The following is a 288,358-nucleotide window of genomic DNA, read 5'->3' on the forward strand; positions in this document are numbered from 1 at the left end:
GACAGGAAGATAATTCCATCAGAGTGAGTAGCAAGTAACAGGTGCTGGAGGTGACACTGCACAGTTTAAATGTCAAAATTAACAAAGATGGTATTTTCAGTCTTATTTGGCAGACAAATCACTACCAGTTTTCTGGCTGTACATGCTAGGCCCATAAAACATCGCAAAATCAGAGGAAATCTTAACCAGCTAAAAATGGGCATGGGCATAGGAGAATCGAGTAAATACCCCCAAGAGTTAAGCAAACTTGATAAATCGACAACTATGATTTAGAAAGACAACTATCCCAATTAGTTCAAGCAGCTACTTAGTCTCTTACTTGGGTTAAAGTCTAATAGAAAATTTACATCAGGTTCTTTTCCCACTTCCCCCATATAAGCTTCATAGAATATTAGGATTGGAAGGAACCTCAGAAGGTCATCTAGTCCAACCCCCTGCTCAAAGCAGGACCAATCCCCAGATTTTTTTACCCCAGTTCCCCAAATGGCTCCCTCAAGGATTGAACTCACAACCCTAGGTTTAGCAGGCCAATGCTCAAACCACTGAGCTATCCCTCCCCCCCAAAAGAACTGAGCATGTTCCCGCCCGGGATCAAACCGGGGATCTTTCACGTGTGAGGCGAACGTGATAACCGCTACACTAAGGAAACTCTAGATATAAAGTGGAGTGAAGTTCTGGAACAGCCTTCCAAGGGGAGTAGTGGGAGCAAAAAACCTAACTGGCTTCAAGACCGAGTTTGATAAGTATATGGAGGGGATGGTCTGAGGGGGACTGTCTACAATGGCATGCAGCCGATCTGTGATCGCTAGCAGCAAATATCTCCAATGGCTGGTGATGGGACACTACACGGGGAGGGCTCTGAGTTACTACAGAGAATTCTTTTCCAGGTGTCTGGCAGCTGGGTCTTGCCCACATGTTCAAGGTCTAACTGATTCTGACCTAAAATATGGCAAAGGAATTCAAATTGGAAGAGACCCTGGTTTTTTTTAGACTTCCTCTGCAGCATGGGGCATGGGTCACTTGCAAGTTTAAACTACTGTAAATGATGGATTCTCTAACTTGAAGTCTTTAAAATCAGTGGTCCCCACACTGTTTCTATAATGCCCCCCTAAACCTAACAGAATCTGTCCACATCTCCTAGGAGCTGCAGTTGTGAGCCAGGGGCTGAGGCTGTGGCCAAGACCCAAGCTGCAGTGAGGGCCAGGAGCTGAGGCCACGGGTGGAGCTTCAGCCAGAGCAGAGCTGCATCTGGCACCAGGGGCTGAGGCTGGTACTGCAGTGGGTCTGTGGCTGGGAGTGGGGCTAGGGCCAGTAGTGGGGTTGCGGCTGGGGCTGGGAGAAGACTGTCTCAGAGTCCATCATACTGCATTCTCAGACAAATTGTCTTTGTGTCTATCAAGTACAAACTATTGTTCTAAAAAAACTCTGCAAAAGGCAAATTCCTGCACTACTGGCAGGGTTCACTATTACGGGATGCAAGAATACCCTGCTAAGATGAGAGCTAGGTGGCAATATGAGGTGGGGAGTGTTGGGGTAGGACTTGCCATGTTAGTGCCTGCTGTTGGTCATCTTGCAGATCAGCGCAACAAGTCGGTACTCTGACTCAATAGTGTCTGGGCCACCATCACTTCTGCTCCTGGACCTGTGTTGCTCCAAGGACCACAGTGTCCTCTTCAGGACACAACCCTTCTGGCTGTGCCTCACTCTGTGCTCCTCGCTTCTGGGAGACAGTACCACAGCCCAACGGTCCAGCCCCTTCCTCAGTGGCTAGTAGTGGGGGAGACTCGGACCCATCCACTACTCCGGGTCCTGGCCCAGTGACCCTGCAGATGGCAGCCACTTGCTACATCCCCTCTAACCTCTCAGTCTATTTCTATAAGCCATGTCCCCACAGCCCCAGTACCTTCTTTGCCCTTGCCTCAGGACCTCAGTCTGAAACTCCCGGCCACCATCCAGGAGCTCTTCCCTAGCCCTCCTGGTCCCTGCTAGCAGCACTGCTCTGTCCAGGGTCCTGGCTTTCTTCAACGTGCAAGGCAGCCAGTGCTCCCACCTTGAGCTCCAAGGAGCAACTGAACTTTCTCTGCCCTGCAGCTCTTCTTTCAGCCCCTCTCCTACTGTCTGATTTCTGCACAGCCTCCCTAGGGCTCCATTGACCCCTTACAGGCCAGTGTGAGGCAGATGTCCCACCACAAGTGGCTAAAGCAAAGAAAGAGGAGTGAGGATTTCTCTGTTCTAATCATGGGTTAGTCACGGACTTGGAGAAATCACAGTCTTTGTGCCTATATTTACCTTGTCTGTATAATGTAATTTGCAAAAACACATCTACTTTCCAAGGTGTTGTACTGCTCCTTGATCTCTTATGCAGTTCACTGTGATCTGAGAACAAAAAAGTTTAAAAAAATAAAAAGGATGTTGTCTTAACAGTTTGACACAGTGAAAACTAATTTCTTATTGCTTATATTAGCTCCAGAAACCTCCATAGTACAAGGCTGCACATACACATAGCATAGTGACAGCAAAGAGAGGTGCAGGTTTTTTCAGTCTTGTGCACAGTTTCTAAAGAATTTCAAAGCTGCTCTGTATTGTACTGCAGCTGAAATATAACTTGAAATATTGAAATAATGCTGAAATGGCTGCATCTGGAGACCTTGCTGTGTGTCTGCAATGGACAAGCGGTTGCCTTTTGGGCCAAATTTCTACAAATTTACAGATTACTGTTTAAAGAGTGGCGGGTTCTAGATTACAATGCACCAAGTTCCTTTCTTCTGCCTTCTAATGCTAGCTAGAAGGCTACATTAAAAAAGAGAAACATCTCATTTTTTGTTTTGCAGTAACATCAATTACACTAGAAGCACTAATAAGTTATTGGTGGTAGGGAGAGAAAACACTGACACCTAAATTCTTTCATTCAGATGTAGTTTAAACAGTTTAGCACCATAGGCTTAGTTCATTAAGGTCAGTAACAGATGTGGCTGGAAAGGATTCAGATAATTCATGGATCTGCAGATCCAGGTTCTGCATTAGGATTGACGCAATGGACCCAGAAAATTTGGATTCGAGGATTTACGGGAGGTGGGGCCATGGCTAGACAATGCTGGTGCCTTCCATGGGGTCTGGGCACAGGCATGCTTTGAGGACTCCAATAACACAGGCGGAGGCTATGGATCTATTACAGGAGTGGGTGGGCAAGGTTCAGTGGCCTGTGATGTGCAAGAGGACAGACTAGATGATCATGGTGGTCCCTTCTAGCTGTATAGTCTATGAATCAGTCTACATGACAGCATAGGCAGGGCAGAGAGCTAAAAGGCTATGAGCACTTTTATGGGTGGCTCTTTGGCTTGCTGGGGCATGCGGCTGTGATTTATTGGTGCTTGTAGGGTAAATTTAGTCCTCACCTACCTGTCAAAATAGCAGTCATGGTAAACTCACCGAGCAACACAGGCTTTCTACCATTTCACATCAGCAATGCTCTCTTGCAAGCTGTGATAAGTAAATTAGCTTGTAAACTCATGAGGATGAAACCATTCCACTCTCACTGCCTCAGTCAGATTACAACACAAAGTTCTTTGACACAATATTTACAGTAGGGAAGAGTTCTCTATTTAACACTTTGCACTTCATTTAATTTGCACTTGTTCTTAAATGCTGTCTCTGAGCGATATCTCATCCCACCATGTCAGATCTGTTAGCTAGATGAGAACTCTCTCGCCAGCAATGCAACAGGAAAGTTCGGCTGGTCTACGGGGGGACAGTTAAGCTTTTCAAAGCTTTTCTTCATTTAAAACTCCCTTGAAGCTCTGATCTAAATTATGTAAATATTCTTTGAGCAAGTTCAGGTGCAACAAAAGAAAGATGCCTTTGACTCCCTATAAAATAGAGGTCATAAGCAGATTCTGCTTAGGGATGAGACAGTTACACCCCAATTTGGTAAAGTACAGAAGTCACATTTCAGGCTCTTGATCTCTCTACCTCATTTTCCTCATGGGTGTAATGTGTACCTTCACAATAAGAGGTTATATTAATGTTTGCAAAAAAGAATTTAGGTCTTTGAATGGAAGGTGCTAAGTGCTGTTAATCAAACAGTCTAATGGTTTCCGGTTGATTTTGACATTTGAGATCTCATGCTTGCCAATGGTGTAAGCTTAAAGCAACAGTTACAACATGGGCAGCCTCTCCAAATCTCCCTGCAAATGGGATTCAGGATTGACCTGGAGAAAGCAAATGAGTATGATCTTGAGAAGTGCTGAGGACCTATAATCCCCAATGAAGTCAATGTAAACTGTGGATAGTTGAGGCCCTCTCAGCATCAGGTCTTTAATCCTGCTCCCCTTTTCCTCCCTCCACCCCCTTCCTGGCCACTTAAGATCCAAGCTGGATTCCAAGTGTGTGTGGGGGCGGAATCCAGTCATGCAGCCAGTGATTTACTGTGGCACGCAGTGCTGTGTGCATGCAAAGCAGGGATGATTAGTACAAGCTGACCAATGCCTGCAAATGCAGTGACACTGGCAGCATCAACGTATTTATGCTGTTTTCTTTCACTGACTCTAGCACTGAATCATTTTCAGAGGCAGCCTAGGTATTAAGTCTCATTGCATGAGATGTGCTGGTATTAAAACAAGAGCACTGCAAAGACTTTCAGTACTGCAGGTCTGGTGTCTGGCTGCCCCAGGTAGAAGTGGGGGAGGTTGCAAAGGCACATCTGTGGTGGTTCTGTGCTACTCTATCCTACTTCAGCATCCCATTAGTACTGCCTGAATTTTAGTCCCCTTTGTGTAATGATGCAGAAGAACTTATCATACAACAGAAACTCCAGATTGTCTGTCTGGTTTCTAGGAAGAGCCAACTTTCCACGCTTGCCCTTGTAGCTCATTAGTCCCCTCCAGACATTCATCTGCCTATAAGTCACCTGGTGACAAAAAGCTCCATGGCATAGATGGATGGCTTTCTACCAGAGGCCTGAAACACCTCTTCCACTAAGGGATTTCCAGCAAGCTGACATTTTCCAATGCCCCTACAGCCTGTGATAATCTGAACTCCTTACCAGTAAAAAAAGAAGAAGATCTGGTCAGTCCCTGTCCACAAAAGCCAATATTTATTTTTTAAATAAAAATTAATTACTTGCCATTCTTGAGGGTGGGAGATAGGGGGATGAGAGGGGAGGAAACCTAGGACACAGCAGCATCAGAGCTGAGAAATGGAGGAAACTAAACCCCAAAATTGAATTTTTTCCCTTGCTGTGATGCAGAAGGTTTCCCCCCACCTGAATGGAAAAGAACTGAGCTGTTTCATTCAGTGAAGGTGCGGTACCCAAGTGGCACTGATTGTCAGAGAAAGGGTCCAGACCCTCCAGAGGAAAAGAACAGAGGCCAGGAATGACCTGCTGCAGGAAAGATACAGAAAGACTTTGCCAACAGGACAGAGCAGCTCCTGGAAATGCAGAAGGAGATGCTGAAGCAGGACCGGCAGAACCAGGCTGCAGCACTGGCCATGCTGGAGAGAGAGAAAAATATGGCAGCTTACTACGTCAAGCACAACTGGGCAATGAGGGAACAGGACTACCAACAGCAGAGGGAACTGTCTGAGTGGCTGCTTGACACGATGGCCAGCAGGCAGTAGAATGTGCTAGCCCAGACTGCACATCTTGCTCCAGCCTGAGTCCAGCTTGCTCTAATCTCATTCTCTCCATGCTGCCACGTGCTGCAGCCACTGGACAAATCTGGGCGCGAAATGAACCAGTGAATGCAGTCCATGAATGGACGTGCACATGGACAGATGTACCCAAGGCTTCCCACTCTTTGCATCCATGGGGAAAGGAGAACAGGTGCACTGATGACGTGAAATTCTATTCCATGGGCATTGCACTCCTGGGTTTTATGTTTTGTTTTCTTTGCACTCCATTTTGTTTGCCCTTTCTTTAGTTAGTGGCAGCTGATCTACTTGTGTTGACTTAATATGTTATTTTGCTGTTCAATCTCTCAACACGTGAGTGCTTAGAGAAAGACAGGAAATTCAAAGCAAAGCTTTTCTTGAAATCTCAGATTAACTATATGTATATTGATAAGGATAATACAGGTAGATTGACACAGTGCCCTAGTGTTGTGCTTACATTATCCCTTCCTTCATTTCCTCCTCCAAACCAAGCAGGTGGATACACAAGGTATCCAATACTTCCCTGGCTCTCCTAGAGCCAGCCCCAAAGGTCAGAGGCACATTTACTGGCTGCTTGTACCAGCACAGGCATCAACCCACTCCTGGTCAAAGCACTCTGCCTTCTCCTGTTGTGTGGGGCTCAGAGGCTGTAACAACACGAATGGCCCCTGTACACACAGGGTCTTCTCTACTGTTTTTGCCGCCCCAAGCAGCGTGCCGAATTGCTGCCGTGGATGGCAGGGGCAGTCCGTGTACCGTTAGGGCGGCACGTGCATTTCCGCGGCAGCGGCAATTCGGTGGCAGCTTCTGTCTTCAGCCGGAAGACAGAAGCTGTGATGTGATGTTCCTAAACCTCCTTCTGTAGTCAAGGCAGGCCTGGGCAATGAGGAGGTAGTATCCTTTCTGATTTATGTATTTGAGTGCATCTTGTGCGGGTGGGAAGGCAGACAATGGGCACCTGTGTGCTATCAGGGGTCCCCAAACAGTTTGGGAAGCTCATTCCCCCAGAGTCTGCTATTATTTTGCGATATTAGCAATCTTCACTATCCCTGGATAATCTACAGCAAGAATAGCCTCACAAACCTCCATCACCACAGCACTGACAGTTAACTCATTAACACCAAACTGATTAGCCACAGACCAGTATCTGTCTGTGGTAGCCAACTTCCAGATTGCTACTGCCATCTACTTGTGGACTTGTCTGATGTCTTATGTGTGTGTCCTGGTGCTGAAGGGCCAGAGCAAGATCCCACACAGTTCCATATAGGTGATCCTCCTCAAGCAGAACTTTTGGACCCACTACTGGACATCCCAGGCCTGTATGATAATGTACTCCCACCACTATGCTGGTCCTGCTCCAGAACTGCTGCCAGCGTAGGGGGAATCCACACCTATTCAAACCTGCTTCAGCAGTCTCCAACCTGCTGCGTCTGCATGCAGTCTGCGTTATCTTCTTAGCAATGCATGCCATCACCTTCGCAGGATAAGACGACACTGTCAAAATGCCTTCTACCACATCTCATCATCTGTATATCTGCTTCCTGTTGCCAAAATCAGAGTTGCATTAATGGCAACAGCTGAAAGAGTCATTGTCCTGTACTGGATCTATGCTTTGGCCCCTGGTGGGAACAGAAGCCACAGACTGAAGTCTAGAGTATGACAAAGGGGAAGTCTAGAGCAGGAGTGGCCAACCTGAGCCTGAGAAGGAACCAGAATTTACCAACGAGTCACAGTAATACGTTGGCAGCCCCCCCATCAGCTCTCCTCCATTCCAAGCGCCTCCCACCTACCAGCAGCCCTGCCAATCAGCGCCTCCTTCAGGGTCGGATTAACCTTTTGTGAGCCTGGCACCAAACATACTTGTGGGCCCCCATGGAGGCAACAGAGCATGGCACAGGAGGTCAGTTCCCAGAATGAGGGGTCAGCCAGAAGCAATGGGGCATGGCATGGCTTGGCAGGGGCGGCCCTGCTCTGCCCAATGCAAGGGCACTTTTTACAAACTGGCAGTTGCCAGATGCACAGTGGCCTGCCCAGCCCTGTGCTGCCAGCATGCCCCTTCCCCTTGGGGGTGGGCCCATGCCATACCAGACAGCCCCCCCACCCAACACCCCCCTGACTCCCTATGGCCAGAGCCACCCACAAATGCACAGCACCCTGCACACCACCATCCCTGCACACAGCCCCACTAAAACTGCCCATCACTCCCCACAGAACCCCCCTCCCTACCACCCCAACACACACACCTTCCCCACCCTCTCACAGCCCAGCACGCCCCCACCCCCAGTTGCCCAAGAGACCCATTCCCACACACCCCGCCTCCCGGCTGCACTCATTGGCCTGCTGGGAGGCAACTGTCTGCCAGGCTGAACCACCAGCACAGCCAAGGCTGGTCCCAGCCCCGGGAATGGCTCCGGCCCCTCGGGAATGGTGCGATCAGCCAGGCCAGGGCCTGGCCCAGCAGGGCTCCCTCAAGATGCACTTGCCTGAGTGGGCCCAGTCAAGCCCCCAACATTGTTTTCCTGCACCCTAGAAACAGGCTAGGGAGTGGAAAGGAGCCCTCAGCCAACCGGCAGGCCGGCCGAGAGGAGCAAGTGGTGGGCGGTGGGGAGCCAGCAAGATCTCAGGGCACAGTGCAAACAGAGAAGGGTGGGACTCCTTCTGACCATGAGTCCGGCTCCATGGAGCCATTGTAAACTCGACACTGCTCCCCCTCCCTCTGGCATATCTGGATCAGCTGTTTTGTGGCATGCAGGAGGCTCTGGGGTGATGCTGGGAGGAGCGAGGGCACAACAGGCTCAGGAGAGGGAGTGGGAAGGGCCTGTGGCATAGCAGTGAGCACCCCCTGGCACATTGGAAAGTTGGTGCCTGTAGTACCATCCCCGGAATCTGTGCCTACACAAGGAGCAGCATATTAATGTGTGGCTCTGGAGCCACAGGCTGGCCACCCCTGGTCTAGAGCATGCCTGAGCTAGTGGGCTAAGAACTCTTCCACAAGGGGGCCCAGGAGAAAAGTCAAATTCTCACAGAAAACACTGTGAAACAACTCAGAGTAGCACAGTTCAGTGCAGCACTAAGAACCATGGGATATGCCCTGGGAAGTAACTTGAGCATAGCTTTGCAGTGTGGCCACTTGCACCTGAGCTAGGCTAATCCAGGTGCACTCTGCAGTGAAGATGTACCCCAGTCACTGCTGACTTGAGATGGACTTGAATGGATAACCAGTTCCAGTATTCTATTACTCATCCCCTGATTCATCCAGTCCCCTACAGCATATCAGATGCCCCTCAGCCCAATTTACAGTGAGTCAGATGTTTCAGAGGCAGCACAGTGGATCAGATGTTCTTAGTGATGACAAGCAAACTTGGAGAAAGAGGCAGTGAAGAACTGACCCCCGGCCCAGTAAAAGCCTCTCGGCATGAGACGGCATTGGTTCTTTTAGGGTGGTGCATCTTTTGGGATATGGAATGAGTAAGACCTTTTCATTTTATCATTCTGATATCATGAACTACCCACTCTTCATTCTAAATAGCTTATTGCATTAAACTGAGTGAGAAGGGGAACAGATAAAAGATCATCATCTCTCTCTTTATTATGCTGTTTATTGGTATGAAGTCAGTGCTGTAGTGTTCATTACTGGGGCTGGTTTTAAAGTGCTCAAGGATACAAGTTGCGTGAGTACATGTTTTTGAAGAATGGCATGATCTGACCTACCACTCACTCAGTCACAATCTTGGAATTAGCTTAGTTTCACATCTGGGTCCAGGTCAAATCCTGCTGCCACATTTCTATAGTCCTTTCTTCTGAACCCCAGCTAATAAAACCTAGGCTATGGCCTCAGTCATTGTACATCATGTTGCCTTTCAGTGTCATTGCTGCTTGCCAAACAGGCCAAAATCAATCACCATCTTCGACTCCTGATCACTATCACTTCCCTTTTCAAAGGCCTTCACTGACATCTCCCTCACCTGAATGGAGCAACACTGAATCTTCTCTAGCCTGCCCATAAACAGTCCCCATTGCCATAGTATGAGGGCCTCATAATTAACATAACTCCCATTACCTCCATTTTGCTGATTGAGAATTGAGGCACAGACAAAATAAAATGGGAGAGGGAGAGATTAAAATCAGGTCTCCAGAGTCCCAGTTCGCAACCTTAACCACAAGACCATACTTCTCTTCCTGTTATTCTCAAAGTCAAGGCTACAGAACTGCTCTTACCAATATCATCATCATCATTTACTCCTAGTCCCTTCTCATCTCAATTCCCCCTTGCTTTGTCGAGCATTCATGCCTTCCTCCATACATCTCCTTACCAGAGTTTATTTCCCATGCTGTTGCGCACAACCACCACCACCGTCTTCATCCAAACTGCTCTTCTGGCATCTTTCTACTCAGCTACTTCACCAGTTGTGTGGTCTGCTGATCAAGTTGGGGCAGGGAATGTTTCATCAAATATTGGTAGATTTAAAGCCAGAAGGGACCACTGATCACCTGGTTGGCCCTCCTGCATAATAAAAGGCCATAGAATTTCATGCAGCGATTTCTGCATCAAGCCCTTCTCTCATTGCATGACCCTTCAACAAAGCAGCTCCAACCGTCTTGCTTTTTATTCTGCATTGTGTTAATGTAGATATATTTTCATGCTGTATTAATATTTTAACTCTAAGGCAGGAGAGTTGAAGGTTGTGAACTTTAATTACAAACAAACAAGGAAAGAGTTCGCTCACCATGCAAGGGTCTAGCTCATGGGTCACCAGGGGAGCAGATGAGGCATAATAGGTTTATATTGAAAGTGAACATTCATGAGAGCCTGTGTGCACACAACACATACTTTCCTCCTCCAACTGATATGGGAATAGTTTCAGAGTGGTAGCCGTGTTGGTCTGTATCAGCAAAAAGAACGAGGAGTACTTGTCACACTTCAGAGACTAACATTTATTTGGGCATAAACTTTCATGGGCTAAAAGCCACTTCATTGGATGCATGCAGTGGAAAATACAGTAGGAAGATATAGACACAGAATATGAAAAATAGGTGTTGCCATTACTAGCTATAACGAGACTAATCAATGAAGGTGGGCTATTATCAGTAGGAGAAAAAAACCTTTGTAGTGATAATCAGGATGGCCCATTTCCAACAGTTGACAAGAAGGTGTGAGTAACAGTAGGGGAAAAATTAGCATGGGGAAATAGTTTTACTTTGTGTAATGAGTCTGTATCTGTACGAGTTTTTTCACAAAGTTAATGGATTTCCACTTCATACGAATTTTAAATTCCACATGGAAGGGTTCTCCTCTTATTTCTATGTCTGAAGCATCATGCACCCTACATAAGTACTTTAAAACCTAGTAGTGTAGAGATAATGCCTAGGGATCACGGATCAAGACTCCCATTGTGCTTGGCACCGTACGTACATAAGGTGACAGTCTCTGCCCATAAAAGGATTATAATCTAAGTGTAAGACGACAAGTGGATACAAGAAGATTGAGGAGCACAAGGCAACACTGGAACACTACTAATCAGTAGAATATGGAAGAGTCACAACTCACCATCTAGCTAACCATTGTTATGTGTCTTGATACACTCATGATATTTTCAGCCTTTGGACAGATGATCTAAACTCTCTCAGATTTGCACAACTTCAAGAACCACCACCCACCCATCCACACTCTCTAGAAGACTTCCACACCAGCATCAACTTGCTGGACACTACGATCAGTGACAGCAATGGAGCCCTACAAATCTATAGACAAGAAACCCTTGGGTAACACTTATCTTCACAGATCCAGCAATCGCCACAGACACCAAGCCATCTATTATCTACAACAGCATTTCTCAAACTGGGATCCATGGACCCTTGGGGGTTCGCATGCCCTGCTGATCAACTCCTCCCCCTCCAGAAGCATAGTGGGGCTAAGGCAGGCTCCCTACCTGCCCTGGCTCCATGCAACCCCCGGAAGCGACAGGCATGTACCTGCAGCCCTTGGGGCAGGCAGAGGATCTCTGTGCGCTGCCCCCAACCCGAGCACAGACTCCGTAGCTCTCATTGGCTGGGAACTGTGGGTGGGGCAGTGTACAGAGACACCCCATCCCACCTAGGAACCACTGCCAGAGAGATGTGCCGATTGCTTTTGGAAGCTTCCCAAGCTAATTCTGTCTTTATCAGCAGCACAAAGACAGCTCTGGGCTTCTGATATTATAGATGTTAGTCTCTAAGGTGCCACAAGTACTCTTGTTCTTTTTGCTGATATTATAGAGTCCATCAACTGCAGTTTTGCCCAAGAATTGCCAGTTTCTAAGCTGGCTCACAGGAATCTGATGTAATTAGCAGTTTTCTGCAGTACTTCAGTGCAGCACCTCATGCAGGAAAAAGGTACTTAAAGGGCTGATTTTCAGCACACAAAAAGCAGCATCTCTGAGGAGTTCAGCTTGAAACAACCCTGTACTGAGGGGGGATTTGACTGTTTGGTTTACGCAGCAGTTATTCAGCTCCTAAATTCCACCTAGTAACTAGAGCAGCCAAACCAGGTCAGCCTCCCTTCCAGACAGCAGTTAGGCCAGGTCACTGCCAACTGGGAAGATCAAATTTGACTCCACCTCCCTCACACTCACGAGGAAGTCAACAGGCCCCACTAAGTGCTAAAGGCAGCAGTTAAATTACTTGAAATAAAAGCTTCAAGTAATCAGCCATTCCAGATTGCTGTTGCCATCTGAACTGCCTGGGGAAATTCACAATATTGAGGTAAAAATCTACAACAGGCTATACACTGTGTCAATGTATGGTCCCTGCTCTGAAGAGATTACAAGCTAAAGACAAGAGGAAGGACGGAGACAGCTAAAAAGATAAATAAAAGCAAACCAGTGCACATCTTGTCGGCTCCCTTGGTTATATTTCAGTTTAGCTCCATTTTTCCTCAGCCAGGGATGTCACAACTCTCTTCAGGCTCCACAATTCCATCACAGCGTTAAGCTGGCTGGTACTTATCGTGAGAACACAGGTGGCATTTGTACCCTGGTGAGAACCTGTGTTCCACTTCTTAAATCTTTAGCTGTCACAAAAAAGCAGGTCACGAATGCCTTTCTGGGTGTCACCCTTAAGGAAGGAATCTATTTGAATTGAGCTCCCTAAAAAGATAGAAGGCCACTGTGCATCGCCATCCAAATCTCCAATCCCTGTAAATTTATAACCTCAAAAAATGATTGTTCCTCAGCACTTAGGAAGAGCAATTTATAGCCCATGCCAGAAGTCTTTTCACTGAGTCAGCCCATCCCCTTAATTAGAGATTTAAGTAAAGAGATGCTAGCAATCTGAGGGGCACAACTGATACCCTTCATCCTCCATTTAGTTTCTTTACTTCACTAGAGTAAGAGCAGTAATGTGGTCCAGTAATCAGGGTACTACCCAGAAGAGCCAGGTTCAATTCCCTGCTCCACAATATTCTTCCAGTGTGAGGCTTAATCTCTCTGCGCCTCCATTCCCTACCTGTAAAATCAGGCTACTAGTACCTCTCTCCCTTACATGGGGGTTGAGAGTATAAATACCAGGAAGACTATGAAGCATTCAAATATTATGGTAATGGAGTCCACACAAGCTCCTAAAAAGTAGACATATAGCTCTACCACACCAGATGGAGAAAAATCAGTTTTTCATTATTTCAATTGTAATGTTTCTTTTTAAATCGCTCAAAATAATTCTGAATTTAATACAAAATGTTTTAAATCCTAAACTATTTATAATCCCTAAATATATTAAAACAACAAATATGATGAATCCATGAGCCTCTATCAAAAACTGAGTCCAGGACTGCTTTTCTATATAAAGAAAGAATCGGGGGAATATCTAGCTTTTGAAGTCAAGCTTTACAAATATTGCACAGTAGGTTATACTAAGGCTTGTTTTGTTTCATAAATGTTATATGCTGTTGTGTGTGCTTAAATTCCAGTTACCATCCTAATACAGCTTGACACAAATCCTGAGCAAAAAATTAATTCTCTCCTAAATAAGCAATATATCATTCACCATTTTTTAACATACTAAAATATGCAATTAGTCAATAATAATTGGAAAATATTAAGCTATATAATTGCTTAAATAAATGCATTTTGTTATAGGGTACTCTCCTAGGCAGCAAGGCTGTACCACAGCTACTGTGAAGGTTCTCTAGTTGTAAATCAACATATTTTAATGGCTATACCAACTAATGAAAATGTAGCTCTCTTTAGAAAACCATTAAAAATGGAAACGTTGATTAAAATCAATGATTGGTGAAAGTTTTCCACGTGGCGATTTAAATCACCTTGATTTAAAAAATCAATCCATCCTGTCACCAAATCCCTATAAAAAGAAAGACAATACTAGGACTAGTGGGGAAAGGATTATTCTCCCAGAAAATTGAGCTTTGGGGTGAAAACTGAAATATTTTGACTCCGAAATGCTGCTGTGATTCACCATGGAAGACTAGTGAACCTGTCCTAGAGGTGAGAACGGGAGCATAAGGCACTGCAGCTGAAACATTTTGGTTTTCTGATGTTTCTCTAAAAACAGTTTTCTGCAGGAGCCAGACATTTTTGGCAAACAAATTTCATTTAGTCAAACATAATTTCCTATTGAAAAACCAGTTTTAATAGAAAATTTTAAACCAGACCTGGCTCTTCCGGTACTCAGGGAAATTGAAGAATCTCTAAAAATTCAAAGCAACAGAGCACAATGCTTTCTTCTCCAATAACAAACACTTCACCTTGCAAGGCCAATTCCTGATTCCAGGCCTAAAAAGTTCAGCAAACAATACACATGGCAGATTGTTTTCCCTTAAATATTTTAGCATCACATACAAGAGTTCAGCCTGCTAGATATTTAGTCTCAGAAAGACACTAGGAAACCCAAGATACCAGAGTAAAAACTGAAAACTTTTGCAGAGAAAGATGCAACAGATCTAGTTAAGAAAAGATAGAACAATGAGAAGTACTTGCGGCACCTTATAGACTAACGAATTTATTTGGGTATAAGATGAAATGGACGAGTCACTACAAGAACTAAAAAACCTGATTTCCCCATGCTAATATCCCCCTACTGTTACTCACACCTTGTTAACTGTTCGAAATGAACCACACCCTGATTACCACCACTAAAGTGATTGTTCATCCTGTTGATAATAGCCCACTTTAATTGGATTTGTCTCGACCCCTGCACTGGGTAAGGCAACTCCCATCTTTTCATGTACTGTGCTATATAATATATATAATCTTCCTACTATATTTTCCACTCCATGCATCTGATGAAGTGGGTTTTAGCCCACGAAAGCTAATGCCCAAATAAATGTGTTAGTCTACCAGGTGCCACAAGTACTCCTCGTGGTTTTTGCTGATTACAGACTAACATGGCTACCACTCTGAAACCTGTTCAGAAAAGATAGCTCTACCGAATGAGCTCCTCAATCCAACTCTAGGCACAAGGTGCCAGAGGTGTCCGAGGAGAGCAGGTTCACAGACAGTAGGACAACCTTGAACAGATAAGGCAAAGTTTCTTTCACAGATTTACCTTTAGTAAATTCTCTGTAGACCATTAAGAGGTCATTTTAAAAAACAGAAGTTTAACACTCTTTCACAGAGACACCAGACCTACAGGGAATAATTTTGCTTCCCTTAATTTTATTGGTCAGGCAAAAGATGTATGACTAATAAATTGAACTTGATTACTCGTAGCTGGAGGTTCTTCAAAATGGATGGCCCCACCTGTATTCCACACATGCATACCAGGTATCTGAGATCAGAGATTACTAACAATATCTTTTGGTCTGTGCCTGCACAGTTGCTCTCCTGATGGACGCCTCTCCAATTCCGCTGTTACCATAAATCATAAGGATTCAAATCAGAAGAAAAGGATGGTGGATAGTGATTTGCAAATATGGACCTCACATCTGGAAGACCTTCCAGTTGCAGGTAAGTAATCTCCATTTCTTTGAATGCTGCTCCCTGATTATTCCCCACAGGCAATTGGTAAGCAATACTTAAATAGGAGGAGAGTGCAAAAATGCAGTTGGTATGACTCTTGTAATACTGCTGGCCCAACAGCTGCATCTCCAGAATAGGCTTTAACTAATGTGTAATGTTTCATGAACATATGGATGGAGCTCCAGGTAGCTGCCCTACAGATGTGCAGTATAGGTACCTCTCAAAAGGGACAATGTTAAGGTTGCTTATACTGTAGTGGAATGGATTCTCACCTCATCCAGGGGAGAAATACATGGATAAAGAATGACACAGGATAAGATGAATTATGGGAGTCTCTAAACAGCTAATGCAAAAAAATAACCCTTATGATTTTCTAATGGATTCAGTTCTTTGCAGGCAGAGTGCCAAAACTTGTCTGACATCCAGTGAGTGAAGTCTCCTCCTCTCACTGGAAGCATGAGGTTTTGGAAAGAATACTGGTAAGTCAGATTGATTTGTGAAGTTACCTTAGTTACAAATTTTGAACAGTCTCCTTATGTGTATGGCAGGTCAGCCATGAGTCCTTCCTGTTCACTTACTCTTCTGGCCAATGTGATGGGAACTAAAACAAGTGGCCTGCATGTAAAGGTGGGACACAGAACATGTGACCAGTGATTCACAGGGTGGTCTGGTAAGTACTGACCATATGAGGTTGAGGTTCCATTGTGATGCAGATTTCATCATGGGTGGAAAGGTCCTAGCCAGACTTTCCACAAATCTAATTATTGTTGGGCGAATAAAAATGGAGTGTCCTTCTAACAGAGGATAGAAGGCACTGATTGCTGCTGGACAGACCCACAGGGAACTAAAAGAAAGCCCTGAAGTCTTCAGGGACAGGAAAGTCTCAAATAGAGATATCTGCAGGTTCTGGAGAGGACTGATTTCTCTACCTGGAAACAAGGGAATGTCTCCATTTAGACAAGTAACATTTTCTGGTGGAGTCTTTTCTACTTTTCATTGAGAATAGACTTAACAGCTTGCATGCATGGACATCTTAAATCTAATGCCCATCCAAATACTAGGCTGTGAGGTGAAGGGGGACTGGATTGGGATAACTGGTCTTGCTGTTCTTGTGATTTAAAAGATTTGGGAAGGGTCAGATGCTGAGGAGAGAATGGGATGACATTCGCAGAAGGTCCAGAAATCAGAATTATCTGGGCCAGTAGAGTGCTAGGAGAACGACCTGAATTTTGTCACAGCAGATCTTTAGCAGAACTTGTGGTTGTCAGGAAGGGATGGCAAATATGAGGCTATTGCCTCACCTGGTGAGGATGATGAAACACCTGCTACCACCATCGCCTATGGATCTGGCTCAGTTTCCTGTCCCTCATACTCAGAGCCAGTTGGTGTTGTGTAGGAGATGGTCAATGAGACTCATGGACAGATCCGGCATGTCTAACGCAGGGATTCCATGGATCTCAATAGGGTCAATATGAAGGTCTGACAGGTCAGGGGGATCCCAGGGCATCAGATACCATCGTTCCCTCGGACAGTCATATCAGAGCGGAAGATAGACTCCAGATCAAGTCCTTGTCTGAACTCACCTCCCTAGGTGGGGGGTGGGAGAGATGGTCCATCTAGAGCATCTGATTCATCCAGAGACAAGGCTGGTTCCTGTTGGACTGGTGGAGCTGTCAATACTGGTGGGTGAAAGCTCCTGCCTATGGGTGGGAGAGGGAAGCATCCTCATCTCATCTTTTCCTTTTCTGGTGTTAAAGTGTCTCTCAGGAGGATTGGTCCTGAAAGAAGAAGAGATTGAGGATAGAGAAGGGTGAAGATATCCTTCAGGAAACTGTAGGTTTCAGTTAGTCCCAGAGCATAGGGTGTTCAAGTAATTAGAACTGACAGATACAGTACAACCATGGTCACACTGGATGGCTGGTCCTTCGAGGTATGGGTGAGTACTGCCAAAAAGTGTCGAACTGAGAACTCTTAGATGGTGGTTGTGGTGCCCATTCTTAGACTTGAGTCAGAGCTGTCACTGGTACTGGTGGATCCTTTCTGCTTCATGACTTATCCTCATGCTCAGGGTGTTTAAACAGGCTGAAATCCTTAGGACCCACATGCAAGGACTCACCTGACTGACAGTCGGAGAAGGATCCCTTCTTTTGGAAGCAGACCTGGAAAAAGATCTCACTTTGTGTTTACAAGAGTGGCTCTTACTCTCATGAGAAGCCCCAGTTGATGATTCCTTGCTTAGCTCTGGCTTTCACTTCTGAACTTGTGTGCCGAGGGGTGCTGCTCATTGAGGCCTCCCTGGACCGGATCTGACTGAAGGCTCCTGGCCATCTCCACAAAATGTTTCCTTAGCTAGAGCTTTCACCCTTCATGGGTTAGTGGAGGCAAGGCGTGGCAAATGCTGCACGTAGCTGAGATATGAAACCTCTCCCAGGCTTTAGAGGCAGTGCCTGTATTAGGTGGTCATAGAGGAGCAGGGGCAGGAGAGAGTCAGCTCTTAAGCCTGAAACTCTGGGCCTTGTCTTTGTTCACAGGGAGAGACTCCGCAAGGAGGGGAAAAGCTAAGCTATACTAATTAGTGTTTTAGTCTTACAATATAAAGACTAAAAATACTAAACTATGTACAATATATTTACAGTTTCTGAAGAGGAAACATGGAGGTATCTATGGACACAGAGGATTCTGACTCAGGCCATTTGGTGGTAACAGGGAACTAGAGGGGCATCTGTCCATACTGACCTTGGTTTGAAACATGAGGGCAACTGCACAGACAATAGACACTACTTGCTAGAAATCTCTGATCTCAGGCATATAGGGACCAGCTCTTGAACATTAGCATGCTCCATGTGGTTTTACTAGTCACTCATCTTTTCCACCGGTGGTAAGATGGCAACAAAACCCACTTCTCCCACATGACAATCGAGCAAACTGCAAATGCTGAAATATGAAAAAAAAATTGCAATAGAGAAAGTGATGTTATGCTCAACTTTCCAGTTATGTCAGAAAGCAATGAAATAATGGTATGCACAGTTGTGTAGTCAAACTAGGTAATATGCTGGGTGAGCACACTGCTAAATTCAAGTTGTGTATCTTCCACGTCCCACTGTTGATAGACAAATTAGCCCCTCCCCCAATGCCAGAATTTTAACAGGAAAGGAATTGCTATTTCCAAGTTCACTTAAGCAAGCCTCGACTGTTCCCTTTTGGCTTGGCTTCCAGTCTCAAATACTCACATAAAAGATGTCACCATGCTGTCATGTAATGAATGATCCTTCAAAGGTTTCAATACCTTCCCTCACTAAATTTTAGCAGTCAGAAGAAGGGACATGTCCACTATTATGCAGAATACTGACCAGGATCTCCAGAATATCAATCTCTGTGAGAGCTGCCTAACACAGCTAGAGAAAGCCTTTGCATTTTCTCACGATTCACTACTAGGGAAGCAGCCAGTTCCGTGAAGAACACAGGCTTCACAGCAAGAAAATGGAGTCAATATGGTGCCTATCACTTGGAGCAGCACCTCTAACCAGCACTTTCCACTTGCCATAGTGTTCATAAAGGAAGTTTCCTTCAGCGCAGCTAGGACTTGTTCCACACAACATGGAATGTAGGAAGCACGCTTAGATTTTAGCATGATAGAACTGAACAACTATACATCACACACTCACTGGAAAGTCAGCAATAACTATAAATATTCAGAGGTAGCCCACACACTTGTTTAATTTGCACTAAAAACTAGTCTGGGATCCCAAAATCTAAAAAACCAAATCTGACACATTTAATCTAAAACTGATTTTATTCCAGGGACTTTTAAACATACCACATCAACAATGTGAGTGAGTGTGTGTAGGGGGCAAAGGAAAAATTAAGTTCAACATACATTGAAAGTGTTACAATGCACAGAATACATTGATCTATGAAAACACCTTGCTATTGACGTGTGAGGATCAGCCAACATCATATTAGGTCATGGGTGACTTTATAGCAAAGGATTACAAGATTAAACTGCCAGAGCAGTGGGGAAAGTGGTGGAACTTGAAGGAAGGATATTTGTAGTAGGGGAGAAGGGCAGAGGCTTCTACAAGTAGCGGTAAGCTTTTAAGAGCTGTTAGAGTGGAGAGGCAGATGGGTGTAGGTAGGGCAGAAATCCTCCTGGGATCTGAAGAGCAGGTCACAAGAGGACCCCTTCCTTTGCAGGAAGGAGTGGGAGTTTGTGCATGGCACATATCTAGAACTGGAGCCATAACGGCATAACATTTAAGAGGCATTTTTATTAGGCACCTGTAATTCCATCTGTTTTGATCATTATGTATATCTACTGATCCTCGCTATCAGTTTTATGACTCCAAGTTTATCCATCTATCCTTTCTTCCCTCAGAGTGCTTTTCACCATAATAGATTTACTGCTCTTCAGACAACCGGCAACCTACAGTAAATATGAACATAAAGCTACTGAAATGGTGGAAAGTGTTAGTATTCAAATGAACCTAATGGGGCACACAAGTCTCCTCAAATTGAAGTTTTTCCATAAACGGTCTTACAACATTTTGGGGGGAGGAGTAAAGAAAGTTAAAAAAATTCTCCCAACACAGTAGTGATAAAATTACCACCCAAACTAAGTAATTTGGAGCCCAATTGGTGTATCAAAAATATTTTCAAAATGTGGCACTGCAGGGAGTGTCTGAAAGTTGTGCTGCTTCAAACTATGCTAGTGTAGCGGTACACTCCCTCCAGTGCAGGAGTTCTGAAACTTTTGTACTGCTGACCCCTTTCACATAGCAAGCCTCCTTGGGGGTCCCAATCCCCAGTCTGAGAACCCCTGCTCTAACGTGGATGCAGCTATATTGGTACAGCATATTCACATACAGGAAGGAAAACAAGTATCCATACTAGGGCTTGTAACAATATAGCTATTTTAGTAAAAAGAAATAAAAATAAAAGTCTCACCCCTCACTGAACTGGTAAAGCTTTTCCTGTAGACCAAACCTTATGCTAGTCAATAGAGTAATAAGTTTAAAATTAAAGATTCTACAGCTATTATATATTAAGAAAAAGACTAAACCTAGACAGGATATGCCGTAAACTAAGACCTTTAGGGTATGTTTACATTGCAAATAAAGATCTACAGCTGACAGGCTCCTGGGGCTTGGGCTATGGGGCTGTTTCACTGCAGTGTAGACTTGCAGGTTTGGGCTGCAGCCCAAGTTCTGGGACCCTCCCACCTTGCAGGATCTTGGAGCCCAGACTCCAGTCCATGCCTGGAATTCTACACTGTAATGAGACAGCCTCACAGCCCAGGCCCCATGAGCCTGTCAGCTGGCATAGGCCAGCCGCAGGTTTTTATTTGCAGTGTAGACGTACCCTGAAATGGAATCCAGGATTAGAGTCTGAGAACGAGTCAGCTAGCATATTTTGTGCCAAAAACTTTCAGAATACTCACTTGATGATGATCCTTCCCATCATTGCTTTTTCCTCTATTTCTAGTGACATAAAACTGAATAGTTTGTGCTTGTTCAATACCAATGTCAGTGCACCACTGGCAGAAATATTTTTCAAACTACTGCTACCTCTGTGGAGGAGGCATTTACTCATTTTGGCTATACTCATGCTAGTTAAGCCTTGGTCACTTTAGAATCCAAATCCCACCCCCAGTGCTACTTCACCGATTGTAGCTCTAGTGTAAGCCGCCTTCCGATGTTTCAGGGTACATCTACCCAGAAAAAATAAATTCTCTGTAGCAGGAAGTCTCTCAGTTTGGGGCAATCATTTTAGGCATATGCTATGGAGCTTAAAACTTAGTAGATATGATGCTTGGCCCAAGGTAGGAGCCCAGGCTCTGGGACCTTTCCCCCGGCCGGGTTTCGGAGGCTAGTCTCCTGCCAGAGCCAGAATGTCTTTGTTAATTTTAGCTCTGTTGGACAAGCCTGAGTCATTTAAGCCAGGATCAGACTAGCTGCTGTAGGGGTACATGTACTCTTGGTCACCATGTTTTCTAAATGTGCTCTCAGCAGGTTAGATCTGCGTTTCTCAAACTGGGGCTCCTGACCCAAAGGGGGTCATACGGCCATTGTAGGGGGGCTCACGAGTTGGTATGGTATTGCCACACCCTTACTTCTGCACTGCTGCTTGCAGCAGCACTGCCTTCTGAACTGGGTAGCCAGACAGCGGTGGCTACAGGCTGACCACCCAGCTCCAAAAGCAGTGCTGCCACCAGCAGCAGCAGCGCAGAAGTAAGGGTGGCATAGTATGATATTGCTGTATCCCCCTTCCCCTGGACAATGTCCTCTATTTGAGAACTTGAAATATGGTAAGTCTACTTCAAACTTTTTGAAAGGTTTCAGCATCTTTGGCTGCAGGGATAATGATTACATGCTTAATTTAATGCTCCTATGAGTATGTACAGTAATTTGCTATTACTTTATTTATTCATTCATTCATTCAGGGGGAGGTTGTCAGTCTGAAATTTTTCAAGGGGGGGGGGCCAGCAAAAACAAGTCTGAGAACCCCTAGGTTAGATGAAGGTTTTGTTTGCACTGCAAAGTTACATTGTGTTTGAATACATTAACTAAGGACTTGTCTACATGAGACATTAGTGAACAGCAAGCCATGGTGTGAATCTATAGCACACTAGCTTGCTGTGCAATACCATCCCATGTGAACACTAGCACTGCACACTAAAAGGACCAGAGTGCACTCTGGCTCTCACGACTTGTAAAGTACAGTAAGTCAAAGTGCACACTGGTACTTTTAGAGCACTGTAGGAGTGGGCACATGGGATGTGACTAGGCAGAAAGCTAACTCATTGCAGATGCATACCCTGCTTGCTGTTCAGTAACGTGCAGATAATCCTTCTAACAGGATACTAAGCACACAAACCTAGAAACAAGGATGTGCCACGTTTAACACTGTCAGCCAGTCAGTTAACCATAACAGTCCTTGTCAGCACAGAGTGTAAATTCATAGATACCAACACCAGAACGGACCACCGATCATCTTACTCTGACCTGCTGCACAGCATAGGCTATAGAACTTTCCCCAAAATAATATCTAGACCAGATCTTGTAGGAAAAAAATATTGGATGTTTAGAAATTATTATGGCTGTTGGCAAACTGTTCCAAAGGTTAATTACTCTCACTGTTCAAATGTGTGCCTTATTTCCACTCTGAATTTGTCTAGCTTCAACTTCCTGACATGGGATCATGTTACACCTTTTTCTGCTAGATTGCAGAGCCCATTATTAAATAGTTGTTCCCTCTATAAGTACTATTAATCAGGTCACTCCATAATCTTCTCTTTGTTAAACTAAATACATTGAGCTCCTGGAGCTTATCACTAGAAGGCATTTTCTTAACCTTTAATCATTCTTGTGGCTTTTCTCTGAACCCTCTTAATTTATCAACAGCCTTCCTGAATTGTGGGCACCAGAACTAGACACTGTATTCCAGCAGTGGTCAGACCAGTGCCAATCCAGAGGTAAAATAACCTACTACTCAAGATTCCCATGTATGCATCCCTCGCTTTTTGGCCACGTCACACTGGGAGTTCATGTTTAGTGGATTATCTACCATGGCCTCCAAAACTTTTTCTGAATCACTAGTTCCAAGGTAGAGTCCCCCACTGTGTAAGTATGGCCTTCATTCTTCAATCCCAGTTCCATTTAGCTATATTAAAATACACCTCTACCTTGATACAACGCTGTCCTCGGGAGCCAAAAAAAGCTTACTGTGTTATAGGTGAAACTGCGTTATATCGAACTTGCTTTGATCCACTGGAGTACACAGTCCTGCCCTCCCGGAGCACTGCTTTCCCGTGTTATATCTGAATTAATGTTATATCGCGCCGTGTTACATCGGGATAGAGGTGTACATAGTTTGCTTGTGCCTAGTTTACCAAGAGCTCTAGATTGCTCTGAAGCAGTGACCTGTCCTCTTCAGTATTTACTGCTCCAATAATTATTTAGCTAACACAATCAACTTTCCTAGTATAAAGAAGCCTATGGTGTTTAAAATACAAGAAACTGGTCTACAATGGCATCTCAAATGTTTCTCCCTCTGTGAGAGCTGCCATTAGTGGTGGCAATAGGGGAAACGGAAAGAACACACAGACATTCAGGTGTCCGCCTAGCAAACAGCATCCAATGACAGTGCTATTCTACCACACACACATCTCATTAGGAGTTCAGTGCTCTAAAGGCTCTTTAATACACAACACATGCTAAAACATTAAGACTTGCTGGGTAACCCAGCATCTATTTTTCTAACATTAAACTTGGTCCTTGCAACTGGTAAATACTAAATGCAGCCAATTCATATGCTGTATTAAAAGAAAGAAAAAGGACTTCAATTATTTAATTTTATGTGGTTTTTTTTTTTTTTTAAAACCTGGAGGGCAGAGTATCCAAAACACTTTTTTCCATTTAATAAAATAGCCAAACAATGTAACTGAGGTAGTGCCTTATGGTTCTCTAGACTGAAAGAGTCATGCACCAGGACACTAAGTTTCAATCCAAAATTGAAGCCCAAAATATTGAGACAATCATAAATCCCCAAAAGGGGTTGCACTGGAAGCATTCATAAAAAGATCAATGTCCATTGGGACAACCATCACTTCTACATTAACTGTTCCCTAACGAAGGCGTGCAATTGTTTGTTCGTCTTTTTAAATTGTGAAGATGTTTTTACGAGGCTTAATCTTTACACCATGGTTTATAAACTCTCATTTCAAATCTATTCACAGCAGAGAAACATCCATAATATACAGCAATGTTGACACAACACTCTCCACAAATGTGAGCAAAAAAGGTAGTGACTGATACCGTTGAACTGTTTAAATTAAAAAAAATCAAGACTTCAACAGTGCCTAAATCTTTATTTTTCATAACCTACATATTTTTCAAATTAGACAGTTTTACATTTTCTGACACAAAAGGAAACTTAAATTACCAAGAGAGTTTACATGTAAGCTTGATTCCAGTCTTAATGGAAGAAGTAGAACAAAAACAAAAACCCTCAAAAAAGCTTCCATATTACACTTCTATGTCATGAATTGGCAGCTGTTAGCTCTCCTTGAAAGTCTTCGATTGTCTGCTGCTATTAGTGTAATAGGTTACAAAGCACATAAAAATCCCTAACCGTCGCTAGCTGAAGGAGATATAGAGATAGGTATGCACCATTACAGTCAGCTGTTGCTTGTGATACACTGCATCGCACCCCCGAACAAGGGCCTTTCCATATTAACTGCTGAATCTTCAGAAGATAATGCAGCAACATAGAAGTTTGCCGCTTTCCACTGATTTCTAAGTGGCAAATTATGTCATCATGGTGGGGACTGATCTGAAATGAAATTCACATTATGTCTCAAAAGCAACCTTTGTTTCAAATACAGATCCTGTGTTAACCTGTTTTATACTTCCAAATGAAAAGCATCACCACACAATCCTACAAGTTAAAATGCCAATTTTAATTACTTTATCTCTGAACTTGTAACTCAGATACTGCTTTCTGGGAGGATTTTTTCCTTTTCACTTTTTAAAAGCCACCTGTTAATAGCTATAGGAACCATAGCAACAGTCTGCATGCAACATCACAGCTTTCTACTCTGAAAGTTCATTTTGCCACTGAGTGGAAAAATCTCAAAGTAAATGCAGCAAAGATAAGTTTTTGTATATTATATACAGCTACTTGGCAGGTCACTTTTGCTTATTTTTAAAAAGCTATAAAACCACATCAGAGCAAGATTTAAACTCCTGTTGCAACAGACTGTTGCTGGGTAAGCAGTAATTACAGTGTATTGACCTAGTACAAATGGCAGCAGAATACATTTGAACAGCACAACACAATCCGCTGGTCTCAATATATTACCTTATGTCCCAGTTGGCTATTATGATTAGCTGTACACTGTTGCTGTAAGTGACTGTTTTGTATTGTTTGCAGCTGTTGAGGTTCATACTTTCAGCAGGCAACCAACAAATCACACAGCTGGCCTAAACCATATACAAGTCTAGCTGCCATTTTCACTGCCCACTGGGGAAAGGATAAGAATATTAAAATCCAATGACAGAACTAGTTTCTAAATTTTGGTGACGTTCACTGTTGTCAGAGTCTTAGCTCCTCCAACAGAATTCAAAAAGTGTGCTTTTTAACCAAGGAACAAGCATCCCATCTTGTCCATTTTAACCAACTCTGCAGTACAAGGCAGGCTGGATTTAAAAAGGTCAATTCATTGTCATCAGATATCTGCAGTATAAAAACTGCTAGGAAATTAACGTTTTTTTTTTTTTAAACTACACACAGCCATATTCAAGCTTATTATCCATCTAGGTAAGCAAGGATACTCTCGCTGGAAGAGGCGATCAAATAAGCTTCTTCCTGGCGATTTGAACTATTATCCCAATGAATTTGATTTTATTACTGGGATTTTTAAAATTTCAGTTCAACTGCTAGACTGCCAGAGTTTACTATTTACAGGATGTTACGGAACACCTGTTGGTTGAAATGCACACTTTGAGAGAGACTATTATGAAAACATTTGAGGGCTTTGAAATAAGACCATCTTTCCATTTCCCTTTTGCAGTGAAGAGGCAGAGTCAGTTCAGCACACCAGAATAAAATAAAAGAAACAAAAAACAACAAATTAAAGTAATATTCAAACCACAACATTTAGTTTATCTACATCCAGCTCAACAGCAACATTTATAATATATCAATAATTTTTATCAGTTTTTTTTCTTTAGGGTACCTTTTTATATGTTCTGATTATTTACAACTGTACAAGCAAAGCACACACTTCCAAGTGCACATATTTAATACAGTATTGACTATTTGCATTTACAGATTTTTCAACAATCTGAAAAAGATCAACTGTTTAAGATCTTTAAGGTATATTACAAAAACTGCTGCTAGTTCCTGTACTACAGTATGTTTACCCAGTAAGACCAGTGACAATTGATACATACTGTAACTGAGTAATTCTGTAATTAACTCATGCTAACCCTTAAGGGGGTCAGACTTCATTAACTCTAAGCTGTCTTATACAAAAGTTAAGGCAAAGTCATTTTCAAGTTTAAATAAAATTCAAGTCTTTAAATATTGGATGGAAATAATTCTTTAAAAAAATCAGTTGTTTAAACAAACATTTTTGTGGAATAAACTGTACTGTTATATTCAGCAGGAAAGAAGTTTATCTGACCTGCCTGCTATTTAAACACTTAAAGAAAATTTTTAGGCATTTTAAAACAAAAATAATTTATATTCAACTTTATCAGAAGCTTGCTAATTTAGTGCATCCTTGTCCTTCAGAAAGCGCATCACTTCTAAAGTAAATATAAGTGTGAGAAACCTCATCCCAGAGGTAAATAGCAGGGATCTCTTCCTCCACCACAAAAACCAAATACCATTATCTCAAGGTTTGAAAAAATTAAATCCACATGCCAATGCTTGTAGTTTCAGGAAGACGTCAACACTAGGCTGACTAAGATATGAACTCTTTCAAAGAGCACTTGGGGCCAAGTTAAAAAAAAAAGTCTACACTGAGCTCAGGGATGAACTAGAAAGTACAGTAATGACTAGTTAACTCCACCCTGGTGAGGGGGAAGTTTAGATCATCACAAGAACACTCCTGTGCTTTCTTGTGATAACAGCCATTAGCAGGCTTCCCCACTATATAAGCTCACAACCTCAATTTTTTTCTATTCACAATGTGCTTTGTATTTGGAAATTATAGTATTCATTTTATTCTGGAGTGAGAAGCTGGTTACTTGCTTGCAATACATCCAAACACAAATATTTTAGAAAAATCTCTACTGGTGCTCTCTGGAGGACTTACTTTTTTTGCAGAAGACATCAAAAAAGATTAGTTTTTAAAAAATGCTATAATTAACTATTAGTTTAACCTAAAAGTGCAAGTTTATTAACTGATACTTGGAACAGCAGCCCAATAAAAAAATCCTTAAGGTCATATTCATACTATTTTGTACGATACACTTTTTTTCATGCTGTACGCTAGCTGCCATTATCAGTCTTTTGGACATTTTAGAGATATAGTTACTTGCAGACCAGTTTATTAAAAAATTGCAGCAGCACAGTTCTGCTTAATAGTTCAGGAATACTCATTATATTGAGCTTGTATTCACATTGCCACAAGGAGGCTTGATAAAAAAATTGATTTTTTTAAGATAACACATTTTCTATCTTGAAAATAATCAGACTTAGCATCACCTCCAGTTAAGCACCAACCTAAACATAAGGTTTAGATCAATTAAATCCTGGAAAAATAGAATGTTTGCTCAAGAGGGTAAAAAAATTATTTCATAGAAGAAAAAGCTTGCAGGCATTCTATATGCCTAGCAGCACTGCAAGCTCCCTAACCAGCAACTCATTCTCTGTACTCCGAGTGGGAACATGGGTTTTAATTTGTGGGAAGTAGAACTCTTTTCAACCCCCTCCCAAGCATTAGTTTCACTGAGGAGACTTTGGGGGGGTGTTCTGTTCTTTATTTAAACGTTTCCCAATGGCTGGAGGGGGCGATCTGCGCCCTGACTGTCTCCTCTGGTCTTTGGGCTGTCCTGGATTTGACTTTGTGGGAGGAGGTTCTCTGTTTTTCTCTATTGTTTCTGTGGGTTTTCTTTCATCTTTCCCACAAGCTACAGTGTTTGGCTTCTGTTCTTTCTGGGGCTGCAACGTAGGTGGATCCTTAGTTCTCTGGCAAATCTCTGCATAACTAGGTTTTCGTAGTTCCTGTGAAATGGAAGGTAAATACAGACACTGAAGTTAAAACAGTATTAGTCTTCATTGTGACTATGTAATATATGCAACTACAGGGAAGATTTGGCACAATCTAGCATGTGAAGTTCATGCAAGTAGCATTACAGCCAAGGCTGGCTGTAAGCAAGAGAAATCTCTGAGTAACAGGTTTCATCTCTGAATAGCAGAGTATGACCTCCCATCTGAACCTGAACAAGACGGTGGGAACAAGGGTAAAGAATTATCTCCTTTTAAAGTTTAAAAGATCTTATTTGCTACTACTAAGACTGCCTACTCTGGAAAAAGGGTTACCTACCTTTCATAACTGTTATTCTTTGAGATGTGTTGCTCATGTCCACTCTATGTTAGGTGTGTGCGCACCCACATGCGCAGTCAGAAATTTCCCCCTTAGTAGTATCCACAGGGCGGCTCTGGCGCCCCCTCTAGTCCCATGCTCACGTGCCAGTATAATGGGTGCCACCAGCCCTGCACCCTCTCAGTTCCTTCTTGCTGTCAACTCAGACAACGGGGAAGGAGGACAGATCATGGAATGGACATGAACGACATCTCAAAGAACAGTTACAAAAGGAAGATAATCGTTTTTTCTTCAAGTGCTTGCTCACGTCGATTCCATGTTAGATGACTCACAAGCAGTAGCCACGGAAGTGGGCTCGAAGTTTATGGTTGTGCAGTTTGCAACACTGTTTTGCCAAAGCTGGTGTCATTCCAGGCCTGCTGGGTGATGGTGTAGTTGGACATGAAGGTATGGACCTAAGACCAGGTAGCGGATCTACAGATATCTTGAATTGGTACCTGCATGAAGAAAGCTGCTGAAGAAACTTGTGCTCTAATGGAATGGGCAGTCACGACAGCCAGTGGTGACACCCCGGCTTGTTCATAGCAGAACCTGATGCAGGCGATTACCCACAAGGAGATCCTCTGACAGGAAACAGGCAGGCCCTTCATTCTGTCCACCTCTGATGAAAAGCTGTGTCAACTTATGGAAGGGTTTAGTTCTCTTGACGTAGAAGGCTAAAGCCCAACCAACATCCAAAGAGTGTAACTGTTAGACTGGTGAGGCTTCAGGAGGATGACTAGTAGGTAGATGTCCTGATTATAGGACACTGAACGCTGGATAGGGGTGTAGCTGGACTTCATCCTCATAAAAAAACATGAAGGGGTGTTCTGACATGAAAGCTCTGATCTTGGAGAACTGTTGGTCCAAAGCGATTGCTACCAGGAAGGCCACCTTCCACAAGAGAAGCAGCAGAGAGCAGGATGCCAATGGCTGAAAAGGAGGACCTGTGAGCCGAGAGAGAACCAGATTCAAGTCCCACAGAAGGATTGGATCACAGATCTGAGGGCAGAGCCTCTCCAAGTCTTTCAAGAACTTGAGCATAATTTTGTGAGAGAAGACTGATCTGCCCTGGATCAGAGGATGAAAAGCTGAGATAGCTGCCAAATGCACCCTGACTGATGAAAGGGCCAGGCCTTGGAGTTTGAGGTGATGCAGGTAGTCCAGGATGGACTGAAGTGTGGACTGGGAGGGGGAAGACCCAACTGGTAAAGCGTTTCCACTTGGCCAGGTAGATCGCCCTGCTGGAGGGCTTCCTGCTATCCAGCAGGATGTGCTGCATATGAGTCGAGCAGGCCCATTCCTCAGCATACAGCCACGCAGAAGTCACACTGTCAGACAAAGGGACACTGGGTTTGGGTGGAGCAGATGGCTCTGGTTCCATGAAAGTAGGTCCGTTCAGGAGTTCAAGCAGGGTTCAAGCTATGGCAAGATCCACACGCGTGCCGAACCAATGCTGTCAAGGCCATGCTGGAGCCATCATGATTTTTGCCTTGCCTCTCGATCTTCAAGAGGATCTCGTGCAGCACGGGTATTGGTGGGAAAGTGTACAGAAATGCCTGTCCACAGGAACAGAAAAGGTGTCTGACAGGGAACCTCTGCTGAGCCTGTCAATTTAACAAAACTCCTGATATTTCCTGTTCAGTCTGGACGCAAACAGATCCACCTGGGGAGTCCCCTGTGGATGGAATGACCACTGGAGGCAAGACCAGAAGGACCTGCTGAGGAGATCTGCCACTGAATTCCTGGCCCCCGGGAGGTGCAAAACCACAAGATGAATGGTGTGCTGCACAAAGAAGTCTCCTAACTGGAGAGCATCTTGGCACAGGGCTGATAAGCAAGCTCCACCTTGTTTGTTGATGTACAACATCGTGGCAGTATTGTCAGGATTTGAAAAATTCTGCCCATCAGGTAGAGAAGAAATGCCTGGCAGGCCAGGCATATCACCCTGAGTTCCCTGACATTTATATGGAGGAAAATCTGTGGAAGTAGAGAAAGAACTGACAGGGATTTGTAGGAGATCTTAATGCAAGACCATCTCTGTTAGCAAGAGTTAGGCTAGCTGTAACCCTAACATCGCGAGATTTGTAGAAGCGAGGATTGTGTGAAGTGAGTGGGAAAGAAGTGTGGGAGAAGTTGTTGCAACCTTGTGTCAATAATGAGGAATGTAAATTGGCATCTAAATAGAAGTGAGAAAAATAAGATAACAGGATGACCTATGTATAAACAAAATGCAGCTGTTGCTTATTGTTGTATGTAACAAAAGGTGTAAATGCTTGCTGTAATTGTTTATCTTTTGAGAGACCTGCCTGTGTCCTAGCACACTCTCTTCCTCTTTGCAATTGCTTGAGAATAAAGTATCTGACTATGCTGCACCCAACCAAAAAGTGACAACTGAGTTTTTCCTCCGACAAATCCTATTACCAGAGACCTTGTGTGCGGAGGACATCGAAGTGGGCTCCCCACTCCAGATTCGACTCAGAAACCAACATCACTGATAGAGATGGGGCTGTGAAGGGAATCTCTTCCAACATCAATCAAGGGTCTGTCCATCAAGCCAGGGATGACAGGATGTGTGACAGGACTGTGACCAGTAGGTCCAAATCATGTCTGCTGGGAGCGTACACTGATGCCAGTCATATCTGCAGGGGTCTAAGGCATAGACGTGCATGTTGGATCAAGTACATGCTACCATGGGGCCCAGCAGCTTGAGGCATACCCAGGCACTTGGGAGTGGGTGTGGCTCTTAAAAGCATGATGAGGTCTGACATGGCTCGAAATTGGGACTCCAGCAGAAAGGCCCTGGCCTGAATCAAGTACTGCTCCTATAAACTATTTGCTGAACTGGGGCCAGAGTTGATTTCTGCTCGTTCATAAGCAGACCTAGTTCCTGACAGGTGGCCCACAACAGATCAAGGCTGTGCTGAACCTGGGCTCATGACCTGCCTCTGACAAGCCAGTTGTCTAGGTTTTGGTAGATCTGCACCCCTCAATGCCCCAGGTAAGCAGCCACTACTGCCATACACTTTGTGAAGACCCTCAGAGCAGACGAAAGGCCGAAGGGCAGTGCCTTGAATTGGCCCACTACGAAATGGAGGAATCTTGTGCGACCATGGAAAATAAAAATATGGAAATAGGTGTCCTTTAAATCTAGAGATACCAGTCTCCTGGATCCAGAGAGGAGATGATGAAGGCCAGGGAGACCATGTGGAACTTCAACTTCTTGAGGTGACGCAGGTCTAGGATGGGTCTGAGGCCCCCCTTGGCCTTTGGGATTAGAAACTAGCAGGAATAAAATCCCTTTACCCTCAAATCTTGAGGAATTTCCTCTACAGCCCCTACCCACCTCCTGGATGAAAAGTTTTTTGTGAGAAGGGTCCCTGAAGAAGGATGGGAGGGGAGGGAGAGGTGGAGGAGAACTTCAGGGTGTAGCCAGATGTTATGGTGTTGAGCACCCAAAGGTCTGAGATAATTCAGGCTCATGCAGAAAGGAATGGGGACAATCACTGCAAAAAAAAAAAAAAAAAAGGGGGGGGGTCTGGATCCTGGAGTTAGTCTGGTGTGTTGCCCCTGGGCACACCCTCAAAATGTTTGCCATGGGCCACCCAAGCAGTGAGTGGCGCCTGACTGTGGGGTCAAGAAGAATGGGGAAGATTGGTGGCATTAAAAAAGTCTTTCATTATATAGGAGCTTTGTTGAGGTGGACCCGAGTATCTGGGCAGCGGCAGCCAGAAGTGCCTCCTTGAGGTCGGAGATGCTTAGAGCACAAAGGAGCACAGGGTGGCCCTTGAGTCCTTCAGCCTATGCACCCTGGTGTCCATCTGCTGCAAAAACAGGGCCTTACTCTCGAATGGCAGGTCCTGGATGACAGTTGGATGTTGCTCAAGAGCTCTGAGGACTGCAGCCATGAACTGCGTCACATGGACACAGCAGATGCAATCAATAGCATTGCCGAATCGGCTGCATCTAAAGCTGCTTAAAGAGAGACTGTGGCCACTGCTTTGCCCTCTTCAAAAAGGCCAAGAACTCTTGTCTTGACTCCTGGGCAAAGTCCCTGACCTTGGCCATTGAATGCCAAGTGTTGTAATCATACCGCTCCAGCAATGCTTGCTGATTGCTGATACGTAGTTGCAGACTGGCAGTAGAATACCAAAAATGTCAAGTTTCTTAGGGTCTTTATTTTTAGGGGTTGCGCAAGATTGCCCATCTGTCCTGTTCGTTGGCAGGTGAGACCACCAGTGACCATGGGGGTGTATGGGTGGGAGTACATGTATTCAAAGCCTTGGGCAGGGACATACTTTCTTCTCTGCCCTTTTAGATGTTGGGGGCAAAGAGGATGGCATTTGCCATAGTACTTTGAGTTTTAAACTATATAGAAGGAAAAAACTTGACAATCTAAGAACAAACAACACTAGGGAACTTGTGAAAGCTAGGAGCATTCCAATTGTCACAAGCGGTAAATAGAAACTGAGAGTGTGTGGGGCTGGCGGCATCCAATATACTGGTGCATGAGCAGGACACTCCAGGAAGTTCCAAAACCGTTCCTTTGCATACTGCTAAGGGAAAAATTTCCAAGCATCATGCACTTAACATGGAATGGACACGGGCAAGCACTTTAAGAAAAATTTTCCATTTAACCAGTTCTCTTCCCTCTTCTCAGATGACAGAAAAGGGCAGCAGTACCAAGAAAGAAGGGAGTTCGAAAAAAAATGTTATTCATTAAAAAAAAAAAAGGGGGGGAAATTTTTTTTGTCAAATCAAATATCTAAATATGGAGGAGGTGGTCATCACACCAGGGAGGTCAAATTAGCATATTGCCCAAAGCAGAAAGGACAAATTGATGAATCAAAAGAAAACATGGATACTTGCATACAGCACCAGAGACAGGCAAAAAAAGCAGTGAAATATTTGAAGCTAACCCTACTGTCTGAGTCATTGACATGCCATCCAATTGTTGACAAGGCTCAAAAGTCATCAGATGATATTTGGAGTTCTGGATAAAATAAGTGCCTCAAGCAATGTTGCTTTTAAGGGTATGTCCACATGGCAATGCAAGTCCAGGGTTTAAACTCAGGCTCAAATCTAACCCCTTCACACATAAATCCTGTTGATCCAGCGCTTGGACCCCAGTTTCCAGGACCCCTGGGGACAGAGGGTTCCAACCTGAGTCAAGCCAGCACCCAGCGTTCAAGCACTACTGTTTTGCAATGTAGATGCAGCCCCACCAGATTTATGCTCTGGGAGACTACCAAAAGTATCCCACAATCCCACAGACTAACTTTTTGTCCTCTGGACTGTCAAGTTTGGTGGACAGTCAAGTTTACACACACACTGCACCATGAACAAAGGACCAGAGTGGCCACATTTTGGGAAGGTGCTAGGAAGTCTGAGATATGGGTTGTTGGACTCAGGTCCACATAATGCAATATAGATGGCAGAGCCCCAGATTGGGATCCGGTTTCAATTAGTAACCCAAGGTTACAAATGAGTGGAGATGCTCTAGCTCTAGGTTAACAAACCCAGGGTCTGCTAACTTCAGTTCTAACCCAACCCTGGGCTTTCATTGCAATGAAGACATTATTTACACATGTGCTTAAGGGTTTTAGTACACAGGCTCTACCAACACCTACAAACATCCCCTTTTGGGATCAGTCAAGTTCACCATTACACACCTTGCTGTACCTGGTGTACACAGGCAGTGCAGGTTTCAGTCTTCCTGATAAACATGTTAGGTTTGAGTGACCTCCAAAAACTCCACAAAGGTTTGGTGGGATAATGGATAGAGGTAGTGTTGGGAGATCTGGGGAAGTAACAGAGGAAGGAGAGGCAGCAGGGAGGGGATGGAGTGAAACCAAACTAGGGGGAAGTGGGTTAGCAAATCATGAGAAGAGGAAATGTGTTAGTTAAATGGTGCTCCTATATCAAAACACTCTACTATCAACATAAAAAGATGACAATTGCCTAAATCGATGTTTTCTCTCCTTCCCAACTCCAAAATTGCACTTATTGGGGCTCAGGAAATAAAAAAAGCCACTCCACCTATGACTAACTGTTCCTTCTAATTCTTCAGTGAGCTGAATTTTAATCATGGAAATGCAAAAATACTCTTGCCATTTTCCTGCAAGATGTTATACAGCTCTATTATTGCAAGTCATCAGAAGAGACCTGAGGCAAGGGTAAAGATGCTGTAGGTACCAATAGACAAAATGGAAATGCTGTACTGTTAATATAATACATCAAGCGATAACACTTACAAAAGACAGCTAGTAATATCACTTACTATGGCAGCCCCATTGACTTGTACTGATTTACATGCAGTACTGAGCGTGGAAGAAAGTCTTTCCATACTTTGTGTCTCTCTCTGCTGCTTATCGACAACCTTGGAGTCACTGCAAGCACATATCAGAAAGTGAATCTCATGAAAAGCTATCTTCATGTTTGGAGCTTGAAAAGTCAACATGTGCGCAGATTACGCATCTAAGAGTACTTTTAAATCAGACTGATTTGGACTGCAAGAAAGTTATAGCTATCTGTGAACTGACAACTATAACAGCCTTTTAAAAGTTAATTCGCTATACATTTAAAAAAGCATATTACAGTTTAATACACAACTTAAAATAAGGAACATGCTACAAATTCTAATTAAGTTTGTATTTGTTTGAAAATGGAGATAGACCAGGACATCAAAGCTCACATTTTATCTTGCTATAATCCTAACGTCTGATTCTGAAGTCTCCAGTAAAACAGGTTGTGACACACAGTACTTGGAAACAATTCTTTCATTGTATGCACAAAGTGATATTTAATATTGCTTTGGGAGTTAGTCTATGCACTCCTTGTTCTATAAGTGTGTGTATGTCTACAATGTTATGTACACCCAGGGTTAGAACTCAGACTCAATCTTACTCCCTTTCTGTCTACACACATATTGCACTAACGTAGGCTCAGACCCAGGGTCCGAGAACCCCATGGGAGTGGAAGTTCAAGTCTGAGTCAAACCAGGACACATGGTTCAAACCCTATTGCTTTGCAGGGTAGGCCCCACTAGACTCCTGCTCTGGGAGTCTGGCAAAAGCAACCCACAATCGCATGGGCCGACTTTCTTTGTCCTCTGGACAGTCAATCTTGATGAAAAATGGTTACCTACCTTCTGTAACTTGTTCTTCGAGATATGTTGCTCATGTCCATTCCATTTTAGGTGTGCATGTGCCCATGTGCACAGTTGGAGATTTCTTCCTTAGTGGTATCAGTAGGGCCAGCTGTGGCGCTCCCTGGAGTGGTGCTCCCATGCAGAGGTATATCAGGTGCCAACAGCCCTGCACCCTCTCAGTTCCTTCGTGCTGGCAACTCTGACAGAAGGGTAGGAGAGCAAGTAATGGAATGGACATGAGCAACATCTTGAAGAACAGTTACTAAAAAGGTAGGTAACCATTTTTTCTTCGAGAGAGCTTACTCATGGCGATTCCATGTTAGATGACTCACAAGCAGTATCCACGGAGATGGGCTTGGAGTTCACATTTTAACGGCTTGCAGTACTGCCCTACCGAAGCCAGCATCGTCCCAGGCCTGCTGGGTAAGAGCATAGTGGGATGTAAGTGTGGATAGACGACCAGGTGGCTGCCCTACAGATGTCCTGGATAGGCACACAGGCCAGAAATGCCGCCCAAGAGGCTTGCACCCTGGTAGAGTCGGTGGTGACGATCACCAGGTGCGGCACCTTTGCTTGGCTGTAGCGGAAGCAAATGCAGGCAGTGATCCAAAAAGAAATTATTTGAGTGGATACTGGGTGACCTTTCATCCTGTTGGCCACAGCGATGAACAATTGCATCGACTTATGGAATGACTTGGTCCTATCCACACAGAAGGCCAGAGCTTTCCTGATGTCCAGGGTGGGTAGCCTGCACTCCTCTTCTGACTTACGCGGCTTTGGAAAGAAGACCGGTAAGTAAATGTCCTGGCTCAAATGAAACTGAGCAACTATTTTAGGAAGAAAAGCCATGTGTGGCCTTAGCTTGACCTTGTCCTTGTAGAAGATGTGTACGGCAGCTTCGAGGTGAGCACCTGAATCTTGGATACCGGGTGGACACTGCAACCAGGAACATGACCTTCCAAGAGAGGAAGAGACCCCAGGAAGCCAGGGGCTCAAAGGGAGGACCCGTGAGCTGACACAGCACCAGATTCAAGTACCATGGAGGGACAGGGTCTCTGACTTGCAGGCAGAGGCCACTCCAGGCCCTTAAGGAATTTGGCTGTGGTATCCTGAGCAAAAAAAACAGACCTACCCTAAAATGGCAGGTGAAAGGCTGAGATGGCCGCTAGATCAGTGGCTCATTTTTTTTCCCACTGGCAACCCCTTTCACACAAGTCTCTGAGTGAGACCCCCCTCCCTTATAAATTAAAAACACTTTTTTATATATTTAACACTATTATAAATGCTGGAGGCAAAGCAGAGTTTGGGGTGGAAGCTGACAGCTCGCAACCCCCCATATAAAAACCTCGTGACCTCCTGAGGGGTCCCAACCCCCAGTTCGAGAACCTCTGCACTAGACAGACCTTGATCAATGAGAGGGACAAACACTGGAGCCTGAGATGCAGGAGGTAGTCCAGAATAAACTGCAGCAAAGCCCACTTGGGACAAATATCTTTGTCCACAATCTGACCGGTGAACAGTCTCTACTTGGCCAGGTAGGTTGCTCTGGTGGAGGGCTTCTTGCTTCCCAACAGAACGCGCTGATCCTCTGCCGAGCACTGCTGTTCCTGTGTATTTAACAATGCAGCTGCCAAGCCATCAGTTATATTGCTGTCAGGTTGGGGTGCAGAAGACTGCCATGGTTCTGGGACAACAGGTCCGATCTGAGCAGTAGCTGGAATGGGGTTACCACCAAGAGGTCCAGCAAGAAGCTGAATTAGTGTTGGCGTGGCCACGCTGACGCTATGAGGATGATCCTTGCCCTGTCCTGTTTGATCTTCATGGAGGACCCTAGGCAGCAATGGTACCGGAGGGAAGGCGTACATCAGATCCTCCGACCATGGGAGCAGAAAGGCAGCAGACAGGGCTCCTCCTCCAATCGAGCAGAAGACTTGGCACTTCCTGTTCACATCCAAGCAGAATAAGTCCACCCGGGGAGTTCCCCACCAGCGGGAGATGGAGCTGGCCATCTCCAGATGAAGGGACACTAGTGGCAAGATGAGAATATCCTGCTGAGATGATCTGCCAACATGTTCTTGGACCCTGGAAAATGAGTGGCTACAAGATGGACATGGTACTGTAGACAGATGGCTTCCTGGCAAAGGGTCGATGACCTGGTTCTGCCCATCCTGTTGATTGATATGAAGGAAACAATTGCGACCAATGACTTTGGAGGTTGAGATGGCCGAAGCGGATTCCCCAACCCAGGTCTGAGGCATCCAAGACAAGGGTCACCAATGAAGACGGGGCTGTGAAGGAAACACCTTCCAACAGTGACAATGGATCCTGCTACCAGATGAAGGATGCCAATACGCTGTCCAGAATCCTGATCACCTGGTCCCTGCTGTGTTGGTTAGGGACATAGACCGATGCCAGCCACGCCTGTAGAGATCTGAGGTGGAGTCATGCATGCTAGACCATACAAGTACATGCTGCCATGTGGGCGGTAGTGAGTAGGTGGGCTCACAGGCCCGCAATGAGGTCCACTATGGCCTGGAATTAAGACCTGGGGAGGAAGGCCATGGCCTGAGTGGAGTCGAAGACCACTCCGATGAACTCTACGCATTGTACCAGGGTTAAGATTGATTTTTTTCTCGTTTATCATCAACCCCAGGTGTCGACACGTGGAACAGACCAGGCTAAAATGCCTCTGCACCTGATCCACATACTGACCCTTTATCAACCAGTCATCGAGTTACATGTATATTTGGACTCCCCAACATCACAGGTAAGCAGCCACTGGCACTACACATTTTGTGAATGCCCTCAGGGCCGACGAAAGACTAAAGGGCATCGCTGTAAACTGAAATGGTGCCATCCCAACATGAAGTGGAGGAAGCGCCATTGCCCTGGGAAGATTGAAATATGGAAGTATGAGTCCTTTAAATCGAGGGTGGCAAACCAGGGACAGGATTATGGAGGCCAGGGAGACCATGCAAAACTTCAACTTCTGGAGTAACTTGTTGAGGTGATGCAGGTCTAAGGAAGGGTCTGAGGCCCCCCTTTGCCTTTGGAATTAGGAAGCAGCGGGAGTAGAATCTTCTGCCTTTATGTTTTGAAGAACCTTTTCCACTGCCCCCAGGTGCAGTAGGTTTTTGACCTCCTGAATGAGGAGTTGCTCATGAGAAGGGTCCCTAAAGAGGGATGAAGAAGGGGGTAGGAGGGGTGGTCGGCTGTCAACTGCGAGGTGTAGCCCGAAGAAACCGTTTCTAGCACCCAGCAGCCCAAGGTGACATGGGATCTGGCCGACCAGAAAGGGCAAAGGCGGTTGAGGAAAGGGAGGGTTGGATCCAGTACATTGGCTGGGGCACTGTCCTCGAGCACACCCTCAAAATGACTGCTTCTGGCCCTCCTGACTTCTGGGAGAGTCAGGCTGGGCAGGAAGAAGATGGCTAGCATCTCTTAAGCCCTGTGTCCTTGTCCTTTCTTCTGTAGGAGCCAGACCTGGGAGCCCTCCAGGACCTAGACTGTGGTGGAGGAGGCAGTGGCGGGTGGAACAGCTTTGTGGACTGCTGAGGGGTGTGCAAACCCAGGGATTGGAGGGTGACTCAGGAGTCCTTGAGACCATGGAGCCTAGAGTCAGCTAAGAAAAGTGCCCTGAATCCCCATGTATTGTGGTCTGCATCTCCTGGAATAGCCCAGAAGCCTGCAACCAGGAGCTATGTTGTATGGCCACCGCCGCCACCATGGCAGCCGAGTCCATCACGTTCCAGGCTATCTGGAGGACTCCATGGGCCACCATCGTGCCTTCGCTCACCAGTGCGGCAAACTCTTGGGCACCATCCTGTGGGAGGGCGTCCGTGAACTTACTGAGGATTCCACAGGTTAAAATTATAAAGTCCCAGCAGAGCCTGGAGGTCAGAGACCCTAAACCAGTGGCCTCTGTACTCTGGTGCCAAGGGAGCCCTCTCTGGCAAAGAAGGGGGTGACACCAACCCTCAGGCCACTCAACTGTCAGTTGTCCGTGGACCCTTCCACAGCAGCAGTCCCCTAGTCAACTTTAAGGAGCACCAGGCCTTTCTTAAACAGGCTGCAGAGAATCTGGGCTTGCAAATTGAAGAGGTCGCTGAAGAGGCAGACCACCTCTTCAATGTCATCTCAGCCACTATACTGTCAAAAATTGTATTGCCCATCCACCCAGGGGTGATCAAAATAGCCACACTTGTGTGGCAAAACATCCTCATCTATTCTGCCAACATCCAACACAGTGGAAAGGAAATATGTCCCTGCAAAGGGCTTAGAGTATCTGTATACTTATCCCCCCTCCACAGCAAATGAAAGCGACAGACAAGGGCCACCCCAGCGGAACGGCCAAAACTAAGGAGGCCAAGAGATTCAACTTATTCGAGAGAAAAGTTTTTTCGACGTCCAGCTTACAGTTTAGGGCAGCGGTGGGCAACCTGCGGCCCATGAGACAGTTTGTTTACATTGACCATCTGCAGGCAGGGCTGCCTGCAGCTCCCAGTGGCCCATGCTCCGATTGTGGAACCAGCGGCACTTTGGCTGGCTTGTGTGATGCAATCAGGGACGGTTGGGAGTACTGGACCAGCATCACTGGCACCTCTCATGGATTCCAGTACTGCCATGCGGGGGGAGGATGGGGGGGATGGACCACGGCCCCTTCTGCGTCAGCACTGCAGCTGGTGCCCCCTCAGTCTCCCATGTGGGAGAGGAATTGCCCCATCTTGGGGCTAAAGTCGCAGTCCGATCCTGACCACTGCCCCTCCAGAGACCATGATGGGGCCGTCGAGGCCAGAGTCTGCTTACTGACCCCGGTAGGTTAATGATGGGGAGTAATGCCACCTGCTGGAGGAGCAGTACTGGGGCAAGTGAAGTTACAAATAATTTTGATGCTGAAGTCCTAGGTTAACAAAGCCAGGGTGTGCTAACTCAAGTTCTACTAAAATAGGGCATACATTTCAGGGTAAACATTCCCTGCAAGATAGTTTAAAGTAGGGGTGGGGCTGAAATAAAATAATCAGTTGTGGGCCACACAGCCATGCAGAGGGATGCGTGCGCAGGCTCACGGCTTCCCCTAGGCCAGGGATGAGCAAACTTTTTGGCCTGAGGGCCACATCTGGGTGGGGAAATTGCATGCAGGGCCATGAATGTAGGGCTGGGGCAGGAGGTTGGGGTGTGGGAGGGGGCTTAGGGCAAGGGGTTGGGGTGCAGGAGGGATGCAGCAGGGATTCAGGGTGCCACAGGGGATTCGGGGGGGTTCGAGGTGCAGGAGGGGTTCAGGGTGCGGGTTCTGGCCAGGCATTGCTTTCCTTGAGCAGCTCTGGGGTGGCAGTGGCATGCAGCGGGGCTTAAGACAGGCTCCCTGCCTGCCCTGGCCCCACGCCACTCCTGGAAGTGGCTGACACCAAGTCCCTGTGGCCCCTGGGGGTGGGGGCAGAGGGCTAAGTGCATCGCCTTTGCCTGTGGGTACCTCCCCCTGAAGCTCCCATTGGCTGCAGTTCCCTGCTCCCGGTCAATGGGAGCTGCAGAGGGTGGTGCCTGCAGGCGAGGGCAGCATGCAGAACCCTTTGCCTCCCCCCTTACCCCCCCCCCCAGGAGGCACTTCCCTGATTGCCCCTGCACCAAGGGGCCGCTGGGACATGCTGGTCACTTCTGGGAACTGCATGGAGTCAATTGGACTTCTAACAGCCTGGTGCAACCCTAGTGTCCCACACTGTGGGGCGACCCAACATTTGCGGCTTCCAGCCCTGCAGGTCGGGGCCGGAGGGGGGTGGGGAGGAAAGAGGGGAGAAAGAGGGCCCCTGAGGCTTAGGGCTTCTGGCCCACGGTGTGGAAAACTTGCCGCAGGTCGGACAAAATGAAGCAGCAGGCAGGATTCGGCCCACAGCCAGTAGGTTCCTCATCCCTGGCTTAAAGTATTCTTTATGCCATTTTATTAAACATTTACAGATATTAAGAATCAAGACTAAGCAATTCGTTAGCACCTATAAAGTTTGCACGTTTATTACATGATAAACAACAAGCTAATGCCTTCTGCTTTACGTATAGTTCACATGAGATATTGTTACTCCATTCTTTGATTAAGGATTCAATAGCCAGTTACACAGTGTACCTAACCTTTTGAAAATGCAAACTCTCGATTCAGAAAAGAATAATTATAGGCATGTAATTAAATCCTTACTCAGGAGACTGGGATGGGGAAGAAGACCTTTCAAACGTCCCAGACAGAGCAGGAGATGCTGGCAACAATGGCTCTCGAGGAATTCCTGATGGAATAGTGTTTGTGCTTGCATCCACATTTAGGTTCTAAAAAACAAACCAAAATAGCATGTTTAAGCAGAGAAGTGTTAGGACTGCCCTTGTTCTTGTAGGTTATTTACTTGCAAAGGAACAAGAAAACTACATGATTTACATATTAATTTATAGTGAACAGCCACAGATCAACAGGCTAATGCTGAAAATAAAGGAAGCTAAGTCAACTCTCTATTGCAGGGGGAGGAGCAGCAGCCACGGTTTGACCACGAAGATGGTTCAGAGAGTCTCCCAACATCCTTTTCACCTTCAAAAAAGTGTTTACTCCTGGGCTTTGGTCAGACAGATCCAATGGGCACAGCAATACTTGGGATCCAACAGTAGAATCCTTACCTGAAGTACCTTCTTGTGTAGCCATTTGGAACCAATGACACCATGAAAAGGTGCTGTTCTTGGGCTCTGTCCTAAAAGCCTGATTTTTAGCTGGCAAAGCTTGTTTCAATGCTTCTTAATGTGGCACCTTGACAACAGAATCACTTCTTTCAACTTGGTATCTTGCAAAGGCAAGTTCTTGGTAAGTGTCTTATGGGCTTTGGTACCTTTTTGAGAAGAGCAGGTAGGCCTAACAGCCTTTAGAGAAGTGCTCTTACCCAAGGCCTAAAGGGCCCTTTTAATGCCCATCTGAAGTCAGACAGACCACTGAATATGAAAAACACCTTAATTTTCCACTGCTCAAAAGGCTGATCCTTCCACCTGGGCAAGGCCAAGAGAATCTACACACACTAAAATCCGAATAGTTGCAAAAGTAAAGAGAAATTTTACCCATCCTAAAACCAGCTCTAACATAATAACCAATTACAAATATTAGATTTGTCCATCGAGACAAAAGGGAGAAGTTGGCTCTATGACCACCTTGGCAAGCAGAGAAGGGAAGTAAGGGGAGCAGAGTGTGTGTATACAGGGGATTTTTTTTGTCCTCCAACCACCACTCAGAATTGGTTCCATGCTCATGTGGCTAGGCATGAGATTCCTACAGTGGGGTCGGTAGATAGGCAATTCCATGAAGGTGAACAGTAATCCATGAGGTGGTTATGATTCAGATCACATACTGACTATGCAGTTTCTCTGAACAAAATCAGACTTGCACTTTAGTGAAAACAAAATCACGAGCAGCTGCATGGAGCACATACATAGTCTGTGTTTAGGAATTAACTAGAGAAGAGTACCACTCTACACCCACAATTACGTGGGTAATGGCTTGATCCTGCAAAGTACTGAACATCCTGGCCCAAATCCAGCACAGCACTTATGCACATACTTAACTATAATTATACGAGTAGTCTCAATAGAAGCATATGATGGATTTGGGTCTGAGTGCTCAACTCCTTACATGATTGAGCCCTAAAATTTCATGGTTAGAGGACAGACACACAATGTGGGTGATTTAATACCTTTTATTGGCCCAACTTCTCGTGGTGCGAGACACAAGCTTTCAGGCTTATGCAGAGCTCTTCTGAAATAGTTTCCCAAGCTATACTTAGAGGGGGAGTACGGCGCATGATGAAAGGACTGGATATCTAGGTTCTGTTCCTGTCTTTTACATAAGAACAGATAAACTGGGTCAGACCAAAGGTCCATCTAGCCCAGTATCCTATCTTCCAATAGTGGCCAATGACAGGTGCCCCAAAGGGAATGAACAGAACAGGCAATCACCAAGTGATCCATCCCCTCTCGCCCATTCCCAGCTTCTGGCAAACAGAGGCTAGGGACACGATCCCTGTCCACTCTGGTAAAATTTTCAAGAGAGACTGAGGGCTGATCTTAAATATCCTTATATACGGCCAAAACGCACAGACAAGTTGGTGGAAAAGTGTGTGTGGGGTGGTGGGGAGGAGAAGGATGAGGAAAATGGGTGAAGGTGGTATAGAAGCCACTTTTGCACTGTTCTGTAAACGGCTATACCCCTCGTTAGAACAACCTTAGAGCTTCTTTAACTGACATCATTAGCAGCATCAGTGGGCAGAAAACGTAACCAAGGATTGCTACGACATAGGGCACTTCCCCAACCACATACCCTTTCCCACCCACCCTAATACGGTGGTAGTAAGGAGGATACAGTGGAAGAGAGGGAATATTGTGTAAGCCCCTTTATGATGCTCTTTACCACTAGTGGGTCACCCTTACACCAAGGAAGGTGATCACCCCTGAGCCAGTTAAACCAGTTTTGTAAATAGTCCACAGCAACCCTCCTGCACCGGAGGATCTGGTTACATTATAACTGGGAATCAACATTGTCGATAAAGTTGCAATAAAAATAAAGCAACCAAATTTAAACTGAAAGATTGATGGAACAGACTTCCACAACCCAGACTCTGATAGTCACTGTGGAATTAAATCTCTCTTGGAGAGCACCCTGGGCCCACAGACTGCATTCTTTAGGACCCTGTCCTCTGCAGTATCTATGAGCAGCTAGAGAACATCAACTCTGAATTACATCTCTAGCTGCATCCTGAAAGCACAGTCTGCCAGGTCATTTTGGTGTATTTTTACATTCTCCAACTGATCTCACACATCAGCTCTTGGATTCAATTGGTTGAGCAATACTTCTTATTTCAATTAACAAGACCAGTGTTTAGAGAGAGTTTCCAGGCTCTCTCCTTGTATTTCAGAGATTGAAAATATGTTTTCCCCATCTGCAGCTGTTTTCTAGGTGTTTAAGGGGAGAAAAAAAACTGACAAAGCAAATTATGAGCAAATTGTGGTGTAAGATTATTTTTCACTTAATGCTATCAAAAAAGTAACAAGTAGTAACCTGATGCAGCTGGGAACACTGAAAAAAGTGGTATCTGTTTTCATCACTAGCAACTAATTAAAAATAGTTACTCTGGGGCACTAATACTCCACACCACCTCATTTATCCTTCAACAAGGAAGGTGTATCCTTCCAACCAACCAATAGGATGAGACTGGAGATGACAGCAAAGGAGTTATACACAAAACAACTATAGTTTTCCATGACCTACATAAAAGCATGGTTAAGTTCTACCTGAATTATGTTTTTACTGCATAAACCACAGAATTTGAAACAAGGAGGTATGTAAAGCAGTAAACTCCAACTACTCACTCTTTCCTTTGACGTTCCCATTATGACACTGGACAGTCTGTTCTCAAACAAGTCTTCAGTCTTCAAATTGCCTGCAGCCCCAGGTAATGGAGGGAAGCTGGATAATCCCAATTCAAAACTAGGAGATGGAGGCTTTGGAGGTGGCGGAGACTGCGTTTGACCTCTCTGTAACAACAGAAGCGTGGCATATTATGAAATCAGACTACAGTTAAGGAAGATTATGGGATTCTGATACAAAACTATTAAGCACCAAAAATAGGAAAGACCAAGGCCTTAATGTTACTCACCACTGGATCCCTAACAAGATTTAAATCTGACTAAAAGGTACAATGGGAAGTGAGGACTATAAGCCCTATTTATACACACAAGCTGTACTCCTTTAACTATACTTGAATAGTTACTGAGTTATAAGTGTGGATGCAGTTATTCCAGTATAACTTATGCCTGCAGAGGAAGGGGGATAAGCTGTATCACTGTAGAGGACCTTTATACTGAGAACTGTCTCTACACTAGCAGCTATACTGGTGCAACTATTTTGATAAATAAAAATCGCCATCCCGATCCAAAATAGTTATACAGGTACAAAGTCTACTGGAAGACCAGGCCATTTGCTGAACAGTGTTTAGTAGCTTACTTATGCATTGTCTGTCACACTACAGTGTAGAAATAGAAGCTTATTTCTCCCCATCAAGTCACTATTTTAGAAATTATAGGACTTAATACAAAAAAGGAAAAAAGTTACACAGCAAAACTTTATTTGTCCAGGTAGTTTCAGTAAAAACAAAAACAAAAAAACCACACACACACACCCCCCCCACAGGAGTAACTGAATTTTGGATTAGACTCATGCAGAGTACAATTTCAGAGATAGAAAAAGTAACAAAAGAAATCTCCTTCACATTTTTGTGGGGGGTGATTTTTTATGCGTTTATAAATTACATCTAGATTGAGGAGTAACAACTGTTTTACACTATATTGTACTTTTCCTCCTTGAATTCTGGTATATACCTTGTAAACAAGGAAATAATTGTTGTGACTGCTCAGGCCTGTTTCAGGACAGGAACTGAGACATGCCCATAATGGTTACCTACTCTGACAGGAGAGTTGCTTAAGCAGTGACAATTTAAGAGTCACCTCTGCACAGTCAGGAGGATTCCAGGTGTATAAAAGAGGAAATGGCCCCATCCACCCTGTATTTCCTTCCATTATCAGCAGCCTAACTTCTGGACTCAAGTGAATATTCTTACTCCCAACCTAAACAAACAGCTTTTAACTCCAGAATGCCAGTGTGGAACTTTCATCTTCTACAAAGTTCACAAACCTTGAAGAGGCTGGATAAAAAGGTGAACCACCAAGTTGACCATTTGGAAATATTATTGTAGATCAGGGAGATTGAAACATTTTCCTGACGAGCATGTTACCTTGACTTTATACATCTGGAATGACCTGAGTGACTCTGGAATAAGTATCAAGAAGGGGTAGCCTCTTTATAATCAGGGAGCATCCTGGCCCTGATGCAGGTCCCAGATGTAGTCTGGATAAAGTTAGCAAGTACCTAGCTAAGGAACCAGTCTGTGGACCAGTCTAAGTACAGACATTGAATGATTGATGTCTGAGACTGATAGGGTCAGGACAGCACAGTACTCTTCCTTGATTTAAAAAGAAATATCCCATGGATGCTTGTGGTTAATTGGGTGAAAACAGCAGGGCTGAAGTCTATCCTGTGAAAATATGTCAAATATATGCCAACATTGCCTTACAGGTGGCCATGTCCATGTATTGAATGGCTGAGGTAAACCACTACACACCAGTAACTCCACGGAACTGTTGTTAATCTCAACTGGGAATCCCAGATTTACACATTAAGTATTTTCCCACTGGACACTCACTACCTGAGCACTCAGGTTCTGGTAAATTTAACACAATGATATTGCCACTGTGCTCTATCATACAAAGATCTCATTAATGTCTGAAATTAGGTTTGTTTTTTGGTGTGGTGTTCCCTCTGAAATCCATCTCATTTCACCCCAGGCCAACTTCAGACGTACCTTAGAGGCTTTTTCTCTTCAAAGATGTTTTTAAGAGCGGAAACAAATTACAATCAGAGTTCTGACTCATTTTAATAGGTGTTCCAGTTATACCATTGATACTGCATCTGTACTTGAAATAGACTGCCTGCTATACTTAGCAGATGAAGGCAGCCCAAGGTCTTCCTGGACCTGCAGCAACAGAGATTCCAGGACTAAAGCACTGGCAGTGCAGCACTCAACAGTCCAATCCAGTCAGAATCAAGATTTTTGATGCCAAAGCAGTGGGGTCTGAAGAGCAGCTGTCAACTTTTTTTTTTTTTAAAGTATATTTAAATTGCTTTCTTCTAGAAGCCTGCAGGATTGTAGGTGTGCAGCTGACAGCATATAAGCAGGACAAACATACAGCTACAGTGATCCAACAATGGCTGATGATAGCAAAGACTACTTCAGAAAAGGTCTGAAGTGTTGCTTTGTTTCTGAGACAGGCCACAGTGTTTGTAAACTAGATGTCTCCAAGCAATAATGGTCCTGGACAGTTTTAAAGTCACAGCACCAGCACATGATTAGAAAAATCAGACATTTTCAGAGCCATTAAGTGGTGCAGGACTGAATGAGACTTACCAGGTACAAGAGCCACCTCAAATCTGGGCCCAAACACAGCTTACAAGGTTTCAGTGATGTCATCCAGACATGTTGGTTAGGGAACTGAGCTGAACAGTTTTAGAGCAGAAAAAGGCCAAGGTCCTACTGGGGAGTTGGTGTCAGAAATGCCACGTTAGCTAGTAAAGTTGATGCTGGACATCTGATGCCAGAATTGGTCAACTGGGCCTGAAGAGCCACTGCCATGAGCAGGAGTGAAGGAGCAGGAGAGCCATCTCATGACGTTGTCCAGACAGTACCTGTGCCTAATGGCAGGGCTGGCTCCAGGCACCAGCATTCCAAGCAGGTGCTTGGGGCGGCAATCTGAAAGGGGCAGCAGTCCGTGTGTTTTTGCCCCCAAGCAGCAAGTCGAATTGCTGCTGCGGAGGGTGGGGGCAGTCTGTGTGCCGTTAGGGCGGCACGCGTGTTCCCGCGGCAGCAGCAATTCGGCAGCAGCTTCTATGTTCAGCTGTCCGTGGTGGCACAGCTTCTGGCTGAAGACAGAAGCTGCCACCGAATTGCTGCTGCTGCGGAAACTCGCGTACTGCCCTAACTGCACATGGACTGCCCCCACTGTCAGCGGCGGCAATTCGGTGCACTGCTTGGGGTAGCGAAAACAATAAAGCCAGCCCTGCCTAATGGGTACCATTTCTTCTTTATTCTTCTAACTGAACAAACCTGTACCAACCTTTCAATCTAAAATGTAAGAAAAAGAAAGGGAAGCAACAAGGACACCATGTGTAATCCAAGACTGTCGTACATTTGGCTGCTAAAAAAAAAAACTGAAGGGCAGCTGGGCCCATTCTTCCTTTTATACCATGTGAATTTCTGGAAGGTGCTTTAACAGAAACAGACCCTGCTGTCTAGAAGATTGCACAGCTCAATGCCACAAGGCACCAATCCCACAGATGGGACTATGCAGAGGCCACCTCCTTTAGTGAAGATCTGCAGTAATAATGTCAGGATGTTGCAATAGTAGTCAAATGGGGTATGGCAATGAAGTTTTAAATAAGTGAATTGAGGGAAAGGCTGTGGGTATAAAGTTAAATCAAATCGCGGGTCCCACAGAGTTACACCAAAAAATAACTTTACAATCAGCATCTGTAAGCCCAAGCTTTTCACACTTCAAGTCTGACATTTTATTTATGCCTAAAATTAGTTGTATTAAGTTACAAATTAACAGCATTTTTTGGTAACTTGCAATGCTGTTAGTGCAGGCCACATTCAAGTCCTATTCCTTGAGTTTTATGTAAATGGCAACTATGCTCATAAACCACACATCGTAAAAGGAGCTCACTAGTGTCTGAAATCAGGTGTTTTGTGTGGTGTCCCCTCTGAAATCCATCTCATTTAACCCGTTGCCAACTTCAGAAACACTTTAGCGGCCTCTTCTCTATAAAGATGTTTTTAGAGCTGAAACATCATACAACAATCAGAGTTCTGCCTCCTTTTAATAGGTGTTCTAGTTATACCATTGATTCTGCATATAAATTAATCACTGTAAGATATCTAATTCTTTAACTCTTAATTCTACTATGGTGCACTAGTGATTTTCAAGTTCCAAATGAGGTATATCTGAATCTCAAGGAATCCTTGTACTTACCTTGTCAACTTTTCCTGGAAGTTTAAATATACAAGCATTCAGCCAAAGTAGTAAGAATGGGGGTAACGTATTTAAAAAACCTGGCATTTCAAATTCTCTCAAACCTTCTGCATTAATCATCATATCTGGGGGGTGGGGGAGAGGCATATTTGGTGTTCATTACGTGGTGTATTCTAATGTGGATTTAGATGTATTTTCCTTCACAAAGAACAGGCAGTTATCTTTAGTTTATTATTAGAATGCATGTTTTCTTGTATAACATCTTATTTAAGCCTGGTCAGTTATTCTTCACGGTAATCTTGATATTAAGTTTTTTTTGTTATCCATATTTTACTTATAGATTAATTATCATCCAACACTCACTGTAAACTTGTCCTCCCTTTTCTTTCGATAGCCATATGAATTTTTCCTAGAAGGGAGAACATACAATTAACATCAGAACTTTGCCTATATGGGATACAAAAATAAATTTATTCTTGAATTACATTATTACAGTAACCCTCATCCTAGAGGCTTATTATACAAGCCATTATTTTAGAGACAGTGACTAGTAAGGATTAAAGAGGAAACATGATTGAAGAAAAGCTCATGCTAGAAGAAAGGCACGAAGTTTACACAAGGCAAAACTATCTCCCCCGTCCCAGCCCCCCGCTTCTTTTTTTTAAGCGAAAGAGTTCCCCTGTTCAAAGTACAACTCTATCTAAAACGATGAGGAAGTCTCAGGGACACCCAAAACCATCCAATAAAAAAGGGCTGAATACTTTTTAGGAAAAATATATATATATTTAGGAAATTATTTAGTACTGCTGAAACTTTAAAACATAGCTTATTTGCAGGAAAAAAATCTAGTTACCTAGCTTTTGTAACTGTTGTAATTCAAGATGTATTGCTCATGTCCATTCCAAGACCCACCAGCCTACTCCATTGTTGGTGCAAAGCCGGGAACATGGAACTGAAAGGGCAGCGCGTCGGCAGGGCCCTATATACGGTGCCATGGAGATGTCTGAGCCGACCCAACGGGTACTCCTAGGGGAAAGAGCTTCCGGCTACTGTGCACGAGGCGCGCACACGCTTATTTGGAACTGACATGAGCAAGCACTTGAAGAACATGCATTTTATCTTTAGCTTTTCATTATATCTTTCCAAAAAGACTAAGGTAACAGCAATTATGATGCTTTATTAATATGTCTATGTATTAAGAAAAAAATTAGAAACTCACTAGGAAATATCCTAGAGTTTTATCCCATGCCAAAAGCATCAGAATGTAAATTCTAATACACACCTGTTAATTCTTTCATCTACATTATAGATGTTAACATTGTTCACAACTTAAGTCTCTTTTAGAAAAAGAAAAACAAATCCAGATATAGTTCTTTTGCATACAACACTAAATGATTTAATACAGAAGTTCTTTTACATTTAAAATACTCATTTTTATTTAGTGAAAAAGCAAGGTCAATTTGACTTGACTTCAGCTTTCCAAAAAAACTTAACATTCCATAATTAAAGCTATGATTTAGTCATGAGTATTTTTAGTAAAAGCCATGGACAGGTTATGGGTAATAAACAAAAATTCACAGCTTGTGACCTGGCGGGGGGAGGGAGGGTATCAGGGGATTACTGATGGGGGAGCAGCCTGGGGTCCGCTGCTGGAGCAGCAGCTGGTGTGGTTGTCCCCCGAGCCAACTGCTTGGGTGGCCCTGCAGTCAGCCACACTGGCCGCTGCACAAGTCATGGAAGTCACAGAGTGTCAGAACCCACTTCCACAACCTCTGTGCGGGACACGGAGGCCTATTCACAATTCAACTGGTTATTGATAAGGAAGAGTGATAGCTTCCTTTTGCCCTCAAATTACTTGAAAATACAATATTAAAAGCACGATTAAACAAATAAAATCATACTGCCATTTTTATCTCAACGGCTTCCATATCAAATCTGCTAAATCTGTACATTAAAAATTGCTTCTCTAACTCCCAGCCCTGCCAACTTCACCTGGGAACTAAAATGTAAACGGGATTTTTGCCTTACAGCACAATCGATCCCAGAGTCCAAAATGTGCCCTCAGTTACTCTTATGCAACATTATGTTCTTTGCATGACACAGGCATAAATGAAACCATGATTTGGTTCTGCCACTGAAAGTTAGTTAACTACATTATGCGTTAGCTGGGATACAATCCTGCTCACATACTCCTAGGTGAATTATCTACAGTATTAGACTGAGTGCAAAGTGTTAACTATTTCAGTCAATCTAGCAGTTATGACTGAACACACAGTAAGCAGGACCAGCTGAAAGTGCCATTTTAAAATAGTCACTTAAGAAAACCAATGCACTTAAACTGGGCCCCCCATTTAAATATTTCCTGGAGATTCTATAAGCCATAACACTTTATATAGTTTCAGAAAACGGATGATTTTAGCACGTCAAAAAACAAACATGAAAGAAGGAAGAACTTCAACATTTTACAGCCACAACAGGTTACTGCTGTTATTTAACATTAATGTATTGTTTAATCAACTGAACATGTTCAGAGAAAAAATTCTCAGAGCCTTAATTATATTGCAAAGACACAGCTATAGTTAAATATTCATCTTTTAATTTTACTCCTGTGCATACAAATAAATTCTCAGAAGCAGATCACACCATAAGGTATTTATACAAACCACTGTTAAAAACACTCACCTTCCTCTTCCTAAGCCAGGGGAAGAGTCAATATTAGTCTGTTCCATTCGTCCAGTTCCTATATCCCTCTTGGTATAATTTGTAGTAGTATTTTGCATTCGTGTCCTGTTTTGCCCTGGCTGCCTTGTCTGTGGACTCCTGACACCATTAATTAAACGATCAGCAGAAAAGTTGAATATTGTAGGACTGTCTAGAAGCCCAGGTCCCCTTTCTGCACTGGGTATGGTGTGCCGTAGATGTGATTTGCTAGGATTCCTACAAATCGGGAATACACTGTATTAAAAAATGGTTATGTGAACTGCTTAGCACTTTGTTGTATATTTATATAATCCCTATAAATTGATCATCCTGTTAAAGAGAGATGGATTTTCATTTGGATACATGTGAAGTATTTTTAGCAAAATTAAACCTTCGAACTTCTATTTTAACTTAGTGCTTGACCAACTTAAATATATAACAAACAAATCTGCTGATAACTATATTTCAAATAGTGTAATTGCAGCCAAGGACTTCATGAAAGGCATTCCAAATAGAGTATTCTCAGAGCTGAAGTGGCAAACCAGTCCAGAAAAACAAGTTTAGTAATCTGCATTACAGAAAGATCCAAGTTCCCACTGAAAATGTTAAGAAGCCAAACTCTGATCATGCACCTAGCAGACCAGTTCAGAGCTATGAGGCAGCAGTGCAATCAATCACTTTTAATATTGCTGAGTCTTTATGCTGATATCAGTAAGTATCATCTGGCCATATTTAATCTTAAAGTAAGTTTAATTTACTATGCACTTTGCAAGCTAAAGCTTTTTTTTAAGCTATGAAGAATAAAGTAACTTGCACAACACCTGGAATATAGATATTTTAAAAAATTATATATATTTTTATTTGGTTCAACTTGCCTGCTTCTGGGAGGATACTGTCTGAGTGAAGTCAATGGAGAAGCAGGGGGCTTGAAGGTTGGTGATGTAAACCCATTGATAAATCCAGCACTATGAAATGGTGTTACCTGGAGAATAAAAACATTGTGTGGACATACATTTATAGATTACATACTATATAACCAAATGGAATGTTTATCTTCAGAGAGTGGAAAAATACTTGTTTATACGAAAGGTCTTGAATCTTGACAGGTTTGTCAAGATGGCAACTATGTTATTCCTTAAAGAAAGATAAATTTGGAGGTTAATTCTCCTTATTTCCAAGATCTAGTCCTCTTTGCTTGCTCTGAATGCCTAAAGTTATTTTTAAACCTATATCCCATGTCATTCTACGCAGGACAGTATTCCAAAAAGGATTTTTTCATTTTTAGTTTAAGATTATGTGAAAATTTAAGGTTACTTCTTACAACGGCACAAGCACCAAGAAAATTGTCTTTTCTGCCTAATTAGTTCAAAGTAAAGTTTGCTGCTCCAAGAAAAAAGAAAAAAAAAACCACCACCACTGAATGTGGTAACAGTAAGACCAGTCTCAATTAATACTTGCATCAGCAAGATGAGCTGAGAATTAACTTTCAAACAGTTATGAAAAGAGGACTACACAAATGCTTAACAGTTCCAAGTCCTTCTCAAAGAACTAGAGGCTACATTATGTCAACCAAACCATCCCGCCCACACCCACAAAAAGCATTGTCTGGAAATGCAAAGAGCATCACAAAACATTGACAATTGAAATTTAACAGTGGAGTTTTCACATCACAGCTTACTGTTACCATAAAATAATATGCCAGCAAACAGGCCATCATCATCAAGGGATTAAAAGTGACACTGTTCAATACTTTAGGCTTCAAATTTAGGTAATAAAATTTTTTTTACAAAAAGTCTATTTATTAACAGAAGTGAAGATTCAGTGAAAAAGGCTTACGCTAAAGTTACAGCATTTGTAATCCAAACGCTGCAACATGGCACTAGTTGTGAAGAACCAGAAAGTCAAGTATTTTTTATTGTCCAAACTGAGTGAAATGCAGGAGGTAAATTAACGTAATCCAGATTATTCAAATCAATCTTTAAGAGACGGTACTGATCATTTAAAAGACTTTCCTCAGAAGAGCCCTTAGTTTGAAAACATTTCATATGATTGTCATTTTCTATTCAGGGAATGTCTTTTCCTTCTAGTTCTAAAGGAACCGTCAACATGTTTTTATTGACTTTGACATAACCAGTGATACTGTTGGACAACAAGAATGTGACCATGTTTGAAAGTGATACAACTACTGCTGTTACTGAGTCTTCATTTGTCCACATCTCAAAAAACAAACAAGTTTCTAGGTGTTACTTAATCAGGACATGGGTGTCCAGAGATGAACATGCGCTCCAAGTCTCCTCCCCATTCTATAGCTCCCTTTAAACACTAACTGCAAAGGATTCTGGCTGCTTTCCCTATGTGTCAAATGTGCTCACCATAACTTTTAATTATCTTGCCTTTCAATACGCAAGTTCTTTCACTGAGACTTTAATCATTTGCCAAGATTTCTAAATAGTCTCTTTTTAATTTTGAGCACTACTAACCTAGTTTATTTTACCCTAAATTAAAGATAGATGTGGTGGTGGGAGGATGGTTCCACTTGTGACAACCCTTGCCCCCACCAATCAATGACACTCCATAGCCAGTGAGTGCACAAAAAGCTGCATGCATGAATACAACTGGCCAAACAAGCAGCACAAGTGGAGAGCGGAACTGGCTGAAGTAATTCTGACATGGCACTAAGTCGCACATTGGGTTTCTTCGCGTATATACAACATGCCTCAGGTGGCCCATGACCAGGATTCATCACCGAACTTCGTCTGCTGGTTGGATCATTAGCTTCCCTGACTGGGCTGGGTACTGACAGGAAGTGTGACATGAACACTCATGCAAGAGTAAGTGGGGAAGAGGAAAGGCTGTAGAATACAGAGAATGTGGGGTCTGTCAAGTAGTTAATGTGACTGCACTAGCAACGCAGACCTAAGGCTGCTGCTAGCTTTGAATATAGAAAATGTAAGATTTCTTTAAATCCAGTACTTCCTTAGAGATTATCAACAATTCTTAAACCTAATAATAAAGATGTTAGTTTTGCAACTGTCAGAATGTGTCGAATAGGGCAATCCTGCAAATTAACCTTGCAAGAGAAAAATCTTAAATTTTAAACTAATGTGTGCTAGATTATCCCCTCTCAACTAGCCCTGTTAGGTGCTTTCCACACATAATATTGAAGTGGATTTATAAATATACTCATACACATATGCTATGAAGATTACCTTTCAAAAAGTATTTAATACTATTACTCGGAGGAGGATTCTTAAGTGTCTAACCTCTAGAACAAAAACTCTATTTGAATTTGAAGCATGTGGAAAGTAACTTCTGAATCTTCCCTTTCTAAAAATAGGAAACCAGATGCCTCTTTCAAAGAGAGGCTCTCATACTCCAAAATATGGACTGCCAATGTCCATTTTCAAGAAAAACCCACACGACATACATTCAGAAGAGTGGAACTTAGATTGTGACCTCTCACATGCAGTCCTTCAAACTGAATGCTAAACACACTTCCTGAAACAATTAAACATGCAGCAGCTGTAGACAAATCCTTCTCATACTCCTAAACACTTACCAATGTTGGATCAAGATAGCTGTGTGTAGTAGACCAGGTCTGTGGGGCAATTAAGCTGTACAGAGGAAACTGTTGTTGGGGACTGTATACTGGAGGTAAATAAAAGGATGCTGTATAACGCTGTTGTGTGTAGAGGTTCATGTCCAGAGGTCTATATCCATTCTTTGGCAAAAATGTATTTATAGCTATTGCCTTTGCTTTTATCCTTGCCTGCAAGACAGATTTAAATTACTTAATTACACCTACCTATTACCTTAATAGTAAATAAAATAGTACAAACAGCTTTATTTACCTTAATTGGTTTTCCTTGGAAAGTTTTCACTTCTTCTCTAAGGTATCTGTAAGCCTTATAAAATTGACATTTGTAAAAAAAAGCTGTCAAATATCCATTATGAATATTAATTCAACACAACTAGTGTTAAAGAGAGTTTTGGTAGACCAAGAACTATTGCTATATTTGAAATATCACCAGTACTAGAAGGAGGTCAGTAATTGTATAAAACAGTCAACGCAAGTTAGAACACTTGAGTCATTGAAGTAAATTTGATATAGAATTACACAACTTTTTTAGAAGGCATTTAGAAAGTCTAAATCAATATTTTATTTCTTCAGATAGGGTGATGCTTCATGATGTGCTACAGAATATCACCATTTGTAGTGTAAATAAAGTTAAAATATTTCACAGAAACAAGAACACATGCACACGGCATGAAGTTCTTACTGGTTACGTTTACTTAACATCAGACTTCTGATATTACTAACTGGAGGTTTAGCAGTATTTCTTTGACTAGAAATGTTCACAAAAAAATTATATATGTATGGATTTTTGCCCACCCTGATCTGCTATTGCCCTGAAGCATTCTAAAGACTAATATTTTACTTCTGAGAAAAAAAAAAAGTTGTTACCTGCTGTGCATCAGCTTCTGACTCAAATGTAATGAACCAATTGTCATTATAGGCAAACTCACAGTTGATAAATTTAGGCAAATTATCTCCCCTGAAGAGTGCTTCAACCTCCTAAGAAAAGGTTGGGGGGCAGGAAGGAGGATGGATTTGAAAAAAAGAAAGGTTATTGTGAAGTGCAGGACTTTGAATGTGAACTACTGGTAAGAGACAAGAATAAAAATGCTTTTCACTAAGAACAGAGAGATTAAAATACCCGCAGTAATGCTTAATCTTAAAGTTTATTTTTAATATAAAGGAATACGAAATGTTGCATTACGAAGGTCATACTGGAATTTTTCTTCTCAGTACTGTTTAAAAACAGGAGCAAAAAATTTATTTAGAGGGCTTTCATTTGAGAATAAATGCAGGATTTCTATTGTCTCAAAATAGTGGATTTAGGCAACACAGAAGCGAAAATACTTTTCAATGTCAATTTACATTGCCTAAATACAGAATATTCCACTATGCTTTATTCATAGAATCAAAAGCCAAGTAATATCCAGAACCATGATGCGACTCTAAAGACCTGACAGCGGCTTTGAACATTCTGGTCAGACTTTGTACAATTTTCCATTATGCTAGAAGATGTATGCAATTAACATCTGCTGTAGTTTCTACAGTGTTTAGCTACACTATGCACTTGGCTTCTGACAGGTCTTGGCCATTTTTAAAGCCAGTGGTTCATACAGCTATTTTGCAAATGTTCAAGGCAGATCAGCTACATAGTTCCAGCATCGATACATCTTATGATAATCAGCAAACGGGTGACAGGGGGAAAACATCCATGCAAGAACTTTGTACGCACATGAAATGTCTCTTCGCCAACTACTTTGAAAGTTAAAATAGCTGGATTATTGAAAGGAAGACCTGCCATATCTTTTGTTTACTTTAAAGTCCATTGTTATTTCCTATTATTTTTTCCTTCAGTAATATAATACATTTCATTGCTTTCAACATTAAATTGTTCTTGTACATTTTCAATTCTACGCTTTCCCATCCTGTGTCAAGTCTCTGCCTCCTTCTTGTTCCCCAAAATGGGGTAGTTAAGGATCCCTCTGCTGCTCCATCTTCTTTCTACTATCTCAAGTCCAATCTGCTTCAAAGATATCCACTGAATGTCTTCATTATTCAGGAATTGGGAAACACTTCCCCCTCCTTGTCCTCCCCTTCCCCCAATGTTTTTCTTCACATTCCACAATTAGTGATCCACTGGACCACTAACACTCCTTCCAACAAACTAGTGTATATTAAGCTGATGGCCTCGGTGCTACAGGAAAGCTTTTGATGCCTGAACTCACACTCAAGGACAGGCTTCCGGCTTCACCAGTGACTTTTTCTGTTAAAAGTTTTTCCTTTACATAATTTTATCCATTTACTAGGTTATGCCCCAGAGCAAAGAGGCTGGAACATATTGTAAAGAAGGCAAGCAGAAAATATTTTAAGGGAGGGAGATTCTAAGATGAGGAAGGCCATAGAGAAGTACTCTGCTGATCTATTGTGGAGGCATGGTCACCTGCCTAAATCCCTGAATAGGTCCCTAGTGTAGGGGACCTACAGCTATGGTTCTATAAAGGGAGACCAGCATTTAAACCTATTTATAAGAATTTCTGTATAGTCTCAACAGCAGTTTTGAGTGCTTTAGCCCTTTACAAAAGTTCACGCGAAACACGTCTTACTGTAATGTTCTTGAAACCACGCATTTCTACAGAGAAACACCACAGATCATTCTAATGGACTTTGGTTTATAAAGTCTAGCAATCTCATTAGAAATGTTAAAAAGTAGGTTAAATCTCCTCGGTATATTCTTATGAACTGGAGAATATGAATTCCTGAGTCAAGAGGGTGCAGCATTTTTTGTTTTATGGAACTACAATATCCTTACTTCAATGGGTGTAGATTCAGGTACTTCACGTAAAATCACAATGCAACGATTCTGATTTGGCCTGACTTTCTCTCCCTTCTCATCCACTTGGACTAAAGGCAATGCTAAGAGGAAAGGGGAAAAAAAAATCTGGTTTTAGAAAACAGTAAGTGAAGCAGTTTTACACCCTGAAAGAGCTAGTCATTTAAGGTCTGCCTGCACTGTTTACATAAACCTGTTTTTAAACATAATTTTGTTCCTGTTTGTGTAAAGCGTCATTGTGTAAAACGTGGTTTCTTTCCAAACATCTTAAACACGCTCATTGTCACAGTATAGACAGACCCTTAATCTAATTAAAACTACACTAGCAACCATGAAATTCTGTCTAATGCACTGAAATATGAATGTGCTAGCATTATATGAAAGGCTGAATATTTGTTCATGTTCAATAGTTTTAAGTGGCCTTATTTAAGTTGCAAATATTTAGTAGGTCCTAAAGCATTCAGTATGAACTATAAAATGCTGTCAAAATACACCATTTACTTACATCTCAGCACTTCCACAATCAAATCCATATCAGTACTGAGTTTCTTGACATGATCAAGGTTTGCTACTGTTATTATTGGCACATACTGATCACTGTCCATCTGTGATATAAGGTACATGTCACTGGCAAGATTCTCTCTGTTGGAAAGAAAAATAAGTAGTTAATCCTGGTTTCCCACTAAATTCATCATGTGCAAAAAGGATTATTTGCAAAGACAAACTCCCACAGTAGAATGTTATAGTCATCTCCACAAAGTAGGAAGTACCAGATTCTTACAGCATCCTTTATCTTGAGAATATATTTTCACTCATTTTCCCATCAGAACCACTCAGCATCATTATTTTGCTGTTCTACTTCAAACCAATTGTTAGAATTACCACCGGCCATTAGCCATTTCACTGCCACAGATTGTGCTGGCATACTTGGAAGAGGCAAGTGATCCATCTTCCTGAATATGGAAGTCCTGAAAATTCCACTATTTCAATGGACTATTTCAATTGGAAGTGGATGTTAACTAAGTGGTAACACAGGAGTTCAACAGTTAACATCTTGTATTAGTTTTGTAACCATGTAGGATGAAAGGAATTATTTACTTCATCTCAAATACAGATGCATAGGCAGAATGCACAAGCATATCAAAGCCCTCTGGTACAGAAACAAAAACAACCTTATGAATTGTATTTGATTTATTTCATAGTAGTTTCACTATCCTCTTAATCTAAATTCATAAAAAAGGTAGTGGAGTAGTACAGAGTTATGATGAATAAAACTGGGTTATGAATTTCAGAACAGTAGATTCATGAATGTTAAGGCCAGAAGCAACTACTGTTGACCTCCTGCATAAAACACAGGCCACAGGACCTGATGCAGGAATTTCTGCACTGAATTCATGGTTTCTGTTTGAGCTACAGAATATATCAGTAACATTACATGCTGGACTTCTTCCATGGATCATTTCCTCTAATATTGCTATTCCTTTCCACTAAGTTTTTACTTTTGGAAGATAGAGATCCCATCACATCTTAGGGATAGAAAGTAATATAACAGGATCCTAACTATCCTACGACGTCCCATATTTACATATTATACATACCTAGATAAGCAGAATTCCAGTGTTTTTTTAAGCACTTCTCGTAGGTCTTCCTGACCTTCTGGCTGCAATTGGTCATTTCCTCCTAAGTATGGAAGATGTACGGTTGTAAGATTAAATCGAATAGAAACAGTGAAATCTAAAAGTGAATTCTGCCAGAAAGTACTAAAAGTAACTTCAAAATGTCACACACAGGGTCAGCTGTAGCCTACACTTTGAACATTAATAAGCCTCTAATGCTAGATACTTAAAAAAAATGACTAACAATTAGAAAAGTAAGGAATTAATAATCCCTACATCAGCAATATAAAAGATTAATAAAGCAGTATGTCTGCATGTCATCTAAGTCTCTCATTGTGCCCACAAGCAGTTGGAAGAGCTTTAGAGAAGAGCTGGAAGTATACAGTAAGGTATCAGGTTTCAGAGTGGTAGCCGTGTTAGTCTGTATCAGAAGAACAACAAGAAGTCCTTGCAGCACCTTAGAGAGACTAAAATTTATTTAGGCATGAGTTCTCGTGGCCTAGATTAAGTGGGTTCTAGCTCACAAAAGCTAATGCCCAAATAAATTTGTTAGTCTCTAAGCTGCCACAAGGACTCCTCGGTTTTTTTGATGGTAAGGTACGTAAATACTTGAGTTGGACTTGGTTTTAATCACATTTACACAACTGAAAAGAAAGTTAAGTAAATTTAAGGCAGAGTAACCCCTTGCAAATAGGAAGAAAGCAGTGCAGTCAAGTACCAGCAATTCTCAAACTACGGGTTGGGACCCCAAAGTGGTCACGACACTGTTTCAATGGGATTGCCAGGGAGGACGTTAGACTTGCTGGGGCCTGGGCCCAAAGCCCGAGCCCCACCACCCTCGAGACTTCAGCCCTGGGCAGGGGGCCTGTAACCTGAACCCAACCGCCCAGAGCTGAAGCCCAAGCCCCACAGTGAAGCCAAAGCTGAGGGCTTCAGTCCTGGGTGGCAGGGCTCAAGTTATAGGCCCCCTGCCCAGGGGTGAAGCTCTTGGGCTTTGGCTTTGCTCCTCCCTCCCCCATGGGGGTGGCAGGGCTCGGGCCGGCTCAGGCTTCAGTGCCCTCTCCTGAGATTGTGTAGTATTTTTTGTTGTCAGAAGGGGGCCAAGGTCCAATGAAGTTTGGTGAAAATGGATCAGTTCTCAATGCCCTCACCACCATGTTCCAAATTCACAAACACTACAACTCTGAAGTAAAGACGTAGTTGCTGTAACTCAAACCACAGTTTTACAGTACCATTTTCGTAAACGCAATTGATGTACAAATGGTTACAGCCTCATCTGATCAGCCAATATATTTTCCCCCTTGTTGCAAAATGTTATGTTTGTCTCCTAGACCAGGGATGTCAAACTCTGTGTCAAGGTCAAATTCCATTTCTAATTATTGCCCTTGGACTAGTGTACAAGTTTAGGACTACATACTACAATCACTCTAGAGTGAAGACTCCCAATGAGGTCAATAGCAGGTATGTACAAAGACCAAACATACTATAAACTAAATGTTCAGTGACTATTTACTGCCTGTTTAGTAATCTCTTCCATTCAGCGGAAAAATATGCTCATCTCTAGAACCCACCACCACTACAGCCTTTTGTTTTTCTTCTTTCTTAATTCAACTTCACCTATTTCTCTTCACTTTCCTTCTCCCCCCATCCCTGAAGCTGTTAGTTGTTATGCCACTAAAGAATCAGAACTGGACTCTATTCCTAACACTATGCTACATAATCATTATAATATATACTACATAATCATTATAATATATACTTAAAAAAAGAGCTAGTTAACAGAAAGTATAGCAAGACCCTGCTGCAGTAATCTGAAAACTTTACTAGAATAGACCACTACAAAGTTTGGTCATTTAGAGCTTCATTAAGAAGCTTGTAACAAGGGGGACTCAGAAGAATGTGTGAAACAGTTTCATAAGACAAACAAAAGAGAGGATAAGCAAAAATTCATATTTGTAAAAAGTCTTTATACCAATTAATAGTCTTTTGTTTCACACAAGTATTAGACACTTATTAGCTGATCTACCTACACTTATTGTATATTTAACGCCCACAAAATGCAATATTGTGTAAGACCCATGTTTACATTAGCATGTTAATTTTTAAGGGAAAACTACTGTACTTTGACAGAATTTAGATTTTGAACACATTCTGTAAGATGTTCAGTTTGATGAGCAAGAGTGATTATTTTCAGTGATGTTTGTATATAGTACAGTAGAATCTCAGATTTATGAACACCAGAGTTATGAACTGACCACACACCAGAAGTATGCAATCAGGCAGCAGCGGAGACAAAAAAGAAACTACAGTACAGTACCGTGTTAAATGTGAACTACTAAACAAATAAAGGGAAAGTTTAAAAAAAAAGGATGACAAGGCAGTTGTTTCTGTGCTTGTTTCATTTAAATTAAGATGGTTAGAAGCAGCGTTCTTCAGTACAGTGAAGTTTCAAAGCTGTATTAAGTCAATGTTCAGATGTAAACTTTTTAAAGAACCACCATAACATTTTGTTCAGAGTTACAAACATTTCAGAGTTGTGAACAACCTCCATTCCCAAAGTGTTTAACTCTGAGGTTCTACTGTATAAGTATTTTCATTATTCAGTTACAAGGCAAAGAGTTTACAATTAATTTCTATCCAAGCATAAAGAAAGTTGCTTTTCTTGCCTGTCTGGGTGGTTTCATGTATCGATTCATACTCTGAATTATCTAGAGCCAAAGGGTTCATATCTCTTTGGTCCGACCCTGGAACTGTTAGCGTTGGCTCTTGCAGTTCTGTTAACACTGCATTTTGCTGCTTTTTGTCACCATCACCATTGGCATCCAGTCCTGTAGCAAGGATTACAAGAAAATGTCTGAAGTGGATTTTTCATTAAGGAGGTCTAAACTTTCGTTTGCAATAACTGATTTATATAAATAAACCTCAGTAAAGAACTGTAATCTGGAAGAAATCTGAGAATACCTTTGTTTTCTTAATAATTTTCATGTTTGTGTCTTACATTAGAATATTTGTGACATTACTCGGAAGTTCTGGACTGGGTTTACTGCAGCCAGAACAGAAGCTTTAAAAACTATTATTCATACCTTCTTTGCAGGAATCTGGAGGATGGTCAGGTATTTCTTCCCAGGTTTTGTTCACGCTACCATCAGTGGCACCACTAGCTTCCAAATGTAACATATGATTCCCCCATACTTTTGCATTAGGATTTAACTCAGAAACCTTGGTTGACTCCTACAAAAGAAATTTTGGATTATGTACTTTGTAGATGACTCCCATTTACATATGTGACATAAAAGAAACCTGACATATAATGCTAGAGAGCATCCCAAGTTTCTTCACCACATGATCGTATTGAGGAAAAAAAGAGAAACAGTAATATAACTACTGGTGCAAGGAAAATACCATTGTGCAGAAATTAACATTTCTGCAGGCTAAAAAGACTAATGTTTTTCCTAATATCCAACCTAAACCTTCCCCACTGCAACTTGAGACCATTACTCCTTGTTCTGTCATCGGGTACCACTGAGAACAGTCTAGATCCATCCTCTTTGGAACCCCCTTTCAGGTAGTTGAAAGCAGCTATCAAATCCCCCCTCATTCTTCTCTTCTGCAGATTAAACAACCCCAGTTCCTTCAGCCTCTCGTCATAAGTCATGTGCCCCAGCCCCCTAATAGAGATTCAATAGATTTGTTCCGTGTCTGTTCCTGTGAAAGAACAGAGGAGAAAAATAGCACCATCTGAAGTATGTATGACAAAACTTGGGTAATGCCATTTGGCAAGAAGGCGGCCAAAAAGCTGGTAGTAAAACATGATAATCTGGTATGTTCATTTAGCACCACCTATACAAGCAAACTGAATTGATGCTGCTGACACTGTATGCCCCCACCCTTAACCAGCACTGGAAACAATTAGTATCAATAGGATAGGTCAACACTGTTTCCAGCATCATTATAAAAATCACTACAATGGAAATGGTGCTGAAAACAATTCTGTTCCACTTACACTAACAATTCATACATTTTTACAACCAGGTCAATACTAGTTTTAAAAGGGTAATGAGTGTGTGGCAGGTAATACACTTTTAAATGCTGCTGAATTCAGGCATGCGTTATTTATTGCCCAGCTTTTCCAAAATACAAATATTATGGCACTATACTGCTGAATGATCACAAAGCCAGCACACTGCACTTCAATGTAGCCAGTGCATTTCAAGCATTTTCCAGCACAATAGGTTATGTCATGTTTTATTTTATCTTTCAAGCACAAAAAAGTTATGAATTTTCAATTTTCTGAAGACTACTCACATTTTTCCAACTGATTTACTTCCTATTTGACACCAACTACTAGACTTGAGTTCACAAAATTCAGTTCAAAAGTTTCAAATATTAGTTCGTTAAAAAGTATTACAGATGGTACAGGCAAGTCTCATCTTACGTGGGGGTTCTGTTCCGTGGTTAGCGCGTAAAGCGAAAACTGTGTATAGTCAAAATTACATTGAGTTGAATGGCAGGTGGAATTGCCCGCACTACAGGTACAGTATTAAAATTGTTGTTTTGTTTTTGCTGACTGCGTAAAGCTGAAATCGCGCATGTTAAATGCGCGTAAGATGCGACAGACCTGTATTCAGTGAACAGTTTATATTATGAACTGCTTGCAACCCAAGCATTGCAGCATTGTGCTAGTACACACACACACATACACACAGTAAGCAGATGTGAAGAAATTAGACCACTGTTTTCCTCTGGCTTGCAACATTTAAAAAGACAAAGAAAGCGGTAGAGTGTAAGTATTTTTAATTAACCTAAAACAGATTTGCAAAATCCCACTTGCCTGCTTGCACAGGAAGCTTACCCAAATGATTATGACCAATGCCATCAGCTTCCATTTTAAAACAAAGTATTCCCAGCCCTAATGATTGCAAAGGACCTTAAAAATGTGAATCAGGTGCAGGTGCTGAAATTGCTGTGCAAGGTAAGAGCAGCTGCTACTGATCCACCTACAGGTCCAGTGTAACTCCACTTGCTTTGCAAGTGAACCAAGGCAGGGTTGGAGAAGGAGCTGCAAGTCAAGTTTGTTCTTTTCTCTCCCCCAGTTGACCAAGACTTAACGCTGAGCATTCTTATTTAGCTCCGCTGGAGCCTCTTCCTCCCCCCTCACTTCCATGATGCCCTCCTCAAAAGGTGAGCAGAAGATACAAGTTCCTAATCCCTTTCCAGGAAGGAACTAAAGATTTCAGGAGCTCCACATGCCTCCTCCCTAAATAAAGGAGGGGGCAAAGCAGAAGCCCCATGGCCCAAGAACAGCAGAAATGGAGCAAGAAGGAAAGGGAGAGGCATTTGCCATCAGGGAGGACTTGTGGCCTATCCAGTTTGGGTGTGTTGTTGCTGCCATTGCCACCAAGGAACTCATTATAATGTAACAGATTTGGTAGAAGAGGAAAGTTATGAATTTTAGGGGGGGGGGGAGGGGAAGAGAAAAGTGATTAAATTAGGGGTGTGGAGAACTGATGAGCTGAAGTGAGTGATGGAATGTGGGAATAATTCATGCTACAAGAGACTGAGGTGGGGAGGATGGGGTAAATTAGCAAGATCGATGTATAGCACATGTATCTATCCCCATCACTATTGTACCTCAGTGTCAATTTCTCCATGTATTTATTCTCAACACCTCTGGAAGGGAAGTGCTACTATCACATTTTGCAGATGGGAAACAGAGACTAAGGCGCAGAGTTTTTAAACATGTATTTAGGTGTTGCTCCACTCAGGACCGCAATGCCTAAACTACCTTTTCAAGTATGGGTCGAAGAGATCTCCCCAAGTTCATATAGCAGAGCAGGAAACTGGCAGAGCAGGAAACTGAACTCTAATTTCCCATGTCTGAGCCAAGTGCCCTACCCCACTGTACCATCCTTCCTCATGAGGAGTACTTGGTGTGAAGTGTGCAGGCACAAGGTTTACTTGGTTCTAAAAATCTAATTAATCCTGACATAACATGAGGCATTCCCACTGAAATAAATGAACGCCTTGCAGGGCTGATCTGAACTACTCTGAAAAAAAAGTTTGATTTAAGATTTAAAACTCCCTGTAAGTGATGCAGGCTCTCAGCAGTTTTTAATATACTTGATGTAGAATACATTAGAATACAACATTTCATTTTGTGTTTATAAATATAGCTCTTAGATACCACAATGAAAGGGACTACTGACAATCTTCAGATGGCTTCCTTACTTGTGATGAACAGCTGTAGCAAGATGTCATTTATACAGCAATTCTCAATTCTGGAAATGCACATACTTTGGTAAGGATTGAACTTCTAAACAGCAAAAATACAGCATTGATCTAGATTTAACAACGGTCAGTAACATTTCTGGACTATAACAGCATGACAAAAAGTAATTTTATCTAGCCAAAACCGATCAATATGCTTTTTGAAAGAGTATATGAAACTAGCACTGTTTAGTCGAATCAGAAATTGAACTTAGATTTACTCCAGCTCCCAATTTCAGCCATATTTTAAAGTCTAATATACTGTAAATGATAAATCGTGCTTATAAAAATACTTACAAATTCTTCATCTTGCCATCCCCAAATACCATCATCTTTTGCTACTAGTAACTGATAAGGATCTCTTTCTATAGCAAATGAAGAAACTGTCAAATCTTGAGGCTGGTTCTGGACATTCTCATTAGGTATGTTTTGTCTGTTCTCCATAACTGTGTTAGAAGTAGCAGTATTCCATAAATAGCCCATCAGATATTCACTATTATCACTAAAAATGGTGTCAGAAAATATCTGACTTGTTAAATCAGCATCATCGGTCTGCAGAGTTAAGAACTGTGAACTCATTTCATCATGGGAATTTGGTGTACCTACTTTACAGGCATTTTCTGATTCATTCAAAATATCTTCCATCAGATGTAGAACACACCTCCCGTTGCCTTGTTGCAGTTCTCTGGCACCAACTTGGACATTAGGTAATTCATATGAAGGAGTAGCAGCATATCTATCTACCTGCTCTGGGTCAGTATAAACCCCACAAAAATGTGCATCAGATGTGTTCAGATCACAAGTTTCAGTCTGTTTGTGATTGGCGGTGGAAAGAGTTTTCAAACTTTTCATCTCAGCATTTAGAGTGTAACTGCTGTTTTCAGATTCAGTGTTCTTTGTTCCCAACCACTTTTTATTCTCACTGGTTTGTGCTTCTGTGTAGCCAGTTGATGTATCAGAAACATTTTCTTCCTTTGATTGATTGTGACACAGGTTTTCTTCATCCCTTTGAAATTCTAGTTCCTGTAGATCTGAAACACATTTTTCATAAGTTTCTGAAAGTTCTTCAGCTGAAGGTTCAGTAGACCTTTTAATGTAAACGGATTCTAGTTCTCTATCGTCACATCTATCTATCACATCACACTTTCCCACTTTTTTCTGAAGAACATTTGAACAGGATCTTTGGCTTGATGGATTACTCACCATTTCATGATTTCTGAAACTGTTTCTCATTTTTAATCTATCTGTACAGTCTTCCAAAGTTACAGGTCTATCATGCGTAACTGAGAAAACATTCTGATTGTGCATTAAGTCCCTATTGAGACTTACTGTATTACCGTCATGATCAAAAATGGTAACTTCAGAATCTGGCTCACTATTTTCAGTTTCATTATTTACGGTCTCCCATTGATGCATTTCTAGTTTTTGCTGTTTTACCATTTCTACACCACCACCTGTTAATCTGGCAGGGTCAGTCCCAGCACTCAATTCATTTTCCACTGCATGGAATGAACATCTATCCCATAGTTCATCTTGTTTATAATTCAAGTCCATTTTATTCACATTTGAATATGCCAGCAAAGATACAGAGGAAATACTGTTTTTGTTAAATGAACTGGAATAGTCATATAATTTACTTTTCTTTTCTGGCAGTGCTGGTGAAAGCTGACATACTAGACAGTTTTCCTTTTCGATTATTTCATGTGTACTTACGTTATGTGGTTCGCAAGATGCTAGTGTATGATTTCTTTCCCTTAATGAAGTCCTCCTCAGACAACCAGTTTCCACAGGAATGTTATCTGCTTGATACGAGGGAGTTTGCCCAATGATGCTCACATGATTGTCATCTTCCATAGTATTAGGACTTAAAATATTTGGCACTCTCTTTGTTTCAGCGCTGCCTTTCATATCAGTTTGAAAATCTGAAACACTCTTCAATTTTGAGGGCATGTTAATCATGTTTGCAACCAAAGCATTTTCCAAGCTACACAAATTTTCATCTGTGTATTTCTCTTCATCTTCCAGGAGCTGTTCCAATTTACTGTCACATTCACAAGTAGTAAAAGGGGCCTCTTCTCTAAATTCACTGCACGTTGTCTGAAATTTGTCTGTTGTCTCATTAGAATTTAGTTTACTTTCTGGCTTTAGTAGGGAATCCTCCTGGCTAAGGTTTTCCAGATCTTGCTTCACTGAGAAGGAATCACTGTCTAAATGAAAACATGAGTTATCTGTAGTATCATCTAACTTTTGTTTAGTATTTGCTTCCTTTTCAGTTTTCAGTAAATGTTCACTTAAATGAAATGGTGTGGTCTCAATGTTACAATTTCTCTTTCCTGAATTATGTTCTTTAGCATTTAAACCCAATAAGATGTCAGAAGTAAAACTGTCAACATGTTTCACACCTTTTGAATAAGAACAATATCGTTCTCCTCTGAGAGCATGCACAAATTTTACAGACTCATCATTTCTATTAATTGATTCATTCAAACTGACACTACTATCTAGTGTATCCAATCCCTGAATTCTATTTTCAGGAAACTCATCATATACTAGTGCTCTTAAACCATCTGTTGCTATAGTCTCCATATTTAGCTTACATGTTTGACAGTTGCTATCCAGTAAGTTGTTATAAGACGATTGGATGTCCATATGACAATACTCCTTTGTTTCATTTTTTTGCAGGTTTGAACTATGTTTCTCTTCACCTACAGAGGGTTCTTTCTGTGTATTAAACTCTGCTTCTACTTGTGCTGACTGCAGGATTGGAAATTCTTTCCTAGTGTCTAGAGGGCATACCACATTGCACATTCCTTCAACTGTAACAGCTGAATTATCTATGTCTGCTGCAATCACTCCACGCTCAGTAGCTGGCATCTCTTCATCCATTCTCAGATCTTCAGCATCTACAATACAAATACTATAAAACTCCTCTCTTCCATGTTGTCTGTGGTCTATATCAATATAGGTAAAAGCTGGAATTGCTGTTTGTCTGCGTGATGCATCCGAAATCTTTCTATGGCTGTCACGACTGTTGTCTTGAACATTCTCCACTGTTTCTTCTTTCTGTGTTTGTGAATGTTCACTTTTAACTGGGTAATATTCCAGATAACTCATATTTAACAAAGTTTCTTCTTGTGAGCTTTGGTCTACAGACAGCGGTTCCCATGAAGGAGAAACACAGTCCAATGAACAACATGGCTCTCTGGCTAGAATATATTTGTTTCCATTATGACTACTACATTGAGAGATTTCTGTATTATTCACACACTGAGTATTCCTACTGGTATTTTCAATTATTCTTTCACTGCCATCCCAGTCTTCCTTTTCTTTACTCTTTTCCAAATTTTCATATCTATTAAAGACCTTTAGGATATGACTAAATGAAAGAAAAAAGTTAAAAGGTCTGTTGTACTTTGTTTTAGTGACTGGCCCAGGGTCAGCGTTCTCCACGCTTTTGTATGACGGATACTTTGTTTTTCTACCCCAGAACCCACGTTTAGGATTTGACTCCATGCAATTATCGGTATGAAGGCACTCAATGCTGACTAAAGCAGCTGTCTCATTAGCTGTCTTTTTTGCTGCATGCAGCTCCTTACATTCCACAGTTTCTAAAATTGAAGGTAAAGTTTTACTTATCCTGTTTTCTGGTGCCTCCTCTTCCCCAGATTTTTGTAACAGGCCAGTTTTTTCATTATTTTTGCTGGTAGTTAGTTCTTTACTGAAGCAGCAACCCATGTTTAAAGAAGTTGTACTACAGGAAAGCTCACATTGCAAATCGCCTTCTTGCACATCTAAACTAACTTTCTACTGCTTCTGAAAAGACAAGCCAACACCCAGATGCCAAAAATAGTAGATGTAAAACAGTGCAGGGAGCTCATATGCCATTGCCACTCAAAGGCCAAATCCCAGTTATAGAGCAATGTTTTCATGTGTCATATGTACTGTAATATCTAGTCAAAGAGTTTTCCTAACCAAAACATACCAGACTTAGCTAATATTTTAAGACCTGTGAGCATTTAATTGTTACATTTCCTCAGGTTTCCTTAAACTAGGGTGACCAGATAACAAGGGTGAAAAAATCGAGACAGGGGGTGGGAGCCCATATTTAAAAACAAAACAAAACAAAAAACCTCCAAATATCAGGACTGTCCCTATAAAATTGGGACATCTGGTCACCCTACCTTAAACAAAACTACTTTAACTATGTCTTTACCAAAGTGCAAGCATGCCCTAAACCTGTTTTTCTTGAAGTTGCAGATGATGACCATCAATATTTGTACAAGAGTAACTAAAGCAGAGCTACATGTAAGTTTGATTCAAATTTAAAAAAGAGAAAAAAGTATTACTATATTCCAAAAATGTTTCTATAAAAGTCAATATATACTAAGATACTACTTTTCAGAAAAGCAAATTAAAAAGGTCACAACTCTTGAAATCAAGAGCCATAAGCTATGCAAATTCCTCTCCTCCAATCAATTTGTTTTCAAGTTAACATATCAATACAAAACAATCGCTTATCCAAAAGTAGATGTAAATATAGTAGTTACTTGTACAAGAGGGAACAAGTAGTTGTCTAACTCCAATATATCTGACGCGCTTGCAGGTTTAAAGGGAAACAGCTTTAATGAACCAATACCACAGCATGCTTACGTACTTCATTGTTATTTTAGTTCACTCTAAGTACCCTACTAAATGCATTAACTTTCTAAAACAGAAAGCCCTGCAACATATCTAGATATCTGTTCTAATCTTCTCTACATAATTTTTACTTCCATTATTCAGGGCTTTCAAATTCTGACCAAGCGTAGTTGTCCTCATTATAAAGCATCTGTCACCACATCACTGTAATTTAAAAGGAGTAGGTTTGTTTAAATAGTCTCTTGCTTTCCCTTCTTGGACTTCACTTTACTCTTCTTTCCTCCAAGAGAATCTTTCCTGCATTGTTCATTTCCTGTTCTTTCCCCCCCACCCCCCTCTTTACCTATATGGTAATTCTACCTCCTCCTCCATTTGTCTATACCATTTTTGCCAAAAATTTTGCTTGCTCACTCATTCTACTTATCTTATCTTTTTTACCCTAACAATAATTCCCTTACTTCCCATCCACAACTAGGCGTTCTTCCATCTACCCACTCTCCCATTCATCCTTTCCATAAGGCGTGACACATTTACCAGGACTAAGTGTTCCAGGTCCCATTATCCAGGAATAATGAACAGAACCAACCTCCCATCATCTGGGCTTGGCTTACAACCAAAATACTCTTGGCACAGCATAGGGAACTCCTATATTTTATAGCCCGTGGCTAGTATGTGAGACTAATGTGAAATGTGCCTCCCCTGTTACCACAAAAATTCCTCTGGATACTGGAAGGAACAGTGTCTATTCCTCTCATCCACTTCATAAATTCCAAGGTTCTCCATAAGTGGTAGTGAGAGTCTAACCAAGATACCCATCTCCCAGCATCTCTTCGGTTTTACTTGGAAAACACAGTATCTTATTCTGCTGTTGCTCAGACCTTTCGCAAGAAGCATCAGCATGAAACTGACCTATTCAGAAGTTTCACTGCCACCTAGGAGATAGTAAGTCAAGTCTTGTCAATTAAATTCCTGCAATTAACATGTATTCTGCTGCTGCCTAACGAGTTCTGAACAGCAGGACAGCTGATGGTCCCATGCCTGCAGACTCAGGAAGATAACCCTACATTATTTCACACTTAGTTCAGGTTTAGAAGATTCTCTGTGCAACCATAGAGATGACAAAGAAAGAGAGAAAACATGCTGCTTAAGTTGACAACACTTGTATAGGAAAGATTTAACTAAAGAGTTAAGTTGGCCAATTTTCAGAAGAAACTCTACTCAACCCTAAGCCTCTCACCACCGCTGAATTGGCAGAAGGCGGCATAAATCTCCAAAAAATTTGCCTTGAGACCCACAGCAACAGATAAGATGGAGACTATCTTGGCCCAACTTACCAAATCTGTGAACAATGTCTCAAGTCCTTACAGCTGAACTGTTCTTAAGCATACGAAGTCTGATGCATCATTGGAACCATCTGCTGCCCACCCACCCCCCTCCTCCCTTGTAAATTTTCTCCTGGGATGGGATTTCTCAACATGCTTGTGTCTGTCGACTTGACCAGATTTAATTATGAGTCGTTTTTCCGCTACATTTCCTGGAAAGGAGAACTGGTGGTCTCTCCTCCTCATTTAGAATACATTTCATTGAATATGACGTGTGAATGATTCAAAAATGTGTAAGGCCAAATAGTATTTCTCACTCTAGATATTGTGGCAGGCAGTTTGCAAAGTTTCTGTGGTTCAGAGTTCCAGTTATATTCCTTTCAGACTAGAGTCCTCCCTTGCCTTCCCTTTTGCAGTCTTTCCTCTTGGGCAGACAGGCCATGGAGACGAGTCGTCCTGTTTGCCTTTCTCCCCACTCTTAAATAGTATTTACATAAGGCAGGAATCCTTCGTTTCCCATACTTGACCCCCCCCTTTCTTTACAGTGGAAAGTTACAAGTAGTCCCAGGTAATGTTTAATATCAGGTGACAAGACCAACTGACTCTGTAGCATCACAGTGTCCATGAGTCAGTGGCAGTATAGAGTGTCACAGGATGGGCCACCCCCCCGCCTGGCTTTTCCACTGTTGTACCTGAAGTGTTAGCCCTGGGCATCACCCAAAGCAGCATAGTTGAAGTACAGACGCACAGCCAATATTCCTAACTTCAGATACAGAAATGATAGAGGCGTACAAACTGGATAATTGCATTCAGTAAGTCGTAACCTTTCCAAGTATACTTCACGAGCCATCTCGCATAAAGTATATCTCAGTTACATCACTCATATCATAAGCATATTTTCATAAAGAATATGGAATGATGTCACAGACATGTTAACCAAACATGAAGAGAAAGCTTGCTACAATAGAGCAACAAAGTGACATTAAAACTAGAGCTTGCCTACTGATCTGAAAGTTTTCATTTAGTGCTCTCACAGGCAAGCAATTCTACTATTTACATTAACACGAAAACAAAATGGGAAATTCTGTGGCCAAGAAGTAACTTACTGTGGCTTTACCATACCATTTTCTTTATGTATGTTCTGGTGATTCAAAGGAAGGATGGAGAAAATATGAAAACAATTTTATTGACAAGGTGCTAGTTTAGTTCTCGCTCATGTTTAGTCTTAAGTTGCTAAACAGAACGTTTTGTACTTTGTTTCTTTAATTTCCTACTTAATAAAATTCAGAGTTAACATATATTTTTTCCTGTTAAGAAATCTCACTCAAAACACTCATCTACACTGGAAGGAAATAAAGACATCTCAGACCTCATTGAGATGCTTACTGGGAGAACCAAGGTGGACAAAAATCCATCTTTTTTTTTTTTAAATAAAACAACCTGATTTTTAATTTAAAAATGATTTTTTGATTTCTGATTTTTTCCTCAAAAAGCATTTTATCTAAAGAAAGATATATTATAGCTCAAAGATATCTCACCACGGAATAGGGATTATAAATTATAATTCTATAGTATGAGACAATATATTCGTGTAATGTTTAAGGGAAGTTTTGTAAATGAGTTCCAATAGTTCATGGATTAGGGACCCAATCTTATGGCATTCCATAGGCTTCTGTATAGATTATTTAGGTTCATCTTTCTATCTAAAGGAACTCAGTGCTCAGTCTAGAAGATACCATCAGAGACGCTTAGTTCTGCAGTTCTCAAACTGTGGATTTGTGTCTCCAGAGGTAACATGTTGGTTAACAGCAAAAATATTTTTAAATAAATTATATATAGAGGTGACAAATACAATAGAGTTGAGGTCTGCTGTCTCTGCAAATTTGTGTATACAGAGTTAATTCCTTAACTCTCCCTAAAAGTGCAAAGTTTCAAAAAGTCATATGAATAGAAGATGGTTGGGGGCAGAACAGATCTGGACAAGGAGAAGAAGTCTGGAGATAAATGTGAGAAGGGAGGGACATATGCTTGTTTTGTCAAGACCTTGTGTTTGCTGTTAAAGAAAAAAATCCAGAATACATAACGTTGTTGTAGTTAAACAACATATATCTATCTATCAGAGGATGTTCTCCTCTTAACAGAGCATGGCAAGAAAATCCTCCAAATATTAATAATTAACCTGTTGAATTGGAGATAGTTCACCTCCCAATGACTTCATAACTATCTGCTTCAATTACCTTTAGTAAATGAAATAACCAAACAATCATTTTCTGATATTTCTGCAAAACTAAATTGGAAAAGTTTTCAAAATAAATCAGTGTTTAAGAACGTATAATGTGTACCTTCTAAAAATGAAACCTACATCTATCTCTAAGTTGTGAAGAATATGTATTAAGGTTATAGCAACCAACAAGAATGCACTTTTATATAGAAAACTATGATTAAATCAAGTCTCCCTGACTAGTATTTAAATCAAATCCACCCTGTGGACAACACTAATAAGCAAATAACGCATGCTATATTTGCAACCAACACCACCTTCTGATACACTGAATTTTCAAAAACCAATAAAGTGACATACTTTGGACCAGGTTATACCCTTCCATCATGGCTTGCACTTTGATATCAATAGGATTTGTGCTCTTAAGTCACTCAGGTGCTTTTATTAAAGCCTGAGGAGCCTAAATTTAGCCTCCTATTTTTAAAAGTTTTGGTCTGTGTATACAAGAGAGTTCACAATATCTGTGCTATGGTTTTGAAAAATCTAAGTACATCTGCATTGCCAGTGAAGTAATTTTGTTTCAAAGTGATAAAGTTTTTAATACCATTAAGAAAAATGTAATAAATTCAGCTTTAGTTCTTGCAAACACTTAAGCATGGGCATTCCCACTGAAGTGAATGGGATTAACAATGTGAGAAGACTCAAATATCTATTTATGTGTTTGCAGGAAAAGAGAGTTTATTTTCTGCCTACACCACACAAATAAGATCATGTCACTACTTGAAGGATAACAAAAACAAAACAGAAACAGCATTTACAAATTTAGTGCATTATAAATTTAAAGTTGCATTAGCACAAGAATATTAGGTTTACAAAGCCTCAACCTGATTTAAGTAATTGATATTTTTAAAGAGTGATTTAAACCATGATTTTAAAAAAACTGTAGTCTTTAAAATGACTTCACTATTTCAAGGGCAATAGTTTGCTAGTGACCTCAACCATGCAGGTGGTGGGGGAAGAAAAGATGGGCACCATCATGCTGCCTGGAGTGACTATAGCATGTTTGTCCCTACCATAAGTTCCAAAGAAGTGAACGGAGACAATGTTGTTTACATTCTTCCTCAGGCCTAACATGTGGAGTTAACTGGACTGTGTAATGTGTAAAATCATTCTTAAAGATTAAACTGAAAAAGCTACATTAACAGTCAGTCACTTTGAACTGCAAATTTCATCAACATTGTTTCCTTAGCTACAAAGTTGTTAAGGAAACATGCAGTGGTACCAGAGTTGTTCGATTTCCCAGTCTAATCCATTTACTCATTTTTCTCTTGTACAAACCTCACTCCTGGGTACTAGAAGAGAGAGATGTGGTTACTGAATACTGTTTTCAAGTTATGCAATTAATTACTGAGGATCACTGGAAAAACAAACAAAACTCTTGTATCATCATGGCCAAGGTTGAAACCTCAGTTGGTAAATGTAGAATGGCTCTTATACCATGGTATTGTCTAAATAACTTAAGCATGACTGGAGCCCCAGTGTGTACAAATACAATAGACCCCAAGCTTTCCTAGTGTTCTTTAGATTTTTATTATAGTTAAACAATTTTCATTCAGGACTACTCTTGGATTTTACAATTCTTTTGCAAGTTAGTCTAACAAAGGTTAGAGAAACCAGTCAAAAACATCCTCCCATATTAACTCCCATAGCTTCTTTTCCCCAAAAGCTTTTCAAGTTCCCACTGTAAATGCTCTGGAAGTCACATGGAGGTTCTTGATTGCTTTATTTTCAAGGTTGTCTGCTACAGGCACATGAAAAGCTAAAAGTTTAAAACTGACCACTATACAGAGTACAAATATTATCCTGTAATAAACTAGCAAAAGCAAAAATTTCTTCACCCAAGACATGTTACACTACACACTCTGAACATTAAAATCTGACTAGCCACCATAGTTTAGACTTCTGCTAACCTTGAGGACTTATAAAGAGGAGTTACGTTTTTATGGGCAGGAAGCATGCATCTTTCAATCGTCTTAGCTCAAACCAAGTTGGCATGATTGAAGAGCTCCTTGATGTCTAGGTTAAAGTGTAGATAGCTATGTCAGGTGTACAGGCAAAACTGTGCCCAAGAGCTCTGTAGAGACTGTCCACAAAAGTGCTCAGCTAACTCACTGGTGAGTAGCAAGTATTTCACTGCTGATTTTCCTAATCTACTGAGAGCATTCTGTGCCCAAAAGTTAAAAGTTCTGCACACCATATTTTACAATTCTGCAAATTTTGTTAAATAAATATGGAGGCTCCAGCATGACATTGGGGAGCACAGGCCACTGGCTGCACAGAGGTGGGAGATCACTGCATAGCTCCCCCTGTGACAGACTCAGCGGTGAGGCTGCACCCAACCCTAACAAAGCACGAGGACCGGACCTGCCCCAGAAACATCCCAGGGCCTTGACCCTCCATACCAGGTGTACCTGGTGTGGGCAGGCAGGTTCAGCAAAGCAGGATCCAACTGTGGATGCGCTTAGTTTGGGGATTGAGGTATGGATGGAGAGGGTTTTATGTGGGGGCAACCTGGGTGCAGGCAGCTCAGAGGGGGATCCTGGTGCTAGGGGGAATCTGGATGCACACGGGCTTGTTGAATGATTCCCGGTGTAACGGTTATGAGACTCTGAAGGGTGGTCCAGGTGAAGGTGGCTGGGGCTCAGCAGAGGTGGAACTGAGTTCAGCGGGGGGGGGGGTTGGGGGGTTGGGTCTAGGGGGCCTCAGTGGATGGTCCAGATGCTAGGGGAGTGGGGCTCAGTGGGGTGGAGATCCAAGTGCAGCTGGCTGGGGCTTGGTAGGGTGGGGATCCAGATGGCTTATTGGGGTGGTCCAGGTGCACAGGGCTCAGGGGGGGTGAGGCTTGCTAGGAGGGTCTGGGTATGAGGGGTCTGAATACATGCAGGTTGGGAGGATGGGGGAGCAGCTCCCTGTACAGGGATCCCTCCCCCTGCAGCTGAGCAGCAATGGGTGCAGGAAGAAGTTTGCAGAGCTTCCTGCAGCTGCAGGAGAAATCTGGGGGTGGGTCTGACTCAGCCCTGAATGCTGTGCAGGGGAAGAGGAAGTCCCATCCTCCCCAGCCCAGACAGTACTAGCAGCTGAGCCCGACGCAGGGCATAAGACACCAGCCCCGTCTTCCCCAGTCCAGGCCCCTGCCCCACAATGATTTGCCTCTTTGCTGGTTGCCCTCGGCAGCCAAAACATACTGCTGGGGAGGGTACCAAGTCATTTTTCTGCAGGGAAGCAAAGAAATCTGCAAAAAAGGAAGATTCAGGACAAAATGTTTGGTGAACTCATGGCAGAGTCCCAAACGAAGAGGTGGAGGCTGTACATGAGGACTCAGAGGAAGAAAGAATCCAGTTCTTCCAGGAGACTGTGGCAAGGAAAGCATCACAGTGGCTAAGGACAGCACTGAAAAAGATAGAAATAAACAGAGGCAAAGAACGAACACAATCCCAAGACAGAATGCTCTCCTACAAAACATGCTCCTGCTAGGCTGCAATACTGGCTACTGGCACCAGCAGCAATTCCTCCATGCCATATCCATGCAGTACTTGCAGACGCCACTCCCCTCCCAGGCCCAACATCCGCCTGCCAAGAACACCAGCTCCAGAAGTCCAGAACTATGGAGCCATGGCACCAGAACAACTGAGTACAAGAGGCAAGACCTATACACACTAACTTTAAGCTCCTTCCCCCTGCAAACTTGTTATTTTTGCTCTGTTTACACTGCTGCGCTTTTAGTTTGTTTCACAATGACCAACAAAAAGCAAACCTTTAATTAGAACAGTGTTTTGGAAAATGTATTTTCAAATAAAAAGGTATTTATTATTTATGTATTTATTATTAAAGTTTTTGGCTTCGTTACTCTTTCATAATAATTGTTTAAGATCCATTTTGGTCCGTTCTCATTCATCACTAATGCAACAAAAAATTCTTTAAAATAAAGCTAAAATAATTCAAAGTTGTACAGATGTATATAGGCAATATCCCACCTCCACCAGCCTTAAATGTACTGCAGTGCTCAAAATCTATCCCAGTTTGCCCCCCATGGATTAGCAGCAGGATACACAAACACATATTCAACCAGGAGATTCAACAGGGATGAGCAACAGGCATCCCTAAAAGTATTCTCCTCTGCGTTAGTATTCTCTACAGGATGCCTTGCTGGCTGCTCGAACTGCCAAGCAAGGCTCTGCACCTCGGTTCTACCCATTGATAAGGCTTTCCCCTCTTGTGTTCTGCACAATATTTGTGAGAGCAACTATAATAGTTAGACTCTTTCAGCTGCATCCAAATGATTCCATAAGCAGCACGATCTCCTTTCACAACAGCCAAATGCACTCAATCACTCTCCTGCAACTACTCAGTTAACATGTTCTTTCCTTCTGCTTGGTGGTAAGGTGGGTGAAGTCTAGGGTGACCAGACATCCCGACTTTATTGGGACTGTCTCGATATTTGCTTGTTTGTCCCACGTCCTGACTCTGCTCCCTCCTTCCCCCATTGGCTCCCTCCCCAAATCCCTGCCTCTTGCCTAGCACGCCATGCCCAGGAGACGCAGGGGAGAGTGGGGCCGCGGTGAGAGAGAGTCTGGCCTGGCCCCGAGCAGGCAGGACTCAGGCGAGGTACCTGGAGGGAGAGTAGGGGGGCGGCCCGCAGGGTCAGGCAGCAGCTGTTCTCCCCACCTGGGCAGCGGGACTCGGGAGCAGCCGCTGCTGCAGCTCCCACTGCCGCGGGGGGAGGAAGTGTCCAAGCATGTGGCGCTCAGCAGCTGAGGCTTTGGCGCCCAGACCCAAACACCCCGAACCCAGGCCTGCTGCGGGGACCCAGCAGCGTGCACGCTGCGCCCAGCCCCTGGCCAGTCATGTCTGGGCTGGCTGCGCAGCTGGTGCAATCCCATGGCGGAGGCATTGGCAGCCCAGCCCCATTCGTTCCCCTGCAGGACCCGAGCGGCATGGGGGGGGGGGGGGGCTGGGGCCTGCTGCCCCCACTCCAGGGCTGCCTGTGGGATTGCACCAGCTGGGCAGCCAGCCCAGACGCGACTGGCCAGGGGCTGGGTGCACGCAGCATGCGCACTGGGTCCCTGCAGCAGGCCCAGGCTCGGGCGGTTCGTGGGCGCCAGAGCCGCAGCTGCCGAGCTTGGCCAGTGGCCACTTCTTCCCTCCGCAGCAGTGGGAGCTGCAGCAGCGGCTGCTCCCCAGTCCCACTGCCCAGGTGGGGAGAACAGCCGCCGCCTGGCCCTGCAGCCCACCCCCTAGTCTCCCTCCAGGTACCGCTCCCTAGTCCTGCCTGCTCGGGGCCAGGTCAGACTCACACTCACCCGGCCCCACGCTCCCCTGAGTCTCCCGGGCCTCCCTTCAGCGCTTGCAGAGGGAGGAGGAATCGGGGTGGAGGATTTTTTTTTTTTGGCTCTGCCGCCATTTTTTCCTCCTCTGCCCCCGCCCCTCCCTCCCCCGTGTCCCGATATTTGACCTGGGTGATCTGGTCACCCTAGTGAAGTCCAAAGCCGAATATGTGGCTCTGTGCACTGTAATACAGCCCAGTCAGCCTCTGCATACTCTCACCTCCTACCATAGTGCATTTCTGGGTCCATGCTGGCAGAAAGCAGAAACGCTCATCCAAAAGGAAGCATAACATGAAACACTCAGAACATGGGGTTTTAAAATCTGAATCCTCCAACTTCCACTTTACATCCCACAATTTATAGTGAAAACTATCCCATAATATACACTGCTCAGCCACACAGCAAAGGATCATGGGATATTCCACCCCCACCTTCCCGCAAGAACAATACTCCATCAGTTTGCAGCAAACTACCGCTCTGTGTTCACCTCATGTTGAAATTGAACACGGAACAAGCATATCGGGTGTATGCTACTGGTGGCACTTGCATACTATGAGTTACCAAATGGGCACCTAAGAAGTTGCATTAAACCCCTCTTGTAGACATACCCTTAGCCATTGTCTACACAGCCAGATTTCTAGGTAGGGACACGGGGGCAGTAGGGGCAAAGGAGTCCTAACAAAAACATTTAGTCTTAATATGCTTACTACTAGGCCAACCACTAGCTGCTCAAACTATGGAATGTTAAATGTGTGTTGTAAGTTTTGATCTTACTATGTTTGCACAGGAAGACTGACACTACATTTTATTGAGAAAAAGATTAATCCTTTACCCAAAGGAAAAAAAAAAAAACAACACACCCACTACACAACTTCTGTGGGCTCATTGGTTCATTCAAGGCTCCAGATCAGTACTCAAGCAGTTAGGTTTGCCAATGTCTGTTTCTATTCCAGAAGTCTCCTAACAGACATTCTGTGAAGGGGAGGCTGAACTGGCAGAAAGAAGACAGCCTAACCTTCATTTGAGAGACAAAGCCAGGATGGCTTGGGAATACGATTCAGTGCATTCCAATAAGCTCCTGGGAGAAGATCTCTTGTGCTCTGAGGGTTTCTGGTAGGGCCTTCACAAGCAGCAACACATTGCGTTGAATACCCCCAGTGCACATAGGTCCAGAGAAGTAAACTGGTGCAGAAATGTGCAGATTACAGAAATGGAGCCTTCTAACCTTTAAAAAGTAATTCAAATAAATTGGAATGCTTTAGCCAGGACCTCAGCTGGAATTATTCTTTGAAGCGTCTACATAAAAAAAGATTTAAAAAATTAGATGACCTACTTCTTTGTATGTTTCTTGATCTGTACTAAAGTGACAAGTTTTGCTCATGAATCTACAGCCACATTCAGATTTTGTACAGGACCACCAAATAATTACTAATAAAATATTCAGACATTTTGTAGGAGAGGGAACATATGGCTTTTAAAGAGACCCCTTTGGAAGCATAGTTCAATATACTAAGTCACTGACAGGTGCTCTACACGAGCAGTATCCTAAGAACCACGATACTGGTGTAGTTCATGAAAAGCTTGAAAAATGATGACACTTTATAGGGAGAAAAGCTTGCCATTCCTGAAAACAAGAGAGACTATGCTTTATCCTTCTTGAAATGCTATTCATAGCATTGGACCTATCTTCCAAACTCCTGTTAACTGTCTGCCTTCAGAGGTTCCTTTACCAGAGTTCAGATATTAGATGAAATCTGTTTTCTCTAAAGTTACCGAAGATAGTTAATCCCATTTCTAATCAGATACGGAATAGCAGACATTTGAGATTCGGCTCTAAATTTGCATCTAGCATTGTGTGTTTTAATTAAGGACATTTTACTTATTTTAGAAGAACTAGCGTTAGACAAAAAGCATAGTGAGTGGCTTCTCTGTGAGAGTGGGAGGCTAATGCAAATAAGCTGACATCCTTTTCTACAGAAAAACTGATATACCTGTTAGGTCCAGATACAGCACTGAAAGTTATTGGTATGTTGACTGTTCCCTAGAGTCAGATATTCTGAAGGGAGGCAACTTTACCATGGAACAAAAAAAACTCTGCACATCTGAAATAATGCCACTCAATCTGGCTCAACATATTCCTGTCTGCAATTTTAAAGAGAAGAGAAACATCCACGTTTGAGACAGAATAGAACTGAGGCAGGGAAGTGACTCAACTAAAAAAACCAAGGTCCTTAACCTCCACTTATGCCCATGTTTAGGGCAAGCTGGAGAATACATATGTTTAATTAGTGAAGTGAAAAAAGCAGAGTGCACTAGTTTAAAGTGGGCTAGTGATCCATTTGTTATACAGAAGGGGAGGGGGAAGAGCAGCTGCTGCTGGAGCCTGGAGGAGCACTCTGGGGTAGCTCAGTCAAGAGAGGTATTGACGGCTCCCTTCTCCTGCCCCAAGTGCAGTTCCCCCTCCCCCGCCTTCCCCACTCACCCCACACCCAGTCCCAAAGGCAATATTTTCCTTAAAGCATTATTATGTTTTAGTCTCTCAAATCATTTAAATACTATATATGCAAGAAGTCAAAATTTTCCATTTGGTTAATAAAAAATTTCAAACCCAAATGTTTTAAGTTACTTGGAACATTTGGTACTATCACTGTAAATCTGCACACAAGTTGCATTTACCATGCATTTTGCCAAAAGCCACAAGAACCCCATGATGCAATTTATTAGATCCTGCACAGCAACATGTATTTTGCCCGAGTGTTTTGACTATGCAAAATTCATTACATGGGATGCACATTCCCATTTCACACAAGTTATCAACATTTTTAATCTAAAGATATCCATGCCAAGGTTTATTCCTGTAAAGTTTCTCCTCACGTGTAGGTTCTAGCACTCTCTATTGACTAAGCTGAGGGTTAATAACTTCATTTTGTTTTTTCAAAAAAAAACTTCTCCAATTGGCCTTAGCATATTAGTAAGCGCATAACATATTAACTAAAGGTGCATACCACTTCAAGACTGAGAAACAACTTTGTAGTATGAAGGTAAATTTCCACGAGTTGTGGAAATGTAGCCACCTAGACAGCTATTTCTCAGGACTTTTGGTGATGGTGCCACGTACTGTCCACATCCTGTATTAGAATATTTTGGGATACAATTTGTATTAGACTGCCAAACAAAAGTGTGTATTTGTTTAATATACAAAACAAAGACTACATCAGATAGTTAACTCAAACTAAGTGAAATGTTTGATTTTTTTAAACTATAATACTTACTAGATGAGAACTGTCTTTAACTTCTTGTACTTGCTGCACCTGCGGTTCAGCCACAACTTTAGTGTCCTGATCAGAAGTCATGAGCTGTCTGCTTTTTGGCTCCTCAGAGAGAACTTTACTGGCCACCTTGGTAAGCTGTAGAGAAAACAAAAAAGATATAGATGTTATAAAAGTGACTGTTAAAATAGTTCAAGAATTCATAAGCAACTTTGTTTTGTAGAACAATGACAAAAGGAACAGCTACAACTGTTTATACTGTAGGTTTTCCAGTGGAAAACAGCTATAAGCACAGTATACATTGGTCCACCTTGAGACGCGTTCAGGTTGATTTCCAACCATGCAGCACCTGTTTTTGCTGCTGCAGCTACTTATTTTTTCATTTGATTAAAAAGATTTCAAGTTTCAGTACAAATGGATTTTCAGGTTCCCAACTGGTGTAACATTTCATCTTAATTTTTAAAAGATGTTACATCACAATTGCTTTTCTACGTTAGCAGGGTTTAATAAATCACTCTATTCCATCATGCTTGAAAGTTACTTTATCTAACCAGATGGGTAGAAAGCGGGTGAGGGGTGAAAATCTGCAAGACACTGAGGGTTTCACATTTTACAGCTATTATTAAAATACCTCTGTCTTAGGAAACGGTCTGGTGTTTCATAAAAAAAAGAGAGTAATTGTATACATCAAACATCCTTCATTTTTTAAAAAGGATTGGAATGCAGGTGAGAATTTTTTGGGGGGAGGGGTAGAATCTCATTTGGAATATGGTGTACAATTTTGGTCTCCCATGTGTAAGAAAGATGAATTGAAACTAGAAGAAGTACAGAGAAGGGCTACTTAGGATGGTCACAGAAATGGAAAAATCTATCTTCTGGAGAGGAGGCTCAAAGACCTTGACTAGTTTAGCCTAACGAAGAAGGCTGAGGGGAGATATGATTGCTCTCTATAAATACACCAAAGAGATACCAGGGAGGGAGAGGAGTTATTTAAGTGATGCACCAATGTTGGCACAAGAACAAATGGCCATAAAATGGCCATCAACAAGTTTAGGTTTGAAATTAGATAAAGGTTCCTAACCATTAGAGGTGTGAAGCTCTGGATCAGCCTTCCAAGGAGAGCAGTGGGGGCAAAAAATCTGATCAGCTTCAAGACAGAGCTTGGTAAATTTACGGATGGAATGGGATGATGAAACTGCCTACAATGGCATGTAGCCAGTCTGCGACTGCTAGTAGCAAATATTCTCAATGGCCAGAGATAGAACACTATATGGGGAGGGCTCCCAGATACTACAGAGAATTCTTTCCATGGGTCCTAGCTGGTGGGTCTTGTGCACACGTCCAGGGTCTAAATGACTGCTGTATTTGGAGTTGGGAAGGAATTTTCCCCCAGTCCAGGGCTGCCCAGAGGATTCAGGGGGCCTGGAGCAAAGCAATTTCAGGGCCTCTTGCATAAAAAAAAAAGTTGCAATACTATAGAATACTTGTCATAAACAGATAGTTAAGGGTTAATGTCTCTTACCTGTAAAGGGTTAAGAAACTCAGTAAACATGGCTGACACCTGACCAGAGGACCAACAGGGGGACAAGATACTTTCAAATCTTGGTGGAGGGAAGTCTTTGTTTGTGCTGTTCGTTTTGTTCATTGTTCGCGCTCGGGACTAAGAGGGACCAGAAGTACATCCAGGCTTTCCAAATCTTTCTGAATCAGTCTCTCATCTTTCAAAATTGTAAGTAATAGCCAGGCAAGGCAGATTAGTCTTATGTTTGTTTTCTCAACTTGTGCATGTTTCTTTTTGCTGGAAGGATTTTTACCTCCGTTTGCTGTAACTTTGAATCTAAGGCTGGGGGGTCTCTCTGGTCTATATGAATCTGAGTACCCTGTAAAGCATTTTCCATCCTGATTTTACAGAGATAAATTTTTACTTTTTTCTTTCTTTAATTAAAAGCTTTCTTTTTAAGAATCTGATTGATTTTCCTTGTTTTAAGATCCAAGGGGATTGGGTCTGAACTTACCAGGGATTGGTGGGGGGAAAGGAGAGGGGATGGTTAATTCCTCCTTGTTTTAAGATCCAAAGAGTTTAAATCTGTGCTCACCAGGAAATTGGTGAAGCCTCTCAAAGCAACCAAGGGAGGGGAAAGTCGTGGGGGGTGGGGAACAGGGTGTGTGCCAGACACTGAATTTCTGGCTGGTGGCAGCGTACCAGATCTAAGCTAGTAATTAAGCTTAGCAGTGTACATGCAGATCCCCACATTTGCACTCTAAAGTTCAAAGTGGGGAAAGAAACCTTGACAATACTATATCATCATGGGGGCCCCAGCGAGGCCTGGGACAAATTGCCCCACTTCCCCCGCCTCCCCCGGGCAGCCCTGGGTCAGACTGGAGTTTTTCGCCTTTTTTTCCACAGCATTGGGTACAGGTCACCTGAAGGTTTAAAGTAGTGTAAATGTTGGATTTTCTCTAACTTGGAGTATTTAAATCATGATTTGAGGACTTCAGAAACTCAGACAGAGGTTATGGGTCTACTACAGGAGTGGGTGGGTAAGGTTCTGTGGCCTGCAATGTGCAAGAGGTCAGACTAGATCAGGGGTCAGGCAACCTATGGTATGCGTGCCAAAGATGGCACATGAGCCGATTTTTAATGGCATACGGCTGCCTGCTGGGGCTCCGCATGCCATCAAAAATCCTGCTGAGGCGGCAAGCCACAGGGTCCGCGCTCCCAGGCTGGAGCATCTGGCCGAGCACAGCAAGCTGCCGGCCCCTCTCCCACCTTCCCCTCTTCCCTTGAAGCCCTGCCTCCGCGCACGCAGCGCTCTGGGGGCCAAGGCTGCACGCTCCCACGGGGCAGCGTTTGGCTCCGTGGGAAGGGAAAGACGCTCCCTGCTCATCTGGAGCCCTGCTGCTGCACGCGCAGCACTCTCAGGGGCAGGGCGGGGCTGTGCGCGTGGCGGCAGGGCTGCGGATGAGCGGGGAGCCTCATGGTAAGGGGTCCGGGGGGGGGGACAATCAGGGGACAGGGAGCAGGGGGGGTTGGATACTGGGGTGGTGGTTGGTGCAGGGGGTCTCTGGCAGGGGCAGTCAGGGAGCGGGGGGGTGGACGGGGCATGGGAGTCTCAGGGTCTGTTAGGGGCTGGGGGGTGGACAAGGGTCAGGGCAGTCAGGGGACAAGGACCAAGGAGGGTTCTGGGGAGGCAGTTAGGGTGGTGTGGTCTCTGAAGGGGGTGGTCAAGGGACAAGGAGCTGGGGGGGTTGGATGAGTCGGGAGTTCTGGGGGGGGAGGGGCTGTCAGGAGGTAGGGGTATGGAGAGAGTTGGGGCAGGCAGGGAGCAGGGGGAGGTTGTATTGGTCCAGAGTTCTGGAGGTCCTGTCGGGGCAGGGAGCAGTTACATAGCCATGGGAGTCCCGGGGGTTCTGTCTGGGGGCTGGGCAGTCAGAGGACAGGTAGGGTGTAAGGTCCTAGGGGGGCAGTCAGGGGACAAGGAAGCTTAGATAGGGGGTGGGGTCCCGGGAAGGGGTAGTCAGGACAAGGAGTGGGCGTGGGAGAGGGAGAAGAGCAGGGGCAGCAGTCACCCAGCCCTTTGCCCTGACCCCCCTCCCCACACACACACACCCAGCCCTCTGCCCTGAGCCCTGCACCCCCACACGCACCCCAGGCCCCTTCCCTGAGCCCTGTACCACTGTTGACTCCTTCACTGCCCCCCCATGACCCCAGCCCTGACTCTGGCACCCCCCCATATACCCAGCCCCCCAGCACATCTCCACCCCCACCCTGAACACCAAACAGGAGCTCCTGCACCCTCATTCATTCCCACCTGCACCCCTCACACAAATGGGAGCTGCCCAGGTAAGTGCCCCCACACTCAAAGGTCCTGCCCCACGCCTGAGCCCCCTCCCTCATTCTAGCTCCTGGTCAGAACCTTCACTCCAGCCCTGTGCTCAGTCCCTTCCCACCCTCAGCTCAGTGCAGAGAGAGGAAGAGAATGGGCCAGAACCAGGGAGAAGGTAGGTACTCACTGTATGTGGGCAGGGCCGGGACCCCAGACTGGCAGCATGCTGAGCGGGTCCAGCAGCCGGGATCCCGATTGGCAGGAGCCAGCGGATGGAACCCCTGAGCGGCAGTGGGCTGAGCCACTCAGCCCACTACTGGTCTGGGGTCCCGGCTGCTGGCCCCACACAGCCTGCTGCCCGTCTGGGGTTCTGGCTGCCAGACCCTTCCCAGCCAAGGTCCCGGTCGCAGGCCCCACTCAGCCCACTGCCGGCCTAGGTGAAGAGAACCCCAGACCAGCAGTGGGCTGAGTGGGCCGGCGGCATAAAATCAACATTTTAATTTCATTTTAAATGAAGCTTCTTAAACATTTTTAAACCTTGTTTATTTTACAATACAACACTAGTTTAGTTATAGAGACCTTCTAAAAAACATTAAAATGTATTACCAGCACGGGAAACCTTAAATCAGAGTGAATAGTAAATGAAGACTCGGCACACCACTTCTGAAAGGTTGCCAACCCCTGGACTAGATGATCATGATGGTGCCTTCTGGCCTTAAAGTCCCTGAGCACAAATGGAGTTCTTTTTCATTATTAGGTTTTTTTAATCCCATTGTTAGCCTTAGAGTACTACACACAAAAGAAATTGGGCAATGTCAGATTTAGTCCTAAAGCCAAGGGGTGAGATGTAGTGTTGTGCCTGCAAGAGGAAGCACAGACACACACCCCAGGGAAATGAAGCTACTGTAGCACAGACTGCAATCTCTTCAAGTCATCTTTGCACTCTCCAAACCCTGGGTTGCTCTGGCAGATGGAGCAGTCGCCAGCCTAACTCAGAGCCCCTGTGGTCTTTGTATGTTACAGCCATGTCCCAAGACTGCCAGAAATCCCCACAGCACTGCAGACCTGTTCAGCCATGTACACCACTGAACTAGGGCTTGGCAAAGGGGTCCAATGAGGCACCCTTACTGCCATTACCTCAGTACCTGCTGTGGGGAAGATTTTCCCCAGGTGGGACTGGGGTTTTTAGGACACATTTATGCCACTTCAGCCCTTTTATTCAGTATAAAGGGACCACACAAGTATTCAAGAAATCACTCAAGAGGTTTTGCAGGTAGCTAGAAAAACTACAGTTAGAACTGAAAGTGAAACTTTAAAACATTACTAGAGTAATGTATGGCAAATACAGAAAGTAAATTTTGGAGCCCACAATGTGAGGTGTTCTATATATGGAATGACGCTGTATATCCCAGATATTAATATATTGCTATGACAAATCCAAGTAAATCGGCTAGGGAGAATAATTTTAAAATAATTTCGATGAATATCAATGTTTATTTTTAAAGTTTTTCTCTAATTTATCATCTGTTTACAATCATAATTTTGCAAATGTATGGGAATCAGACAACAAATACTGAGATTCATAAAATTAAAGCATTGTAAACCATTAACACAAGTTGTCAACACCACATGTCAAAATATACAACGTAAATATCCTTAAGTTCTCAAGTAGCATTTCTTACTTTATCTACATGTAAATTTCTATCAATGGAAATTTTTCGTCATCAGTTTGTGTACATATGGTGAAATTGATGTTTACCAACAAAAAAAGACTAATCCTTGTAATTTTAAGGTTTTTTTAGTTACTTGTAGATTTGAAAGATCTAGGATCAATTATCTGACTCATTAGCTCATTCAACAGATCTGTCATTTTACTGGCATTGTTTAAGGAAACAGAATTTAAGTCCCCATCAAGACTAAGCATTTCGTTTAGAAGAACCCTTGTTTATCATATTGTACTAAGTATGCAAAAGTGGTGGTTTGACCAGCCAGCCTGAAAAATATTTTGGGCACATTCTTTTGTAAAACCAGCGTACTGTTTTTACCCATCCAGTTCTTGACAAGTAGGCCCCTTTTAAAAAAATATACACGAGGAAGCAGAAGGGTAGAGAAAATAAATTTCTTTGTGATCAAGGACTAAGGAACCATAAGAGCCAAATAAAGCGTTGGCACATGAGGTGTCAGAGAACATTGTTATTCGTATTTTAGTATTTCATGAACTCTAATTAAACAGTTTCACCACCAGTAACTTCAAGATGAAACTATGTTTGAGAATATTAGGTATTTCTAACTACTCCATCTCTACATTTCTCTCCCAGAATTCAAGGGTAGGACGAATTTGTCAAAACACTAAGAGCAAAAGGTAGTTAGGTACCTGGGAAATACTCCTGAAAGTCTTATTTAAAAACTCACACCCACACTAATTAAGTGATTTTTTTTTTTTTTTGGTAAGTAAACAGGTAGCATGTAGGCTACTAAAGTACATTCAGATAATATATATTTTGATATCTCACAGAACATGACAGGAAATTTATGCTATAGTTAATGGGGTTCTTTGAGATGCTGTAGTCAGGGTAGATCCCACTAAATGTGGATATGCCTCAGGCACAGTGCTTTTTGTTTGTTTGTTTTATTAGAGTCCACTGGGACCACACATGTATCCTGTGGTTCCTTGTAATCCTGTACGAGGGCAGTAAGAACTGGAAGGCTACAACCATCCCTCAGTTCCTTTGCAATTCAAAGCCCAGTCAGACGAGGACTTTGAAAAGCAGGCATGTAGGGCAGGTCATAAGATCCACACTGCCTAACTGAGAGTCCTCAAGATGATGTAATGTAGATCAGTAACTCTTCTCTCCAATTATTTGTCCGTGTGGATCCCACTCTAGGTGACTGCAAAGCAGAATCTGCCTTGGACTGTGTGCGTGAGGAGTCTTGGCTATATCAACCAGTGGAGTACCATTCTTCTGAACTTGGCATCTGCCCAGGCATAACCAAGTGAATAATTAAGGTTATGTTTTAGTCACAGGTATTTTTAGAAAAAGTCATGGACAGGTCACGGGAAGTAAACAAAAATGCATGGCCTGATCTGTCCATGACATACTATATTCCCCGACTAAATCTCGGGGCAGGAAGGCATGGCCCAGGGGTTCTGCAGGTGCTCAGGGAAGAGGCAGTGGCAGGGGTGCATGGGTATTGGAGGTGGGTGGGGTGGCAGGGCTGGAAAGCTGGGACAGTCTTTGGTGATGGCACCCCCTCCCAGCAGCAACACAAGTTTGGGTGTGGGAGGGGGTTCAGGGCTGTGGGTTGGGCTGCTAGAGAGGGTGAGGGCTCTGGCTGGCACTTACTTCAGTGGGCTGCCCGCAAGCAATGACACCCCCCTCACCCCCTAGATCCTAGACAGATGCATGGCCAGGCAGTTCTGCTGCCTCCGCCATGAGTGTGGCCAACAAGACCTGAGGGGGTAGGGCCTGTAGGTGGAGACAGCGCACAGAGCCCCATGGCCATGCCCCTGCCTAAGAGCCAAGGGCTGTACGGGCCGCCCCCAGGCCAGATGCACCGACCATTGCAGAAGTCAGGGAGTGAATTCCGTGACAAACTCGCAGCCTTATGAATAATCCTTAACAAAAAGGTCAGTGGGTTGCTCCCCATAGCCGCCATACAGATCAGCACATTTCTGAAGCAGGCCAAAGAGGTTGCCTCCACCCTGGTGGAGTGTCCCTTGACCTTTGAAGGTAAAAATATGCCAGCCAACTATTTCCAACAGTCATCACTCTGGGGCTTGCCCCGTTTCCATGCTCCAGCATCAAGGGCTGCTCCGCGTGCTGCAGCTACCAGAAGCAGCAGCATGACCCCAGCCCAGCTCCTACGCAGGGGCAGCTAGGGGGATCTGTGCTCTGCCCCGCCCCAAGCACCACCCTCGCAGCTCCTATTGGCCAGGAACTGTGGCCAATGGCAGCTTCAGGGCAGCACCTGTGGACAGGGCAGAGTGCAGAACCGCCTGGGCACACTTCCACATAGGAGCTGGAGAGGGGATATGCTGCTGCTTCCAGGAGCTTCCCCTTCTGCACCCCAACCCCCTGCCCCAGCCCAGAGCCTCCCTCCCACATTCTGAACCCCTCAGTCCCAGCCTAGAGTATCCTCCTATACCCCAAACCCCTCATCTCCAGACCCACCCTAGAGCCCTCACCTCCATCCGGATCCCTCACCTATCCCGCACCCCAACCTCTTGCCCCAGCCTGGAGCCCCCTCCCTGCATCCTGAACTCATTTCTGGCCCCACCGCAGAGCTCGCATCCCCAGCCAGAGCCCTCATCCCATCCTGCACCCCAATCCCAAGTTCGTGGGCATTCATGGCCCTGCCACATAATTTCTATATCTAGATGTAGCCCACAGACCAAAAAGTTTGCCCACCCCTGCTCTGGTGCCAGTCCATCAGTTCTACTTATCTAGCTGACATCCATGCTATCAGGTGCAACCATTGTGGGTCTACAGGCAATATCTGATGCTAGTTTTGCAGCATCATTTTCAGACAGACAGAAAGTTGTACAGAAGGGCTGGCTAGACATCTGGAGAGATCTGACAGCACACCACACTGGCGGAGACAGTTTTGATCTTGGATATTATCCTGGGGAAGGCATGTAGCAGTCCTTGAAAATCACCAAACAAAAGGCATCTGAACTGAAGTCAGTGCTCACACATTCACTGAAGCAGAAGTCTTTGCACTTGACATTGTCATGGCAAACAGAACTATGGTGGGAGTCCCCCACTGGTAGAATATCAGGTCTAGCATAGACTTCTGTAGTGAATACTCACAGCTGTTCCAGGACCAAATCTGTCAGGCCACTGCCGATTCGTGGAAGGTGCAGAGCTAGCACCGTGTCACTCCATGATGATGGCACCATTCTGAAAACTCAACTGCTTCCAGACAAAGAAAAGATGATCAAGCGCCTCACTGTTTCTTTTTTAACTTGTGCATTGCTAATGTATTGTCCGTCAGAATCTGCACCGCAGGGTTTCAGAGGACAGGTAGTGGCTCTCGATTTCAAGATTACAGGTAGAGCGTGAGATCATCTTGAGACCATGAGTCCACCATCTGAAAGTGATTAAGGTGAGTGCAACAGACTATCCTTGACATCATCTGTGACCTGTGTCCTTGTCAGGGAGAGACCAAAAACAATACCTCTTTTCTCACATCCAGTGGGTGTGGCCACCAGTCAGGTTCCTGCAGGATTCTGGTCAGGACCATGACCTGTTTATTAATATGATGTTTGGATGAGGAGAGGTCATTAGACACGCCACAGGTGACACCTGGCAAGCAGCAGCAGCATGTATATGCATGAAGACGTGGCTGAAGAGCCCAAGTGCACATATTGTTGCCAGTCTTGTCAACAGGTAGTGCACTACAGACTGAAGGGACCTGAACCTGTCCTCTGGCAAGAAAACTTTTGCTGAACTAGAGTCAAGTAGAGCTCAACATCTGTGATAGTGTGAAAGAGGACTTCTTGTAGTTCACCAGGAGTCTTCAGTGAAAGACAAAGAAAGGATGTCATCTAAGGCACTACGTCTTCCCCCAGTACCTGCCTCTGATTTGCCAGTCATCTAGATACAGGTATAAGTGGATTCCTTCTTAGATGTGTCACTGCTATAGCCAGGCACTTCCCCTACTCCCCGAGATTCCAAAGCCAGATTCATGAAGAGACTGTGCCACAGAGACTACAAAGGGCAGAACCTGGCGTTGACAGTGGTTGGGTCCTACTGTGAACCTGAGATACTTCTTGTGGGCCAGGCAGCTGGTGACATGGAAGTACTGCAAGTTGAGAGCCATGAACCAGTCATGAGCTTGAAGCAATGGAGGCAAGCATTGCCATCCTAAAACTGAGACACCATATATGTGTTAAGTCTCCTGTGGTCTAGGATAGGACAAAGGGGTCTGGATCAGCAGCTTTCAATCTGACAAGCACTAGTACAGACTAAGGTGCCAAAATAAAATTAACTTTGTTCTGAAGATTCTGAGAAGAATTTGGAGAAGTTTGGCTTGAGGTAAAATCTAGTAGGGTGGACCAGCTAGCTTCCAGCTAGAAGGAACTTGGGGACAGTTGCAGATGCCCTACCCTTTAAGTACTCAAATGGGAGCACAAGGAGGCAGAGGGCACATGATCATTCACAGATAGTTTTTTTTTTTTTTTTTAAAAGTATTGCACACGAGGTATGCAATACCTCCCCATTCTGCCTATGCATCTTCTTGTCTATTTTCCTTCTACCTTGGCGATTTTTCACCCTTCCCTCTAATCTCTCTATTATTCCCCTTCCCCTACCTTGCTCTTTCTAGAACATGAAGGGTTAGCACTAGTACTTCATACATGTAAAGCCTGTGGAGGAAAAACCAAGTAGGATTACATGATTTTAATCACCACGAGTAAAGCTCCATTGCACTGAGGTCCCCTTTTGGCACTTCCTGACTACCGGCTATCAATCACACAGCAGTTAGCTAATTGATTATTCTAGGATGTCATTAGACAAGTTAGTAGTAAACTTCTTAGATGGCTAACAACGTCATGAACAATATAATAAAATGTGATGGCCATACAAGCAATTAAAAATAGCATAACTAATAGCGTTCAACCTCTAACACTAAGGCTTGGTCTACATGTAGATGTTAGCATGACCTAGCTATGTCATTCAGGGCTGTAAAATATTTTGTGTGCTGAGTACTATAGTTAGCTGGACCTCACCCCTAGGGAAAACACGACTAGGTTTCCAGAATAATTGTTGACCTTGCTACTGCCTCTCAAAAAGATGAATTAAATACACCAGAGGAAAAACATCTTCTGTCAAAGCAGGAAGCGTCTACACTACGATGCTACAGCAGCACCACAGCTGTGCCACTGTAGTGGCTGTAGTTTAAATATGCCCTTAGTTGATGTGTCATGTTGGATCTCATGTAAAACTTTTGTCAAGAACTAACCTGTGACAGTTTCATTTGGAATACAGACACTCCCCGGGTTATGTAAACCCGACTTACGGAAATCCAGACTTATGGAAAAAGTTCCATAAGCTTTTTTTTTTTTTGGTGTGTGTAATTGTCGGAGAGACATTCCTGACTTTCGCAAAATTCTACTTACATAAGGCATTCCACAATGGAATGCTTGCGCAAGTCAGGGAGCTTCCTTACTCAGCCATATAAATATTCTTGACATTTGCATTATTTGTTGCATGAATCCATACTACGAGTAACTCATACTGGCCACCCATTTGGGTAAATATTTTACAATTAAGTAAACCATGTGCTGAATGCCACAGCCACTTGACATGATTTAAAATTAGAAGGCCATTTCATGTCTCCTGAGAGCTCTGCTGCAACATCCCAAATGGTGTTATGACATCACAGATAGTACTGAACTTGACTACAGAGCTAACTTACAGGGTCAATGGCTTTATTATTATAAAGCACCGTTTTGGAAAGTTAATTACTTTATAATCAACTTTTCAAAACCACACCATTACCAATACCTTGTAGTCCAACTCCATATTCTGGTAGGATTCCATTTAGCCATGTCACAGAATCATGCATTTAGATACACCTTAGTGGAACACAGGTACTTCAGGACAAGCTAAATGAAAATTATAAGTGAGTTAAGTATCAAATGCTCCCTTTGTACTTTTGTGGAAGACAAAGTGAAATTTGCTATGTTTGCAGATTTAAAGATTTCTTATTAATTATGCTGTGTCCTGGTATCAACAACTTTGCTAAGAATGACAATACTATAGATAGACAAGGTGGGTGAGATCTCTTTATTGGACCAACTTCTGTTGGTGATAGAGACAAGGTTTTGACCTTACAAAAGAGCTTTCTTCAGGTCTGTGTAAACTTGAAAGCTTGTCTATCACCAACAGAAGTTGTTCCAACAAGAGAGATTACTTCACCCATGCTGACTCTCTAATATCCTGGGACCAACACAGCAGCAACCCCACTGCATACAATGCTCTAGATGACAATTTGACTACTCAATGTTAATCACCTTATAGTATCAATTTAACAGGCAAAATAGTTAATGCTCAATATAGTAAATGTACAAATTTCTATGTTCATGTAGCGTTAACAAAAATTAAATAAAATATTTAAGATTTTCATAGTAATGTTGGAATATCCATGGTTAATTGTGCATCTTAAAAACTAACTGACTAGTGATCATAACAATGGCATAAATACACAGTGTGGCCAAGTTGTTGCTACATACAAGTGTCCCTATGGGCTCTACTCAAGTCAACAGAAGCCCTGAAGGCACATCAGCATTTGGACCTTTACTCTTTAAATGTACAGGTTAATATTGTAATGTCATTTTTTTGCATTTAAAACAGAGGATAGCCTAGCCATAGCACAAGGATGTCACAAAATTCAATTCCATAGACTGCAGGAATAAGATATACAAAAACCATGCCCTCCCACAAACTATAAAGCTGAATGATTTTTCCACAACTCCACAGACATCCTACTCAGAAGCACACACTTAGCTAATGCACCATGCAGTTTTTCACTCTTGTACTACTAGACAATAGAATCACAGAACTGTAGTCCTGTAATGGACCTTGATAGATCATCTAGTCCAATTCTCTGCATTCAGGCAGGACTAAGAATTATCTAGATCATCCCTGACCAGGGCTTGTCTACACTTACAATGCTGTAACAGCACAGCTGCACTGGGGGTGATGTCCCTCTGTAGTGATTAGCAGGAAAGCTTCTCCCATTGGCATAGGCACTTCATCTCCTGAGGCTACGTCTAGACTACTCGCCGTATCAGCAGGTTAGAATCGATTGCTCGGGGAGCGATATATCGCGTCTCATCTAGACACGATATATCGATCCCCAAGTGCGCTTATATCGATTCCAGAACTCCACCAACCCCAACGGAGTTGCGGAATCGACAGGGGGAGCCGCGGACATCGATCCCGCGCGGTGAGGACGGGTGAGTAATCCGATCTTAGATATTCGACTTCAGCTACGTTATTCACGTAGCTGAAGTTGCGTATCTAAGATCTATTTCCCCCCATAGTGTAGACCAGCCCTGAGGCCTGGTCTACACTGGGCAGGGTGGGGGAGGAAGGGGTGTGTCGATGTAAGATATGCAACTTCAGCTATGCTATTCCCGTAGCTGAAGTCAATGCATCTTATTTAGACTTACCTCCTGTCCTCATGGCGCGGGATCAATGGCCGCGGCTCCCCCGTCGACTCTGCTTCCGCCGCTCGCCCTGGTGGAGTTCCGGAGTCGACAGGAGAGCGTTCGGGGATCAATATATTGCATCTCATCTAGAAGCGATATAATTGATCCCCGATAGATCGATTGCTACCCGCTGATGCGGCTGACAGTCTGAACGTACCCTGAGAAGCAGTAGCTATGTTGAGAGGGCAGCCCTTCTGTCAAAATAGCGCTGTTTACAACAGGGGGTTAGGTCAGTATACCTGTGTCACTTCGTGGTGTAGATTTTACACACCCCTGAACAACGTAGTTATACCGAGTGCATAACTACCCTTAGTTAGGAAGTTCTTCCTCATGTCAAACCTAAATCTCCCTTGCTGCAATTTAAGCCCATTACTCAGTGGTTAGGGAGAAGAATTTATCACCTACTTCTTCTTAACCACCATTTACATACTAGAAGGGTTACAACCCCCCCTCAGTGTTCCCTCTTCTAGACTAAACAAACCCAGTTTTTTTCCCCAATCTTCCTTCATAATTCATGTTTTCTAGATCTTTAAATCACTTTTGTTGCTCTCCTTTGGACTTTCTGCAATTTGTCTACATCTTTCCTGAAGTGTGTTGCCTAGAACTGGACACAGCACTGTACTTCAGGTGAGGCCTTATCAATATTGAGTAGAGTGGAAGAATTACTTCTCATGTCTTACTTACAGCACTCCTGCTAATGCATCCCAAAGTGACGTTCACCTTTTTTGCAATAGTATTAAGTTCCTGACTCTTATTGAGTTTGTGGTCCACTATAAAGCCCAGATCCTTTTCTGCAGTACTCCCTAGGTAGTAATTTCTCATTTTGTGTTTGTGAAATTGATTATTCCTTCTTAAGTGCAGTACTTTCCATTTGTCCTTACTGAAATTCATTCCATTTATTTCAGGCCATTTCAAATTCTAATCCTGTCCTCCAAAGCACTTGCACCACCTTCCAGCTTGGTGTTGTTCACAAACTTTCTAAGTGTATTATCTATGTTATTATCCAAATCACTTAGGATGATATTGAACAGAAATGGACGCAGGACGAATACCTGTGGGACCCAACTTGATATGCCCTTTCACTTTGACTGTGAACCACTGATAAGATGTGTACCCATCTTACAGTGGGTACATCTAAGCTTTATTTCCCTAGTTTGTTTGAGAAGGCCATAGGAGACAGTGCTAAAAGCTTTACTGAAGTCAAAGATATATCATATCTACTGCTTCCCCTTATCCACAAGGCTTGTTACCCTATCAAAGTATGATTTTAGGTTGGTTTGATATGATTTGTTCTTCATAAATCCATGTTGATGGTCCCATATCACATCATCTTCTAGATGGTTACAAACTGATTGCTTGATTTGCTCCATTATCTTTCCAGGTACTCAAGTTAAGTTGATTTGTCTGTAAGTCCCTAGGTTGAGCTTATTCCTCTTTTAGTAGATGACTATTGTATTTGCCCTTTGCAAGTCCTCTGGAATCTCTCCCATCCTCAAATTCTCAAAGATAATGGCTCAGTTCTTCTCAGCCAGCTCCTTAAGTATTCTAGGATATATGTAGTCAAGCCCTGCTGACTGGAAGGAGTCTACTAAGGGCTGGTCTACTATAGAAAGTGACAACTCAGCTACTGTCTCTAGTGTGAAAAAGCCACACCTCTTGAGTGATATAGATAAGCTGCCCTAAGTCTCCATGTAGACAGTGCTAGGTCAATGGAAAAATTCTATTGACATAGCTTCCACCTCTCTGAGAGGTGGAATACCTACACCAATGAGAAAGCCTCTCTCGTTGGTGTAGTTAGTGTCTACACTGTGGCGCAACAGCAGCACTGTTGCAGCATTTCAAATGTAGACAAGCCCTACGTAATTCTTAGCTTGTTGCTTCACTATTTCAGTCTCCGAGCCTACCCTATTTATGCTGATGTTTTTCACGGTTTTCAATGAAAACCAGAACACCCCCAACCATTTCACACTTTGGCCATTGCTGTATCTTCCGATATTGGCTATCGCTCCTCATTTGATTAACGGGTCTACCTTGTCCTCAGTCTTCCTCCTGCTTCTAATGTATGTGTAAAACGTTTTTTGTTATTCTTGATGTCCCTAACTAGTTTAATGCCTTAATTTTAATAATTGAAGGTCGAATTAGAAAAATGTTAGACAGTTACATAAGTACTTACAAGATTGATAACTTTTTCTTCAGATTTATCAAGGGCCTATTTTAGCAGAAACTACAATTAAATGCTAAAATTAAATTGAGACATTATTACATAAAGAGTGAGCTTATTTTAAAATACAAAATTAATCTCCACTATCCTAACCCAAGAACAGCTAAATGGATTTTGCTTAAGTTTAACAACAATTCACCTTTGGGATGAACCCAAGCAGGGCATTTCAGCTGAAAACATGGGTTATAATAAAACTTGAGTTACAACCATCTATAGGTTTTACTACCCAAGAATGGCGAGTCAGTATAACACATGCAAAAAGTCAGCTACATTAGCAGCAGTCTTTGCAGGAAGGAAAGGACTGAATAATACTGAAAATAATACTGAAAAAGGAACGAACTACTTACAGATTTCAGAATATGACCCTTGACATTGAACTACCATTAACTTGAACACTTGAACCTACTTTTTTCTCTAATCTTTGTTGTAAAGTTTACTTGTATGCAGTCAGTTTTACTATCTGGAGTCAACATGAGCATGGATGTGCAAGTGTTTAACATAAGCACAATCAGTTCAGTCAGATGTGTTATTTAAAAACATACAAACCAGAAAACAATGCTCCTGGGCTGAAATCTTGCAGTTTTCAGACCAGAGTAATCAGCACTTAAAGAATTTATAATGCAAATGCTGACAACTAACTTTAGCATCGCAAACTGCAACAAAAAAGCTCATTAGAATAAAAGATCTTTACATTTGCTGGAAGAGCAATGAAAAATATATATTTGAATTTAGCTCTTTGCATAAATCCCTTTCTTCACAAACTAGTCTGAAATAAGGTTAAAGGAAGTTTTTAAAAAGAAGCCTTCAGCATAGAAGCACACTTCCATTAGTTACGTTAACATAAGAATGCTCTAGTCAGACTTTCAAGAGGTGCATGTGTTAATTTTTAACACCAGAAAACTCTGTCCCCAGATTTCCACCTATCTTCCCACCCGCAAGTGAGAAAGCCCTTACTACATTTCCACTACAGTATATATCACAGACACTATGTTCACTCTCACATGCCTTTGCATCTGCACTAGACCATTGTATTAGCAGCTAGGTCAGTGGTCCTCAAACTGTGGGGTGTACAACCCAAGTGGTTACAGAACATCATTCAGGGGGGTGAGGCAGGGCCCAGGCCAGCCCCCACAGCAGGCAGGGAGTGCCACTCTGCCTCCAGCTGCAGCTCTGCTCCTGGGTCAGCCCCCCAAATTGGGGAGGGAGTGCCACCCAACCCTGGCTACAGATGTGCTCACAGCCCCAAATCCACTTGTCATCCCAGACCTACTCCTAGCTGTGGCTCCATCCCCAACCTCAGCTCCCGTACCCAGTAGCTGCAGGCCAACTCCTGGCCCAGCTCCCAAGGCGGAGCAAGAAGCACAGCATGAAAAGTTTGGGGACCACGGCTGCAGGAGCTTCTCCATCTCCCGTGAGAGCACACTCTACTGCACTCTAGGAAGTCAGTCATAGTGCAGTGTCTATAGCAGTGTTTCCCAACCGGTGTGCTGTGGCACACTGATGTGCTGTCAGAACCAAACAGGTGTGCCATGGAATTTTCTGAAAAAGCTACATGCGAGAACCAAAAAGCCTTCCCTTGTATTTTAATTAGTGTCGGAGCTGGATCACATTCTGTGCTTTTGCTCTCTGGGACAACACCCCTTTCATTATTATGCATGAGGCAACCTCCCTTTGGGGAACAGAGAGCAAGATAGCAAATTTGAGTCCTGTGGAGTGGAGGCAGGAGAGGGAGAAGCTGCCTTCTGATTGGTTATTTACCTCACTGCCCTGCCTCCTCCAGGGGAAGAGCAACCTATCAGAGCTCAATCTCTTTCTCCCCTCCCCTTCTGTGATGAACAGGTCCTGTCCTCCACCCCTCCCCTCTCCTTCCTGTAGTCACCAGCAGTGGGGAAGAGGCCCTAGACCCCAGCCTGCAAGGGGAGCAGAGATCCTGCTGTAGCCCCCCCAGGGCTGCGGGGGGGGGAGGGGGGCAGGGGAAGAATTCAAGGAGGAGCAGAGGCGAGGTGGAGGGGCTGAACTGGGTGCTGGGTGTGAGATGGAGGAATTAGGGAGGCATAACCCGTCTGGGTGGGGATAGAACTGATGCGGGGGCCAGACAGCAGAACTGACTTGGAGATTGTGGGGCAGAATTCACTGTTAGGCTGGAGGGGCGGGGCGCAGATGTAGTGGTGAGAACTCCTGCAGCAGGGGCTAAAATCCTCATACCCATACATTTGATAGCATAGGCAGCACTAACATACCAAGGATAGGCTGGGGCAGTTAACCAAATTGTCAGAATGAAAAAAAAAAAAAAAAAAGGAAATAACCATGTTTTGGGGGTCAATCTACTGATTTGTTGGGGTCTGGTTCACAATACTCTGCGTGGGACTTAAGTATCTTGCATTTAAAAACAGCAGAAAGTTATACATGCTTGGGAAAACTATTTTGGGAATAAGAAGAAATGATTATGCATCATCTCAAAATATTATTTTCAAATGCGTGTCATTCTCTCCACTAAGAAAGCTTTTGTCCAGAATTCTTATATCTAGCTTTAATGTTAGTTTCCACTGCTAACGACTGGCGGTAGCTATGTCAGCAGGATAGCATCTCCTGTCCACTCTGGTGCTTTTGTTGGTCAGGGTTCCCCCCCCCCACACACACACACACAATTGACTGACAAAAGTGCTAGTGTAGACATAGCCTTAATTATTCCACCTCCACAAGAGTCTTAGAACTTAATTTGATGTTGTTAAGTCAATAGAGGCAGTGTAGACATAGCATTGCTTATGTTGACCTAATTGGCCTCCAGAAGGTGTCCCACAATGCACCACGGACTGCTCTGGTAAACATGTTTAACTCTGCTGCACAGTAGCCAGGTACACAGGAAAAAGCCCCTCCTGGTTAAAGGACCAGGACCTTTTGAATTTCCACTTCCTGTGTTTTGGGTGTGGAGCGCTCACCTGCACAGCTAATCACTGGAGCTCCAATCTCCAAAACTGGGTACATAGGAGGTGATGGATCTTATTGGTCTAGGAGAAGAGGCTGTTCAGTCACAGCTGATTCAGCCACAGAAACAGACATCCAAGACCAGATTGTGCAGGGCATGGGGGCAAAGGGCTACACTAGGGACACATAGCAATGCCGGGTGAAGGAAGGGGGTGAAAAATAAATAAAGGAACTGTGGCAGGCGTACCAGAAGGCAAAGGAGGTCAACAGTTGCTTTGGTGCAGCACCGCAGACATGCCACTTCTACAAGTGGCTGCATACGATTCTCAGCAGCAACCCCACCATGACGCCCAAGCGCAGCTTGGATACCTCAGAGTCAGAGTCCCAGACCAACATGGCAACACGGAATCTTGGAAAGGAAAGAGGAGAAAGAGAATGGGAGACAGGTTAGCAGAGGATCCATTCTTTCCAAGAGCCAGGTGCTGTTCGTAACCACAGAGCTGTCCAGCCAGTCGCAGAACAGCATTGTGGCTAAGTGTGATGCCGGGGAAAGAACACCTGGTGAGTATGCAATTTCAAGTTATTTTCTGGGGTGACATGTTCTTACATTTTATTTTTGATTAAATTTAACAAGATGAGGTACAGTGCGTATCCTCCCAGTGGCCACATCAGCTAGGCAGACAGTGCCCAATGAAAAAGACTTTATATACACAGAGATGGCCCAGGAATCCACTATAGAAATCTCCAGGAAACTTTTGTGGAGGTACTCTGAAATCTGTTGCAGGTTTCTGAGGAGGGCTGCCTTATTTCTTCTCCCACAGGAGGACACCAATGAGCGACTAAAGATTTGCCAATGTAAGTGCTAGTGCAGACAGTGTTAGGCTGAAGAATTTTAGAAAATCTGAGCCAAAGCTGTTCAACCACTTCCAAGAACAAAGTTAAGCAAAACAATGCATTTTTTCTCCTATGCTAGTGATTGAGATCTTTACCTTGAAAGCATCTAGAGTCACCATGCTTTGGAGCAGGCGACAATCTTGCAAAGGCCCTATCAGGGATGTGTTTCTTGCCATTGTCATAAACAGATAGCTAAGGGTTAATGTCTCTTTCACCTGAAGCACCTGACCAGAGGACCAATCAGGAAACCGGATTTTTTCAACTCTGGGTGGAGGGAAGTTTGTGTCTGAGTCTTTGTTTTCTGTCTGCCTGCTTTCTCTGAGCTTTGGAGAAGCAGTTTCTACTTTCTAGTCTTCTGTTTCTAAGTGTAAGGACAAAGAGATCAGATAGTAAGTTATATGGTTTCTTTTCTTTGGTATTTGCATGAATATAAGTGCTGGAGTGCTTTGATTTGTATTCTTTTTGAATAAGGCTGTTTATTCAATATTCTTTTAAGCAACTGACCCTGTATTTCGTCACCTAAATACAGAGAGACCATTTGTATGTATTTTTCCTTTCTTTTAAGACCTGTTGAAGTTTTCTTTACTGGGAAATTTCAGGGAAATTGAGTCTGTACTCACCAGGGAATTGGTGGGAGGAAGAAATCAGGGGGGAGATCTGTGTGTGTTGAATTTGCTAGCCTGATTTTGCATTCCCTCTGGGTGAAGAGGAAAGTACTTTTTGTTTCCAGGACTGGGAACAGAGAGGGGGAGTCACTCTGTGTAGTTTCACAGAGCTTGTGTCTGTGTATCTCTCCAGGAGCACCTGGAGAGGGGAAGGGAAAAAGGATTATTTCCCTTTGTTGTGAGACTCAAGGGATTTGGGTCTTGGGGTCCCCAGGGAAGGTTTTTCAGGGGGACCAGAGTGCCCCAAAACACTCTAATTTTTTGGGTGGTGGCAGCAAGTACCAGGTCCAAGCTGGTAACTAAGCTTGGAGGTTTTCATGCTAACCCCCATATTTTGGACGCTAAGGTCCAAATCTGGGACTAAGGTTATGATAGCCATCCCTGTGAAAAATCTGCCAAAATACAAAAAGTTTTTTTTTTTTTCGGGGGTGGGGGGAGAAATAGTTTGCATGTGCTGAGTCGAGACAAGTTTCGGCAGCTAAATTTCTCCCAAACATTCTGTGCACACTGGGCATGATTTAGGCTGGGGTTAAACACAACTTTCCTCTTTAGAGCTAGTTCACACACTTTAATGAATAGTTGTCTTCCTCTGAAGTAGGTAGATGCTATAATGATAAGCACTATAGAAGAGCCCATGAGAAAAAATAATTCTACCTTAAGAGCAGAGTCTGAAGAGCACGCAATAGATAAGGTACGAGGACGCATCCTGCATAAGGAGAGAAAAAAATATTGAACAGCTACTTAATAAGTAAGCAGCGGCCGTCCTGTGCATTGATGAAGACAGGGCTCATGGAAAAAAATAGTCTGATCATGTAATTCAAGAATACATCATAATGCACATACACAAAGGGGACAAATGAAGTTTGCAAAGGTAGCCTCAATTCTAACTTTGGAGCAACCTTAATTTTTTTTTTTTAAATAGATACAGTGAAGTTTTTAGTACAGTGTTGTGGTTTTTTCAAAATAAATGAATGAATTCAGGTTAAAGTTTCTGGTTTCAGGTTAAACTGACTTGCACACTTCACCTAATATACGAAAGCTTAGTTACTGAAGGAATCAATAGTAGTGACTTGTGCATCTACCATATTAGCCAGAAATGAATCTGAAGGGGTGCCATCAGCTCAAGTGTACTCGTTTCTTTTTTTTGTTTTTAAGTGGTTCAGGTACTATACCACCTCCTGAGCTGTAAAAAAGATCCACACAAAGGAAAACCAAACTATATAGGGAAAGACAGGAATGCTATATGCAAGTCTTAAATGCACAAAATAAAGGGAAGATACATACTTCCCTTTTTCATTGATAATAGTCTTTGCATGTTACTTGCTGATAAAGTTGAGTAGGATTTAAACTACTCAAGTTAAACATTTTAAAATCAGCAGGTCCAGATAATATGCATCCAAGAGTTTCAAAAGAATTGCCTGAAGAGCTTGTTGGATCATTAATATTGGTTTTCACTAAGTCTTGGAACAGTGAGGCAATTCCAGAAGATTAGGAGAAAGTTAATGGTGTGTCAATATTTAAAAAGGGTAAAGTGGATGACCTTAGTAATCATATGCCCGTCAGCCTGACATTGATCCTGGAGCAGCTGACAGGACTCTGTTAATAAAGAATTAAAGGAGGGAATGTTTAACTTGGTACTTCACAATTTTTATTTTAAAAAATTGAATATAAAATTAACATGGCATGCTTAACAGACAGGTCTCAAAATGTAATTGTGACCAGGGAATCAATGAGCAGCAGTGTTTCTAGTGAGGACCCCGAGGCAACCGTTGGTAGTCCTTTTGCTATTTAACATTTTTACCAGCAATCTGGAAGAAAAGATAAGATCATCACTGATCAAGTTTGCAGATGACACACAAATTGGAGGAGTGGTCAATAATGAGAACAGGTCACTGATACAGAGTAAACTGATTTGCTTGGTAAAGCTGGGTGCAAATAAACAATACGGTTTTAATGTAAATATATACATCTAGGAAGAAAGAATGTCAGCCATACTTACAAGATTGGGGACTTTACTCTAGGAAGCACTGACTTGTAGAAAGATCTGTGGGTTCTGGTAGATAACCAACTGAACATGAGCTCCCAAATCAACACTGTACTCAAAAGAGCTAATGCAATCCTTGGATGCCAATACAGGGGAATCTCAAGTAGGAGTAGAGAGGTTATTTTACCCGTTTTTGGCACTGATGTGGCCACTGCTAGAATACTGTGTCCAGTTCTGGTGTGTACAATTCAAGAAGGATGTTGATAAACTGGAGAGAGTTCAGAGAAGAACTACGAGAAAGATTAAGCAATTAGGAAACATGCTTTATTGTGACTGAGCTCCTTGAGTATTTAGCTGAACAAAGAGAACGTTAAGGGAGATGAGCTGATTACAGTCAAACATCTACATGAGGAACAAATATTTAATATAGGGCTCTTCAATCTAGCAGAGAAAGGTATAACATGATCCAATGTCTGGAAGTTGAAGCAAGACAAATTCAGACTGGAAGGTGTTCATTACCCTCGCTGTTAAATTTTTTTTAACCATTGGAACAACTTACCAAGGGTTATGGTGGATTCACCATCACTGGCAATTTTTAAATCAAGATTGGATGTTTTTCTAAGGAATTATTTTGAGGAATTATTCTATGGCCTGTGTTATACAGGAGGTCAGACTAGATGATCACTGGCCTTGGAATCTACGACTTCAGTTGACAGTGTGCCTTTAACGTTCTTTTTAAAACAGGTTCTGCATTTAGGTTGATTTACACCCTGGAACTAACCAGACTCAGGATTCAGCACACAAATAATTCTAGACTGATTTTCTTTAGTTTTAGATCTTTCAGAACTGCTGGCCAGTTCCAGAATCACTGTGGACTGCATCATTTCCAGGAAGAACAAAAAAACATTAATACATTAAGATGCCCAGCCCATGGACCAGATTTTGCATATGGAAGTTTTAGTTTTTATAACAAATTAGACACCAGAGGGCACTATGACCAAAATGGATACAGGTTGCTTGAATTCTGAAGCAGTCCACAGAAAATCCTCGAACACTGTCTCCCTCATCATCCAACTACTGAAACCCCCAAAATGTCCTTTAGTTCAGCATTTTCCTCTCCAAAATCTGAAAGCACACCACCCCTTTACCGTGCTTCAACCCTCTTCCATTCCCCAAGGAGTGCAGCCTTCTCATCTTCTACAAACTGTTGCCTGAGCCTGATGGAATTTAAGTGGATGGCGATCCTGCAAGCAGTAGCCGCAGATACTGTTGTAATTGCATCTACCCTACAGAACACAATGACTGAGATTCATAGTGCACTACAAGCTCTATTCAGATGGATGAGTGAAGCAGAAAAATTTCTGAAGTGGATGATGTTTTCAAACTAACCCACTACAGACTATGAAGAACTGGAATGATATCAAGATTATTAAGACCAAGCAAGTCATTCATGGCAATATAACATCAGGATTGTGGGAATACAGAAAGGTAAACCTTCTGAATCTGTTCCTAAACTGCTAACATGCCCTAAGATTTTTTGTTTTGATATAGCTCAGGCACACCAGTTCCTTGCCCCCAAACAAGTTCCAGAAGGTCAGCCTAGAGCACTGACTTAAGTTCCTGAAATTTATCACTAAAGAGCTTATATTGCAGAAATCCAGAAGGGGAAAAAAGGGAGCTGTTAGGAACGTAACAGTCATATCGAGTTAGATCAATGCTCCATCTAGCCCAGGATCTCATCTTCTGACAACGGTCAGAAGGGAGGGAATGAACAGAACAGGCCAATTTCAAGTGTTCCATCCCTCATCATGCAGGCCCAGCTTCAGACAGTCAGACATTTAGGGACAGCATCCCTGACCATCTTGGCTAATAGCCATTGATGGACCCATCCCTCATGAACTTATCTAGTTTTTGGAATTCAGTTATGCTTTTGGCCCTCACAATATCCCTCAAGTTCCACAGGTTGACTGCGCATTGTGTAAAGTAGTCCATAAGGAAGCACCATCTAATAAAGCAAATCTCATTGCTTTATTAGATGGTGCTTCTTTTTAGATTAATATATCAGGGCTCTGTTGGTAAAAGATGATTACTATAGTTGTAATGTTTCGGCCCAAGGGGCTCTGAGGGTCTCCAAATTTCACCTCATGTAGCCATCCTCCTCACCCCACAGGTGTCAAGTCTGTATTTTGGATGTTTAAACAGATTTTTTTTTGATTGTATGGTACTAATGTCTATTTCTCTATCCACTACCTTTTCCATTTTGTTTTTTCAAACTTATGTAATTCTTCTTTCTCCCCCCTTCCCTTTATCCTCCCATGCTAGGAATTTCCTTCCCACTCCTGCTGAATATATACCAGAAAGCAACACCCTATTCCTGGATTATATAACTTTTGCTGTTTAGCTGTGCAAGAACCATACACTGCTCAAGAAAATTTGCAATTTCTCATTTATTCACAAACTGATTTTATACTGTATCTGGTACATTTTAACAGTGAAGGCACCCATAATTAAATGTATCTCCTGGAATATAAAGGGTTTTAATAACCCTATCACAAAATGCATTCATTGTCAATGCTGACATCGCTATGCTTCAGGAGACAACTGACAGAACTTGAAGACTGTAAACTGAACAGAGATTGGGTAGGCCTAATTTTTTAGTTGCTTTCATTCTAAAATTGCTGCATTAATACATAAAAAGTTCAATGAGCACAAGGTCTGACAATGAGGGCAGACGCACTGTCCTCAAGACTAAAATTGGGAATTCTGTAATCATCTTTGCCAATCTATGGGTCAAACAGAGAGAACCCAAAATTTGATACTTTATGAATATAAATGACATGAGTCAGATCCAATTATTATAGCTAGAGACTCCAATGAAACTAGATCCAGTCTGATAAATTTCTCCATCTCTATATAACACCACTAATACCTGTCAAGTCCTTCATATATAACATGGCTGATTCAGGCTTACAAGATATATGATAATTATAGTTTTTGTCCTTAGGATTGCCCAGTTTTGTTTTGGTTGGGTTTTTTCGTTGTTTGTTTTTTCCACAGCAGCTCATTCAACACATGCAAGATTGGACTATTTCTTACTATTATGACTTGATAAATTCCATCACTTATTGTGGTGGACTGTTATGTTGTTATAGTTGACCACGCTTCTATGCATGTCTTTTAGGCCTACAGGGTATGTACCCTCCAACTAAGATGTGGAGGTTGAATACCTCTGAAATTTGATATATCATTTGGTAACTCCAGTGAGTAAAAATTTTTCTTCTTCCTTTAAACAAATGTTGCCATTACTTCACCACTGCCACATTTTGGGAAACCATTAAAGCCTTCATCAGAGATCCTATCAACTATTATGTGACATTTATAAAAAAAGAATGGAGAGAACACACAATTGATACCCTTAGAAAAGGGAATTAAGATCTTGGATGAAAACTATGCTTCTGCCCTCTCCCTAAAGAAACTCAGAACCCTCATTAAAAAGGTATGAAATCAACAAACTTCTGCCCCAAAAGGCTGAGTTTACATTATTTTGTTTGAAGCAAGTTTACTGGGAATCTGGTGAGAGAGCTGGCAAGCTATTGGCACATAAACGTGAACAAAAGGCTAACAAATTATATACAACAGTCAGGTATTAACAAACAATTAAACAGTTTTAAATACAACTATGTTTAGCTGAAGAGGGTATTGGTAAAGATGACTTAGTAACTATTTTAGTGGATTGTCTATGCTACTCATCTCTAACTCTCAGAATGGACTTCTAGACACCCCACTAGAAATCACAGAACTGGCCAAGGCTAAAAAGAAATAAAGGGTTGGAAAGACTACTGGCACACACTGGTTCCCTACTGAATTTTACCAAAAGTTCTCTGAAACTTCGACTCCTAGATTAATGAATATGGTCAAGGAGGCCAGGAATGAGCAAAACTTTCCCACCACTCTAGGGGCTTGGCTACACTTGAGAGTTACAGCGCTGGTGGCGGCTTTACAGCGCTGCAACTTACTCCCCGTCCACACTGGCAAGGCTAATACAGCAGTGTATCTCCCTGGCTACAGCGCTGCATGTACTCCACCTCGACGAGAGGAATAAAGAGAACAGTGCTGCTGTTGCAGTGCTGGGGAGCCAGTGTAAACCGTGATTAATTTTACTACGCTGTAACTGACCTCCGGAACCTTCCCATAATGCTTTTAAGTAAAGATAACACTCTTTGTTTTGTTGTGAACCCCAGGCTCCCAGAGCTGCTTATCTGAAAACCACAGCTACTGTTTGCTCGAGCAGAAGCAGGCAGGGGGATCCCTTTGGAATGTCCACAGCTAGTGTTTGCTTGAGAAGAGAAGCAGCACGGCGGGTGGCGGGGGAGGAGGTCCCTTTCAGAGCAGCTGCTTATCTGGGCTGTGAGGAAAAAAACAAAGGCGGCTATTTGCATTTAGTGAATGAGAGAGGGGTGGGGGAAGAGGTCAGAACTTGCAAGGCAGGGAGCTGACAGTGTCAGGTCCAAAAATCCACAATCTCTTCCCCCCACCCCCCTCTTTTGAAAAGCACGTTGCAGCCACTTGAATGCTGGGATAGCGCCCATAATGCACCACTCCAAACACTGCTGCAAATGGGGCCACACTGCAGCACTGGTAGCTGTCAGTGTGGCCACACTGCAGAGCTTTCCCTACATAGCTGTACGAAGACAGCTTTAACTTCCAGTGCCGTACAGCTGCAAGTGTAGCCAAACCCTAGAGAAGCTGTAATTTCAATTATTTCTAGACCTGGAAAAGACCCTGGACTATACAGTAATTATGGGTCAATTTCTTTAATCAACTGTGATACTAAGATTTTAAGCAAAAGCTTGTTACGCAGTTGGACAAAGTTCTCATGTTATACACAAATCAGGTAGGCCTCCTTTGTAATAGACATGGCTCAGATAATGTGTGTCAACTGATATTATTGCCGCTTTGAGAGATTCTAAAGAATCCTTATCTGTCATTTCTTTAGTTGATTATAAGGCCTTTCACTGCATAACCTGGGACTATTTTATTCATGTAATATCAAAATTTTGATTTGATAACCAATTTATTGCTTGGATGGAGCTTCTCTGCTCTAGCCTAACTTACAGGTAATACCGATGGTATTATTTCTGCCTTATTCCCATTCAAGAGAGGTCTAAGGCATAGCTGCCCCCTTTCTCCTCTTCTGTTTGTTTAGCTTTACAATGTTTAGCCATTTCCATCCAGGCAAATCAACCTGCCCATCCCAATACAATGGGTCAAAGAGAGACCACGTTCATGCTCTATGTGGGTGATGCTGCTGTATTTGTCTAAGTCTGATACTGCTATTCCTAATCTATCCACTATTAATATGTTTGGACATCAATCAGGACACACAATTAATTGGGGGTAAATGAGAAATCTTAGGCATTAACATATATGCTCAAAGGGTTTTCATCAAATTTGGACTTTCAATGGTAATCCTCTTGCATTAAATATTTAGGAATATTGATTCCCAGTAATATTCAAGAAATCTCTAAGTTAAATATAGAACCCCAAGTGTTGCCCACTTTAGGGAGACTGGTTTCCAGTATATTAATTTTGCCCTACAAACTGAGGGTTTGTCATAGAATCATAGATTATTAGGGTTGGAAGGGACCTCAGGAGATCTAGTCCAACCCCCTCCTCAAAGCAAGAACAATTCACAAATCCTTAAATGGCCCCCTCAAGGATTGAACTCATAACTCTGGGTTTAGCAGGCCAGTGCTCAAACCACTGAGCTATCCCTTCCCCCATAAGTACTGTGTGCTAACCGATTGCGCCGCTGGAGCCCCCTTTTTTTTTTTTTTGGTGCCCCGGCCGTGTATCCGCTGAACTCAATGTCCTTCACAGATTCTGAATGTCCTGAGCAGTCTCCCTATTTCTATTCCTCAAATTTATTTTAAGGAAGTTCCTTTGGGGTGCAGAGAAGAAATCTAGAACGAATAAATTATAGCTCCCCCATATCAAAGGATTTTGTTTTCCAACCTGGCAAATTCTCTCCTTTTTTTAAGCCAGGCATCTTTATGGCCATTAGATAGCACCTCACAGACCCTATCTTGGGTTTAGATAGTATACCAATAATTTATTCAATCTCCCCTGCCTCAGGCATTGTAGGATCGAATTATTATTGATTTGCCAGCTCCGGAGCTCACACAATAATAGCTGCAAGGCAAGATTGGTCAAATTTGGAGACAAAGTTCTGTTTCCATCCATTCTTCTTTGTAGAGGCAGTCTTATGGAGCAATCCTAGCCTTAAAGTCAACTGCAAAACCTTGATACAGAGGGATTGGAGAGAGGGGAATGATGACTGTGTCATAGATAACTGACAACGATTAAGACTGCATGTCTGTCACAGAGGTCACAGACTCCTTGACTTTGTGACTTTTGCAGCAGCTGGTGCAGCTGGCTCCATGGCTGCCTGATCAGCTCAGTCAGCCCCTGTGCCAGCAGCAGTTTGGTGTGGGAGAAGGGTTCATGGCTGGGGTGTGGGGGGCACTTACCTCAGGGGGCCTCCCGGGAAGCAGCTGGATGTCCCTGCAGCTCCTAGGCAGAGGGGCCAAGGGGCTCTGCGAGCTGCCCCTGCCTACAGGCACCATTCCTGCAGTTCCTGGCCAATGGGAGCTGTGGAGCCAGTACTAATGGTGGGGGCAGCGTGCAGAGCCCCCCAACCTACCCCTCCCAGGAGTTGCAGGAACATGCCAGCTGCTACACGCAGCCAGATAGTGGGACTGGCAGCCCCACTACACACACTCCTGCACCAGTGGCACCCCCAAGACCACTTCCCCCCTGCCCCCCGAGACTGCCCAGCCCAAGTTTTAGGTAGGGGATATATAGTACAAGTCATGGACAGGTCACAGGCCATGAATTTTTGTTTACTGTCCCTGAGCTGTCCTGGATGAGCTGTGCTGGACTTTTACTAACAGTACCTGTGACTAAAATGTAGCCTTAACAATGATCAATTTAAGCCACTTGTAGATCTTCAGCAACAATTAGGCTTGCCATGCCCTGGAGCATGGAAATCTCTCCAGCTAAAGCATTTAATGACAGATGTGTTTGGCCTGTATGCACCAGGAGTTCCAGAACCTTATTATTTTGGAGGAAACTTCTTGGATTTATTCAGCCAGCTGTATCCTTTTATCATTTTCTGGCCTGAAAAACTCCGCTAAAGATTGACATTTAGAGATTTGATTGGAATAGATATTTGGATACAGAACTATCTCCAACTCAATGGAATACAATTGCATCTAATGTTGAAATACTATAGACCTGAGAGGAGATCTTATTCAGCATAAATGGCTTTTTTGAACATACTGGTCCCCACCCATGTAGGCTAATGGTAATGGGCCTCATAAATGAGGACTGCTGTTAGAAATGTAACTCTCTTAGCCCACGTCCAGACTAACCCGCGGCATCGTCGGGTTAAAATCGATTGCTCGGGGATCGATATATCGCGTCTAGTCTGGACGTGATGTATCGATCCCCGAGCGTGCTTACATCGATTCTGGAACTCCATCAACCCGAACGGAGTTCCGGAATCGACACGGAGAGCCGCGGACATCAATGCCGCGCCGTCTGGACAGGTGAGTACCTCGATTTTAGAAATTCGACTTCAGCTACGTTATTCACGTAGCTGAAGTTGCGTATCTAAAATCCATTTTAATACCCTAGTCTGGACGTGGCCTTAGTGTTACATTGTCACATGTTTTGTGAGTGCCCCTGTATCAAGAATGTCTGTCCTTTGACTTACCTCATACCAAATTTTATATTAGATGCTAAATTTCATTCTTGGATACATTCCTGATACCTGGAGGCTACCCAGTAACAAGACATCTTGGTTTCAATTGCACAGCTTTGGTCACTAAAAAGATTAATCCTGCAAAAAATGGAGAAGTCTGTCCCCAAACACTGATGCCTGGCTCAGCGACATGGCTGACCGCACAGCTAATGAACTGGCATTCCACAGAAAGGAAATGCCAGAAAAATTCAGAGCAATTCAGGCTGACTCTTCAGATGTTTATGATCAAAGCAGACGCTCAAGATAGATATGTTGCTTCCTCTCTTCTCCCTTTATCCCAGCTTCCTTTATTTATTATGTGTATTATGAAGAATCTGGTATTTTGGTAGATTTGTAGTACTTGGAAAAATGAGTAAAAAAAAAATGCACCTTGTCCTGCTCCTTTAAGCTCAGAGATGCAGCAAGTTGTGTGCCTGACTTCTCAAATGGATACATTCTAAAGTACTAACAGCAAACATAGGCGGAGCTGGAGTCTTTACAAGACCAAGAAGTATAAAATACACTAGTAAGTTAATTATGTTTGGAAACCCATCCTCACCTGCAGCCGTATTCAGCATGTCTGTAGTTACCTCAATTTTAGGTTCTCTGTTGCAGGCCACATTTAAAAAAATAAAAAGAAGCAGGAGAAAGGTGTTTGATTGAAATTAACATATAATTCAATGCACTATCATATTGCAAGGCTGTGCAACTCATCCTTCTCTGGAGGCAATGCACTCAAAATTTCCAAGTCTATGATCCAAGAAACACTGCCACACTTAGGTCCTTTGGGTGCAGAGACCCAGAAGATTATGCCAAAGAAAGAACTGCCTGGATGAGACTATACACATAGTTGTGTAAGGTGTCTGAGAAGAACACTCTGTGCCTGGAAGTCCATAAGGAAAACATACAAGTGCAATAAGCAGTTTTAGCTTTGCTTCCAATGCTATTTCAGCTAAGTCTGTTTTCAAGCCTGACAAAACACAAAAGATCATGTACATAATGATTCACAAAAAGTTGCTAAACAATTAAGTTTACTATACATAATATACTTGACATAAAACCGCAAGGCAATGTAAGTTTAAGCCAATTTAACACACGCACTGTAACTCTTGCCAGCCGTGGGTACACACCTTACTACTACCAGACATTACATTGGCAGAGTGAATTGTGGTCTGTATGAACTGGTCCCTTTCTTGCCTTTTTGCTTGAGAGAACAGATTTAAAATTTTTATTAGAGTGAACGTTAAAATTAAATAGTACACAAGTTGAGAAAAAAGTGTCTGTACATCTCGGTATAGCACCTAGATTATCTACAAATACCAAGTTTGTTTTTAAAAAAAAGTCATATGACAGCGTACGTAATCAGCAATAACGTAAATTTAGGTGAATAAATTTAAGAATATGGTTTCGATATTAGAATCTGAAATACTACATTAAGGGAGTGTCTGTCAGCGTCCCCTATACAACCCTCACACCCAGAGTCCCTCCATAAAGAAGGAATATCCTTTCACCTGAAGACTAACTTTTTTATTCTTATTAAATAGTCCTCTAATTGAGGACAGAGGGTTGCTCAAGTTTCACGTCTAGACTTCTCAAACCCTAGGCAAGTGTCTTCATTTTAGGTCAACAATTAGCAAAAGCTAGGCCAAGAATTCCCTCTCTCTGAAAAAGAGTTCACAGCCTCTGCTACCTCAGACAAAAGGGCAGAGCATCCCAAATAGAGTAGTCACAACACCACTACGTTGTCGCTTTCCTCTGAACACAGTTTGTGACAATATATCCTCCCATACTGTCTACTTCCCTAATTTTACTGCTGCCCCTGCCAATAGTAGTTCACCAATGAGAACAGCAGTGAGTTAATTGACGCAATTCCTGTCAGCTGGGCAACTGTGCAGGCGTTACAAGCACAAATGTTTTCTTCTGTTATTAGGTGCACAATGAAGAAATCAAACAAAATTAACATCATTTGTGAGGGTGGAGAAAAAAGATGGGAGGAAAATATGTGGGTTTGTTTCATCCTTCCTCCTCTCCAAAAGGAGCATCCTCAGCAGCAGCAGAGCACTGTACACATTGCTTTGGGTGCTAGAACTTCTAGAGTGAAACTGACACAAGTGAAGTCCATTTCACTCTGCTACTGCTCTGCTGTTTTCTGAAGGGCTATGTGCAGCAGGGCAGATGCCGAGCCTCCCTGTCAGACAACATCAAAGTCATCTCAGGGGGGTGCAGAATTCCCACAATGGTTTCAATGCAGGAGTTCACTTGAGATTAAGGAAGTGACCTAGTTGGTCAGTGATCACTTACATTTTGAATCAGAAACAGAACAGTTGTCTGAATAAAAGGCACTATAGTCTAGGAACAACCGTAAGGTTGGAGCAGGGGTCAACAACATATCCGTACATGGACACAAGTGTCTGTGGTAAAAATTTTGAGATCTGTGGTAATTTTTCAAGAAACACTGAATGACATAACCCTTGCCCTCTCCCCCAATGTCCATCATTAAGTACGGTAATTTTGTCAAGTGTCTTTCATGCAACATGGTGGTGCCAATCTCTGGTTGGGAGTTATGTGTTTTAGAGTTCTAACCCCAGGTCTGCTTAAGTAATCAGTTAATCTCTGCCTTAGTTTTCATTCTGTACAACAGAGATACTACTTGTCATTCCTACCTCGCAGGCTAAGGGGGGTAGTTACTGTTTGTATAGCATCCTGAAGTAGAGCTCTACATAACTGCCTGTTGACAACAAGTTTGGAGATGGGTGGAAAATAGGTGTCTCCTGCTGAAGATGAAGCCATAGTTTATTAATGCCTACACATTCAGTGATCAAGGGCTACAAAGCCAGAATCAGGTGAGAGGAATCAATTGATTTTTCTGCATTTATTAAAATTCTCTAGATAAGTATTAACCTTTTTTTTTAATTGTTTCACCTACTCCAAAGAAGAAAACTATAAACACTTTGATAAGAGCCCTGAAAGACTGTCTAGTTTCACTGTAATGTCTATACATTTCAATATCCTTTGCCAAAGTGCCATTTTGTAAATTTCAAATCTAAAACAAAGCTCCTCAACAAGTTTTAGCCAGCCATATGCCTAGAAAGAACAGGCAGAGAGATGATAGTCTCCAGCACTCGAAGCCTACAACTGTCACAAATGGCTATGCTAGCTCTTCCTACACCAATGAACAAGTCCTGCTTTTAAAGCAGAGCTAAGGAAAGCACATTTATACAGGAGGAAAGAAAATGGTTTTACAGCTCTACTAAAAGTTCAAGACCACATTAAAGAGAATCAATTAATTCCCCAACACCTAATTGCTACAACATTGTGGCCTTCGTAGTCTCCATGAAGGCCATTTGGATTACAAACTGCATAACATTTCCATCCCTGCCCCTTTAAGTATGCACACAGAACAGCATTACAAGTGATCAATGCACACTGACTAGAAGAAATAAATGTGTTCTAGGAACAGAAAAAATGAAGCTTGTCTTGGACTTGATGGAGGGCTATGGTTGCGTTACATCCATGTAAACGCTGTCTATACTGGCTCCTCAGCTGGCAAATCACAAGATTTAAATTCCTAGGCAGAAGTGGTTCAGAAAACAGCTAACAAGAGCCTCCTAGTCACATCAAAAGTTTTTACAGGTTTACTAATGATTTAAGTGAAATATGAACTGATTTATTTATACACACATGCACATGGTGCTCCAAACAATACAGTTTAAGGAGACAGCAGTTAAGTAATCTCACAGCTTTGCAGTATTGCCCTCCAAGCTAGTCAGCTGTTTTAAGTAACAGTCATGTTCACACATGATCCTGTGACCTAACAAAAGGTTCAATAAGAGGATTAACAAAACTCACCACTTAAGGCCAAAAACTCCACCACACACAGAAACCTACACTTGGGCACTTCAAAGATTCTACACTTGCAGCAGGATTGGTAGTTTTGTTCTTCTATTTCTCAGTCACTGTATATGCAAAACTATAAAACCATAGCATGAAATATCAAATAGTATTTTAAAAATTCCAGGTGCTAAGAGTGAACTGGGGGGGGGGGGGTGGAGGGAGGAATAGACAAGTTTCTCTACATTTATTTCACATGGCTATTATTCCTAGTGGTTAGGTGAAGGTGATGAGAGATTCACATGACTAAGAAAAGCCTCATGAAAGGGAAATTCATCTAAGTGCATACAGGACAAAGATTTTTATACGGTATGATAAGAGTTGTAGTTTCTAGAAAGCTACTGAATCTTAAGACTGAAATTTGCCTTCAGCAGTAAGTGTCCACAGTCTGAAAATTTGCGCATTAGAGCTGAGTAACTTTTTCTACCTGTAGTGGAAAACTTAACTATAATTGACAACTGAAGGTGTTTACTGATGACCCAGATACAAAAAAAAAAAAAAAAAGGAGGGAGGGGGCTGCTTTTTTCATTGGCCTGTCTGACTACACAGAGTTTGTCTTCCACCTCACCTCTGCAACTGTTTGCATACTTCTCTCTTTCAAGGATGCAGATGAAGTCCAGAAAATTAATGCTATTCTATATTTCTACTGTCACAAGAAGCAATTATCTATGACCCCATCTAGAACCCAACTATTTCTTAAAGTAGCTCATCTAGACTGCTGCTGCATCAATAAGACTACAAGAAAACCTCTCCACTTCACAGTAGTAAAGATAGCCAACGCAAGCAGCTTATGTTTTTTATCAACTTAGTCATGGGAGTCAGCTTTCATGTTAATACTGAAACTTTTGTTGACTTGTAACACAAGGCTTTGTTCCTATTTCTGAGTAACAAAGTTTTTTGAAACTGAAAAAAACATGAAATGTGAATGTTTTTGTGGGCTAAGCAACACAACACATCTTAATTTACTAAAATCATTGCAAACAGGGTTTTGACATAGGGTCACTTTAGAAATTACACTGCAGTCCTCAAAATAAATGGCAGAGCTGCAATGTTTACAGACAGTGCCAATATCACCCAATATTTAATTTGCACTTCTAGAGCTCCTTGGAAGGGACTCAAAGCCTTTAACAGATGCAGTGATTCACTACAACACCCTTGAAGGAGGACCCTTGAAGGAGGCAAGAAGGTTTATCCATTTTATATAGAATAGAGTGACTTCCCCAGAGCCACAGCCAATTTAGCAGAGCTGGGACTAGAACAGTGAACTCAATGATTCCCTGTTCTGTAACTACTATATCTGACTTCCTTTTCCTTATTTACAAAGATGACATTAAAGTTTTCCTCACCATTCGTTTCCTGCCACCAAGATGACAGGTAATGTACTCACTGCAATACTGAGAACTCTACTAGAAACTCTAGGAAAAGAATAGTTTTCAACTTGAAGTTTAAGGTACACATTGCCCCATAGAATTAAAACATGCCAGTTTGATGCAAGACGACCCTCTGGTGCTCTCTCCACCCAGACATGGGCCCAGGGACAAGAACGCCAGCACTACCTCTGAGAGTGACCCAAAGCTTCCAGGGAACATCAGAGACTGCAGCAGAATCACAAGTATCCACAAGAACCCAACAGATCCAAATTAACCACAGAATACACCATTAACTTTCTAAAGCTCCAGAGCTTAGAAATACTGTGAAGGAGACATATACAGGAATTAATGTTACTTTTTACAATCTTAGTTTTTTAGAAGGTAAATCCACTTGAGAACTGTGATTAGCACAAAAACCCTAACTTGCTTTAAGTTTAAACGGAAATGAGAGTACACTGGAAGTATATTTTGGCTCAGGGGTCGGCAACCTTTCAGAAGTAGTGTGCCGAGTCTTCATTTATTCACTTTAAATTAAGGTTTCGCGTGCCAGTAATACATTTTAACCTTCTTAGAAGGTCTCTTTCTCTAAGTCTATAATATTAACTAAACTATTGTATGTAAAGTAAATAACGTTTCAGAATGTTTAAGCAGCTTCATTTAAAATTAAATAAAAATGCAGAGCCCCCCTGGACCAGTGGCCAGGACCCAGGCAGTATGAATGCCACTGAAAATCAATTTGCATGCTGCCTTCGGTGCCCGTGCCACAGGTTGCCTACCCCTGCTTTAGCCTCTCAGAATGCAAGTCTTCTAGTTGGGTCTATGACAGTGATTCTCAAAACTTATATGAGCATGCCCCCATCTTCATGTCTGTAGTAGTTTACAGTAACCTACCACCCCCTAGCAACACAAATACATATACCAATGGCTGTGGCAGTGCTTCTCTCAAATCAGTTTCAGTTTCTGATTTTCACTTGTCTCCTCCCCACCCCCACACTATTGCACAAATGAGCCAACAATCCATTGTAATAAGAGCAAAAGCAAAACTCTGATTGTGGTCCATGCTTACAATTAAATGGGCACACTGCCTTGTAGCAAATGGATTAACTACAGATAGCAATGACTTTGTACAATGCTATGCAAGCTTAACAGAGAGCTGTCAAAATGCACAGTGCCATCTAAAGTCAAACTCACAGCACTATCTGAGGACCTGAGAGGTCCTGAGGAATCAGCTTATTCATTGCTATGGGTAAAATGTGCGCAGTAAGTTCCCTCCATGCCCCAAAGCTTCTCATGCCCTCCCCCTCCCAAGTATATTCCATACCCCCCACAGGGGTCTGCCCCTCCAGTTTGAAAACCTCTGGTTTATGATACTGTAGTTTCATATTGCAGTACAGCTATAAACCACTAAAACAAAGGCATGACTTAACCCAACAACAAAAGAGAAAGAAGTCTAAGTCTGGGCTGACATTTTGCCTATAGTATCTTCCCTTGATGAACCAGATACTACCAAGGTATTGATTGGAACACTGCCTCTTGATTTAGCAACCAGAGACAAGACAGAAAGTTTAATCTTGAAACTATAAAGTTAATTTAATGGGCAGTATCAAGGCTTAGGTTAAAAGTCTGGTCTAATTCAACAGATCCTAATGGGTTTATATTCTAAAAAAACAAATATATATCCTAAAGCTGCATGTTTTGAGCCCACAACAAGCAGTTTCCTTATCTAAATAAAAACATTTTACTGAAGTTTGAGACATTAGCTCATTTGACTTTTAGTGCTTTGAGAAATAGTTTCTAACCTTCACATGTAGTTTGCAATTTTCATCATGTTTTCTAAAAAAGTGACGTTAGCCATCCAATTTGAAGGCCTGCTTCATTTAATATCCAAAATATATTTAATGTTTTTAAAACAGGCAATCAAAAAAGATATAGTGTCACTGGGATATTTGCTAGACTTAGGACTGACCAGAGCGTATAGCAGGGCAACTATGGCACTGGCACAATATGTTTTCCTCAACCAGAGCAGATCTTTGGAGCATGACAGCAAAATGGAAGCGCTGACACAATCAAAACCCAAGTGGGAGTTATACTATGAGACATATCAAATATAATTGATAGTGAAGGTAATGAAAGGCAAAGCTCTTAAGAACCAGTTTTCTTTCAATGAAAATGTGGCTCAAGAGTGTTTTAATTAAAAAAGGTTACATTTCTTTTACAGGACAATCTGAAGTTAGTTTCCTTCTCAGTTTCCCTGGAGGTTGCTTTAAAAACTTTTCCAATGCAACTTAAGAATCTTTTAGCTTATGCTTGTCATTGTCCTAAAGGCAAGATCGAAGTCTTCATAAACCATACTAATTTAAAGTGGTCACAAATGTCCGTTCATTAAACTTGCCATTTTCCTCACTTTTAGGACATTCTACCTTGAATTATTGAGCATGATTAGGTAAGATTTTATATTTGACAAAAAATAAATTAAATAGCTCAGAGGTCGATCACGTCAACATTATTTTTTGGTAACTAACCCATGCTCCAGCCCAAAACATAACAATAATGCACCACCTTTTAAAAATAAGTCAACTGGTACATGAAACACACCTACTGTAGTGCACTTTTATTTATAGTTAGTCTTACAGTCATACTTCTGATGCATTGTTGGAATCAGTGCTACTGATAATTCAGTTTTTTTGGCTCATTGTTAAAGGATGGACTCGTTCCAAAATTTCAGCCTGGATTCAAATCTAAAACCCCCTTAACGTTCCCCACAAGTCAAAATACTTCGGCACAACACACACTACCATTCTGCTCTGAAACTTTGTCAATATCTTGATACTATGGAGCAAGATAAAATGAGCATGAGAACTCAAATTTTTGGTCAAATAGTTTTCATCCACAAATGTGGTTCTGGGGCAACTAAGTGAACCACTTCAATGTTTTCAATTTCCTACCACTCCCCACCCCCCCAATTCCTCACTGCATTTTTGATTTGGCCAAAACTATTTGTCAAATTCACAAACAGTTTTCAACCCAACAAACAAATGAAAAAAGAAATTGAAAAAGTGTTCAGCTGTTCATTACAATTTAACGAAACTTTGTTTCAAAATGTTTTGAAATTTAGATGGATTTGTTTAAAAATGTACAGTCCACAACACTAACAAAATTAAAACAAATGAAAAAACCTAATTTAAATTTGTTTCTTGTTCCAGTGAGGGGAAAAAAACCCCCAAAATATCAGTTTTGCCTGACCAAAACGAACCTTTTCAGGGATTTTTCAGTTCAGCCACCGAAGAAAAAAATCAATCAATCATTTACCCAGCTCTAACCATAACACTTTGGATAATCTTGTTAAATGTCACAAGCCAAAGTGTATCAGGTGAATACTTAGATGAGACAGAAAAATATGAAGTGCTATTCTCTGCTACCTAGAATAAGAGTAGGAAGAACAGTACACTTCACTGTGCCATCCTTCAGGCATAACATGACTAATTATCAGAAACTGGATGGCAATGTAAGCAGGATTAAGGACACCAACCCCAGAGTCCTGGTCAAATTCTATTGTGGGGAATTATGTTCTGCCCACCTTTATTGCTGTGTTAATTGGAAAAGTTACCGTTCACTTCCTGTCTATGAACTGGTGTGTAGGACTACCAATTAATGACTGAGTTTTGTTGGTGATGGAGAAAATACTGCCACTGTGTAGGTACAGTGCTTGTAATTCTCAAAAAGCACCTGAGGACGGCAAAACACAATATACCTCTACTCTGATATAACGCTGTTCTCAGGAGCCAAAATAAAAAATCTTACCGTGTTATAGGTGAAACCGCATTATATCAAACTTACTTTGATCCGTCGGGGTTGCCTTATATTGGGGTAGAGGTGTATCTCTCATAACTCAGTTTAACAGCCATAATTAATTTGTTTCAGGAAGTTCGATACATTCATTTTAACTGTGTTTAACTTTACTCTGTTCTTTTGATTTCTTGAGTGAGACATTTTGAAATAAGAAGGCGGTATTGACTCATTTAAGCATAAAACCCTCCAGCCACTGGGTATGAGTAAGCAAACTGCTTTTGGACATTGGTCTGTTGATTCATCCGTTCCTTGTTTGAACAATGGTCAGCACTAGCAAAGCTCCGTTGTGGGGCAACCTGAGACAGCACCTAACCTGTAAAAGTATCATTATGAGTACCAACACGAAACAAAGATTTTAGTTTTACTGTGACTTCAGTATAAGGTTCCCTGAGACAATTTTTAGAATAAGCTTTGCAGCAGGAGTGTCTGATGAAGCAATTAGTTAAAAAAGGTCACTCACCACAAATAACTAATTAATATCTTGTTTCTCAAGACTTATTGCTAGACTAGCAACATCCTAAGCTTACAGAGTGCTTGGAAATATCTTACATCACTAGAACCGCCAGTGAAACACCACTGTTGCATAAAAGTCTTATATCTATCTCTAGCTCTCTCTCTCTCTCTTTCCTAGAACGATAAAATCCACGAGTAATTTTTTTTCCAGCAGCAGGAGTTCACACCCACCACAGCTGGATAGATTATGTGCTGACTCGGTAAAATATTTACTTTTCATCACTGTTTCCTTATGGCAGCACTTCACCTTGAGAAGGCATAGAAAATGGATTGATAAAGATGTATTAGTAGCAGCTAGGGGGAACACCATGACGAATTATTGAGAGAGAGAGAGAAAGAAAAAGAAAAGCAGTAAGGAACAAATTCCACCCTGTGATACGTGTGCAGATCTTCCACTGCCATGAAAGTTATGAGTGAGTGTCTGAGGGCAGAATTTGACTCTAGAGAAAGGGGAAAAATTGGTTTAAAATGTTAGTTATGGATTGGGCACGGAGAGAATTAATGGCTTTTAAAGACCTATAACATTCATGATAAAACAAATTACAATTATAAATAATTACATTTTGAATCCTACTTTAAAAATGAGTTAGTAGCTTTGTCCGTGTTTGGTCAGGGATACAGTTTCAGCCAGTTTGTTCCACTAACACTTTTAATGGCTGATATTCTTAAAAGCAATACCTTGTCATTTCTTCGACAACAGTTTTGAACATATCCAAGTATAGTGTCATTCACTGAACAAACAAAGCACAACACAGCCAACAACTAAATATACTAGACAAAACCCTGAGAAGCCTAGCACCTACTAAGCATTTGACAAGGGGAAAATCCCCAAAGCAAACAAACAAACATGCTCTGGACACAATTTGGTTATGAGACCTACAACTACTATCAAAGTTAGTCAGTTCTCGAACAAGCTGTATATGAAACAGCTTAAGCCCTCAGCACTCAAGCACCTCCATTAACCCCTTCCCCCAGACAGAATGCCTATATTTACCAACATTTTTATATGTACTATTTTCCTCTGAGAAAAATCAACAGAGGAAGCACTCCTTAACACAGCTCAAAATGGATAAGCAACTCTGAGCATAAAAGTTATCTGCAGCAGGCTAGAACCCAAAAGTGACATTTAGAACAGTAATAGTTACAGATATGAACGTACCTGACTTCTGGCTTCCAGGTCTTCAGAACCCTGTATTGCCATGAGAGCAATCCGGGCTGAAATCTAGAAAAAATGTATTTCCACAGACTAGAGGTCCTTGCGCACCAACAGAGTCTGGAAATGCTGAGATGGCAATCCCTTCATCTTATGAACATATGGTTCCTTATATTAAAATCAGTCAACTATTCATTAAGGAGTTGTATTGACAGGCTCCAGAACATTAACAATCCAGCCCTCCACAATCAGATGAATAGTGGAAAAGACAGGCTCAAAGATAAGGGAGAAACTGATGAATCAGAGTGCCAAAACACTGCCTCGTCAATGCACTGCAAGTACACTTAAATAGTGTAAGGCCAAGAAGCTTACCATACAATAACTGTTCTGTCTGGCATCCAAATTAGTAGTAAATTGCCATCCTGAACACACACAGATCAACATGGAAGAACATGCAGCAGCACACATCACAAAGTAACTGTAATCATGAGCACTTTAACTTCAGAATTAAACTGTTTTAGGATCACACAGTTTCGTTAGTCAGAGCACTTCTACACCAAGTATGAGACCCCCTAAAAATGAAAAATCAAACAAGAAAGAAGACAGCATTGACAAGTGTAGAGGAGATGAGGGGAAGAAAAACAGTGATAGAGGAAGTAGGGATACAAAAGAGGTGAAGATAATAGCACTGCCCTGAAGTATTCTACAGCTTTCCACTAAGAACTGTACAAGTCAAAGTTTAAGGTAAATTATCAGTGTATTAGTATCCTCTCATTGGAAGTGATGGTTTACTGGGGAAGCAGAAAATTTAGAAACTTACAGTAAAAGAAGAAATAAGACCCTCCCAGCAATTCCTATTAACTGTTGGGGCTCAGATAAAATTTTAATCACGAATCATATAAAGATTCTTCTTTTCATTGCAAGACTTGCCAAGTACTGAATTACTTGGGTTTCCATCAACTATCCAACAACTAATTTATCACCCAGCCAGTTGAAATGCCATCCAATTTTATATTTGGGGTCAATTACTTTTTCCAATGGTAAGTATGTTAAAATCCTTCAATTTTTCTTCCTGCTTGAAAGTTATGGGACTTCATCTTGTTTGGAACTTAGCTGAGAGAGTTCTGACATAAAAACTATCTTTTAGGGAGATATGGAGTGGGAGAGAGGAAAAGGGAGCATTTCCAACAGGACCTCAGTGTTTCAACTGAAAAGGAACAGGTATCTTCATGAACTTTGTAACTGCTAAATCTGACAAAGTGAAATTACTAATACACCAGCTAATTTATTTTCAACAGCTAATTAATTTTGTGTTACTTGGGAGCTTAAGTTTTTAAGTCAGTTTCCTCCATTTATTCTACCACCTTTGTTGACTTTGCCTGTTTTGTGAAATGTGATGCCTTGTTTAGTTCATATTAACTAAAAAAACAATGACATTAATGTGAGCATGAGCATGGCCTGCATTGGGAAACTCTTCTGCTTAGATGTCCTCTTAGGCTTTCACTTCAAGTGTTTCTTTTATTGCTGTTCTACACAATTCTCCCAGCCAACCCATTTTATCCTCACCTCTTACAAAACTGTAGGGGAGGACAGAGAATTTTCTTCCTTAGAATTCTAGCCATTTTGTAATATCCTTAGTTTCCAAGCTGTGCCTATGTTCTGACTCTGTACAGGGAGTAAGACAGCTACAAGACTTGTTAGTTTAATATTACTGCCTGCATATATAGGAATTAAAAAAAACCAAAAAACAACAACAACAAAAAACAAGGACCATTTGTATCTGTTCATGTTTGACTAGTACCGAACACCTAAAAATATATTTTAAAAAACCAAAATGCTGTAACATCCCCTTTAGAGTATCATTTTTGACAGCACTTCTCCCCTAATGATGCATCACGCCTGAAAAGTATGGTTTTATATTTCCCAAGCTTGAATATGTTTCCTTTGCTTATTCAACTTTGTCTCTTATACCATCTTCTTTCTGCCAGCAATGCCAAGCATTGATACTTCATTTGTTAGCTTTTCTTACAACCGTCTTGCTGCTTTGATTTGTGAGTCCTCTCCCACAGCATAGAATATCCTACCTGAGCTGGTCAGCAAGGCCACTACCCTCTCCATTTAAATCCTTCCTCAAGACCTGTTTCTTCCAGGACAAATACAAGAAACAAGTTGATCATGTGACTGACTTCTTTCTTGTAAGCTATCTGCTAATTTATGAAAAGTGGAAGGGTCTAAGGTAGGGAAAGTGGTACAAGGACACTGGAATCAAATTGGGGAGATAAAGATGATGAATGGTGGAGGGATAACAGGAGAGAAATCTATTCAGTTTAAAGGCCCCTTGGTTATTTTTAACTGGATAAGACATGTATCATCAAAATCTGATCACCTTACTTGTACTTTATACCCCTTTCCCTGCCACCTTTCATTGTCATTGGCTTGGATTATATATACTTTATGTGGATTATGTGAATATGCCTTCCCTCCATGTTTTCAGCATATCACATTTTCAGAGTTACTACCAGCTAAATATTCAATATCTAATATAACAGTTATAAAGTTTATCATTAAATTATCATGTCCATTAAGCTCATAACTGATTTAAAACCAAACCCTATCCCCAGTTATGAGATTTAAAATGATGACAAAGAACTGCAGTTCACAAAACATTTAGTTTAGGCAAAATTATTTACTTTTCATTTCTGTAAAATAAGGCAAGCAGTTAATATTTAACTCTATTCTCATAAGTTTAAAGACACCTTCTGAGAATAACCTCAATAGTTAGCGTCTCAAAGGAAGATAGGGGTCCTGCTCTAACACACCTCCACGTTAGAAATAATTTCTCAATTGTGAAACCATGGAAGCAAATTTATTTCAACAGATGCATGACCCTGATATTTAGATCCAACCATACCTTTTTACATGTATTCTTGTATAAAGGCATGCAATATGAAGTATCGCTTGCTTTTAACGAGTTATAGAACATTCTTATGCAAGCCTTCTTTTTCAAAATATAAGTGTGGGAATTTGAAGACAAGAATAACCAAGGGAAAGATACTAGAAGTTTTAAGGTAGTAATGCACTTATGATATACCTTGAAAATATATCACTACTAGTTAAGAAAACACAAACTTTAGCACAAGTGGGAACACAAACATTTTCTTGTTCGAATATGGATTTAAAAAGACACTAACCTAGCTTTTTTACTTGAGTTTCCATATGGGTAATCATTTATTCCAGATATATTAAACCAATTAAAATGTTCAAAATTTTACTGTATTATTGAAATCGAGACCACAATACAAGTTGCAGCATTTCCGGGGGAGAAAAATATCCACTTCTATATACACTATACAGAAAAATAAAGCACCTTTTACATTGTACACCTCTCAGGTTCTTTCAACATTTAGAAAGCTAAAGTCTTATTCTAATAGCGAAGATGTGAAACTGCGGATGAATGTAAGTTGATTAACTTTACATTTCAGAACACATTTTCTTAGAAAGTTGATCTGATAAGGTGTACAGTAGCTGATGTGTCAGATTTACAGCCTTGAGATAGAACTCCACAGGTAAGTTTGGAAAAAAAATTATTATTTGGGAAATAACAGTAGTTCTAAAAAGCCCAATCAGATTCACAGCACAAAGTGAAGTTTGGAAAAAGTTGCATGAAGGGCTCTAATGTGGAACCTCCTTCTCTTAAGTTAGATTCTCAGCCAAATGTTGCGGAGCTTTCAGATGAAGGCCAGCAAAACTAGACCATAGACATGATCTAGAAGAGCAAGTAAGGAACTGGAAGTCAGAATTCCTGATTTTTAACCCCACCTGTCACTCAGACTGGCTCTGAAACCATCTCTCCCTGTGACCACAGGCAAATCTCAACTTCACTTTGCCTCAATTTCCACATCCGTAAAGTAGAAATAATGATACTCTTCTGCCTCATAGGACTTATGTGCAACACGATGATCGAAAGCACTGAACACTTAATGTGCATTGTAACACTGAATAGTAATTTTGAGTATCTGTACAAATTAAAATTAAGAAGGAAAGACTTTGCTGGAGCAGCAAATGGAGGAACAAACAGCAACCACACTTGATGGAAAGCAATACTTTTTGCTGGTCCTTCTTTTGACCTGTTCATATACATGTCTTTGAAGCTCCTAGGCATGTTAACTCCTTGTGTCCAGGGGGAGATATGCCTACAGGAATCCAGGTAGCAGAGCCTAGCTGAGTAGGGGAGTGCTGTTTCTGTACCTGGTCCCACTCAGGCTGCCGGCTAAGCGGGGCAAGGACCGCACCTCTCCGCCCGCCCGCCAAGGGCAGTGCAAGGCTGTGACGCTTTGCAAAAGCTCTATGGAGCTATTCGTGTCTTTACACAACACCCCCAACCCCATCCCGGCCTCGAAGGGAGCGACTCTGCCGCGGGTCCAGATCTCCGCTGAGACTCCCGGTCAGGGAGGCCAAACTACGGCGGGGAGGCAGAGCCGCTTTAGGCAGTGACTGGCTGCTGCTCCAGGCCGGGAGATCCAGCCCGCGGGTAGGGGAGTGCGCAGCGTGCTCCTCTGCGAGGCCGGGCAGCTGCAGTGCGGGGGTCTGAGCAGCCAACACAGCTCGGGGCTCCGGCCCGGCCCCACACCGAGGAGCTCGTACTCGCCGCAACCAGCCGTGCCCGGTGCTGGGATCCAACTCCCCCAGGAGCGGGATCTCCGGGTAGGAAGATGGCGGCCCTGGCCGCCTCCCCGGTGAGAGGAGGTGGCGGGTCGCATCCCGGGGAGGAGCGGGAGCGAGGCCGGCCAAGAGGAGGGAGGGGGCCCGGGGAGGCCACTTGAACTCACCTGTCACCAACAGCCACTGCCGCCCGGGCCTCTCGCCGCTCGCGTCTCCGCTGAGGTCGGGGCCGCTGTTGGGGTCTGCGGGGCCTCTCACTCCTGCCGGGGTCTCCGCGGGGCCGGGGCCTGTCTCCGCCGCCGCCACCACCAGGGCCTCGCTGCTGCCGGATCCCAGGAGGAGGAGAATGGAGAGTGGGGCCCGGGGGAGGAGGCGGCGGCAGCGGCGGGGAAGGGGGGGCGTGGAGAAGGAGGCGGCGGCGGGACGTGGGGCCCAAAACGTCTCTGATTCCAGAAGCAGCAACACCCCGCTCGCATGAGAGACCCGCTTCCGGCTCCCGGCGGAAGTCCCGCCTTCGCCAGCGGAAGATATTGGCCGTCGCTAAAGGTTCCCCAGCCCGCAGCAGCCGCCTATGATTGGCGGAACGGACCCCGCGCGCGGGATGACGCATTTCTGCACGTGACGAGGTGCCGTCATCGGCCGTAAATGAGCACGCGGAGGGGGGAGGCCGCTTCTCATTCTTGCCTCTCCCCCTCCCCCCGAGCACACCCACCGGAGGAATGTGAGCGCTCCCTCGCCCTCATTCGCTGCTGGTGCAGCCCGAAAAATTAAAGGGACCGGGCTGGACAGAGAACTAGTCATAGTGTTCCCCACTGGGGAGCGCTACCTCCCTTTAATTGGGGAGAGCGTCCATGGGAGGTAACGGCTGCCAGCCCCATCTCCTTTCCAGAGCGCGGCACGCGTAACCTCTCCTTCACTGGCATGGCCAGCCGTGGGAGAGAGGAGCTCTAAACCACGCCTCCACGTTCCCTTAATGGGGAGCCACCCCCCCCTTAACTAAACCTAGAGCCCGCTCCCCTTTAACGGGGGGGCACCCCCACTCAACCCAGAGCCCCACTACCACCTCCCCTTTAACCAGGGGGGCATCCCCCACTCAACCTAGAACCCACCACCACCTCCCCTTTAATGGGGGGCACCCCCACTCAACCTAGAGCCCCCCACCACCTCCCCTTTAATGGGGGGCACCCCCTCAACCTAAAGCTCCCCCACCACCTTCCCTTTAATGGGGGGGCACCCCCACTCAACCTAGAGCCCCACAACCATCTCCCCTTTAACTAGGGGGGCACCCCCCACTCAACCTAGAGCCCCACCACCACCTCCCCTTTAACCAGGGGGGGCACCCTCCACTCAGCCTAGAGCCCCCCACCACCTCCCCTTTAACAGGGGGCACCCCCTCAACCTAAAGCTCCTCCAGCACCTCCCCTTTAATGGGGGGACACCCCCACTCAACCTAAAGCCCCACCACCACCTCCCCTTTAATGGGGGGACACCCCCACTCAACCTAAAGCCCCACCACCTCTTCACATTACTTGTGTTTAGACCTAGTGTGGAAAGCAGGAAACTCATCGCTTCTTGATAAGATTCCTTTTGCGGAAGAAGACCCTTGCTTCTGGACTTAAATTTACTGATTAAGGAAATAGAATTTCTCTTCTGTTATCCATAACTTAGTTAAGTTGCACATGATGGAAGTAACCTCCAATACAGTGGTTCTCGACCTATTTACCACTGTAAGCCACATATATGGCCCACATTGTGTTATGTGAGCCACGTCAAATACTACCTGTGTAGCCTTGAGGACGTCACATGGGCTGCAGTGGTGTGCTGATTGGGCCACAGATTAAAAACCACTGTTCTAATATGAATATGAATTACACTTAACTCTTAAGCTTGCAAAAACAACAAACAATTTGGGCCAAATACCAATAAAGAAAAACAAGTTGTCTAACACCTTTCTTTACTTTGACTGATTTAGTATAGATTCATGTACATTTCTTGTTAGCTATTATTAATTCTGTAGATAGCTAACATGCAACTTTTCCCACTAAGTCATGAAAAACTGCTAGACAAACCTTTCAACAACAACTTTCCGTGCTTGTACTCTTTCTTACTCCCATTCCTGAGTTTGTGATCTGCCTTCAAAGTGAGACAGGCCAAACCCTCCTCAAAGCCAGCTGGAAGCAATTGTCTGTATTTTACATTGCCACCTATCTTTTTACCTGACTTTTATATCTAGGACCAGATTCTCTAAGGGCGCGGCAGGGGGTTGAGGTGCAGGCAGGGGGCTCAGGGCAGGGAGTTGGGGGGCTGGGTGCAGCATGGGGCTAGGGCAGGGAGTTGGGGCATGGGATGTGGAAGGGGGTTGGGGTGCAGCAAGGGGCTCAGGACAGGAGGTTGGACGGGGCACAGGGTTGGGGTGTGGGCTGCAGCAGGGGGCTCAGGGGGTTGAGGTGCAGGCAGGGGGCTTGGGGCACAGGGTTGGGGTGCGGGGTGTGGCAGGGGGTTGAGGTGCAGGGAGGGCAGGGAGTTGGGGGCAGGGTGCAACTGTGGGCTCGGGGCTGGGAGTAGGGGTGTGGGATGCGGCAGGGGGTTGGGGTGCGGAAGGGGCATGGGGTGCAGCAGGGGGCTCAGGGCAGGGAGTTGGGGTGTGGAAGGGGCATGGGGTGCAGCAGGGGGCTCAGGGCAGGGAGTTGGGGGGCGGGGTGCAGGAGGGCTTTGGGTTCCTGGGTGGCAGCGGCGCACACCAAGGCCGGGGCCAGGGCAGGCTGCTGGCTCCGGCCCCGCTCCTCGAAGTAGCTGGAACCATGTCCCTGCGTCCCCCCTTCTCCAGGGGCTGCAGGACTCCGCGCGCTGCTTGCCATGCCTCCAGGTACCTCCTCCGAAGCTCCCATTGGCCGCAGTTCCCCAATCCCGGCCAATGGGAGCTTCGGAGGAGGTACCTGGAGGCATGGCAAGCAGCGCGCGGAGTCCTGCAGCCCCTGGAGAAGGGGGGACGCAGGGACATGGTTCCAGCTACTTCGAGGAGCGGGGCCGGAGCCAGCAGCCTGCCCTGGCCCCGGCCTTGGTGTGCGCCGCTGCCACCCAGGAACCCAAAGCCCTCCTGCACCCCGCCCCCCAACTCCCTGCCCTGAGCCCCCTGCTGCACCCCATGCCCCTTCCGCACCCCAACCCCCTGCCGCATCCCACACCCCTACTCCCAGCCCCGAGCCCACAGTTGCACCGGGCTGCAGGAACGTGATGCCAGCCGCTTAAGGGAGCGGCGCTCGAGGGGGGCAATCCCATGGGTGTAGTTTGCCCACCCCTAGCCTGGAGGTAGGCCAGGGGGGTGAGTGTGGGCTGCTTGGCAGGCCCCAGGAAATAGGGCCGCATGTTTGAGACCCCTGGACTAGATGATCTCCTGAGGTCCCATCCAATGCTGATATTCTATTGCAGCACTCTTGGCATGGAGGGGCAGGGCTCTGGGGTATTTCTGAGGAGGTAGGGCAGGCTCTGTTCCCTCTGGCAGAGGAGAATATAGCAGCCTGCCTGCTTAGTGAATTGTTTCCATTGTTCTTAGTGAATTCTCCCAGGAGTATAAAACAGGTGTAAAAATGTTAAGGTTCCTTTACATTGCCAGAGTGGTGTAAAGGAGCCTTATTACAAAGGACGCTATGGCCTTATAAATGCTTATGATTAGTGATTAGAACTGGTCTAGATTTTTGGACTGAAAAAACTTCCTATCAAAATGTGCTCCATGAACTCTTTGCTACTGACCTTTTTGGAGATGGTCTGTAGCCAGTATAAATTGTGAGTTTGAGTCCCCAGCCCTCACTTGCTCTTCAGTTGTCTATGATGTAACACTGAGCACATGCCTGTATATATTTGCTGACTAATAATTAGGGCTGTCAATCACAGTTAACTCACACGATTAACACAAAAACATTAATCACGATTAAAACAATTATTTGTGATTAATTGCACTTACAACAATAGAATACCAATTGAAATGTATTAAATATTTTTGGATGTTTTTCTACATTTTCAATATTGATTTCAATTACAACACAGAATACAAAGTGCACAGTGCTCACTTTATATTATTATTTTTTATTACAAATATATGCTCTGTAAAAATGATAAACAAAAGAAATAGTATTTTTCAGTTCACCTCATACAAGTACTGAAGTGCAATCTCTTTATCGTGAAAGTGTAACTTACAAATGCAGATTTTTTTTGGTTACATAACTGCACTCAAAAACAAAAGGGTGTAAAACTTCAAAGCCTACAAGTCCACTCAGTCCTACTTCTTATTCTGCCAATCACTAAGACAAACAAGTTTGTTTACATTGACGGGAATAAATGGTATTCTGTTGTTTAACAGCACGATTAATCATGATTAATTTTTTAATTGCTTGACAGCCCTACTAATAATTAGAAGTAAAGGGTCAGTACTAGCTACATTACTATTAGACAGAGGGGGTTTGATGATTTCCTTCAATGCTCCCCACTCCCATTCTCCATCCATTGTATTGTAGTTTAAATAAATTACCAGAATAATTGAAACTAGCTGGATTATATTGCGTTATTTTGACAAAGAATATGAAGAATTTTGTAGAATTTTAAAATATTGTGCACAGAATTTTTAATGTTTTGGTGCAGAATTTCCCCAGGAGTAATACATACAATACTTCACATTATACCCACAGATCATTTTTGCAGATTGCAGATCGGATGCAGATGTAAATTTTGTATCCATGCAGGGCTCTACTAATGATTAACAGGTACCCATAGAAATTCTGTTCAGATTGCTGCACTTGACTATTCCAGCTTGTAAAGGCAACAAAGAATATCATGGTGCCAGTAATGGGTTCAGGCCTTATCAGATATGGGGGACTTTATTCTTCCCCTTAGAAAAAGTGGTTCAGTATTCATTCTTGGGGAAATGAGTATTTAAGTTAGACCAGAGACCTTTTGTTTTTAAAGAATAAGGAAATATATATGTGTGTAGAAACAGGAACGGTTCCTTCTTGCTTTTGACAATAGAGTTTTGAGAAGAAGAAGAAGAAAGGAAATCTCCCTTAAAAGTACAGGGAATGGGATTATGGTCAAGGGATTGTGTGTCTGCAATAAGACTCCCAACTAAAGTGACAGCTAATTAGATCATACAGGAATGAGGAACACCTGACTTTCCTAGTGTCTCTTTAAGCCTACCCGTATCTGCTTATCTTTATATTTATTACCAGATTGTTCTCTCAACTAAACTTTAGTTCTTCTTAAGACTAGGAGGAGGAAGCAAGTTTCTAAGCCTTTCAGTCTGAGCAATGGGATAAACACAGTGAGGTAAAGACTCTATATACTAATTTTAAAAATGTTAAAAAAAAAACACCTAGATACTTACTGGTTCATTTCTGTCCCACACGCTACTGCAATAGAGTGCTTGTGCACAAGAAAAGACAAGCTACAGCTGGATGTGTCTGATTTATAACAAGGGCTCTGCAAAACAACCATCACCTCTACTGCCTCAGGTTTAATTAATGTATGTATGGTTTTTTCCTCTCTGTAACTGAAACAATGGTTGGTATTGGGAGAAAAAGGGAGAGGTCAATCCCTATAAAAGTCTGACACATGGCAAATGGAAGCAAATTTGATAAATGAAGCCTTGTTGTATTATGTTTTTCTTTCTTCTCTTTTTCAATAGCCTGACCATGTTATCTATCAAGGAAAAAAAAATCTTATGTGAGTTTCTCTAAAAGGTCAATGTAATAAAAAAAAATTGGTACTCCAGCCCCCCCAGCAACCATAAAGTCAACACCTATGCCTTCCATAGTATCATGGCTGAAGTATTAACCAGGTTTCCATGCCTATATATAGAATACATCCACTTTTACACAGTATACTACAATTTCAGTAGGTAATGTGTAGTTCATTTGACATTTTTCTTTATCTAGTGTGCCGACAGCTGTGGAGTGTACATAAAGGTATGGATAAATTAGCAATGGGTGATGTTGACTAACACAAACTAATCCCACCTTCCACACAGATTTAGAACTAGGAAAGGGCTGCATACCAAAGGAAACAGTGTGTGTGCAAGCAATGTGATAATCAGTCCATAAAAATTAAGCAAGCTTAATTTATGTGCAGCTAGGCAGATCTGGAATAGTATAAGTTACCCAGAGTTATCACTAGTACATTACATTAATAATGGGCTGTTAAAATGACATTTCCTAAGAATTTTTAAAGACAAACTTTCTTGTTCAACAAGGAAGAATGAGATGTTACTTATATATGGAGATTATAGCTCCTTGTGAAGAAGAGATGTACAAGATTTTTAAATGATAGCACAGCACCCCTTGAAAATCACACCCAGAGTATCTCCAGTTGAGCACCCAAAAACTGAGGTGCTTAAAATCAATGATCATTTTTGAAAACTTGGGTCTTAACCTCTATATGATTCTGTTTTCCTATCTGTATAATGCAGATGATAATAATTCCCTACCTCACATGGGTGTTGTGAGGCTTAATTCATCAATGTTTGTGAGGCTCTTAGATAGCATGGTAATGAGCTCCACAGAAATAACAATAAATTAAATTAACATAATTTATCATAACATGACCATGTTAGATGCAGAGGCTTTCCAGCATTTTCATTCTGCTGCTCACTTCACAAGAGAGATCACTTCTCTTGCACCGTGCCAATTTCCTATTGCTGTATTCTCAAAGTATTTCACTCCACAGCTCACTGCGACCGGGCTCCATGGACCACGATGGTTCAAGAACCATTGTGTTGATGCACCCACATCAATATCCCCAGATCCACTCAGGATCTTGCAGTCTGTGGAATTCCTTCTCCCCTTGGGGTAGTGGAGGGGCAGGACTTGAATTGGGGGTATGTTCACATTCTAGGTGAGTACCCTACTCACAAAGTTATTAAGTACCAGAGGGGTAGCCGTGTTAATCTGGATCTGTAAAAGCAGCAGAGTCCTGTGGCACCTTATAGACTAACAGATGTATTGGAGCATGAGCTTTCATGGGTGAATACTCACTTTGTTGGATGCATGTAGTAGAAATTTCCAGGGGCAGGTATACATATGCAAGCAAGAAACAGGCTAGAGATAACGAGGTCAGTTCAATCAGGGAGGATGAGGCCCTGTTCTAGCAGTTGAGGTGTGAAAACCAAGAGAGGAGAAACTGCTTTTGTAGTTGGCAAGCCATTCACAGTCTTTGTTTAATCCTGAGCTGATAGTGTCAAATTTGCAGATGAACTGAAGCTCATCAGTTTCTCTTTGGAGTCTGGTCCTGAAGTTTTTTTGGTGCAGGATGGCTACCTTTAAATCTGCTATTGTGTGTCCAGGGAGACTGAAGTGTTCTCCTACAGGTTTTTGTATATTGCCATTCCTAATATCTGATTTGTGTCCATTCATCCTTTTCCGTAGAGACTGTCCAGTTTGGCCGACGTACATAGCAGAGGAGCATTGCTGGCATATAATGGCGTATATTACATTGGTGGACTGGTGATGGTGTGGCTGATATGTATTCCCCTGCTTGTTTTATTTCAGGCCCCTGAAACTTAGACAGCCAAATGCCTATCTTCTGATTTCTGGATAGCTAGCAGAGATAGACACCTCCCTGCAGCCAGGACATAGACACTGATCTCTGAGAGAGGGGTGGGGCTTAGGATACTGCCTGTCTCCTGCATCTCCCATTGGCTGGTTTAGGCAGGGAGCCGCCCAGTGCACTGGCTTTGTGGATCATAGTCAGACTCTAAGGTTTCTATGCCTCTCCCCATTCATTCTATTGGACCCTAGGCACCTAACTTAGGTTTTGAGCATCACTGTTGTCCATATGATTTTTGTAGGCACCTAAAAGGGGCTGCAGCACTCAGCACTGCAGAACTTAAATCCTTTTGTGGGTCCTGCCTTGAGAGATTAAATGATTTACCCAAGGTCACAGAGAAATTTTGTGGCAGAGTCAGGAATAGACCCAAAGCTCCTGAGTTCCAGCCCTAAACACCAGACCATCCTTACTCTTAGATGTCCATACTCTCCTATATTGGAATGATGAGGCATTAACTTCAAAAAGGCTGATATACATGTATTATTGCTCGTACGACTATATGTGCACACTTACATTTGACAGGATTCTCCACATTCAGTTCAGATAACAAAAGCCACAAAGCATTATCCTCCATTCTGACATGGAGCAGCTTTTTAAACATTGAGTTGTCTTTCATTCTTTCAAATAAATGCAGATGCATAAATCTGGAATATCCATAGCTGGATACAAGCAAGGATGTTAATCTGAATGTGTGATCACACCAACATCTGTCCTGGTTTGGAAGTAACCATTCTGCTGCAGACCAATTGTTAGGTTATCATTAGGGCCCTACCAAATTCACGGCTGTGAAAAACGTGTCACGGACTGTGAAATCTGATCTCATCCGTGAAATGTGGTCTTTTGTGTGCTTTTACCCTGTACAATACATATTTCACAGGGTCAGTGTTTCTCAAACTGGGGGTCCTGACCCAAAAGGGAGTTGTGGGGGGGAGGCTCAGAATGTTATTGTTGGGGGGGTCACAGTATTGCCACCTTTACTTCTGCGGTGTTAGTCAGGTGCCCAGAGAATGGCGGCTGTTAGTCAGAAGGCAGAGCCACACCAGCAGCAGCACAGAAGTAAGGGTGGCAATACCGTGGTCCCCTCACAATAACATTGTGACCACCCCCCCACAATCCCCTTTTGGGTCAGGACACCTGCAGTTACAACACTGTGAAATTTCAGATTTAAATATCTGAAATCATGGGACTGATTTTGCTCCCAATGGCAAAATTCAGTTGGACTCTAGAGGAGCATGTTCAAACCCCATATACACACTGTAGCTCTAAGAACCCAGAAAAGTAACTGATAACATGTTGTGTAGTGTGGGATTTTTCTGGCAGGATTAACTAACACGATTTGGTAGCAAAACACTGCTTAAGAGGATGGCTGCCCTGTAAGGGCCTGGAAGCCCTAGTTCATTATCAGACCCTGGTGGAACTGGATCAGGTGTTTTTTATAATAGGGTCAGAGAGCTCAACTGGAGTGCTGCTTTCAGGGGAGTTTGGTTCCTGTGAGTGGTCGGGGAGTAGTGAAAGGTTTCTGGGCCCAAGTAGGTCAGGGAATAGCTTTATTTTGTGTTTCTTTGCTAGATTTTTGTTTGATTGTTTGAATGAATAAACCGTATCCTGAAGAAAGGGCTTGAAAGAGACATGGAGTGTAATGTTAGTCTTCTGTAGGCTCAGGGGAGACAAGCCAGAAGCTCTATGCATTTTGTTGAACTAGATTAAATAAAACTATTTTAAACAGACCCTACCCTCTTACATCATCCCAATGTGGTTCAGTCACATTACTATTAACCCCTCTCATGTAAGTTTGTAATTACTGTTTAAATATATCTCACATAAACACAGGTCTGAAAATTATCATCCTGGCAGCTCATCAGATCAACTAGCTTCCAGGTCTTATGTATGTCTGTTGTAATACAGTCAAATTCCTCAATGCAATAATCATCTGTTTCTGACAGCTTTTTTTAATTATTATTTTAGCCACTGAATTAGTCTCTGAAAATGTTAATGAAACTTTAATAAGGACTCATAATTTTTCATATTTTGTAAGTGACTCAGAATTTTCCTAAACGATCTGAAACTTTTTCTAATTCTTCTCAGAGCTGGGCTTGCATTTTAACACCTCCTTAACTTTGTACTTGCCTTCATGGTTCCCATTTTTGTGGTAGCTGAGCTTTTCACAAAATTCATGAATTTATCATCCGTTGAGTACTATTATCCCCATGTTACAGATGGAGAACTGAAACTCAGAGACATTAAGGCTCAATCTTGCAACGACTCTATGCCAGAAAGCTCCTGCACCAAATGGAGCCCAGTTTAAATCAATTGTGGTGTCCTGAACAGGGATGTTTTCCTGAAACGTGATTATAATTTTGTACTTCCATTTCCTCATACCAAGACATAGACACTAGTGCTCAGTGAGGACTGTATCCATGACAAGTTTCTAGTATTGGCTATTTTGACCTACTTGCTCATAACTAAAAAACAGCTGGAAGCATTTTGCATTTAAAAAATAAAAAAAAAACAGAAAAAAAATTCACTTTTGGGGCAGGCAGTGAGTTCAATTCTCCTTTCACACCTCACAATGAAGTTACACTGTTATAAAACAGGGTATAGAGTAAAATGGTTTTAGCCATAACAGAAATCTACTCTAATGCCTTTAAGCTTAGCACCAATGTGGACACAAGAACAAATGGATATAAAGTGGGAACTAGGAAGTTTAGACTTGAAATTAGATGAAGGTTTCTAACCATTAGAGGAGTGAAGTTCTGGAACAGCCTTCCAAGGGGAGTAGCAGGGGCAAAAGACATATCTGGCTTCAAGACTAAGCTTGATAAGTTTATGGAGGGGATATATGATGGGATAGCCTAAGTTTGGCAATTAATTGATCTTTGATTATTAGCACGTAAATATGCTCAATGGTCTTTGATGGGATGGGATCTGAGTTACTACAGAGAATTCTTTCCTGGGTGCTGGCTGGTGAGTCTTGCCCACATGCTCAGGGTTTAGCTGATCACCATATCTGGGGTTGGGAAGGAATTTTCTTCCAGGGCAGATAGGCAGAGGCCCTGGAGGTTTTTTGCCTTTCTCTGCAGCGTGGGACATAGGTCACTTGCTGGAGGATTCTCTGCACCTTGAGGTCTTTAAACCATGATTTGAGGACTTCAGTAACTCAAGACATAGGTTAGGGGTTTGTTCCAGGAGTGGGTGGGTGAGATTCTGTGGCCTGCATTGTGCAGGAAGTCAGACTAGATGATCATAATGGTCCCTTCTGACCTTAAAGTCTATGAGTCTACGAACAAAAAAGCCTGGCTAAATCAAATGTAGAGAACTTAAGAAAATCACTTTTTAAAAAGAGAGAGATCATTTGTAATAGGTTTATTGACAATTATGCAGCAAAAATGTGACCATAAACCTAAAAGAACAGTTTGCTTTTTTCACTGCTCTTTGCTCATCTTCAGTTAATAGCAGATATAATTTTAATGTGCCTAGCCTAGTATGACAGAGTGCAAGAACAATATTGTCCATATGAGAAGTAAACCCAAAACATGTTTCTCTCTCAAAGTTCAGTGGGACTGAGTAACGAATTTGAAATCAGAGAAATATGGTTCTAACATGTCAGAAAGACACCAACACTTTTATCTGCCTCCAGTGCTAATTACATAATCCCTGTATATCATGGCCTACATGTTATTCATATAGAAATTGCAGAACCATTTTTACCTTTGCAAACTAATCATAGAAATGTATGCTTCATTGTTCTAACCTTCTATTGAATGCCCTTCTGTGACAGAAAAGCTGAAGAATTTTTAGACATCAACCAATGCATAAAAAGAGTATCCATTCAATGATAGAGATAATGAATTGTCTTTATTTTTTCTTATTCATCTACACGTGCTCTTCACCACCAAAACAGCACATCTGAAGAATGAAGAATTAGCACATTTTCAACTGCCTTGCACCTTGTGTGGTCATTTACACCTTGCACGGGAAATGCAAGTTGCATGGAAAATGCTACCATTCATATTGCCTAGGTATAAATGTCTACACCAAGTGTTAGGTAGTGGAGAATTGGGTCCTTTCTGGATTTTTTTTCTTATAGGAATAGGAGATTTGCAAATCCAGGATTTTGGCTGGTGAATAGTTATGCCCTGTCCATATAGGTAGCAGAATCATTGTAGATACAAACAGCTGTATTTGAACATAGGCTGTTGCTATCAGGTTTCTGTTCTAGCACAGCAGGGAAAAAGAGATTTTTCCAAGAGTCATGCTAGAGATTATCTCCCCTAGAAGGCCTTTAGTGTGGTTTTATAACGCAGTCCTAAGGGTACAAATTGGTTATATTGGGAAGATCAAGTCTGTAACATGATAATGCTCTATCTGTGTTATAACATGGTCTGGTCCCATCTACACAGGCAAGACCTAACCATGATTGGATTAGTATCATTTCAATACACAGTCACCTGACTAGGAAAATGCAGCTGTGTAGATGCTCCCTAACACTGCTCAGGAGAGTACTAGAACTCTACTAGCAAAGTAACTATTTTTCACATTATTCTGCATAGGTGCTGGAACTGGGGCTGCAGCAGCACCCGCTGGTTTAAAGTGATTTCCATCATATACAGGATTTGCAGTTTAGTTCAATGGCATCTCAGCACCCTCCCTATAAAAATAGTTCCAGCACCCCTATGGTTCTGGCCTCCATCTGTTCAGGGACCAAAGCCGATCACACTGTATTGGGATCACAAAAAAAATCATATTTATACATATTATAAAAAAAACTTGATGTAACATAATAAATATATTATGTATATTAGGGCTGTTGATTAATTGCCATTAACTCATGTGATTAACTTAAAAAATTAATCCCAGTTTTAATCGCGCTGTTAAACAATAGAATACCAATTGAAATTTATTAAATATTTTGGGTATTTTTCTACATCTCCGAATATATTGTTTTCAACTACAACACAGAATATAAAGTGTACAATTGTCACTTTATATTATTTTTATTACAAATATTTGCAGTATAAAAATGATAAAAGAAAAAGTATTTTTCAGTTCACCTCACACAAGTACCATAGTGCAATCTCTTCATCATGAAAGCACAACTTACAAATGTAGGGTTTTTTTTGTTACATAACCACACTCAAAAACAAAACAATGTAAAACTTTAGAGCCTAAAAATCCTCTAAGTCCTATTTCTTGTTCAGCCAATCACTAAGAGAAACAAGTTTGTTTACATTTATGGGAGATAATGCTGTCCGCTTCTTATTTACAATGTCACCTGAAAGTGAGAACAGACGTTTGCATAGCACTTCTGTAGCCAGCATTGCAAGGTACTTACATGCCAGATATGCTAAACATTCGTATGGCCCTTCATGCTTTGGTCACCATTCCAGAGGACATGCTTCCATGCTAATGATGCTCATTAAAAAAATAATTTGTTAATTAAATTTGTGACTGAAGTCCTGGGGGAGAATTGTATGTCTTCTATGCTATGTTTTACCCGCATTCTGCCATATATTTCATGTTATAGCAGTCTCCAATGATGACCCATGTTGTTCGTTTTAAGAACACTGTGATGGGTTGGATCACAGAAACCCCCTTGGGGTTGCCAACTGATGTGCCAAGACAACTTCTGCCTCTGCTTTCCCTGACAGCTTGGGACTCCAGAGCCCTGCCTGGTTGTGTCAGACACACTTGCCAGCCACAAACACAGACTCAGGTCTGGACCACATCCCACAAACTGCAAGCTTAACTGAAAGCATCTTAAGAAGTGTTCCTGTCTTTAACACTCAGATGCTCAGCTCCCAATGAGATCCAATGAAATCACAAATAAATCCATTTTATTTATCCATATAAAGCTTATGCAGCGTAAACTCATATTTTTTTTGTCCTCTATAACACTGATCAAGAGATATGCACAGCTGCCCCGCCCCAGTAGTAATACATACTCTGGGTTAATAATAAGTAAACAGTGATTTTATTAAATACAGAAAATAGGATTTAAGTGGTTCCAAGTAGTAACAGACAGAACAAAGTGAATTACCAAGCAAAATAAAATAAAACATGCAAGTCTATGCCTAATACAGTAAGAAAACAATACAGATAAAAACCTCACCCTCAGAGGTGTTCCAGTAAGCTTCCTTTCACAGAGGAGTCTCCTTCTAGTCTGGGTCCAGAAATCGCTCACACCCCCTGTAGTTAGTCTTTTGTTCCAGTTTCTTTCAGGTATCCTCGGGGTTGGAGAGGCTCTTTCTTCAGCCCAGCTGAAGACAAAATGAAGGGGTCTCCCAGGGGCTTAAATAGACTTCCTCTTGTGGGTGGAGACCCCCTCCTCTCTTCTATGCAAAGTCCAGCTCCAAGATGGAGTTTTGGAGTCACATGGGCAAGTCACATGTCCATGCATGACAGGCAGCAGCCATTGTTCACATGTTACCTTGAACATCCTCAGGTAGACTTCTTATATGGCTTGGAGCCTTCCAAGATCCATTGTCCGTTAAGTGTTTCTTGACTGGGCATTTAACTTGCACATTCCTCTCTAAAGAAGCTGACCAAATGCCTCACTAAAACCTACTTAAAATCAAACAAGTATACAACCAATATTCATAACTTCATTTACAAAAATGATACATGCATACAAATAGGAGGAATATATTCAGTAGATCTTAATCTTTACAGAGATATTTTACACATCGTGTAGTATAAAAAATATTCCGGTTATGTCATATATACATTCATAAGCATATTCCCATAAAGCATTATGGGGTGCAACATCACACATGCTTTCACTGCAGATTTGACAAAACGCAAAAGGGATACCAATGTGAGATTTCTAAAGATAGCTACAGCACTCGACCCAAGATTTAAGAATTTGAAGTGCCTTTCAAAATCTGAGAGGGATGAGGTGTGAAGCATGCTTTCAGAAGTCTTAGTGCAATACTTTGATGTGGAAACTACAGAATCCAAACCACCAAAAAAGAAAGTCAACCTTTTGCTGGACATCTGACTCAGATGATGAAAATGACCATGCTTCGGTCCGCACTGCTTTGGATTGTTGTCGAGGAGAACCCATCAGCATTTCCTCTGGAATGGTGGTTGAAGCATGAAGAGACACATGAATCTTTAGCACATCTGACACATAAATATCTTGCATTGCCAGCTACAACAGTGCCCATGTGAACATCTGTTCTCACTTTCAGGTGACATTGTAAACAAGAAACGGGCAGCATTATCTCCTGCAAGCAAATGTAAACAAACTTGTTTGTCTGAACAATTGGCTGAACAAGAAGTGGGACTGGGCTCTAAAGTTTTACATTTTTTTATTTTGAATGCAGTTATTTTTTGTACGTAATTCTACATTTGTAAGTTCAACTTTCATGATAAAGAGATTGCGCTACAGTACTTGTATTAAGTGAATTGAAAAATACTATTTCTTTTATTTTTATAGTGCAAATATTTATAATAAAAATAAATATAAAGTGAGCACTGTACACTTTGTATTCTGTGTTGTCATTGAAATCAATATATTTGAAAAGGTGGAAAACATCCAAAAATATTTATATAAATAGTATTCTATTATTGTTTAACAGTGTGATTAATTGCATGATTTATTGCTATTAATTTCTGTAATTGTGTGATTAATCACAATTCATTTCTTTAATCGCTTGACAGCCCTAATTTATTCATTTGGTGAAGATTTAGTTCTCCAAATGCCATAAAATATTGGGCATTAATTAGTGAGAATGGAAGTGCCCTGAAGTATTATGGGTCAGTTCTGTAAGCTCAAAACTGCCCCGATGCCAGCATCATGTGCAGCTACTGGAGAATTCCCTTTGTGTAGTGGAATCCTCAGGTAACATAAAATCACTGTAATGGCTCCTACACACCATCCTCCCTGTGGTCACTGCAGGGAATGTGATTTGGGGGAGAAACAGTGATATGGCTCTATGGTACTGGTGATCTCCAGTTGCAGCAGTGGTCCCTTGACAGTCTGTGGAAGTGGGACCAGACTGGCACAAAGCGGCCCCAGGATAGGGGAATCACAAAGTTGGTTCAAAGCAACCATAGTACCACCTTCTCCAGCAGCACCGAACACTTGTCAGTCTTAGGATCTGGCCACATATCTGTTTTCAAAACACTGGAATTACATACAGTGCCTGGTCCTTCATATAAATCTCCCAGGTTAACAACATCTGGTCTGGGCAGTTTTCAGAGCTTCAGTAAGTGGTTCCCCTGTACAAATGACACAAAGGGGATGATTGCAGAGAGTTTTACACCTTGGGGCCTTATTAAAAGGTTACAATTTTCCTAGTGATAAGAAAGGTATATTTGCTAAAGGAGGTGATTAGGGAGCTGAGCAGCAAGTGTGCCAGAAAAAAACTTAGTGATATAGCATCCATCAATCATGGTGGGATTTATTTGTTTTCATATATATTAATGAATTCTAGATTAAATACTCCTGTAGCTGCTCAAGGTGATTATTACATAAGTTTAAAAGGGGCATCATTCTCTTGCAGAAATAACATATAAAAGCTAATCTTACAATAGAGCACCCACTCTGCTATACAAATATAAATGCCTTAGAGTGTGCTAGCTTCTGAATCACAAGTGAAAAACTTGGATGGGGCTTGATCCAAGTCAGTGGAGACACTACAGCATAAAGAATAGATCAGATCCTCCCATAGAAAAATCTGTAGGTTCTTCTTTCAGTGATTGTCCAGATGAATTCCACTCTTGGTGCACATGTACCTCATGCACTTGTGAGTAGAATCCTTTGGTCAGCAGTGCCTGCTGGCCATACCTGCACCCTGAGAGCCTTTGCATCACCCCCACCTGAGGACATAAAGGGCAGTGATGGCCCATGACTGCCAGAAAAAACGGCAGATGGTGTCCTTATCTCTTGCACTTGGTTAGCTTTGTTTGTAAACAGTTTTATCATAGGGTACATAATAGTTGTTTAGTGTTAGTTAGTTGATAGGCTTCTTTTGGTAATGGGGCTTCAGCCATAATGTCTGAAACAAATCTCCTAGTTCTAAATATTGCCCCTCCTGTGAGGTGGCCATGGCCCTCAATGATGGGCATACCACAGGTTTATTCTGTGTAGGAGATGGGCGTACCATCGAGAAGTGTTTGATCTTCTGATCATTTTCAAAACAAATTCAGAAGGCAAGGGAAACTCACCTGAAGTTTTTCTTGTTAGACAGATTGATGAAACCTGCTTTGGTTCCAGCAGACAAGTCCCTCTTGCTACAGAGCAGTCTTCTTCTAAAGTGCTCCAGTGAGCTCTGAGTCTGATGTTAGTTGTCAAACACATTCTTTGAAAAAGGCCTCTTCTATTCCTGCCCTCAAGTCTGCACCATTGGCTACTGCGAGGGGTAGGACAGAGTATTGCATTGCTCAACAGTACAGGCATTGATCACTTTCTGAGGGACTGGGTAAAAAGTGGGGTTAAAAATCCCCTCGCTCAACATCCTGAAAGGATAGCAAATGGTCTGAGATGGGGCTCTTTGGCACCTTGACAGACTTTAGTCACCAAGCTCCGGTAATGGCTAAGGAGCAGCTTCAATCTGTATCCATTTCAGGAGCTGTGGTGGCCATCAACAATGCTCTTTGCTTTGACACTGACTCTGAGGTTCCCAGTACTAGCACCAATCCTTTAGGTACCAACATCTTTGACACCATCAACTCCAGTACTGGGTCAGGATCCTGGGTGAAGGTGGGCAGGACTTGTGGCAGAAGGTTGGGTTTCCACAACAGAAGCCAGAGTTGGAGCCAGTATCAGTCAATGAGATATCAGCGGGAGCCATGTTTCATTTTTTAATCCAATATTTTGTGGACCTCATATCTGTCATGACCCTGGACCGGCACTGCAGGAGGAGGCAGTTGTGTTCGATGCACAAAAAAGTTGTTGACTTATGGCTTTAATAGAGACACTGGGTATAGGCAGAAGGATCTGGATATTTGGAGCCAAATGGTCACAGGTTTGATCATTGAAGAACAACAACAAAAAGTCTTCACTAATGCCATCCGAGAGGATAGAATTTATAGGATCAATCTTAGACTGAGCAACAGCAAGAGTTTACCTCCCTCAAAGCAGATTTGAAATTGTGATGGACCTCAAATTATCTACAGAACTATCTGCAAATGTCAGCAACAACATATCTCAGATCACTCAGACACATGGCCTCTTGCACAAATGTAATTCAGCAGGCCAGACTTAGTTTTCATGGCATGCAAGGATGGCTGAACTCTGTCTACCTCCCAGGCAGACATATGACAATTCAAATTTTCCAAGAAAACCTTCCAGCATTAAATTGATGGAAGGACCCTCCTTGGTATGCAAGGGAGTACTATGCCTCCTCTGCCCACAGAAACACTTGTTACAGATGTTTCCATCCCCTTGACTGGGGAGCACACTTGGATCACCATCAAACCCAAGGATTTTGGTCTCAAGAAAACAAGCACCTACCCATAAGTGTCTTGAAGCTAAAAGCAACCCAATTAGCATTTCTACCTATGATCCAAGGAATGCCTAGTCAGGTTATGACAGACAACATCATGGTGTGAACAGACAAGAAGCCTGATCTTTCACCCTGGGCAAAGGAGCAATTTGCCCGTGGAATTGGTACATCAGTCATCAGATTACTCTAGTAGCTCTATATCTTCCAGAGTTACTGTGGTAGGGTGCGTGGTCTGCTCTTGCCTCTTTCCAAACAAACAAACAAACAAACAAACAAACAAACAAACAAACTATTCAGCGACTTTCTTTAGGTAAAACACACAATGATTTATTTACAGAGTTCATTCCCAGCACCTTCAACAGTATGCTGGGGCTCTAAGGTTCCTGAGCCCAGCAAAGGAAAGACCTCCTATGGCCTTGGCTTCTGCCAGCCTACCGCTCTTTCACTTTCTCTCTCACCTCTCACATTTCCTTCCTGTGCCTTTATACCTTTAGGAGGGAACTAGCTGTTAACTCTCTCCAGCCTATCCTCAATCTATTAGTTTGACACTGTTCCCATATTCAAGTGCACATGGGGCAACCAACAGAGGTTGCGGTGATGCTGGATTAGCTGTTGTAGTCCAGCACTCTGTCACAGTTACAAAACACACCAGCAGACAAATTGAGCAGGCAGTTTCTTTGCAGTCACAAATGGTCCATCAAAGATTCTGTCATCAAAAATATTTGTTACAAATGGGGTCAACTAGTCAAGGACTTGTTTGCCACTGAAATTAACACAAAGTGTCAGAATTTTGGCTCCAGGGGGCCTGCAAGCCCTCGCTTCCAGTCAGATGCTTTCCTTATATATAACTCAGGGGATAATGTATGTGTACCTCTAATACTGAAGCCTGGTCTACACTGGAGGGGTGGGGGAATCAATCTAAGTTACGCAACTTCATTTACATGAATAACATGACTGAAGTCGACTTAGATCTACTTACTGTGGTGTCTTCACTGCGGTAAGTAGATGGCTGACGCTCTCCCATTGACTCCACCTGTGCCTCTCGCCCTTGTGGGGTACCAGAGTCAGGGGCGGCTCCAGGCACCAGTACGCCAAGCGCGTGCCTGGGGTGGCAAGCCATGGGGGGCACTCTGCCTTCAGCGGCATGCTTGTGGAGGGTCCGCTGGTCCCACGGCTTCAGTGGACCTCCCGCAGGCGTGCCGCCGAATCCCCGGGACCGGACTAGACGCGATAAATCGACCCCTGCTGGATCAATCACCGCCTGTCAATCCAGCAGGTAATATAGACAAGCCCTGAGGGTCTTGAGAATACTCAGTGTAGGGCATGGAGGTAATGACCCTGGTAGCATCTGCCTGGTCTAGATGGTTTTGGTATCCAAATCTAAAGAAATTATCCATCCACCTGCCTAAAATATAATTTTCCCAAAACAATGGACAGATTCTTCTTCTGGAACCAACCGCACTGTGTCTCACAGTATGGATTCTGGCTGGCTAACTGAGGTGCGGAGAGACTATTCCTCTGATATTCTCCACATTCTAACTTGGAACAGAAAAGACTCCATATGCAGCTCAGTATAAAAGATTCACAATTTGGGCAGAACAGCATCATCTTTCTTTCTTGGAGACACTAATTCCCTTTATTTTGGATTGTTTATCTCTCAAGAACTATGGACTATCTATTAGTTCTATTAGAGTGCACCTGGCAGGAATATCAACCCATCATCCTCTGATTTAGAGTTACATGTTATTCTTACACCTCCTTAAAGGCATAGTTCACGTTTCTTTCTGTCTGGGAGCCCCCACCCCTCCTTCCTGGGATCTTAATGTGGTTTTAACTAGATTGATGGATCTCCCCTTTGAGCCCTTGATATCATGCTCTCTACACTAACTTTCAGTGAAAAATGCCTTTTTAGTGGCAATTATATTAGTTCAAAGGGCCAGGGAGTTGCAGGCATTCATGGCAGTCCATTGCACATTGTCTTCAGCAAAGAAAAAGGTTTTTCTGGGGCCTGGACAAATTTTTTATCTGAAGTGATCTGTGACTTGCATCTGAACCAGATGATCTACCTACCTGGTTTCTTGCCCTAGTCTGATGACAACCTAGGGGAAGCTAATCACCATACTTTAGTGACACTTAGGGCTCTCTCCTTTTACCCTGATAAACCCAAAACGTTTAGGGTCTCACCTAGACTATTCATTGCTTTTGTGGAGAGTGCTGAAAGCCAAGCTCATAGACTCATAGACTCATAGACTCCAGGACTGGAAGGGACCTCGAGAGGTCATCGAGTCCAGTCCCCTGCCCTCATGGCAGGACCAAATATTGTCTAGACCATCCCTAATAGACATTTATCTAACCTACTCTTAAATATCTCCAGAGATGGAGATTCCACAACTTCCCTAGGCAATCTATTCCAGTGTTTAACTACCCTGACAGTTAGGAACTTTTTCCTAATGTCCAACCTAAATCTCCCTTGCTGCAGTTTAAGCCCACTGCTTCTTGTTCTATCATTGGAGGCTAAGGTGAACAAGTTTTCTCCCTCCTCCTGATGACACCCTTTTAGATACCTGAAAACTGCTATCATGTCCCCTCTCAGTCTTCTCTTTTCCAAACTAAACAAACCCAATTCCTTCAGCCTTCCTTCATAGGTCATGTTCTCAAGACCTTTAATCATTCTCGTTGCTCTTCTCTGGACTCTCTCCAATTTCTCCATATCTTTCTTGAAATGCGGTGCCCAGAACTGGGCACAATACTCCAGCTGAGGCCTGACCAGCGCAGAGTAAAGCGGAAGAATGACTTCTCGTGTCTTGTTTACAACACACCTGTTAATGCATCCCAGAATCACATTTGCTTTTTTTGCAACAGTATCACACTGTTGACTCATATTTAGCTTGTGGTCTACTATGACCCCTAGATCTCTTTCTGCCATACTCCTTCCTAGACAGTCTCTTCCCATTCTGTATGTGTGAAACTGATTGTTCCTTCCTAAGTGGAGCACTTTGCATTTATCTTTATTGAACTTCATCCTGTTTACCTCAGACCATTTCTCCAATTTGTCCAGATCATTTTGAATTTTGACCTTGTCCTCCAAAGCAGTTGCAATCCCTCCCAGTTTAGTATCATCCGCAAACTTAATAAGCGTACTTTCTATGCCAACATCTAAATCGTTGATGAAGATATTGAACAGAACCGGTCCCAAAACAGACCCCTGCGGAACCCCACTTGTTATACCTTTCCAGCAGGATTGGGAGCCATTAACAACTACTCTCTGAGTACGGTTATCCAGCCAGTTATGCACCCACCTTATAGTAGCCCCATCTAAATTGTACTTTCCTAGTTTATCTATAAGAATATCATGCGAGACCGTATCAAATGCCTTACTAAAGTCTAGGTATCCCCAAGATTCATTATCCTATCAAAGAAAGCTATCAGATTGGTTTGACATGTTTTGTTCTTTACAAATCCATGCTGGCTATTCCCTATCACCTTACCACCTTCCAAGTGTTTGCAGATGATTTCTTTAATTACCTGCTCCATTATCTTCCCTGGCACAGAAGTTAAACTAACTGGTCTGTAGTTTCCTGGGTTGTTTTTATTTCCCTTTTTATAGATGGGCACTATATTTGCCCCCTTCCAGTCTTCTGGAATCTCCCCCATCTCCCATGATTTCCCAAAGATAATAGCTAGAGGTTCAGATACCTCTTCTATTAACTCCTTGAGTATTCTAGGATGCATTTCATCAGGCCCTGGTGACTTGCAGGCATCTAAGTTTTCTAAGTGATTTTTTACTTGCTCTTTTCTTATTTTATCTTCTAAACCTACCCTCTTCCCGTAAGCATTCACTGTATTAGACATTCCTTCAGACTTCTCAGTGAAGACCGAAACAAAGAAGTCATTAAGCATCTCTGCCATTTCCAAGTCTCCCATTACTGTTTCCCCCTCCTTACTGAGCAGTGGGCCTACCCTGTCCTTGGTCTTCCTCTTGCTTCTAATGTATTGATAAAAAGTCTTCTTGTTTCCCTTTATTCCCATAGCTAGTTTGAGTTCATTTTGTGCCTTTGCTTTTCTAATCTTGCCTCTGCATTCCTGTGTTATTTGCCTATATTCATCCTTTGTGATCTGACCTAGTTTCCATTTTTTATATGACGCCTTTTTATTTTGTAGGTCACGCAAGATCTCAAGGTTAAGCCAAGGTGGTCTTTTGCCACATTTTCTATCTTTCCTAACCATCGGAATAGCTTGCTTTTGGGCCCTTAATAGCGTCCCTTTGAAAAACTGCCAACTCTCCTCAGTTGTTTTTCCCCTCAGTCTTGATTCCCATAGGACCTTACCTATCAGCTCTCTGAGCTTACCAAAATCTGCCTTCCTGAAATCCATTGTCTCTATTTTGCTGTACTCCCTTCTACCCTTCCTTAGAATTGCAAACTCTATGATTTCATGATCACTTTCACCCAAGCTTCCTTCTGCTTTCAAATTCTTAACAAGTTCCTCCCTATTTGTTAAAATCAAGTCTAGAACAGCTTCCCCCCAGTAGCTTTTTCAACTTTCTGAAATAAAAAGTTGTCTGCAATGCAGTCCAGGACTCTCTCCAATTTCATCCCAAAGAATTTTGAAATGGGTCTCTGATTCCATTAAGCTGAGTTACTAGTTAGCTAATTTAGAGCCCCACCCCCACCTCAGTCAAGCAAAAATAAGAGCTCATTCAATCAGAGCAAATTCAGCATCTGTGGCTTCTTTGAGATGAATTCCCATCACTGAAATGTATGAGGCAGGTAACTGAGATCAATACATATATGTACAAGACACTGGTTCCTCACAGAGGCAGTTAAATCAGATCTCTCTTGGCAGAGCAGTCTTACAATCATTATTTAAGTAGACTCTGGGCACCCGCTGCTTGTACATCACATTATTGTTTGTCCATATGTGTTCAACTCTTGGTGATTCACAATCACTTGAAGAAGAAAGAATGACTACTTACCTTACATCTCAAGGAACCACAGTTATTGTGTTCCCCATGTGTATTTCGTGCCCTGTCCTCCTTCCCCACAAGTGTGGAGTCTTGTAGATTCTCTGTTGGTGAAAAAACCAATGGACGGTTGGCAGCACTTTGCCCTTTATGCCCTTTGTAGGGCACAGGTACAGCCCCAACAAGCACGACTGGTCAAATTATTTTGATCTCCGGAGCATGCACATCAAGAGTGGACTATATCCGGACAACAGTGCAGGGTAAGTAACCGTTGTGTCTGTGGTGTTGATTCTCAGCGTTTCCTATAAATCATCCACAGGTTGGGCAGGGGTATGACCTTCTAACTTGCATTTGTCCTAAGATCTGGAGGTAAATCCTGTGACTCTCAAGACATGCTCATAAGGCTGGTACTTCTATGCAGAGGTTCAGTGCCTGCTTCCCGTTTAGAGTAACAGAAGTAGAAAAGTGTTGCAATCTTATAAACACCAGTTCCATGTCTCACTAGAGTAAGTATAGGCAACATAGATATCAAACCCCAATGCATTTGTATTGCCCCATTCCCTAAACAAAGATGACCATTAACTAAGAGCAAACATGGAAACTTTAATGTGTCAGTGAAAAAGGACAGCTCTTCATCCCGGAGAACAAAACAAATGAGTGACTGACAATGGGGGTTATGCCTGTAGGCAGAGATCTTGCTGGGCATGAGTAAGCTTGCATATAGTTTGATTTGAGTACTAGGTTAAACTGTAACTCGGGGTACGTCTACTCTACAGGATTATTCTGATTTTACATAAACCGGTTTTGTAAAACAGATTGTATAAAGTCGAGTGCACGCGACCACACTAAGCACATTAATTCGATGGTGTGCGTCCATGGTCTGAGGCTAGCGTCGATTTCTGGAGCGTTGCACTGTGGGTAGCTATCCCGTAGCTATCCCATAGTTCCCGCAGTCTCCTCCGCCCCTTGGAATTCTGGGTTTAGAGCCCAGTTCCTGATGGGGCAAAAATCATTGTCGCGGGTGGTTCTGGGTACAGCCTCACCCCTCCCTCCATGAAAGCAGCAGACAACCGTTTTGCACCTTTTTTCCTGGGTGAACTGTGCAAACGCCATATCACAGCAAGCATGGACCCTGCCCGGATTAATACCGCAATAGTGGAAGTTGTAAACACCTCGTGCATTCTCGTGCCATCTATGCTGAACCGGGACCTGCAAAGCCAGGCAAGGAGGAGGCGGCAGCTACGGCAGCGCGGCGACGAGAGTGATGAGGACACGGACACAGAATTATCTCAAACTGCGGGCCCCTGCGCTTTGGAGAGCCTGCTGGTAATGGGGCAGGTTCTAGCCATTGAACGCTGATTTTGGGCCCAGGAAACAAGCACGGACTGGTGGGACCGCATAGTTTTGCAGGTGTGGGATGATTTGCAGTGGCTGCGAAACTTTCGCATGCGTAAGGGCACTTTCATGGAACTTTGTGACTTGCTTTCCCCTGCCCTGAAACGCCATAATACCAAAATGAGAGCAGCCCTCACAGTGGAGAAGCGAGTGGCAATAGCCCTTTGGAAGCTTGCAACGCCAGACAGCTACTGGTCAGTCGGGAATCAATTTGGAGTGGGAAAATCTACTGTGGGGGCTGCTGTGATGCAAGTAGCCAAAGCAATCATTAAGCTGTTGCTACGAAAGGTTGTGACGCTGGGAAACGTGCAGGTCATAGTGGATGGCTTTGCTGCAATGGGATTCCCTAACTGTGTGGGGCGATAGATGGAACCCATATCCCTATCTTGGCACCGGAGCACCAGGGCACCCAGTACATAAACCGCAAGGGGTACTTTTCAATGGTGCTGCAAGCACTGGTGGATCACAAGGGACGTTTCACCAACATCAATGTGGGATGGCGAGGAAGGGTTCATGACGCTTGCGTCTTCAGAAGCACTGCTCTGTTTAAACTGCTGCAGCAAGGGAATTACTTCCCAGACCAGAAAATAACAGTTGGGGATGTTGAAATGCCTGTTGTTATCCTGGGGGACCCAGCCTACTCCTTGATGCCATGGCTCATGAAGCCATACACAGGCAGCCTGGACAGTGGTCAGGAGCTGTTCAACTACAGGCTGAGCAAGTGCAGGATGGTGGTAGAATGTGCATTTGGCCGTTTAAAGGCGCGCTGGGGCACATTACTCACTCGCTCAGACCTCAGCCAAACCAATGTCCCCTTTGTTATTGCTGCTTGCTGTGTGCTCCACAATCTCTGTAAGAGTAAGGCGGAGACCTTTATGGCGCGGTGGGAGGCTGAGGCAAATCACCTGGCCACTGATTATGTGCAGCCAGACACCAGGGCGATTAGAAGAGCTCACCAGGAAGCAGTGCGCATCAGAGAAGCTTTGAAAACGAGTTTCATCACGGGCCAGGGTATGGTGTGACTGCTGTGTTTGTTTCCTCTTCATGAACCCACTCCCTTTATTGACTCCTTCCCTGTAAGCAACCCACCCTCCCCCTTCGATTAGAGCTTGCTTAAGGAAATAAAGTCACTATCGTTTAAAAATCATGTATTCATTATTAAAAGTCATTCCCTGCAAGCAACCCACCCTCCCCCTTCGATTACAGCTTGCTTAAGGAAATAAAGTCACTATCGTTTAAAAATCATGTATTCATTATTAAAAAGTAATTATAAAAAGAGGCAGAGAACTGACAAGGTATCCCGGGTGTGGTTTGATAGGAGGATAGGAGGGAAGGAAAAGGCCATTAAACACATTTCAATGTAATGACAGCCTTTTGGTTGGACAGTCCATGGGGGTGGAGTGGGTGGGTGCACAAAGCCTTCCCTCACACGTTCTTACACATCTGGGTGAGGAAGATATGGAACATGGTGAGTGGTGAGGGTGGTTACAGAGGGGCTGCAGCGGCACTCTGTGACCCCGCTGCTCTTCCTGAAGATCCACCAGACATCGGAGGATACCAGTTTGATCACGCAGCAGCTCCAGCGTTGCATCCCGCCACCGCTGATCTTCCTGCCTACACCTCTGATCTTCCTGCCGCCACCTCTCATCTCGAGCGTCTCTCCTATCCTCACGTTCGTCCCTCCTATCCTCACGTTGGTACCTCCTATCCTCACGTTCACTGGCATCTTTCCTGTACTTTGCTACCACGTCCTTCCACTCATTCAGATGAGCTCTTTCATTGCGGGTTACTTCCATGATTTCTGAGAACATTTTGTCTCATGTCTTCTTTTTCCTCCGCCTTATCTGAGATAGCCTTCGGGATGGAGTAGGGGAGGCTTGAAAAATGTGCAGCTGCATGAGGGAGGGAAAAAAGGGAGAGAAGTATTTAAAAAGATACATTTTACAGAACAATGGTTATACTCTTTCACAGTGAACAACACTATTCACCTTACATAGCACATGTGATTTCACTACAAGGTCGCATTTTTGCATCTTAATATTGAGTGCCTGCGGCTCTGGTGTTATAGATCTCACAGACACAGGTCCGGGTATCAGAATTCAGCTTGCATGCGTCCGTTGTCTTTCAGCTTCTCCAGCCTTCATATACACAGTGCCCTGTGATGCTTCTTTCCTGTTAACATGCAGCAGCAGAAGCCAACCCCCCACCATCCAATTCTCTAGGATGATTGCTTTACCCCTCCCCCCACTGCATGCCTGGTATCATGGAAGATCACTGCCAATCACCCCCCTTTCCCTCCCCACCGCGTGGCTGGTAGCTGGGAAGATTCCTGCTAGCCAAACGCAAAAAAGCTCAGTGCTATTGTTCCTCCCCTCCCCTCGCTTGGCTACGTGCAAGGAAGGATTTCTTTTAAGCAACAGCCTAGTAGGAAAATGTCCATCTCTGTCCCCTTAATTAAATTCCTGAATTTCAACCAGGTTACCATGAATGATATCACTCTGCTGAGGATAACAGAGCAAGATAAAGAACGGATGTTTCTTGAATGCCAGCAATCACTGGGACCATACGCAGCTATGCTTTGTCATGCAATGATACCCGATTACTTGCTACATGCATGGCGTGGTAAAGTGTCCTACCATGGTGGACGGAACAAGGCTGCCTTGCCCAGAAACCTTCTGCAAAGGCTTTTGGAGTACCTCCAGGAGAGCTTCATGGAGATGTCCCTGGAGGATTTCCGCTCCATCCCCAGACATGTTAACAAACTTTTCCAGTAACTTTACTGGCCGCGAATGCATCCCAAACCCTCATGGCAAATCAATCATTAAAAAACACTTGCTATTAAACCATGTTTTATATTTACAAAGGTACACTCAGCAGAGGTCGCTTCCATGGCTTCATTGTCTGGGCTAGTGGCTTGGGAGGGCTGGGAGGGTAATTCCATCTGGATCACAAAAAGCTCCTGGCTGTTGGGGAGAATGGAGTGCTGTGTGCTCGCTGCAAGGTCGTCCTCCTCTTCCTCCTCCTCCTCCTCATCTTCCCCCTCCGCAGAATCCTCAGCCATGGTTGAGATTACAACCCCCACCTCGGAATCCACGGACGGGGTGGGGTAGTGGTGGCGCAGCCCCCTAAAATTGCATGCAGCTCAGCGTAGAAGAGGCATGTTTTCGGTCCTGACCCGGACCTTCCGTTTGCTGCTTTGGTTTTCTGCTAGGCTTGTCTGAGCTCCTTAACTTTCACTCTGCACCGCACTGAGTCCCTGGTGTTGCCTTTTTCCATCATAGCCTTGGAAATTTTTTCAAATATTTTTTCATTTCATCTTTTGGAACAGAGTTCTGTTAGCATGGAATCCTCTCCCCATATAGCGATCAGATCCAGTACCTTCCGTGCGGTCCATGCTGGAGCTCTTTTTTGATTCTCAGGAGACTGCATTGTTACCTGTGTTGATGAGCTCTGCGTGGTCACCCGTGCTGATCAGAGCTCCACGCTGGCCAAACAGGAAATGAAATTCAAAAGTTCGCGGGGCTTTTCCTGTATACCTGGCCAGTGCATCCGAGTTCAGATTGCTGTCCAGAGCAGTCACAGTGGTGCACTGTGGGATACCGCCCGGAGGCCAATAACGTCAATTTGCGGCCGCACTAACCCTAATCCGATATGATACTCGTTGGGGAGGAGTACAGAGACCGATGTAAAGAGCCCTTTATATCGATATAAAGGGCCTCGTAGTGTGGACGGGTGCGGCGTTAAATCGGTTTAACGCTGCTAAAATCGGTTTAAACGTGTATTGTAGACCAGGCCTAAGGGTGTAACAGGCCGTGTGCTACAGATGGTGTGTTCAGGCTAGTTGATACAGTGGGAACACTCTGACTTGATAAACTTGAAACGTAGATGAGGTAAGGATATAAGTGATTGGTCCTTCCAGGATCTACAAAGTGATTGATCCTTACATGATCTGTATGATGTCCAAACCAATTAAATTCAAGATTTAACTAGGAAAAATGTACTGTGTGACATGGTTTGCAATGAAGGTATCACCCTGTATCTAAACTCCCTGTGTCTGGGACTGGCCAGCATGGTCATAGAGCTGCCTAATAAAGTAATACGAGAGACAAGCTGGAGTTGAACTGAGTTTTTGAATCCCAGAGAACTAGAGGAAGTGTTGTCCCAGAACTGGACAAGTTGTTCTGGATAAGCTGGAAAAGGGAGGGAATCCCAACAATGCCATGATCAGGGATCAAGATCACTATCTTTAGATGTAGGCATATGTAACCCTTCTGCCAGGTGGAGTCGGCAGAAACAACCACCACTTCTGGGCCCCTCTAAGAGGCAATACTTCCTCACTCACAAGCACTGAGTCTGTGTATAGCAAAAGAAAACTTTTAATAAAAGGGAATCCAGGAATGATTTGGAAAAACACCACAATCACATTCAAAAGCATGTGACTATGAACAAACACCCACCCACAGTACATTGGGCAGCATCCTTAGCTATGTTGAGAGCTTCTCCCATTGACATAGCTACCGCCTCTCATGGAGATGAATTAACTACGCTAACAAGAGGAGCACTCACATCGGCGGTGCAGCTGTGCTGCTGTAGCATTTGTATATGAAGAAAAGCCCTAGGTGTGTCTATGCAAATACTCTCTGCTCCTGAAGTCTTTTCCCCCCAGTTCATCACTAGTTGCCAAGGTAGGGCTCGTTCAGATGCTGCTTAAACATAGTATTACAGTAGAACCTCCGAGCTACAAAAACCCTGGGAATGGAGGTTGTTTGTAACTCTGAAAAGTTTGTAACTCTGAACAAAACATTGTGGTTGTTTTAAAAGTTTACAACTGAACATTGACTTAATACAGCTCTGAAATGTTACTATGCAGAAGAAAAATTGGATGTGAGATAATGAGATTGCTTCAGTGGGCAATTTATTCCAGTGCTTAACCAACCTAACTTTTAAAATAGGGAAAGAATAAGTTAAAAGTTACTTAGACAAGTTAGATGTCTTCAAGTCACCAGGGCCTGATGAAATATATTCTAGAATACTCAAGAAGCTGATAGAGTCATTAGCGATTACCTTTGAGAAGTCATGGAAGACAGGAGAGATTCCAGCGGGCTGGAAAAGGACAAATATAGTGCCCATCTATAAATAGGGCAATAAGGACAACCAGGGGAATTAGAGACCAATCAGCTTAACTTCAGTATATGGAAAGATAATGGAGCACATAATTAAGCAATCAATTTGCAAACACTTAGAAGATAATAAGGTGATAAGTAACAGTCAGTGTGGATTTGTCAAGAACAAATTATGTCAAATCACCTAATAGCTTCCTTTGACAGGATAACAAGTCTTATGTATGGGGGGAAGTGGCAGATGTGGTATACCTTGACTTTAGTAAGGCTTTTGATACTGTCTTGCATGACTTCCTCATAAACAAACTAGGGAAATACACCCTAGATGGAACTACTATAAGGTGGGTGCATAACTGGTTGGAAAACCATTCCCAGAGAGTAGTTATCAATGGTTCACAGTCAAGCTGGAAGGACATATCAAGTGGGGTCCCACAGGGATCAGTTTTGAGTCTGGTTCTGTTCAAAATCTTCACCAACGATTTAGATAACGGGGTAGAGAGTACACTTATAAAGTTTGCGGATGATACCAAGCTGGGAGGGTTGCAAGTGCTTTGGAGGATTGGATTAAAATTCAAAATGATCTAGACAAACTGGATAAATGGTCTGAAATAGGATGAAATTCAATAAGGACAAATCCAAAGGACTTAGACAAGGAACAGTCAGTTGCACACATACAAAATGGGAGATGACTGCTTAGGAAGGAATATTTCAGAAAGGGATCTGAGGTTCTTAGTGGATCACAAGCTAAGTATGAGTCAACAGTATAACATCAGAGGGGTAGCCGTGTTAGTCTGGATCTGTAAAAGCAGCAAAGAATCCTGTGGCACCTTATAGACTAACAGACGTTTTGGAGCATGAGCTTTCGTGGGTGAATTCCCACTTCCTCAGATGCATCCCACGAAAGCTCATGCTCCAAAACATCTGTTAGTCTATAAAGTGCCACAGGATTCTTTGCTGCTTTAACAGTATAACACTGTCGTAAAAAAGCAAACATCATTCTGCGATGTTTTAGCAGGAGTGTTGTAAGCCAGACATGAAAAATAATTCTTCCGCTCTACCTCATGCTGGTGTAAGCAGAGTCAGGATGCGCTCTACCCTGACATCTGGTGGTGAATTATGGGAAGTGTGGAAAGAATTTCAGGAAGTGTGAAATCTCAGATATTTGCATGGGCACGCCCAGCATAGCCCAAGGCAGCCTGGGATGGTTATTTTGACAGCTCTGGGATCCCCAATTTCTTTGTTATTGGGGCAGGATAAATAAAGTGTTGGCACTTGATTGTGTGAATGAGGAACTATGAGACTGCTTTATGACAGAGATGTCTCAATATAAATTAAGTGACACTTGCTAGACGAGGGACATGGGTTCCAAAACCCAGTGAATTGAGAGAGGTTGGGGACTGGTGTGTGTACCTGATGGTATGGGCCCCTTTTGAGGGCCTGCAACACCAACTGCATATCCTCCTCTCTCCACTGTAAAAGAGTAAAGCTAATTTTGATTCTATTAGGAGTCCATCTAGAGACTGCTGAGCTGAATTCATGTTGGGCTAATGGTGCACCAACACCAGGGCTCCCCTGCTAAGAGCTGAAATTACTGAGTGCTGTGTTAACTAGTGGGGGAGCCTGAAGACCTATCGTTAAGTGGCTGGCAGAGTGGAGCAGTTTGCAGCATGTTGGAGCAGTCCATGGAACAGTGAGTGGAGTGAAGCTGTTTGCAGGGACAGCTGGAGGAGCAGCACGGCTGGTGTAGTGGAGCTGGTAGTGGAGCAGTTGGCCTTGGCCCACGTAAGGTGCCCCTTAACACCTTGTGTGGACTCCCCCCCCCCATTTCCACCCAGGCTGGGGGGGTAAAACTCTGCAGATAAACTTTTGAGTTCTGGGGTGGCACTGATCAGAGACTTTCGGGTTGTTGGACTTTGGGGTGATTGGTCTTAAGACTCTAAGGGGGAAAGGACATTGCCAAAAGTACTTGGAGGTGGGTTTTTGCTTATGGTTTGTGTTATAATCCTGTTTGTGGTGTTTCTCCAATGGGATGCTGCATTGTTTCCTTCCTTTATTAAAAGGAGTTTGCTACACTCAGACTCCGTGCTTGCGAGAGGGGAAGTATTGGTTCCTAGAGGCGCCCAGGGGTGTGTGGTATATAAGTGTCCCAGGTCACTGGGTGGGGGCTCGAGCTGGTTATGCATTGTGTTACTGAAATGGAACCCCTGGATATTGAACCCGCCCTTGTTGCTGCCAACTCAGAGGGGCAGAAGGGTTACACTGGAAAGGCCTCAACTGGAGTATTGTGTCCAGTTCTGAGTACCACATTTCAGGAAAGATGTGGGCAAATTGGAGAAAGTCCAGAGAAGAGCAACAACAATGATCATTAGTTTTCAAGTACATAAAAAGGTTTTTACAAGGAGGAGGGAGAAATATTGTTCTCGTTAACCTATGAGCATAGGACAAGAAGCCAAGGGCTTAAATTGCAGCAAGGGCAGTTTAGGTTGTACATTACAAGGAGTAATGGTCTCAAGTTGCAGTGGGGGAAGTTTAGGTTGGATATTAGGAAAAACTTTTTCACTGGAATGGGTTACCTAGCGGGGGATGGAATCTCCTTCCTTAGAGGTTTTTAAGGCCTGGCTTGACAAAGCCCTGGCTGGTTTGATTTAGTTGGGGATTGGTCCCCCTTTGAGCAGGGGCTTGGACTAGATGACCTCCTGAGGTCCCTTCCAAACCTGATATTCTATGATTAGAAAAAACTTACTGTCAGGGTGCTTAAGCGCTGGATTAAATTCCCTAGGGAAGTTATGGACTCTCCATCACTGGAAATTTTTAAGAGCAGGTTAGACAAACACCTGTCAGTTCTGCCATGAGTGCAAGGGACTGGACTAGAATCGTAGAATCATAGGACTGGGAGGTCATCTAGTCATCCTGCACTCATAGTAGGACTAAGTATTATCTAGACTACAAGACACTTTGAGGTCCCTTCCAGTCCTATGATTCTATCATCAGGGCTAATACTCTGAGACCGTATAGGAACAGTAAAAATTCACTTATCAGATAAAATGCACTGTGCATGTTTACATTGATTTTCAATACAGAACAATTATTAAAATAAATCTCAACTGTTGCTTTAAACCCTGACATTATTTTTGTATTTCCAACACTATTTTTTTATACAGTGCCTAGAACCTTTTGGGCTCTACCGTAATATAAATAATATTTACAGAAGAAGAACAAGTTCTGATAAAAAATCAGAGGGATATTTGAGAAGTGTCTTGCATAAATACATTAAATTTTCTTTCCAAGTGTCATAAATTAATCAGGAAGGTAATTATAGTGTTGACTAATCTAGTAAATGGATTAATAGATTCCAAGACCAGAAGGGACCATTGTAATCATGTATTCTGACCTCCTGTATAACACAGGCCCTAGAACTTCCCCAAAATGATTCCTAGAGCATTGTGCAAATGTGGCACTAGAGATGCAAAACTGGTGTTTGTAAGTGACACAACATGTGAGTTAGACATTTTCAGGGTTATAATCCAAGATGGGATTCGGTGGTGGGGGTGTGGGTGGAACATGAAAAATAAGAGCGGTTTCATTCCAAGTACATTGGTGGGGTGGAACAATGGGACTGAAAGTTGTGTAACCACCTTGGCTTAACCACGAGATCTTGCATGATCTAAAAAATAAAAAGGAGTCATATAAAAAATGGAAACTAGGACAAATTACAGAGGATGAATATAGGCAAACAACACAGGAATGCAGGGACAAGATTAGAAAGGCAAAGGCACAAAATGAGGTCAAAGTAGCTACAGGAATAAAGGGCAACAAGAAGACTTTTTATCAATACATTAGAAGCAAGAGGAAGACCAAGGACAGGGTAGGCCCACTGCTCAGTGAGGAGGGAGAAACAGTAACAGGAAACTTGGAAATTTCAGAGATGCCTAATGACTTCTTTGTTTCAGTCTTCACTGAGAAGTCTGAAGGAATGCCTAACTTAGTGAATGCTAATGGGAAGAGGGTAGGTTTAGAAGATAAAATTAAAAGAGAACAAGTTTAAAATCACTTAGGAAAGTTAGATGCCTGCAAGTCACCAGGGCCTGATGAAATGCATCCTAGAATACTCAAGAAGCTAATAGAAGAGGTATCTGAGCCTCTAGCTATTATCTTTGGAAAATTATGGGAGACAGGAAAGATTCCAGAAGACGGGAAAAGGGCAAATATAGTGATAATCTATAAAAAGGGAATCTGGGTCTTGGGGGTCCCCAGGGAAGGGTTTGGGGAGACCAGAGTCGCTCTACCTAAGTCCTGATTGGTGGCAGCCTATCAGATCTAAGCTGGTAATTAAGCTTAGAGGGATTCATGCTAGTACCCATATTTTGGACTAAGGTTCAGATTTGGGAATTATACTATGACAGAAATGCATCCTAGAATACTCAAGAAGCTAATAGAAGAGGTATCTGAGCCTCTAGTTATTATCTTTGGAAAATTATGGGAGACAGGAAAGATTCCAGAAGACTGGAAAAGGGCTAATATAGTGCTAATCTATAAAAAGGGAAATAAAAACAACCCAGGAAACTACAGACCAGTTAGTTTAACTTCCGTGCCAAGGAAGATAATGGAAAAAGTAATTAAGGAAATCATCTGCAAACACTTGGAAGGTGGTAAGGTGATAGGGAATAGCTAGCATGGATTTGTAAAGAACAAAACATGTCAAACCAATCTGATAGCTTTCTTTGATAGGATAATGAATCTTGGGGATACCTAGACTTTAGTAAGGCATTTGATACGGTCTCGCATGATATTCTTATCAATAAACTAGGCAAATACAACTTAGATGGGGCTACTATAAGGCGGGTGCATAACTGGCTGGATAACCATACTCAGAGAGTAGTTATTAATGATTCCCAAGCCTGCTGGAAAGGTATAACAAGTGGGGTTCCGCAGGGGCCTGTTTTGGGACCAGCTCTGTTCGATATCTTCATTAATGACATAGATATTGGCATAGAAAGTACACTTATTAAGTTTGCAGATGATACCAAATTGGGAGGGATTGCAACTGCTTTGGAGGATAGGGTCAAAATTCAAAATGATCTGGACAAATTGGAGAAATGGTCTGAGATAAACAGGATGAAGTTTAATAAAGACAAATGCAAAGTGCTCCACTTAGGAAGGAACAGTCAGTTTCATACATACAGAATGGGAAGAGACTCTCTAGGAAGGAGTACGGCAGAAAGGGATCCAGGGGTTATAGTGGACCACAAGCTAAATATGAGTCAACAGTGTGATGCTGTTGCAAAAAAAGCAAACATGATTCTGGGATGTATTAACAGGTGTGTTGTGAGCAAGACACGAGAAGTCATTCTTCCGCTCTACTCTGCGCTGGTTAGGCCTCAACTGGAGTATTATGTCCAGTTCTGGGCACTGCATTTCAAGAAAGATGTGGAAAAATTGGAGAGGGTCCAGAGAAGAGCAACAAGAGTGATTAAATGTCTAGAGAACATGACCTATGAAGGAAGGCTGAAAGAATTGGGTTTGTTTAGTTTGGAAAAGAGAAGACTAAGAGGGGACATGTCATAACCTAGTCCCAGATTTGGATCTTAGTGTCCAAAATATGGGGGTTAGCATGAAAACCTCCAAGCTTAGTTACCAGCTTGGACCTGGTAAAGCTGCCACCACCCAAAAAATTAGAGTGTTTTGGGGCACTCTGGTCCCCCCAAAAACCTTCCCTGGGGACCCCAAGACCCAAATCCCTTGAGTCTCACAACAAAGGGAAATAAACCATTTCCCTTCCCCGCTCCAGGTGTTTCCTCCCTGGGTTCCTGGAGAGATACACAGAAGCAAGCTCCGTGAATTTAAACAGAGGGATTCCACCCTCTCTATTTCCAGTCCTGGAAACAGAAGTACTTCCCTCTTCACCCAGAGGGTATGCAAAGTCAGGCTAGTAAATCTAACACACACAGATTTGCCCCTGACTTCTTCCTCCCACCAATTCCCTGGTGAGCACAGACTCAATTCCCTGGAGTTCACCACTAAAGAAAAACTCCAACAGGTCCTAAAAAGAAAGCTTTATGTAAAAAGAAAGAAAAATACATAAAAATGATCTCTCTGTATTAAGGTGACAAATACAGGGTCAATTGCTTAAAAGAAATATTGAATAAACAGCCTTATTCAAAAAGAATACAATTCAAAACACTCCAGCAACTATACCATGTAAATACAAAAGAAAAAAACAATAACCCCTATTGTTTTATGATCTCTGTACTCACAACTTGGAAACAGAAGATTAGAAAGCAGGAAACAGAAATCCTCTCATAGCCGAGAGAGAGACAGGAAGAAGACAAGAACAAAGGACTCCCACACAAAGTTCCCTCCACCCAGATTTGAAAAAGTCTTGTTTCCTGATTGGTCCTCTGGTCAGGTGTTTCAGGTTACTTCTTTCCAGGTGAAAGAGACATTAACCCTTAGCTATCTATTTAAGACAGGACATGATAGCAGTTTTCAGGTATCTAAAAGGGTGTCATAAGGAAGAGGGAGCAAACTTGTTCATCTTAGCCTGTAAGGATAGAACAAGAAGCAATGGGCTTAAACTGCAGCAAGGGAGGTTTAGGTTGGACATTAGGAAAAACTTCCTAACTGTCAGGGTGGTTAAACACTGGAATAAACTGCCTAGGGAGGTTGTGGAATCTCCATCTCTGGAGATATTTCAGAGTAGATTAGATAAATGTCTATCAGGGATGGTCTAGACAGTATTTGGTCCTGCCATGAGGGCAGGGGACTAGACTCAATGACATTTTAAGGTCCCTTCCAGTCTTAGACTCTGTGAATCTATGAACCTTCCTTGGCTGAGCTTGCAGAGATAACTACTGGCACTGAACATGGTACTTATGACAGCAGGCAGCCAAACCAAGAGGAACCAAGGAAGAAAGAGAAAATGTGAAACTCCCATCTGCTCAGAATACCATGTAAAGAAATCCTCTATATGGCCACAGAGATAGCCCACGACCACACATGGTAGACTTGACCCACAAACAGAAAGCTACCTCTCTCATTTATTTCCAGTAATATGTAAGATTATGTTATAAACATTTATTTTTTTTTTTACATATGATAAAACTGGAACTTTTTAATAAGAATAAAAATATCCACATATTTAGTACGAGAATATAAAAAATCCTATTGATAGCCAGAAATCTGGAGAGGGGGAGGAGAAGAAAATGGGAAGACATTAAATTTTTAAAACATTGAAAAAGCCAGAGGTTAATAAATGGAAATAGAAGTTTGAAAAATAAGCAAAAGGCAGAGGATGGAAAAAACCTTGTTCTGTCAGAGTCAGCAACTTGTGCCCTAGCTAGTATATGTGTCCTTACCCAACCCTGCCTCCCTGCTGTTTCTTGTGTAAGCTTGTAGCTTCTTGGTTTATAGTCAGAGTTTAGTACAGTGGAGGCCTGAACTGGGCTAGGTCCTCTGGACAATACAGATGCAATGCAAATAATAGACAATAATAATAAATCTTGAGAGGTTCTGAGCCCCTACTGAACACTATTAACCCCCGTGAGTTTACAATACTATCAACTATATCAGAGTCAGAGTATAAAGCCCAGGCAGCCCAGACAACACCTTGGAGCAGCTCAGAAAATATTGAGCAAGATACAAGTAAGAGCAAGGGTGAGGGAACCCCATAGGAGAGCTGGGACTATTCAGGATCATGTAGGAAGTGGGTTTAATTCCCGCCCTTAAGAGCAATCCAGAAGGCTAACACACAAACCAGCTTTTATGGCATGTGACGTTCAGCATTCTGCTAAGTACAGTAATCTTCTAAAATATAATTTGTTGTGAATAAAATTTTCAGAAACACTTAAGCTCCATTTTCAAAAGTGATCCAGGCTCTTAGGACTCTAAGCCTCATGAAGAGGACTTAGGTTTATAAGAGCTTAAATCAAATCTGAAAATGAGATCAAGACTTGTAAATCATGTAGGTGGCTCTTGAAAATTTTACCCCATGTCTCCCTTGTTCTCTCTTTTCCCTATCCTAAAAGCCATGTCTACACTACAAAATTATGTCAATCTAACTTACAATGGCATACAGCCACTGCAGTTATAAAATTGCTTGTATGTGTGCACACTTGGCTCCTTGTGTCAGTGGTACGTGACCTCACCAGGAGCGCTTGTATAGATTGTATTGTCAGTGTGGGGCATTGTAGGACAGCTCCTGAAAGCCAGTAACAGTAGACGTAAGCAATGTGACACTGACATTGCGTCAACCTAATTACATCAACTATGACTCTATGCCACTCCGGGAGATGGTCATAGGTGCTGACTACATGGGTGCTCACCCACAGAAAAAAAAGGCAGGTGCTGAGCACCCACAGGCAGCCCCCCAATCAGCTGTTCCACAGCGTGCAGGAGACACTGCGGGGGAGGTGCGAGGGTGGGGTGCACTTGGGGGAAGGGACAGAATGGGGTGGGAAGAGGCGGAGTAGGAGTGGGAAGAGGCAGGGCAGAGGTGGGGCATTGGCAGGGGTGGAGTGGGGGTGGGGCCTGGGGCAGAGCTGGGCAGAGCTAGCGGGAGCACCCCCTGGCACATTAAAAAGTCATCACCTCTGGAGGTGGTGGTACTAAATGGGCATAGAGAGGCATTTAAGTCGGTGGGAGCCAAATTTAAGTGAAAACACTTCCACAGCTAGGTCGACACGAGGCCGTAGTCAACCTTTTTCTCTTTTGTTTCTCTTGGGTATATTTACCTTTTTCCTTCCTTCGCACTCCCCCCTTCTTCATTCCCCTGTGTTGTGTTCTCTCTCTCCTCCCTCATTTTCAATTGCTCCTTCCAGTCCCGCATTCTCTCCCTCGTGCAGTCTCTCCCTCCTTCCAAAAACTCATTAAACTGTCACTCCACCCAATAGCTCTTTTCTAAAACATCCACCCAGTCTTTTCCTCCTACTTCCTCACTAATCTAGTCACCCTTCACTTGGTTCTATCCCACCAAGTCACTCTCTGTCTCTGTGCATTTACAAGGTGTCAATCACTAGTCTAGGCAACAAAGCCCACATCCTCAAAAGGTATTTAGGTAGGTGAAATCAATAGAAGTTAAGTACCTAAATACCTTTTGAGGATATGGGCCCAACTCCTCACTGCTTTCTCTCTCCCTCTAACATAGAACTAGCGAGACCTGAAATAGATTTGAAAAGCAGTCTGCATTGACTTCATCTCCATCCCTTTCCTCACAAAGTCTGCTTCTTTCTTTCTCTCCTGTGCACAGAGCCTCTGAAAGCAGAGTGTGTGGTGAAGATAAGGTGATGTGGCTGGCGTGCAGCAGTTTTCCAGCTATTTCCAATCACCAGCACAACCCTTAGAACCACAGACAACCGTCTGTAAGTTAGGGCAGCAGCTCTGAGGCTGTTTTAATTTACACTGGAGCCAGACTGGTTCTTGGACAGCCCCAGAAGCCGGCATTAAAACACCTTTGCCCCAGACTTCACTCCGGTCCTGTGTTGATTGTAGCTTGGCCAGACATAAAAATGAGTGCCTAGAAAACCAACTGTGCCTGGCTCATCTCATTAAAAATAGCATTTTTATACTTTAAAATCTCATAACATTCAAGTATGTTATTTGGGACATATCTGCTAGTGAGTGCTGGACCCCATTGGAAAGTGGAGAATCTCCCAATCTCAGTAAGATAAAGCTGCCATTTCTAGTCCTGTGGTGTCCTGAGAGATCAGGTTTTGAAACTGAGGTTTTTATGTACAGAGAACCTGTTACTGGCCCAGGAGTGAATCTTGCACCATCCCAGCCTTCAGTTAAGGACAGTTTTGTGAGAGAAATTCTATATTTGAGGGAGGAGTAGGCATTTCTCTGGCAGGTAGACTTTAAAAATATGGTGATTATTTGAAGCTCCTTAGGGGATTTAAAATGTTAAAATGAGGCCTGGGGGTGATAGATTAGTGGACAGGTGACACGAACATATGTTTTGGTAGCATCTAAATGCCTCAACTCAGATCCATTGTCTTAGGCAGTATAAAAGCACATAGAATGGTTCCTGCACCAAAGAGCTTAAAACTAAATAGACAAGACAGTAGTATCATCCTCATTTTACAGACAGGGAACTGAAGTATAGGGAGATTAACTGACTTGCCAAAAGTCACATGAGAATTCTGTAGTGAAGCCAGGAATTGAAGCCAGATCGTCCAGTCTAATACCTTCACCACAAGACCATCCTTACTCTCCTAGTATGTGATAATATATATTATTTATTTTACATTTATATTATGGTAATGCCCAAAGGTCCCAATTAGGAGGGTGCTGTGCAAACAAAGAAAAGAGACAGTCTCTGTTCTGAAGAGCAGCCAGTCTAAAGATGGGGGTGGAAAGGGAATACCACATATAAGCAAAATATAGCCTGTGCTGGTATATTGCCCATACAACATACAAGCAAAAATATAAACAGCATAGATGTGTTGCCAATTTGTAGGAGAAGGGCAGGATGACTTTTTCTCTATCTACTCCCATCTGTGCTCAAAGTGAGCAGAAACTGAATACCAACATGTGTTTTTATCTGAAACTTGGTACCAGTATGTTTTTTCACCTCATATAAACAAAGAAAAAGAAGGGTTTGTTCTGCTTCACTGGAGCAAAATAATAATACAATAGAGTACCATTCAGCAACACAAACAGCAACTGTCCTGTGACCTCTCTGTTTAAACGGGTATCCATGGTGAGATCCACATCGTTTTTGTTAGATGGCTTCAGCACTGCGTGGCAGTTTGTATTGTAGATATAGCAGGGAAGAAAGGCTGAAAATGCCATTTACAATTAAATAATGAAGTAAGACATAGAAATTTCATTACATCGTACTGCAGAAGGCTATGCCCCTGGCTCTGTTAGTGTATTTCTATTCATCCTGCTTGTCCAAAACCATTCAAATTAAGAGCTAGATTGTGGCTTTAGGCACAGCCCTGAGCAAGGGGTGGCACATAAATTGCACCACTCCTGGCACAGTGCCTTGCTTCCTTTCCCCTTGCTTTGGTGGGGCAGAGAATAGCAATTTGCTGCTGGCTTCTAGTCTGCACTGCTCCAGGGCTCTGCACTGCTCAGAGGGCAAAGAGGCATCTCAGGACTATAGGCAGTAGCTATGGATACCCGCAGCACAAGTGGCCCCTAATGCCTGAAGGAGGAAACTGCAGGCAGCTCAGGCAAACCTCCTCAAGTGTCTGTTTTCTTGTGAGAACACATGAGCTCCACACAATTGACCTGAAATCCCAGCACTCACAATAATACTGTGGGTGTTGGCTGCACTGGATACATGGCATACCAGGAGGTAGGGAAATAAAGACAAGAACCAGATGCGGGAGACTGACAGAATTAGTAATGAAATGGTGTGTATCATGGGGCCTTTAAGTTTTCATGCCAAAGGATATCTATCGGCAGTACTGCCAACTTCAGATTTCAAAAATCACTAGTCAGGCCCCCAAATGTCATGAAATTAACTTAAAAAGCATGAGATTTGAAAAATAACATCTGAGGTTCTTTTTATTTATCTTCTACTGTTGGGGCAAATAGAGTTCCTGTTTTCAAGCTTTCCTCTAACAAACACGAGGGCTAGAAACTTATTTTTTAAATGAAAGCTGAGTTCTCATGTAATAACCTGAATCCAGAAGCTGGGGCTTTAAGAAACCCCCTAAATATCATGAAACTCATGATAAAGTCATGAGATTTGGCAAAACCTGATACACTCTGCAGTCTGCCTGACATTTGAGTGCTGTCTTATTTGCCAAACTTGGATCATATATTTCCCGACAAAATCCTAGAAGAGAAATCCAGCCATAACATCAACAAAGGAATGCAATCAAGTTAACAATTCTGAGCCAAACTCTAGTCTTAGGCCTGGTTGGGGTGACCAGATAGCAAGTGTGAAAAATTGAGGCAGGGGGTAGGAGGTAATAGGGGCCCATATAAAAAAAAGCCCCAAATATCAGGAATGTCCCAATAAAATCGGGACATCTGGTCACCCTAGGCCTGGTCTGCACTAGTCTGTTATTTCGGAATTAGCCAAGTTAATTCAAAAAAAAAAATAAAATGATTCTGTGCACATGACCAAACCGGCTTTTTCGATTTAAAGGGCTCTTTAAATCAATTTCTGTACTCCACTTCGCAAGTGGAGTAGCACTTAAATCGAGATCGCAATCCCAGGTTAAAGGTATTGTGGATGCAATTCAACATTATTGGCCTCCGGGAGCTATCGCAGAATGCTCCCTTGTGACCGCTCTGGACAACACTTTCAACTCTGATGCACTAGCCAGGTGTGCAAGAAAAGCCCCGGGAACTTTTGAATTTCATTTCCTGTTTGGTCACCATCAGCACAGGTGACTGTCAGCACAGTCCACCATTACAGGTGACCACGCAGAGTCCACCATCACAAGAGATCACACAGTCCCGGATTTGCGGACGAGCTCCAGCATGGTCCAAACAGGAGGTATTGGATCTCATTGCATGTTGGGGAGATGAGTCTGTTATGGCAGAACTACGTTCCAAAAAAAGGAACGCAAATACATACACTAAAGTCTTCAGGGCCATGACGGAAAGAGGCTACTCCAGGGACACAGAGCAGTGTCATACAAAAATCAAGGAGCTCAGGCAAGCGTACCAAAAAGCCAGGGAGGCAAACAGGTGCTCTGGGTCCCAGCCCCATACATTCCACTTCTACCGTGAGCTCCATGCAATTATGGGGGGTGACGCCACCACTACCCCACCACGGTCCGTGGACACTTGCAAGGGGGGAGTTGCACGGAGTGAGGAGGAAGAGTCATTGGAGGATGAAGAGGAGGAGGAGGAGGACAGTGCACAGGCGGCAAGTGGGGAATCTGTTTTCCCCCCTAACCAGAAACTATGCTTAACATTGGAGCCAATAGCCTCTCCTCACTCCCAGTGCAGGCTCCTGGATGATGAACCTGGAGAAGGTACTTCTGGTGAGTGAGAAACTGATCTGAGCCACGCGGTGAGGGGCAGGGGGAAACCCAGATATGCTGGGCTGTTTGCATATAGTTTAAAGGGCTTATCCCTGCTCAGAGCCTCATCGGGGCCAAGCAGTGGGGGCAGGGTGCAGGGGTGCGGGAGGGGGTTGTGTGTTGTGTGAAGTGATCATCCCAGAGATCCCGCAGGCCCTCCTTTATGGAAAACCCACCAGGCATTGCTTGCTATGGGAAAGGGGTCCCAACAGTTTGAAAACAGTGAAATGAATGTAGAAGAAGCAGAACCCCGCGTGCTCCTAGGCTGCCTGCAAGCTGAATTCTGTTGCCCGGCTGTGTGTGTGATGACTTACACATACTGAAGTGTCCCCTTTGTTCTCTGCAATGTATATTTTAAAATACTAACCTCCCTTTTTCTCCTTCCGCAGGTGCAAATATTTCAACGTAGCCCCATCTATTCCGTCCCAGAAGCTGGTCCAGATTAGAAGGTGGAAAAAATAAACTCGGGAACACATGTTCACCGAGCTCATGCAGTCCTCCTGCACTGATAGGGCCCAGCTGAATGCATGGAGGCAAACAATTGCGGAGTCCTGTAAAGCATTACAGGAACACGAAGAGAGGAGGGACGCGCGCGATGAGAGCAGGCAGGACGCTATGGTTAAGCTCATGGGGGAGCAAACTGACATAGTGGATCTAATGCAGGAAAGGCAGCAAGACCACAGAATGCACTGCAGCCACTGTATAAACGCCCTCCTTCCTCCTCAAGTTCCACAGCCTCCTCACCCAGATGCCCAAGAACATGATGGGGGAGGCTATGGGGACCCACACACTCAACTCCAGAGGCTCGCCCAAGCAGCAGAAAGCTGGCATATGCGAACTTTTGATTTGGTTTCTCAACTTGTCTTTCCCTCCTCCTCCACCCGCCTAACCCAACCTCCCTCCTCCCCCAGTCTGCCTTCTGATTTTTCTCAATGTGTTGTGCAACAAATAATAAAGAACAGTTTTTAAACAATTTAGACTTTATTTCCTTTCATATATATAGGAGGTGGATAACTTCCAGAGAAACAAACACAACTGTCACACCGTACCCTGACCAGTCATGAAACTGGCTTTCAAAGCTTCTCTGATGTGCAGCATGCCCTGCTGCACTCTTCTAATTGCCTTGTTGTCTGGCTGTGCGAAATTGGCTGCCAGACGAGTTGCCTCAACCTCCCACCTCGCCATAAAGGTCTCCCCCTTACTCTCACAGAAATTGTAGAGCACACAACAAGCAGCAATTACAATTGGAATATTGGTTGTGCTGAAATCTAACCAAGTCAGTAAACTGCGCCAGCGCGCTTTCAAACATCCAAAAGCACATTCTACCACCATTCTGCACTTGCTCAGCCTATAGTTGAACCGCTCCTTACTACTGTCCAGGGTTCCTGTGTACAGTTTCATAAGCCATGGCATTAAAAGATAGGCTGGGTCCCCAAGGATAACTATAGGCATTTCAGCATCCCCAAAAGGAATTTTCTGGTCTGGTAAGTAAGTCCCTTCCTGCAGCTATTCAAACAGACCAGAGTTCCTGAAGATGCGAGCGTCATGCACCTTTCCTGGCCATCCCACGCTGATGTTGGTGAAACGTCCCTTGTGATCCGCCAGTGCTTGCAGCACCATGGAAAAGTACCCCTTGCAGTTTATGTACTGGCCGCCCCGGTGTGCCAGGGCCAAGATAGGGATAGGCATTCTGTCTATCACCCCGCTGCAGTTAGGGAACCCCAGCACATTAAAGCCATCCACAATGGTCTGCACATTTCCCAGAGTCACTGCCCTTGATAGCAGCTGGTCAATGATTGCATTGGCTACTTGCAGCACTGCAGTCCCCACAATAGATTTGCCCACTCTAAACTGATTCCTGACTGACTGGTAGCTGTCGGGCATTGCAAGCTTCCACAGTGCTATGACCACTCGCTTCTCAACTGTGAGGGCTGCTTTCATTTTGAAGCCTTTGCACTTCAGGGCAGGGGACAGCAAGTCACAAAGTTCCATGAAAGTGGCCCTAAGCAATTGAAAGTTTTGCAGCCACTGGGAATCATCCCAGACCTGCAACATTATGCGGTCCCACCAGTCTGTGCTTGTTTCCCAGGCCCATGATCTTCCAGTCGCCACATGCTGAGCTTCTAGGAATATCTGTGTCCATGTGCTCATCAGTATAGTAATTGTGTTGTTGCCGCTTCCTCGTCCGGTTTTGCAGGTACTGCACATACTGCTGGATAACGCATGAGGTATTTACAATGGTCAAAACTGCAGCAGAGATCTGAGCGGGCTCCATGCTTGCCACACTATGGCACCTGCATGGGTAATCCTGGAAAAAGTGCATGAAACGAGCTGTTTGGTTCAAGATGGCCGATAAAAGTGGTAAATGGTTGTCTTCTGTAGCTTTCACAGAGTCGGGAAGCTCATTAGAGCTGCAAGAGCGGGAGAGCAGAGTTTGTAGTGGAAACATGAGCAGAGTTTGCAGAGGAAGCTGCGCGGCTCTGTTCACGATGTCCGAAAAACAGCAGGGAATTGTTGCCTTCTGTAGCTTCCACGGGAGCCCAGGACAGACAACATGGAAAAAGAAGCAGAAGCTGTGCAGCTCTGTTCACGATGGCAGAAAAAAGGCGGGAAACGGTTAGATGAAAGAGTAGATAGAAAGACAAGAGGACATGTGAGGTGGATTCATAGTACCAGGAGACAGGCGATGCACCGTGCTGCACCGTCTGCTAGTAGTATGGCATCTGCCGTAGCTTTCACAGAGGGAGGAGCGAGTGACGACACACACCCAGAAACACTCGCGAGAATGTTTTTGCCCCATCATGTACTAGGAGCTTAACCCACAATTCCAGTGGGCAGCAGAGACTGCAGGATAGCTACTACAGTGCACCGCTCAGACAATGCTAGCCTTGGTACTGTGGACGCACTCCGCTGAATTCACATGCTTTAGCGGGGACACACGACACCGAATGTGTACAATCACTTCCAAAAATTTGAATAAAATAAGTTTGAATTAATTTCATACTGTAGACGTACCCTTAGTGAAGTCAATAGCAAAACTCTTGTTGAATACAGTGGGACTAAGATCTGCCCCATATACCTTTTTTTTTTTTTAAATTTCATATATAGGTTTCTAGAAACCAAGGCTGGCACTACTGAGTGGGCCAGGGATGGGCAAAGAGGAAATGTGCCTTTCCCTCCCCAAGATCTTTAAGGGCCCTCAAATTATAAGCAGATTTGTTCTTTTTTGTTTTCTCCAACCAGGTGTTTCGCCCCCTAAATCGTGAGTTGAAGGTTTTGGGGCTTCTTTTCAAAATGGCCACTTGTTTGGGGGCTTCTTACAGCACCCATTTGGAACAGAAGCCCAAACAAAGTTAGTTCTCCCTGGTGCTGGTGCATCATTTTCAAATTCCTGACATACATGTATGCATTTTGCATGGGGGAATGAGTCACAGCAATGTGACCAGGTGCATATGCGCAGGCGGGCAGGGGCAGGGTGATGGGGATGGACTCACAGCAGCAATGGCAGGTGGCGTCACATGGTAGCATTGCCCAGTCCAGGGTGCACACACACAAATGTACATTGCAGCCTGGCTTTAATGCCGCAAGTGTAACTCCATCTACGTGTGCACTGCAGTCTGCAAGTTGCTGTGATGTGCAATGAGTTGGCTGACGACATTGTGTGTGCCGGGCCTGCCGGCTGACCACATGTTTGGCCAGCAGAGTTTGCTCCAACTGGAGACAGGGTTGAAAAGAGAGGAGGACAGATCTACCCTGAAGGCTCCTGATAAGGGTGTTGGAAAAGCCTCCCTGGAGGAACTAACTCTGTAAGTGGAGTCCAATTGGGGCTGATGGTCTGATTGTTTTTTCTTTTGCTTTTCACCTGATTTAGACTGGAAGCTGGGGGAGAATAGCAGATGGCAGGCAGTGACCTAGGGAGGTACCTTGGAAGACATCTTTGGGGGCCAGACACTGTTGACCCTCCTAAGGCCCTGGGCTGGAACCCTGGTGGAGTGGGTGGGCCCAACCTCCCCTACCACTGCCCACCTCACCGCACCTCTGATTAAAAGAGGGCCTGGAATGCAAGACCTACTCACTGGGAGGTGGGACAAGGTGTTATAACCACTAGGCCACCTACCCATATAAGACTCTATTACAAGAAGGCTTAAATAAAAACAACTATCCCCTGCTGAAAACAACTTTCCTGGATTCCTTAAGAAAGCCCAGACAGAACTGATCCCAGGGAGTGAGCTGACCCAGCAAAAACAAAGCTTGGTCTGCTAGGAGGAGGATGCTATAAGATAGGCGTAATCCTTTTACACCTCACTATGTAGTACAAGGTGCTAAAATAAATCAGCACACTCAGTCTCAGGGAAATGATATGGGTTTTAGTATGGCATGCCGATTAATAGAAACAGCAGCAGCAACCTTCCAGGATTATTGTGAGGCAGGTTTTGATATAGCTCTTGAGAAAGCCAAAGAAATGGCTCATGAGTTGGATGTAGAACCAATATTTCCAGTTAGTCACTGGAGAAGATGACAGAAAAGGTTATTTGAGGATGGAGCAGCTGAAAGTGAAATGGATATAAAAGACAAGTTCAGGATTGATTTCTGATATTCCTGAACACTGTTATTGCAGAAACTTACAGCATGTTTAAAGGAATTTTTAGCTATGTATGGCTTCTTACATGTTTTCCCCAAACTAAATGGTGACTCTGTGGAAAAGGCATGTAAAGAATTGGCTGCATCTAAAGTGGACTTATCAGCTGACCTATTGGATGAATTTGTGACATTAAATTGTATTCTGAACATAGACAAAATAAAAACTCAGCATGAGATTCTGAACTTTTCATTAAGAACACATTTCCCGGTGTTTACATAGCATAGCACTTGCATTTAACCATTCCTATTATTGTGGCTTCAGCTGAATGCTCTTTCTCCAAATTAAAGATTATAAAGACATATTTATGTTCTCAAATATCACAGGAAAGTGTGAGTGTTTTAGCCCTATTGTTTATTGGAAGTCAAGTTGGAAATAATCAATACTTTTGCATCCACAAAGGCAAGAAAGATTGTGTTGTAATGATTTTACCTCAACACAGGATGAACTTTTTTTCATATGATTTTATTAATTTAAGATGAAGTGATTACTTTGCCTATTTCAGGCAAGGGATTGTCTAGTGTGACATTGCATTCCATATTCCTTATGAAACATGTTTATGATATGAATATGACATAACTGATATATACTGTATGCCAGATGACTCAAGTGAGATATCATTGGAAAGGTTATGATTTACTGAATGCAATTATCCAATTTGTATGCCTGTATCATTTCTGCATCCAAAGTTAGAAATGTTGACTATACATCTGTATTTCAACTATGCTACTTTGGGTGACGCCCGCTGCTAACACTTCAGGTACAACAATTGAAAAGAGGAGGGGATGGCCCATCAGCGAGGACAATGGACAGTGAAAAGCTTGGCCTTCCTGTAGACACTCCATACTGCCACTGACTTATGGACCCTGTGATCCTACAGAGAGAGGTGGTTTTGTCAGCTGATACCAAAACATTACCTGGGACTTCTTGTAGCTTTCCACTGTAAGAGAAGGGGGGAGTCAAGTTTGGGAAACAAAGGATTCCTGCCTCATGTAAATCCTATTTAAGGGTGAGGAGGAAGGCAAACTGGACTCCTCCTCTCCATGGTCTGTCTGCTCAAGAGAAAAGACTGCAAAAGGGATAGGGACTGGGAGTGGCTGGCTCATTACAAAAGCAACTTTGCCTCTCCTGGAATTGACATCTCCTCATCTATTATTGGGTGTGGATTACATCCACCCTGATTGAACTGGCCCTGTTAACACTGGTTTTCCACTTGTGAGACACTCCCTTCTCTTCACGTGTCATTATATAATGCCTGCATCTGTAACTTTCACTCCAAGCATCTGAAGAAGTGAAGTTTTCTACCCACAAAAGCTTATGCCCAAATAAATTTGTTAGTCTCTAAGGTGCCAAAAGGACTCCTCATTTTTGCTGATATTTGTAACCAATGTTTGTAGTGAAACTAGCTTAGTTTGTGTGTTTGATTTCATTTTCTTAGTAATCTACTTTGTTCTGTTTGTTCCCTCTTTTACTACTTAAAATCTGCCTTTTATAGTTAATAAAATTTGTTGTGTTTATTCTTAAACCCAGTTTCTGTAATTTCTAATGGGGGGGCAAGAAGTGTGCACACCGCTCTCTACACTGAGGGAGGGAGCGAACTTCATAATATATCTTTGGGTCTGCACTCAAGGGAGGTGGACATCTGAGTGCTGGGGCAAGTCCCTTAAACTGAGTTTTCCCAGAGATGATCTGCAGCCAGGTGTGGCCCTTTGTGTGTGTTAGAGGAGGTTTTAAGAGCCTGGATCAATAAGACAGGTTAAAGGGGGCCCATGCTGGCAGAACAGGTAGACTCAGTGATATCTAAGCACATCAGGTGGCTTCCCAAGGGGTCCAACCCATTACATCTGATTTAACTCATCAGTTATGCGACAGGTAAGCTGCACTGGATTCTGCATTATTTAATTAAGTGTCTTGCTTCTATAGACATATAATTTCAGCAGCTACCCTCATCAGTCAGGATTTCAAAAACATAGGGTAATAATCTAACCGACTGTTTCATTTCTTTTTATGAGTATTGTATTGGGAGGGGTATCAATTTAAATACAGTTTCCTTTCCTTATACTTATTATTAAAACTATTTGTGGTGATGTGTATGTGGGGGGGGGAGGGCATTCACTTCTTGAGTGTCTCCTTGCAGCTATGTACAGTATTGCAATCCTTTTCCTGCTCCCAGAACCCCCTACCGGCTGTCTGCCTGTCACTGCCAATCTTCTCTGGCTCAGCCCTCCTGCAGGGTCACACAGTCAAAATTAATACCTTCCAGGGCAGCAATGAGTCCAATAAATAAATAGTCTATCTGCTCTCTCCAGGCTCTTCAACCCCAGCTCTGGGCTCTTTAGAATTAGCCTTTCGCTCATGCTTCCTAATGAAACCTATCCCTTTCTTGAGCTTAGGTTAGGCTTGTCTCTGTTTTTTAGGGTTTACACACTTTGCTGGTGATTAGTGGGGGAACCCAGGCTTGACCACTATTCTGGGTTCCAACCCAGGGACTTTGTAAACTGCACTTGTGTATTGCTCAGCTGAGTTCATTGCTGCTTCTTCCATAGGCCTCTTCCCTCCTGGGTCCTTTAACTTCATCCTTAGCCCAGGGACAAAATTCTCAGGTCTCTCTCTCCCTGCAGACCCAGCTATGCCTGTAAAGCCAGAGACAAACATTGACTAGTCCTCATGCCCATGTGGCCAAATAGGGAGACCTTTCTCCACTTCTCTGGTGCCAGCGAAGGACTGCCCTGCGGGGCCATGAAGCTCCTTTTATTTAAGCCTGCTGGGCTATGATTTCTTGTCACTAGCCCTTGGATGACAAGCTCTCTGGAGTTTGCAAGATAGCTGCTCTGGAAAAGTCTCTCTAGGCAGGCCTGGACAACCTAGCATCACTGCTCCATTCATCCCACATTGAGAACTGTGGGATCTCCTGCATGGAGCTACAAAGGCCAGGTGCGCCCATCACATGCCAGCTGAACAGTGGAAACTGTATGGAACTTTGTACCTTGTCAATCCACAGTTGTTTTTTTGAACTATGTTATTTTACTGATCCGCTTATTTTGTGAATGTATGTGTTCCTAAATGCTAAGTAATTCTTACCAGAGTTTTACAGTTTCAAGTTTTTCTATAGCACCTGCTGAAAATTTAAAATACCAGTGTTTTGTTTGCAGCATAAGCAGATTCCATATGGACGATCTTCACAGTAAGAACAGTAAAATTAAGCATATCTTGTTAATGTGCTTTAAACCACTCGTTTGCACTTGGGGTTGTCAGCAGAAATAAATAAAAAAAAATACGTGCAGTGTATAATCTATATCTCCCTTGCCTTTTAGTGTAATGGAGCTAATAGAAAACAGTGTTGCAACATTCTTACTATGTCACTTAATTCTATTTTCATTTTGGAATCTTTTTCTTTCTAGTCTGGCAGGGAAAATTATACTTAAAACAGCAGCAGCAGATTGGAGAGTCTCCATCCTTTATATAAATTATAAATAAGAGCAAAACACTGACATAGTAGCCAAATTCCAAGATTTTCAGAGGTCTAACTAGCCTCTGTCTGTTTCTTAAATAGCAGCATTCGGGGGCCACAAAATATCCACTCCTCATCCTCGATAATTAACCCTGCTAGACATAGAAAGAATTGTTAAAAGTGAATGTAACTTTCATCATAAGTTTGTTTAGTTTTTGTATTCCACTCAGTTTGGATAATGAAACTAGACCTGTCCTTAAATGCTCTGTCTGTTCAGATCCAGGTAGGCTAACCCCCATTAAAATATATGGCTCATGTATCTGTGGGGAGGAGGTGGTTTGGCTGTGCTTAGAGGAAGAATAAAATATGGATGACAGTTTATGTGGGCATGGATGTCTACATGTGTGAAGGCAGAACAAGTGTGTGTGGGTGGGTGGGGAGATATTGATCAGTTTTGAGGGGTAGAATCAAATGGTTTGTATGTTTTTGTTGGGGGAAATAGAAATAATTGGTGTGCTCAGGAGAGGCAGAATTGTTGTGGAGGTTAGAAATTAAACAAACTGTGTTTCCAAATACCTGCATATTTAAGCAAATTAAAACTAGAATGGGTTTGATTGGATAGTGAGTCTTCATTGGCCCCACGTCTGAAACAAAGATGAGGGCAGCTCCTGGCTGTACTTCAGGCCTCCAGAGGCCAGGCTTTTGGGGTGTGTGTTTTCAGGTTTTGTGTCCTGTAATTTTTGCTTTCTTTCTTTCTTTCTTTCTTTCTTTCTTTCTTTCTTTCTTTTCTTGGTTTCTATACCGCTCCCATCACTATAGTATCTGTGCTCCTTACAAAAATTAAATCATCCACAGGCCAATCCCTTGCTTGGCATGCCCAAGGCGTGAGCATAGATGGCTTTCTACCATCTTTCCAACTCCAGATCCCGGTAGTAGCCAGGAGCTGGTATGGTGCAAGCTAGAGCAGCCTCTAACTGTTACTGACTTGTTCTTCTGGCCCAGGATAACCAGCATGCCTTGAACTCTAGCCACCCTCTCTCCTGACCCCAACCCTGGGGCCAGGGCCTGTGGCTAGAACTGTTTATGCCACCTGGGGCTTGCCCTAGGCAAGGGACATCCCCAGCTAGATATTTATGTCAGTTCTCCATTTCCTTTGCACCACAACAGCCTCTCAGAGAGAATGGAGCTGGAGCCAGGATCTTGTCATGTGTAACTGTTCTACAGAGAGACCTGCAGCATTATTCATCTTCTAGCAATGTTTCTGGAATTTCCCAGTCATTAAGGAGCCAGTGTGGTGATGGTAGTGTTAATGTCTGGCACAGTTTTTGCTTTGACTCTCTTTACAGGGGTGAATTTCACTGTAAATCACCTAAATCCTTAAAATAGGCTCAAGTGGCAAATAGGCCTTGTGCTGGGCATCTGCCCAGGTGTGAAATTCCTTCAGTAGGAACAAATAAAGGGAGAAAGAGAAAAGCAGAGAAGGTGGGTGGAAAGGTGCCTAAAAGAGGGAGGAAGTGAAAAACTACTTCAGAATGAGATGGCTGTGAAGGGGAGCAGAAAAGGTAGCACAGAAAAAGGGGAGGAAGAAGAAGAAAGGAATAAAAAGAAAAAAGGAAGAGAAGTGGAGATAAGATAGTGAAGGCTTCTGTGTAAGAAAACTAATTTCAGAATGAAACCACCACTTCACCAGAATGAAGCCAGAAAAGTTCTCTCAGGACAGAAGCAATATGCTCAGAAATCCAAGTTTTAATAGTGCAAATGCCTCAGGGAAGTAGCAGACAGATATGACTGAAAATAATGAATTACAGAAGTGGAGTCAAGATGTGCAGGAGGTCAGACTAGATGATCATATTGGTCCCTTCTGACCTATGAGTCTATGAGTCTATGTAAGAAAAGCCTCAGTACCCCTTTGAGATAACGTGCTCTTACCTGGAGAGGTTTCTACGAGTGCTGTAGGAGCTTTAGAGAAAGCACAGGTTCCAAAATTGCAAACGTCAGAAACAGGAAGAAGAGAATTGCTTTCTAAAGAAACAACTAGGAGAGAAGATTCCTCTGCTAGGAGAGGTCAGTCAGTAACAACCCTGTCTTTAGTCATCATTGAAACACTGAAATCAGAAAGGCAATTGTGCAAGGCAGCGAGAATTGCTGCAAGGGCTGACTGATATATCCTTTTTTCTCTATATATCAGCAATGGAGCCGAGCCACCAAGCTCAACTCTGACTTCAGATCCAGATCCAAGTTTCAAAAAAATTTGGATCCTGGATTTTTGGGCAGGGCTCAAAGTTCATCCGAACTTCTCAAAGCTTGGGAATGTTCAGATCCAGGTTTTTTAGCTGCCTTTCTATGTTGATGTGTAAGTATCTAAACAGAATAAAACTAGTTTCTGATGATGATGACAATAGAACAATACATCTGATTAGGAATGGTACACAGATATTAAATAAAATAAAAAACGGTATGCTCAAAAACTGCTATGGAAAGGGGAATGTTAAGTGCCTTAACATTGCTCTGTCTGTAAATAGGAGCATCCCTAGGAGTAATAGCTGGGTACTCTGTGGGCACTATATGTTATATACAGTGTGTATAGGGAATGTTGAATGAAGGCGATGAAGAGTAGAATGCACAAGTGGGAGGTTTGGCAGCTGAAAAGGTCAGGTTACAGGCAGAGGAGACATAAAGAGATCAAAAGCTAATACCACAATAAGAAGATCAAAGTATTCAACCAAGTATTGAAATGAAGTGGCAGTTTAAAAGGATCTGACCAGAATTTCCTTAACACCAGTAATTAATTTATTTATTTTGGAAAGTAGCAATAAAGCTCTTCTCTAGGTAATTTTTTTTTAAACCTTCATAGCTAATGATTTCCTCTGCTTTGATAATTTCAGCTGAATGTTTCTATGTGGATTTTTACAGTGCAAGTCTTATCTGTTTGGATTCTTTTTGGTTCATTCTTGCAATGTGTCACTTCATAAACATTGGAGGAACTATTTTATGCTTTCTGGGGTAACTTTGGGCCTAATCCAGGTCTCACTCACCCTGTGTATTATTATTAATTGTATTGTGGAGAGCCTAGAAGGCTTCTCTGAAGGATTTGAATTAGGGTGACCTTAATCAGTGCTCCATTGTGCTAAGCATTGTACACGTATTTTTCCAAAAGCCTATCCTTGCCCCAAATAGCTTACAATCTAAATACAAGACAAGAGATACAGGTAGATACAACAAACAGATGAGGAGGAGCACAAGGTTAGTAATGAGACACTTATAATTAGTGTACCAAGCTGTGGTTACAGGATTCTAACTATCTAGTCACTGTCAAGTGTTTTGTACATATCAAGGCCCAGGTGGGTTTTAAGGAGAGATTTAAAGGACAGATTTGTTGATTCTTACAGGGAGCTCTTCCCATGCATAGAAGGTGAGTCATATGGAAGAAAATAAGGAAAGAAACTTTGCGTAACTCCAGTCAGTGGAGGTATGCACAAATCTTGTGTTATCCCTGTCAACTGTTTGTCATATGCTGTATACTGTAAGCAGTTAAAGAAAATTCTGTGCTTTTGGAGTGAGAAGATGAGCTTTATCCCTGCTTTGCTGAATTTATTATAGTCAGAAAACTTAGATGCAAACTCCTAGACAATCAGGAGTTGAAAGTCATGTTAAATATATATATATAACTGAAGGGTCATTTTCCCTAGCTTTAAGATAAACCTCTCAGATTTTTTATACCTATGCTTTTCATGTCATAATCCTTTGTGAAATTTAGTATGTCTGTTCCTGAGTTGAGTACCTCTGTTAATTTATTCAATATTTAATATGCAGGATAAAACTGACACAAGAAAAGCTTTGCAAAAAGATCCATAGAACTGTGTTAACAATATTTTTGATTTGCATAAATATTATTCAGCTAAAGTGTTTGCAATGTAAAGCAGCAAAAATATTTCTATAAACCCAGAAAAATATTTATGCAAAATTAGAAGCTCCATGTTTTAATACAGACAGTTGGCCGTGACACAATCCCTGATGGTCTGCCGGTGCATTCTCCAGTTAAACTCTTAGGCATTTCCTACACTGTAGGGGAAATTCGATCTAAGCTACACAATTTGAGTTATATGAATAGCATAACTCAAATCGACGTAGCTTAGATCTACTTACCGCAAGGTCCACACTATGTGATGTCAACAGGAGATGCTGTCCTGTCGACTCCCACTACTCTTCTCTATCTGGTGAAGTACAAGAATCGATGGGAGAGCGATCTGCGGTTGATTTAGCAGGTCTTCACTAGACCCTCTAAATCGACCACCAATGCATCAATTACTGCTTGACAATCCCCTGGTAAGTCTAAACAAGCCCTTAGTAAATCTTTAACTCCACGAGTGACTCCTGTAATCTTGTTCAGTTTGATACAAAATTGTGTTTTCCCTGTTTGAATACCACATTTTACTCTTGAATTTTTTTTAAACGTTTGCTAAAACCAGGAATGCTAGAACAATTTGTGTAGTGGGGGTACTGAGAGCCTTTGAACCAAACTGTAAACCCCGTATATGATGGAAACCACTTCAAGCCAGGGGGTATAGCAACACCCCCAGCATCTCTAGTTCCAGCACCTATGACTAAAACTGGTTTCAAAGATCTTGAAGTATTTTTGTGAATGCATATTGCTAAGGGTTTCTGTCTTTACAGTGATTACATTAAAAATGAAAAGGAAGCATGTACATTGTTTATTTACAGTGTTATAGTTTATATGTATGCAATAATTAAAACTAATAATTTTCCTCAAGAAGTGTTAATAGTGGGTTGCAGTGCCTATTGCAGCTGCACAGGTGGGCCTCAGGGAAAAAAGTTTGGGAATCCCAGGTTTAATGTATTTACTATGGACTTCTTAGCTAGAAAAATCTGGTGATCAATAGATTTTAAATAGTGTAAGTCATCAAAGCAATGAAAGTTGCATGCAGCATTGAGCTGAGTGCAGGACTGTAGTTATGCTCATTTCTGTCTGTGAATGAGAAAGAAGAAAGGCAAGAAGAATCATTACTTTCTTGGAGTCACAGTGACATTGCCATTATAATAATATTCACTGTTATGACTTACATACACTTTTATGCCTTTTTCCCTCCATCCATACAATTAAATACTTAGTGTGATTAAAAATAGCAGAAACCTAAAAAGTAAAATAAATAAATAGTTTAAAATATCATTCTGTAATTTACAAGGCCATTGTCATGAAGATTATGTTGCTAGGTGACCTCAGATGATATCAGCCACTAAAATACTGCAGTATTTTCCAAATGCAGTAATCAAATCATTTTAGACTGAACAATTTTGTATTATAGTAGCGTGCCACCTCTGCTATAGTTAAGGTTGATCATTACATTCTGTTTAAAGGTGGACTATTCTAAGTGCTCTGCAATCACATGCTTACTTGGATTGTCTTGAAATTGGACCAGTGGTAGGGCAGTCTCAATAGTTGGGGAGAGCATGGGCTGTTGGAGCAGTGAGGGGGAGTATTGGAGTATTGGGAAGAGTAGGCTGGAAAGGAAGGAGTCAGAACTGTGCAGTCAGGGGGTTGGTGGGAGGCTTCAGCTTTGTCTTCCCAAAAGTCCCACATCAATCTATCAGTCATAGGTACTTATGTGGCCCCCGTTATTGTAGCCTCACAATCTTTAATGTGTCTATCCTCACAACATCCCTGTGTACTAGGGAAGTGCTATTATCCCATATTCTGAAAGGGTACCAGGCACCATTGTGCAACTCTAATTCTGTGTTAATCTAGTTTTTTGGCATTTAATAACAATAAAGGGTTAAGAAAGCTTTGCTTAAAACTAGTAGTCAGGGGAGTTCGATTGTTTTTAAGTACAACCTAATGCCATGTAGTCAAAATAAAGTTCCATTTTTTTTAAATGTTAATTTCTAATCCGAGTGCATTTTTTTTTACCTTAGAAATAGTATTTTATTGAATGAATTCATGCTAAAAATAATATATTGTAGTCGTTGGTGATTGTTTCAATAAGGAAATAGTCATAATAAATCCATAGCTACAGTAGACTAAATATTCACTTAGAAACTAACATTTCTTTAATCCACACTGCACTATTGAAAAATGTGGGGACAAATCAGGTTCACGTTCTGTCATTTTTTTTTTTTTTGGCAAACAACAATAGGAGAGAGGTTTTTTTGGTTTTGTGATACAGAAAATCATTTGAATTATTATCTGTATATTTTGTTTTACAAATCAAATTATATTAGGATGTATTGAGACTTAAGGAGCTCAATCTGGTTAGGTTATTAAAAAGATGATTGAGAGGTGACTTGACTGTGTTGTAAAAGTACCCACACAGGGAGAACATATTGGATACCAAAGGCTTCTTTAACCTAGCCGAGACAGGCATAACCAGAGCCAAAAGCTGAAAGTTAAAGCCAGACAAATTTATATTTGAAAGAAGGCATACATTTTTAACAGGTTTCAGAGCAGCAGCTGTGTTAGTCCGTATCCGCAAAAAGAACAGGAGTGCTTGTGGGACCTGAGAGACTAACAAATTTATTTCAGCATAAGCTTAACTATAATAAGCTATTATCAGCTCACCTTATTATTATCTCCTGCTGATAATAGCTCACCTTAACTGATCACTCTCCTTATAGTGTATACGGTAACACCCATTGTTTCATGTTCTCTGTGTATATATATATATATATCTTCCTACTGTATTTTCCACTGCATGCATCCAATGAAGTGGGCTGTAGCCCACGAAAGCTTATGCTCAAATAAATTCGTTAGTCTCTAAGGTGCCACAAGTACTTCTGTTCTTTTTAACAGAGTGATTAAGCATTGGAACAAAGTCCCCAGGGAACTGATGAGGTCTCCATCATTTGAAATCAGGACTGGATGCCTTTCTGGAAGATGCTTTATTCAAACACGAGTTAGGGGCTCAACAGAAGAGTAAATAGATTAATTTCTATGGCCTTGGTTAACAGGAGGTCAGAATAGTGGAATGTAGCCTTAAAATGTATGAATATATTAAATGGATTTTTGCTTGCTGTAATTATTCTTTTAAGGGCTGGAGGCCTGGAGCTGGCCAGCCCTGTACAATTAGCCCTGTCTGCAAAACCAACATGTCATGGAGCAATCTGGGCATTTTATTGGCATGCCTCATGTACTACCAGAAAGAACATACATTTTTGTAGAGAAGATAAAGTGACTGGTGTGGATGTGTATTGTGTGGATTTTTTAAATTCTCTTGTTGTTGACTGCCTAAGCCCCAATTTCCAAACCAAGCTTTAATTATCTTTCCTTCAGGGCTCTAAAATGCAGAGCACAAATTTGTGGGTAAATCATCTTGTTAGACATTAACAGCAACTAAGAGTTAGTAATGTTATTTTTTCCTCCCAAGGGAATTATTTAATGTTTAATGAAAATACTGATTTGCATAATTCACTTGCAGATTAAAGGTCATCGTCAATCTGTCACTAGGTTAACAGGATAATTACTTAAAATGACGATCTTCCAACCACAGAAGAATGCTCATTTGTTGAAAATGATAATATTAGTTATATCCTTGTCATTCTATTTTAAAGAATGTCTGAAGTTTCTCTGCCATAATTCTCAAAGCTGTGTGTCTTTCTGCCCAAACTATGGGAAGCAAGAAGTAGCTGGATATACCAGCAGTGCTAGCAGAGGGAATCCTTCCTTCTTAACTTATCTATTTTCCATCAAACAGTATTGCGCTTTATTTCCCACTATCCTACATTCGATAGTTATCATTTAAGAGTCCAGATGGGTGGCAACTTTAACATGCATCTGATGAAGTGGGTATTCACCCATGAAAGCTCATGCTCCAAAACGTCTGTTAGTCTATAAGGTGCCACAGGACTCTTTGGAACTTTAACAGAAATTTGCAACAGTTTAGCAATTTAAAATGGCAGAAACATTACAAGCAAGGTATCTCTAGTCCATTTAGGGCTATGCCGTCCCTAGTCTTGCGTGAGTGCAAGGAGCCTCCCTGCCCACTCCACAACCCCGATTGTGCCAAGAGTCAGACACAGTCTTGATCCTTGTATTCATAACAATCAAGTGATTCTAGCACCAGCAGTGATGCTACAAGTTCCATAGAGGTGAGATGAATTAGAGTAGAACCATCATCCTGCCATCCAAAACAAACAGTGATGCTGAGTGGCTTCAGATATGGCATCCTAATAAAAGGTGCAGCAGATGCCACTGTTGTGTGGGCTCCCTGGCGCTCCTGGAGGTGACATTCCTGCCTTAGGCATGATGCCTCCTGCTTTTGTCAATTCACAGCCCTTCATCACATAAAGGAATCTGGTGCTTTTTTAAAAGTCAAAAATAATCAAGTAAACCAAAACCAGGAAGTAAACTCTTTTGCAAGTCATTTCTAGGCAACTCACGTTCTCTGTATTTTTCTAGAACTTCTTCATGCTGAGAAAGGCTTCCACTGTGTCTTGACAGGTGTCATTACAAGCAGAACAAATCACTCAAACACCTCTTTTGCAGGACTTCTCAACAGAAATAAATGACAAATGAAGAATACAGACTAAATCCTTCCTTTGACATACTGGTGTGGAAATTCTTCTTGCCTCCTTTCCCATCCCCTCCAAACAGCACAGCAAGATCCCCCTGCAGTATTTGAGTATGATAGGCTGGGAAACCAACTATGCACTGGCTAGCACATCATAACCCCAAGGGGTGCATCCTATTGGTTAAGAGGCCACAACTGTACATGGATAAATCAGAACAAGTTAGGGAACCAGCACCTGCCCCTTTCTCTTGTAAATAGCAATTGTTGGGTAGTCCCAGTGAGTGCAATAGGTGTGCCCTTTGAGTCAGCTGTTACCTTTGTGCTAAGTAACAGAACTAGCCCATAATAGGAGGGCTTTTCCAGCCCTCCTAATCCACAGGACGCAGCCATCAACAAGTCTTAGTACAGGGCACATGTTGCTCCCACTCAGTAGAGCAGTGAAGTATCCTATAGCACTTTTCCTGATCCTCTGAGTAATCCCACTCTGGCCAGCCGGAGTCCTCTCAAAAGTGGAACAATATAGGCATTGTCTCTTCCTTTCCCTCCAGGAGGTCAAGATTTTCCCTTGTAGTTCTGAGTGCATCATACATTTGCTTTTCAGGTAGGTAAGTGATCAGGGGATCACATGCTAATTACCTAATGCCTGGAACGCATTCAAGGCTTGGAAAGTGCTCTGTTTTTCCCGTTTCCAATGCAACATGCCATACTGCACCCACACCATGGCAACCAGGGTGTTTCCTCTAATGAATTGTTTGGCTCCCTTTCTTGTGTGAAGCTTTTGGCCAATACGTCTCGTAACACTAACCAGTAAAAGCAGGATTCACATAAATAACTGCTAGAATCAAAGAACAAGCAGCAGATTTGCTCTTCAGCTGAATCAGCCCAAGGACTTTTAAAGCCACTGCTGCATTACGGGGAGTGTGTGGGGCACGACAGCATCAGTGGCCAGAAACGATCTGTGGGGAACAGACAAGCAGGCTCAGCACTCTGTTAAAAGAATACTGTGCTATCCTCTTTGAAGAGGTGCAGTGCACACTTCCCCCATGTTGGTTCTGGACCACCAGGGCATGCAGGCAGGGCCCCAAGTATCAACATGCTGTCTGTAACATGGGTAGATTTCAAAGAGTTACTTGCTTGTGCTTTTTTAGCACACTAGCACACCCCTGCAAAATCAGCTGCAGTGGATCCTAAGAATGCATTGTATATTGCACAGAATTATGCTACCTACCTGTACAGCAATAATACTTACTTTAGTGATATAAGCCCAGATCCACAAAGATAGTCCACAATGCAAGTTAGGATCCTAAATACCATTATGGATCTGGGCCATTGTGCTTATAACATATATAACATTACTGTTCAAATCTTCTTTTGGGTGCTGCTTCCCTGTGTCTTTAGCTGCATAATGGTACTTATGCGTTATTCACTTATGTAAAATATAAAAGAAACTAAACCGGACATATTAGCAATATTGTTAAAAGCATGAGAAGGTGATAACCTGCATGGCTTTGGTGTGCTGGGCTTTGTTCCACAAGCAGCCGAGTAGGGTTGCCAAGTTTCTAATTGCAGAAAACCAAACACCCTTGCCCTGCCCCCTGCCCTGAGGCCCCACCCCTGCCCTGAGGTCCTGCACCTGCTCTGCCCCTTCTCCAAGGCCCCACTCTCTGCTCAATCCATCTTCCTTCCCTCTATCACTTTCTCTCCCCCACCCTTACTCACTTTCAGGGGGCAAGGGATTGCGGTGGGAGTGGGGGTAAGGGCACCGGCTGAGGTGTGGGCTCTGATGTGGGGCCAGAGATGAGGGGTTTGAGATGTGGGAGGGGGATCAGGGCTGGGGCAGGGGGTTGGGGTGCAGGAAGGAGTTTGGGGTGTGGGCTCCGGATGGTACTTACCTCAGGCAGCTCCCGGAAGCGGACGGTATCTCCCTGCGGCTCCTAGGCACAGGGGTGGCCAAAGGGCTCCATGCGCTGCCCTCACCCACAGGCGCTGCCCCTGCAGCTCCCATTGGCCATGGTTCCCGGCCAATGGGAGCTGCAGAGCCAGCACTCGGGACGGGCAGCAGGTGGAGCCTCCCTGGCCGCACACACGCTTAGGGGCCACAGGACATGCCAGCTGCTTCCAGGAGCCACGTGGAGCCAGGGCAGGCAGGGAGCTTGCCTTAGCCCCACTGTGTCACCAACCGGACTTTTAATGGCCCAGTCAGCAATGCTGACCGGTCACTTCCAAGCAACGCTGGCCAGGCATTCTGGTTGAAAACTGGACGTCTGGCAACCCTGGAGCTGACAGAGGCTCTCGAATGCTGCAGGCAGCTGCTGCAACACTGTGGCCGAAGTGGGAAATCACTATGAATGCAATTCATATAAAACAACATTTAATCAATATTCCATAAGAACAAGCATTCTCTCAGTGTTCAGCATTTTGGTCATTCTAGTTAAGTTAAAGCATCATAAAAAACTTTTCATTTTTGGAGTAAGAATACAAACTCTTTCTTGCTCCCCTCACCCCTTCCCACCCCAAAATAGTTACATGTTTGGGGTGAGCACTTAACGGACAAAAAAAAGTGAGTCTTTATTTTAAAAATATTCCTCTATGTCCTCTCCTTTCAGAAAGGTTTTGAGAAGAAGCACAGGGAATTACCGGTCACTTCCAATCCCTTAAAGCAAAATGTGGATTGAGCCAGAACTGTTTACTAATGCCAGGAAGCATCTAATTCAGGAATGTACTGTACAGAAGGGGGATGGGACATTCTGGAGAGATACACAAGAATGCAATTATTTTGCAAGTAAAAAGTTCTTACTCATGTTTGCTTTTATTGTAAGAGTCTTAAGCATAAAGAATTAATAAGAAAAGCCTGATCCTTCTCCAACTCAAATTGATGGCAAAATTTCCATCTACTTCACTGGGAACAGGACCCTATTCAAAACGGAACCCAAATAACAAAAATGATAATGCTAGTGGATCAAAGTCGTCCCTGGTGTATCACTTCTTCCTGCAGAATCTAAAAGCCATAGTGTGCCCCAGAAATGTTCTACCATAGGATGGTGTTCTAACATCACCTCCATCATTTTCACCACAGTATGTCCATAAATATGAAATTACTAAATATTTTTGTCTTGCCCTCCCTCAGCTGTATTTTTAAGGACATGCATAAAGAAACTTTTGCTATAACAGGCAACAAATAATATTGAGGGGTAAAATTGTCTTCATGATGTTTTGTCTTTTGCTCTTTGTATGACGAAAAGAAAATGAAGGAACCAGATAGCCACTGCTGTCTCAAATAATTGTTGATTGAATATACACAAACGTTCAACACCTAGCTACGTACATCCTGCTGGTGCTGCTGTGGCTGGTTTCTGGCAGCTTCTATGTGAGGGTCCCCCAAATAAAGTGACTTTGAAACTCTGTATAAAATGGTAATAATAAGCTTTATTGCAATGAGAAGCTTATGAGAGAAAGTTCCAGCACACTCAGCTCCATGAGGTAGGAGCCTCCTAGTGCAGCCCTCAGCCACTACCGCCTCATAGCTAATTACACATTGTCAAGGCTGATTCCCCACTCTGGCACTCCAAGTGCAGGAAGTGGGGGCCCGCAAGAATTCTAAAAATTAATACTGGCCCCTCCAGGCTTGTGTTAAACTCCCAAGGTCACAGCTTTTCTCTGACCTTGGATGGGTAGATGCTGCCACCACTCAAGTGCAAAAACCCCTTGGGACCCAGGAAGGTGCACTGGGAATTCCTCCCTGTGGGGCACCCTCAAGCCCTTTCACCCCCCCTCCCCTCCAGGGAAGAGCTGAGAAAAAAAACAAAGGAAATCAGCTGTTGCAACCAGCTAATTAAACAACATATGCACACACCTCTTAGGACCCAAAAAACCCAATCCTGTTCTTAAAAAAAAAAAGGTACATTTTATTAAAAACAAAAAGAAAGAGAATACATCTGGAACTTAGGCTATTGCTAGATTTTAAAAGAGCAAATATAAAAATTAAGCATCAAGAATGATTTTCTTGAGGTCCAGCTTAATGGTTACCAGCAAAACAAAACCATATGGGGGTTAGTACATAGGAGTCCACAAGCCAGTAAGAAATAAAAGAAATGACCCTAATCGCGTCTTCCTAGACATTCCCTGATTTACTTACATATATGAGGTTTTAGATAAGCAATTCCTAGGTATGATTTGATGATTTTTCATAGCTGGTTTAGCTTCTTATAGCATTGCTGCTCTGTGTCTCCTCCTTCTGGAGAACAACGGACAGACAAACAAAGGGAAAGTATTTTCCCCCTCAATTTTAAAAAGTTCTAACCCTCCCATTGGCTCTTTTGATCTGGTTCCCACTCCTTTCCTTTTACTTATGGGCTTTTGTAACCCTTTACAGGTAAAGCAAGTAGAGAACAGATAGTAACAGGGATTTTATAGCTAACTGGCTAGTTGGGTATCTATAAAAGAGAGCTACTCCCCCCTTCACTTTTCACATGCACCCTGAAATCTTATACTGTAATCAGCCTGGAAACAAGTTACACTCTGGCTTTCCCTAGTGGATCATTACAGCACATTTACTCTAGACTATGGTGTCTTCAGTGGTTAATGCTCATTCTAGTTTTATTATTTCTATTGCAGTAGCATCTATGGGCCCCAACCATCCATACTATGCATTCTACGATTTCTGAGAGGTCTGCTTCCAGGCTAACCCTTGTTTGAAAAAACAACAACAGAAACCCACAGCATTTGACAGCAATGGTCCAAAAGACGATTGTAATAGTAGCATCACTACAGAACTGGAGGTGATGATTGTAGAATACAGTAGTATTACTTTATAAGTATAATTAAAATCCAGTGTGGAGGTCTGCTATGTAAACTCAGCTGCTGATATATCACAGGTACAATTGTAATAACACAGCTGAACAACAGCCCAACCTTTATTGGGGAGTAAAACAGAGTAAAATAGTAAAGTAGAGCAGTGGATTATTATCAGAGCCAACTGGTATCTTGTAAATCCTTCTGGATTTCATTCTTTTTATGGAATGACTCCATTTTGCAATCTTGATGCAGCACCAAGTTCCCGTGTTGCTTCCTCTGGAGAAGGCTGAATTCAAGAAAAAAAAGTCAAAGGATAATATGAATTTTCATTGGCAACATTTAAATAAATATCCTGCACTAGACCAGGCACAGTGATGGAACAAGCTCGCAGGCTAGCCTGGAGATTTGACTGCTCTTGAAGGACTGTAAATATAATTACTGTCACTATTGGTTGCATCAAGAATTACAGCCACATGACTTCAAACCTTCATCAGTTTTAGTCAATGCTTTAAGGCTGGGTCTCTTTTTAGTGGCATGGGATCCCTTTACTCCCATTCCCATAGTTTTCGTGTCCTATTTTTGGACAGCTAGGGAACTTTTCTATGTACATTTCCCAATTCAGAATGACAATAAAGTGAACTGAGGACTGGGTCTGATGAGGAGGAACAGAAACAAGAGAATTGGCCCTGCACTGCGTCTCATAGTATGCAACATGAGGAGGAGAAGCAATGCTTCCCTACTGTGGTGAATGACACTATAGAAAACTCTCAGACAGACAGCAAGGGAAAGAGGACTCCCCTATTACTGTCTCTCCAGAGGGGGTTCCATGATGAGGAGCAGGAAGAAGAGACGACCTGCAGGAAAAGGAGTCAGCCACCAAAGCCAGAATGTCTGTCAGGAGTGAGACACTAAACTTCCATCAATTCCCCCATCAGGCTAGCAGTTAGCAAATTAACCCTATCGGGGCAGAGAGGTGTGACTGAGGATGGCGGGTGGAGGGTTTGTTTTGGAGATAGGACCATGTTAGTGCTGTCTTCTAATCATATCTCTTCCCCTTTAACATCTGTGTTCTCCCTTTATGGCCTCCATGGAGCTGCTATGGAAGCAGCTCACATGCACAGGGCTGTAGGCTCAGATAGGAGGTCCTTGGCCCAAGAGTCTCTTCCCTGCTTAGTCTTGGTACACCCCACAGGACATCCCCACCCAACTCCCAACATGTCATCTTCTGGTGAGTAGGGAGCTGGGGGAGAAGATCAGAAAGAATGAGAGAGAAGGATCAGCCAAATATATATAAGAAATCAAAAAAAATGAAAAAAAGGAGAAGCATGAGAGAAAGTGGACAGAAAAAAAAGAGTGAGATGGTTGCATCTGGGCAAAGCTGTTGTGCCAGGGACATGGGAGGACCTCTCTGTCAATCCATCTCATGGGGTCAGAGGGAGAAGACAGCTGCAACAAGAAATCATTGGCTTAAATGTCTTGTCATGAAATAGAAACTTTGCTAATACTGTTCTGATCAAGAAGCAGTCATTGCTAATCACTAAAAGTTGGCTCCGTCAATTCTCTAGGAGATCTCTCAGTAAAACAGCCACCCCAATTAAGTGGAGTACCTTGTACTTTTATGAGTATTGGTACTATAAAGTGGGGTACACAGTGTATACAAATTGTAACTTTGTAAAGCAGAGAAATGTATTTCTATCTGGGGGTGAATATACTGTGTTTCTGTAGGACTTATTCCATGTTTCTACAGTGCCCATCAATATGGTATTCTATAGGACTTTATGATTAGCTGTCTTCCGCACTAGATGCCCTTTACCAACACACATCTAAGTACAGTTCCCACTTTCCCCTTTATTTAATGGGAGCAGTCCATTTTCTCAGACTTGCTATCTGAAGTCAGAGACAAATATTGATAGGAGTGACCATATCTAAATTATTTTTTTGTTGAAGATTGATTTTCTTGGGCTCCAGTTCTATTGGCTGCATTCCCAGAAATGTCTCTTAATTTATCATTTCTAAGGTGTCAAACTGAGACAGAAGGAACAAGATTTAAATATAAAACTTCAAAGTGGGAACATTTCACACACAGTGAAGTTTCAGCCGTAGCCCTTGGTACAGTAAAATGTAGAGTTAGCTGAGAAGAACCGAGGTAGTGAATTACACTGTCAAGGGAGAGAAATTAGTTTTAGAGTGGGTCTGGCTCGCAGGGCTGCTGAGAGGACATTCACTGCACTGCACTCCTAACATTTGATTCTTATACTGAGGACTACCTGGCAGACATCTCTGTGACCCAGCATTAGCAAGGCAATGAGTGAGGAAAAAGGAATGTAAAATAAGGCAGAGAGGATGCACAGTCCGTTGTCTGCAGCATTATACAGGAGTGGTTTTGAAAGCTATGATGGGAATCCAGCTCCTCAGCACACTGAAAGCCATGTTGCTTAGTAGTCACTGATGCTGACAGCATCACTCTTCAATCCTCCCTGTTGCCCAGACTGATCAGCATCAATAGCTCCTTCTAGTCTGTCATCTCATCCTTCAGAGACGAGTGAAGAAAAACACCCCAGGAATGTGCAAGGTGACATTCTAGAATAGCGTGGAGAGGCACAATCACCGATATGATTTGCATTCTAATTGTCAGATGACACTAAATCAATGGAGTTGCACCCACTTGCACCAGGGCTGAACTCAGCCCATGATGCTGTTACAGTAGTGCATATATGAAGTCTTTAACATGGAACACATGACACAAAATACAACAGAACTTCAGAGTTATGAGCACCAGAGTTACAAACCGACCAGTCAACCACACACACCTCATTTGGAACCAGAAGTACATAATCAGGCAGCAGCAGAGACAAAAAAAAAAAAAAAAAAAAAAAAGCAGCAGCAAATACAGAACAGTACTTTGCTAAACGTAAACTATTAAAAGATAAAAGGAAAGGCAGCTCTTTTCTTCTGCATAGTAAAGTTTCAAAGCTGTATTAAGTATTCTTACATGCAGGAAGCTGGAAGCAGGGGCGGCTCCAGGCATCAGTGCAGCAAGCGCGTGCCTGGGGTGGCAAGCCATGGGGGGTGGCCTGCCGGTCGCTGTTAGGGTGGCAGGCAGGTGCTTTTTGGCAGTGTGCCTGCGGGAGGTCAGCTGGTCCTGCAGCTTCAGCACCAATTCGGTGGCGGGTACGCTGATGGCGTGGCACCGGCAGACCTCCTGCAGGCAAGCTGCCGAATCCGCATGACTGTGGACTGCCCGCAGGCACGCCGCCGAAAGCTGCCTGACTGCCATTCTTGGGGCGGCAAAAGAAATAGAGCCGCCCCTGGCTGGAAGAAGGAAGACAGGCTGCAGAGCAGGGTTAGGGGAAACAACCTCTTCCAGCAGAATGACCGTGCAAGCAGTCAACAAAAGGTCTGTGCTCTAAGCTGGGCACCACAGAGGAACAAACAAAACCCTTGCTCCTCTAGTCCATTCAGTAGCCTTATCTACCTCTCAGGGGACCAGCTGAGGCTTTCCCACTCACTGGGAGTTCAAACAATTTTTGAACCCTACTTTGAAGAAAACCCTATTTTGTGCTGGTTCCAAGGCTTCCCCTCAAGTGAGGGAAACATGGACAGTCTTTGCCACTCCCTAAGTGGGAAAACAGTCTATAGAAATGGGGTCCCTTTCCCAAGGTAGCCCCTTGTCTCACCAGCTATCTGCAGACCTCATGAACCCAGACAGCTTCCTCTAATCCTCAAAAGAGATTTTTCCCTGGCAGAGCAGCACCATTGCCCCTTCTCTCTCCTCCATGTGGGTAGCAACTCAGCACTAGTTCATTCCAGGCTTACAAGAGACAGAAATTGTTTACCAGGGCTACCTGCAGTCTGAAAGCTGCTTCCATTTCTTGTTCCTCTCCTGATGCCTTTCTCCAGGCTTGGTAGTGTAGCTGGGGCTGTGTGACAGAAAGCCCTGAACTCATTGCGGGGTTTGTGCACTTTCTCACCCACTAATTATCTTTATTGCTTTGCAAATCTTTTCTAAACAGAGAATCAGATTTGTCTTTCCAATGAATAATTAGGCCTGCTGCTGGATGGTGTACGCTAGATGTTAGATAGGTTTCCCATTAATAAGACAAGGACTGGAGAAGTGACACTTTACAAGTTATTAGCATTGCTACTAATTGCAGCATCAAACTAAGTGGTTTTTTAGGGCTCTTTTAAAGCTGAAAATCTTAAATCTGGAGACAGATTTCTAGCCCACAGAACTAAGCATCTGACCTGGCCCATTAACTGAGGTGGCAGCTGGGAACAGCAGAAAAAGAGCAATGAAAGGGAATGCGTCTTAGAGAGCTCCAGCAGTTCAGTAGGTATTGCCAGTATCCAGTGATGAGCTGCCAAAATATTAACAACAGGTTCCTTCCTCCTCACCTCACCCACCCCTGGGAGGTCATGCCCCATCCAACCCCACATGTTCCTTGACACCCCCTCCCCGGGGACCTCTGACTCATCCCCTCCCTTCCCTGTCCCCTGCCGCCCCATCCAACCCCTCCTCTCATTCTTGATGGCCCCCTGGGACCCTTGCCCCACCCAATCCCCCTTCTCTCTGTCCCTGACTGCCCCCCCACCTCATCCAACCTCTGCTCCTTCATGACTTCCCCCCGGGACCCTTGCCCCCATTCAATCCCCCTGTTCCCTGCCCTCTGACTGCCCCGACCTCATCCACCCCCCCACAACCCACCGAACAACCCCTCCCTGCTCCCTGCCCCCTTACCACACTGCCTTGGGCCGGGGCCGGGGCTGGGACCAGGTCCGCTCTGCTGGGACTGCAACCGGAGCCATGGGGCCCAACTCCCTGGGCCGGGACCGGCCGGGCTGGAGCCACGGGTGCTTGGCCAGGACCAGGCTGGGGCGCTCGGCCGGGGCCAGGGGGAGCCGCTTAGGTGGAGCCGGACTGGGCTGCACGTGCCGTTCCTCCCCCGCCCGGCTTACCTGCCTGCTGCTTGTTTCAGGCTTCCCGCGAACATTTGATTCGCGGGAAGCAGGGGAGGAGGAGGAGAAGCAGGGCAGAGCGTTCAGGGGAGAGCGGGAGGTGAGCTGGGGCTGGGGCTGGGGCCGGGTGGACAGCTGCCCGAGCCTTTGTTAAATTTAAAAAATTTTTTAGAACCGGTTGTCCTGGAACAACCGGTTCTAAAAAGGCTTCTAAATTTAACAACCGGTTCCTGCGAACAGGTGCGAACCGGCCGGAGCTCACCACTACCAGTATCTCTCCTGAGGTGAGGCTGGTATGAATTCAAGTCAACCCTTAGTACTGCCAGCTGAGTTCCAACACAGTCCAGGCCCAACAGTCGCTCTCTTTGCTGCCTTGTCTGGCAGTTTGAAAAAAACACACTCCAGCATAGTCCTACCCTTAATTCTGGTTAGCCACACAGGTTTGGGGAGTGGAGAGTGCCAGCTTCTGTTCCAAGAGTTCATCTGTCAGTGCACAGAAGGATGGTTCATTGTGTCTGGGAAGGCACTCCTGACTTTTTCTCCAAAAAGAACAGCACACACTCCTTAAAGTAGCTATGGATGAACTCAGGGAATGACAATATAGGTACAGTGGGTGACAGCCTGACCACATACCAGATTGGCATGTTAGTGCTATGTTGGAGGATGGGCCTCCTGTTCTGTTGATGTGTGAGGTTCCTTACTGCAGTGTTGCTCATGATTTTGTCATGAGACTCATGATAACTAGTGTTTTCCTTAAAGCCCCGGCTCCTGGAGTCAAGTGGATATGTGATGATTTCAGCCTTCATTCTTAAAGAAAAAGTAAGTTTCTAGCCCTCATGGCTGTGAAGAAAACTTCAGAATATGACCCCAGTGCACCCTAAAGGCTCAAAAAGCAGAAGGCAAATAAAAAGAATGCCACATCTATTATTTTTACATAGTCTTGTGATTTTAAAGTCAATCTCATGATTTTTGGTGAGCCTGACTCATGATTTCTGAACACCTGAGTTTGGCAATATTGCTACCCTCACTTCCCCATCTAGCATTTCCACAGCAGATGGTAGGATTTTCAGCTGTGCTAGCAACAACCCCATTTACCACATGGATAGGAATCTACACTTAAGAACCATGTTTGTCGTACAATAATATATGCTAAAACCTGAAAGGAGTCTCTAGCAGACCTTTTAAAACTGTACCAACTAGCTGTGATGTCTGAAATGGAGGAGGTGCCACTGGGGAAAAACAGTGATAAAACAGTAACAATCTTGAAAATAAATAAGTGACCATGGCCAGAACCTCTGGTCTCCCCTTGATACTTCTACCCCTTATCAAACAGTCAGGGACATGCCCCTGAGATATAGGGCTCTGCAGAAAAGCTCATACAGCTCTCTGTGTGTTTACTTCTTTTGTACAAGTTGCACACATAAGGCTCACTCTTATCTCCCCCAGCCTACCTGGCTCCTCTCCATTTCCTCCCTAAAGCAGATCCTGCACCTCACAGAGGGGCCTGGGAAGGTGATGCCACAGAGTCACTAAGCTCCCATTCTTCAGTTCTGTGTCTTGAGGACTACTGAAGCTCAGTTCATCTGGCCCCTTGTTTGGTACAGATGAATCTCTGATGATCTAACAATCAACGTTATCAGAGGGAGAAATTATTAGGCTACTCCAGCAAGTTCTGTAGAAACTAGGACTAATTAGAGGAAATTAAGAGGTGGATGCGACATTCCTCTGATGTTATCTGGACTGATGATCTGCTAGGTCACTCCAGTCCTCGAATCTGGGAGCCAGCTTACCCTGCTCTGCGGTGAGAACCCCCAATCCCAGGCTGTTCACGCACAGCCTCTAGCATGTAAGCTGCTCCCAGCTACGTGAGTGAGCACTTTTGGCCAGCCGCTGCTTGGATTGTGCAACTGAATGACACTAGCCAATATGTCCAGTCCCAGACACAACCCTAGGAACCTCCATCTTGCAGTGTCCAGTTATGCCCGCTGGATGCTGAAAGCTTATATGAGTTTGTCAATTTAACAAAGAAATGGATATGTACCACGCTTGTTATCTCAAGGAGAGACTCTGACACGCTTCAAACCAAACACACTGCTTCAGGTAGAATAAACAAATTTATTAACTACAAAAGATAGATTTTAAGTGATTATAAGTCAAAGCACAAGAAGTCAGATTTGGTCAAATGAAATAAAAGCAAAACACATTCTAAGCTGATCTTAACACTTTCAGTTTCCTTACACACTTAGATGCTTCTCACCACAGGCTGTCTGGTTGTTCTTCAGCCAGGCTGTCCCCTTTGATCAGTGCTTCAGTCGCTTGGTGGTGGTGTCTGTAGATGGAGATGGAAGAGTGAACGCATGGCAAATGTCTCTCCCTTTTATCATGTTCTTTCTTCCCCCTTGGCTTTGCCCCGCCTCCTTCAGAGTCAGGTGAGCATTACCTCATCGTAGTCCCAAACTGACCAAGGGAAGGGCGGGGTGACTCACTTGAGAGTCCAACAGATCCTTTGTTGCTGCCTAGGCCAGTGTCCTTTGTTCCTGTGAGACTGGGCTGGGTTTGTTCTATATATGCCCTGATGAGGTGTGAACTGCCCCTCTGCTCCTGGAGAGTTTTTGCCTAGGCTTGTTTTAAGCCACAAGGACACATTTTCAGCCTCATAACTATATACATGAAATTACAGCCTATAACATTACTATAACAACAATGCTCAGTGCATCATAAGCCTCCCAAAGACACCTGACATGACAAACTTTGCATTGGATACCACACAATCATATCATAAGGATGGTGCAGAGTGTTCCCCCAAAGTACAGACTGCCGCAGTGGAATATCAGGAAAAGTTTCCTAATAGTGAGATTAATATGGCTGGGGAATGGTATCCCTGGTGAAGTGGTGGAAGACCTATAGCTCGGGACTCTTAGCCAGGACAAAGCACCAATACTTGTGCAATGGGGAATAATCTTGAGTTTGAAGGAGCTGGACTAGTTAACCAGAAATATCTCTTCCATCTCTAACATAAGATTTTAAAACTGTTCTTCGCTTCCTTGCCTAGAAAGTGGACTCCTTGGATGTGGTCAAGCTCCATTATCCAAATTGTATTTCATCAAGACAACTCCTAGAAAAGTTGCCTTGACATTTTGGTGCAAATTTCACTATATCTTGGCAGATATAGGAGCTAAAAATATGGGGTGGAATCCTGCCTCAGTTGAAGTCAATACCAGTTTGCCATTAACTTCAACGGGACCAGGATTTCTACCCTGGGTCCCTTGTACAGCATGAGTTCCTCCACATGCGTGTTGTCTATACAGGGCAGGCTCCAGGCACCAGCTAAGCAAGCTCGTGCTTGGGGTGGCAGATTCTATGGGGCGGCATTCCACCCAAACCTAGGGTGGCACGGCCTTTTTTTTTTTTTTGTTCGCTGCTCCGGCCGCCCTGTAGGGGGTGGCAGTGTGGAGGAGAGGAGTCCCTGCAGCAAACTTGGCAGGGCAGCCCGCATCCTTCCATCCCTGCTGATCGGAGCGGAGCAGAGCCCTCCCAGCAGGCGGCACGGCGGTCGGAGCCACGTGGCAAGTGCCCCACTGAAGCGCTGGCCGCCCCCCTTCTCTCTCTTCTCCCCGCTCCCTCCCCTTCCCCCCATTAGACCGGGCACGCTCTCTGCAGCACAGGGAATCCCCTGGCTCTGGCTGCCCTGTGGGGTTTTTTGTTTTGTTTTTCCCCTGCTTTGCCAGCCGTGCCGTTGTTTCTCCCCTTGCCCCCTTGCTTTGCTGCTCCAGCTGCACCGTTTTTGTGTTGTTCCCCCCCGCTTTGCCGCTCCAGTCGCACTGTGTTCCCTCTCCCGCTTTGCCACTCCAGCTATGCCGTTTTTTTCCCCCCTGCTTTGCCGCTCTAGCCACGCCGTGTTCCCCCACCCCGCTTTGCCACTCCAGCTATGCCGTTTTTTTCCCCCCTGCTTTGCTGCTTTGGTGGCCTTGCCCCCATTTTTTTTTTTTTTTTTTTTTTTTTTTTTTTTGCTTGGGGTGGCAAAAAAGCCAGAGCCGGGCCTGAGTCTATTGATTTGAGAAAAATGTTGTTAGTCCAGGTGTTCCAATTTCCTGTATGTTTCATTCAGACATCTGTAATTGATTGATAATGTAAGACTGATTGAAACTTTCAGGCAACATCAAACCTTGACAAATATCTTTCCATCTGTGTGGAAAGAGTTCTAGGAAATTGTTTAATTGTTCACCACCAACAGTTATTCATCTAATGCCAGTTAAATGCACCAACAACATCCTAAATTCTCTGATCGCAATACCAATTAAAAAGCATCTTCTATTACTGTTATGACTATGAGTCCAGCAAGAGCTATCACAAGTGGAAGGAAAATATGATGTCAAATCCAACAAACAGGTGAGCTTGTAGAGCTGTGCACCTTGTTTGGATCTGTATCAGCAGCTGCTGCTTTTTTATTAGTCGAAGACAAAATCCTCACCAAATCTATAACACTGTGCATACAACAAAGTCAATAATTAACATTAATCTCTGCAACTTTGTCTCTCATGAAGAAGTCTAGAATCACAGTATTTACAATTAGGTCAGTCTAGTTAACAGTGCAATTTTTTAAAAAACTTTTTATTGTCCAATATCTTTTTTTGGCACATCAAAATCAGTCTAATAAAAACATACGTTAATTCAAGGATTCCTGATTGTTATTAGTATACTCACTGACAAGTCTAACCAAAATGTCAAGGTCCATGCAGTTGAGTTCATTCTGCTTCTCCAGGTTTATATCAGGGAATAAGGAATACAGCTGAAATACAGTCTATCACAGTACCATGATGAGTTCAGTTAACTGCTTTTACTTAGGACTTTCCAGTAACATTTCTATCTCAGGCGTCACACTGTGTTGTGTTTTTAATTATGTTGGCTCTGGATAGAAGAGACAAAACTCTGCAGGACTGATTATAGAAGGGATTTTTTAAGAGGCTGCTGACCCTGCAGCTGTCCTGGGCTCTTTAAATAATAAATGGAGATATATACCTATCTTATAGAACTGGAAGGGACCCTGAAAAGTCATTAAGTCCAGCCCTCTGCCTTCACTAGCAGGACCAAGTACTGATTTTGTCCCAGCTCCCTAAATGGCCCCCTCAAGGTTTGAGCTCATAACTCTGGGTTTAACAGGTCAATGCTTAAACCACTGAGCTATCCCTCTCAAACAGACTACCAGAGCCTGTCTCCCTGAGTCCTGGCCTAGATTTCACAGTAATGGCATGGACTGACAACACCACATCCATCTTTTGTTTAAACTAGTGTTTTAAGAAACATTGGTTCTCAGCCTATGGGGAGCAAACCCCATCACAACCCCCATTTCTTTCTTTATCGCTAGAAAGAAGGGGGTCCTGAAAGCTTTTCTGTTTTATCATGGGTCAATGTACAGAACAGGTCGAGAATTGCTGGTTTAAAACTCTTGAATACTCTGTATTCTAACTGGAAATGTATATGAAAACAGGTATATTCCTTTACAAATGTGAAAACAGTATCAGCACCCTACTACAATATTATATAATATAAAAAATTTTTAAAATGCAAATTGGAATAAAACATTTTAATTGAACTAAAACAATTTTGGGAAGAGGACATTTCACTTAGTCAGAAAATGAATTTTTTGGTTTTGTTTTGGAATAGAAAAAAATCAAAATAATGAAATTTCCTGCTAAATTAAATATCTGGTTTCTGCCTACCTCCAGCAGTAAGGTCTAGATCAGAGGTCCCCAAACTGTAGGTCATGCCCCCTTAAGGGGGCACCAAGGAATGTTACAAGGAGTGTGACTAGTGCCCGAGCCAGCCCCCACAGGGGCTGTGGAGGGAGCGCCACCCAGCTCCGCTCCTGGCCTCAGTCCTTGCTCCGGCTACTGGTCCCACACCTGGGGCTCTGCTCCTGGCCCCAAGCCAGGTGCCCCAGCTGCCGGGCACTTGCACAGGGCTTCGTGCCCAAAGCCCCGGCTGCTGGCCCTAGGCCTGGGGCCCCAGCTGCTGATCTTGTACCCCAGCCAAGGCTCCGCCCCCACCCGCACCAGCTTCAGCCCTCTTACCTCGTCCATGTCCCCCGCACCAGCTCTAGGAGGCTCGGAGAGGGGTAAGGGGGCACGAGGTAAAAAGTTTGGGGACCACTGGTCTAGATGTAACCTCTCAGGTCCCCTTGCCTTGTATCTTCCTGCTCTGGCTACCATTGGCTGCTGCCAGCAACAGGGTGCATCTCAGCCCTTTCCTCTGCAGCCTGGTCCCAGATTGCAGCCTCCCGTCTGCTGTTCCTTCCTGCTAACATGCAGCCTCTGCCTCACTCTTGTCAGCCAGTCGGCTCCCCTATGACAGTACATCCCTTTCCTGTATTGGAGGGATTATGGAGCCCTCTGCTGGGTGGATACTGCACCAAGGATTAACACAAGGCCCTGTAATGAGCAGGGATCCTAGAACTCCATTTGCCATGAAAAAGTGCATAACTTGCGTTTTTACAGAGAATCTATAGTTTTTGCAGTTTGTGAAAAAATAAAAACATATACACCACAACCTCGATATAACACTGTCCTCGGGAGCCAAAAAATCTTACCGTGTTATAGGTGAAACCGCATTATATCGAACGTGCTTTGATCTGCTGGAGTGCGCAGCCCTACCCAGAGCACTGCTTTACCATGTTATATTCGAATTCATGTTATATCGGGTTGCGTTATATCAGGGTAGAGGTGTATTAACTATTAACTAAAGTAACTGAAAGTACCAGTGGCACTTATTCAATGTGTGCAACCTCCCTCTCTTGTGGTTGATTTTTGAATGCACTTTAAATTTACTGGCTAAACATACTCTGATAAACTGCTTCCAATGTATAGAGGTTACTCAGTGGTGAATAAAGGTTCGTGTTTTAAAGCATCTCAAATTTCACTTTCGCCTCTAGATGTGAGTAATTAAAGTTGTGAAAAGATGCTGAAAACTTTAAAAATCACCCCTCATTCTTTTTGCTGATACAGAATAACATGGCTACCACTCTGAAACCTGACCCCAAATACCATGTCACTGACTTTGGCAAGGACAAATTTCACATTGACAGTAATGTGTTGTGCTGTTCTGTATGCAGCAAGGCTGCAGATTACTTTCAAAGGCAGACAATTGTAGAACACATGGAAAGTGCTAAACATAAACTGAATGAAAAGAAATGAAAACAAAAGGCTTTGTACTTGCTTAAAAATTGTAAATTTATCAATAAAATATTGTGTTCTACTGATACCTATATGTATTGTGGCTAGGGAAACTAAAGTTCAGTGATTCATCTTAGTTGTTGAAAATCATGGATTTTTTTCTTTTAATCAAAGAATTTTGGCTTTTTTATCTCTGAAAACTAGGATCCTGGAAATGAGCTAGCAACTTCATTACATTACGCTAAATAACCCACCTGCTGAAGCTGCTGGTACTTCTATTTAGAGTTTTAGTTAACTTTGGATTCTTAAAGTTAAAGTGCAGTTAGTAACAAAAGTGACTGTGTAAAAAAAAATTGCACCTTCTCAGTCAAGCAGATCTGTATTCTTAGACGTCTGCTGTTTTTTCTGTTACATTTAATGTTATTTAATGTAACAGAATAGGTTAATTGATTCTGAGGCCAGAACACCTTGTGTAACGTGGGCCATACAATTTCACCAAGTAGTTTCTTCATCAACCTAAAACTTCTGGTTGAGATACAGGATGGCTTTTTACAAAGATATAGTCTTGATTCTAAGACCTGAAGTAATGGAGAATCCACCACCATCTCTAGGTAAATTGTTCTAGTAGTTAATCGCACTCTAAAAAATGTGAACTGTATTTCTAGTCTGAATTTGACTAGTTTCTGCTTTCAACTACTGAATCTCAAGCCTTCTTATGCTAGATTAAAGAGTCCTCTATTATCATAAATCTTCTCCCATTGTAGATTCTTATTGATCTTGATCAGGTCACCCCTTAACCATCTCTTTGTTAAATTGAATAGAACTGAGCTTCTTTAGTCTCTCACTGTAAGGCAGGTATTCTAGATGTCAAATCATTCTTGTTGCTCTTTTCTGAACACTTCTTAATTTGTCAACATTCTTTTTAAAGTTTGACTCCTTTCATGGGGGACATTGGACTTCTATATCTTCTTGGACTCTGTTAACTTCCTCTGGAAGGAGATGAATTCATCTGGTGACCTGGCTGGAGGGTAGAGTTGCTATCTACTGGAAAGGAGATCACCACTGTAATGGAGTGACCTCTGGCAGGGGATGCTAGAGATGAGAGAGTGAAGATTTCAGGTACCTAATCACTATGCAGCACCACTGGTAAGTGCTGCATGTCACAGTGTTATAAAAATATATAGTGGATCAGTGTAATGCAGGGAAGTTTGTCATTCTTCAAGAATTCCTCATTGGTAATACATTTCCAAAAGGAAAAATATACTGGTAACTTTAAGTTCATAGCTCCTGAATTTCTGATGAACCTTTGGCAGCAAAAATTCAGTCAAAACAACACATAAAACCATGAAATCATTTGTCGTTCTATTTATCTACCAAGCAACCTACTGGATTAGGTCATCTATGCCTCAGTGGGGGTGTGAAGGTTTTCAGGTACCTCTAAAAGGATCTCAGATACTACAGTGACAGGTGACCTTATAAATGACTAGCTAGCTAGAAACTGGGATGGAGGGGGTTTGCTTCCCTTCCTTCATCCTCCCATGAAATACATCTCGCCTTTTCACATTGGTGTGCACTTGTACAGCATAGGCACAAAGGAGGGGGTAAAAGGATACCACAAACAGCAGCTAAAAATGGTGAATACAAAGCGGTGTTTGATCTACTAAGGGTCAGATCCAGAGTCTTTCTCCTTACGCACTTTGTTTCACTTCTTACTCTAGTAAACTGCCATTGATGTCTCTGGGAATTTTGCCTAAATTAAATACAAACAGAGTAAGGAACTCAGGATTTGGCCATGAAGCAGCAAAAGGATGGGAAAAATATGCTACCATAATGCTCTCCATTCTGTAGCATTAAACTAAACATTCTATCTGAGGCACATTCACTGTTGTTCTCAAATCTTCTGGCTAGGTGCTTCATTCCCCCCACCTCTGCCAGGGTGGGACTTATGCAAGTATACCTCTGAACTCTGGGTCTTCACTGACCAAGGACAACAACAGTGAGTGGAGTGCAGTGGAGGGAGAGGAGAGGGGCATGTTGAAGGAACTTGTTTGTTGGAGTTTTTCACTTCAGTGCTGCATAAAACTGAGCTGACACTTTAAATCAGGAGGTTCATTCTGAAGCCATAGAATTAGTGGACAGAGTTCTTTCTTCTGCAGAAATAATGCCAAGCCACATTCATGTTATTGACAAGGACAACATTATTGCTCTAGAATGAAATTTGTGTTGTATATGGCCATGCATGTGTGGAAAGAAGCCATGTGAAACGAAAGGATGGAGATGATTGTGGTGAGCTGGCGATAGCGAGACTGTGGCAGGAGGTCAGAGCAAACAACCAAACAGCAGAATGTACATGTAAGCAGAGTCTGAATGAGCTCTCCTCTGACATCTAGTGATGAACTGAGGAAGAAGCCTTCAGGAACTGACCTTGTTTGCATAGGCATACCCACTCTGCCTAGGTGTGCAGCATGATGGAGCTGCTTTGCCCAAATGACCCACTTTTGGTGGGTGTTGGATTGCAAGTCACTTTGTTATTGGGTGCAAGGGTAATAAAGTGTTGTTATCCTTGTATGGATCAAGGGAAGCAGAACTGTGTTTGGCATGCCCTAATTAAAGGGGTTCACCCTCAACAGAACTGCACTCACTAAGCAGGAGAAGATGTCCAGTGGAGATGGGAAAGGGTAGGGATAAGTGTTTGTACTTGAGTGGGCTTCAGATATCATTTGAGCCTTGCTACTGTGTAGTGATGGAGCTAAGACTCAGATAAGAGTCTTTTATTGTGGATTGATTGGTTTAAGCATTAGATCTGCTATAGGACAGTGTTTTTGGTGAAAGACTACCCAGCCTGCATGAGCAGTGAAGCTTCCCCCACTAACAGCTGAAATAATTAAGAAATGAAATTACTGAAAGTTGTGTTAAGTGGTAGGACCTCAAGACATTCTAGAAGTTGCAGTGGAATAGCCAATGGTGTAGTGAGTGGGCAGGGGAGTGGTGGATGGTAGAGTGAGTGGCCAGTGGAGTGAATGGTGAAGCAAATGGCTAGCAGAGTGAGCAGTCAACGGTCGAGCAGCTAGCATGGTGAGTGGCTGACCAGTGGAATGAGCTAGGTGTTTCATTCCCCCCACTTCTGCCAGGGTGGGACTTATGCAAATACACCTCTGAACTCTGGGTCTTCACTGACCAAGGACAACAATGGTGAGTGGAGTGCAGTGGAGGGAGAGGAGAGAGGCATGTTGAAGGAACTTGTTTGTTGGAATTTCTCATTTCAGGGTGAAAACCTGAGGCAAAGTCTGAGGTGGGTGTTCTGTTCATGGTCATATACTTCTGAATCATGCTTGCAGCATTTTCCCAACTTAATGCCAGGTTACTTTCTCCTTTTTATTAAGGGTTTCTTTTCTACACACAGACTCTGTACTTGCACGAGAAGTATTGCCTCTTAGAGATGCAAAGAGGTGCGGTTATTTTCCCAGGTTACAGGGTAGAGGCTTGAGCTGGTTCTGTGGTATATTGTTAGAAAGGAACCCCTAGATATTGAACCCAGCCCTTGTCGCTGTCAACTTCACCTGGCAGAAAGGTTACATAAAGAATATGCAAAGTTCCAGGCATGGAATATAGGCTCTGTTGATGTCACTGTGGTTGAGAAAAAGGAAGTTGCGCAGCAGCTCTTGCTGCCTGGGAAAGTGTTTCTTGAGGGTATGGGTCAGTCAGGAGATGTGTATTGCTCTTCCTCCACCCCATGTGACTTGAAGAGTGGGAAGCTGCCAGGGACATTTAGTGGCCCCTTGAACAACAGTCCTCTTTGCTCCTGCCCCTCTTCATTTTGTGTTCCTGATTCTGGTAGTTTAAATTTTGTCCCCAGCCTAATGATTGTTGGGATTTCCTCTGAGACCTGTTTTCACTCAGCTTCCCAAGAACTCAGTTCAACTTCAGTCTTCGTTACTTAGGTATTTTTATTTGGCATACAGCAGTGCTCTATGGAGTTGATTAGACTCAAATGCAGGGGGGATGGATGCAGGGTACATCACAGCTCCAAAGTTACAGACACCCCCTCCTTTTATATACATTACATATCTTATCGCATTTACTGTGCAGTGTATCATACATGCTTGGCTTGGTTATTTGCAGGAACCAATCCCTGTGCAACATGCACTGTACATGGTTCAACTTCCTCCTTACCTCATTTCTAACTCATTTTGTCCCTTGTTATCCTAGTAAATAGTTCCCTGGATGTTCTCCCTCTTATCTTAGTTGGCTCAGAAATTTTGTCATCTTAGTCTACTGACCTATTTACTTATCTTCTGTTTTCAACCTGACCACGGAGGTGGATAGACTCATAGACTATAGGACTGGAAGGGACCTCGAGAGGTCATCGAGTCCAGTCCCCTGCCCTCATGGCAGGACCAAATACTGTCTAGACCATCCCTAATAGACATTTATCTAACCTACTCTTAAATATCTCCAGAGATGGAGATTCCACAACTTCCCTAGGCAATCTATTCCAGTGTTTAACTACCCTGACAGTTAGGAACTTTTTCCTAATGTCCAACCTAAATCTCCCTTGCTGCAGTTTAAGCCCATTGCTTCTTGTTCTATCATTGGAGGCTAAGGTGAACAAGTTTTCTCCCTCCTCCTGATGACACCCTTTTAGATACCTGAAAACTGCTATCATGTCCCCTCTCAGTCTTCTCTTTTCCAAACTAAACAAACCCAATTCCTTCAGCCTTCCTTCATAGGTCATGTTCTCAAGACCTTTAATCATTCTTGTTGCTCTTCTCTGGACCCTCTCCAATTTCTCCACATCTTTCTTGAAATGCGGTGCCCAGAACTGGACACAATACTCCAGTTGAGGCCTAACCAGCGCAGAGTAAAGCGGAAGAATGACTTCTCGTGTCTTGTTTACAACACACCTGTTAATGCATCCTAGAATCATGTTTGCTTTTTTTGCAACAGTATCACACTGTTGACTCATATTAAGCTTGTGGTCTATTATGACCCCTAGATCTCTTTCTGCCGTACTTCTTCCTAGACAGTCTCTTCCCATTCTGTATGTGTGAAACTGATTGTTCCTTCCTAAGTGGAGCACTTTGCATTTATCTTTATTGAACTTCATCCTGTTTACCTCAGACCATTTCTCCAATTTGTCCAGATCATTTTGAATTTTGACCCTGTCCTCCAAAGCAGTTGCAATCCCTCCCAGTTTGATATCGTCCGCAAACTTAATAAGCGTACTTTCTATGCCAACATCTAAATCGTTGATGAAGATATTGAACAGAACCGGTCCCAAAACAGACCCCTGAGGAACCCCACTTGTTATACCTTTCCAGCAGGATTGGGAGCCATTAACTACTACTCTCTGAGTACGGTTATCCAGCCAGTTATGCACCCACCTTATAGTAGCCCCATCTAAATTGTACTTTCCTAGTTTATCTATAAGAATATCATGCGAGACCGTATCAAATGCCTTACTAAAGTCTAGATATATCACATCCACCGCTTCTCCCTTATCCACAAGGCTCGTTGTCCTATCAAAGAACGCTATCAGATTAGTTTGACACGATTTGTTCTTTACAAATCCATGCTGGCTATTCCCTATCACCTTACCACCTTCCAAGTGTTTGCAGATGATTTCTTTAATTACCTGCTCCATTATCTTCCCTGGCACAGAAGTTAAACTAACTGGTCTGTAGTTTCCTGGGTTGTTTTTATTTCCCTTTTTATAGATGGGCACTATATTTCCCCCTTCCAGTCTTCTGGAATCTCCCCCGTCTCCCATGATTTCCCAAAGATAATAGCTAGAGGTTCAGATACCTCTTCTATTAACTCCTTGAGTATTCTAGGATGCATTTCATCAGGCCCTGGTAACTTGCAGGCATCTAAGTTTTCTAAGTGATTTTTTACTTGCTCTTTTCTTATTTTATCTTCTAAACCTACCCTCTTCCCGTAAGCATTCACTATATTAGACATTCCTTCAGACTTCTCAGTGAAGACCGAAACAAAGAAGTCATTAAGCATCTCTGCCATTTCCAAGTCTCCCGTTACTGTTTCCCCCTCCTTACTGAGCAGTGGGCCTACCCTGTCCTTGGTCTTCCTCTTGCTTCTAATGTATTGATAAAAAGTCTTCTTGTTTCCCTTTATTCCCATAGCTAGTTTGAGTTCATTTTGTGCCTTTGCCTTTCTAATCTTGCCTCTGCATTCCTGTGTTATTTGCCTATATTCATCCTTTGTAATCTGACCTAGTTTCCATTTTTTATATGACGCCTTTTTATTTTGTAGGTCACGCAAGATCTCAAGGTTAAGCCAAGGTGGTCTTTTGCCACATTTTCTATCTTTCCTAACCATCGGAATAGCTTGCTTTTGGGCCCTTAATAGCGTCCCTCTGAAAAACTGCCAACTCTCCTCAGTTGTTTTTCCCCTCAGTCTTGATTCCCATGGGACCTTACCTATCAGCTCTCTGAGCTTACCAAAATCCGCCTTCCTCTCAGTCTTAATTCCCATAGGACCTTGCCTATGAGCTTACCAAAATCCGCCTTCCTGAAATCCATTGTCTCTATTCTGCTGTACTCCCTTCTACCCTTCCTTAGAATTGCAAATTCTATGATTTCATGATCACTTTCACCCAAGCTTCCTTCTACTTTCAAATTCTCAACAAGTTCCTCCCTATTTGTTAAAATCAAGTCTAGAACAGCTTCCCCCCTAGTAGCTTTTTCAACTTTCTGAAATAAAAAGTTGTCTGCAATGCAGTCCAGGAACTTATTGGATAGTCTGTGCCCCGCGGTGTTATTTTCCCAACATATATCTGGATAGTTGAAGTCCCCCATCACCACCAAATCTTGGGCTTTGGATGATTTTGTTAGTTGTTTGAAAAAAGCCTCATCCACCTCTTCCGCCTGATTAGGTGGCCTGTAGTAGACTCCCAGCACGACATCACCTGTGTTTTTTACCCCTTTTAGCCTAACCCAGAGACTCTCCACACTTCGTCTCCTATGTCCATCTCCACCTCAGTCCAAGTGTGTACATTTTTAATATATAAGGCAACACCTCCTCCCTTTTTCCCCTGTCTATCCTTCCTGAGCAAACTATACCCATCCACACCAACATTCCAGTCGTGTGTATTATCCCACCAAGTTTCAGTAATGCCAATAATGTCATAGTTGTATTTATTTATTAGCACTTCCAGTTCTTCCTGCTTATTACCCATACTTCTTGCATTTGTATATAGGCATCTAAGATACTGGTTTGATCTTGCCTCCCAGCTTTGCCCTGACCCTCCTTCCTCTCTGCCATTATAGCCCGTGCTCCCTCATGTTTCCAACCCATCTCCCAGGTCTTGTTCCCCACTTACCTGTGGGCTTTGCTCACCTGTCCCCGTCGAACCTAGTTTAAAGCCCTCCTTACTAGGTTAGCCAGTCTGTGCGCAAATAAGGCCTTTCCCCTCTTCGAAACGTGAACGCCATCTGTTCCTAGCAGTCCTTCCTCAAATAGCATCCCGTGGTCAAGGAAGCCAAAGCCCTCCAGGCGACACCATCTTCGCAGCCAGGCATTCACCTCCACGATGCATCTGTCTCTGCCCGGACCCCTACCTTCAACAGGAAGAATCGAAGAGAATACCACCTGCGCTCCAAACTCCTTAACCCGTACTCCCAGAGCCCTGTAGTCACTCTTGATCTGCTCAGTGTCACACCTCGCAGTATCATTTGTGCCCACATGGATGAGTAGCATGGGGTAGTAGTCAGAAGGCCGGATAATCCTCGACAATGCCTCTGTAACATCTCGGATACGGGCCCCTGGCAGGCAGCATACCTCCCGGGATGAACGGTCAGGGCGACAGATGGGTGTCTCCGTCCCCCTCAGCAGAGAGTCTCCAACCACCACTACCCTACGTTTCTTATCAGTGGTGGCAGCAGACCTCCCAGCCTTAGGGGTACGAGGCTTCACCTCCTTAACTGTTGGGGGTGATTTCTTCTCTCCTGTATCAAGAAGAGCATAATGGTTATCTTTTACCACAGCAGGAGGGTTCGCAGCAGCGGTGGAGCACTGCCTGCTGCTAGAAGTAACCAGCTGGCTGTGTCCACCCTGAGCCTCCTCCTCCACTGGTGTGTCAGATACACCCTGAGTCATCTCCTCCTCCACTGGAGTGTCGGTAGTCCTGTCAACTGGGACAGCACCGTCAGCTGTCTCCACATGGATACTGTCCAGGAATTGCTCATGGATATGGATGTTTCTCAGCCTAGCCACCTCCTCCTGTAGCTCTCCCACCTGCTGCCTGAGAGATTCCACCAGTAGGCACCTTTCACATTGGATGCCACCCCCAGCCTGGATATCAGTAAATGGGAATTGCAAATTACAGTCTTTGCAAGCCCACACCAGAATCTGGGTAAAAGCATCCATGCTTTGGTACTCTGTCTGGCTACAGGCGCAGGTGGAGGAGACAGAAGCAGTGCTGGCACAGGTGTTGCGGGTCCTCCTCACCATTGTAAGCCTCCCTCTGTCAAACTCTCTCAAATTCCCGTCTACAGCTCCCTGTCCGCTCTGCTCTGCTGTAAACAGAAAGGTTTTGGATGTGGCTCAGTTTACAGGTTCAGGGGACCAATGGGTCACAGATGAGACCGACAAGGGACCCCCCCTCCCTTCCTTCCTACTCCCCTTCCAAACTCCCTTACAAAACTCCCTGTTAGCAGCTCCTGATAGAACCCCCCAAAGTAGCAAGAACTCTTAGATAGAGGAAAGAAACCAACAAATGTTGGTTTTGTGGTAATGAAGGACCCCCCCAGGCAGGGGGGCCAGGAGTGCAGCCACTGGTATCGGTGGTTAGGAGGAAATCCCAGATGAGCTCCCTCATGTTACAGGGCAGCTTCCTTCTCCTTGTCCCTGCACCCTGTGCTTGGGCTGGCTGAAGAAAGGGTCTCTGATGCCTCTTGCAGGTACTTCACCTGTGTTCTTTTATTTACAGTGGCTGTACAGTCCCAATTCCCCAAACACCTTCCCTGCTCCAACCCCTTACTGTGTCTTCTGACCTTCAAGGTTTGTGTCAGCCAGCAGAAGCTGAGCCCCAAGCCTCCTATCTGGCTTCCCCCCTGAGCTTTTCCTTGGCTTTATACACCTTCCTAGTCATCAACCCAGCTGGTTCTACTAGGCTCAGCAGATCACCCTGAACCTGCCCTCATTAAGCCTGCAGCTTGGTTCCCTGCTAAGGGTCTTGGCCCATACACCCGGCCACCGTACAGGGAAACAGGGGGAAGCCAGCCCTTTAAAAGGGCACCCAAAGGTTTTATACCTCTGCCTTGCGACAAGCACCTTTTAAAAAAAGATTTTATGGTAGAGGTGCCTACTTTGGACTAGCATGGGGAGTGGCATGTTATTATTTGCCATCAAAACAGCTGAGGTTTATTTACATACACATTTATCAATTATTTTGGGCCTACTAAAATACAAATATTTTGCATTAGAAAAACCTTGGACTTGTTTATATGCCACAACAAGTAGCACCTTCTAAAGGTGTTTTTTGGGAATATATTATAGACCCATAAACTTTTAAACCATGCAGTTTCTTTTTTAGTTTTTCATTTTGACCCACAGATACTATTTAAATTCAACTTTGTAGTTTTTTTAACCACCACCACTACTACCCCGGTGTTTAAAAACCATAAATATTTTAGAAAGGTAGATTGGTTTTCTTTAGTTTTAGATCGTAGTTTGTAGATTATTTTTATGGTGCAATTGGAGTTTACAGTACTTTTGTGGTGGTTTGGGGACCAGGAAATTAACAGTTGAATTGTTTTTCAACCTTGGGATCAACTTTATGCCCTTTACATTAGGGCACGCACTGTTATAAGCCTTTTCCATTTTATGGTTGCAAATGTGTAAGACAAAAAGGGAAGAAAGCATTTTTTGCTCCACCCGCCCTTCATTTTGTGAGCTTTTAGTTGACTTTTTTTAAGCCCAATTTCACCCTTTAAGTGTGTGTGGTTACTCTTCAAGCATATTATGCAGTTGACAAAAGGAGGAACATGACACACTTTCACACAGGACTGGAGAGTGAGCTTGTTGCACACTCAGCTGGCAGCAGTGGCTCCTGTCTTGCGAGGCTGGGCCTGGCTCCCTTCTGGGCATTGTGACATGGTGCACAGGGTCACAGGGTGCTGTGAGCTTGTACACCATGTCACAATGCCACTCACTCAAATTTGGCCAGACTGCCCCTCCATCATGGAGAGGCAGTTGGGCCAAACCTGAATGGTGCTGTGATCTGAAGAGCCAGGTCACGATGCCTGGAGTGGTGAGTTGGGCCCAGCCCTTTGGGATGAGAACAGATGCTGCTGGGTGAGTGCAGGGTAGACTTACTCTGTCATTATTACCTGCTCTGCCATTGCTGGGGAATCTTCCAGCTGGGGATAGAAATTGATAGTCTAGTATTTTCCTTGATTTATCTTGTTTATTTACAAGGAACATATAAAACCTCTCATTTTCCAGGATTAGGTACTGTGCTCATAGGCTGTTCCTTGGCTTTCTTGCTTTTTGTCTGTCTTAGTTTGTCTCACGCTCACTCCCTGTACACAACACCTTCCAGGTGCTAGTTTCTGGGCAGACTCCATTAGGCCTTGTTGAAGGTGTGGCCCCTGAGGTATTTCTTACAGATTATCTGAAGTGAAGAGTTTTAATTCAACCTATAATGAGGATTAACCCAGCTCATAATACTATAAAACTACTCATTAAAGTGATAGTCAACAGATATTCAACAGCTGTTGTTTTTAATGTTAGCTGCTCCCAAAGTAAGCTGTTTATGTCCCTGCCTTTAAAGCACTGGCTCCAGTTAATTAATAGTTGTAACTTTAGCTTGTCCCTCAATCAGTCTCTTCAGTGCTGCAGAGATCTAGGGCTGGGAGGGGCTCTGATTAAACTGAACACAAAGCAACATACACATACCCCCCTCTCATCCAGCCTTCATTCACATAGTCACTGGAGTAGGAAAAAGATAATTTCATCTGCTCCTAGGACCACAGTTGTAACAGATTAGGTATATGTCTGTGCCAAATTGTGACCTTATTTGGTCTCAGGGGTTCCACTTTGTATTGTAACTTTTATGTTTGAGTGTTACCTTCATGCTATATTGCAACCTCTATTGTAGATAAGAGCATCCATTTTGTGTCAGGGACAAGACACCTACTTTAATCAATGGTCTGAGACACTAACACAGAGCAACCTAGGGCCATCAGTTTTATGTCTCAACAACCAGCTTATCTGCAAGAACCACTGTCTAGGAGGCACAAGTTGACAAGGTTGGTGGTGAGGGTGTTGGAGGACCTGGATCTGGAAGTCCCTCAACAGAAGCACATGGCTGAGAGATCTGGAGTTTCTCTTGCTAGTTCTAACAGGATGGCACCCACCTTTTGCAAGCACCCCCTTCTGGTCAGATGTGTCTATAGTCTTTAAATCAGACCCAGCCATGGTATCAGGCCATACCCCCGGGACTTCCTCCCTGAAGACAATGATTTCACCCTATTAGTCTGTTCTGGACCTAGCTGGGCCTCCTGACAGTTCAGTCTCCTTCTGGAGTTTATTGCTGTCCAACTGTAGACCCTTTCCCACTGGCCTACGGCAGGGGACCCAGGCCCACCCACTACTTCACATCCCAGCCCAGGGACCCTAAGAATAGCAGCTATGCACCACTATGTCGCCTTAGAAAAACTGCCTTCAGTCCCCTGGGCCACGTCCCCACAACCCCAACCTTCCCTGAGGTTTTACCCTTAGCTCAGGGCTCGTCTAAGCTCAGGCCCGGCAGCAAGCCAGGAGCTCTTCATCACTCCCCAAGGGCCTATTAGCACTGAGCTGTGTATTGTCCAGCGATTCCCTTTGACCACCCAGGAGCACCAGCTGCACACCTCTGGTTCCAGCAAGGAACAGCCTCTCTCTGGTTCTGCAGCTCCTTTTTCTAGGTCCCTTCTGGGCCCTGACTGGACACCCTGCAGCCCCCAATTGACTGCTTCCCCTACAGCCACTCTAGGCTGCTTAGAGGACCTCTCCACTGCTCCTTTCCTGAGATGAGTGTGGCAGGACCCTAAGAACTCCAGCAGGGGATCTCTGGGTCTAGTCTACCCCATCACTGACCAAAGGGCTCAGAGACTATAAGAGAGAATATTCTCTGTGAAGGGGAGTCCACTGCCACATGCCAGAAGAAAAGGGCTAGAGGAGAAGGAAGGGCCACGTAGGCTAAGGACACAGAACACGTGCTTCTTTTCCAAAGATTTTGTAACTCTCAAGTATCCTTTGTTAAGAGTGAAGTCACTGTGGTTAAGAAATGCCTTTGCTAAAGCTCTGTTCTTTGCTTTCCTGCCACATCATCCCCGAAAGTGTTACTAGAGAAACCAGAGCTCCCACAGCTAGGTGAACTCTGTGGGAACATGTCTAAGCAACTGGGAGGGCTGTGGGACTGGCTCTGGGGTCTAAGTGGCCAGACTGCAGGGTTCCATTGCGCTAGAAGGGTGTCAGACATGGGGTCAGCACTGGGGAATGCACTCAAGAGACTGAGAGCTACAAAGAGTGACCAGTCACTACCCCAATCCAGAGGGGCTTGGAAGTCAGCAGTTGGTGCTACTTGCCACAGACTGGTATCCATCCAGAGAAGGGGACTGGACCAGACTGTGACAACAGTAATAGCTCACGAAGTAGCAAGCAAGAGTGTTACTACTGTGCCTTGTGCCTTTATTGAAAAATACTGTAGAATATCAAAGCTTCTGATATATTACTAAAGGTTTAATGTTGCGGTATTTGGCAATGGGAAACTTAAGCCGGTGACTCAAAAGCACCACCTGCTGATTCTTAACATAACAACAACTTTCCAAACTCCAGCTTTCTTCTTAGAATGCTGATTGCTATAGCTGTAACTCTCTGGCTATTTCAATGCATCTAATGATAGCAATGAGACAAGGAGGGTGATGTAATATCTTTTATTGGACCAACTTCAAGACCTGAAGAAGAAAAGCTCTGTGCAGCTTGAAAGCTTGTCTTTCACCAACAGAAGGTGGTCCAGTAGAGATAATACCTCATTCACCTTGTTCTTCAAATAACCTCAAACCAACACAGCTACAAGAACAATGCAAATAATAATATCAATAGCATACTTCCTTTAATTAATATCACTACCATTACCTCTTATGTATAGCCTAATAAGGATTTAAACAACTTTAATAAAGTCCCAAACCTACCATCTAGAAACTTGAAGATCAAGACATCGATTCCTTTTTTGAAAAGGACAACTCCTCATTTTTCAATGATGTGTCTCGAATGTAACTGTAGGTACAGAGTTGTGGCACAGCTAATTAAAGATGCATTTTGATGTCAAACTACTTGACTTCTGAACAAACTAAAGTACACTGTAAAATATGCTTGCAATTATTTTTGCCAACAAAATTACACACGCACAATTTCCCAAGTGGAAAATCTAAGGAAACTTCACATCAGGTTCTAAGTGTGTTAAGTATGAGATAAGAGGTACAACCTCATCCTTATTATGTACAAATAACTCTTTTTATTTCCAAGGGCCGTCAATGCAGGATTCTCCATTCTTCCCCATTGTTTACACACACATCTCTTAAAGGCACAATCCAGTCTATGTACCTTAATGCACCCATCTCTGTGGTATTCAGTTGTCTTGCATAAGATCAAATAATTAAACCAAAGCAGCTCTCCTAGATATCACCTGCTAACTTTACTGTTAGTTACCAAGAGTTTGTTCTTTTGTTCTTCTTTTCTCTGTTTCCCCTTCTCCCACTAAAAAAAACATTACCTGTCTGATATCTACCATCATCATTCAGGAAAGGCATACAGACAAACCAGGTTTTGTCTCATGGACTAAAAATGGGTTAGTATTGGGTTAGTCTAATCTGATTATAAGGAATTCCACATCTCGGGGGGAATAGGGGATCTGCCAAGAACATTGTACCCCTGATCCTGGGCCTCTGTCAAACAGTTTTCTGAGGGAGCAAAGTTGCCTTGCTGGATTACAGAGGTCACAAATGAAGAGTCAGCTATTGGAGCACACAGAGCACCAAGGTGATGTGCTCTTGTTGAAGTTTCCAATGCGATGGGGTGTTGGAATGGGGTTCACTCATCACTCTAGCACCACCTGTGGGTTATCGTGGGAATTAGCTCTGCATGTTAGTGCACCTTCTTCAGGAAGTGCCTCATCACCATCACTCCTGCTCTTTGGACCCACATCTCTTCAAGGACCACCACATCCTTTTCAGTGCAGATGGCTGTGTCTCACACTGTGCTCCCCCTTTCCAGGGGACCTGTAGTCCACTGTTCAGCCACTGCCCTTAGTGGCCACTTCCTCATGGCCCCAGAATCCTCATTGCTTCAGGACCTCAGCCTACAAACCCCAGCAGCCAGCACTGTCTCTTGCTCCCTGCTAGGAGCATTGCTCTGTCCAGAGTGCTAGTAGCTCTCTCAGCCCTACAGAGACACAGTCCTTCCTCCCAGCAGAGAACTGCCTTCCTCTGCCCTGCAGCTCCCGTTTTCATATGGGTCTGCTTGGCCCTGCTTGGCTGCTCCCTTCAGCCCTTCTCTGATTGGCTGCCTCCTGTGCCGCCTCCCTAGGGCTCCTTAGAACCGAGTGTGGGGCAGGCGCCCCATCACAGGTGTCCACCCCACACAAGACTTGAAGGGCTTAAGGTGGTGGTGGTCCAGTTAACTCCCCAGGCTACACCTGGAGGAGCCAGGGAGCAGGGATTGATTAAATGAAGCTCAGGGTGACAGGAATAGGAGGTGCCTGTATAAAGCCCAGGAGCTGGGTGCAGAATAGGGGCTGCAGAAAGTAGTCTGCAATTACTCCCTAGCAGATGTATTTGGGATTACAGTTACTCCCTGGGAAGAGGGAGTTTGGGCTGACAAACCCAGGTAGGAGGGAGAGAACTAGAAAAGTAGGCAAGGCTGGCAGAAAAAGTAGCAAGGCACGTGGCAAGGCAGAACTTGGGTGCTGATGAGTGGGAATCTGGAGCAAAGGGTGCGACTGGGTTCTTCTACCAGCTACTGGGGAAGTGCCACAGGCACTGTGCCACAGGCACAGTGAAGAGGGGACACCTTGGGACAGTTTGCCCTGAAAGATGTTAATACCCTGGAAGGAGAAAACATGAGTGACCTGGTTGGAGGGCTGAGACACAAAGATGAAGCAGGAGCTCCTGGCTTGAGAGAGGGGCAGTGGCAGGAAGTGGAGCAGCCCAGCCCCAGCCCACTCTACTCTGCCTACTCCCAGCCACAGCGCTCCGCTTCCCACTGCAGGTGAGAGCCAGGAACGGTCCTTTCCCCAACCCGAGCAACATGGCTGGGGCAAGGGAAGCGGAGTGGGTTTCCCGCCGCCAGTGAGTGCAGGGGGCAATGGGGGAAGAGGTGGAATGGGGGTGGGCTGGGGGCAGAGCAGGGGGGAAGGGTAAGAGGCAGGGTGGAGGGAGTTGTCCAGGGCCCCACACCGCCTAGGAATAGCCCTGTCCCTTGCAGTGGGGGCTGGCTGAGGGATAGGGCTGGTCACCAGGGCTGGTGCTGCTGCTTATGCAGCACGCAGTTGCCTAGGGCACCATGAAATTTGGGGCAACTTGGTGCCTCAAATTTCTTGGTGCCCTACACAGCTGCATATGCCTAAGGATTGCCCTGCCAGTTGTGTAATGTCCCTCAAAGGCCTTCTGCCAGCAAAGGACTGGGTATAGGAGAGCTTGGCTCTACCATGCTACTTCTCATCTCTGTCCTGACCTGACCTCTAATGCATTTTTGACTGGGATAAGGACACTTTGTGCTGCATAGGAGAATCATGTAGCAGACTGGAGAATCCAGCCTTTCACCACTTTTGTTCAGCCCATTTGTTTTCTCCAGTGCTCTTACAGTGAAATAACTAGTAGGGAGACTGCACAGGGCACAATATATCTTTATTACATTGCTTGGACAAACTGAAAAGTTTTCCCAGAACTAGGGTGTAACTGCAATAAACTCATGTTAATGTGTTATACTGCATTAGTGAGAGTGATCCTAAATGTATCTCAGACATGTTACCATCGAAGAGATTAAAATGCATTACCTATTTACTGGCATTCTTCATAACTTTATGATCCATTATGGTGCCTGCCCTTTGTAATGATTTAATGACTAAGATATTGAGAATCAAACTCTATCTTGACACCTTCTTCCTGCCCTCTGTGTGTACTTATGTGAACTGGCATTTGACACTACTTTGAAATAATATCATGAGCATAAAAACATTTCAGATACCACATGGATGCAACCCATGTACTAATGCCTGGCTATGGCTTTATTTTGCTTAAGGAATTAATGAAACAGTGCTGGACTGGCAGCCTTTAGACTGATGTTACCTAGTTAACCACAGACAGGGCCGGCGCTACCATTTAGGCAGCCTAGGCAATCGCCTAGGGTGCCAGGATTATTGAGGGGGCAGCATTTTGCTGGGGGGGGGCGGCAGGCGGCTCCAGTTGACCTGCCGCAGGCGTGTCTGCGGAGGGTCCGTTGGTCCGCAGCTCCAGTGGAGCTGCCGCAGTCATGCCTGCGGATGGTCGGCTGCTCCTGCGGCTCTGGTGGACCTCCCGCAGGCATGCCTGCGGCAGCTCCACCGGAGCCATGGGATCAGTGCGGGGGGCAGTGAAATGGCCATGCACCTAGGGCGCGAGAAACCCTGGCGCTGGTCCTGACCACAGAACAGTTACAATAGAGGAAGCAATAGGCAGTTTGGGAAGCTTGTGCTGTCAGGACCCAGGGTCTGCAGCAGAGCCAGCCTCTGGGCAAGTAACGAGTACAGCAGGACTGTAAAAGGCTGCCAGGCTACACTGCATGACTGGTAGGGTTGCCAACTTTCCAATTTCTGGAAACTGGACAGCCTTGTTCCACCCTTTCCCCCCGAGGTCCTGCCCCTGCTCCATTCTGTCTCCCAAGGTACTGCTCTTTGCTCACTCCTCTTCCCCGCCACCCCCTGCATAGGGTTGCCAACTTTCAACTGAACACCCTTGCCTCGCCCCCTGCCTCTTCCCCAAGGCCCTACCCCCCTTACTCCATCCCTCCTCCCTCCATCACTTGCTCTCCCCCACCCTCACTCACTTTCACTGGGCTGGGTCCAAGGTGTTGAGGTGCGCAAGGGGGTAAAGCCTACGGCAGAGGGCCAGAAATGAGGGGTTCAGGGTGTGGGAGGGGGCTGCAGATTGGGGTAGGGGGTTGGAGTGAGGAAGGTGGTGAGGGGCTCGAGCTGGGGGTGCAGGCTCTGGGGTCAGGCCGGGGATGAGAAGTTTGGGTGTGAGATGGGGCTTAGGGCTGGGATTGGGGTGCAGGAGGTGGTGTGGGTTCCAGGAGGGAGTTTGGATGAATGAGGGCATTCAGGGCTGGGGCAGGGGTTGGGATGTGGGAGGAGGTGTGGGGAGCAGGCTCTGGGCGGTGCTTACTTTGGGGGGCTCCATGGAAGTGGCAACATGTTCCTCAACTCCTAAGTGCAGGGGTGGCCAGGCAGCTCTGTACTGTGCATGCCGCAGGTGCCACCCCTGCAGCTCCCATTGGCTGCGTTTCCTAGCCAATGGAAGCTGTGGAGCTGGCAGGCTGGGGGCAGCGCGTGGAGCTTCCCTGATTGCCCCTGCACCTAGAGGCCACAGAGACATTCCGGCTGCTTCCGGCAGCCACGCAGAGCCAGGGTAGGTAGGGAGTCTGCCTTAGCCCCACTGCGCCACTGACTGGACATTTAACGGCCTGGTCAGCAGTGCTGAGTGGAGCTGCCAGGGTCCCTTTTTGACTGAGTGTTCTGGTCTAAACCGGATGCCTGGTAACCCTACCCCTGCGCCCAACCTGGGGATTGCCGCACTCTCCCAATCCCACCTACTTGCGGGGCAGGGGAGGCTCTCTCATCCCCGCTGCACCTGCCTCAGCCGGGCCCAGGTGAGGGGTGGCCTGCTGCCATGTCCCACAGCCAGGCTCCCTCTCTCAGGCAGTGCAGCCACCACACTGGGTGGCTGGCCTCTCACGTCAGCCCAGAGTGGCTCGTGGGAGAAGTGTGTGGTCCCCCTGCCCTTTTGCTCTCCAGCACGTTTCTGGCTCAGTCAGCCTCTGACTCTGGCAGCTGGGTGCAAGTGGGGAGTGGAAGGGGTGAGACCACCTACTTTTCCCTCCAGACACTCTGCTCCGGGTCATTGTGAGAACTCAGCTGCCTAGCCAGTGCGACGGCTGCCTGAGAGAGAGAGACCCTAGCTGCAGGTGGTGGCTGCAGCAGTGGGAGGACAGAGCCCCTCTCCCTGCCCTGGTAGGCCAATCTGGGGAGGGGGGCACTTGCCCCTGCATGTTCCCCCTATACATCACTCCTGCTCCTGCAGGCAGCAACCGGACTTTTGGTGTCTGGTCAGTGTTTCTGACCGGACACTGTCTGGTGCTGTTTTCGACCAGACTTTCTGGTCGAAAACTGGACACCTGGCAACCCGACTGACTGGTGGGAAGAATCAGCAGACGGGCTCTTAAGCCCTTCAGCTGCTCAGAGTATTTGCCCAGGGCTGTGATAGTTCCTGTTTGCCCTCTGCCTAGGACCTAGCCCTAGGACAGGTAACCAGCTGTTTCCTATTCCTGACTTTGGCTCTGACTTAGGCTCTAACCCTGGGTTCCTATTCTTGGCTACTGACTCTTTGTCTAACCACTGGGCCTGACCACTCAAGTCCTGGTCTCTGACACTGCAGGGGCCTCGGGAGTAAGACTGAAACAACACTGCCAACTTGTGTGATGGCTTCTGTGATCTGATCATTAATAATCTGACCAGCACCATAAATCTCTTTTTGTCTCTTCTGGTCATTAATTCTGGGTTTGAGTCATACTGGTGACACCTTAGGGAGCCTTTCACACTTGACATTGCCAGTCTTCCGAGTTTCCTTATTTCATCAGTTAAACGGGGTTCAAGTGCCCTTTTCTGATAAAGAAATGCAGGACTAGGACTTTCATGTAGGCAAAGCTCATTGCACTCAGTGTTTATAGGTTAGCTTAAATATTTTGACACAGATTAATGAAATGAAACGAATGACTTGCTTACATGCATAGGGGCTGATTCTGACACCTGCTAAGCCATTTTTATTCTGGTGAAGTTGGAGCCACTCCTCATTAGACTGAGGTATCTGAATTTAGATCAGGCCTCCTAATATCAAATGGAAGAGATCTATAAGGCCATTAAGTCTTTTCCATCTGCTGGGGCAGGATGGCCAAAACTTTCTGAAGTGGTGATGATTTTGGATATCCTACTGAGACACTTTGGGCTTCTTCCTTCATACTTGCTGAGTACTTACAATTTCCATTCCCATCAATGGGACAGACAGGTGCTAAGCACCTCAGACAATCAGACTCAAGGGCATGGATACATAAAGATACTTAAGGGCCTAAATCCCATTTTTATGCACCACCATGATCCACAAAACTCCCAGTTGGCTGCTGCCTAACCCTGTAGGTGCCTAAAGTCATTCACTGCCTACGTTTTTGCAGTAAAAAGTTCCTTAGGTGCCTATGTTACTGCCCCTGGTCATGTGCACTGATGCCTCACTCTAGGTGCCCAGATGCCTATCTCCTGCCTAAATGCCAAAGCAATCCACAAGTTGGGGTGGAAAGATAGATGTTGGGCTCTTATCTGGTAAACCTGTTCGGAGGCTACTTAATTCAGAACAGCCATTGGGGAGGGAGGAGGAGGCAGCCCTCCTGTATAACCTTTAACCTAGTGGAGAGGGTAGTCTGCCAAGTCCCAGGTACTGGTTCAAGTCCCCCTTCTACTGGATGAACAGAAGGGATTTCAACAAGGATCTGTAAGTCTCAGGTGAGTGCTCTAACCATTAGGCTATAGACGGAATCTTACATTGTTTTGGCTCAATTAAGATTTTAATTATTCAATTAAAGTGGAACAACTTGAATAGGGGAGATTTGATGGAGCCCCCCGTCAGGCTATTCTCTTGCCTAGTGGTTAGAGCACTCAGCTGAGACGTGGCTGAATCCTGTACTCATTTGTTCACATCAGGCAGAAGGGAAACTTGAACTGGTCATCTCTCACTTCTCAGGTAAATACCTAAACCACAGGGCTAAATGTTAAGGCAGCTCAGCCTCTTCTCCTCCCCCCTGCTGTCTTGGGTGGAGTTAGGTGGCCTGTAAGCATGCTTATTGGATCAGGCCCCACATCCAAGTTAGGTGGTGATGCGCTCATCTTCCCCCAGGTTATGAATCACAAGCAGAAATAGGCACCTCCCTGCAGCCCAAACTTAGGTGCCTGGCTCCATCAGAGGGAGGGGGCACATACATATCATTGGTCTATCCCATCGCCTAGCTTAGGTGGCTCCATGCCTAGCGTGCTGACTTTTGTGGATCACGGTCAGAGGCATCTATCTCTTTCCATGCTCTGTATAGGGGAGCTGGGCACCTAACTCAGGCTGTGTAGATTGCAGTGTTGTTCCTGTGATTTTTTTTTTTTAGGTGCCTAAAATTAGGCATTGCAAAGCTCAGTGTTGCAATTCTTAAGTCCCTTTTGTAGATCCAGCAAAGATGTGCCAGATTGGTCACCTGTAACCTAAGGCATTTCCAGTGGCTGCTTTTGAAATCTTCAGCTGACATCTTAGAGACTGTACTGGGTATTAAATCGAAGCCACCTCCAATTTAGTCCAACAGCTCAGAAAATGAAATCTCAGTAGGTCCATTCTCTTCATAAACACAGACAAAACAACTGCTCTTGTGGAAATAACACACATGCCTGCAAGTCTTTCTGGAGCTAAAACCACTAATAAGCCATGAATAAGCCAATTTCCACTACATGCATCTGACGAAGTGGGTATTCACCCATGAAAGCTCATGCTCCAAAACGTCTGTTAGTCTATAAGGTGCCACAGGACTCTTAGTTGCTTTTACAGATCCAGAATAACATGGCTACCCCTCTGATACTTGAAGCTATGAATAGTTCCCAGGAAATGGCAGCATCAGTCTCAAAATAAAGCAGCGCCACTGACAGGTGTTCATTTGACAGGAATGCACAAAGATGTTTGGTTGTTACGAGTTTCTTTTGAGAAGCTATATTTCATAGATGCTGCAGTCTCAGGAGTTGTCCGTCATATCCTCAGTGCTTGCAACGATTTTATAAGGGGCCACTATCATAACCTTAGTCCCAGATTTGGACCTTAGCGTCCAAAATATGGGGGTTAGCATGAAAACCTCCAAGCTTAGTTACCAGCTTGGACCTGGTACCTGCTGCCACCACCCAAAAAATTAGAGTGTTTTGGGGCACTCTGGTCCCCCTGAACAACCTTCCCTGGGGACCCCAAGACCCAAATCCCTTGAGTCTCAAAACAGAGGGAAATAATCCTTTTTCCCTTCCCCCCTCCAGGTGCTCCTGGAGAGATACACAGACACAAGCTCTGTGAATCCAAACAGAGTGATTCCCCCTCTCTGTTCCCAATCCTGGAAACAAAAAGTACTTTCCTATTCCCCCAGAGGGAATGCAAAATCAGGCTAGCAAATCCAACACACAGATCTCCCCGATTTCTTCCTCCCACCAATTCCCTGGTGAGTACAGACTTAATTTTCCTGAAGTAAAGAAAAACTCCAACAGGTCTTAAAAGAAAGCTTTATATAAAAAGAAAGAAAAATACATACAAATGGGCTCTCTGTATTAAGATGATACAATACAGGGTCAATTGCTTAAAAGAATATTGAATAAACAGCCTTATTCAAAAAGAATACAAATCAAAGCACTCCAGCACTTATATTCATGCAAATACCAAAGAAAAGAAACCATATAACTTACTATCTGATCTCTTTGTCCTTACACTTAGAAACAGAAGATTAGAAAGTAGAACTACTTCTCCAAAGCTCAGAGAAAGCAGGCAGGCAGAAAACAAAGACTCAGACACTAAATTCCCTCCACCCAAAGTTGAAAAAATCCGGTTTCCTGATTGGTCCTCTGGTCAGGTGCTTCAGGTGAAAGAGACATTAACCCTTAGCTATCTGTTTATGACAGCCACATTTACAAAATAATATATATACTGGTACTTCAGGTTTCTTGCACTAGATTTATCTGGTAAAACCATGGATAGTTCACTGTCTATTGCATTTAGGAAGGCTTAGTTTTTTGTCAGTAAATTACCACTGTGCAAACACAAACCAACAAAAAAAATTCCATTGATGACTGAAATTTACAGATAAGCAAAGTAAGAAAAATGCTGTGTGAGAACTTACGAGAGTTTGATTTAAAGATATTTACTTTGTATATTTTGACATGTGATGTTGACAACTTGTGATTTAGTGGTTATCGTTTTAACTTTTTGAATCTCAGTATCTACTTTTAAACAATTGTCTGATCCCCTCCATAACTTTAAATTGATTATTTTAAAGCTTTTTAAAATTGTAATGCTATATGTTAATTTGGGGTGCGGGGGGTATTGAATTCTGCCAAGCACACACAGGTCATTCCACTGCTTTAAAATATTGTTCAAGACTTTTCTATTAATATTATAATTATGACATGCATAATAATGGCGCTCTTCTGGGTCTATTTGTTGGGTAGATAGGAAAATGCCTGAACCACAATTTCCAGAATTTAGGGCAATCATTTAGTCATTCTAAGAAAGACAGTAAAACTATAACTGAGACAACCTTGGAGGTCCCTTAATGTAATGGCACCTTATGAGGGAAGCACTGAAAAGCTGGGATATCATGGCATCAGAGATGAATTTGTAACATAAAATTGTAAAGACCGTATCCACTAAGAAAACTAAAACTCACTAAAACCTCTTCTTTGGATGGCTGCTGTGGATGGGAGAAGATGACTCTCACTCTTCATACACAAACACTTCTATTTTGTTTAAACTTTGCTATTTAGTGGTCATCTGCAAACTTATCTTCATTTATAAAATGTAACTGATTAATCTTAAAGTGCATGTATATGTAACTCTGCTTTTAATTATTACAAGCAGAAAATACTCTTTCCAGCTGCCAACCTCTGGGATTCTGAGAAAAGATCTTGATAAACCAAGATAGAAATTCTACAAACACAGGCTTTGTCAGAAAGTGAATTCCAGAACTAAGGTTCTCCAGTGAGAAGACCCTGCTACCATTGTCCTCTCTCTTTTCAAGCAAATATGCCTTTCTCCTGAAAGGCGATGCGATTTGTTCATAACAGTGGAGCTGCTTCACCTCACAATGATGTAACCTGTACATAAATCTGCTAATGTTCAGTGGCATTACATCACTGTAAGTAACAGATCTTGAGAGTTATCTTTATTTACCTATTTACCCACTATCTTGTTCACTTAGTATGCATGATATACAGAACAATTTATATGCATTCCATCAAGATAATTAAAAATGTTCTTGCAACCAGAACTACATATAAATAAAAATGGCCACTTGAACCTTCTCATCACTTCAAGAACACATGAAGTACTTGCATTAAAATGTGTATGAAGCAGATATCCTGATTGTACAAGGAGACTGGAATGCTAAAGTGGATACTGATGCACAGGCAGATTGGTGAGCTTATCGTGGCCCTTTCTGTAATGCGGTAACCAACGAGAGAGGATTGAGACTTCTGAAGTTTGCCAGCTATAACAATCTGGTTCTTGCAAACACATTAGGAGCACATAAAGCATCCAGTCGATCAACATGGTGTGCACCTCATGGTCTACATTACAGCCAGATTGACTACATCATGGTGCAAAACCAATTTCGTTCTGGGATTAACAGAGCTAAAACAAAGAGCTTTCCTGGTGCTGATACTGGAAGTGATCATGACCTTGTGATGCTAAATTTTTGGCTGCAGCTAAGGAAAATTGTCAGCCCAAAGTTCACCAGAACCAAGTTTGGCTTAGAAGGACTGAGATTGAAACATGGCAGAGTCATTCCATGCAATGATCAGCTGAAAATTTGCCCCACTGCTTGCTCTAGAGGAAGACATAGAAACAATGACCAGCAATTTCAACACTGTAATTAATGAGGAAGCAATGGACGTCCTTGGGAAACATCATAAAAAGACAAAACCACGGGTCACAAATGAAATACTACAAATGTGTGACATTAGAAGAGAACTTGAGAGAGACAAGAACAGAACTGAGGGAGCTGATAAATACAAAGTGGTTGGCAGAAAGATCAAGAAAGGAATGAAGGTGGCCAAAGAGATAAGGACTGAACAACAACGCTCTAAAATTGAAGAATGTATCCATAATAAAAATAGCAAATGAGCCTTCCAGGTAGTAAAAGATCTGATGAAGGAAAGATGGACCAAAATTAACGCAATTCAAGACAAAGAAGGGAACAGTCTTACAGAAGAAAGGGACATCATCAATATGTCAATAGATCAAACTACTGCTCTGATCTATACAACCACCAGACAAATGGACATCTTAGTGTCTTAGACAATCCAGACTCAACAGAGAAGGATGACTTTCCAATACTACGTGAAGAAGTGGAGACAGCTGGGAAATCACTCAAGAATGGAAAGGCTACAGTATTGACAACATCCCAACTGATGAAATTCGGAGGAGAAATAGTAATAGATGTACTCACCAAGATCTGCAACAAGATCTGGCAGACTGGTGAGAAGCTCTCCACGTGGACCCATCACTAATCATCACTCTGCCAAAGAAAGGTAACCTGCAATTGTGTCAAAATTACCAGACCATAAGCTTAATTAGCCATCCAAGCAAAGCGATACTGAAAGTCATATTGAACAGATTGAAGCCCGAAGCAGAGAATATCATTGCTGAAGAACAGTCTGACTTTCGTGCTGGAAGAAGTACCACAGAACAGATTTTCAACCTTTTTGTTCTATGGGAGAAGTAGTTACAACACCAGCAGGACATCTACTATGTCTTTGTTGACTTCAGGAAGGCATTTGACAGAATATGGCATGAAGCTCTTTGGGCAACCATGAAGAAGTACAATGTTGGTCCGTAAGCTTATTCTAACCATTAAGCAACTTTATGCCAAGGCCAGCAGTGCAGTTCTTGTCAGTGGCACAATAGGAGAGTGGTTTCACCCCACTGCTGAAGTCCGGCAAGGCTGCTTTCTTTTGCCCACACTGTTCAACATCTACTTGGAGCGCATAATGACTGATGCCCTCGAAGATCACATATGCACAGTCAGCACTGGGGGGCGAACAATCTCAAATCTTTGGTTCGCTGATGACATTGATGGCCTGGCAAGCAGCAAAGATGAACTTGCCAACCTTATGAAATGATTGGATGAAACCTCTGCAAAATATGGCATGGAAATCGGTGCAGAGAAAACCAAGCTGATGACAAATAAACATGATGGGATCAGCTCACATATCACTGTCAGTGGTCAAGAGCTGGAGACAGTTAAATAGTTTTCAAGTATTTAGGGACAGTCATCACTGATGAAGGATCCAAAGCAGAAATTTGGGCAAGAACTGCGCAAACAACCACAACAGTGGCAAAGCTAAAGCCAGTTTGGAGGAATAAGAACATTTCCCTAGAATCCAAACTGAAACTGCTGCATGCATTGGTCATCTCCATTTTTCTATATGTGTGCGAGACATGGACCCTTATGGCAGAACTTGAGCAGAAAATAAAGGTAGTAGAGATAAGATACTTCCATAAAATCCTGAGCATCTCCTACTTCAACCACGTCACTAATGAAGAGGTCTGCAACATCATCACCCAATGCGCTGGGTCATATGAAGACCTCCTGAAGACCGTGAAAAAGCGCAAGCTGAAGTGGTACAGCCATTTAACAAGATCATCTGGCCTATCCAAGATCATCTTCCAAGGGACAGTTCAAGGGAAGAGCAGAAGATGTAGGCAGAAGAAGAGATGGATTGACAACATAAGAGTAGACAGGAATGGACTTCACGGAGACTCAAGCACTGACACACAATCGTCAGAGGTGGAGACAATTAGTTGATTGCTCATCAATGATGGTTCCCCAATGACCAATGAGTGATGATGCTGATGATGATGCCTCAAGAAAATAGTGCAACTGTAAAATAGTCTTGAATGGTTTTATTAGCATGCTTGCAATAAGTGGTGTTCATATATTCATTACTGAATTTAACTTGTGGAAAAGATTAACTGGTGACTCGACAGATTTGATGGATTATTATTGCTGAAATACCTTGAAATTCCCAGTGCATTGACATCTGCTTGGAGCATCCTAGCAAAACCAGTAAGACAAACAAGGTGAGGAAAATGCAGAAGGAATAATTTATTTAAAAACAAACCCCTAGTATTGTAGAAAATAATGCATTCTGACAGAATATTACACACCATGGCTATACACCCAGGTAGAAGGTTTCATTTTCTGTATGATACAAGGAACAAAACCAAACAATATTTGTCATCTTTAGTCTAGTTTTCATTATCCAAATATCCCAGAAAAATTTTAATTCATTTAAAACAAATGTATTTTAGTGGCCAGTATGATGGTCTCCTCTGGGAATACAGAACCATGTGTGAGAGAGAGAGCTATGCTGGGCTTTAAACCATGTGTCAGCTCTTTGCACACCAGTCTGTTCACCACAGTCTTACTCGTGCCTTGCAGATAACAGTTAGTGAATTAGTTCCTGAGTTCCCCCAGAGACTTCTCTCTATAGCATTCAGTCCCTCCCACTGGGGTGTGACAGTGGGCTGGCTAGCAGACTGCAGTCTCAGGGAGCTGACATAGTTTAGCAGCAACAAATCTCTCTTGTGGAGGCAGAGGTGTTACTAGATGACTCTCCCAGTTCTGGACACCTCGAGAAAGCATCACAGCAATCTATATTTACTTGGTTCACAAAGCTGAAAACAACTACAAGCCAAATCAGCTGAAAGGAAAAACTTAAACAGAAAAATGTGAATGACAATTGGCCAGTGTTTAAGAACACTTTACGAAATGCCGAGAAAGCTGTAATCCCACAACTGAGGGAAGGCCACACTAGTTAAAAAACCCAATTTGGTTTAGAGGGGAAGTGAAGGTGGCTATATAAACAGTATATAGCAAATGGAAGAAAGGGGAAGCTGAAAGTAATGAATATGGAACAGAAGCTGGGAACTGTAGAAAATTGATAATGGAAACAATGACAAGAAGAAACCTATGACCAGCATTGTCAAGGACAATGAGTTATTTATATTAGGAACAAAAAGAATCCTAACAGTATTGTCTATTACTATATAGAAACAGTATTATTAATGCAGAAAAAGCAGACGTGTACCATAGATATTTCTGTTCTGCGTTTAGGAAAGAAACTGATGTCATATCATGGGCTGTTGATACACTTTCCATTCCCATTTCCCATCATAAATCAGGAGGATTTTTAAACTGCAGCTGCTAAAGGAACATGTTAAATCAGCACATCCCACCAGGGATTTCCCCACACACCCCCCTGAATTTCCCCAACATCTCCTCCCCCCCCCAGTTTTGTGAACTAGTTACATGCAGTGTTGCCAGTTTAGTGATTGTTTGGAAATTTGAATTGAAATTGAAACATTAATACACACTTTAAAAGCATATAGAGTGTATGATAAAATGTGTATCTGAAAAAGTATAATAGATTTGAAAAGTATGAACATAGACTAACTTCCTTATACAGCTGTTGTTTTTTATGACAATGTCAATGTATTCGTTTTGGTGATGTTGGCCAACATTTGGATAATTTCAAATTATTATTTGTAAGCAAAGTCTAAATGAGCTCTCCCTGACAGCTAGTGATGAGCTGGGGGCTGAGGGGAAAGCCTTCAGGACCAGATTGTATTTACATTCACACCCAATCTACCTAGGTATCCAGCAAACAGAGCTGTGTTGCCCAAGTGGTAGATTTTGGCTGGGGTTGGGTTACAAATCATTTGAATGCATAAAATGTTGTTATTCTTATTGTATGAGTAAAGGGCAGTAGAACTGTACTTAGACTGGTGCTGATTGAGGGCATCAAGAGAAACGGTGGAGACAGGTGTTTTGCTTGATGGTCTGCCTGAGTCACAAGTACCATTTAACCTGCCCCTCTCCATTGTTTAAAGATAGAGCTGATTAGGTTTCATAGATAGTCTTTTGTCTTGTTTAGTGACCTCTACAGCTGAAATCACTGATAATCAGGTCTAAGTACTTAGACCTGCAGTGGGACAGTGTTTCTGTGGAAGAGACGGCCCAGTCTGCACTAGCAGCAGGGTTCCCTCACTGAGAGCTGAAATCACTGAGAGCTGGGTGGAACCTCAAGAGACCAACTCGCAGAGGTTACAGTGGCAGGTGGCAACAAAAGGTGACGGCGCAGGGCCACTGGCAACAGAGCGATGGAGTGAACAGTGGCACAACGAACAACAGTGGCCAGAGCAAACAGTGAGCAGCTGGAGGAATGAGCAAGGTGCCTTCTTGCCCCTACCTGGGAGGTGAACTCATGTGAAAGCACCTCTGAACTCTGAGTCTCCACTGACCAAGGACAACACCGGTGAGTGTTAATGAGGCAGTTAAGAATGCTAGAGATACAACACAGTTCATGTGAACAAACATGGCTGTGGCATTGTATTTTTTATTTAAGCAAGAGATACCACATACTACAAACTGGAGGCCAATGTTAAGTGCATTGTCACTTGTTCATCCTGAAGTTGAACACTGGTTCTGAACAAGACCAGCAAGAAATCAACTGACTGGCTAGAAGCATGTTGTGCAATAGTGGAAGACTCAACAGTTGAAAAAGTGAAGAACTCTCTCACTACATTCAAAAAATTTGCATAAATGGTTGATGAATGCACCAATGCAAATGGGCATCAAGTATTAAATCACTGTATACATTATCTTGATGTCAGTGGTAGGCCAGTAGATGCATTTCTAGCTGTTCAAATTATAGAAGACACATCGGTTACATCTGTGACAGCCCACATCTTAGAAGAGTTAAATGCTTGTCAATTGGACCCCAGACAGATGGCTGCTTGTGCATTTGATGGAGCTGCAAACTTCTCTGGAAGATATGGTGGAGTACAAGCTTTTCTCAGAGGAAAAGTGTAACCCTAATCTCTCCAATACACACTGCAGAGGCCATCTACTTCAATTAGCACTAGTATGAGCTGCAGACTCTTAAAAAGACATTTAAAAAGCTATACATTTAATGTCTTTATTATATTCTTTTTTCAGCAAGAGTCCAAAAAGACTGAACATCTTGGAAAATACAGAAGATACACTGGGACTGAAGTTCAAATTAGTCCAACCTGGGAAAACCCTCTGGCTTTGTCATGAGCAATCCTTGGCTGTTGTCTTAAAATTACTCCAGCCGTTATTACTGGCTTTGGAAAGTATCTACCAAGATGGGATGGATCTAAGTAGTGAGGCTGGTGGATTACTTTTGCTACTACGTTCAGAGAAGACTATTGCCATTCTCTCTCTTGATACCACTTGAGTCATTAAACAATGCCATCCTGGCATCTGCTACAACAGTAGTAGGTCTTTGTCCAGCAATAGAAGCTACATTTGGATCAATCAGAGAACTATCCATTGAAAAAGTACTGGAAGAAGCAAAGACTTCAGTCAAGAAGTTGACTAATGAAGGCATTGATATTGAATCCTTAAGTGAAGAGGCCAAGAAGTGTTTGTTAAGACAACTGAAAAAGGACACAGACTTGATTTTTAAAAATCTACAACAGCGACATCTAGATTCTACTCAACCTCTTTGTAGCTTTTATAGATCCCTGTTCTATAAAACGCCAACAGCTGAGTGGAGTGAGGCACTACCAGCAATGGGGCTGCCATGTGCTCAGGACAGAATAGAGAATTTGAACACAGAATGGAATATCATATGACAAATGAATGAAGATTTGACTTCAACTTCTTTTTATTTATCACTAATGGCTCAACCCAATCTTCATGCTATGTTTCCTAGGATGAAAGAAGTAGGAATTCATCTCTTCCTACTCCAGTAACAACAGCTATAGTTGAGCATTCTTTTTCATCACTGAATAGAATTTTGTGCTCTGCAAGAAGTTGCCTTCTGCCTGATCATGTGAGTGAACTACAGAGCATATCAATTGAAGGAATGGAAGTACCAGACACACGAGAAGCCACCAGAGATGAGCGCATTGCATTCAAGAAGTTCATTAACAGAGTTGTGCAAAATTATAACAAGAAACCAAAACGGATGTAGATGTAGTGCTTCTATAGAAGGCTTGAGTAGCCAACTTTAATTTGTGTGATGATTTAAAAACATGAGTTAAATCTAATAAAATAGTCATTAGAAATTTTTCAATTTTTACTATGGTGCCATACAGCTCATCTTCACCCTTATGGTCTCACTCCTTATTGGCTCTGCCCTCCCCTGTAAATTCGAACACCTGCACTAATTTCAATTCCTGGGGAAAACATTGCATCCCACTAAGTTACATCCAAGAGTTTTAAATGAGCAGGAGCTTGCTGGACAACTAATGTTAATTTTTCAATAAATCTTGGACTACTGCAGAAGTTCCAGAAGACTGGAAGAAAGCTAATGTTGAGCCAATATTAAAAAAGGGTAAACAGGATGATCTGCATAATTATAAGCCTGACACTGATCCAGGGAAAAATAATGGAACTGCTGATAGGAAAGGAGAGTAATATAATGCCAGTCAACCTGAGTTTATGGAAAATAGATCATGTTAGGCTAACTTTATTTTTGATGAGTTTACAGGTTTGACTGATAAAGATATTAGTGCTGATGTAATTATATTTAGATTTCTGTAAGGCATTTGACTTAGTGCCATGTAACATTTACCAAAACCTAGAATGAGCCAAAATTTACATGGCACATATTAGATGGTTTAAAAAATGACTGGTCTCTAAATGTAATTGTAAATGGGGAATTATCAAGGAGCAGGTGTGCGTTTAGTGACATCCTATAGGTCTTAGTTCTTGGCCCTACACTAATTAACGATTTCATCAATGACCAGGAAGTAAACATAAAATCATCACTGATCAAGTTTGCAGAGGATCCAAACAATGAGAGAAGGGTAAGTAGTGAAGATAGGTCACAGATACAGGGCAATCTGGATTGCTTGGTAAACCAGGCACAAAGCAACCAAAATATGCCTTTTTATATGGTTAACAGTAAAGTCGTTCATCTAGGGAACAAAGAATGTAAGCCCTACATACAGGATACGGGACTTGATCTTGGGAAGCTGTCATAGTAGATAATCAGCTGACCATGTCTGTGACTAAAAATGCAGTGAAGGTGATCCTCAGCTGAACAAACAGCTGGATCTGGGGTAGGAGTAGAGAGGTTATTTCACCTGGTATGCCCACTGCTAGAATGCTGGGGTCAGGCGCTGCAGAAGGAGGTGATCCAGTGGAGAGGGAGCAGAGAAGAACCAGCAGGGTGTGACTAAAGAGTTAGAAAACATCTTCGGGCAGGAGCTCGAGGGTCCACGCATGACTGGACCCGCGCTGGCCAAAGAGTTTGCCAGCCTGGCAGAGAATGGCGGGACATGCATGGGGGCTGAAGCTGGACCCAGGCGGCGTGGCAGTAAGGTGATCAGATGTCCCAATTTTATACGGACAGTCCCGATTTTTGGGTCTTTTTGTTATATAGCCTCCTATTACCCCACACCCCCATCCCGAGTTTTCACACTTGCTATCTGGTCACCCTACGTGGCGCCCAGTTAACCGCGGGGTGCTCGGTCTGGGGGGTTGTTTTGCACAGGGATGGGGGGCTCCATCCGTCCCAAGGGTTCGAGCCAGATGACCACCTCAGTCGAGCCAGGCGCTGAGACGAGGCAGCTGAGGCCAGCAGCTCTAGGCAGCAGATCAGACTAGATGCTCCTGCAGCTTCTTTCTGCTTCATCGCCCCCAGGTCCCGGACCCTTTCGCTCGGGCTCCGTTCCCGGCCGCACAGTCTGGCCGCAGGGCGGCGCTGCAGTTCAGACCGCCACGGCAGGGGGCGCTGTGCCCAAGGCGTGCGGCTGACAAATATTTTAACTCTTGTTCCGGGCTGAGTGTCTCGGCGGAAGTCTCGCGAGACTGTACCCGGTGGTTCCGGACCCGGCCAGGCAGGCGGGCAGACACGCGCGGAGGTTGCGGCCATGGCGCTTTACAACTTTAAGAAGATTATGGTGGTTCCTTCCGCCAAGGTGAAGCTCTTCTCCCATCCCCCGTCAGCCCCATCGCAGTGGTAGTGGCGGGGGGCGCGCGCCCCTTTTCTCCTATCGGCCGCTGGCCGGCAGCTCGTGCTGAGCTGGAGCCATGTGTGCCGGCGGCGCTGCCCCGCCCCGTGCCCCGCGCGTGGGACCTTCAGTGCCCCGGGCCGTGTACACGGCCGGGACGGGGGAGCGGGATGGATACGGGAGCCGAGGAGGAGTTGAGGGGACCGGCTCCAACAGAGGAGTGGAAGTTGCGGGGGCAGCGGGCTAGCAGAGGAGTGGGGGGGTGGGGCCGGCAGAGGAGTGGGGTGGAGGAGGAGAAGCGGGGTATTGGGCTGCGTGCATGTCACAGGCACCTCTGCCCTGTGAAACTAACACAGGAGCGCGGTGCCTCTCTGGTGAAAACCACCTCAGCCCAACAGCAGATCTAGGCCTTGAGGTGATGGCTTCAGGCTGGTTTCACTGAAGCAATGTTTCTACTGAACACGTGTGAAATGTACTGGGGAAAGGTGATGGTTATCAAATATCACTGTCTTGTGCTTTTCCAGGGAGCTGCCAAAGTCTTCCTCAAATTTAAACATAAGCACACATTTTCTGTAACAGTCCCTCCTACATCGCAGAAACTTGGAGCTTGTTAGTCTTTAAACCAAACTGTGGTTTGACAGGCAGGAATTTTCTAAATTGTAATCCTGACTGTTACTGATTTAGTGTCTGGCCTTAAACAAATCATTGTCTGTATTTCTGTCATGGTATAATTCTGCACTCTGAACCTTAGTCCAAAAGATGGGGTACTAGCATGAATTCCTCTAAGCTCAGTTACCAGCTTAGTACTTGTAGCGCTGCCACCAACCAGGAATTCCAGTGCCTGGTACACTCTGGTCCCTCAAAACCTTGCCCAGGGACCCCCAAGACCCAGTCCCTCTGGATCTTAACACAAGGAAAGTAAACCCTTTCCCTCACCATTGCCTCTCTCAGGCTTCCCCTCCCTGGGTTACCCTGGAAGATCACTGTGATTCAAACTCCTTGAATCTTAAAACAGAGAGGAAAATTCACCTTCCCCCTCCTTCTCTCTTCCCCCTCCCAGACTCTCCCTGAGAGAGAAAGTAATCCTAACACAGAGAGAAAATTAACCTTTCTCTCCCCCTTCCCTCCTTTCTCCCCACCAATTCCCTGGTGGATCCAGACACAGTCCCCTGGGCTCTCACCAGAATAAAAAAACCAATCAGGTTCTTAAACAGGAAAAGCTTTTAATTAAAGAAAGAAAAACAGTAAAAATTATCCTTGTAAATTTAAGATGGAATATGTTACAGGGTCTTTTAGCTATAGACACTGGGAATACCCTCCCAGCCTAAGTATACAAGTACAAATTAAAATCCTTTCAGCAAAATACAAATTTGAACTCCTTCCAGCCAAATACACATTTGCAAATAAGGAAAACAAACATAAGCCTAACTCGCCTTATCTACCTAGTACTCACTATTCTGGACATATAAGAGACTGTATCAAAGAGATTGGAGAGAAACCTGGTTGCACATCTGGTCCCTCTGAGCCCCCAGAGTGAACAACAACCAAACACTAACAGCACACACAAAAACTTCCCGCTCTCAAGATTTGAAAGTATCCTGTCCCCTGATTGGTCCTCTGGTCAGGTGACAGCCAGGCTCACTGAACTTGTTAACCCCTTACAGTCAAAATAGACATGAAGTACTGCTGTTCTATTAACCCTTAACTATCTGTTTATGACAACCTCAGTTTCCCATTCTGTAATATATTTAGTTACCTGACACAGATTAATTACTCTTTTTAATATTTATATACTGTTTAGTATGTAAGTGTGCAGTATTAACGTTTACAGGGAGAGAAATTAAACAGTGAAAATCTGCCACACAAAGGGTAAATGACTGGACATAAGGTACTATCACAAGTAGTGGTTGTTATAAGAAATTCATTGTTTTATAATAATCTGAGTTATCGTCACTGCTATGTGTGTAATCCTGAATGTACAGAACTCCCTCAATGGGACGTTACTCTTGTCTGAAATGTGAATAAAATTGTCCTTGTTAAAAAAGACTTCAACAAATTTAAGATTAAAAGAGGTAAATTCTTGTGACTAAACATAGCAAGTCTCTCCCTAAAGTCTGTCTATATAAAGTGATTACATCCAAGAGAGCTTATAAAGTTTTATTTTCTCGAGACAGTCACCTTTTGTTTTTCTTTTCTAAATGCAGAACAGACCTGTTTTCAATCATTATTTTGAGCTTCAGAAGTTCTGTGCCATTTTCAGAGGCATATGTAAATACCAACGACAATTTTAATAAGTGCCTGTGTCCTTCAGACTTCTGCTGACTCTTCTTCTCCCAACCCTTCATTACCCCTCTTCAGAGACAGTTGCTTAAAATCTGTGAAAATGTTTTAAATTGGCTTTGGAGTTTCATCAGGGTTCAAAACCTGAGCTGGGTGGTCAGATTATTGGAGAAAGGACAGTAATGTGCATATTATAAGGAATTGCCCCAACAGGAAAATATAGAGAAATGTTTTTATGCGCAATAACTTATTGTTCCATATAGTATCTATTGTGAGAGAGTGCAAGTGCTGCACACACAACTCAATACACAACTCAGAGTGGGTCAATAAAATACCTGGACAAAACCCAAACAACTCTTCTCCCCCTATTTAACATTGTCAAAAGTCGGGTGTGTGGGGCGGGGGGGAAGGAAATGAAGCCTTTCATTATGATCTGTGCCTCACCAAACATGGACTCTGACAGGCCAGCAGAGAGGGAGGAAGCTGTAGAGATTTGGGCCTTCAACTGAACACCTTACTGCCCACCCCAATCAGTTGAGATCTAGCACTGATAGTGGATACATGGCAGTTCCCTGAAAGAATGTGGGAAAAGGAGGCTGTCTCTTACATAGCTGAAATGAACGCTGGATAAAAGAATGAAAGGTTCTGCTTACAAACTTGTGGGTGGTGCATGGGATTGAGTGGTCTGAACTTAATTTAATGGAAGGACTTGTTTAGATATCTTAAAATTGGAGTGACATGCTATTGATGTTTTTTACTGATGCCTTTGAAGCTGCACAACAGCTTTTTTCTTTCAAAAAACTTGGTTATCCCACACAGTATGCAAAATTCTTAACTTCCACAACAATGATAGAAAGTGGATGCATTGTATTCTATCAACCTAAAGGCGTGGTGTGAAGTGTGTACTGATTCTTTCAATAACTGCTTAGGTGTCTTTTTAAAACACTCGACTGCTCTGTTTTCCTTTTCTAAATAACTTTCATATTGGAATATGGGTTCTTAGGAATAAGTAATACAGTCTTTGCTGATAATTGTACTTTTCTTTCAGGACTTCATAGATCTGACATTGTCGAAGACCCAGCGAAAGACTCCGACAGTCATTCATAAGCATTATCAAATCCACCGCATTCGACAGTTTTACATGAGAAAAGTTAAATACACCCAGCAAAATTACCATGACAGACTCACCCAGATTTTAACAGATTTCCCAAAATTAGATGTAAGTGACTTTGGCAACTGATAAGTAAAAGAAAGTGTACCTTAAATTCGTCAGATCTAATGCTGTGACTGTAAATAGTGGTCTTGTGAGGTTTTGTTGGCTAAGCAAAATCAGGCTGACTTATTACTTGGATAGGAGACTTTGGAATAAAAATTATATCTGCTGGAAGAGGTATTGGTAACTCAGGTGGCTCTTTTTCTTTTGAGTAAAGTTCTGAATCAGGGCAACTTTTTCCAAGAGCTCACGTCTTGTAGACGAGAGGTAAAAAATCGAAGTCTTAACCACCAGTGGTGATTAAAGATCTCACAGCACTTTTTCCAGAAGTGAGAGTTTTAGCACAAACTTCTAGATACATTTAAATTTGATAGAAACTTCAGTTGAATGATGGGTAAAGAAATATAGACTGTTAAAGCACTTTGGCTTCCTATTTCTAGTGAAAGGTGCTAAAGAAGCATAAGATATCATTTTCACAGTTATTGCCATCCAGATGTTTTGTAGGAAAGAATGAGCATCCAAATATAGGTCTGATCAGTGGTTTACAGTCTAATGCACTGATCTTGCAATTGCAGATGTGCAGTCTTCAGTAACTGGGGCTTTGTGTATGCACATGAATCTGCCTGTACTTAATCCGACGCAGAATTGAGACCTTAGTTTGCGTGGGTTTTTTTCTGACTTCTATTTCTAATGGCTGATCTCCATTACAAAGTTCTGAAGTACAGCTTCTGTATTTACTAAACTAGTTTGGTATCTATGTCATGTGGTTAAGTTTCTAAAAATAAAGCACGTAGATGGGTAAAATATTCTCTCTGATTCTTTTACACAGAGATGAAGAGATGTGTTGTAAACTCTTCAAAAAGAATTGATGTGAAGAGGGTGCACTCTTCATATGCTGAAGAGTTTATTCAGGCATGAAAAATTGTCTTCCTAAAAAGAGATGAATCTTACAGAATTTAGGGTTCAGTGAAAGAGAGGAATTACTTTGCTGTGTTCCCACAATAGCAGAAGTATGTTAGAAAAAAGGCTACCACTATACAGTATGCTTGCAGTTTCCCTCTATACAATATAATCTTGCATTTTTTTCCTTTTGTAACAAAAAATATTCTTACAAAGAAAAATGCACAAGCAGAAATTTAGCTTCAGTCTAATGAAATATAAAGCAGGAAATCAAAGTTATGGAAAAAACATTCAAATGTATGGATAAGCAGATTATTTTCTTTAGAGATTTTTAGATACGGAAAATGGTCTTCAGTTTGTACTTGTCAGCTGTACCACTGGTTTGTATCTATGAAAAAGTTCAAATTAGTAGTAAGAAGTCTACGTTCGTGAAAGAAAACATCCAGAAAAGGTTTTGATTAATTTATTTTATGCTTTTTTAGGATATCCATCCTTTTTATGCAGATTTGATGAATGTTCTCTATGACAAAGATCATTACAAGTTGGCCTTAGGACAGATTAATATTGCCAAGAATCTGATTGACAAGTAAGATATCTTAACTTATTTTTCTGTGGCTTGTTTTTGTCATAACAACAGATTAACCTTTTCTTTCCTCCTGCAATAGTGTTTCTAAAGATTATGTGCGCCTGATGAAATACGGTGATTCTCTTTATCGATGCAAACAGTTGAAACGGGCAGCTTTGGGACGTATGTGCACAATTATCAAAAGGCAGAAGCAAAGTTTAGAATATTTGGAACAAGGTATGTATTGCAAATATGGTAAAATGAAGAATTTTGAAGAGAGAATTTGAAATACAGACTGCGCATAAAGACTTTTTACCAATTGTTTTTATAAATAGCATCTAACCTTACTTTAACGGAAAGGTTTGAGGAAAAACATTTTTTTTCTTTTTTCAATTTATTTACTTTGAGAAATTATCAACATTTTGTGGTTAGTTTCAGTATTTCTCCTGACTAGTCAGTCAAATATACCTGCTTTTTCTGAGATTTTTTGCATGGCAAGAGGAGAGGGAAAAACATTTAAAAAAAACCCAGGAAAATATAATTGGCACAAATAATTGGCACAGGAGCCTTCGGAAGATTAAGTACTTTGAAGTATTCTTAACTTGTTTCTAAAACTGACTAGATTTCTTGTTATTTGCAGTGGTGGTGTAGCCCTGTGGGTCCCAGAATATTAGAGAAACAAGGGAGGTGAGGTAATGCCTTTTATTTGGCCATCTTTTGTTGGTAAGAGAGACAAGCTTTTGAGCTTACCTAGAGCTCTTCAGGTCTAGGAAAGGTACTCAGAGTGTCAGAGCTAAATGCAAGGTGGAACAGATTGTTTAGCATAATAATCCCTTGAAATGTGATAACTACATTTGCTAAACAGTCTGTTCTACCTTTTATTTAGCCGAGACACTCTGAATACATTTCCCAAACCTGAAAGAGAGCTCTGTGTAAACTCAAAAGCTTGTCTGCAACAGATGATGGTCCAATAAAAGATATTATCTCACCCACCTTGTTGACCGTGTCTTAAATATTGCCTTCACAGTTAAGTACATTTATACAGTGCATTTTTCCTAGTATTTGATTTACTTTGACTAAATGATATAGGCTGTCATTATTTATCTGTATCAGTTCCCTTTGTCTGATTTAATAGAGGCCAAATATTCTTTATATGTTCTTCACTGTGGCCCTTTTTGCCTCTTGTTCACATTATAGCTAATTGAGGGGGGTGATGTGTTAATTAAAATATAATACAACTTTATATTAAGGTCCATTTGTAAATAGATTATCCAGGTTAATAAATATTTTCATAAATGGTTAATTGTTAAAGGTCCAATTGGTTGTTTATAACCATCTAGAACACCTTCTACTGATGTGCCTATAACTATAACATATTCAGCTCATTCTTGTAACATGCTTTATTAATACTTTATTAACACTTTATGAACCACTTACGGAAACTTAATGCAAAAATATGTCCAAATTAAATGTAGTTTCTGAATAATGTTGTTTCTGAATAAAATCAGAAGCTTTCCCATCTACAAAGAAAGACACCTCCCTTCTATTTTAGTACATTTAAACTTTATTTTATCACCTATGTAATTAATTAATGCTTTTAAAACTTTTCAGTGCGACAACATTTGTCCCGTTTGCCAACTATTGATCCCAATACGCGAACTCTTCTGTTGTGTGGCTACCCAAATGTTGGAAAATCGAGCTTTATAAATAAGGTTTGTGAGTTTGTTGTTAAAAAAATATGACTTCAAAGTTTAAATAATTTGAACTATTGGGACTCTACCCAAGGATCTTAGTTAGCAGTCTCTGTACAAGGTTAGGGATTTAGTATGAATCTCAGTGCTGTAGAAGGAAATGAAAAAAAAGGTTTATTTTTAAACCAATTTATTGTATCATAAGCTTCCCCAGCGTGGTAAAATCTTTCTCCTGGATAGATCAAAAAGTGTATTAACCTTCTATAGAAAACCATTGAGAATAACCACTTTGGTGTAGCAAAGGAAGTGCATGATAATTGATATAGACTCGTAGACTTTACGGTCAGAAGGGACCATTATGATCATCTAGTCTGACCTGCTGCTGTCAGGAAAATAATTATCTCAGTAAATGACAAAATCTTTGTTTGGGGATTTTTCGTATTTTAAGGTGACAAGAGCAGATGTGGAAGTGCAGCCTTATGCCTTTACCACAAAATCCCTCTTTGTGGGACACATGGATTATAGGTATCTGCGTTGGCAGGTAAGAGCTATTTCTAACTTACCGCTCTGTTTCCACAGGAATGAATTGGTTAGGATCTTGTTGCTGTTGAGAATACCATTTTGCTTGCTGGTGGCTGTTTCTAAAGTACTGTGCCTAGAGAACTGCTGTGTAAGATCTCTCTTTACATAATGTGCTGAGTAAGGTCAGCTATCAGAAGCTATTCTAGAAATGTAGATCCTGGGGTTTTTCAGTTGCTGGGAGGGACAGGGCACTTGAATAACTCCTGAGTAGTAAGAGAAAGTGATTCATCTCCAGACTGGATCAGGTCAGGGCAGGTCTCCCTCCCTCTGATTCAGTCAAAGTGAAAATGCACACAAACTACAGGTAGTCTTTCCTTGTATTACTGTGGTACTCTTCTCTGACTATAATTTGAAGTACTCAGTCTCATCTTATTTTAACACAAATACTATTGTTTTCTTATTCATTTTTCATGGTCTTACTTCGAATGAAATTACAAACTCCTGGCTGAAAGGAAACTATATATATAGTTGCGATTGTCAGCGTCTGTTCTTTTAGGTTTTTATACCATGCGTATCACTATAGTATCTGAGCACCTTCCAGTAGTTTATTAAGCCACATAACTACACATCTGTCTTATGTTGTTTGTTCTACTGCACATGCTTCTCTCTCTGGGGAAAGAATGAGAGAATGTCCTGTTTTAGAGCGCGCGCGCTCCCTCTCTCTCTCTCTCTTTAATATAAATATATTTGTTGCTATGTGTTTCTGTTAGAGAAGGCAGGTCAAAGAAACATGCTTTGCACTTAAAGCAGAAAATGGTGAGGTTCCTAAGTTCCTGGGGCTGTTCATTCCACAGTCTCAGACTGCCCCCAGAGAAGGTGCGCTCTCATGCACATATAAGCTTTACTCTTATTGTTGAGAGTTCCATTGTGCCAGAAGAGCATAGTTTACTCCTGGGGGAATTCTGTGCCACTACTCACATGTAGAATTCATGTCCCCTGCAGATTTCTTTGCTTCTCTGCAGAAAATGATGGGGAAGTATAGGTAAGCTGTAAGAGCAGTCACGCCTCCCACCCCAGCAGTGCTGGCACATCATTTTGGGTGCCCAGAGCAGCGGGTGGAGAGGTAAATCACTGTGGGACTGGAGACGCCTCAGCCAGTGGCTCCTACCCTGCTCCGGGCTCAATTGCTAGTCCTGGCTGGGGACGGAGGAGGATGGGACTGTCTCTTCCCCTGCAAGGAATGGCTGGGGCTGTGCCAGACCCACCCCTAGACCCTTCCCATGCAGGAAGCTCCATACCCCCCCCTTCCACCACTTCATGACCCCATCACTCCCCAGGCTTAGGGGAAGAGGTCAGTGTGTGGGGAGCTGCTCTCCCATCCACCTAACCCCACACATCTGGGCCCCCTATATCCAGACCCTGCCAAGCCCCACCCTCCTGCATCCATACCTCCACCCCTGCACTCAGCCAGCCGGCCCACACTTGAAGCCCCATCCCACTGAGCTTCACTTCCCCAGCACCTGGAACCCCCACTGCTGAGCCCCATCTCCCCACACCCAGACCCTTCTGCTGAGCCCCAGCTATCTGCACCTGGACCCCCTGCAGAGTCCTGGACTCCCCACCTAGCTTCCTGCACACAGATTGCCCCACACAGTACCCGATCACCCGACATGAAGCCCCTCCACACTTGGATCTTGCTGGGCTGAGCCTGCTTGCAACACATTTGGATTGGGCGCCAGGGCTGGTGTGCATGAAGGACTCTGTTCCTCTTGCATACTATCTTGGTGCAGCAGTTGTGGAGGGGTAGGGCCCCAGAGTGTTTTTGGGGCAGGCCCAACCCTTGTGCTGTGTCAGGGTTGGATGCAGCCTCACCGCCAAGTCCATGTCCTGGGCGGAAGGAAGGGCTGCAAGGGTGATCCTCCAGCTCCTTGCTGCCAGTGGCCTGTGCTCCCCACTACCATGCTTGGGGCATCCACATTTATTTGACACATAAAATATGCAGGATTTTAACATACTGTGTGCGGAATTTTTATTTTTTTGGTGGAGAATTCTCTCAGGAGTAATAGTTGTTGATCACGGTCTTTGTCTTGTAGCTTTAGATGATTGTTTAGATATCCTGGGGCCCTGTCATGGGGGGCTATGAAGATAAGGACTGAGACCTTGCACTTAATATGATATTCTATGGGAAGCCAGTGTAGGTTGCAGAGGACAGGTTTGATATGTTCCTGCTTTGATTCTTTCCTAACCAATAAGCACAAACATACTGTGAAAGATTGATTGATCCATATCACTTTTCTCCCCTCATCTCTAACCCCCCCAATCTTATTACTTCTATGGGTAATTTATGTTAAGGTGTGAGTTAATTATGTTAATCTAAATTTTAGGTGGTAGATACCCCTGGTATTTTGGACCATCCTTTGGAAGAGAGGAATACCATTGAGATGCAGGCTATAACAGCGCTTGCACACCTTCGTGCTGCTGTGCTCTTTGTAATGGATGTGTCTGAGCAGTGCGGGCATGGTCTGGAGGATCAGCTAGAACTCTTCAGAAATATTAAACCACTATTTGCTAATAAGGTAGATCTGATTTACAACACCAGTCAAATCTAATTATTCACAATGTGAAACAATAAGCTGAATAATGTTGTTTACTTTCTTTCTATTAGCCTCTTATAATTGTAGCGAACAAGTGTGATGTGAAGAGGATTTCTGAACTTCCTGAAGAAAATCAGGTTAGAAGGCCTTTTCTTCTTTTCATAATTTACAAAAGCATTGTATGCCTCTATTGTGGAATAATATAAGTTATAATGTGCACAGGTGAACTTCATTGTGTAACTTGTTAATTGGACAGTTTAATAATCTGATGAAGAGTAAGTAGGTCTTTAAGTCTTGATTTTTTTTTATTTTTACTTTTTTAATCATGAATACCTACTAAGGTGTGTGTTTGTGTATTTCCATGTATGGGGGGTACATGTGTGAGAGAGATTAGCATAAGTGCAAAGCACCCATAGCTCCTGTTGATTTCATAGATACTAAGGCCAGAAAGGGTCATCTGATCTGAACTCTTGCGTAACACAGGCCAGTGAACCTCACCCAACAGTTTCTGGGTAGAGACAACTGAGTACTAGTGTGAGGCACACTGTCTTGAACTGTCTGAATGGAAGTTATGGATGAAGTAGTATCTGCACACACACAGGCTTGATTTTCATATGCATACAGGTAACCCTGATTTTCACAAGTTCTGAGCACCTATCTAATGTATAAATATTTTTTCTATTTGTTACTTAACTTACTGTTTACATCTGATATCCATAAAGTATTTATGTGTAAAAGTTAGTCTATGCAAAGTTTCTGTAGTTCCTCTTTAGGAAGACATCCATTAATAATACAGTCGTTCAATAATGTCAGAAGAAATTTTTATTTTGAAATGAGATTAGAAGTTTGACTTAGTTTAATGAGATGAAAACAGTGATCGTTAAGAAATAATCAGAACGTACTTTATTTTTGTGTGTTCTGTTTGTTTTTTAGAAAATGTTTGAAAATTTAGAAGCAGAAGGATTTCCTGTCATAGAGACAAGTACTCTAACAGAAGAAGGTGTGATTAAAGTTAAAACAGAGGTGAGTTTCTTCTTTCACTTACACAAATTTTGTTCCAAATAGATATCTACCTTTTGTTTTACTGCTTGTGAATCTACTCTTTATTAAAGTAGTGGACTGGTGCTCTGGCTTGAGACAAATAAAGCAAGTTTTCCTGTGCATCTGAGGAACTATGACACTCAAATGTTCAAGATTTGGGTCTCACCTGGGACAGATACTGCCAGATGAGCAAAATTGTTTTTGCTTTCTATGATGTGAATAAGTGGAGATTAGGATGAGACAAGCAAGCATGATTATTACTTCTGACATATTTATTGTACAGTTTTGCTTACTGAAATGGCTTTATGAAAATTAGTGCATTTTTTGAGGATCCCAGGGGGATGATAGCCACCCTCTTTTATCCCAGCGTATAACAAAAGCAGTAGAAGTAAAATAGATTGTAAGTCACAAAATCTGAAATGGCAGAAAAAACTATACACATTACAATGAAAACCCTAGATCTTAATTTGGACTGAAGAGATACTGTTTGAAAATTGTTAACTCTAATCCAGCAGTTCACAGACTGTGGGTTGGGACCTCAGAGTGGGCCGTCACCCCATTTTAATGGGGTCACCAGGGCCAGCATTAGACTTGCTGGGGCCTAGGGCTGAAGCCTGAGCTCCACTGCCACCCAGGGCGGTGCGGTTCGGTCTCCTTCCTTCCGCTTCTGGGGTCATGTAGTAATTTTGTTGTCAGTAGGGGGTTGCGGTGCAATGAAGTTTGAGAACCCGTGTGAATCACCGGTTAGATTTATATAAATTCTATGCAGTGTCTTTAATCCTGGTGGAATTTCTATGTACTGCGAACTTCTCCACTGTCTTTCAGATATTAATCTTAAATTGACTATTTGTTCAGAGGCTGTTTGATCATTTCTTAGACCAGTGTCTCTCCTGCTACTCAGAAATAACACATGAGGAAATTCCATCTACTTTGAACTCTTGTCCCATCAGACTTTTTGTTAGCAGGGATAAAACAAGATAGTCATTAATTTGGCCCTGCTTTTGGTCTGGGCAAGCAGGGAATTGTTCTCAGCTAAAAATAAAACACTCCCACTAGATATTACAGAACAGTAAAAGCTCCATTTTGAAAAGGTCCTGTGTATCTGTAGAAATAAATCTGAAGACAGTTTGTTTTTTGGGAACCATTTTCCAGACATTACTCAGGCCTTATGTTGGAAACTATTTTCAAACTTCATATCCAAGATTGAACAAATATGACAACCAAATCCTTAACTATAATTTATCACACTTCCTTGGCATGATTTTCCAGATTTCTTTAATTAAAAAACAAAAAAAACTTGACTGAGATTTTTTTCTTCTGTGAGCCTTTGTTGCTCTGATTTTTCTTTCTGTATTGCTTGTAGATTCTCACTGTAGGAGATTCCGTTCCCATTTAGTCATGGTTTAAATATGAATATTGTTACATAACTGCTCTTGTATTGAGTTTTAAAATAAAAAAAATCAAGTATTTTGAGGGGAGGGGAAACAGTGACTTAAAATAGGATTTGAACGGGTCTCCATAGGTGAAAAGCTAGTGCATTAACTCAAACTGCCTTCTCTCCGTCCCAGATAATAATTAATGACACTTTGTACATTTTTAGGCCTGTGACAGACTGTTGTCCCATCGTGTTGATACCAAAATGAAAGGAAATAAAGTGAATGAAGTGCTGAACCGACTACATTTAGCTGTACCAGGCAAAAGAGATAATAAGGTAGGTTATTAAAATTTTGATATATTTTTTCAGTAGTCTTTGAAAATCCTTTTTTTGCTGACTTAATGTGGGGATTCATTTTGTCGGAATCGTGTGAATTTCAGGATTTCACTTAATGTATTGGCATAGTGAATTAGTGTGACAGTACCCAGGGTACAGCCTGGACTGATAGATAGCTGTGTCCCCTCAGTTCTCCAACCTGGGGTGTCTTTTATGCTGCTTTGCTGTAAGAGCAACCACTCCTGGTCTTCCCCCACATAGCCTCCAGCATGTAGATCATTCCCAGCTATATTGTATGAGTGCTATAGCGAGCCACTGATGATTTACACTGCAGGGCAATACCAGCAAACTCCCAGTGCCAGACTTCCCCCCCAGAAATGTGCATAATGTACTGCCCAGCACCCTCCTGGACAATACAAATTCATGTAAAGTCCGTCATTTTTGTTAATAGAAAATAATATGCACAAATCTTGTTATCCCAAATGAAGTTTCCCAAACACTTCAATCCAGACACATACTGGTTCAGATAAAACAATAAAAAAAAAGTTTATTAACTACAGAAAGATAGATTTTAAGTGATTACAAGTAATGAGGCATAAAAGTCAGTGTTGGTTGCAAAGAAATAAAAGGTAGAACATAATTAACTCCTAACTTAAGATAAATGAATTCAAGAGAAACCTTTGCTTTACCACATGCTTTCTAAGTCTTACTGTCTGGAATCCTTTCAGGCAGGACCTCTCCCCCAGTTCAGTGTTAATTTCCTTGTCCTTCAGGTGGTGTTGATGCTGTGAGTAGAGGTGAAGGAAGAGATAATTTGGGGCATCTGTTCACCTTTTTTTCTATCTTTTCATCCTCTTTGAGAATCCTCTCCAGCTGGGATTCAAGAGACAAAGTCTGTGGGACAGGAACTTCCAGCTGTTTGTTTGTTTGTTTGTTGCCAAGATGTAAATTTCTTGCTCACCCCCTTTTTCCTGCCAGAGAGTGGCGGCTTCACCAGGGATAGTCCATTTAATTTTGTTGAAACCTGGCTGAGGCATCACTTTGCCTTTTGACTTTGAGAAAGCAGTTTGTGCCTGCTTTTCTAAACTTGGAATGTGTCTCAGTGTTATACAATAGAATCTTATAACTTTACATACAATATTGCCACACACATTTTACCAGGACAAAATGAGCGGCACGCTGAGTTTTCAAATGATATCTCACAGGGCATATTTTGGACAAAATCCAATATAGTTTTTGTAAAAAGCGTGAACATAGGGATACAGACTGTCACAATCAGTTAAGATTATTGAAAATTTTTCTTACAGAGAAATGGATAGTGACAATATTTTATTTGCATTACAGAAAATTTGGGATTTCCACATTATATTAAAAAAAGAAAAGAATTGCATGCTTTTGTGATCATGTTTATTGCATTAATTTCAGGAAAGGCCACCTTTCATTCCTGAGGGAGCAATAACACGTAAGAAACGCATGGAAGTAGATGTACCTAAAAAGAAGAGGGTAAGTGGTTTACAGAACAGATTTGACACCCTTGAATTGAGGAATTAGTAGTGAAATTAAAAAAATCAAAACAAAAGAGTGATCATTGAAAAGTACAATATTTATGCTACGTATGTCTTTTCAGGAGAGAGATCTTGAAGTGGAAATGGGAGATGATTATGTTTTGGATCTTCAGAGTAAGTGTTACTCAAGTCTCAGTATAGTTATTTTAAGAAGTGAAATTGGGCTGACGCCTTTCTGTGTTTGTAGCAGAAAGTTTCAAGCAGGAAAATCTTATCCTAACTATTTCCATCTTAAGTGTCCTTGCTGATATTTCAGTGAACACTACCAGACTTTTTCTCTAATTCCAAATTTGTAAAAATGGGCTTTCTGCTCTCACCTGTGTTGTGATGTAATTTGGAGTGTCTTCCGGTTTGTAGAACTACTGAAACAATGAATGGCTTGATGACTCAGCTCTGTTTCTTTTGTCCTGCTTGGACCTATCTGATACATATTCTTGCATGATCCTTGTCTTAAAGGAAATAATTGATTTGTGGAGAGAATAATTTGGTGTGTTCTTTTTCACTGATATTACTGTTGCTCATTATTTGTGTGTCACATGCATCATCACTGTTTGAGAAGACTTCCAGTGTAAAGTTCTGTGTGGCACAGATCCTGTATGTTATCAAATGCTTACATTTTAGAGAGAGATTTGCATCCTAATATAAAGTACAAATGTTTTCTCCCATCACGGATTTTTTTATAAAATGTTTCAACGAGTTAAAGTATTGGTTAATTTTTGCTTAATTTCTTTTTTTAGAATACTGGGATCTAATGAATTCATCTGAAAAATATGATAAGATACCTGAGATCTGGGAAGGACATAATATAGCTGATTATATTGATCCAGATATCATGAGGGTGAGCTTTATGCTATTTGTTTTACACTTTTGAAGATATTCTGGTGGTGAATGGTGATGAACTTGAAACCACAAGGAAACCCCTTGGGTGGGGTCTGGAAGGGCTGCTTCTGCTGGAGCCAATATTAGGTTGCGGTGATCTCTGATTAGCTTATTAGCAGAAATGCAAGTTCTTTTATTTTTAATGTTTTCTCTGTAGTGCTTGTTACTTTAAGAATAAAATAGACTTGGATTAAAAGAGCTGTGTGGTAACTAACTAACTGTGACAGTCCCACTTTTAGCCATCTCTGAAGAGAAAACAAGCAGGTCTGTTTGGACAGGCTGTCTCGGCTGAGATAACACGATATTGTCGAATTATGCAGCCTGGAAATACTCTGATCAGACGGGAATGAGACCCAGGCCTCCAGCAATGGGTCCCTGCAGGCAAATACACGTGCAGTTGCCTTGAACTGTGACACTAACAACTTGTTTTTCATTTGATCTCTTTACATTTTAAGAAACTGGAAGAGTTAGAGAAAGAGGAAGAGCTGAGGCAAGCTGCTGGGGAATATGAGAGTGAACTAGAAAGTGAAGATGAGGAAATGATGGAAATCAGACAACTGGCACAACAGATTCGAGAAAAAAAGAAACTAAAAATTCTGGAATCCAAGGAAAAAGATACTCAGGGTCCAAAAATGCCTAGGACAGCTAGAAGGGTAAGTATAAAATACCGTCAGTAATATAGTCTTCTTCATGGATAATATGCAAATAGCAAATGATTCATTATTAGGTGTGATTTCAGTTACAAGATTCTACCAATCAATGTAGCACTTTCTTCTGTACCCTACTCTACCCCACCCCCCTTTTCCTTGCCAAAAACAGGTTCAGAGAATGCCACTGGAGCTCGAGGAATAGCTACTGTGGTGATAGGTAAAGAGATGTGGAAATATGAGGGAAAGGGTGGGAGCCTCCGTAAAACATGGATCTGGCATTTTGAATCTTTTAGCTTATTAAACAGATATTGGCATACTATATAATTGAGCTGTAATTCCATTAAGGGGATCTGGTGATGTCATAAAAACACTGAAAAGCTGAAACAGAATTATGGCAGCATAAACCTACATTTGGCTGTTTTATAACAGGTGGAACTGATCTCCCCCATGGCTTCCTCCCTGTCGTTCTGCCCCCTCTCGCTTCTTTCCTGCTGCTCACTCCCTGCCTTCTCTCCTCTATATTACCTCTGGGCCTGTTGTGTTGAAAACCCTGCTTAGTGAGTTATGTAGGTCATGCCAAACAAATGCCAGTAGTACCATCACATTATGTCACGTTATGATACATATGTTCTAGAAAAACTCATAGGAATTTATTTAAAATTTTAGAAGAGGGCTTGGTTTTCCCTCTTCAGCTGCAAACCCCCGTGTTCTTTAGTTGTCATGAGTCTAACTGTATGTGGCTTGGAGAGAGCTGTGAACACCTCTTGCAATTATATAGAATAGCAGTGTATACATAAAAATGTCACTAACTTAAAGTCTATTATTTTAGACCATTCCTGGGCTGGAAGTGATTGTTAGTTTCCTTTAGGAAGTTCGGGAAACTCTCTTTCTAATTATATAAAGCAGCTGTGTCTAGCCCAACAGGGTAGCAAGAAGTCCTGTTGTAAAGCTGTGACGGTTTTAGAAAACTTTTACTGTCCTACGTTACAATGTTGCCAATAAGTGGGTTTGTAATTTTGGTAAAAGAGGGGAATTTTGCACACTTTGGGAAGAGAAGGAAATATTTATGTAACAAGTTGATTTAAAAAACAAACAGCAAAGCCTGGCAGCTATTTGAAGTTACTGTAGAGTTTGGAGTATTAAAATAATCCCATGAAGATGCATTAGTGGGCAGAGAGCCAGTAAAGTGATCAAAAGTGCATGATAAATTCATGGCTCAGGATAAATCACATGGCTCTTCAGTTTGTTGTATGTATATGTCCACATCCTGGTGTGTGTATTAATAATATATAGACATTCTCTTTATTAGCTTTTCTTTTCTTTTTTTTTTTAAGGTCCAACGGAAGACGCTAGAGAAGGAGATGAGCAGTCTTGGTCTTGACATGGCTGGTAAAGATGAAGTAAGACTTTTGCTAATTAAGTATTACACATGTCTGAAGAGTGAGAGTCTGAAAATCCCATTGGAGTTGTGTGCTGAACTCCTTTTGGATGCCTTTGAAAATCCCGCTAAAATGTCAGTTACATCTACAGTTGATAAACTGAGTGAAGGGACCATTAATTCATGTGTGGACATGCAGATCTCCTGTTGTTCCTTTATCAGGCTTGAGTGAGCTATGCAGGTATGCCATGCTAGTTACCTAGAAAAGATTTCTTTGCCATCATTTTTCAGAATGATATACTTGTATTGGCACTGCTGTCTTATACTAGAACATTTCATGTTGGTTTGAGTGGGATTCCAGCTCTCCAGAATAAGCTTAATGTACAAGAGTCAACTTTGGGGATACAGAGTTAAAGAGCAACAGTTTTTAGTATGTTTACTTTTTGAGGACATAATATTTATTAGGATAAATGCCCATTAAAAATGTGGCTTAAAGACACTGACAAGTTAAACAGGCTCATCACACATCAGCACCCTAAATTACTGGTTTTTAAGTGAGACAAGGTGGGTGAGGTAATATCTTTTTTTGGATCAATGTGTGCTGGGGAAAGATAAGCTTTCAAGCATACACAGAGCTCTTCTTCAGGTTTGATGTTAAGTGCCTGACTAGCACTTAGCAGGTAATGCAGTCATGGAGTAAATTGTCTGTCCCTGGATTTTGGGGTCCACTTTATTGTAGTGCAAGATCCCAGCACCCCTTTTTATACTCCTAATGTAGCACAACCATATACAGAGATCTCACGTGAGACCCAAAGTCTTCAGATAATGAGGGGTTGGGATGTTAGGAATAATAAGTGGTGCTATTATACATTTGAAGCAAATACTTACTGTCTGCAGAGCTTGGAATCCAAGTTTATTTAGGAGCCATACTTCCCAAAGGCCTGCTGTCTCAGCCAGACCCTACAGGGGAAGGAGCCTGAGACTTGTGTGGAGTGATGCTAGTTGTCATGACTTTGAAGCCTTTTTGTGCTTTATCATATAAAGCTACTGGTAGCTACCTTAGTCTGGGTTTCCCCACTGTGCAAAGTTTATTTTTGTTTTGTTTGTGCTGAGCTGCTGCAATCTTTATTATCTGTTCACTTTTTTGAATGATATATTTTAAAGTCATCTACCTCAAAATTCTGGTGCAGAAAGCTAGACACTGTGGTATTTTAGGGGAATCAGTATGAGAATGTTGAATGAGTGATACTAAGTGCATGTTAGTGATCTTTTGCATAAGAATTGTTGGAAATACAGCAGAGAACTTTGATCAACAGTTGACTTAAGGACTTTATCCAATGGTCTTTAGCTTAACGAGGAAGAGCCAAGAGTGCTGTATCAAAGGAAGCCACAGGATGTGTTTTTACAATGATTTTTAAATTATTCTATTTGAAATAGACAATAGCATCTCTAATGCTTACTTTGTGTATTTCAGGCACATTATGTGGTCCAAGCAAGAAGATCCAGGAGTGTAACTAGGAAACGTAAACGTGAAGAATCTGAACCCCCTAAGTCTGCAGCACGCAGTCGCAGTTCCTCTCGCACACCACGTGACATTTCCGGTCTGCGAGATGCAAAGGTTTGTTTTAGTTCATTAACATTATCTAAACTTTATGGTAACTGCTACAATATGTGGTCACATTTACAAATACTTTTAATAGAATGTAGATTAGGATTTACTATTTGTACAAAGTTTCAAATGATCTTCAGTGAAACTTTGCTCTGGTCTCTTTTCAGTATATATTTTGTGGAGGGGATATGTCTTCTCTTCATGATTTAAAGTCAGTTATTGCTCTGATTCCTTATGCACACTGAAAAATGACAACATGTAAAGATAAAATGTAGTGATACAAAATGGTTTAAAAATGTTTTTCACAAAACACTTGGTAACACTCAGATTTTAATAAATTTATTTTTAGACACCTGAGAAGGAAAGGCAATCTAAATTGAAATGGAATTCATTAACTTGACACATCTCATAATCTGACACTTAAATCTTGTGTCTAAATGTTTAGATTCCCAAAGATATCATAAGGTCGCTCTTAATATATTTAGAAATAGGATGCTAGCTTGAGTTTTTATCACAGAAGGAATTTCTGACTGAACTAACTTTGTTTGGAAAGGAGATTCATTTCCCCTTTGTCACTTTTTCTTACACGTGGCCTTGAAAACCCGCTCTAACTGCAGAGGTGATGGTTTGTGCTTGACCTGTTGTTTTGATATCTTCTTCCTGACATTCTGCAGTTTGGGTTTGCTAGACTTTTAAATAGAATTTTGTTTCAAGTTTCTTGCTGAGGAGAAGAAAGAAAGAAACATTACAGAGAAATTCTTTTTTTGTTTCTGTTTCAAATAGATGGTGAAGAAGGTTAAGACTATCATGAAGAATTCTCAAAAGAAAATGAATCGCTTGGGCAAGAAAGGAGAGGCAGATAGGCATGTGTTTGACCTTAAACCCAAACATTTACTGTCTGGCAAAAGGAAATCTGGTACAACGCAGAGAAGATAAAACATTTTTCTGAATTAAAACTACTTTGCTGTCCTGTTCTCTCTTCCCCCCACCCCCCAATAAAAACGAGATCGTATAATCTGGAAACAAAAATAATTATTAAATAAATGCAAAAATCTTTCCTTGGTAACTATTTAGATCTAAATGTGCAGAGGGAGAGTTTGATGTTTTGGTTCCATAGTCCAAAGTGGGTTAGTAAGGCCATGGGAAATGGATATGACTATCTCACCACTCGAACCAGAGTTTTGAATGGATGTCAGATTGGCATCAATCCAGATGAACCGTCTGAATAACTACAGAAGTTGAGGGTATTAAACCCAAATGGACTTGGCATGTTGTCATAAGAAAATAACTGTAACGAGAAACTTCACATTAGCTTGGCCAGTTAAAATGGTCTTAAGGATATTTTACCTCAGTGGTTTTAAAAAATACATGATTAAAAATAACAAAATAACAGTAATACTGAGCATTATGCCATATGCACAATATTACAAATAGCTTGTTATATAAGATGACATACTTATTCAGCACATGCAAAGCTGGAGTTTTGAATACTATCTTAAATTAAAAAAAAATCCAATGCTGTCGAGCACTTAGGTTTTTTTAATGGTTGAGATTGAAACATTTGCTTGTTTCTATACCTAATTTGCATATGACTTGTTATAAATGAAAAATAGGCAGGAATACATGTTCTTTAGTAAATCAACGGGCTGGGCCGGCGCGTCCATTTAGGCGACCTAGCCAGTCGCCTAGGGCGCTAGGATTTGGGGTGGGGGGCGGCATTTTGCCACTCTTGGCGGCAGTTCGGCGGCGGGGGGTCCTTCCGAGTCTTAGGCTGCAATTCTGCGGCGGGTCCTTCACTCGCTCTGGGACCTGCTGCCAAGACCGGGAGCTGCGGAAGGACCCTCTTCCACCCCCACCCCTCCGCAGAATTGCCGCCAACGACCGGGAGCGCGGAAGGACTCCTGCCTAGGGCGCCAAAAAACCCTGGTGCCGCTCCTGTCAACAGGATCTGTTATCTTTGTTCTCAGCTCAGAAGGAGGTTGTTTCGTCCATTGTGTTAGGGCACTTAATTTAATTTACACTGTAACACAGAAGTGTTTTTTTAACATGAGATACTTTTTGCAGTAATAGACGTAAAACAAACTATTTAAGACTTCATGTTGGAGAGCTTATGCTTAGACTTTCCAAACTATAGAGGAGCTCAGTGCTAATTCTCTACAATCCTAAAATAAAATAGCAAGTATATTTTCTGCTGGCACTGGGAAAACTGGTGATGGTCAGAAGGGCTAAGTGATACTGGCCATCTCTGACAACCAAGCCCCTCTTCCCCGCCACGTCCACACACCCCTCCCGGCCTCATTATGTATAGTATAAAGTAAGAAAAAAGCAGATGTTAAAACCTCCAGCACTAATGTAAGGACATATTTTGGTATAAGAATTTGATTAAAATGTATATAATAATTGAAAACTGGCAGGAGTATAATGTTTAGAAAGGGGAGACTAGAACTTTGCCTTTTGCACTCCGGCCAAAATCAGGGCAAGTTGAGCTCTTTTGTTTCAACGTGTTGAAACTTTGCTCTTTGGCTTTCAGTATGTGTTGCAGGCAAGGTGTCCTTCCCCAATTGCTGAATCTGCCATTTTTTTATGCCAAAGAGATAATCTTGTCTGTAAGCAGTTGACAGTGCCTTTCATCCCTTCATTTGAATTGGGATGGGAACTCTGTTGTGTGAGGGGGGTGTATTTTTTTTAATCTATTTAATGAATCAGATAAGCAGCATGCACTTTCCATTATTGAACTGTTTTTATAGTCAGTTTATTGTAACATACCTCTGTTATGGAGTAGAATGGTCTGATTTCATTCTGATAATCAGACTGTGTAAAATCTTTAAAAGCAGCTAATGGGACCCTTTTAGTGAAATATTTCTTTAGTTTAATGGAGACATTGAAATGTCTCTAGATGTACACAAATACAATTTCAGCAGATGTCCTTTACACAGATACTTCAGTTCCTATTTTAATGTGTAAGAACATGATTAGCTTTCACTGACAATACAGTAGTGAAGCACTAGTTGTGATTGTACTGTTGAATTTCTTCTGTTTTTTAATGTTAGTGAGACAAGTTGTGCATTATACATAAATGTATTCCTTTCATTTATGAAAAGCAATAGATTTTGTTTTGGCAGCTATGCTAGTACAGCACTTAAGTGCTTTTTCTAGAAGTGCAGGTAATTGTAAATTGAGTTCACTTTTGTTTTTAAAAAGTGTTGAAGCTGTTTTTGTAACAAAAGCCCTGGCCAATGTTAAGATTAATGGTCTTCTTGAGAATTTGTCTTCTTGCCAATGCTCTGGCAAAACTTCAGAATGGGTAACGCAACTGGCAATTGCATAAACTGTCACCTTTATCCCAGAGTGGTTGCCAAGAGTTTTACCCAATGTGACCATCAGGGTTGGATAGAGAAAAGACAGAGTGATAACGTGTGCAATTTTATTTTCTTATGCTCCTACACTGACTTCATTGAAGCAGAATGGATTTTACAGAAGACAGAATTTAGCATTCAGTTTTCAAGGCCTTTAGAGCTCTTACACTTATTGTCCTAATTCAGATCACACTGAGCAAAAAAGCTTCTTGTTGTTCAGTTTTAGTTTGAACCAAAATATTTTTTATTCAGGTACTAGTTTTTTCAAAGGCTTTTAATAGACACATCTTTATAGCAACATGGCTCTATTTTAGTGTACAGTATCAGCCAAAACAGCTGTCCTTAGAACCTCTCAATAATTCAAATCATAAATGTTTTGATAGTCCACCATGATCCACTTGTACAAAGTGTGAGAGTTGCGTAACCCCAGTAGGCTCAGTTTGGGGGGTGGGGGGGTAGTTCCACTTTGGTGTCCACAATGTAAACTGAAGGGGGGAAGAGGAGGAAACTAAAGAACCAGGAAAACAGTTGTCTAAAATTAGAAGTGAAGAACAGTGTCAATTGTGGCTTGACCCAAAACACAACCACCCTCAAAGGTTCACGTAAAGGACAATGTTTATTTTTGTCATCAAAAGAATTTTAGAAATGAAGCTACTTAATCCTCTACAACACTTCCAGGGCGCTCCATTAATGATAAGGGAAAAGATGTCACGTGGTCACAAGGTGTTACCTTTAACTAAACCTTTTAAGAAAAAGGTAATACACCTTTCCTTACTTTCTGATTCTAAAGGAGAACCCTCAACCAATTTTTACTTTCTTCCACTGTATCAGACTTCTATCACATGACCACCAGTAATTACGTGCATTTAAGTTCAAAGAACTTAATGAATTACTAAGGTTCTTATATTTGCATTTTCTAACAATGGTTATGTGCACTTCTTTCTATGCTCCTAAATGTCCTTTTAAGGACTGCAGTTAACAGCCTTGTCAGTCACTTTTTTTAGGCAAGAATAAACAGATTTCCATTTTAGTTGTAGTTGCCTTGTACGAAAACATCTAAGTTGAAATTCCATTTTCTGCTTTATAATACCAATAAAATGTTAAGTTATTAAACTTAGTGGAAGTCTTTAGTGATATGAGTATTCTACTTCAAACTTATACAAAAGAGCACAGGAACCAGTCACTGCAGGTGATTTTCATATAACTTAATTATGAGTTTATGTAACTTACGTTTTCAAAGGAACACGTACTTCAAAATTTTCATTACAACTTCTAAATATTACTGAGACTGGCACAGTTGTGAAGTTTGTGAGTTGTTTACTTTGTGCATTTGATGACATTTACTTAGTAAATCAGTTTTTTTCCCCCCTCGATGAAAGATGAAGATATGCTAGTTATAGTGTGTTCTGGAACTAGTATAAATACAAGTTGACAAAATTCCTCTAATTAACCTAACTACCAAAAGCCTCCATTAACTGAGTTTGGACGGAGAAGTCTCAGATTAATTGCCGGTGGGTGGGGGTGTTTACATCAGAAGTGGCCCTTATTTACAGTCACAATGGAGACAACTAAATAGAGTTAAAGAGTGGATTATCCTCCATTCATTGGAGAGAATCACTCCCAGTCACATTATAGGCACTGCACTGGAAGGCAATGCAGGGAAGCTTACTTTGCTGTTGCCTATTTGTGTCTGTCTCCTTGTACAAAACTCATGTCTGCTAAAAAGCCTCATTAAATGTATTTCAGTGCCCCTCAAAATAAAGGTTTACAACTTCTTTTCTACATGGGCTTTCTATCTTAATATTCATTAAGCCCCAAACAAATTCATACTATACCTACTGTTATTTACTTATAGTCATCAAGGCTGGCTTTACATTTGAAACTTTTTTCAGCACTTGGGTAACACCACAGCTTGCCTGCTCTGAAAAGATGACTTAAGTTTCCCATGCTGTCAGGCCAGCAGCATTCATCAGCTGTAAATTAACTAAAAAAAAACCCCAACCCAACTGCCACACCATCACTCTACATAGGTACAGAAATTCCTACAACAGGTACTGCTGATGTACCATTTCTGTAAGTATTCAAAACCTTAAGGATTAAAAGTTACCTTACTGCTATTAAGACAGCATCCTACTGTTAACCCTCACCACTACATTCACTTGGAGCTTTTTACATTCTGTGTATTTTTTCATGATCCACAAATCTATTTAAATTATGGAGGTTATCCCACCATTTAAAAAGAAATGTCTCTGCAATTAATTTGAACCATGGAGTAATCTTGATTTCATTTTTTGATGCTTTTTCCAAGAGGAGTTTTAGTTCTTCCTGTGTCACGTAACAGTAACTTTTGATCTCATTTGGATCAGGATTCAGTGTTACATTCTTCCGCACAAACAAGATGTAATCAATTTCGTGTTCTCCCCAGATCTCATCAGAGCAGGCCTTGTAGTGAATTCGCGTTATATAGAAGATTTCTTCTGGAGTTACCTATAACCAAAATCCTTAATTAACTAATCAGCAGTAAGAGAGAGGGAGATACAGCCGAGATATTGTAATGAATATATTTTGGAAGTGGAGAAAACAAAACAGTTATGAATCACCTTTCTGAAGGGACATGGTCAGTTTAAAAAAACACTCCTACATACATTGTTGGTCTGGAAAAAAGTTTGAAGCTTATTTCTAATATACAAATAGAGAGAAAAATGGAGAAAAAAAATTAAGCAACTTGGTGCACGTGACAGCACTCGTGTTGAGTTGGCTTCACTGTTTCCCTATACAACAGTATGCTTTTTCATTTTGTGGAGGTTTTTCTACGTGGAAACAGAATAAATATTTTTAAATAGTTAAGTAATTAAAAAAATCCAGCACTGCCAGGGGACTCAGGGGCAGGTTCCTCCTACTTGTTACTCCTTTTAACTTTCATAATTGACTAGGTACAGAAGCCCTACCCCTCATTGCCAATTTGTATTTTTAAAATCAATGAAATATTGTTGGGTGACTAAGGTTGGTGATTAAATGTCCTCTCTCATGTTAGTAAACAGAGGATTTAAACTGAAATGATGAAGTCCTACTTTGCACCATGTTATTTACATTTTGCCTTACATTTAGGTTGTACTCATGTACAACTCAAGTACTCATGAGGGATCCTTTAGTAGGCAGTTAGACAAGATTTTTAGAATCTGGAACACACTTGTGCCAATTGACTCAGCAATATTTACATATATCCCTAACCAACTGGACCTACAAGGTTAAAAAATCTAATTCCTCTTCAGTGTAAGCTTTTGCATACAAGTCCTAGTTGGTAGTTATTTTGTGCCAAATTCAAAAGTCTATTTACTGTTCAACAATTTTTCTTCAGGTAAATTATAATCCAGGGGTAGGCAGCCTATGGCACACGTGCCGAAGGTGGCACGCGAGCTAATTTTCAATGGCACTCACACTTCCCAGGTCCTGGCCACTGGTCCAGGGAGCTCTGCATTTTAATTTAATTTTCAATGACACTTCTTAAACATTTTAAATACCTTAAACCTTATACCTTAACAATAGTTTAGTTATATATTATAGACTTAGAGACCTTCTAAAAATGTTAAAGTGTATTACTGGCACGCGAAGCCTTAAATTAGAGTGAATAAATGAAGACTTGGCACACCACTGCTGAAAGGTTGCCAAACCCTGTTATAATCTGTAGCAATCTCTGTTACCTGTTCCAGGGGAATGCCTAACTCTGCTCTTAATCGCCTCTGTGCTGCTCGCCGAACACCATGGGCATTATTTTCTTCCAGTTCTAGTGGGGTGCTCAGTGGATGGCTGCAACAAGTGTTGGTAAAACAATCTGTAAAAAGTTTGTGTACAGTCAATGTTCAGAACAGTAATATATGTTGCAGAAATCCTGTACAGAACTAATGTATCACCAGTCAGCATGTTTTGAAAAAGAGGTCTGCAGCACCCTCTACCCTAAACCTCGAGCATCTATTCCTGCTCCCTTTGTTTGTATTTGACAAAAAAGAGAAACAGATTCCCCCTAATCAAATATTTCTAACAGACGTTAAAATTAACCTGACTTTGCATGTTAGTGCCTTATTTGTGCTGCAGTATCACCTTGGATAACCAATGTTGTCCCACCAAAGGATCTCATCCAGTGTTGCAAGATCAGCAGGCTTGCCAGCTTGCCTGGATGGCAAGATAGACTGAACAGTCTAAGGGGACTGTGACTCCATGGTAACACTTATATAGTGATCCAGGAGTTCACTTTTGTTACTGGCTTGGTGAAATCTAATTATAGTACATAACTGTCTGGGATGTCCGTTCTATTTTTGACAATCTGCCCTGAGATAGGCACTCTCAGTTGTGAGCCACTCTAGACAGTGTGATGGCGCACTCTACCTTTTGATCAAAAGCAGTATTTTTGGTACTTCGTGGGGTGGAGGTGGAAGAAGAACCACTAAAACAGCAGGGTCAAGTAAAAGGAGTCAGTTTTTAGATTCAACTCAGGATCACCTTCCAACAGCTAAATATTTTTTTCCTGAGAGACTTCAGTTGCACTTCTTTCCAAGTGGAATCAAAAGGATCAAATTCCATTTGTACAGGTAGTTGCAAGGCTTTCCCACTTAGTTTTCCAGCTCTTCTCTACTGAGGCCTGGTCCACACTACGCTGTTAAACCGATTTTAACAGGGTTAAATCGATTTAACCCTGCATCCGTCCACACTACACTGCTCTTTATATCGATTTAAAGGGCTCTTTAAATCGATTTCTGTACTCCTACAAAACGAGAGGAGTAACGCTAAAATCGATATTACTATATCGATTTAGGATTAGTGTGGATGCAAATCGACGTTATTGGCCTCATTCTTTTACAGTAGCTACCCACAGTGCACCGCTCCAGAAATCGACGCTAGCCTTGGACCACGGACGCACACCACCGAATTAATGTGCCTAGTGTGGACGCGCACAATCGACTTTATAATATCTGTTTTATAAAATCGGTTTAAGCTAATTCGAATTTATCCTGTAGTGTAGACGTACCCCGAGAATAGTTAGTTACAAACACTCTCTGCACCTGCATAAACATGTCTGTACATGTCCTAGGACAATTGCTCCCTACAAGCCTCTAATCCATGCTATAATTATCCTCTAATGCAAGAAACTGATGTGCCTATAGATTGATTTCATCTCCTGGAAAAGCCCAAAACTAATTAACTCTCTCTCCTCTCCCCGAGGAAACTGATGTTAAAGTCTGTAGAGAAAGTAATGGTGGGCAACGAGAGAGGGACACAAACACAGCTTTTTACCTTAGCATGAAATGTTTACATACTAACCTGGAAAAGTAATTTTAGCATCTGATCTCTGCTGCAATAGCAACTTATCTTCTGTATTGAATAAAAAAACACTGAAAGCTCGGTGCAATAATCCTAAAACAGACATAAGAACCATGAGTATAAGTCTCTGAAATAAAAGATTAAAAAAGAACTGCAAGTAGAATAGTAAAGATCACGGAACCGGAATAGGTTCATCTTTTAAAGGTTTTTTTCCCTCAATCATATGTGCTAGAAACTTTTCTTAAGTAAGAAGTGGAAAAAAAGAAACATTTTTGATTTTGTTTTTTGACTTATGTTAAATGTTAGCTTTTCCTATTCCCAAACATGCACAAGTCTCAAAGTATCTGCTTCCAATATATTATTGCAATTAAGCTCAGTGTCTCTGAAGCAAGTTTATTTATAGCATGTTTGGGCAAGTCACTACCAGGGCTTAGTCCTTACCTGAGATTTTATATGAGAGAGAGAGAGAGAGAGAGAATGTACAACAGGCTGTTAAAATCCCAAACTTAACTTTGGAAAGCATCCAGCTCTCACAATAATGGGCATGGAATAAGAAGTAGAATTTAAAAACAGAACTTCCCCAAAAATGTTAGCTCTCCGTCCTTCTGCAGGACAAGCTCCTTACTTTGTACTGTGAGTACACAAGAGCAATCTGCAAACCCTCACATGAAATACCATTTATTGGGCCACCAAAAAATATAAAGATAAGCATTCAAGAAGTATACAGCCTCATGTTTCCGGTAGACACAAACCAGCATATAAGATGAGACAAATTCCCTTTTAACACCTCTCTATGAAGTGGTTATATTTTTGCTATTTGAAAAAAAACTCTACTAAAATAAAAGTTAATTACTGTCTTCTAAGACTTTTATTTTGTTATAATATATCTATTTTCTTACATTTTATAAGTTAAAATCAAAGTGAGTCAAAAACATCTAATACAGCACCTTGCCTATGTTCATGGCCACATGTTCCTAGTACTATTGTCTTTCTCCCTTCTTTATTGCCTCCAATTGTTTGTTATTCCCACTGTAGCATCTTGCTTTAAAATTAGATTGTAAGCCCTTCAAGGCTTGGTTTGTGGTTTTTATATATATATTGCCCACAATTATTGTTAATATGATTTCCTATCAATTTAAACTGTACCTTTATCAATGTTTTCATTCAGATGGCAGTTTTTCTTGGTATCTGCACCAATCTTCTTGTCATTTTCATCAATAAGGATACACATCTCTGCCAGTAGCTGCACCTGCTGTTTATCAAGATTATCTGTGTTTACTTCAGGCATAGCTGTGGTACTTCTCTTCCCACTGTAAACAGTGATCAAAAGAGACAGTCACTTGATGAGACTGAGAGCCAGCAAATTTAGAACAAGTTAGAAATGATACTTCACACATCACATGTTCAGCTTTCAGAATTTGCTGCCATAGGTGGTAGACTCTAATACTGTGGATAGTTTTACAAGAAGTTATATTTATCATTATTTTGTTTAGAGAAGGATAAGCAAACCTTATTCCGCTAAATGTAAATGGATTGGCTCAGAGATGAAGGTATTGGCTATCCCACAGTATGTACTATATTGCAATATTAGCTAGATGCTTTATGGATTTTTGTCACTCTCCTCTGAAAGAGCAGGTATTAGCCCTAGAAGGAGGCTGGATATCTGATCTGATATAGGAAGTCCTGCATCACATGCTACAGATCAGCTCACCCAAACCAGATTCAGTGAACTAATCATACGGCCTGGACCAGAAGTACATATATGTATGTGAAGGGGACACAGTTGCTTCCCAGATAAAAACACCCAAGGACATACTTGAAAGACAATGAGGCAATCTGTTAGCTTCAAAGACCCAGTCTCCAACAAGTTGCAAAGATTATTTTCAGAGTGGATTTGATTTAAATTTCTCACCTCTATATATTATTTATTTAAAGACATTTTTGCTGTTAACAAGCAAGTTATCTGTGGAGACACAAATCCAGTTTGAGAACTGCAAAACTAAGCATCTCTGATGGTACACCTCTATCCCGATATAATGCGACCCAATGTAAGGCGGGTTCACATATAAGGCGGTAAAGCTCTGACACGCTGCTCTGAGCGGTGTTAAGGGTGCCGGGCCAGGCTGGGGCCAAGGGGTTCGATAAGGGGCAGAGGGTCTCGGGGGCGGTCAGGGGCTCCCCTCTCCCACCAGGGTCTGGGGGGCAAGAGCTGTAGGAGGGCACTTTTGGGGGCTCCACAGTCCCGGAGTGGCCCAGGAGATTAGCGGGGGAGCGGGAACAGCCTGCTCTGCTTCCCTCGCCCCGGGCCTAGCCGTGTTGCTCCAGGGGAGGAGGCTTGGGGGAAGGGATCCCCCCCCGCACTCACCAGCAGCAGCAGAAGCGGAGCAGCCCGGCCCCAGTCCACTCCACTCTGCCAGCTCCCAGCCGCAGCGCTCCGCTTCCCACCGCAGGTGAGTACCGGGGGGAAGGGGCATCCTTTCCCCAACCTCCCTGCACTCACCTGTGGCGGGAAGCGGAGCGGAGCGCCGCAGCTAGGAGCTGGCAGAGTGGAGCATGCTGGGCTTGCATCGCTTCGCTTCCTGCTGCAAGTGAGCGCGAACAGCATCCTGCTGCTGCCAGTGAGTGCTTGTCAGGGGGAGGGGAGGATAGGTAGGGGTCGGAGCAGTCAGGGGATGGTGGGTTGGGTGGGGTCCTGGGGGTTATTAGGGATGGGGGACTTTGGAGAAGGTGGTCAGGGAAAAGGAGGGGCAAAGCAAGTTTGATATAACGTGTTCTCACCTATAAGACGGTGAGATTTTCTGTCTCCTGAGGACCACGTTATATCGGGGTAGAGGTATTTCTTCTAGACTGAGCACTGAGTCCCATTGGGTAGATCGAAAGATTAACCTAAATAATCTATACAGAAGCCCCTGGAGTCCCATAAGATTGGGTTCCTAATCCCTGAACTACTGGAACTCATTTACAAAACTGTTTTTAAACATGCCATGAATATATTGTCTCATACTATAGAATTAGAATTTATAATCTCTATTCCATGATGAGATTTTTGAGCTATAATGAATCTTAATTAAAACTATCTTTAGATAGATTTTTTCCTCTAAAAGCATTGCCAAAATATCTGATTTAAATAAAAAAATCCGATTTTTTAATTTTTTTTTAAATCATTGATTTTTATCCACCCTGATTGTTTTGCCAAAGCTAGAGGTTACCAGATCAAAGGACTATAAACAGCTAAAAAGTAACATGACTCCTGCAAAGGAGGGTGGAGTTGCCAGACTGCTTAGGGTGTTGTCAGTAAGCTCCACTAGGGAGACAAGTTGAGAGGGAAAGAGGCTCAGTGGGAGACCCTGTAGGAAGTCATATCTACATCTGAAAGATGGTTAAAAATCTGATAAGCTACACATGTACAATCTGTTTTATTATTTTTTAAGATTGTTTTTTTCTGACATGCTTGCTTTAAGGAGGTTGTTTGGTCACTGATTTACCACTGTCATTGCCCCAGAGAGGGAACAGAATTGCCAAGTCTGGATATAAATCAGATCTGCTGAGATAATCGAAGTTGATACATAGAAAAATGCAACCTAGGGTCCTGTCAGAGTGGGAGAATTGCATGATTCCACCCTGAGAGACACATGACAACTACAGGCCTGAAACCAAGAGGGTGCCTGCTCAGAGTGTACATCTACACTGCGATAAAAATAACTCACAACACTGGGTCTCCGAACCAGGATCAGCTGAGTTGGGGTAATGGGACTTGAGCTGTGGGGCTAAAAATTCCAGTGTAGATGATAAGGCTTGGGCTGGAGCCAGGGCTCTGAGACTGCTGTGAGATGTCTTTTATCGCAGTATAGCAATAATGAGAGAGAAAGCAGGAGTCTGAGGTGTAGTATGCCCATAAACTGTAACATGGAGCAGTGTATTCTAAACAATTTTCTAATTAAACAAATACCTTTTTCATCCTGTTTTTTCCCTATGCCCAAAGTGCTGCAAGATCTGCCCAAGATGTGACAAGTTTACACAGAGACTTTATTCTCGATACAAATAAATTTATACTTCTTTTAAAAGGAATTAAAGTTAGTTATAGGTGATTTGTCTGCCCCTATGGCTCCTACAACTGACAGAGGGTTTTGCCCTCACCATTTGCTATTTTTAAAAATTGTTTCATTTTTGCTTTGTGACAAACCCACCTTACCCAGTGGAAACAGTGATGACGACTAGACAACGAGTACCATCAAACACATCAAGGAAACATTTTCCTTTAATTTCTCTCAGTTACAGGGACTCTTCAGTATTGCCGGCAATACTGAGAAGCAGGTCTCCGACTGAGGTATGAGTTAAGATGATGGTGGCAACAACCCTTCAGAGAGAGGATCCGAATTCTCTACGAGGTTAGTTCCACTGCAGCAGTGCCAGCCTCACACACCAACCTACGCAAGGGCATGAAAACATCCAGCACAGAAAGATACATCTGGGCCCTTATGCTGAGACCAGATGAACTGGATGAGGAGTTACAGCTAAGGAGGAGATTCACCCACACTAGAAAGAACCAGAGGTGTAAAAAGTCCTTCCATGCAAAATCCCCTCAACCCCACCTATATCCCCCAATCCTATGACACCCGCTAACCCCGTTCCCCTGACATGCCCAACACACCCCAGTCCCGATTACTACCCATCCTCCCTTCCCTGACACCCCATCTCAGAGAGCCCAGTAGAAGACCCTATAGGACATCAGATACACCAAGGTCTCCCAATCCTCTGACATCCCTAATCCTCTCCCGACACTCCCATTCTCCTAACTCCTGACACCCTTCATTCCTGTCCCCCCAGCATCCCCACCCTCATACTCCTATTCTAACACCCCCACTCCAGTCTCCTCAAATCCAACCCTGTCCTCCTATCCTCTGACACCCCCACTCCCATCCCCCTGATACTCCTACTCCTGTCTCCCTGACATCCCCACCCCACAGCTTCCTGTCCCCCCAACATCCCCATCCTCCTATCCTGACACCCCCACTCCAGTCCCCACAACATCCCCACCCTCCTATCCTGACACCCCCACTCCTGTCCCCTCAACATCCTCACCCCCATCCTCCTATTCCCTGACGCCCCCACTCCAGTCCCCCAAATCCCCACCCCCATCCTCCTATTCCCTGACGCCCCCACTCCAGTCCCCCCAAATCCCCACCCCCACCCCCCTATTCCCTGACGCCCCCACTCCAGTCCCCCCAAATCCCCACCCCCACCCCCCTATTCCCTGACGCCCCCACTCCAGTCCCCCTAAATCCCCACCCTCATCCTCCTATTCCCTGACTCCCCCACTCCTGTCCCCGCAACATCCCCTCACAGCCTCCTATCCCCTGGCGCTCCCAACCCCTCCCCCGCATACCCTACATCACCACCCCCCGCCCATACCACGCCCATGCTCTGCTGCCGTTGGCGCCCCCCCGCCCCGTTCCCATTACTCCCCCTCCACCCCCAGCACCCCCGCCAGAGACGGTGCGGCAGCCGCCGCTGCACTTACCTGAAGGGCAGTAGCGGCCTGGGAGCGCGCAGCACCAATCCGGCAACCGCAGCGCCCCGACTCGCGCACAGCGTACGCCACATCGCCCCTCAGCCGGCTCCCGCCAATACCTGAGCCCCGAAACCAGCACGTCACCGCATCGCCCGATCGTACCACCGCGCCTCGGCTTCCGGGCTGGGCTGTGCTCCTAGCCAATCACAGCCAGGTACTGACTAACCCGAGGGAGTGTAGAGGGAACGGGAACAGCCAATGGCGAGCGAGGGTCGGGCAGCGACTGACCAATGGGGAAGCGAGGATTAGGCAGATGTGTCTTTGCCGCAGGCAGTAGCTGCGGGGTTAATCGTTAACCCTTTGCGGTGAAGATGAGCTGGAGCCGTGGTTCGCAAACTTTAACAACCCGTGTGAACCCCCTACAGTAAAATGTAAAGTCCCGCGAATCCCCTCCTGTGAATGAATATTTCCAGGTGATTTTCTCCTTTACCTGAGCATAAATTATAAAAGCAGTGAGCTTGGAAATATAAAGTTTGTTTTTATGACATGCTTATTACACACTATTTATTATTATTTTATCATGACAACATTTTTATTACATTATGAAAATGGCAACACTTCCAAGAGCTCACTTTCATTGCTTGTTGAATAAGCCTGTTACAAGACAAGGCTCCTATTTTTCATCAAGGAGTGTCAGATGTGAAACAGCATAAAGGTACTTAAGAAGCCAACTCTAAGCGTTCCTCCTACATAAGCATTCAGGTCTTGAGCAATTCAGGCAAACAACATATGTTAGAACAAAGCTTAAACTTGTTCATCATTTTTAAAACAACACTAGCTGCCTATTTAATTTTTACAACAGCAAAAAGTATCCACCTCCCTTTCCATTTCTTATCAGGAGTCTTGAAGTTGAAATCTCCTCAGTGTGACAGATATGCTTGCTTTGATCTACTTAGCTCTTGGAAGTCCAGGGGCTCTGGGCTTCTGGCCCCAGGGTCCCTAGGGACAGCTCTGTCCACCATTAGGGAATTTTTTCCTGAGAACCCCCTGTAACATTTCGTGAACCCCCAGGGGTTTCTGAACCCCAGTTTGGGAACCACTGAGCTAGAATGAGACTGAACTATGAGCAGTGCGGTGCTGGCCTGGCCTGGCCTGGGCTGTGTGGCCTGAGCCTTTCTTCACAATGGAGCATTAACTCTGAAACCTACACAGGGTACAGCAAACCTCAGCACTAGGAACCATCATGCCACTAATGGCCATTTTAGCAAAAACATCCAGTGAATGTATTTATTCCCCATAATCCCGATCTGTGGCCATGCTTTAGGTGTCCCCCTAAAAAAATGCCGTGGGAACTGGGGAGGTTCTTATTTGCATTGTATTAGCATGTAGGCACCCCTGTTGTGGACTAGGACCTGATTGTGTTAAGTACTGTACAAACACAAAACAAAAAGATTGTTCCTACCGCCAAAGAATTTACAGTCTCAGACAAGAGACACCAAGGAGATACAGACATAAGGGGGTGAAACAATGGAGCTTCCTGCGGAATTTAGTTTGATTTTGTGGAAACATATGTGAGTTATTGGTTAGACTAAGCAATACAATCATCATATGGAGTACTATAAAGCTATGAAATTAAAGCACATATAGGCCTTTGCTTATCAGAATTAAGGTTTAACATGTTTAATTATGTGAATAATGTAAAATATGATGTTCTTACTTGCTCATGCCCTTGCTTTTAAATGCCTGGATTTGTAAATGACATGCTAACTAAGTTTACTGCTGCTTAGCGATGTTAAATAATTTTGAAACTAAGAGGGGTTTTTTGGGTAGGTTTCCCAAGGGGTTTATTAATTAAATAAAATGTAAAACAATTAAATGAGCTGTTCACCAAATTAAACTAAAGGTGATGCACAAACCTCTAATGGCTCCTGAGTACCATTGTCTCATTCAGTGCACACTCACCAACAAATTCACGTAACTGCTGACATTCCAAAGAGCTCAGTGTGGACAGAGATCACCACCACCTATGGGCCTCTCCCCTAATTCTGTAGGTTGGAGTGTCTCACAGCTAATGCCCTGATCCTCCCATAAACTCTTCAGAGATGGACTCCTGCACTGCATGAGCCCCTAATACCTTAAGGCGCTTGAGACCCCAACCCACATCTCTGTGGTACAAGTGTCCTAGTTTTTTCATTTTGAAAATCTGGCCACTTACTGGTGACTTACTTTGTTCTGTCTGTTATTACTTGAAACCACTTAAATCCTACTTTTTATACTTCATAAAATCACTTTATTAATGAACCCAGAGTAAGTGATTAATACCTGGGGGAGCCAACCGCTGTGCATATCTCTGTATCAGTGTTATAGAGGGCAGACAATTTATGAGTTTACTCTGTATAAACTTTGTACAGAGTAAAATGGATTTATTTGGAGTTTGGATCTCATTGGGAGGTGACGGTCTGGGTTCTGGAGGCCAGTAACCTGCTAAGCTACTTTCAGTTAAGTCTGCAGCTTTGGGGGTGTGGACCAGACCTGGATCTGTATTTGCAGCAGGCTAGCGTGCCTGGCTCAACAAGGCACAGTTCTGGAGTCCCAAGCTGGCAGGGAAAACAGGCTCAGATGTAATCTCAGCACGTCAGGTGACAGACCCAAGGGGATCTCTGTGACCAAACCCCTCACACTTCCCAGCTTCCCTTTCTAGCCCTTAGCACCAGGACTCCAGAAGGGCTCTCCCACTGGGTGGGGATGCAGATGCCTCAGCACATTGTCTCCTGTGAGGGTGGTGGGTCCCCAAAAACAGACCGGTTAGTGGGACTGCAGCAGGGAAGGAAGCTGTGGAATGTGCTGAGCCTGAGAGCAGGATGCAACTTAAAAACACAGGGAGAGGTACAGTGCACATCCCAGCACTTCCTTCCCTAGCTGCAGCCCCGCAAGCCTGTCTGTGGCCAGGGCCCTTTTTCCAAAAAGTTGTCAATAAGCAGCATGCCTGGTGCTAGTAACTGAATGCCATTAACATGACAGTGTGATGGGGTATACAAACCCCACAGTGGCAACAATGGGTTAAGGAACTGCTCTGGACGTAGCCAGCCCTGCCCAGCCACACCTGCAAGAGATGCACAGATTGTGGGAGGAGTTAAAAGGGAGCAGAGGATAGACCATGGCAGAGAGTAGACCTTTAATTGCTAAGGGAAGGGAGACTCTCTCCCATCAGCAGCTGCTCAAAGGTCCCTCCCTGAGAGAAGGGAGGATCTGTTTCAGGTACACCCTGAGAGGGAGGCACTTCCCCCCTGCCCCCCAATATGAACTCTGTTTGTGTTAATTCCCACTTGTGTTGTTTATGGACTACCCTGACAGGGGAAAGACTTGGAACTGACCGGGCCAGAGGGCCAAGTCACAGGATGAGGCAGCTGCTACTCTGAGAGAGAGTGCTCCCATGCCAAGCCTGGACATGAGGAGGCACCCAGCAGTGAGCTGACCTGCTTCACACCTTCTTGGTGCAGACTGAACTTTGGACAATAGTGGGGTGGTAGGAAGTGCTCAGGGAGGGCAGCCTTACAGATCTCACAGGGCTATGGGGGTGGGGGAGTGGAAGGGCTTGGGCTCCCCTACCAAAACCCCTACCCCTTAAGTCCCGACCACTAGGCAATGCTCCCCATGAGCATAAACCATCACATACAGGCAATGGAAAGGGATTGGTTCCCAACAAAATGTTCCTATAAACCAAAAATTGTTAATCATTTATTTAACCAGTGTCCACTTAATTAGTCCTCTTGAAGGCTGCAGAAATACATGACTGAATCCCCAGTCATAAATTCAGTTTGCTTCCTCTTGCCCAAACAAAGCCTATGCTTCACTCCCTTCACCTACCCACCCGAATTAGCCATCATAACCCTACCATCTTTTCCTCATGCCTCAGCACCTCTTTTCTCTCCTACTTAACCCCAATTACATTAAATCATGGTGGTTCACCCTCCTCTTCTGCCCTAACACTCCCTGGTGTTATCACTACCCTGTGGTCAGGACCGGCGCTAGGGTTTCGAGCGCCCTAGGCGGACGGCAATTTCACTGCCCTGCACGCTAGTCCCGCGGCTCTGGTGGAGCTGCCGCAGTGCTGTCTGTGGGCGGTCCACCAGGGTCAGGGCGCCTCCGTGGCAGCTGGCAGCCCGGGGTTTCCCTGGGCCAGGGGACACCCTGGGCTGCGGGCTGCCGCCGCGGCGCCCTGACCCAGGGGACACCCTAGGCCGCCGGCTGCAGCCGGCAGCTCAGACTCCCTCTCTGTCCCAGCAGCAGCGGCTGCTCAACCATTTAAAAAAAAATTGGGGGGTGTTTTTGGCGCCCCCAAATCTCAGCGTCCTATGCAACCGCCTAGTCCGCCTAAATGGTTGCACCGGTCCTGCCTGTGGTGTTCTGCTTAGGATAGCCTGTTAGGTTAGCTGAAGACCCACATTTCACTTTAATACACAGCAAGACAAATGGTCTTGTAATAGAACAAGAGTAAGTTGATTGATAAAGAACAGAGATTTAAGTGCTGCCAAATGAGAAAAAGACAGGTATAGTTCCAAACTACACAAAATACAATATGCTTTCTAGTGTCTAAAGCGTAACAGAGGGCAATGTTTGTCTCAGGCAACTTCACACCTATAGTCAGTTCCCAGAGACTTCAAACCACATGTTTGAAGGATCCACCTCTCAGATTCCAAGAACACTAGCCTCTTTTGTGCTTTAAGTGATGTTTCCCAAAGTCCATTGTCTCTGCCTCAATAGCCAAGAAGACTTCCTGGGGCGCAGGCTCTGTCCCCCTGTGTGCTTACTATGTTAGCTTGATGGCTTTGCTTACCTTCAATGTACTTTCATTGTCCTCTGCCTGTAATCAAGCCAGTCAGACAGGTAAATGCACATTCCTCAGTCTAGGGCAGGCTAAATGTACGCATTGCCTCCCAAACACATTTAAGAACATATTTTCAGCACACATATAACTGTACACAATCTGTACATACCTCACGCAATAATTTTCAGTGTATCACCAGTTTACATATAATATCTTATAAAATTCCTTTTATATACATATAACAACAATGTTGGGGTAGTGAGTGTGACAGGCTTGATATGAGTAACAGTATAGTGCAGGCATGACCAAACCGTGGCTCACGAGCCGCATGTGGCTCTTTGACAGGTCAGCTGTGGCTCACGGACCTCGGGGTTTCACCCCATGGGTGGGATGAGCTGGTGCTCATGGCTTCAGCCCTGGGGTGGGAGGGGGTGCCAAGGCTTGAGGCTTCCCCCTGTGATGGGGGGATGAGCCAGCATTCGTGACTCCAGCCTCATATGTGTGGGGGGGATGCTGAGGCTCGGTGCTTCCTCCAAACCAAGGCACTCGCGACTTCAGCCCCGCAGGTGTGGGGGTGCTGAGGCTCAGGCTTCCCGCTGCAGCAGGGTGAGCCAATGCTTGCGGCTCCAGCCCTGCAGTGGGGGCACCGAGGCTCAGGGACTCAAGTTAATTTTGTGGATGACAATGACATCTTCAAACTGTGAGAAACGCAAGTATGAAGAAAAAAAACAAAGTTTTCAGCCAGAATGGGAGAAAGATTTTGCATTCACTAGTAAAGGTAGCAAACCCCTGTGCCTAATCTGCAATGCACCGCTCTCTCACTATAAAAAAAGCAACTTGAAACTTCACTACAAAACGAATCACAATAACTTTTAGTCTAAGTACCATCCTGGATCAGAATTAAGGAAAAACAAGCTAGCCACATTAAAACACACCTCAACAATCAACAGACACTACTTTCTGCATTCAGTAAGGAAGCTGACACAACAACTGAAGCTAGTTTTGTTATGGCATTGAATATCGCTTGTGCTAAATGTTCATACTGTGATGGAGAATTTGTTAAAAAGAATATTGCAGTAGTGGTTGCAATTTTAGATCCAAGTAACACAAACCTTCAATGACTAATACAGCAAATTCCAATATCGTGCCGCACTACAAAGAGGCAGATCTCCCAAATTAATGGCAATATTGCAAGGAACATGCAAAATGATATAAAAAATTCTCTAGCATTCAGCCTAGCTGTCGATGAATCCACAGACATTCAAGATAAACCACAACCAGCAATATTTGTTTGCTATGTTTCTGCAGATGTAAATGTGAAAGAAGAAATGTTGGACTTAGTGGTGCTAAAAGAAACAACTTGTGGTATTGACATAAAGAACGCACTGGACAAAACATTGACAAATGCTGATGTACCACTGGATAAACTGGTCAGTGTTGCAACAGATGGAGCATCTGCAGTTATGGGGAAAAAAGTAGGCCTTATCGGACTCTTCAAAAGCGATCCCAAATTTCTGGACTTTCTCTCTGTTCATTGCATCACCCATCATGAACATCTCACAGGCAGATACTTCAAGTATGAAAATGTTATGAAAATAGTCCTAAAATTGTCAATTTAATCTGCTCGAATGGGAAGACTCATCGACAGTTCAAAAATTTTATTTAAGAGCTGGATCTTGAAGACAAACCTAACGACATCTCTTTCTACTGTATTGTGAGGTGGTTATTAACCAGCAATATCTTAAATAGGTTTGTGGAACTGTTGAAGCCTATTCGTGCTTTTCTTGAAGAAAAGGAAAAGTCCTATCCACAACTGAAAGATGAGCAACGGATGCAGGATCTAATAATTATTCACTGATATTAAGCAGCATCTGCAAACTCTCAATTTGGCACTCAAAGGTAAGGATAAGATTATTTCTGACCTTACTCAGACAGTCTTCAGCTTTCAGACACACAGTGTCAAGAGACTGCAGCCATTTCCCATCTCAAGAGTAGAGTAAACACATTCCCTGAGATCAAAGTAGAAGATCACAAACTCAAGGAATACAGAGGTAAATTACAAGGATTGTTTGTTGACTATCAGGCCAGGTTTGAAGACTTGCAGAAGCTGATATCCTGCTTTGCCTTTCTTGCAAACCCATTCATGATTGATGTGATCAGTAATGGCTGTCCAATTCCCAAAACCGTGGTTAACAGAACCATCTACTGTAGAAATTGAACTATTGGAATTCCAGGAAGACCAGGCTCTAAAGATGATGCATAAATCACAGTTTACAATTGAGTTCTGGAAGCAAGTGCCAGGAACGAAGTGTCCTCAACTCAAGAAGACTAGTGTGCAATTCATTTCAATTTTTGGCACAACATGCTGCTGTGAATCCTGTACTTCACGATGAAGTTCGTAAAATCGAAACTTCGGACAGTCCTTATAAATCAATATCTGACCAAGCTCCTCTGTACCGCTTTGACAATGTATTAACCAGATTTCCAAAGACTTACAACCAGGATAGACACCCACGAGGCCTCTAGCTCTAGCAGTAATTAGTCACGATACAGTAAGTAGAAAAAATACACATGTAAAGGTTGTGCATGTCTTGTGGCTCTCGAACTTCTAAAGATTATTGTTTGTGGCTCAGAGAGTCAGTAAGTTTGGTCACCTTGTGTCATAAACAGATAGCTAAGGGTTAACGTCTCTTTCACCTGGAAAGAAGTAATCTGAAACACCTGACCAGAGGACCAATCAGGAAACAGGACTTTTTCAAATCTGGATGGAGGGAAGTTTGTGTCTGAGTCCTTTGTTCTGGTCTTCTGTCTGACTCTCTCTCGGCTATGAGAGGATTTCTGTTTCCTGCTTTCTAATCTTCTATTTCCAAGTTGTAAGTACAAATATAGTAAGGCAGTAAGGTTTCTATTGTTTTCTTTTGTATTTACATGGGTATAGTTGCTGGAATGTTTTGAATTGTATTCTTTTTGAATAAGGCTGTTTATTCATATTTCTTTTAAGCAATTGACCCTGTATTTGTCACCTTAATACAGAGAGACCATTTTTATGTATTTTTCTTTCTTTTTATATAAAGCTTTCTTTTTAAGACCTGTTGGAGTTTTTCTTTAGTGGGGAACTCCAGGGAATTGAGTCTGTGCTCACCAGGGAATTGGTGGGAGGAAGAAGTCAGGGGGAAATCTGTGTGTGTTAGATTTACTAGCCTGACTTTGCATTCCCTCTGGGTGAGGGAGGAAGAGAGATTAGCTCTCGGTACTTTTGTTTTCCAAGGCTGGAAACGGGGAGGGTGGAATCCCTCTGTTTAGATTCATGGAGCTTGCTTCTGTGTGTCTCTCCAGGAACACCTGGAGGGGGGAAGGGAAAAGGTTTATTTCCCTTTGTTGTGAGACTCAAGGGATTTGGCTCTTGGGGTCCCCAGGGAAGGTTTGGGGGGACCAGAGTGCCCCAAAACACTCTAATTTTTTGGGTGGTGGCAGCTTTACCAGGTCCAAGCTGGTAACTAAGCTTGGAGGTTTTCATGCTAACCCCCATATTTTGGACGCTAAGGTCCAAATCTGGGACTAGGTTATGATACCTTGGTATAGGAGCCCGCAGCGAGGGGCTCTTAGTGTTGCCCCTTACTTCTTTTGTCACCTGTTCCCAGCTGCCCTATGATGCTCTTTTTCAAAAGTCTCAGCCCCGTACTCCTAATTTCTTTCCCCTCAGCTGGGTTACTCCTCTCTCTCCAAACCACCTCCACTATTTCCACAACCCCTACCCCAAGTTCATCTTCTTTGGGCTCTCTGCTCACAAGTCTCTCAATTCCTGTTCTCAACCCCTCATGCCCCTTCTACAACCACTCCCACTATCCCCAAATTCGTGCTTCCACTTCTGCCTTTTTTGAGCCCCCTCTTCCCTTCCTGACCTTCACAAAATCATACTTCCAATTGTCCACAGCCTCTGACAACTATAGTTGTGCTGATGGTCTCCTGTTTCTCCTAAACTTTGGAAGGGAGAGTGTTATGATAGATAGCTTCACCATATGGTGCTCTGTGGTATAACACGATGCTTATGTATAGGGCAACCTCTAGAAATTGAGAGACCACCACTTTAAGGAAGTGCTTGATGAGAGAGGCCAGTATATGTGGAGGAATGGGAAAGCCTGAATGCTGGACTGCATTGGCTCTCTCTATGCCTGAACACTAAACATGGTGTGAGAAGTGAGTTGGCTCCTGCAGATATGTGAAATCAGAAACTAAGAATATTGCAAAAAAAAAAAAAACCAAATAAAAGTCAAAGAGAAAACGATATTCATGGCAGCATACTAGTTTCCTGTTGCTGAACAGATGGATGTGAAAGCAGATGTGCTTAGCAACTAACATTCTTTAGATAATAGGAAAACCATGACATTGTGATGGGGCTAAGTATAAAGGGAAAAACAAAAGAAGAGCAGCTGTATTATTAGAAGTAATGGCCAACAGTTACCACATGGTCCAACAGCATGTGGATATGGCAAGGGCAGCAGACTGAGAGGACCCATGTCAAATCCTAGAAGCACTGCAAAAGCATTTTCAACCCACAAAAAATATCATGTGTGAGCTCTGTGTGGCTCAAAAGCTTGTATCTCTCACCAACAGAAGTTGGTCCAATAAAAGCTATTACCTCACCCACCTAGTCTCTCTAATATATGAAACGTGTCTTTACAAGAAGTGTAATCAGGAATCTGGAGAAGTAACTGCCAAACTGCACAAAATGGATGACTCATGAGGTTATCAGATCTTAAAAGAATAACTAATTCATTCTAGATTAGTAATAGGAACAAAAGATGCAAGAACTTGAAGCAGAATGCTTAGACTACCCACATGAGCTCTGCCAAGAGCCACAGACATATGCAAAGCTAGTGAACAAGCTCACATCCAAATGCACAGAATAAGTGGTGCAGATGCAGAGATAATCCACTGAGTAGCAGAAGGAAACCATGAAATTAAAAAGAAGAATACATCTAAATTTATGCACAAATAACTGCATAAATACAAAGCACAGGAAATAAACAATATGGAAAGAAAGACTTGTGAGTATTTTGGAGAAAATATGATAATGGAAAATGCCCTGCGTATAGCGGCAAGATAAAATCATTAAGCCAAAGCTTACAGACAAGAGAAACTAAGACAAAAAAACACACCATACCAAGGAAGCAAGCAATGATGCTGAGGATGACATTTTACATATATGACATTAATGAAGTACAAAACAGAAAAAAAAAATCAAGATGTGTAAAGCTCAGACTAACACCAGATGCAACTACAAGGCACCAGCACACAAACAAACAGGACACTGAATGCTAAATAGGAAAGTTATATTAAAATTATCTTATACATATTTATATATATCATAACACCTCTAGGACAGAGCAAATTACAAACAGAATACCAAGGAAAAGTACAGGATGAAATTTCTCATAGTACAAACAGAGCTCTCAGCTAAAGCAAGTGAATGCTCGAACCCTGTGACACTAAACCTGAGACAAGCCATTACTATAATAGACACACAAGCAAAATAAAAAAAACCATATCTGGCACTGGAAAACAATGCATATTGGCATCAGCAAAGCTGCTGAAAGAATACCAAGATAACTTTGAAGGACTGGGATGTCCTCCAGGCATGTAACACCTGGAAACAGATAAAATGACTCAACCAGTACAATGCCTACCTCGCAGAGTACCCACTGTATTAAAAAAAATAATAATGGGACCAATAAAGCCAATGGAAAAAGAAGGCATCATTGCTGGAGTCACAGCCCACAAGTTGGATAAGCAGCACGGTAGCAATGAGAAGCCAGGCACAGGAGTGGCAGAAGCTCCCTAAAAGTAAGGGGGCCACTGGCGCCCGAACCGTAGCACCGTCCCCCCGCACCACCCCTTCTCCCTGAGCCCCCACCCTCATGCCACCCATTCCCCCGAGGCCCTGTTCTCATGCCACCGCATCTTCCCAAGGCCCCGCCCTTGCACTGCCCCTTCCCCTAAGGCCCCGCTCCCGTGACACCTCTTCCCCCTAAAACCCCACCCTCCACTCGCTCCTCTCCACTGCTTCTCCTTCGTCCTTGTCCTTAGGGCCAGCAAAATATGAGAGGGTACAGCCTTCCCACTTTTAAAAGTGATGGGGCCCTGGCCCTCCTTGTTCCAGTGCCCCTGGCCAGGCAAGCTGTACATTTACACAGACCTAAGCAATTTAAACAAAGTACTAAAAGGAGTTTGCTACCAAATGTTTATTGTTGAAGAAATATCTGACTTGGCAAAAACAAAAATATTCTCAGTACAGTGCTTGATGCCAGACGTTGGAAAGTGCTTCTGGATAAGATAAGCAGCTAACTCGCCATATTTTGGACACCAGTTGGTAGACACATATGACTGAGAATGCTGTTTGGAATGAAACCTGAAGTGGAAGAACATCAGTGCCTCCAGAAAGACATACTAAGAGGGCTCACAAGGAGCAGCATCATGCCTGGTGACATTCTGATGTCTGGATGTGGAGATAATGTGGTGGAAGCTGAGGCAGATCTTGACCACAACCTCATCTGCTTGCTGGAAAGGGAAGTAAAGCTAAAAAACAACATGAAATTGAAATTGACTGCAGTAGCATACATTGGACACTCACCAACCACACACAAGCTACAAATTGACCCCAAAAAGATACATGTAGTACAACAGATGCCCACAGCTAGGAATATCAAATCAGTTCAGAGTCTATTAGGATTTGTGAACTAGCTGACACAGTTTCATCAGGTCTTTCAGATGTGTGTGAATCCCTGAGGTATGATGCTAGTATGGACATGGTTACCTCAACATGATGCAGTCCTTTCATGTATCAAGGAGCTGGTGACCAAATAGCCCATCCTGAAATATTATGATGTGAATGAAGAGGCAACCAGTGCTTGGGACATCACTCCCACAAAAGGGAAAGATGGTAGTGTTTGCACCAAGGTCACTATCATGAAGGTATCAGCCAAGTCATTTATGTGCCAGTTTCAAGGCTGAAAAGAATCAGCGAATAAATTATACAAGACAATGATTTTCAAGTGTTCATATCTGTCATTCTGTCAGGCCGGACAGATACCAAAGGGGAAATCTCGTCACCTGCCTTTCAAGAACTGGAGCTGTCAAGATGAGCTCAGTATACAGTATAGCATCATATATAAAGGCAGTCAAATCATAATACCCAGACCATTGAGAACATACATTCTCTCCAGAATACATCTGAACCATTCTAACCATTTTGGAATAGAAGCCCGTATCTGGAAAGCTAGAGATGCCATATACTGGCCAAACATGACTAAAGATGAGAAGATGTGATACATGTGGGAAATGCAGGCCAAGCAGCAAAACAAAAACAAAAAGGGGGCGTGTGTGAAAATACACAGCATCCCCCAAACACTTGGAGCAAAGTAGGAATGGACCTTTTCACCACACACCATACAAACTATTTCATTATTGTATATTACTACTCAGACTTCTGGGAACTAGACAGACTGTCAAACACTACCATAGCAACTGTCTTAGACAAAGCAATGAAACATTTCAGCAGGCATGGTGTGAAGGAGTGTACCAGCCTTTTAAGGAACAGACTGGAGCCTACAACCAGAACAACCTAGATGTAATCAAGGAGGCTGCCTGCCCTTCCCTGAGTCTGGGGCTGTTGTGACCCCAAGAATCCCATGATGCCAACTGACAAAAGGTTCACTGTTCTGTAACAGCAGCTTCTATCAGGCTTGACAAACTCACTGCATCCAACACTTTGCTGTCACAGTATTTATTTATTAAGACTGTTGTGAGTTACCTTAAATGAAAGCTAGGATCACGCTGGTCATTACGATAATTGTGAAATGTATATACTGAAAAAGTTATGTATACACACTGCAAATAGATCGTTGACAAATGGGTTTTCTGCCAGACAAAGCATGTCTATTCCTGTCTCTAATGTAAATTAGCATTGTAAAGCCAACACAATGAAAGTCCCATTTACATGTGAAAGTCAACAGGAAAAACAGGTCTACTGGGAGATGTGAAAAAACAAGACTATGGAAAGACATCTTGAAGCTAGCACCCCTGGAAGGAAACCACAGGCGTCAGCTGTCTTTGGGGGAGAAATAATGAGTTTTGGGAAATAACGTGAAGGAAAAAGATATTTTATCATCCTTCACTCAGGAAGCAAAAAGGACAGTGCTTTCGGCATTTACCAAAGTCAGATCTTGGCCATGGGGGCTAGTGGCACTGTGAGGTTTTAGGTGAGAAATTGCTTTCAACAAGGATTTTAGCCTGTTAAAAATTAAATTTAGACTTGAAGAATCATGTTACACCTTTTTGTTTAACAAATAACCAGTTGTTCTTATCCTTGCTCACTATCTCTTAAATCTTAATCTCTGTTAATAAACTTACATTTGTTTTCACTGTAATTAGTTTACAGAGTTGTGCTATTGTGAAAGACCCAATTCTGATTTGTACTAATCAAGCTGTGTACACACTGTCTCTTTGGGGACAGTTTACCTGGTAATCACTGGGAGTATCCAGTGACAGGGGCTGGATACTGCAAGGAGTGCTCTGGTGTTCATGTGTACTTAGGACTAGCTTGCACAGAGAGGGTGAGGAAGTCAGTAGCTGTGGCACCAAAGGCTGTTGGTTTCAGGGAACTGAAGCACAGCAGGCACAGACAATATTGTTTCACACTAAGGACAGGTAGTGGTGAGGTACTTCACAACCCTGAGTTCCCTTTTGAAGCATGGCAGCTATTTAAACAGGAAAGGGAAACTGGGCAAGAGAGAGGTGACTAGAAGCTTTGCAGGTTATGGTCTTAGGTTCCAGGGGACTCATCTGACTGGACCCTGGGGGCTTTGTTTGATGACTCTAAGGTTGGGAGCTGTGAACCAGAGTCTTGAGGTAAGGTGGCCTTATGAACTTTAAGACTGTTCCTTCCCTGAGATCTTCTTAAAGGAAACATATTTGTTTTGTTTGTTTTTTAGCTTCCCCTTGCTTGAACTGTTAACACCTGGCATCCCAAACTATGTTTGTGCCGTTTACCTAGGAATGGAAATTTGTTCGTATCACACCATCACCATAACACAGCCTGTCAAGTGGCAAAGCTAAATGGGCAGTTAAATTGCCAAGACTCTACTAAAGAAAGCTGAAAAAAAATAAAGAAATTTTATGGCAGGCCATTCTTGAATGGAGTAACATGCCCACAGAAGGATTTAATAACAATCTGGTACAAAGCTCGATTTCAAGCTGCACATATATCCTGGTTCTTATAACTTCCGCATTACTACAAACAGTAGTGGTGGAAGGAGCAACAGATAAAAAGGAAGAGAGACGTGCAAAGGCCAAAACCTACCAAGCTAAGCTAAGACCTTCCAAAATTGCAGCTGGGAGGCCCTTTTAGGATCACATTATTTCCTCAGAACAAATCATGCCCTTTGGAAGCAAGCTGTGCTTGTTGATCAGATAAATCCTCAGTCAGATAATGTAGCTATGCATTGGCATCAAAGTCAAACGAATACGTTTACTCACTATAAACACAAGACAAAAACACGTCCTTGGAGGATGGTGAAATATGCACTCTGCTGACACTTGATAAGCAGGATACGGAAGGAATACAGGCTAACAAGCGACTGACAGACTCTCAAAACACCACACACCCAAAGAACCAAATGCAAGGCAGTCTCTTGTCATCACAAGAAAGACTTGCGCTGTTTCTTATATTCAACCACCTGTAAGATGTAGACAAGACCTTGTAGGATACTAAGGTGTAAAAGAACAAACCTCTCAAACCCAGAGGAAAATATCTCAGTTGCCAAGCAAGTTAAGAGTTAATCAAAAGAAACCTCACCACTAATGTTAAATTGTATGATGAGATAGATTTTAAGGGAAAGCAACAGACTATTAACTATTTAAGGAGGTTATGATATTTGTTTAATTTTGCTATCTCACATGTGGTAAAAGGGATGTTACAACAGATAGTACCAATTGTTGAGAAGCTGTAGTCTGATAGTTTGAGAAAGTGCTTGACGAGAAAGGACTGTAGATGTGGAGGAAGGAATAAAGCCCGAAAGTTGCATTGTCTTGGCCCTCTCTCTTCCAGTGCTTGACGTTGAACAGAGGGGGTTTTGTCTTCTTCCTTTAGCAGGTTTGAAGAACTTGAGCCCAGGAGATGCAGCTCTCCCTACAGATCTTCTTCTTAGCTTCCTAAGTTCAAACCCAAGCTACTCTGCAGTGTTACATGTGGCCATTCAGGAAAAGCAAAAGGAGGGAGTGTCTGCTTTGCCACCTGGTGGCCAGGGCTGAGAAGCAGTAATAGCTGCAGTTTTGCTCCCTAGCAGCTTCTACAGGATGTTCCCTCTCTGGCTCCCAGGTCCCCAAGTACCACAGGGATGGTTGTTACATCCTTTGTTCTCCCTTTATTGCTATAGGGACTGATTCTGCTTCCATTTACAAATTCTGCATCATCCTGTTGCTGTTGTTCCATAGGAGAGATAGAACACTCTTCTAGGCCCCTGTCACAGGACTAAGAGTATTGGCTCAGTGTGGGAGGGATGCACCACATGTCTCCAAAGCCTCCACCAAATATGGAATCTTATGGTCTGTTTTTTAATTCCTGGATGAATCCATATGCAGGTGGAAGTACTTGGGGTGAAGGGGTTATCACAGTGTGTGGAGTGGCTTACAACTGAGAGTACCAACCTCAGGGCAGACTGTCAGAAGACAGGTCAGACACCCCAAACTGGTGGTGTGGTCTATAATTAAATTTCCCAAGCCCCTAAAATTCCTGGATCATTATACCAGTCTTACCACTGAGTCACAGACAGTCCCATTAGACTCTTCAGTCTCTTATCACCCAGACAAACTGGACTTTGTGTTAAAAGGTCACTTATACCAAAAATCACATCACATCTGGTTGCTCCCAGTTCCAAGAAAACAGTCACTAACCCCAGATCAATTGGTCCTCTGGATCTTACACCAAAGACAATGCTGGTAGCCAATTCTATAGTAAACAAACTAAAGGTTCATTAGCTAAGAAGTGAGAGTTATCGAGGTTAAAGCAGGTAAAATATATGCACAGGTGAGTCACAGTCTATAATTCCCAATGGTTGCAGAGATGTAGTAATCTGCCAGTTTTCCAAAAGTCTCTCAGGGCCACCTAGAATAATTCAAGAGATTTCCATCTTCTTGTTCAGTTGTTCTGCCTTGTCAGAATCCAAACAGTCCAGAGATGCAGGATCTTTCCTTGAATCCATACTTATAGCTTCTTCTCACAGAAAATAGCTGTTTCACTACCCATGTGGGCTTTTCCTTTGATGATGGAGTGTGAGGAATGCATTTTGAGTCTTTGACCTCCGATCATCACACACAATGATCACTTGTTTTGAAATTAGCAATTTTCTGTTACAGTTCTTCAGTTGCGTTTCACAAGGCTTCTTTCTTATTTGATGGGTTATTACAGGCCTGCACAACTTGTAAAGTGGTGAGGGCCACATTACTCCAAAGAAAACAGCTGAGGGCCAAAACCCCCCAGCCGCGCGGAAACACCCCCCTGCAGGGCCTCCCGGCCCACGGAAACAACAAGCCCCTGCACCACCCAGCCGAGCAGAAACAAAGCCTCCTTCCCCAGCGCTGCCCCACCAAAACAGCTGTGGGCTAAAAAGGAAGGTTAGGGGTGGGCAGGTGATACTTGATTTTAAATCAATCAAGGGCTCCCAGTTGAAGAGGTGGCTGGGAGCTGTCAGGGGCAAATTAAAGGGCTGCGGGAAACCGGAGCTTTGCGGGGCTGGGGCAGGGATTTAAAGGGCCCAGAGCTCCTGCCGCTGATGGTAGTCCGAGCCCTTTAAATCCCAGCCCCAGCTCATCCGCTGGAGCTGCGGCCGGGATTCAAAGGGCTCTGGGCTGCCTGCAGCTGCCAGGAGTCCTGAGCCATTTAAATCTCAGCTGCTGCTGGGAATCTCTGCAGGCAGCCCAGAGCTCTATGAATCTGGGCCGCAGCTGAGATTTAAAGGGCTCTGGGCTCCCCGCCGCTGCAGGCAGCTCAGACCCTTTTGAATCCCGGCTGTGGCTGAGATTTAAAGGGCTCTGGGCTCCCTGTGGTTGCGGGCAGCCCAGAGCCTTTTGAATCCCGGCTGTGACTGAGATTTAAAGAGCTCTGGTCTCCCCGCTGCTGTGGGCAGCTCAGAGCCTTTTGAATCCCGGCCGCGGCTGGGATTTAAAGGGCTCTGGGCTCCCCGCAGCTGCGGGCAGCCCAGAGCCCTTTGATTCCCCGTCGCGGGCCGCATGTTGTGCAGGCCTGGGTTATTAGTTAAAGGGATATTCCCAATGTAAATGTTTGCTATTACATTATAATAGGATACAGATAAGTGAAAATAATGCAAGCAACTTTCCAATAGTTTTCATGAAGTTTAAACACAAATACACTCTTATACATTTAATAGTTACTTTGATCTATACTAATACACAAGTGAATTGAACTGGGGCTTCGGCCTCAGCTGACATTTGGTCTGCCAGCATCACAGGGCTAATTATAGTAGGGTGGTGACTGGGGTAATTGGGGTAGGGGTAACTTGTGGATCAAACAGCAGGGATATTAGGATAATTGAGAGATAATTGAAGATGGGATAAGCAGTGCTTGAATAACAGAAGATTGGGAAAAATCACAGTTGAGATAATTCAGGCTGCGCTGTAGTTATGGTCAGGAGGCAAACTGAAAAATGAAGTGATGGGATTCTATTCTTGCTTCACTTTGCATGCTCCCTTTCCTGGGGAACACTGTTGGCTATGTAGTCTCCATTTTTCTTCCTATCTTCTTGAAAGGCTGTATCCCCATTTCTCCCTGTAAGGTCTGAGGCCGTTTTCTTTAGTAAGCAGCAGCCACATTAGGACAGCAGCAGTCATGAGTTAAGAAGCAGAAAGTCACATCTAAATTGCATCAGAACAATGCAATGTTGGTTTATTAAGAAGGTGCCCCTCCTAATAGTGCCCATCTTCATCAGAAAAAGAAACAGATCTTAAAATATTTAAGGAAAACTTTATCTGATACCATTCTGTCTGGCAAGGAATCACTTATCAACAGTCGTAATTGTGAAATATATACTTTATTGTTTTGCCTTTATGGTCCCTACTTCTCTATTCATGCATCTGACGAAGTGGGTATTCACCCACGAAAGCTCATGCTCCAAAATGTCTGTTAGTCTATAAGGTGCCACAGGACTTTTTGCTGCTTTTACTTCTCTATTGTTTATCTGTGTGGTTTCTGTCTGATTATTTGATTGTTTCTCTATGTTGCATAACTAATTTTGCATGATTAAAATTAATTAAGGTGGTGAGGTCTGATGGGTTAAAAGATTATTTTGTAATGGCGAGGATTGGTTAAAAATGCTGTTTTGTAGAACTTTCGTTTAAAATGGTTGGTTAAGGTATAGCTAAGCAGGACTCAAATTTAACTATATAAACTGGGGTCCAAAAGCAAGTTCTTTGCAACCAAACTCAAGGATGCCGCCTAAGATCAGAGTTGCCAGATCTCAACACGTCAATCACATCATGCAGAAGCTCGAGGAGCCCTGAACAACCTGGTCCTGACTGACCCCCAGGCAGGGCCGGCACTACCATTTAGGCAGCCTAGGCAATCACCTAGGGCGCCAGGATTATTCAGGCGGTGGCATTTTGCCGGGGGGGGCGGCAGGAGGCTCCAGTTGACCTGCCGCAGGCATGCCTGTGGAGGGTCCGCTGGTCCGCGGCTCCAGTGGAGCTGCTGCAGGCATGCCTGTGGACGGTCGGCTGCTTGCGCGGCTCCGGTGGACCGCCCGCAGGCATGCCTGCAGCAGCTCCACCGGAACCACGGACCAACGGACCCTCCGCAGGAATGACTGCAGCAGCTCCACTGGAGCTGCAGGATCAGCGCGGGGGGCAGTGAAATGGCCATGCGCCTAGGGCGCAAGAAACCCTAGCGCCGGTCCTGCCCCCAGGAAAAGTTAATCTGCCTTTTTGGGAGTGGTCAGCACTGTATGTTTAGCATGTATATTCTGTTTTGGTACCTGTTAATAAATAGAGGTTAAGGATATTAGTGTGTGAGGCTGTTTGCGGGGCCTTTTACCAGTGAAACCTGCAGAAGATTATGCCCTTGAGCTCTAGAAACTGGGTAAAGATGGGGGCATGGGTGGTGTGTGAGCCCCACCTGCCCTGCCCTGGCCAACCCTAGCCCCAGATGGCTTCAGGGGAGAGGCTGAGAGAGGTCAGGAAGAGAAGCAGCATAGATGGGTCCACGGGGGAAGAGCAGGATGTAGTAGTGGGGCCTCAGGGCAGAGTCGCACCTGCCTGTTTGGGGAGGCTTAGCCTCCTCTG

General features: G+C 43.0%; 3 protein-coding genes and 1 non-coding gene across 6 annotated transcripts; 1 reads left to right on the top strand and 3 right to left on the bottom strand.

The window, feature by feature from the left end:
• Nucleotides 1-576: 576 nt before the first annotated feature.
• On the bottom strand, nucleotides 577-649 carry TRNAV-CAC (transfer RNA valine (anticodon CAC)). Its single transcript has one exon. It is a non-coding gene; the product is annotated as a tRNA-Val (tRNA).
• Nucleotides 650-24,445: 23,796 nt separating this feature from the next.
• Nucleotides 24,446-128,801, bottom strand: LARP4B (La ribonucleoprotein 4B). Of its 2 annotated transcripts, XM_050942243.1 has the most exons (17): nucleotides 128,456-128,801; nucleotides 83,317-83,451; nucleotides 63,296-63,443; nucleotides 62,879-63,040; nucleotides 60,195-60,276; nucleotides 59,102-59,238; nucleotides 58,576-58,679; nucleotides 56,655-56,765; nucleotides 56,041-56,094; nucleotides 55,749-55,958; nucleotides 53,065-53,171; nucleotides 52,172-52,426; nucleotides 49,853-49,898; nucleotides 45,218-45,382; nucleotides 42,024-42,148; nucleotides 34,973-35,081; nucleotides 24,446-28,331 (listed from the first exon to the last, which is right to left on the bottom strand). In XM_050942243.1, exons 2-17 carry the CDS (start codon nucleotides 83,395-83,397, stop codon nucleotides 28,053-28,055), a joined length of 2,175 nt encoding a protein of 724 aa, XP_050798200.1. In that variant the 5' UTR covers nucleotides 83,398-83,451; nucleotides 128,456-128,801; the 3' UTR covers nucleotides 24,446-28,052. The 2 variants fall into 2 exon arrangements, with proteins under 2 accessions (XP_050798200.1, XP_050798201.1); XM_050942244.1 differs by lacking the exon at nucleotides 83,317-83,451.
• A 107,456-nt stretch (nucleotides 128,802-236,257) lies between these two features.
• GTPBP4 (GTP binding protein 4) lies at nucleotides 236,258-256,051 on the top strand. 2 transcript variants are annotated; one of them, XM_050942249.1, is made up of 18 exons: nucleotides 236,290-236,366; nucleotides 238,231-238,287; nucleotides 239,728-239,898; nucleotides 241,275-241,378; nucleotides 241,458-241,594; nucleotides 242,969-243,069; nucleotides 243,497-243,589; nucleotides 245,955-246,146; nucleotides 246,236-246,301; nucleotides 247,098-247,187; nucleotides 248,806-248,916; nucleotides 250,342-250,419; nucleotides 250,544-250,595; nucleotides 251,219-251,319; nucleotides 251,816-252,013; nucleotides 253,345-253,410; nucleotides 254,863-255,006; nucleotides 255,781-256,051. In XM_050942249.1, the coding sequence occupies exons 2-18, from the start codon at nucleotides 238,273-238,275 to the stop codon at nucleotides 255,931-255,933; spliced, it is 1,872 nt and encodes a 623-aa protein (XP_050798206.1). In that variant the 5' UTR covers nucleotides 236,290-236,366; nucleotides 238,231-238,272; the 3' UTR covers nucleotides 255,934-256,051. The 2 variants fall into 2 exon arrangements, with proteins under 2 accessions (XP_050798205.1, XP_050798206.1); XM_050942248.1 differs by lacking the exon at nucleotides 238,231-238,287 and having other exon boundaries at nucleotides 236,258-236,366.
• Nucleotides 256,052-258,950: 2,899 nt separating this feature from the next.
• Nucleotides 258,951-269,377, bottom strand: IDI1 (isopentenyl-diphosphate delta isomerase 1). Its single transcript, XM_050942277.1, has 5 exons — nucleotides 269,191-269,377; nucleotides 264,816-264,979; nucleotides 263,670-263,762; nucleotides 262,055-262,185; nucleotides 258,951-260,840 (listed from the first exon to the last, which is right to left on the bottom strand). Exons 1-5 carry the CDS (start codon nucleotides 269,271-269,273, stop codon nucleotides 260,523-260,525), a joined length of 789 nt encoding a protein of 262 aa, XP_050798234.1. The 5' UTR covers nucleotides 269,274-269,377; the 3' UTR covers nucleotides 258,951-260,522.
• Nucleotides 269,378-288,358: the final 18,981 nt, after the last annotated feature.

The sequence above is a fragment of the Gopherus flavomarginatus genome, chromosome 2, assembly GCF_025201925.1.
Source record: "Gopherus flavomarginatus isolate rGopFla2 chromosome 2, rGopFla2.mat.asm, whole genome shotgun sequence".
NCBI classification, from domain to species: Eukaryota; Metazoa; Chordata; order Testudines; family Testudinidae; genus Gopherus; species Gopherus flavomarginatus.

Excerpts from the sequence above, each read along its gene's own strand:
- GTPBP4 (XM_050942248.1), top strand. The coding sequence starts at position 236,319 with ATGGCGCTTTACAACTTTAAGAAGATTATGGTGGTTCCTTCCGCCAAG. Across the intron at positions 241,379-241,457 it reads GCCAAGAATCTGATTGACAA|TGTTTCTAAAGATTATGTGC; the intron begins GTAAGATATCTT and ends CTCCTGCAATAG. Across the intron at positions 247,188-248,805 it reads TGATTAAAGTTAAAACAGAG|GCCTGTGACAGACTGTTGTC; the intron begins GTGAGTTTCTTC and ends GTACATTTTTAG.
- IDI1 (XM_050942277.1), bottom strand. The coding sequence starts at position 269,273 with ATGTGGCGTACGCTGTGCGCGAGTCGGGGCGCTGCGGTTGCCGGATTG. Across the intron at positions 263,763-264,815 it reads GAATGAAAACATTGATAAAG|GATTATTGCACCGAGCTTTC; the intron begins GTACAGTTTAAA and ends TGTCTGTTTTAG. Across the intron at positions 260,841-262,054 it reads TAGGCATTCCCCTGGAACAG|GTAACTCCAGAAGAAATCTT; the intron begins GTAACAGAGATT and ends TTTTGGTTATAG.
- LARP4B (XM_050942243.1), bottom strand. The coding sequence starts at position 83,397 with ATGACTTCTGATCAGGACACTAAAGTTGTGGCTGAACCGCAGGTGCAG. Across the intron at positions 55,959-56,040 it reads TCCAAGGAAAACCAATTAAG|GCAAGGATAAAAGCAAAGGC; the intron begins GTAAATAAAGCT and ends TCTGTCTTGCAG. Across the intron at positions 28,332-34,972 it reads AAGTCAATGGGGCTGCCATA|GAACTACGAAAACCTAGTTA; the intron begins GTAAGTGATATT and ends TCCATTTCACAG.